The sequence below is a fragment of the Onychostoma macrolepis genome, chromosome 09, assembly GCF_012432095.1.
Source record: "Onychostoma macrolepis isolate SWU-2019 chromosome 09, ASM1243209v1, whole genome shotgun sequence".
NCBI classification, from domain to species: Eukaryota; Metazoa; Chordata; class Actinopteri; order Cypriniformes; family Cyprinidae; genus Onychostoma; species Onychostoma macrolepis.
In genome coordinates, this window is record NC_081163.1 from 22906501 (window position 1) to 23158794 (window position 252294).

General features: G+C 38.6%; 3 protein-coding genes and 1 long non-coding RNA gene across 12 annotated transcripts in view; 2 read left to right on the forward strand and 2 right to left on the reverse strand.

Moving 5' to 3' along the window:
• The window catches only part of crfb4 (cytokine receptor family member b4), a 30650-nt gene extending 27686 nt beyond the window's left edge, over positions 1 to 2964 (forward strand). Inside the window, exons 5-7 of the mRNA XM_058787166.1 lie at positions 1187 to 1328; positions 1505 to 1659; positions 1737 to 2964. Of these exons, the coding sequence (XP_058643149.1) occupies positions 1187 to 1328; positions 1505 to 1659; positions 1737 to 2000 (561 nt within the window). The 3' untranslated portion in view covers positions 2001 to 2964. The remainder of the gene's footprint in view (positions 1 to 1186; positions 1329 to 1504; positions 1660 to 1736) is intronic.
• Positions 2965 to 47171: 44207 nt separating this feature from the next.
• crfb2 (cytokine receptor family member b2) lies at positions 47172 to 87407 on the reverse strand. The gene is made up of 7 exons (XM_058786556.1): positions 86740 to 87407; positions 84968 to 85100; positions 81807 to 81979; positions 60328 to 60476; positions 51709 to 51859; positions 50939 to 51048; positions 47172 to 49366 (listed from the first exon to the last, which is right to left on the reverse strand). Exons 1-7 carry the CDS (start codon positions 86786 to 86788, stop codon positions 48710 to 48712), a joined length of 1422 nt encoding a protein of 473 aa, XP_058642539.1. The 5' UTR covers positions 86789 to 87407; the 3' UTR covers positions 47172 to 48709.
• Positions 87408 to 93367: 5960 nt separating this feature from the next.
• LOC131546719 (uncharacterized) lies at positions 93368 to 105904 on the reverse strand. The gene is made up of 6 exons (XR_009272769.1): positions 103984 to 105904; positions 103030 to 103096; positions 102814 to 102921; positions 102585 to 102727; positions 94708 to 94922; positions 93368 to 94199 (listed from the first exon to the last, which is right to left on the reverse strand). It is a non-coding gene; the product is annotated as an uncharacterized LOC131546719 (long non-coding RNA).
• crfb1 (cytokine receptor family member b1) lies at positions 99676 to 220260 on the forward strand. 9 transcript variants are annotated; one of them, XM_058786551.1, is made up of 12 exons: positions 99676 to 99970; positions 100146 to 100311; positions 107218 to 107392; positions 107518 to 108010; positions 141814 to 141907; positions 142224 to 142344; positions 171942 to 172111; positions 172295 to 172452; positions 191506 to 191665; positions 206286 to 206410; positions 208872 to 209060; positions 219469 to 220260. In XM_058786551.1, exons 5-12 carry the CDS (start codon positions 141856 to 141858, stop codon positions 220183 to 220185), a joined length of 1692 nt encoding a protein of 563 aa, XP_058642534.1. In that variant the 5' UTR covers positions 99676 to 99970; positions 100146 to 100311; positions 107218 to 107392; positions 107518 to 108010; positions 141814 to 141855; the 3' UTR covers positions 220186 to 220260. The 9 variants fall into 9 exon arrangements, with proteins under 9 accessions (XP_058642534.1, XP_058642533.1, XP_058642531.1 ...); XM_058786550.1 differs by having other exon boundaries at positions 99676 to 100311; XM_058786548.1 differs by lacking the exons at positions 99676 to 99970; positions 100146 to 100311 and having other exon boundaries at positions 107518 to 107668; positions 107910 to 108010.
• Positions 220261 to 252294: the final 32034 nt, after the last annotated feature.

The window sequence follows — 252294 nt, forward strand, 5'->3', positions numbered from 1 at the left end:
CCATGCCACAGTAGTGCCACTCAAATAGTTTTTCTATTAAATCACATGGTAAAACTTTAGAAAAGGGAACACTTATTAACTATGACTTTTCCCTCAATAAACAACTAATTTGCTGCTTATTAATAGTTAGTAAGGTAGTTCTTAAGTTTAGGTATTGGGTAGGATTAGGGATGTAGAATAAGGCTTAATTACTACTAATAAATGGCCCTAAAATAAAGATAATATGCATGCTAATTAGCATCTAGTTAAGAGACCCTAAAATAAAGTGTTACCAATCACATTATATTTGTCCCAAATCTTTGTTAACGTACACAATGACTTTGCCCTAGACTGGAAGGTTATTATTGGGAGTTTATTGGAACATCTGACTATTACACCAACAGGGAATTTAATGACATTGTATTTTAAATACCTTTAACATGGAGATGGTCCCCACTTTGCAGCTATAGCAGCTTCCACTATTCTGGGAAGGCGTTCCATTAGATTTTGTAGTTTTTCTGTGGGAATTTTTGCCTGTTTATCCAGTAGAGCATTTGTGAGGTCAAGCAGTTGGACAAGAAAGCCTGGCCAATAATCTCTGTTCCAGTTTATACCAAAAATGTTTGATGGGGTTGTGTGGACCTGTGAAGTTCTTCAGCCCCAAACTCATCCAACCATGTCTTTATGGACCTTGCTTTGTGCACTGGAATAGGAAAGGGCCTTCCTCAAATTGTTCCCACAAATGTTGAAGCACAGCATTGTCCAAAATGTCTTGGTATGCTGAAGCATTAAGATTTCCCTTCACTGGAAGTAAGGGGCTGAGCCCAACCCCTGAAAAACTTCCCCATAATATTATCCCTCCCTGACCAAACTACAGTTGACTCAATGCATTCGGGCAGGTAAGGTTCTTCTGGCATCTTCCAAACCCAGAATTGCCCATCAGATTACCAATCATGATTTATCCTTCTAGAGTCCAATATCAGTTTGCTTAACACTACTCCAGCTGACGCTTGACTTGTTCTTGGTGATGTGAGGCTTGCTTGCAACTGCTCGGCCATGGAAACCCATTCTGTGAAGCTCCTGCTGCAGTTTCCAATCTGAACACACATCTCCCTTCAAAAGCAAACAAAACATTTATTTTGGTTATGTCCGTCACAGCATCAAGACATTTCCTGCTTAATGTGTCTTTGTTTTTTATTCTCAACAGGAAGAACTAATAAGACAGCAGAACAGAGTTATGTTACCAGGACTGGAGCCTCTTGTAAACTACTGCGTTGAAGTAGAGATTTTGTATTTGAACAATACAAGCCAGACCAGCAACATCACCTGTTTAACCAACACCCCCAGCAGTAAGCAAACCAGTTTGTATTTGTACATTTGTACTGTAGACGCTGCATGTTTATATATTTACGGTTGTGGTGTCGTACACATTTACTGAATGTTTTATTGTGATTATGTAACCTTTAATCTCAACATCCTGTATTTAACCTTTAATCTCAACATTCCGTTTTATCTGTCTGCTCAGATGAAGTAGAGCCCTGGCTTATAGCAGTTGTGCTCCTGGTCAGTTTTTTGGTGGTGTTAGTCACTGTTGTCCTGATCTTTCTGGCTGTGTGGTTTGGCTACAGAGGATGCAGTATTATTTTCCCTGATGCTGACCTGCCAGAGGACCTAAAAAAGGTAATGAAGGAATAAGAGAGGCAAAGAATAATGAACTGTTTCTGTTACTGACTTTCTCTCTGGCTGTTCTCTTAAAGTTTTTGTCACAACGCTCCCAGTCTTCAATACTTTCGGCCATGCAGGAGAGCACGCCGGTGAAGGAGCACTTTTGTGAACTGAGGATATTGCACAAGGAGCCAAACAGTTCTGTGGACAGTCAGCAGATAGAAGGACCAATCAGGATTCAGACACATAAGAACAAGTGTTGTATAGGAGCCGATGTAAAAGAGAGCAGTGAGGAGAAATCTGAAATGATATTCACAACAGAACAGAAGCCCTTGCTTGCTGAAATGAGACTGTAGTAATACTGTATCATAATCAGTGATTCTTGATCATTTATTTTGCCAACTGAAAACAGCAAAAAAAAAAAGGACAAGTTATAAAAGTTAAACATGTCAGCTAGGGCTGACAATGTTTTTGTTTGTTTTTATTCAATCTTCATTTTAATAAACCAATATTGATTCTTAAATCCCAAGAATCTATTTCTTAATATATGCTGTTTTTCAGTTGAAGTATGAACAAAACGATACACTAAACATTAGCTTTGTTACAAAGTCCCAGCTTTCGAATTCTGTCAATTGTATAACAAAATTAAAACAATTAATAGCGTATTGGCACTGCTTAATTTGGCACAATAGACTGATGTAGCCGCCTCAGTTGAGATGGTCCTCACTGCAGAACACAAGATCCAGGGGGTGTGGTTGGATCTAGATCCAACTCCTCCCACCTTATATTTACCTAAACCTACCTGTCTCCACCCCCTGATCTCTAAACCTACCCATCTCCACTCCTAAACCTACCAATCTCCACCCCCTGGATGTGGATCCAACCCCGCCCCCTGAATCTTTGTTCTGCAGTGAGGGGCTACTGCCTCAGTTCGGCAGCATGGAGCACATGTGAACTGATAATTTCTTTCTTGCAAAAAAATAAATGTTCTGTAACAGGCAGATATTTTATGCTGTTTATAACAACCAAAGTTTCCCTTCACAAAAATTCAAAACAAAAAAAAGTAACAAACATGTCCATAGCCAGACAAAGGGGGAGGGTTTTATCCATCTCTACTTTTCTACCATGTTGTTTCTAGACTAAATTGGGGAGCAACAATATTGGACAGAAATGTGCACTGACTAAACACTATTTTTTCCTCTTTTTTTTTTACCGATGAACGTGTAATGTTAAGAAATGAGCTTGCCCTGTCCTCTGTTGTTTTACTTTGTTCAAATGATTTTTAAAAAGTTTTAAATAAAACAAGAATTATCATGCTTAGTTCAGATGTTGTTTGCTGTATCTTTGTAATTATTTGTAAAATTTACTAGCAATTTCCAAGTGAAAAAGTACAACCTGAATTCCGTAAATGTTGGGACATTTTTTTAAATTTGAATAAAATGAAAACTAAAATAGTTTCAAATCACATGAGCCAATATTTTATTCACAGTAGAACATAGATAACATAACAAATGTTTAAACAGAAATTTTTTAATTTTATGCACAAAATGAGCTCATTTCAAATTTGATGCCTGCTACAGGTCTCAAAATAGTTGGGTACCGGGGCATGCTTACCATGGTGTACCATCTCCTCTTCTTTTCAAAACAGTTTGAAGATGTCTGGGCATGAAGGTTATGAGTTTCTGGAGTTTTGGTGTTGGAATTTGGTCACATTCTTGCCTGATATAGGTTTCCAGCTGCTGAAGAGTTCATGGTCATCTTTGATGTATTTTTTGTTTAATGATGCGCCAAATGTTCTCTATAGGTGAAAGATCTGGACTGCAGGCAGGCCAATTCAGCACCCGGACTCTTCTACTACAAAGTCATGCTGTTGTAATAGCTGCAGTATGTGGTTTTGCATTGTCCTGTAGAAATACACAAGGCCTTCCCTGAAATAGACGTTGTCTGGAGGGGAGCATATGTTGCTCTGAAACCTTTATATACATTTCAGCATTCATAGTGCCTTCCAAAACATGCAACCTGACCATACTGTATGCACCCCCATACCATCAGAGATGCTAGCTTTTGAACTGAACGCTGATAACATGGTGGAAGGTCTCCCTCCTCTTTAGCCCGGAGGACACGGTGTCCGTGATTTCCAACAAGAATGTCAAATTTGGACTCGTCTGACCACAGAACACTTTTCCACTTTGAAACAGTCAATTTTAAATGATCCTTGGCCCACAGGACACGACGGCGCTTCTGGACCATGTTCACATATGGCTTCCTTTTTGCATGAGCTTTAGTTGGCATCTGCAGATGGCACGGCAGATTGTGTTTACCGACAGTGGTTTCTGGAAGTATTTCTGGGCCCATTTAGTAATGTCAATGACAGAATCGTGCCGATGAGTGATGCAGTGTCTTCCGAGGGCCCAAAGACCACAGGCATCCAACAAAATTCTTCGGCCTTGTCCCTTACGCATAGAGATTTCTCCAGATTCAGAGAAACTTTTGATGATGTTATGCACTGTAGATGATGAGATTTGCAAAGCCTTTGCAATATGACGTTGTTTTTAAAGTATTCCACAATCTTTTCGCACTCTTTCATAGATTGGAGAGCCATTGCCCATCTTTTACTTCTGAGAGACTCTGCCTCTCCAAGACATCCCTTTTGTAGCTAATCATGTTACAAGTGGAAAAGTTCATTTATTTCAGTAATTCAACTCAAATTGTGAAACTCGTGTATTAAATAAATTCAGTGCACACAGACTGAAGTAGTTTGTCTTTGGTTCTTTTAATTGTGATGATTTTGGCTGACATTTAACAAAAATCCACCAATTCACTATCTCAACAAATTAGAATACTTCACAAGACCAATTAAAAAAAAAAACATTTTTAGTGAATTGTTCATACTTCTGGAAAGTATATTCATTTACTGTATATGTACTCAATACTCGGTAGGGGCTCCTTTTGCTTTAATTACTGCCTCAATTCGGCGTGGCATGGAGTTGATCAGTTTGTGGCACTGCTGAGGTGGTATGGAAGCCCAGGTTTCTTTGACAGTGGCCTTCAGTTCATCTGCATTTTTTGGTCTGTTTCTCATTTTCCTCTTGACAATACCCTATAGGTTCAGGTCTGGTGAGTTTGCTGGCCAGTCAAGTACACCAACACCATGGTCATTTAACCAACTTTTGGTGCTTTTGGCAGTGTGGGCAGGTGCCAAATCCTGCTGGAAAATGAAATCAGCATCTTTAAAAAGCTGGTCAGCAGAAGGAAGCATGAAGTGCTCCAAAATTTCTTGGTAAACGGGTGCACTGACTTTGGTTTTCAAAAAACAATGGACCAACACCAGCAGATGACATTGCACCCCAAATCATCACAGACTGTGGAAACTTAACACTTGGCAACTTGGGCTATGAGCTTCTCCACCCTTCCTCCAGACTCTAGGACCTTGGTTTCCAAATGAAATACAAAACTTGCTCTCATCTCAAAAGAGGACTTTGGACCACTGGGCAACAGTCCAGTTCTTCTTCTTCTTAGCCCAGGTAAGGACGTGACGGCCCTCTGACGTTGTCTGTGGTTCAAGAGTGGCTTAACTAGAGGAATACGACAACTGTAGCCAAATTCCTTGACACGTCTGTGTGTGGTGGCTCTTGCTGCCTTGACCTCAGCCTCAGTCCATTCCTTGTGAAGTTCACCCAAATTCTTGAATCGATTTTGCTTGACAATCCTCACAAGGCTGCGGTTTTCTCGGTTGGTTGTGCATCTTTTTCTTCCACACTTTTTCCTTCCAATCAACTTTCTGTTAACATGCTTGGATACAGCCAGCTTCTTTGGCAATGAATGTTTGCGGCTTACCCTCCTTGTGAAAGGGTGTCAATGATTGTCTTCTGGACAACTGTCAGATCAGCAGTCTTCCCCATGATTGTGTAGCCTAGTGAACCAAACTGAGAGACCATTTTGAAGGCTCAGGAAACCTTTGCAGGTGTTTTGAGTTGATTAGCTGATTGGCATGTCACCATATTCTAATTTGTTGAGGGTTTTTGTTAAATGTGAGCCAAAATCATCACAATTAAAAGAACCAAAGACTTAAACTACTTCCGTCTGTGTGCATTGAATTTATTTAATACAGGAGTTTCACAATTTGAGTTAAATAAATGAACTTTTCCACGACATTCTAATTTATTGAGATGCACCTGTATAAGGAGAGATGGAACAACCCAGATAGCAACATATTGTCGGCCCACATCTGGCACATGTGGAATGATGATCTGGCCCACATGTAGCGTGGAATGATGGCACTTGGGCGGACCGCTCCTTTTTGCCAGATCTGGGCCAAAAGGAAGCCATAGCAATGCCACATGTCAACCAAGTTCAAAGAAATAAACCACACTGGACCTTTTCTGAGCCACAAAATCTTCATATATTATTTATAGACCTTTCAGGTTGTAAACAAGCAAAATCACTGAAGGAAAGAAGAGAACAGAAAAAGAGACAAACAGACACTCAAGAACTACAACTGACTTAAGCTACAGCCTTAGATGAATTCAGCTGAAGACATTAAATCTCTGACGATCTCAATCCATGACATTATGGGCCATTTTTACAGTACGAAATACAATTTCTATATTGCCTAAAATATCCAGGTTTTGGCTGTTTGCACTGTGCAGGTAGATCATTGTGTGACATTCATATTTGCATCGCTTTGATCGTTCTCTGTAGATCTCACCTTCTCACGCACAGTGCCACGATTGGTCGATTATGTACAATATCTGCATGTTATTGGTCAAACCACTTTGGATGATTTAGGCAATATTAAAATCCTGGCCAGGACATGTCCCGTATGAACGGCGCATATGGCCACCCTAATTTATAAGCACCTTTAAAAAGACTAATTGGTTGCCAGTTATCAATAATAAACAAACCTTTTTAGGCTTAGGAATCAAGTTAATTACCCTTTGAGTGATAGATGATGGGAAGCTGGAATTAGATTTAAAAAAAAAAAAAAAAAAGAAGAAAAGGCGTTAGCTACTTTGCAAATTATTTATAAATGTCACCACAAAACCAGTCATAGGGGTCCATTTTTGGAAATAATAAATAAGCTTTCCATTGATGTATGGTTTGTTAGGATAGGACAATATTTGGCAGAGATAAAACTATTTGAAAATCTGGAATCTGAGGGTGCAAAAAAATCGAAATATTGAGAAAATCGCCTTTAAACTTGTCCAAATGAAGTTCTTAGCAATGCATATTACTAATCAAAAATTAAGTTTTGATATATTTATGGTAGGAAATTTACAATATACCTTCATGAAACATGATCTTTACTTAAGATCCTAATGATTTTTGGCATATAAGAAAAGTTGATCATTTGGACTCATACAATGTATTGTTGGCTATTTCTACAAATATACCTGTGCTACTTATGACTGGTTTTGTGCGCCAGTGTCACAAATTTGTTAAAACTGTCAGTTTCAGTGATTAAAAAAAAAATCAATAAAAGACTTTGTATCCAATTGTGATGGTTTGTATAACCTGTTGTAAATAGTGGAGCAATAATCAGATATGTCTTTAGGGTAATTTGTGATTTTATCATTAAGTTTTACTTGATGAATAGTCTATTTAACGTTGTCACAGTTGATAGAATCACTAGGTGCGTTTACATGGAGCATTGTAATCGGTTTAAAAGTCCAATCCGAATGAAAATGCTCCATATAAACACCTCAATCGGAATAAAAATGCCCAAACCGAATGAAATTGTAATCGGTTTGAGAGAGGTGGGATAAACCTTTCTATAAACCGAACAAAATTAAAATCCTGCCATGTAAACACTTTAAACCGATTACTTTGCGTCTACGTCATCACGTCCAGAGGTCGGGTCGTCAGAACGTGAACGTGATGATGTCGGCAACGGTACATTCTGTGATTTGGGGACACCGACACTGCAGTAGAGACTGGGTAATAGTGGAGGTATAAAGTTAAAATTTTCATTATACAGTTAAAAACACATTAGAAAGGAGAACGCTTGCTGTGTAAAAGACTATCTGCTCTCATGTCCGGAGTGAAAAACAGATCTGAAATGAAGCGCAATTTTCTGCAGCTTAGAAACAACACAGTGATGATAGTGAAAGTAGCTCAATGAAAATAAACAACTTGACCAAAAGTTGCCTTTGTCATTTGTATTTGTATAAGATGACAGAATCATAATTTCCGATCTGCTTGAATTTATACGTGCTCACGCCATGAATGTTGTACGAAACACGATTGTGATAAAGCAATGCTCCTTTGATTCATTGTTCAGCAACTCTTGGTAAGAAATCGTGTATTTGTTCCATTTAAGTACAGTACAACTTTGTAGTATCAGAGTACAATTAATCTCAGAGCTGCATTACAGAGGGACATATGATTTCTATGATCGCGTTCTGGCCATATGACTGAGCGCTCGAATGAGCAGGGATTCAAATATTAACCGTTTATTCTAAGCAAGTGCAAACAGATATTAAAAATATTAACGTAAATATGGGCGTTTTTTCCTCTGGTGACTTGTTTTTGTTGTCACTGTAGGCTATTAGCATATCCTAAAATCCGAAAGCACAGGCACATGTAAACACCATATCGGATTAGATAACGTCTCATGTAAACAGTTCATCGAATCTTTCAATCGGAATGATTTTAATCGGAATGACAAAAAAAGTGTACATGTAAACGCACCTACTGTCTCATCCTTGCTTATCTGTTGTGGTGTGCTGTGAGTGGGTGTGTCCGAGCTCGTGATTACGGGCTGATCAGTCCCAGCTGTGGCTCATTACTGGGGCTATTTAAGATCAGCTAACGCTCCTCTCTTTGTCAGATCCTCACAGTAGGTGCGTTTACATGTACACTTTTTTTTGTCATTCCGATTAAAATCATTCCGATTGAAAGATTCGATGAACTGTTTACATGAGACGTTATCTAATCCGATATGGTGTTTACATGTGCCTGTGCTTTCGATTTTAGGATATGCTAATAGCCTACAGTGACAACAAAACAAGTCACCAGAGGAAAAAACGCCCATATTTACGTTAATATTTTTAATATCTGTTTGCACTTGCTTAGAATAAACGGTTAATATTTGAATCCCTTGGTTCATTCGAGCGCTCAGTCATATGACCAGAACGCGATCATAGAAATCATATGCCCCTCTGTAATGCAGCTCTGAGATTAATTGTACTCTGATACTACAAAGTTGTCCTGTACTTAAATGGAACAAATACACGATTTCTTACCAAGAGTTGCTGAACAATGAATCAAAGGAGCATTGCTTTATCACAATCGTGTTTCGTACAACATTCATGGCGTGAGCACGTATAAATTCAAGCAGATCGGAAATTATGAATCTGTCATCTATACAAAGACAAAGGCAAATTTTGGTCAAGTTGTTTATTTTCATTGAGCTACTTTCACTATCATCACTGTGTTGTTTCTAAGCTGAAAAGCAGAAAATTGCGCTTCATTTCAGATCTGTTTTTCACTCCGGACATGAGAGCAGATAGTCTGTCACACAGCAAGCGTTCTCCTTTCTAATGTGTTTTTAACTGTATAATTGAAATTTTAACTTTATACCTCCACTATTACCCAGTCTCTACTGCAGTGTCGGTGTCCCCAAATCACAGAATGTACCATTGCCGACATCATCACGTTCACGTTCTGACGACCCGACCTCTGGACGTGATGATGTAGACGCAAAGTAATCGGTTTAAAGTGTTTACATGGCAGGATTTTAATTTTGTTCGGTTTATAGAAAGGTTTATCCCACCCCTCTCAAACCGATTACAATTTCATTCGGTTTGGGCATTTTTATTCCGATTGAGGTGTTTATATGGAGCATTTTCATTCGGATTGGACTTTTAAACCGATTACAATGCTCCATGTAAACGCACCTAGTTTCTCAGCGTTCCAGTCCCGCACGTTCTGTCTTCTGGTGTGTTCCTGTCTCTGCCCTGGCATCGGAGGATTCCACAGCTGGACTTGGCTGCCCATTGCGTCCCTGCGCCTGTCTTCCATCCACGCTGTGCACGAGCTCTGTTCTGACTAAGTGACTTCTCAATAAACTGTTGTATATCTGCAATTGAATCCTTTCTCTCGATTTCATAACAGCAGGATCTAACCATCAATGGATTCAGCGGAAGTTCTAGCCATTCAAGGATGCCTTGAAAACAACAATGCACGATTGGATCGTCAGGATGAGCAAATGCTCGTGACTGGACGGGCCGTGCAAGCGTTAGTGGCGCAGGTGTCCGAGCTCACCACTCAACTTCAACAACTGAGGATGCCCGCTGTGCCACCCCCACCGCCTGTTCCCCTGATTCCTCTTAACAGCGCGACTCAACGTGAGCCGCGGCTGCCGGCACCGGAGGCATACCACGGTGAGCCCAACCTGTGTTGAGCTTTTCTTGTAAAATGCTCAATGTTTTTCTCCCTGCAACCACAGACTTTCGCCGCAGAGGAATCCAAGGTGGCGTTAGTTCTCACCCTGCTGTCTGGGAAGGTGGCTTTATGGGGAACGGCGGTGTGGGAGAATCCTTATTCCTGCTGTTCCTCATTCCACGCACTTTCTGAGATGAAGAGAGTCTTCGATCGTGCGGTGGTTGGGCGCGAAGTGGCGCGTAGGCTGGCCGATCTCCATCAGGGTGAAAGATCTGTCTCGGACTTTTCCATCGAGTTTCGAACCCTGGCAGCCGCATGCAAGTGGAACGAGGAGGCACAGTGGGACATGTTCCTGCATGGGTTGGCTGACCAGATCCAAAGGGAGATATTCACTTTGGAGTTGCCCACCAGCTTGGATGGACTGATTGATTTAGCCCTCCGTGTTGATTTACGGTTACAGCAACATGGCCTGCGAGTTCGTCATCAGCTGTTGCCAGTAGTTCCTGATTATTCCCCGGTCGAGTCTGGACGCACGGTCAGCCACTTGTCTGAGAGCGAACCCATGCAGGTTGGTAGAGCTCGGCTTTCTCGGGAGGAGAGAGAGCGTTGACGAGCTAGAGGATTGTGTTTGTACTGTGGTGCATCGGGGCACTTCCTGGCAGAATGCCCAGTAAAAGCGCAAGCCCGGCAGTAGATTTGAGGTTACTGTCGGGTGGAGTATCGTTTAACCAACCCTCAACCACCACGCTCCTCCCGGTAAGACTGCAATGGGCGGCTGGAAGACATGACAGTTTGGCTCTGCTGGATTCGGGGGCAGAAGGTAATCTCATGGACTGAACTCTGGCTCACCAGCTCCACATTCCCACAGTCTCGCTCCGCCACAAGGTCTCTGTCAGTGCACTTAACGGACAATCCCTTCCCGACATCACTCACTCCACTATACCTGTTACACTCGTCACGTCAGGAAACCATACAGAGAAAATAGAGTTTTTATTGACGGATTCACCCATGGCCCCGGTTGTGCTGGGCCATCCCTGGCTCATCTGACACAACCCTAGAATGGATTGGGGCCAGAGTTCCGTCTCTGCGTGGAGCGAGAACTGTTATGCTTCTTGTCTTGTGTCTGCTTGTTCCCCTGTGTCTTGTGTTTCGTTGCAGGACGAGGCGGTGAATCTGTCAAACGTGCCCGAGGAGTATCTCGGCCTGAAGGAAGTGTTCAGTAAGTCCAGGGCTGCTTCTCTCCCTCCACATTGTCCCTATGACTGTGCCATTAATCTATTTCCAGGTACGTCTCCGCCTAAGGGCAGGTTATACTCTCTTTCGGTTCCTGAAAGGGAGGCCATGGAGAAATATATTTCTGATTCTCTAGCAGCCGGGATCATTCGCCCGTCTTCTCCAGCGGGGGCAGGTTTTTTCTTTGTTGCGAAGAAGGATGGCTCTCTGCCTTGTATTGATTACCAGGGCTTGAACAACGTCTTCAGCGTTCGAGAGGTTGCAGGGAGCATCCATCTTCACCAAATTAGATTTACGTAACGCCTATCATTTGGTTCGGATAACGGAGGGGGATGAGTGGAAAACTGCCTTTAATACCCCCAGGGGGCACTTTGAGTATCTGGTCATGCCGTTTGGGTTGTCCAACTGTCCCGCAGTTTTCCAAGCACTTGTTAATGACGTGCTGAGAGACATGGTAGATCAGTTCATATATGTTTACCTGGATGACGTATAGATTTTTTTCTTCGTCTCTCCAGGAACATGTGCAGCACGTCAGGCGAGTGCTCCAGAGGCTGCTTGAGAATGGGCTTTTTGTCAAGGCGGAGAAGTGTGCGTTCCATGCACAGTCAGTTCCCTTTTTAGGGTACATTATCTCGGTCGAGGGAATTCGCATGGAGCCCGATAAGGTTAAGGCTGTGGTGGATTGGCCAACCCCTGAATCCCGTAAGGCCCTGCAGAGGTTTCTGGGGTTCGCCAATTTCTACTGACGTTTCATTCGTAATTTCAGCCAACTAGCTGCTCCTCTGACGGCCTTGACCTCCCCCATGACGGCATTCAGGTGGTCCAGTGCAGCTGAGGCTGCATTTGCCAAATTGAAACGCCGCTTCGTTTCGGCGCCCATTCTGATCGCCCCTGATCCTACACGTCAGTTTGTGGTGGAGGTCAACGCATCAGAGTTGGGGGTAGGCGCGGTGCTGTCCCAGCGGGCTTCCTAGGACGATAAAATGCATCCCTGCGCTTTTTTCTCCCATTGATTGTCCTCTGCCGAACGTAACTAAGACATTGGTAACAGAGAGTTGTTGGCGGTTAACTTAGCATTGGAGGAATGTCGTCACTGGTTAGAAGGGTCGGGGGTACCTTTTGTCGTCTGGACCGATCATAAGAACTTAGAATACATCAGATCTGCTAAACGCCTCAACTCCAGGCAGGCTCGGTGGGCACTTTTTTTCGGTCGTTTTGATTTTTCACTGTCGTACCGCCCGGGCTCCAAGAACATCAAACCTGATGCGCTGTCTCGTATTTTTGATCTTTCCGAACGCCCGTCGTCTCCCGAGTGCATACTACCTGAGAGACTCATTGTCTCTACGCTCACTTGTGAGATCGAATTGAAGGTTCGCACAAGCCTTAGAAGGGGTAATGCCTCCGCCTGGATGTCCACCGAACCGATTATTTGTGCCGGAGAGGTTACGGTCCGACGTTATTGGGTGGGGTCATGGTTCCAATGTGGCTTGTCATCCAGGAATTGGACGCACTAGGTTTCTAATTAAACAACGATTCTGGTGGCCCGCCATAGCTCGTGACATTTGGGGTTTTGTTTTGGCCTGCTCAGTCTGTGCTTGTGGTAAGACTTCCAATCGACCCCCAGAGGGGTTACTTCAACCGCTGTCGGTCCCTTCGAGACCCTGGTCCCACATTGCGTTAGATTTCGTTACAGCCCTCCCGCCCTCCCTGGGCAATACGGCGTTTTGACTGAAGTGGACCGGTTCTCGAAGGCGGCTCATTTCATCCCCTTATTAACCCCAAATTACCGTCTGCTAAGGAGACAGCAGTTACTGTCGTTGATCACGTCTTTTGCATTCATGGCCTCCTGATGAACGTGGTTTCCGACAGGGGACCCCAGTTCGTAATCAAATTTTGGAGAGTTTTGTTGTTTGCTGGGGGCGAGTGTTAGTCTGTCCTCTGGTTTTCACCCTCAGAGCAACGGCCAAATGGAGCGGGCTAACCAGGATCTGGAGAGAGTGTTGCGATGTTTGGTGGCGCAGAATCCCAGTTCCTGGTGTTAACCACTCTCGTGGGTTGAGTACGCACATAACTCGTTACCAGTGTCGTCCACGGGCCTCTCGCCATTTGAGTGTAGTCTAGGGTACCAGCCACCTATCTTTCCTAGTCTGGAATCCGAAGTCGCGGTTCCCGCCAGAGGTGCCGTCGCACCTGGAAAAGAGCCCGAGAGACTCTTCTCCGGGTGGGGGCGCGCACTAAGGCTCATGCCGATCGCCACCGGTCGAAGCCTCCCGTATACGTCGTTGGTCAAAAGGTGTGGCTTTCTTCTAAGAACATTCCGCTCCGCTCCGTCTGTAATAAACTTGCTCCCAAATTCATTGGCCCGTTTCCTGTCACCAAAATCCTTAGTCCGGTGGCAGTCCGCCTCAAACTTCCTCCAGCGTACAGAAGAGTTCATCCCGTGTTTCATTCACCCCTTAACCCTCTGGGGTCGACAAACGCATATGCGTTTTGAGGCAGATTTTCCTGATAAGGCCGAAATGAGCTTGAATTACTCTGCCATTTTCGATCGTACAGATAAGAGCAATACACCATTCGAATCTGTAAGGGGTCTACTTTTATTTGTATACACTCATAATAACAACTAAACTTTGTGTTTTTGAAGAATAAAGAAAACAAACAGGGTGTGCTCTCTGTCTTCTCCGTCTCCGCGAACTGCTTTTTGAAACACGTCACTAAAATGAACTGTAACTCAGCAAATACTTCACACAGAGACATGAGAAATATATCTATAGAAAGCTTGACATGTCTACTTTCAAATTAAGTAAGTCTTGCTGAAAACAAATATTCTGTGATAAAGTAATCCATATGAAACCAAGGACATGTCCAAGGACAGGTCTCATTATCTCTAATTAGGTCACGCCCACGCGCGCTATTGTTATTACAAACCTCCAAGCGAGCCACGTGGCATGTAAACGCCCACACCACCGTAAACAAAGCAGCAACGCGTTCATCTCGGATACTTTTCAGTTTTGGAAGAACAAGCTGTGAGGAATAAGCCTTGTATTTACCTCAGAAACGCACTGAGAGGAAAAAGCTTTGTTTACCTCACAAACAGAACGTGAGCGCAGCTGGAGCCGGAGGAGGAGATTTTATACCGAGTAAGTAAAGCTTCTTATTAGCATTCGATAATGTGTTGAACGCAATTAATAGTTGAACTTTTCCCAAACAATAACTATAAAATGTGTAAAATCGAGTGCAACATTTGAAATATGATAGGCAACCTTTCATTGCATTTAAATGTTGCACGACGTGAGGATAGTTATATGTTCTATGCTTTATTTATTTTGAATAGTAAAAATATGTAGGCCTATATATTATAATAAATATAATGTACTGTTTTTGCTGTACTTTGGATCAAATGAATGCAGGCTTGGTGAGCTGAAGACACTTCTTTAAAAAAACAAACAAAAATAAAACATTACAAATCTTACTGTTTAAATAATTTGACTGGTAGTGTACGTATTGTCACCATGTTTGCTTTGTCTTTGTCCGTTCATTGTGTTGCTCACGTCTGTTTTGTGTTTTCTCATGCAGTTTCTGCTGTCTCCTGTTTTCCTGGGTTCCAGTTTCCTGCCACTGTTTTGGATATTTCACCCATGATGTCTTGACTCTTCTGTTGTTTATTTGTTTGTTTGTTCCTAATAAACTGTTTAACTGCACTCGCAAGTGAATCTCAAGTTATTTTATGTGATAGTTATATGTATACACATTTCTATTTTCCTCACATTCTTTCTTGTAACTCTTCTCTCTCAGTCACACACCTGACTGAATGGCTCATTATGGAGCTTATTATGCGGGCCTTTGTCTTCTCAGGTGTGAGTCACGCCCTCTCGCATAGAGCCTTTCCACTCAAAAAGTGACTTAGAAAATTTAAATCAATATATTGTTTTCTCTGAATGAGTGAGTTTGATTATTTTCAGATCATTTTGAAGCAAATATCGCTACAAGATCCAGTTCTCAAAAGTCTTGTGAACAAATGTTCTGTATGTGTTTTATGGCCTTATTTCAGTTACTTTAAAATTTTTGTTTTTTTCTAACCACGCATAAACGTAGTTTTCTCAAAAACACAATCACGTACGTACATGCTGCTCACATATTATTGTAGCCCAGTTTGTGCTGAATACAGTGTTTTTAGACTTTAGCCATTAAAATGTTTATAAGCAACTGAAAAAAGCACAAATGTCAGGGCATGTTAAAATTTCTCCGGGGCCCCAAAACACCCTCAGACCCCAGAGGGTTAATCTGCCTGTCCCGGTTCCTCCACCGCCGCATCTCGTAGATGGGGAGCCAACGTATTCGGTCAATCGTATTGTAGACTCAAGGCGGAGGGGACGCGGATTCCAGTATTTGGTGGACTGGGAGGGTTACGGTCCGGAGGAGAGAAGTTGGATTCCGACCAGGAACATCCTGGATCACTCCCTTATTGATGATTACATCCTTGCTTGTCTGTTGTGGTGTGCTGTGAGTGGGTGTGTCCGAGCTCGTGATTACGAGCTGATCAGTCCCAACTGTGGCTCATTACTGGGGCTATTTAAGATCAGCTAACACTCCTCTCTTTGTCAGATCCTCACAGTTTCTCAGCGTTCCAGTCCCGCACGTTCTGTCTTCTGGTGTGTTCCTGTCTCTGCCCTGGCTTCGGAGGATTCCACAGCTGGACTTGGCTGCCCATTGCGTCCCTGTGCCTGTCTTCCATCCACGCTGTGCACAAGCTCTGTTCTGACTAAGTGACTTCTCAATAAACTGTTGTATATCTGCAATTGAATCCTTTCTCTTGATTTCACAACAAACGTAGCCTGCATGATTTTTATCTAAAAATGTAGGAGGTATTCTCCATCTGTTCTTTGACCTTACAAAGGCTCATTCAGCTTTTCACCTATAGATATGAACTAGCTTTGTTTGTAAATCTGCCATACTCAGTTTGTCCATATCTGAAAAACTGCATAACTTCAATTTTTTTTTTTGGATTGTCTCCAAATGTCTGTCAACTTGTGTAAGTATACAAGGTTACACTTTATTTCGATAGTCCACTTTAGACATTCAACTAACTATAAGTAACTTTGTAACTACATGTCAACTAATTCTCATTAATTTGTAACTACATGTCTACTAACTCTCTTTAGGGTAGGTTTAGGGTTAGTAGAATAAATTAAATGCTAATTAAAAAATTGAATCGCGTTAATGTCAGTCATGGACTCTGATTAATCATGATTAATCGCAAATTTAAAATACTAGGATTTACCTGTAAATGTGTTGAAAAAGAAATGCATGACAAACTATTTATGGAAACAGAACCTCTGCCAGGTATGAGACATAATCCTTATTATTCTTTTATCATTATTCTTTTGTTTTTATTCAGCCATTATCAGTTTTTATACTGGAAATAAAACGCTTCAATCCCAGTATACATTTACCCAACTATTATCAAAAGTATTTCTAAATAAATACAACAAAACATTTCTTGTGACCTTACATGAAGTATTATGACAAAATGCATTATAAAGAAAAATTGGACCTGTTCTGCAGGTGCATTAGAGCTAACATTAGCATCATGCTACATAAGACAATTTATGAGATTAATAGTGCACTTTTACTCAGAACTCACTTCAAACCACCATCGACTGTTTGTAATAACTTCCTTTTGTGGAATGTGGTCATTTACTGTTGTTAAAATATGCCATTTATAGCCTTTTATATCGTTGCACAAATTAGCATTTTAGATGTACACATTCACTTCAAGAAAATCGCATACAGATCATATCTATCGTAACCGGGTTTATTATCTAATATAATCTATTGTGGCTGTTGTCATGTTTATTTCTGCTGCTCCGGCTGAAACTCACGTTGTTTGTGATGTTACAACCGCCTCTCTGTTCTTAAGTTGCCAGGTATACATTCCAAGTATAATAGACATTAGTAAAAAGATCTATTTTAATTTTTATTTGTCAATATACACTTTGGGCGGCCGCGGTATATTATAAAAGTAGCCCCAAAAAATGCAACCCACGGGTCTGTAAATTTTTCCCACGACTGTATTTTCAAAATAGCCCAATTGTGCCGCTACCCTGGCAACACTGGTTCGCTGTACCCTTATCACACAATGATAGATATAACCTTCCGCGCTGTGATGAGGGGAAGAAGTTGGGGTCAAACCTTATCAAATGATTAATTTGCGTTAAAAAAATATTAACGCGTTACAATTTTTTGATTAATCGCATGCATTTCAAGTCACAAGCAAGTCTAAAGTCAAATCCCAAGTACTCAAAGAGTTAAAGTTAATGAGATAATTAAGTGACTAATTAAATGATGTTTGTGCATTAGGGATGAACACCTGTTGTTAACAAGCAGCATCATTGAAACACAAAGAGAAACACAAGAACTACAACCAGCTAACTGACTGAAAAAAAAAAAAAAAACACGTTGCCACCATAACTGTGGTCAGTGTTTGCTTTAGTTGGGCTCTCGAGCCTTTTAGTAACTCAAAGTAATTTGTTTCTAAGTAAGTGCAATATTGTTTAATAGCAAACAGTTGTGCATTGCTGAATGAAACCTTAAAACAGCAAATGAGTTTACACCTTTCTGCTTATAACTCATGTAAGGTCCACACGATTGGTCCAAGGAAGGTGTCTAATGGTGGCTGAAGGTTTTCTGCATGTTTGGTCTTTTCAACGCGCAAAGTTCTTTTAATTTAAGTTAAATTCTAATCTGATTCCATTTTATTACAATCTCAAATCTAAGGCTGAAATACCAATCGGTTCTTTGTTCATTTCTTATCATTCTTATTCAGATTATTCTTTAATCGCATTGCATCTCATTAATTTTATTCCTATTACACTTTGAGTCTCGTATCGGCCGGTGTACAGATCTCATATTGACAAACTTGTCAGTTTTGGTCATTAGACAGAGGTGATTGAGTAATATTCTGGATGGCTTGTGCAATACTTAGGTCATTCTAGAATACTTTTATTAGTCCCCATAGATATGTAAACACTTAATTAAGGTAAGGACCTCTAACCAGAGGTCATGACCATTAAGTCAAGTCAAGTCACCTTTATTTATATAGCGCTTTTAACAATACAGATTGTGTCAAAGCACTTAACAGTATCAAATTGGAGGATAGAGTGTCAGTAATGTAGAAGATTAAACACTCAATTTTCAGTTAAAGGCATTTCATTGTTGAATTCAGAGATGTCATTTTCTAGCTCAGTTTAGTTTAAATAGTATATGTGCAATCAAATCGACGATAATCGCTAGAAATTAAGTGTGAGCAAGACAGAGCAAAGGAACCAAAACTCCCTCTCAGTCGAGGGGCCAGTTTTCCTCTGGCCAGACGAAACCCGCAGTTCAATTCCAACCGCTGCCATGTCAGATTGTGTAAAGGGCTTATCTGATTCCCGTGGCCTTGTCCCGATGGAGCATTTTAATTTATAATTTAATGTATTTGTTATATTTGTGTTTTATTCATTATTTGAAGTTTTTCCATTTATATGATTTATTCATTTGCTATAATTGTAATGTATAGTTTAATGCATTTATTGTTTCTCAGTCTATTTTTATAATATATATTTGTTTATTATAATTAAAATTTATAGTTTAATTTGTTTAATATATTTCTGTTGTGTATATATACAGTGTATATATATATATATATATATATATATTATTTTAGAATGTATTTATTCATTCTTTTCATATCTGTATATTATTACGTTTTAATTAAAATTTTAAATGTATAAATGTATTATATTTCTATCTTTATATTGTTGCAATTTCTAACAATAATAGTATTATGTAGTTAGGTATTTTATTATATTTTTTGTTATTTTGTTATATTTTTAGTTTTATTGTATTTTAGTCAAGGTCTTAACTGGGGATATGTCTCTGGGGCTCATCTAGGTGTCCTGGTCTCCGCTGACGATCAGGGTAGACATCATCTCTTGGTGCTGATCCACCATCTGAACAGTATACGGACTGAGAAACAGAATAAGAAAGAAACAGACTGTCACGGTGAATGAAACAAAAGGATTCAAGTGCGGTTAATCACAGTTTTATTGACTGAAGTCAAGACGAGCAAATATAGTTCTCGAGGTTCGCTGGCCGGGTAGCGCAGGGATCCAATGGGCAGCCTCAAATGGACGAAGATCATCAGCCAGAGAAACGGAAGGTGAACTGGTCGGACAGAGACAGGAGTCAGGAGAACATGCCAGCCGAACCCAGGGACAACAAGCCGCACCTGACTCCAATCAGCTCGCATCTCAGACACACCCACTACTTAAACACACACACACCACAAGCATGAATGAGGTAATGAATCCATGAAACGTGACACAGTCAAATATTAGCGTAGATGCCATTCTTCTTACGATGTAACGAGTACATTGTGTGTTATGGGGAGTGTTCCCGGTTCCGGTTGATCTAATTAATGCAGCCTAACAATCCTTTAACGGATTTGAATAATATAAGCGTATTAGTGTGTTATGTGTAAGCCAGGTTAAAGAGATGTGTCTTTAATCTAGATTTAAACTGACAGAGTGTGTCTGCCTCCCAAACAGTGTTAGGTAGATTGTTCCAGAGTTTGGGTGCTAAATAGGAAAAGGATCTGCCGCCCGCAGTCGATTTTGATATTCTAGGTATTATCAAATGGCCAGAGTTTTGAGAACGCAGCGGACGTGGATGACTATAAATGTGATAAGAGCTCGCTCAAGTACTGAGGAGCTAAGCCATTCAGGGCTTTATAAGTAATTAACAAGATTTTAAAATCTATCCGATGTTTGACAGGGAGCCAGTGCAGTGTTGACAGAACCGGGCCAATATGGTCATATTTCCTGGTTCTAGTAAGGACTCCAGCTGCTGCATTTTGGACCAACTGTAGTTTGTTGATCAAGCGTGCAGCACCCAATAAAGCATTACAGTAGTCTAACCTTGAGGTCATAAACGCATGAATTAGCATTTCTGCATTTGACATTGAAAGCATAGGTCGCAATTTAGATATGTTTTTACATATTACTATAGAACCAAGTTGACCAACTTAACTTCTTCTAAGTAACTTTATATAATCATTCCGTGATTTCTCACATACACTTAGTTAGAATAATTTTACAATAATCAGAGGTTTGTCAACAACACACTGTTGTTCTAAACGGAAGAACCCAATATCCTCTACAGTCTAAGTATGCATAACTAATGCCAATGTGTTAGCCGGAGCTCTAAAACATTTTAGTCCGTTAATGACCTGAGCGCAGATTTGAAGTGTTATAGACTTAGCACAATTAATTAGAGTCAATGATCTCAGAGTAAGTCAGAATAAATTCAAATGTAACAATTTATTATCAGTTAGGTAAATATGTATTATGCCAATTACATAGCCAATTCAAAGATATCAAATCAATTCAAAAGATAAAAAACTCAAAGATGAATCTAAGAGTAAGATGCATACCTGACTTTAGAAAAATACATAGTATGAAGTGTGTGAACACACTTCCTACCACAGGCTCATTCTGGCTATAGAAGGCGCCCTGATCTTCTTGCAAGATTTCCTTAAGTACTCTGACCAAGATAAACATCCCTCGAAATGGAGACAGCTTGGAATTTGGAATTTGCATTCAAGTCACCTTTTGAGACAGAAGGTAATTAGCATCAAAGACAATGGGAGTAGTCTGTTTTCAGTATTTTCTAATCTTGATGGCTGTCTGTCCTATTGTTTAAGAGATTACCAGACACACAGTCCTTTTACCAGACACACAGAGACCTTTCAAATGACATCAAAACATGAACAGTTGCATTGTTATAAACTCTGATTAAGAATAGTGGTTTTGGTGATCTCTGTAGTGTAACGCCGGTTTCACACCGCAAGCGTGAGCTTCGCGGCAGCATCACGTCAGCGTAACTACAGCGTCACTGCAGCTGCAGACTCACCAAAGTATTCACACTGGAAGCGTTTGTTCAGCGTCACAGCAGCGGCTCCAAAGCGACATATTTCTTTACAAAGACAACTATAAATTTGTTTTTAGAAGTTGGTCAGTTATAAACTTTTTTGTTTATGAAAGATTTGAAGTCTTGGGGATTCGCTTGTAAATGGTAAACAACAAAAACAGCTCCTGTCATGATGTTTCAGTCATACTCAAATATAGAAAGTGCTGTTTATACTGTTTTTTTATTTTTATTAATTTTTTTAATATATACTTTTACCCATAATCTCCATTTCTTATAGAAGCTGTGAATGAATAATGAATTTCTTATGTAGGCCTACTGTATATACTCCATTGTAACATAAGATCTTGAGCAAGATGAATTGTTCGTTGTGAGTTTGATAATGCTTTAAGTTATAATTTGCTTATGGCAATTAAAAATGAAAAACAAGTTAAAATGGGTAAATATTCTATACATATTTTTAATTGTTCATTTTCTTTCCTGACATACTCCAATTCGTCTTAAAACACACTAGACATGCTTATTCTATGCATTTTTAGCACGTTTTATGTGAAATATTTATTTTGTCCATCAAAAGTGTGCAAAAGTTGAGCGTGAGCGGCGCAGCAAAAATAGACTCGGCGCCGAAACCATCGCTAGCAGCGCCGCTCACGCGCCGCTCCTGCTTGACGCTCACGCGACGCTCCTGCTCCCGGTGTGAATACACTCATTTGTTAACATGGGCGCCGAAAAAAATATGCGCTGCTCACGCGCAGCTCACGCGCAGCTCACGCTTGCGGTGTGAAACGGGCATAATCATTCATAAGGTGTGAAACTTTTGTCTCTCAGTTGGGTGTGCTGTCTTGAATGAGTATGTGAGGCTTGTTAGACAGTGTTCAGACGTTGATTCTCGCAAGAGTTCTTTGTCTTTTCAGACTGTGACCCTCATCTGGTCCAGATAAATGGCATCAGCTTTACAGTTTATCAAAGTGTCTGAGTATCTCAGATGATCAACGTGTCTGAGGTGTTTGATCAAAATGTCTGAGATTCTGTAAATTTTACAGTTTCCTCCATTTGACGCTGTGGGTCAAATCCAGATGATTCCCAAAGGGGTCACCTGTCAGACACTTGTTGTGGTCCTTGTGATGTAGTATTTGCAGTTGTAGAGGCCTTTAGAAAAGCCTTTTGTACACTAGTCTCAACAGGTTCTTGTAGCTTGAATTTGGTAGGTGGAGGAATGTCTCCAGGTTTTTTACCTGTGGTTGAACTCAGCATGTAAGCACAGTTCAGTGAGTCAATCTGGGCCTTTATGACTTGTTCAGTTTACATGTCATTCCTATATGGAGAAACCGCTGCTCCTTGTGGCACCTTCCCTAGGACGATAGTCTGACCCATCTTCATGAATCCTCTCACCTCCAGCGGTGCGCTTATCTGGGCAGACTTTAATAAGTGAAGGGGTTCTCCTTACTCACACACTGCATCTTACCCAGCTAACAGAATTTTGTTATAAGAACGTTCTCCAAATATTCAGTGTTGGTTCTGGGAACATAAAAAAATTCCAGTTTTCTTGACGTTAGAGGAACGTTTTTAAAATGTTCCTCAAACGTTCTTTCAACTTAATTTTGATTTAAAATTCAACATTCTAGGAACATTGATTTGTAACATTCCAAAAACATAAAAAATATCCAGTTTCCTTAATGTTAGTAGAATGTTATTTATAGGTTAGTGTGATGTTCCTGAAACATTCTTTCGATCATTGAAACACCTGATGTGAGCAAGCACTGAAAGAAAGAGAAATAAGAACACAAACTACAACTTTCTTCAGCCACAGCCTTAGATGAACTGAAGATAAAAGACATTAAATCTCTCAAGATCTGATTAAACAACTCCACAAACAGCATTACCAGCTTCAATTATTACTAACCAGATTGACTTTATTTCTGTCACACGTCTACAGAAGTTCTTATTGAGAATTAACAGAGGTTTAGATTAGGGCTGCACGATATATTGCATGCGATAGTCATGCGCATCTAGTCAGTAAAGCCGGTTCCGTGATTAGCGGTAAATCTCCATCACCTGTTTTCAAATGGAGCGGCATTTAATACACAGAGCCGTAGTTCACTGACAAGCTACGCAATATCACGTTCAATATCGCAGGCGATTCATCTGCGATTCTGAGCGCGAATTGCGTAGTTTGTCAGTGAACTACGGCTCTGTGTATTAAATACCGCTCCATTTGAAAACAGGTGATGGAGATTTACCGCTAATCACGGAACCGGCTTTACTGACTAGATGCGCATGACTATTGCATGCAAAATATTGTGCAGCCCTAGTTTAGATGTTGATGTCTTGTTGAAAATGTTTTGTTTGAGGTCACCATCATGGAGATCAGCGTTTGCTTTAGTTGGGCTCTTGACCCTTGACTTTTTGTTGAGTTGCTTGTTTTGCAGTAATTACAGGTGTTTTCAGAAAACAGTTCTGCGTTGATAAAACAGCTCAACATGTCTGTTTTAATAACAGACAAATGACTGCATTAGTTTAAATAACTATAACATACAGTGGTTTAAATAACCAATGTGAAAAATAATAATTTGAAACACTGTTGTTGCACTTCAAATGCTGACTGTTGATGTCTGTGAGTGTATAAATACTGTCATAATTAACTTTTTGTTTAAAACATCTTATGTGTCATTAATACACTCACAAAAAGTTGTTTGCACCGCGCTCTTGTGAGTGTGGATTATGGTTTTGTATAATAATTAATACACTCACAGACATCAACATTCGGCAAATGAAACACAGCAATGGTGACATGCTTCATGCCAGCATACAAAACACATTCATGGCTCCCAGCATGCATTGCTGCATTTAAAAAAAAAATTGTCAACATTGTTGGGGTTTTTATGATGAGTGCTGATGTCTAAGTGTGATGAATTAAACTTTTAAATAGTTTTGGACAACCTTACATAAATCACTGAAATGTTACAAATTATATATTTTTTTCACATTTGAGTTTATGACTTCCTTTATAGGCCCAACTAAAGAAAACACTGATCTCCATGATGGTGACCTCAAATGAAACATTTTCAATGAGACATCAACATATAAATCTCTGTTAATTCTCAATAAGAACTTCTATAGATGTGTGACAGAAATAAAGTCAATCTGGGGTGCGTTTCTCGAACAACGACGTAACTCGCTGATTAACCACCATAGTACAATGCATTGTTTTGGGGGGTGGGGGGGGTGAGATGGGGGGGTTGTTTGTTTCCCCCACAGATCACATTTTGATAGAATCCCCCTTGGTAGAAATCGCGGTCGCATTCCCGGGAGAGCCCTGCACGGGCCTCAAATTTTGGCCCTAGCCGACACGCTCAGGCCCGCATAATGAGCTCCATAATGAGCCATTGAGTCAGGTGTCTGACTGAGAGGGAAGAGTTACAAGAAAGAATGTGAGGAAAAAAGAAATGTGTATAAATATAACACATCACATAAAATAACTTGAGATTCACTTGCGAGTGCAGTTAAACAGTTTATTAGGAACAAACAAACAAATAAACAACAGAAGAGTCAAGACATCGTGGGTGCAATATAAAAAATATCCAAAACAGTGGCAGGAAACTGGAACCCAGGAAAACGGAAGACAGCAGAAACTGCATGAGAAAACACAAAACAGACGTGAGCAACACAATGAACGGACAAAGACAAAGCAAACATGGTGACAATACATACACTACCAGTCAAATTATTTAAACAGTAAGATTTGTAATGTTTTTTTTTTTTTTTTTATGAGAAGTGTCTTCAGCTCACCAAGCCTGCATTTATTTGATCCAAAGTACAGCAAAAACAGTACATTATATTTATTATAATATATAGGCCTACATATTGTTACTATTCAAAATAAATAAAGCACCCCCCACACACACACACACACACTAAAATTAATAAATTAGTGAGCATGTTGATAGGCTTATCAGGAGCAACTATATTATTACATTAGCAATCACCAATATTGCCCACGTAATTTTATAACATAGATGCACACTTGCTTTGCATGTATTATCATACAATACAAAAACAACATTTTATAACTGAGAAACTAAATTATTATTGTTAAGCTTATTATAAATATGTTTGAGCAGGTATTTGCAAACAGAGTAGGCTACTTCACAGTAAAGATTGGTCTAAACTTTCTTAGACATTACTTTTATATCATTGTTTATAGAACATATAACTATCCTCACGTCGTGCAACATTTAAATGCAATGAAAGGTTGCCTTTCATATTTCAAAATGTTGCACTCGATTTCACACATTTTATTCTGGAGTTATAGTTTGGGAAAAGTTCACCAGTAAATGCGTTCAACTTTGTCACAACAACACGTTATCGAATAACAATAAGAAACATTACTTACTCGGTATAAAATATCTCCTCCTCTGCCGGCTCCAGCTGCGCCTAATTAGAGATAATGAGACCAGACGGAAAAACTGGACATGTCCTTGGTTTCATACGGATTACTTTATCACAGAATATTTGTTTTCGGTAAGACTTACTTCATTTAAGAGTAGACATGTCGAGCTTTCTATAGATATATTTCTCATGTCTCTGTGTGAAGTATTTGCTGAGTTACAGTTCATTTTAGTGACGTGTTTCAAAAAGCAGTTTGCGGAGACGGAGAAGACAGAGCGCACCCTGTTTGTTTTCTTTATTCTTCAAAAGTACAAAGTTTAGTTGTTACTATGAGTGTATACAAATAAAAGTAGACCCTTTACAGATTCGAATGGTGTATTGCTCTTATCTGTACGATCAAAAATGGCAGAGAAATTCAAGCTCATTTCGGCCTTATCAGGAAAATCTGCCTCAAACCGTGTATACGCGTTTATCGACCCCAGAGGATTAAAATAACCAAGCGGCCAGCAGCAGACCGGCAGGCTGATCATAGCCTATGTTTGATCAATTTGGCCTTCTCAAATCATCACGACTTGCCTAAAATAAAATCTATATATACTAAAACAGTTCAAGCATTTAACACTGTTTAAGCGTTAAACCTAGATAAATGTGCACTGCATCCAATAGTTTGTGCGGAGAGTGGAAGCTAAAGCGCATGACATGGAGGCACCAGCGCAATTAATTGCACTTTTTTCAATGGAAACAACTTAAAATACGCCGTAATTGTTGCTCATAAAGGTAAGAGTAATACATCATTCGGAACTGTAAAGGGCCTACTTTTATTTCTCACAATATCAACAAAACATTGTGCTTTTAAGAAAAAAATTATGCGTTTTCTGCCATCTCGTCTTGAACAGGAGCGCTTCACAAAAATGAACCGAAAGTCAAGTCAAGTCAAGTCACCTTTATTTATATAGCGCTTTTAACAATACAGATTGTGTCAAAGCACTTAACAGTATCAAATTGGAGGATAGAGTGTCAGTAATGTATAATGATAAGATTAAACACTCAATTTTCAGTTAAAGGCATTTCATTATTGAATTCAGAGATGTCATTGTCTAGCTCAGTTTAGTTTAAATAGTATCTGTGCAATCAAATCGGCGATAATCGCTAGAAATGAAGTGTCCCCAACTGAGCAAGCCAGAGGCGACAGCGGCAGGGAACCAAAACTCCCTCTGTGACAGAATGGAGAAAAAAAAAACCTTGGGAGAAACCAGACTCAGTCGTGGGGCCAGTTCTCCTCTGACCATTTTTATTTTAATTTTGTTGCAAGTTCTAACAATAGTAGTATTATGTAGTTAGGTATTTTATTATATTTTTAGTTATTTTGTTATATTTTTTAGTTTTATTGTATTTTAATCTAGGTTTTCGCTGGGGATATGTCTCTGGGGGTCATCTGGGTGTCCTGGTCTCCGCTGACGATCAGGGCTGTAGACATCATCTCTTGGTGCTGATCCACCATCTGATCGGATACGGACTGAGAAACAGAATAGGAAGAAACAGACAAATATTAGCGTAGATGCCATTCTTCTTACGATGTAACAAGTACATTGTGTGTTATGGGGAGTGTTCCCGGTTCGGTTGATCTAATTAATGCAGCCTAACAACCCTTTAACGGATTTGAATTATAGAAGTGTATTAGTGTGTTATGTGTACGCCAGGATAAAGAGATGGGTCTTTAATCTAGATTTGAACTGACAGAGTGTGTCTGCCTCCCGAACAGTGATAGGTAGATTGTTCCAGAGTTTGGGTGCTAAATAGGAAAAGGATCTGCCGCCCGCAGTCGATTTTGATATTCTAGGTATTATCAAACGGCCAGAGTTTTGAGAACGCAGCGGACGTGGAGGACTATAATGCGATAAGAGCTCGCTCAAGTACTGAGGAGCTAAACCATTCAGGGCTTTATAAGTAATTAACAAGATTTTAAAATCTATCCGATGTTTGATAGGGAGCCAATGCAGTGTTGACAGATATGGTCATATGGTCATATTTCCTGGTTCTAGTAAGGACTCTAGCTGCTGCATTTTGGACTAACTGTAGTTTGTTGATCAAGCGTGCAGAACAACCACCCAATAAAGCATTACAATAGTCTAACCTTGAGGTCATAAGCATGAACTAACATTTCTGCATTTGACGTTGAGAGCATAGGTCTAATTTAGATATGTTTTTGAGATGAAAAACGCAGTTTTACAGATGCTAGAAACATGGCTTTCAAATGAAAGATTGCTATCGAACAGCACACCTAGGTTCCTGACTGATGAAGAAGAATTGACAGAGCAGCCATCAAGTGTTAGATAATGTTCTAGGTTATTACATGTGGGGTTTTAGGTCCGATAATTAACACCTCTGTTTTTCAGAATTTAGCAGTAAAAATTACTCGTCATCCAGTTTTTATATCGACTATGCATTCCGTTAGTTTCTCAATTTGGTGTGTTTCACCGGCCGCGAAGAAATATAGAGCTGAGTATCATCAGCATAACAGTGAAAGCTAACACCATGTCTCCTGATAATATCTCCCAAGGGTAACATGTAAGCGTGAAAAGTAACGGCCCTAGTACTGAGCCTTGAGGTACTCCATACTGCACTTGTGATCGATATGATACCTCTTCATTCACTGCTACGAACTGATGGCGGTCAGATAAGTACGATTTGAACCATGCTAAGGCGCTTCCACTAATGGCAACAAAGTTTTGTAGTCTATTCAAAAGAATGTTGTGGTCGATAGTGTCGAACGCAGCGCTAAGATCCAGTAGAACTAATAAAGAGATACAACCACGATCAGATGATAGAAGCAGGTCATTTGTAACTCTAATGAGAGCAGTCTCAGTGCTATGATACGATCTAAATCCTGACTGGAATTCCTCACAGATATCATTTTTCTCTAAGAAGGAATATAATTGTGAGGATATTACCTTTTCTAGTATCTTTGACAGAAAAGGGAGATTTGAGATTGGTCTGTAATTAACTAGGTCTTTGGGGTCAAGTTGCGGTTTTTTTATGAGAGGCTTAATAACAGCCAATTTGGACATATCCTAATGACAATGATGAATTAATAATAGCCAAAAGAGGATATATGACTTCTGGAAGCAGCTCTTTTAGTAGTTTAGATGGAATCGGGTCTAACATACATGTTGTTGGTTTAGATGATTTAACAAGTTTATACAATTCTTCCTCTCCTACAGCAGAGAATGAATGGAATTGCTCCTCAGGGGATCTATAGTGCGTTATCTGATGCGATACTGTAGCTGATGGCTGCAAGGATACAATTTTATCTCTGATAGTATCGATCTTGGAAGTGAAGTAGTTCATAAAGTCATTACTGCTATGCTCTTGGGAAATGCCAACACCTGTTGATGCTTTATTTTTCGTTAATTTAGTCACTGTATTGAATAAATACCGAGGGTTATGTTTGTTTTCTTCTAGAAGAGACGAAAAGTAATCAGATCTAGCAGTTTTTAATGCTTTTCTGTAGGATAGGGTACTTTCCCGCCAAGCTAAACGAAATAACTCTAATTTAGTTTTCCTCCAGCTGCGCTCCATTTTCCAGGCTGCTCTCTGTAGGGTGCGAGTGTGCTCATTATACCACGGTGTTGGACTCTTATCCTTAATCTTCCTTAAGCGTAAAGGAGCAACCGCATCTAAAGTGCTAGAAAAGAGAGAGTCCATAGTTCCTATTACATCATCGAGTTGTTCTGAGCTATTGGATATGCTGAGGAACTGAGATAAGTCAGGAAGATTATTTATAAAGCAGTCTTTTGTGGTAGAGGTAATGGTTCTACCATATTTGTAACAAGAAGTTGGCTTTACAGCTTTAGCTATATGGAATATACAGGAGACTAGATAATGATCTGAGATATCATCGCTCTGCTGCAAAATTTCAACGCCACTGACATCAATTCCATGTGACAGTATTAAATCTAGAGTATGATTTCGACAATGAGTAGGTCCTGACACGTGTTGTTTAACACCAATAGAGTTTAGAATGTCTATAAATTCTGATCCCAACAAATCTTTTTCATTATCATCATGGATATTAAAATCACCAACGATTAGGACTTTATCTGCAGTCAGCACTAACTCCGATAGAAGATCAGAAAATTCTTTAATAAAGTCTATATGGTGCCCTGGTGGCCTGTATACAGTAGCCAGTACAAACATCACAGGGGGTTTATCATTAATACTTGTTTCTTTGGATAACGTTATATGAACCATTACTTCGAACGAATTATACTTGAAACCCGACCTCTGAGAGATACTGAAAATATTGCTATAAATTGTAGCAACACCTCCCCCTTTACCTTTTGGACGCGGTTCATTTTTGTAACAGTAATCTTGTGGTGTAGACTCATTTAAAGCAATGTAATCATCTTGTTTTATCCAGGTTTCTGTCAGACAAAGCACATCTAGTTTATGGTCAGTGAACATATCATTTACAAAAAGTGCTTTTGAAGAAAGGGATCTAATATTCAATAAGCCAAGCTTTATCATGTCTTTATCTGTATTATATCGGTTTCTTATTTGTTGAACATCAATTAAATTGTTACTATTACTTTGGTTTGGATGTTTTCTGTATTTTCTAGTTCGGGGAACAGACACAGTCTCTACAGAGTGATATCTAGGTGAAAAAGTTTCTATGTGCTGAGAGTTAACTGACTTTGGTGACGTGAGGCGGCTAGCAGACGGTCGGGTTAGGCAGTCTGCCTGCTTCCTGACCTGGGCCCCAGTTAGTCAAGTACGAACTCTAAGACTATGTGCCATATTTCTAGAGAGAAGAGCGACACCACCCCAGGAGGGATGAACACCATCTCTTTTCAACAGGTCAGGTCTGCCCCAAAAATTCTTCCAATTGTCTATGAAGCCTATGTTATTTTGCGGGCACCACTTAGACATCCAGCTATTAAGTGACGACAGTCTGCTATGAATCTCATCACCCCGGTAAGCAGGGAGCGGATCAGAGCATATTACAGTGTCTGACATCGTACTTGCAAGTTCACACACCTCTTTAACATTATTTTTGGTGATCTCCGACTGGCGAAGTCGAACATCATTAGCGCCAACGTGGATAACAATCTTACTGAATTTACGTTTAGCATTAGCCAGCACTTTCAAATTTGCCAAGATGTCAGGCGCTCTGGCTCCTGGTAAACAATGGACTATGGTGGCTGGTGTCTCTATTTTCACGTTCCGTACAATAGAATCGCCAATAACTAGAGCACTTTTGCTCTAGTTATTGGAAAAATTGAGTGTTTAATCTTATCATTATACATTACTGACACTCTATCCTCCAATTTGATACTGTTAAGTGCTTTGACACAATCTGTATTGTAAAAGCGCTATATAAATAAAGGTGACTTGACTTGACTTGACTTTCATCAGGTTTCTCAGTGGGTGCTTCACTGAGTGGGGAGAACCTGTTTGATGTTTTAATTGGAACGGAAGAGCGGTGTTTTGACCCGCGACTTTGCCGCCTCACTGTCACCCAGCTGCCCTGCTGCACGGGGTCAACCGGAACCGAACAATGTACAGGACTCCCTGAACTAGTCGCATCCAAAGCAGTATCTACAGCCCTCACATTCTTACTATCCTCAACTAAAGTTTGGATGCGTGTCTCTAGTTCTAAAACCTTCTCTGTCAGCCTAACTATTTCCCTGCATTCATCACATGTGAATCCCTCGCTGCTGACAGAGACAGATAAACTATACATGTGGCAAACAGTGCAAACAACAATAGCAGGAGAAGAAGCAATTACTCACCGTGATTGATGAATGATACCAACTTAACTTACCACTTACCACTGTTGTTTGATGAGCTTGTGAAAAACGGAGCGAGAAAAAATAATATATATAAATAATAGGCGCGAATAGAAATGCATATGGAACCGCGAGTGACAAGCTAACAGGCTAACAAGCTGCACTCGCGGTTTTAAAGCTGACGATCAAATTAGTTAGATTAGTTTGAAGGATAGCACCAGAAATATGGTGGGAATTAAGTTATATATTATCACTTTAGACAAAAAGGGAGTGAAAGTAAGGTAGAGATTCAATAAAAAGCAAAGGTACACGGAGCTACAATCACAAACCTCTCAGCAGCGCAACAGACTGAAGCAATCGATCAGCGAAGTCAGCGAATATATTTATATAATAATTATAATCCATGAAGATGCACTTCTCTCTAAAGGCGCGTCTAATGAGGTCAGGATCATCATCTTCATCTTTGTGACACTGACACAGAAAACACTAGTTTATTAGTAAATAATTCAAATATCTCCTTACTATTTCCCCCGGACACATTCATGGTAATTACTTTTGCTGGGGCTTTGCGGCAAGCTTCAGCCTTGCGTGTATTTGAACACAGAACTCTTCAGCTGCGCTGACAGCGAGTTTTCTGCTGCGGGACTCTAAACACTGCAAAAAAAAAATCAAAATACTGAGAAAATTGCCTTTAAAGCTGTTCAAATTAAGTTCTTAGCAATGCATATCACTAATCAAAAATTAAGTTTTAATATATTTACGGTAGGAAATTTACTAAATATCTTCATAGAACATGATCTTTACTTAATATCCTAATGATTTTTGGCATAAAAGAAATATCGATAATTCTGACCCGTACAATGTATTTTTGGCTATTTCTACAAATATACCCCAGCGACTTAAGACTGGTTTTGTGGGCCAGGGTCACATTAAGGAAACTGGATATTTTTATGTTCTTGGAATGTTACAAATCAACCTTCCTAGAATGTTGAATTTGAAATGAAAATTAAGTTGTAAGAACATTTGAGGAACATCATACCTTTTAAAAACGTTCCTCTAACGTCAAGACATTTTTTATGTTCCCAGAACCAACACTGAATATTTGGAGAACGTTCTTGTAACAAAATTCTGTTAGCTGGGTAGTGGCCATTCAATGATTGAATTCTGATCAACTTAACGTCATCACCCATGTAGTAAGATAGAAAAGTTGTAGGTTAACATAAGAACAATGAAACAAAACAGAAACCTAATGAATTCATGTCAGCAAGTGCGAGTGGTACATCTGGTGTTAAATGTCTTTCAAGGTCACGTATGATAGAGTGGTCATATGTAAGCATAAATTTAGGTATTCTTGGTCTGGATGACTCAAAGGAAATGCAGCAAGAGGTCAGTATAACTTGAACATTAATGTAGAGGTATGCAATTCCTGTAATTCAATCAAAAAAGGAAAATGATGAAAGGATCTCCTCCAATTCGATAGCAGTTGAATCAGTTCAAGTTGACACACGTTGAGTGCCCTTACAGGATTCAGAATGGAGCCTGTCGCCTTAATGGTTGATTTTGAATCCATGTTCTATCAGGTAAAGGTTCCTGCAGAAGATTCAGACCTTTTAAGGTTTCTGTGGTGGTCAAAAGGTGACTTAAGTAAAGATTAGGAGGAATTCAGAATGGTTGTACATCTGTTCGGAGCTTCTTCATCCCCAAGTTGTTCTAATTATGCACTCAGGAGATGTGCAGAGGACCATGGAGATGTGTTTAATTGCAGGACAGCAGAGGTCATCCAAAATCACTTCTACGTGGACGATTGTCTTACTTCAGTTCCCACAGAATCTGATACAATCCAACTACAGTGGGTACGGAAAGTATTCAGACCCCTTTAAATTTTTCACTCTTTGTTATATTGCAGCCATTTGCTAAAATCATTTGTTAATTTTTGTCCTTATTAATGTACACACAGCACCCCATATTGACAGAAAAACACAGAATTGTTGACATTTTTGCAGATTTATTAAAAAAGAAAAACTGAAATATCACATGGTCCTAAGTATTCAGACCCTTTGCTCAGTATTTAGTAGAAGCACCCTTTTGATCTAATACAGCCATGAGTCTTTTTTTTTGGGAAAGATGCAACACATTTTTCACACCTGGATTTGGGGATCCTCTGCCATTCCTCCTTGCAGATCCTCTCCAGTTCTGTCAGGTTGGATGGTAAACGTTGGTAGACAGCCATTTTTAGGTCTCTCCAGAGATGCTCAATTGGGTTTAAGTCAGGCTGGGCCATTCAAGAACAGTCACGGAGTTGTTGTGAAGCCACTCCTTCGTTATTTTAGCTGTGCTTAGGGTCATTGTCTTGTTGGAAGGTAAACCTTCGGCCCAGTCTGAGGTCCTGAGCACTCTGGAGAAGGTTTTCGTCCAGGATATCCCTGTACTTGGCCGCATTCATCTTTCCCACTCGATTGCAACCAGTCGTCCTGTCCCTGCAGCTGAAAAACACCCCCACAGCATGATGCTGCCACCACCATGCTTCACTGTTGGGACTGTATTGGACAGGTGATGAGCAGTGCCTGGTTTTCTCCACACATACCGCTTAGAATTAAGGCCAAAAAGTTCTATCTTGGTCTCATCAGACCAGAGAATCTTATTTCTCACCATCTTGGAGTCCTTCAGGTGTTTTTTTAGCAAACTCCATGCGGGCTTTCATGTGTCTTGCACTGAGGAGAGGCTTCCGTTGGGCCACTCTGCCATAAAGCCCCGACTGGTGGAGGGCTGCAGTGATGGTTGACTTTCTACAACTTTCTCCCATCTCCCGACTGCATCTCTGGAGCTCAGCCACAGTGATCTTTTGTCAGGATAAAGAGTCCAGGATCCAAGTGCGAGTGCAAAGATATGTTTATTAACAGCCAGAACAGACAAGAATCTCCAGCAGAGAGAAGAGTATCCAACCCCGTGCCGAATAATCCAAGGAGAGAGCTGATAATCCAGTGACGGCAGGAACACGGAGAACTGGCAAAAACAAGACAACGTTAACGAACCGACAAACCACACTGAAAAGCGCTGGCTTGATATAGGCAGCGCAACAAGCTACAGCTGGTGCGTACTGATAAGGCACCAGCTGCGGTAATTAGACGACGACACACACACACACCAGACACGCAAGATGACACACACAGACCCATGAACCGTGACAGTACCCCTTCCCCTAGGAGCGCCTCCTGGCGCTCCCAGAAGAACCTACCTGGCGATTGAAATCATCGATGAGAGAGTGATCCAGTATGTCTCTAGCAGGCACCCAACTTCTCTCCTCAGGACCGTAACCTTCCCAGTCCACCAAGTACTGAAATCCTCGTCCCCTCCGCCTCGAGTCCAGAATACGTTTTACCGAATAAGCTGGTTCCCCATCTACGAGACGCGGCGGTGGGGGAACCGGGACAGGCGGATTTATGGTAGAATGAAAAACGGGCTTTAATTTGGATACATGAAAGACCGGATGAATTCTCCTGTACGCTGGAGGAAGTTTGAGGCGGACTGCCACCGGACTAATAATCTTGATGACAGTAAATGGGCCAATAAATTTGGGAGCGAGCTTATTACTGACGGATCGGAGGGGAATATTCTTAGATGAAAGCCACACTTTTGACCCACGACGAGACGGGAGGTCTTGACCGGTGGCGATCGGCCTGGACCTTAGTGCGCATCCCCACCCGGAGGAGGGTCTGTCTGGCCCTGCTCCAGGTGCGGCGGCATCTCTGGACAAAGGCGTGGGCAGAGGGAACCGCGACTTCGGACTCCACACTCGGAAAAAGTGGTGGCTGGTACCCTAAACTACACTCAAACGGAGATAGGCCCGTAGCTGAGACTGGTAACGAGTTATGTGCGTACTCAACCCATGAGAGTTGCTGGTTCCAAGAGGAAGGGTTCTGAGAAGCCAAACACCGCAACATTCGTTCTAAATCTTGGTTGGCCCGCTCCGTCTGACCGTTACTCTGGGGTGGAACCCAGAAGAAAGACTAACAGTCGCCCCCAATAATTTACAAAACTCTCTCCAAAATTTGGAAACAAACTGAGGACCCCTGTCAGAGACCACATCCATCGGGAGGCCATGTATGCGAAAGACGTGGTCAATGACAGCAACCGCCGTTTCTCTGGCAGACGGTAATTTAGGCAGAGAGATGAAATGAGTTGCCTTCGAGAACCGGTCCACCACGGTCAAAACCACCGTGTTTCCCTGTGAGGGTGGGAGACCCGAAACAAAATCTAGCGAGATGTGGGACCAGGGTCTCGAAGGAACTAACAACGGCTGCAGAAGTCCAGCAGGGGGTCGATTGGAAGACTTAGAAACAGCACAGACCGAGCAAGCCAAAACAAAAAGGCGAACGTCGCGAGCCATACCTGGCCACCAGAACCGTTGTTTAACAAGAAACATGGTACGATTAATCCCAGGATGACAGGCTACCCTGGAACAATGACCCCATCGGATAACTTCGGACCTTAAACACTCTGGCACAAACAACCGACTCGGTGGGCATCCGGGCGGGGGCGTTACCCCTTGAGAAGCCATGCGGACCTTCGACTCGATCTCCCATGTGACTGCAGAAATAAAAATTTTCTGCGGCACAATGGGTTCGGAAAAAAACGGGCGCTCCGAATGGTCAAAAATACGGGATAACGCGTCCGGTTTGATGTTCTTAGACCCAGGACGGTAAGAAATAGAAAAATCAAAACGACCGAAAAAAAGAGCCCACCGAGCCTGCCTAGAATTTAACCTTTTGGCGGACTTGATGTATTCAAGATTCTTGTGGTCAGTCCAAACGACAAAGGGAACCCCCGAACCCTCCAACCAATGACGCCACTCTTCCAAGGCAAGCTTGACTGCCAGCAACTCTCTGTTACCAATGTCATAATTACACTCGGGCGGGGGACAAACAGTGAGAAAAATATGCGCAGGGATGCACCTTGCCGTCCGTGAGGGAACGCTGGGATAGGACCGCACCAACCCCCACCTCCGACGCGTCAACCTCCACCACAAACTGCCGGGACGGGTCAGGGGCAACTAGGATGGGAGCTGAAACGAAGCAGCTTCTGAGTTTGGAGAACGCAGCTTCAGCTGCACAGGACCACCTGAAGGCAGTCTTGGTGGAAGTTAAGGCAGTCAAAGGGGCGGCTAGCTGGCTGAAGTTGCGAATAAAACGCCGGTAAAAATTGGCAAAGCCCAAAAACCTCTGCAGGGCCTTGCGGGAATCTGGGGTTGGCCAATTCACCACAGCTTGAACCTTATCGGAATCCATGCGCACCCCCTCGGCCGAGACGATGTAACCCAAAAAAGGAACAGACTGTGCATGAAAAACGCATTTCTCCGCCTTAACAAAAAGCCCATTCTCTAACAGCCTCTGAAGGACTCGCCTGACGTGCTGAACATGTTCCTGGAGAGAACGGGAAAATATCAGTATGTCATCCAGGTAGACATAAATGAACTGATCTACCATATCTCTCAGCACATCGTTGACGAGCGCCTGAAAAACCGCGGGGGCGTTAGAAAGACCGAAGGGAAGAACACGATATTCAAAGTGCCCCCTGGGGGTATTAAAGGCAGTTTTCCATTCATCCCCCTCTCTTATGCGAACCAAATGATAAGCGTTGCGGAGATCCAATTTCGTGAAAAATGACGCCCCCTGCAAACGCTCGAAAGCTGATGACATCAACGGTAAAGGATAAGTGTTCTTCACCGTGATGTCATTCAACCCCCGATAGTCAATACAGGGACGGAGAGAGCCGTCCTTCTTTTTCACGAAAAAAAATCCCGCACCAGCTGGAGAAGAAGAGGGGCGGATGATCTTGGCTGCTAGAGAATCAGAAATATATTTCTCCATAGCCTCCCTCTCCGGAGTGGAAAGCGAATATAACTTGCCCTTAGGCGGAGACGTACCTGGTAATAAATCTATAGCACAGTCATAGGGACGATGCGGAGGTAGAGAAGCAGCCCGAGACTTACTGAACACTCCCTTCAGGTCAAGGTACTCACATGGCACGTTAGACAGGTCAGCGTGATCATCCTGAAACACAGAACAAGACACAGGAGAACATGCAGACAACAAACAGGAAGCATGACAATATTCACTCCAAGCCAAAACAGCATTCTTGCCCCAATTTATCTGGGGGTTATGGAGTACGAGCCAGGGATGTCCCAGCACTACAGGTGCAGCGGGAGTATCGGTCAAAAGAAAATCAATCTTCTCTGAGTGTTGTCCAGAGGTGATAAGTCTTAAAGAGGCAGTGGAGTGTGTGGCGGGTAACGACTGACCATTGAGCGCAACCACAGAGATGGGCTGAGAAAGCTCCACCACTGGTATCTTGAGGCTGTGAGCGAGACTAATGTCTAAAAATTACCCTCCGCTCCCGAGTCCACTAAAGCCTCACAGTCATAAGTAAGTGACTGCATCCTCAACTTTACCGGAAGATGAGTGGCTGCAAGAGAGGATTTATTAAGTGTAATCCCACCCGTCAGTAACCTCTTACCTACTGGCGGGCACTGGCTTTTACTGGACAGTGCAGAGCAATGTGACCGGCAGTTCCACAGTACAAACAGAGTCCTCTCTCCCTGCGTCTCTGCTTCTCCAACTGTGAAAGCCGAGACCTGCCCATCTGCATGGGCTCTGGATCTGGAGGAGAAAACACAGATTCGTCAGGAACTGGGGAAAAGTGACCCTGTGGAAAGACCGGCAGCCCCGGAATGTCTGCAGGCCCGTCGCCGTAACCTAGTATCCACGCCGAATGGCCAGGTCAATGAGCCCATCTACGCCGGGGTAAATCCAACGAATAGACTTCATCCTTAATGGCATCAGATAAGCCATATAAGAACATGTCCCATTGTGCTTCTGAATTCCAACCGCACTCCGCAGCCAACGTGCGAAATTCAATAGAGTACTCGGTAACGGAGCGTTCTCCTTGACGCAGTTCAGCGAGAAGCCGTGCCGCTTCTCTGCCCGAAGCAGCGCGATCAAACACCTTCTTAAGTTCCTCGGAAAACGATTGAAACGAACGGCAGCAAGGAAGTCTCTGCTCCCACACGGTGGTTCCCCAACTAGCCGCCTGTCCCGAGAGCAAAGTGATGATGAAAGCCACCTTAGACTCCTCGGTGGGAAACGATGAAGGTTGGAGGGAAATGTAGAGGGAGCATTTGGCCAAAAAAGAGCGACATAATTGGGGTTCCCCCGAGTAAAAGGCTGGAGGCGGTAGACGAGGTTCAGTGGAACGAACGGAGTGATCCACGGCAACAGGTGGGTTGGGTGGGGGTGGTTGCTGAGCTGAAGCAGTCTCTACCTTAAACCGCTGAAACTGAGTGGTTAACTCAGACACCTGAGTAACCAGAGCCTGGACCGCACGCCCCGTAGCCATCAGCTGTTCCTCCTGGCGCTCTATGCGGGTGTTGCTGCTAGTAAAATCTCCTCCATTCCTCTGAACTCGCTGGATCCATAATGGTCGGTTCGTTCTGTCAGGATAAAGAGTCCAGGATCCAAGTGCGAGTGCAAAGATACGTTTATTAACAGCCAGAACAGACAAGAATCTCCAGCAGAGAGAAGAGTATCCAACCCCGTGCCGAATAATCCAAGGAGAGAGCTGATAATCCAGTGACGGCAGGAACACGGAGAACTGGCAAAAACAAGACAACGTTAACGAACCGACAAACCACACTGAAAAGCGCTGGCTTGATATAGGCAGCGCAACAAGCTACAGCTGGTGCGTACTGATAAGGCACCAGCTGCGGTAATTAGACGACGACACACACACACACCAGACACGCAAGATGACACACACAGACCCATGAACCGTGACATCTTTGGGTTCTTCTTTACCTCTCACCAAGGCTCTTCTCCCCCGATAGCTCAGTTTGGCCGGACGGCCAGCTCTAGGAAGGGTTCTGGTCGTCCCAAACGTCTTCCATTTAAGGATTATGGAGGCCACTGTGCTCTTAGGAACCTTAAGTGCAGCAGAAATGTTTTTGTAACCTTGGCCAGATCTGTGCCTTGCCACAATTCTGTCTCTGAGCTCTTCAGGCAGTTCCTTTGACCTCATGATTCTCATTTGCTCTGACATGCACTGTGAGCTGTAAGGTCTTATATAGACAGGCTTTCCAAATCAAGTCCAATCAGTATAATCAAACACAGCTGGACTCAAATGAAGGTGTAGAACCATCTCAAGGATGATCAGAAGAAATGGACAGCACCTGAGTTAAATATATGAGTGTCACAGTAAAGGGTCTGAATACTTAGGACAATGTGATATTTCAGTTTTTCTTTTTTAATAAATCTGCAAAAATGTCAACAATTCTGTGTTTTTCTGTCAATATGGGGTGCTGTGTGTACATTGAGGGAAAAAAATGAACTTAAATGATTTTAGCAAATGGCTGCAATATAACAAAGAGTGAAAAATTTAAGGGGGTCTGAATACTTTCCATACCCACTGTATATAAGGAACTCCATGCAATGTGTGCTAAAGGTGGATTTCATCTGACCAAATGGATGAGCAATAGTCGTTGAGTGTTGAATGCCATACCAGAAGACTGGGTGAAAGAAGTAAAGGACCTTGACTTGAACCATGATGTGCTTCCGATGGAAAGAGTACTAGGTGTACAGTGTGTGCTGAATCTGACACCTTCAAATTTAAGGTGGTATTCAAGGACAGACCTTTTACTAGAAGAGGGATACTTTCTGTGATTAGCGCCATACATGATTCTCTCGGATTTTTGTCTCCAGTAGTTCTTTCCACAAAAAAGATTCTTCAAGATCTTTGCAAGGAAAGGATTGGATGGGATAGTGTTATACCCATCAAATATGTACAGAGATGGAGAAACTGGCTTGAAGATCTTCATGGCTTGGAGAGATTTGAGACAAAAAGATGTTTGAAACCTGTAGAGTTCGGAGAAGTCACGTCGGCTCAGTTACATCATTTCTCTGATGCTAGTGAAGAAGGCTATGGTGTTGTGTCCTATCTGCTTCTATGTAATAGTCAGGGCATTTTACATCATGCTTTCTTGATGGGTAAGGCTCGAGTAGCACCAGTGAAATCTACCATCATTCCCCAACTTACAGCTGCCACTCTTGCCAGTCGAATGAACAGGCTATGGAAAAGGGATCTAAGGATGAAGCTACAAGACTCTGTGTTTTGGTCCAATAGCACTGCTGTGTTAAAATATATTCAAAATGAATCCTCCAGATTTAAGTGTTTTGTTGCCAACAGAGTGTCTGAGATCTTGAGCGCATCCAGCACAGCTCAGTGGAGATATATAGATTCTGCCAACAATCCTGCTGATTTTACCTCTAGGGCTAAAGGTGGATCTTTTACTTAAGGAGCAGATGTGGAAGTTCGGCCCTCCCTTCCTTATTAGATCACATGAAGAGTGGCCCAATAACCCAATTGATTTGGAAAAGAGTTTGGTACAAGACCCAGAAATCAAGAAAGAAGTTGTGGTTAATACACTATTGGTTCAAACTGAGGACAGAGATGATGCTGTAGCACGGCTTATCAATCACTATTCATCGTGGACATGTCTGAGGAAGGCTGTGGCCTGGATCCTTAGGTTGAAGAGAATTCTTCTAGATCTAAGTAAAAGGAGAAAACAATTGAAGAAAACTCTCGATTTTACTGAATCTAATCAACCACCAAAGGATATCATTGATGAAAACATGCGTAAACTACGATCCAGTATGGGTGAAAGCTATCTTTAAGTGGATGAGCTGGACGGAAATGAAATGGCGATTGTGTGCTTTTCCCAAAGGATGAGGTTCCCAGAGGAATTGATATCTTTACGGAGAGGTGAAGAAGTCAAGCGGAGCAGTCCTCTGTATTGTCTCAATCAAAACTTGAGGCAGGCGTAATAAGAATGTATGGGCGTCTGGATAATGCAGTCATGCCTGAAAAATCAAAGCATCCAATAATACTGTCAAAGGATTTGCATATTTCTGAGCTACTTTTAAGGCATATTCATGATGAGGTCGGGCATAGTGGATGAAATTACATGTTGGCTAGGCTACGTCAACGATATTGGATACCAGGAGCAAGTTCAGCCATACGTAGAGTTCTGTCCAGATGTGTAATCTGCAAACGATTTCAAGGAACAATAGGATGCCAGCAGATGACAAATTTACCTTCAAGTAGAGTCTCACCAGATGAACCACCATTTACTCGAGTTGGAGTTGATTGTTTTGGTCCATTTGAGATCAAACGAGGATGAAGCACTGTGAAGCGATATGGAGTCATTTTTACCCGTTTGTCAATAAGAGCCATACATATCGAAGTGGTTGCATCATTAGATGCAGATTATTTTATTCATGCTTTACGACGGTTCATGGCACGACGTGGTTAAGTATTAGAGTTACGTTCAGATAATGGAACCAATTTTGTTGGAGCCGAACGAGAATTGAGAGAAGCCATAAAAAACTGGAACCGTGATCAGATCAGTGATGTTCTAAACCAGAAGAGTATCAAATGGATATTTAATCCTCATACAACATCTCATGGAGGTGTTTGGGAGAGGATGATTCGATCAGTGAGGAAGATTATGAATTCAATCTTGAGAGGGCAGAGTATAGATGAAGAGGGTCTTCATACGCTTTTGTGCGAAGTGGAGTCAATTATCAATTGCCGTCCTATAACTAGATCAACCACGGATCCCAATGATCTAGAGGCACTAACACCCAACCATCTGTTACTATTGAAAACCCAACCATCTTTACCCCCCGGTTTTTTTCAGAAGGAGGACATATATGTGCGTCGTAGATGGCAACAAGTACAGTACATGGCCGACCTGTTTTGGAGGAGATACTTACCTCAGCTACAGGAATGGCAGAAATGGTTCGTAAAGAGAAGAAATTTTCAAGTGGGAGATGTCGTACTTATTGTCAATGATGCTGCCCCTCGAAACTCATGGATTATGAGTAAAATCATTCATACTGTACCAGATAAATGGGGATTGATTCGCCAAGTAAGGATTAAAACAAGGTTAAAAACAACTGCTTAGACAGACCGTTCACCAAGATTTGTCTACTTCTTGAAGCTGAAAAAGGCTGTAATTGATTTTTTGTTGTTGAGCGCTCAATTACGTACGGATAACTGACTTACACAGACAGACTTTTTTTTTTTGACTGACATGACTTAAGATTTGGACTAGAAGATATACAGACATTTATTTTTTACATGGACAAATGCACACACACACACACATACACATATATAGATATATTTGTATATTCGTAAATTATTTTGTATATTGTACAATTAATGTATGTATTTATTGTTGTTGTCGTTAATTGATGATGATTATCATCTTTTTTTTGTGATAATCATGGGGCCGGAATGTAAGAGCATTAACTCTTTATTTATTATTGGTTATTCACTGTCACGTGGGTACAGGTGATCACTTCCATTTTTTCTTTATTGTTTCCTCTGCTGCATTGTTTGTCAGGTTGGAAGGGGTGAGGAATGGGAGCCAACTTTCTGTTGACCATATTGTATTGGTCTAATTATGTTTCATATGCTTTAATAAAATTCAAAAGCAAGTTAATCGCCAGTCTTCCTTTGATGAGACAATGACTGAGTGCGAACGAGTCACGAGCCCACTACCTAGCCTCTATGTGGCCATTGGATGCTGCTAACAGTTGCTGTCAGGAAATATTTTTTAGCGGAAGGACAGCATTTAACGAACTTGCTTCAAAAAAGTAACATTTCAATATATACAATTTGGGTTTTAATATTTTTTATTGTGACGGTAACCGTTTTGAAAAAAAGTTGAAATTTAGATTTTCGCGCGAAGCAGTACATCAATTAGCGTCTATGCTAACGTTAGCCAAATGTTATTTGAAGCATAACTCTGGAACGGAATGAGATATCTTCACCAAACTCGGTACAAATGTGTATGAGCTCAATCTTTGGTCACATAATAAAAATTGCGCAGCTCTGCCACTTGGGGGTGCTATAAGACTGGAAAAATATAAAAACAGTGATAACTAAGTTTATTAGGTCTGATTGACTTGAAAATTGGTATGCAGCGTCTTGGTCCAAAGGGGCACGAGTTGGTCATTTGCGAGTTGGGCAGATACGGTCATTTGCGTATCTCAAAAACATGGCCGCCATCGGCCAATGAAATTTAAACACCTATTAAACAAGGTTAACAGAGGTCGATCGGAATGAAACTCGGTGGGCATGTTCAACTCATGGCCCTAAAGGTCTGTAAGAATTTTGAAAGAAATCGGCCACTAGTTGGTGCTAACGAGATTTCTTGGCTCTGTAATCATGTGGCGTTTCACAAATCCACACAATATGTATATCATTTGATAGATCTCCTCATAATGAACAAATTTGCCTCAAGAACCATTGCTGTCAATCAAGTCGCTCAATCTCGATCAAACCACTGCAGTAATAATCTCTGGACTCCCTAGATCAATAATAATCGAAAAAATGTTGAATTTTGTAGAAAATGACCTCAAATTGTAGACTATGTTAATATATTCACACAAACACTAGATCTTCATATCATATGATAAATCTCCTTATTCTGAACAACTTTGTCTGTAGGATCACTGCTGTCAATCAAATTGTTCTTTAAATATTTGAGATTATTTTTTTTTAAAAAACTACTTTTGTGAACTGCTGCTCGGTTTTTAACTTAAAATCAATAAAATCAGTGCAGTACTATTCTCTAGACTCTCTAGATCAATAATTATCAAAAAATGTTGTACATTTGCCTTTGGACAGCTGTAAATGCAAATTAATAAAATGTCCTTGATATAGAGTACCCAAAGGCCTATAAATCCTAAAAGAAAGCCCTCAACTTCTCTTAAAACTGTGTAAAATGATGCATAATTTCATTCTAAACAAGCGTGCAAAATTTAAGAGAGATTGGGCAAAAAGTAACACTATAATACTTATAAAATTTAAAAACACAGTGTTGTATGAGAAATTGAAATTTATAACCACTAGATGGCAGCAGAAGACCACTAATGGGCTTATTAAACTCTCAAACAGAACTGTTCATAGCTTTTCTCATGGAGATATTATAAAATCACTGTTATAACATTTAAAGTCACATTTAATTCAAGTTTACCATTTTGTTATGTCAGTTTTTACAATTTTGCCATATTATGATCACAGAGAAACCTGAAAATGACTATATAAACTCTTAAAAAGAGAAGACTTACAAAAAATATTGTCACCTGTCGTTTATTTCAAATATCTATATCAGCAACAAAATATGTGTGCATGTATGTCCGTGTATGAGTGTGTCTGTGTGTGTGTGTAAGCAAGCTTAATGATTATTAATATGATAGTTTAACCATTTCATTTCTATTTGTGTGTGTCTGTGTGTAAGCATGCTTATTGAATATTAATATAACAGTTTAACATTTTCATGTTTGTGAGGATGTGTTATTTGGCAAAAATACCACTATAATAGTTATAAAGATAAAAACACAGTGTTGTATGAGAAATTGAAATTTATAACCACTAGATGGCAGCAGAAGACCACTAATGGGCTTATTAAACTCTCAAACAGAACTGTTCATAGCTTTTCTCATGGAGATATTATAAAATCACTGTTATAACATTTAAAATAACATTTAATTCAAGTTTACCATTTTGTTATGTCAGTTTTACAATTTTGCCATATTATGATCATAGAGAAACCTGAAAATGACTATATAAACTCTTAAAAGAGAAGACTTACAAAAATATTGTCACCTGTCGTTTATTTCAAATATCTATATCAGCAACAAAATATGTGTGCATGTATGTCCGTGTATGAGTGTGTCTGTGTGTGTGTGTAAGCAAGCTTAATGATTATTAATATGATAGTTTAACCATTTCATTTCTATTTGTGTGTGTCTGTGTGTAAGCATGCTTATTGAATATTAATATAACAGTTTAACATTTTCATGTTTGTGAGGATGTGTTATTTGGCAAAAAATACCACTATAATAGTTATAAAGATAAAAAACACAGTGTTGTATGAGAAATTGCTATGTATAACCACTAGATGGCAGCGGAAGACCACTAATGGGCTTATTAAACTCTCAAACAGAACTGTTCATAGTTTTTCTCATGGAGATATTATAAAATCAATGTTATAACATTTAAAATAACATTTAATTCAAGTTTACCATTTTGTTATGTCAGTTTTTACAATTTTGCCATATTATGATCATAGAAATATAAACTCTTAAAAAGAGAAGACTTGCAAAAACTATTGTCACCTATCATTTATTTCAAATATCTATATCTGCAACAAAATGTGTGTGCATGCATGTCCGTATGTATGAGTGTGTCTCTGTGTGTAAGCAGGCTTAATGATTATTAATATGATAGTTTAACCATTTCATTTCTATTTGTGTGTGTGTGTGTGTGTGTAAATATGCTTATAGAGTATTAATAAACTAGTTTAATCATTTAATTTCAGTGTGTGTGTATGTATGTTGTGTGTCTGTGAGCCTATTCTCCATTTTTGATGTGTTTAAAATCATCATATTTCTTTGGGAAATTACCTGCATTTGCCCAAAATGCTATTTTTAATAATTGATTTAGGTGGTTACAGGCATGTAAACACAAAATCTTTTTTCTTATGTGCTTAAATGTTTGAACCCCGGTAATTGCTGCTTGCAGCTTGTTTATATTGTTTCTTTGATGTCATGTTTATTTGTTTATACTGCTTTGTGGCCTCATCAGTCATCAAGAGCTGAAATATAATTTTGGCCTCAATGAAGCTTTCTTTGAAGCTTTTTTATCTGTGTTGTGATTACATCACTCTGTTTTGCCCAACTTGCCTTTCATATATAAATGTATCAACTTAAATTGTCTTCCTTTTATCCAATCACAAGTTTTCCAATCTTAATCTGGCGGGGCTCAGAATTCAGCACAACACCGGCTCATTCTATATATGTGTCTGTATGGGATGCGTCTGTCTTTCCCTCAATATTGATCAAACCTCTTGTTCAGTACAAATCCATATTCCGCTGAAAGACGTCACTCGCCTGCTTGGGAGATCATGGAGGACAGTCAGCGCGCAAAGTTATTAAATTTAGGTTAAATTAAAATCTGACTACATTTTATTATCTAATCTGACTCCATATTATAATGACCTCACATTTGGATTAGAATGCCAGTTGTTATCATTCTTAAGATAATTTATCTAGACATCTGATTATTCTATTTATTTAATATTATTGTACTCCTACATTCGGGTGCTCATGTCACTCAGAGATATCGCTTCTGTGTATCTTACGATCGCATTCTTGTCAGTCTTGGTTATTAGAAAGAGGTAACTGGCTAATACTTTAGACGGCCACTCCTATGCTTGCTCATTCTAAAAGTACTTTTATTTAGCCCCCATAGATTTGAACACACTTGAATAAAGCAACATTATTTCTAGTCAGAGGTCACAACCACTACTACAGATACTACTACACTACAACAGACCAACATGGTTTCCCCATGTACACTTACCTAGAATAATATTACAATAAACAGAGGTTAGGCTCACCCTATTTAGGTTGGTCGGACAACATTCAGTTGACCTAAACAGAAATTCACTATAAGCCCTTGCAATCTAAGTACACTTGAACTAATGCGAAGTGTTAGCCGGATCTCTAAAGATGCATTTGGTGTGCCCTATGCTCCATCTCAACTGAATTTGAATCCGTTACTAACCTGGCGCAGGAAATGCGGTAACAAGGATACATCGTAATCTACTAGAGTCAATAATTACACAGTAAAACAGAATAAATTCAAATGTAACAATTTATTATCAGTCAGATAAATATGTAATGCAAAATTACATAGCCAATTCAAAGATATCAAATCAATACAAGACATCAAAATCTTAAAGATGAATCTAAGAGTAAGATGCATATCTGACTTTAGAAAAATACATAGTATGTAGTGTGTGAACACACTTCCTACCACGGGCTCATTTCGGCTACAGAAGGCACCCTGATCTTCTTGCAAGATTTCCTTAAGTACCGCTGTCTACAAGAAATGGTCTTAACACACTGGTATGTTTTGGGAGGAGCAGTAATGTCTTGGAAAAAAGCGGTTGCTAACAAGTGGCTAAATGAGACTACAGAGGTCATTGGGGCCATTAAACACAGGACAGGAAATCTCATCTACTCAGTAGTGCACTTTTACAGCCTCACTGGATTTATAATCACACTCTTGGAAACTATTCAAAGCCACTAGAAGGCAAGTCTGCAACCTTTAGCCAAAAAAGCAAAACAGGAAAGGCTAACACTGCAGTTTTGGCGGTATGCAGGGAAAGAGAAAAGAGCGAGAGTCTACAATGAAAAAAAAAGCCATTTTATAAGAAGGTCACAAGAGTTTTTGCGGCAAGTGGGATTCAATTCACAGCACTCCTAATTTATTCCTATTGTTACGAATGGATTCGCGTGTTTCTAGAGAAATGGTATATCATTTGCTTATGTGTGTGCGTGCGTAGGTCTTTTCCTGTGTTTCTCTGTCTCTCCCTCTTTCGCTCTAATTGTTTACAGGTGAAGCTGATTAGGAGGACTGAGCTGGTTGGTGACAGGAAGGATTGCCGCAGTATTCAAGTCATCTGGTGGAAGGAATTGTTGGCTCCCCGCTCTCCTGGTGGCTTTGTTGTTTCCACTGTTCAACGTGTGTATGTGAAAGCATCGCTAACTGAGACATTTGTTGTCAACCATTGATTAAAGTAATGGTTTAGTTGTAATTGTACTTTTGGTTGCTTACGTCCTGGACCTTGTTTCAGTGGAAAAATGTATTTTCTCTTTGAGTAGGGGTTTAATTTGTAATTCGTAACACTATGATATCCTTAAACAGTCAATGAATGAATGATATTTTTTCCATTCGTTTTAAAATCCCATTGGGATTTTTTTAAAAGCCTTTGTTGAAGCTCTACAAGTCATGAACCAAGCCAACCGGCTATGAGGTGAAACACAACAGTACAAAGTTTTTAAAAATCAGACAAAAATGACAAAGGTACAAGACTGTTTACTTAATGCTTTAATGAGGGAAAGAACTACAATCCCAATGCTAATGGGTATTCCAGACAAATAAGAGTAATACATGTTGGTATGCCATGATTTCCATCAGACTGAAATGCATATTGAAAGATAATAATAATAATAAAAACACTTAAAATGCAAAAAATCAATCAAGAAATAAAAATAGAGTATACATCTCTATATATTATCAGAATTTCAGAATGCTTGCATGTGCTTTTAGATTCCCAGATCTACTCTCAGTCTCAATTGATGTAAAAGGATGTTCGTTTTCTCAGGAATCTAATTTCGACTTAAGTACCCTGAATCATCATCATCATATTCCTCTAAAATGTTCATCTGAATGGACTTTTGAGAGTTTTGGGACTGTGAATCAGAAATCCAGGTAGATGTAGCACAAGTCTGTAACAGGTGCTGAGGACAGGATTGTTGCACATCTTCAGTAATGCAGGTTTTATCAGGTTCAGCTTTATCAGAAACTCCTCCTAACATGACAGAAAACAGGTTTACATCTGTACTGCTCTCTCCGTCTTCATTCTCCACGTGTGTGGGAAAAACAGAACTTAAACTCTGAAGTGCACTTGTTGCTTTAAGGAGCCTAGGAGAGGCTGTTGGTTCAGTATGGATATGGCTGCCTTCAAACACAATCAGACTACCACTGTGAGCATCTGTGGAAGACGCAAGGCTTGTATCTGGAATTTGATTCATAAGCAAACCAGAGCTAGATGACACTGGAAAAACAGAGAGCGGGGAACCTCGAGTGTTCAGATAGTATGCCTCTAGTCTCTCATATTTCAAAACCTCTTCTGCCTCTTCTTCCATGTCATTTTCCTCTCTGTTTGTCTTCAACTTTTCGATGGAGTTTCTCTCCTCACAGAGCTTGTTAATGGATTCACCAGCAGTGACAAGAAGAACTTTATCCCTACTCTCAAATGAACTCTGGAAAACAACATGCATTAGTAATTATTAGTGATTATGTCAAAAAATACAGAAATTGAGGTGATAGGACAAAATAGAGCAGTAATGTTTTGTACACTGTAATATATATATATTATTCTTAAAAGGATTTGGATGTATGCTGTATGCAATGCCATGCAATAAAGGACTTTGACTTACAACTGGTTCATCCAGCAAGTTTTCTCAATTATTTAAAAGAAATTACAATGCACAGTATTCAATTAATTAAATGAAGAGTTCACCCAAAAATTTAAAACTTTACTCACCCTAAGGCTACCCAAGATGAGTTTGTTTCTTCATCCGAACAGATCTGAGAAATTTGGCATTCCATCACTTGCTCACCAATGGATCGTCTGCAGTGAATGGGTGCCCTCAGAATGAGAGTCCAAACAGCTGATAAAAACATCACAATAATCCACAGCACTCCAGTCCATCAATTGACAATTAAGTGAAAAGCTGCGTGTTTGTAAAAAACAAATCCATCATTACGACGTTTTTTTAACTCAAACCGATGCTTCCAGCTGAAATTCTTCGGTAGTCTCATCTGAACTAGTAGAGAAATATGCACAGAGTAAGAAATAGCTCAAAACAATGTAGGATATCAGAGAGCGAATCAGAAAAATTAAGATTCGATCAGATTGGTGTTGAACAACCCAAACAGCCAAATTCCACAGAGGCAACAAGACAAGAGATAACAAGACAACGCCATAAATCTGTCCATGGTACCCTCGAGCATGTGACCGCCTCAAAACTTCTACCAGCCACAACTCTGCATCTTCAGCCAACGCCCAACCATTGGCTTCCCAAGACATCACTTCAACTACTGAACTTCCAACCAATCAGCAACTTTGGGAAACCCCCTTTCGATGTGATAGGACAAAATCACAGGAAAGGACGCCTTATATAAAAGAATACCACTGGAGTTATGATGGATTATGGAAGTTAAAATGGAATTGTTTCTTACAAACAGCTTTTCACTTCACAAGATGTTAATTAATGGGCTGGAGTCATGTTAAATAACTGTGATTATTGTGATGCACTTATAAGCTGTTTGAACTCTCATTCTGATGGCACCCATTCACTGCAGAGCAGGGGTGTCCAATCCTGTTTCTGGAGAGCCAACATCCTGTTGCTCCAACCAGCTCCACCACAGTCGCCTGGAAGTTCTAGTGAGTCTAAGGACCTTGATTAGCTGATTCAGGTGACACTTCTGGACAGTGGCCCTCCAGGAACAGGTTTGGTCACCCCTGGTGGAGAGTATCCACTAGTGAGCAAGTGGTGGAAATTTCTCCAAATATGTTCCGATAAAGAAGCAAATTCCTGTAATATTTTGAATGGCCTGAGGGTGAGTACATTTTCAGAACTTTTAGGTGATCTATTCCTTCAAAACTTTTCTGAAAACAGTAATTAATATGGTTGCATTTTTGTGAAGCTAAAGCTTATTTTACTATACCTCTGTTTAGGTACTTTAGTCACAAACTGAATTTCTTGCATCACTTCTTGAAATGAAAAATGTCTGCCATGACCTTCTGAGTTACAAAAGACCAGACTTACCAGAACTGGAGGAAGATCTCTTTTTAGACAGAAACAGCGAGAGACAAATCTTGGTGTGCACATCAGTAACAGCAGCATCAGCAGACACAGAATAACAGAGATAATGGCATCTATAACAAATATACAACACTGGATTTTAGCATACTTTGGGGCAAATTCACAAAACGTTTACATGTTCGGTATTTCAGCTATGTCTAGTTTAACCAATTTTCTAGCTAAGGGTGCTTTCACACTTGGATGCCATTGCTTGGTCCAAACCAGAGTTCAGTTCCCCATTTCCTCTGTTTTCGTTTTACATTCTATTTTTGGTTCTGGACCACAGTATGGTTGCAGCAATGCTTGTATTAGCAGAAGCTGAACTAACTACATAACGACTTGCCTTTTTAGAGCTGCTTTACAGCAGAACTGAATTTTGTTTGCATCGAAACATTATTTTGCTGTACAGCTTTTATTTAACGCTGTAAAGCTGTTTTACACAATCTCTATTGCATAAAGCGCTATATAAATAAAGGTGACTTGACTTGATGATTTGCGATATGATACTATATAAATTAAAGTGCTTTCACATTAGCACTTTTGGTGCATACCTCGATCTGGTTATCAGTCTATTGCAATACGTCAAATACAAGAACATTCAGAGCAACTGAAATTGAAACTGTTGTCAAGGACATGATTAACTGATGCATTATCTTTAGCCATTAAAATTTTTTTTAATCTATAGTATCAATGTAATACTGTTGGAGTCTATTACATTTTACAAAATACAGTACCTGAAACATTTGCTCTTTCGGGAATGGAAGCACATACTGCTGGTCTACTGGGAGGGCTGAGATTAATGATACTGACATTCACACAGTACCTTCGGCCAGGGGGCAGGTCCTTTAGGGTCACATTCTTTAACCCTTCAGTATCCACATGAATCTATAAGTGAACACAAAGAGCAGCAAATACAACATTTGCAATTGCTGAAAAGTTTACTTTCATTACACTACTGTAAAGAGATCTTGCAGTAGATGAGTGAGAGAACAAATAAAGCTCAGTCTTATTCTGAGTATAGTAGCCTTATGTAGCCCTGCCCCTTTTAACGCTGCACTTGTTGTCTTCTGCCTCCCGCATTATATTTCCACAGCGTGAAGATAAGATCTTACGGATTAATAAATGAACCACCTCTTTTTAAATCTTCCCGGTCCTCTGACATTAAGTATGTTGTCTGCTTCAAACATTAAGATGTTCCTAATAACTTCTGTTAACTCAACAAGTTAATCCACTTCACCAGCTAATTATTCTAAGAGATGCTATAGAGCTACGGAAGTTCAAAGAAAAAATGACTAAAGATGGCTACATGCTTGTTTCTCTAGTGCATTAGGTCTATAACTGTGGCGGGTTGAGGAAGACAGCGGAGACTAAAGTGTTCAAATGAGCAACCGTGTCCAAAATAAACAGGGGATCTGCTGTCCTTGCTGTGCCCAGGAGTAGTGAAGGCAGAGAGTGTCAAGTGTGTTTGGCCCAGGTAACAGGCCTAAAAGAGGGGTGTGCTTTGCTCTTAACAGTGGCATCATTCACTTCAATTGATTCTCATCACATGCCACTAGTTCTGTTGACAACCACACCCATTCCAGTGGGAATTCTGGTGAAGGGCAGCGATTAACCGATTTTTAAGCCACAGCCGCAATAATCACTTGTAAAATTGTGTTTTCAAATGAACTGGCATCATGATTGTTTTCTGAAGTATGTCTTCTTTAAGACCATACGTGACCCTGAAAACCACAAAAACAGTCATAAGGGTCAATTTTTGGAAATTATCAATATCATCTGAAAGCTGAATAAATAAGGTGTATTGTAAGGATAGGAAAATATCTGGCCGAGATAAAACTATTTGAAAATCTGGAATCTAAGGGTGCAAAAAAACAAAATATTGAGAAAATCGCCTTTAAATTTGTCTAAATAAAGTTGTTAGCAACGCATATTATTGATCAAAAATTCGATTTTGATATATTTATGGTAGGAAATGTACAAAATATCTTCACTTAATATCCTAATGATTTTTGGCATAAAAGAAAAATCGATAATTTTGACCCATACAATGTATTTTTGGCTTTTGCTACAAATATATCCGTGCTACTTGTGACTGGTTTTGTGCTCCAGGGTCACATATTTCATAGTGAAAAACAAATGATTAAGGTTGTGATGATTAAAGGTTAAATTTACAATACTGAATTCACAATACTGTACTTGTTGTCACAGTACCACAATGGTAACACTTTATAATAACGTTCAGCTGTGAGTCATTTATAAGTGATTAGTAAATGATGAACTAATCATTTACAAAACATAACTGTGTTTATAAATGATTAATAAGTTATGTTAATATTTTATCTATGTTTTATAGATTAAGTTATAAATCATTTACAAGTGATTAGATAATGATGAACTAATCATTTACAAAACATGACTTTATGTTCACAAATGATTATTTTTTTTATTTACTTATTTAACCAGGAAGGTTCCATTGAGATACAATATCTCTTCTACCAGGGAGTCCTGGTCAAGATAGGCAGCAAAGGACAAATTTACAAAGAAATACACATCACCACACAATGAACAAACATAAAACACAATTTTCTAAAAACAATACAAATCCTAGTCAGTCCATATTCCATATGTAATGTACCTTGAAGCTCATTCCATAAATACGGAGCATAATTAGAAAAAGCAGAACGTCCTATCTCTGTATGAAACAAATGATGTGTAACACATTTACAAGTGATGAATTGTTTACACTTTAGATTAGGGCAGTGTTTCCCAATCACTGTGCCGCGGCACACTAGTGTGCCATGACGGGTTGTCGGGTGTGCCGTGGAAAATTATCTAAAACTTCCATATCTCTATTATATTTTGTTATTAGGGCCCGAGCACCGAGGTGCGAGGACCCTCTTGGAATTGCTCCGTTTATTATTATTAGGGCCCGAGCACCGAGGTGCGAGGACCCTCTTGAATTGCTGCTTATTATTAGGGCCCGAGCACCGAGGTGCGAGGACCCTCTTGAATTGCTCCGCTTATTATTATTAGGGCCCGAGCACCGAGGTGCGAGGACCCTCTGAAATTGCTTCGCTTATTATTAGGGCCCGAGCACCGAGGTGCGAGGACCCTCTTGGAATTGCTCCGTTTATTATTATTAGGGCCCGAGCACCGAGGTGCGAGGACCCTCTTGGAATTGCTCCGTTTATTATTAGGGCCCGAGCACCGAGGTGCGAGGACCCTCTTGAAATTGCTTCGTTTATTATTCTTCTTCTTCTCCAAAGTGAATCGCATTTTGGAGGGCCTAAACATGCTCCAAAACTCATGAAACTTTGCACACGGGTCAGAACTGGTGAAAATTTACATCTGATATGGGTTTCAGAAGTGGGTGTGGCAAAATGGCTCGATAGCGCCACCTATAATATTTCAAAAGAGTGCGCCTCGAGCTCGTTTTATGTACATGCATCAAAATCGGTACACACGTGTACCACACCATTACCTACAAAAAAGCCTCTTGGTACAAAATCCAAAACCCAACAGGAAGTACGTTATTTTGAATTTCCTGTTCGATTTTTGTGCAGTTTTTGCAATTTCCAGGCTTCGTACTTTGACGAACTCCTCCTACAGTTTTAATCGGATCGTCTTCAAATTTGCTGAGTGTAATCATAAGGCCTTTGCGATGTTAAATTGCGAAGATCTAGAGTTTTTGCCAAGGGGCATGTCCCTGGCGGCCTGACAAAGTTTGATGTTTCGCCATGAAACAGGAAGTTGCTGTAACTCAGGCAAGCAATGTCCGATCTGCCCCAAACTTCACACGTTTCATAGGAGTTCAGTCCTGAACACATGCTGGCAACAGGAAGTGACATGTTTAACACTGTAATGGACTCCTAGGTGCATATTAAAAAGTGTCAACAAGTGATAAATAGGCTGGCAGCATGCTACAAGCATATTAAAACATGCTAGCAACACTTAGCTAAGTGCTAAAGCATGTTAGTAATGCGGTGAAACAGGAAGTTGCTGTAACTCAGGTATGCAGTGTCCAATCTGCTCCAAATTTTACAAGTTTGATAAGAGGCCTGTCCTGAACACATTTACATTCCCGTATTTGGTTATAGTCATAGCGCCACCTGCTGGCAACAGGAAGAGACATGTTTTAGACTGTAATGGACTCCTAGGTGCATATTAAAAAGTGTCAGCGAGTGATAAATAGGCTGGCAGCATGCTACAAGCATACTAAAACATGCTAGCAACACTTAGCTAAGTGCTAAAGCATGCTAGTAATGCAGTGAAATGGGAAGTTGCTGTAACTAAGGTATGCAGTGTTGAATCTGCCCCAAATTTAACATGTTTGATAAGAGGCCTGTCCTGAACACATCTCCATTCCCGTATTTGGGTATAGTCATAGCGCCACCTGCTGGCAACAGGAAGTGACATGTTTTAGACTGTGATGCACTATTAGCAACACATTAAAATATGCCATTGTGTGCTAAACATGTTAGCAACATGCTCAAACATGTTAGCAACACTTAGCTAAGTGCTAAAGTATGCTACTAACTCCATCAAACAGGAAGTTGTTGTAACTCAGGCATACAATGTCCAATCTGCCTCCAACTTTACATGTTTGATTACAGTCGTGGCCTGAAGACATCTAAATGCTCACATTCGGTTATAGTGATAGCGCCACCTACTGACAACAGGAAGTGACATGTTTTACACAGTGATGCACTTTTAGCAACACTGTAAATTATGGCATTGTGTGCTAAACATGCTAGAATAATGGTCAAACATGCTAGCAACACTTACTAAGTACTAAAGCATGTTATTAATACCATGACACAGGAAGTTGTTGTAACTCATGCATACAATGTCTGATCTGCCCCAAACTTGACATATTTGATAAGAGTCCTGGCCTTAACACATCTGAAGGCCAATATTCAGTTATAATCATACTGCCACCTTCTGGCAACAGTAAATTACTTGTTTTACACTAACTTAAACATGCAATGTCCGGTCTGCCCCAAACTTCACATGTTTGGTAAGAGTCCTGGCCTGAACACATCTTAAGGCCAATATTCATTTATATTGATAGTGCCACCTGTTGGCAACAGGAAATTACTTGTTTTACACTAACTTAAACATGCAATGTTCAATCTGCACCAAACTTTATATGTTTGATAAATGTGCTGGCCTGAAGACATCTACATGCCAATTTCCAGTTACATACATAGCGCCACCAGCTGGCAGCATGAAATTACTTGTTTCACACTAACTTAAACATGCAATGTCCAATCTGCACCAAACTTCATATGTTTGATAAATGTGCTGGCCTGAAGACATCTACATGCCAATTTCCAGTTACATACATAGCGCCACCAGCTGGCAGCATGAAATTACTTGTTTCACACTAACTTAAACATGCAATGTCTGATCTGTCCCAAACTTCACACGTTTTATAAGAGTCATGGTCTTAACACATCTTAAGGCCAATATTCAGTTATAAACATACCGCCACCTGCTGGCAATAGGAAATGACTTGTTTTACACTAACTTAAACATGCAATGTCCAATCTGCACAAAACTTCATATGTTTGGTAAGAGTCCTGGTCTGAAGACATCAAAAGGCCAATATTCAGTTATAATTATAGTGCCACCTGTTGGCAACAGGATACGTCATGCTTTGCACTAACTCAAACATACCATGTTCAATCTGCACCAAACTTCATATGTTTGATAAAAGGACTGGTCTGAAGACATCTACAGGCCAATGTTAAGTTATAGACATAGCACCACCAGCTGGCAGCAGGTTTGGCACATATAAATGACTTTAACGTTTTCCTCTATATTTGGCTTTTTAAATGCATATTGCTCACCGTTCCCTGTCTCCCTGAAGCCACCGTTGGCGGTGAGCCCGGGTGCGAGGGCCTGATCATCGCTGCTTGCAGCTTTAATTAGGGCCCGAGCACCGAGGTGCGAGGACCCTCTTGGAATTGCTCCGTTTATTATTCTTCTTCTTCTTCTCCAAAGTGAATCGCATTTTTGAGGGCCTAAACATGCTACAAAACTTATGAAACTTTGCACACGGGTCAGAACTGGCGAAAATTTACATCTGATATGGGTTTCAGAAGTGGGTGTGGCAAAATGGCTCGATAGCGCCACCTATAATATTTCAAAAGAGTGCGCCTCGAGCTACGTTTTATGTACATGCACGAAAATCGGTACACACGTGTACCACACCATTACCTACAAAAAAGCCTCTTGGTACAAAATCCAAAACCCAACAGGAAGTACGTTATTTTGAATTTCCTGTTCGATTTTTGTGCAGTTTTTGCAATTTCCAGGCTTCGTACTTTGACGAACTCCTCCTACAGTTTTAATCGGATCGTCTTCAAATTTGCTGAGTGTAATCATAAGGCCTTTGCGATGTTAAATTGCGAAGATCTAGAGTTTTTGCCAAGGGGCATGTCCCTGGCGGCCTGACAAAGTTTGATGTTTCGCCATGAAACAGGAAGTTGCTGTAACTCAGGCAAGCAATGTCCGATCTGCCCCAAACTTCACACGTTTCATAGGAGTTCAGTCCTGAACACATCTGCATGCTCATATTCGGGTACAGTCATAGCGCCACCTGCTGGCAACAGGAAGAGACATGTTTAACACTGCAATGGACTCCTAGGTGCATATTAAAAAGTGTCAACAAGTGATAAATAGGCTGGCAGCATGCTACAAGCATACTAAAACATGCTAGCAACACTTGCTAGCTAAGTGCTAAAGCATGCTAGTATTGCAGTGAAACGGGAAGTTGCTGTAACTCAGGCATACAGTGTCCAATCTGCCCCAAATTTTACAAGTTTGATAAGAGGCCTGTCCTGAACATACATACATTCCCGTATTTGGTTATAGTCATAGCACCACCTGCTGGCAACAGGAAGTGACATGTTTTAGACTGTGATGCACTATTAGCAACACAGTAAAATATGCCATTGTGTGCTAAACATGTTATCAACATGCTCAAACATGTTAGCAACACTTAGCTAAGTGCTAAAGTATGCTACTAACTCCATCAAACAGGAAGTTGTTGTAACTCAGGCATACAATGTCCAATCTGCCTTCAACTTCACATGTTTGATTACAGTCCTGCCCTGAAAACATCTACATGCTCACATTCGGTTATAGTGATAGCGCCACCTACTGACAACAGGAAATGACATGTTTTAGACTGTGATGCACTATTAGCAACACAGTAAAATATGCCATTGTGTGCTAAACATGTTATCAACATGCTCAAACATGTTAGCAACACTTAGCTAAGTGCTAAAGTATGCTACAGTTATAATTATAGTGCCACCTGTTGGCAACAGGATACGTCATGCTTTGCACTAACTCAAACATACCATGTTCAATCTGCACCAAACGTCATATGTTTGATAAAAGTACTGGTCTGAAGACATCTACAGGCCAATGTTAAGTTATAGACATAGCGCCACCAGCTGGCAGCAGGTTTGGCACATATAAATGACTTTAACATTTTCCTCTATATTTGACTTTTTAAATGCATATTGCTCACCGTTCCCTGTCTTTCTGAAGCCACCGTTGGCGGTGAGCCCGGGTGCGAGGGCCCGATCATCGCTGCTTGCAGCTTAAATTATAATTGCAATGCTTAGTGGTGTGCCGTGGGATTTTTTACATATCAAAACTGCTGCGGCAGAAACAAGTTTGGGAAACACTGGATTAGGGGATGCAGAAAGCTTTGTAAATGATTTATTCATGCGTTTACATGACAGGTTTTAAATATTATTATTGAGTAATATGTGTCTAAAGTGTTAAACTACTCATCAGTTGTAAATGTTTTACTCATCATTCGTAGATCTTTCACCCCAGTGTATACGCACACAACCTGTAAAACATTTACAACTAATGAGTATTTTATACTTTAGATTAGGGGATGCAGAAAGAGTTGTAAATGGCTTGTATACACCTACAGATCATTTGTAACAGGTAAGAAAGATCTACAAATGATGTGTAACACATTTACAAGTTATGAATTGTTTACACTCTAGATTTAGGGGGATGCATAAAGCTTTGTAAATGATTTATTAATGCGTTTACACAACAGGTTTTGAATGCTTTGTAGTGTGTACTGCAATGTAAGGGCTGACTAGTGAGGGTATAGACAGATGTCTTCTCTGACACACGTGGAGTATTTTAAAGCTGTGGACATGAGTGGAGGGTAAAACCGGTTCAACATTATCACTAGATCCCACACACTACACACAGAACACAAGTCTGTGCTGATGAGAGAAAGGGTTTAACACAACCCACTGAAATCCCCTGACTGTAAGCCATTTACACATGTTTATTCACTTGACAGCAAATAATTTATTATTCTTCAAAAAAAAAAAAAAAAAAAAAGCATAATTGCATTTTTGGGCTTTTTAACAGACCAGCTTACAACTTTAACGGACAATACATAAATTATATACTGATCATTTACTAATGGTTTAATCATCATTTGTTCATGATTAACAAATGTTTATTGAGATATTACAATGTTGACATTTCAATGATTTATAAGTGATTAATAATATATTAACTAGTAACTTAACTAGTAACTGTTAAACATTTACTAAGGATCTGTTTGATTATTTCATGATGCTATTTTTTAAGATAACTTAAGACAGATTTGTAAATCGTTAGCATATTACTTAATCATTTGTGAACGTAGTCATGTTTTGTAAATGATTAGTTCATCATCATCTAATCACTTGTAAATTATTTATAACTTAAGCTACAAAACATAGATTAAAAATATTAACATATCACTTATTAATAATTTATGAATGCATAGTCATGTTTTGTAAATGATTAGTTCATCATTAACTAATCACTTATAAATGACTTACAACTGAACGTTATTATAAAGTGTTACCGTTTAAATACAGTATGAGATACAGCAACCGTGTAATGAGGGAAGATCGGATATTTCTGTTTTTTTTGCTCAAATACTGTAGCACAATTAGCCAGCTGCAGAAAGAAACTAGTAGCCAGACAACAAATAAGTGATCAAGAGGCGGCTTTACTACATTCTAGCAGCACGGTTTCAACACAGTTAGCCATGGCCTAGAACAGTTTGTAATCATTCTGTGCTGAAACAAGCTCAAGTATAACTGGAACTGTTCATTACCATTCTTAAAACTGTTTGGCCCGATAGTGGAAAAGCGGCTTTAGATAGCCTGAGGGTGAGTAAAATTTCAGCAAATTTTAATTTTTTTTTGATCTCTTCCTTTAAAGTATGCAGTACACCTCTGGTGTTTAAAATCGACCGTATTATCTGTTCAGTTTACCCAAATTAAACCATGACAAGTTTGTTCTCTCACCTCTGCTCTATCTTCACTGCTGACCATCAACCTATAGTAGAAATTGAATGAATTGTAGATGCTGTAGAGTTTCTCAGCAGGTGCTCTGAGACTTATACAGAGCGACTGATTACATGCAGTTACTGTCAGCAGCGGAGGCTCAAAGGTGGCTGTAAGAGAAAAAAAGAAAAAGACATAAGATAAAAGACATAAAAGAAGAAAAAAACATGCTGAAAGAGACATTCTACATTCTAGTACCACATGTGATTACATACATATACATACATATTAGTGCTGTCAAACGATTAATAGTGATTAATCGCATCCAAAATAAAAGTTTTTGTTCTGTTTTGTGTGTACTGTGTATATTTGTTATGTATATATAAAGACACACACATACAGCATATTTTAAAAATATTTACATGTATATATTTATATTAATATAAATTCTATCATATATAAACATAACATATTTTTCTTAAATATATACATGCACGTGTGTGTATTTATATATAAATAATAAATATACACAGTACACACACATATATTATGTAAACAAAAACTTTTATTTTGAATGCGATTAATCGTTTGACAGCACTAATACATACAGTGGGTACGGAAAGTATTCAGACCCCCTTAAATTTTTCACTCTTTATATTGCAGCCATTTGCTAAAATCATTTAAGCATCATTAACACAGAATTGTTGACATTTTTGCAGATTTATTAAACAAGAAAAACTGAAATATCACATGGTCCTAAGTATTCAGACCCTTTGCTCAGTATTTAGTAGAAGCACCCTTTTGATCTAATACAGCCATGAGTCTTTTTGGGAAAAGTTTTTCACACCTGGATTTGGGGATCCTCTGCCATTCCTCCATGCAGATCCTCTCCAGTTCTGTCAGGTTGGATGGTAAACGTTGGTGGACAGCCATTTTTAGGTCTCTCCAGAGATGCTCAATTGGTTTTAAGTCAGGGCTCTGGCTGGGCCATTCAAGAACAGTCACGGAGTTGTTGTGAAGCCACTCCTTCGTTATTTTAGCTGTGTGCTTAGGGTCATTGTCTTGTTGGAAGGTAAACCTTCGGCCCAGTCTGAGGTCCTGAGCACTCTGGAGAAGGTTTTCGTCCAGGATATCCCTGTACTTGGCCGCATTCATCTTTCCCTCGATTGCAACCAGTCGTCCTGTCCCTGCAGCTGAAAAACACCCCCACAGCATGATGCTGCCACCATGCTTCACTGTTGGGACTGTATTGGACAGGTGATGAGCAGTGCCTGGTTTTCTCCACACATACCGCTTAGAATTAAGGCCAAAAAGTTCTATCTTGGTCTCATCAGACCAGAGAATCTTATTCAGGTGTTTTTTTAGCAAACTCCATGCGGGCTTTCATGTGTCTTGCACTGAGGAGAGGCTTCTGTCGGGCCACTCTGCCATAAAGCCCCGACTGGTGGAGGGCTGCAGTGATGGTTGACTTTCTACAACTTTCTCCCATCTCCCAACTGCATCTCTGAAGCTCAGCCACAGTGATCTTTGGGTTCTTCTTTACCTCTCTCACCAAGGCTCTTCTCCCCCGATAGCTCAGTTTGGCCGGACGGCCAGCTCTAGGAAGGGTTCTGGTCGTCCCAAATGTCTTCCATTTAAGGATTATTGAGGCCACTGTGCTCTTAGGAACCTTAAGTGCAGCAGAAATTTTTTTGTAACCTTGGCCAGATCTGTGCCTTGCCACAATTCTGTCTCTGAGCTCTTCAGGCAGTTCCTTTGACCTCATGATTCTCATTTGCTCTGACATGCACTGTGAGCTGTAAGGTCTTATATAGACAGGTATGTGGCTTTCCTAATCAAGTCCAATCAGTATAATCAAACACAGCTGGACTCAAATGAAGGTGTAGAACCATCTCAAGGATGATCAGAAGAAATGGACAGCACCTGAGTTAAATATATGAGTGTCACAGCAAAGGGTCTGAATACTTAGGACCATGTGATATTTCAGTTTTTCTTTTTTAATAAATCTGCAAAAATGTAAACAATTCTGTGTTTTTCTGTCAATATGGGGTGCTGTGTGTACATTAAGGGGAAAAAAAATTAACTTAAATGATTTTAGCAAATGGCTGCAATATAACAAAGAGTGAAAAATTTAAGGGGGTGTGAATACTTTCCGTACCCACTGTACATAATGTGATATTGTCTGTCAAATTACTTTGACATCGCTAGCTTTATAATCTAAACCACTAGAGCAGCGCATTAGCATTTTAGCTAGCCTGTTAAATTGTCATTTGGGCTTTACCATCTCTTTTATCTCTCTCTCGCTCCAACTTTCACGAGTTGGCATCAATCACAGTAAGTCACAGTCGAGTCAAGTCACCTTTCTTTATATAGCGCTTTTAACAATACAGATTGTGTCAAAGCAGCTTTACAGTATTAAATAGGAAAGTAGTGTGTCAATAATGCAAAAGGACAACAGTAAACACTCAATTTTCAGTTAAAGGCAGTTCATCATTGAATTCAATGATGTCATCATCCAGCTCAGTCCAGTTCAAATAGTATCTGTGCAATCAAGTCGACGATATCACTGGAAATTAAGTGTGCCCAAATCAGCAAGCCAGAGGTTTATAGCTGCTGCTTTTTTTGTCACTTGCACTGCTTGCCACATGTTTAGTGTAGCCTTCTCTGTCAGCGGCGAGGGATTGACATGTGATAAATGCAGGGGGACAGTCAGGCTAACAGAGAAGATTTCAGAACTAGAGACATGCATCTAAACTTTGTAAGTCTTAGCAAGTCCCGCACAACTGAACAGTTCCAGCTGAAACTAAGGTCTGTCTCCAGAATCACACCAAGATTCTTGACTTGATTTTAAGTTGTTTGACCCCTAGAGTCAAGGTATGCATTCACCTTGAGAACTTCATCTTTGTTTCCAAATGCAATGACTTCAGTTTTCTCCTTGTTTAACTGAAGAAAGTTATGGCACATCCAACTGTTAATTTCATCAATGCATTGGCAGAGGGATTCAATGGGGCTGTAGTCATTTGGAGATAAGGCTAGGTAAATCTGGGTATCATCAGCATAGCTGTGATAGGCAATTTGGTTCTTTCTCATTATTTGATTTAGTGGGAGCATATACAGGCTTAACAGGAGCGGTGCAAGAATTGAGCCTTGTGGGACTCCGCAGGTCATAGACGTCCACTTAGAAGGGAGACGTTATTATGTGAGTATAGGAGAGCATAAATCTAAGTATGAACTGAACCATTTGAGTACCATCCCAGAAAGCCCGACCCAGTTTTCTAGTCTCTCTAGAAGTATGTTATGATCTACAGTGTCAAACACAGCACTTAGATCTAGTAGTACCAACACTGATATTTTGCCAGAATCAGAATTAAAGTGAATATCATTTATATCTTAATGAGTGCTGTCTCTGTGTTGTGATGCGGTCGGAAACCACATTGAAAATTGTCCAGGTATCCATTTGAGTTTAAGTAGTTGTTCAGCTGATTAAAAACTACCTTTTCAGTAATACTGCCTATAAAAGAAAGATTTCATATTGGTCTATAGTTGCTCAATATGGTGCTATCAAGATTGCTCTTTTTCAGAAGGAGCTTAACAACCACAGTTTTCAGGGATTTTGGAAACGTCCCAGAAAGAAGTGAGGTGTTCACCACTTCTAAGAGATCTGCTTCTAAACAGTTAAACACACTTTTGAAAAAAGATGTGGGAAGTGTGTCAAGACAGCAGGTGCTGTACTATTTCTTCCAAAACTTTTATCAATTGCTTCAAAAACAGACATGATAACTTCTTTTTGAAATTGCGGTCGAATCTGTCTGACCTCTGCATAACTTGAGGATGTGCTAATCACCTTTCTGATATTATTGATCTTCTCAGAAAAGAAGGAAGCAAACTTATTGCATTTGCTGTTGGAGAGCATTTAACTGGGACTCTGATTTGGGGGTTTGTCAGTCTCTCAACAGTAGCAAAAAGAGTGCAAGTGTTGTTTAAGTTACTGTTTATAAGTTTTGAGAAGCAGGTCTGTCTAGCTGTGGCTAGTTCCACATTGAAAGCATTAAGGCTTTCTTTATAGATGCTATAGTGAATTTCAAGTTTCGTCTTCCACCACATCCGCTCAGTTTTGCTGCATTGTCTTTTCATACTCTGAACTGCTGTTGATTTTCTCCAGGGTGATTTTTGTCTGCCAGTCTTCTTACTGACTTTTACAGGAGCAATATCATCAATAACATTCTTAAATTTTGAGTTAAAGGAATTAAGGAGAAGATCAACAGAGTCTGCAGAAATGCTTGGTGTTAAAGACATAGCCTCCATATATAGCACACTAGTGTTTTTGTTAATGCATCTCTTTCTGACAGAGACAGATCTAGATTCAGTGGTAACAGAGATCAGTATATCAAAGAAAATACAGAAGTGATCAGATAGTGCTACATCCTTAATAACAATGGATGAAATGTTTAGACCTCTACTGATGAGTAAATCTAGAATGTGTCCACGACTGTGTGTGGGTCCATGCACATGCTGAATCAGGTCAAAAGTGTTTAAAACAGTTATAATTTATTTTATAGTTTTGATTTCTGCTTTATCCATGTGAATATTAAAATCCCCTGCAACAGCAAAACAGTCAAACTTTGAGAAATCATTGATAACAGTTCTGTGAACTATTCAACAAAGGCTGGAGAGTATTTTGGAGGCCTGTAAATAATGATAAACAGAATGTGTGGAGCACCTTTCAGCACAATACCTAGATATTCAAAAGACAAGTACTGACCAAATGACATTTGCTTGCATTGATAGACATCTTTAAATAAGAGCAGCTACACCTCCACCTCTCCTAACAGTCCTGCAGACACTTATAAAATTAAAGTTAGGAGGGGCTGTTTCATCGAGGACTGTTGCTGCCATCATAGCGGGGACCCGACACATATCACTGAGAGCTGTTATCAGTTGTGTTTGGTTCACCTACAGCAGATGGAGGGTTTGTTTTGGCTGCGTGGCGTTATCAGTGTCCTTGTGGGATGTGTCAACCACATAATGACTCGGAAGCTGATATAAAGTCCTGTGGTGACTCATATTCTGTCCAGGTGTGTGTGTGCCATTCAGGTTGAGTGGATTGGCACACACTACTGAAGGATGACGGAGGGAGAAATAGATATTGTCCTTTAGCACTCTTGCACCAAGTTTGTTTGGGTGGAGGCCATCCAGTTTAAACAGTTGTCTATGGCCCCAGAAAAGACTGAAGTTGTCGATGAAGTTGACCCCTTTTATACTGCAGGTTCTTTGTAGCCATGTATTCAGCCCAAGCAACCGTGAAAACATGTTAGTTCCCCTTGCTGGGAGTGGTCCACTGATGAACAACTGAACTTTAAGTCTTTGAAGTGTTTCAGAGAGTTCACTGAAATGCTTCTTAAGGAGTTCTGACTGCTCTTTCCGAATATCATTCTTCACCACATGGATGATGATTCGATTTGCAGTCTTGTGCTTCATTAGAATGTTCCAAAGTTCCCTGTTCATATCAGAGACGGTTGCTTGAGGAAAGCAGCTTGTAGTTGTAGCTGTAAGCCTGTTTTTGACCTGCATCATTAGGATGGCTTTGACGTGGGTTTTGTGGCTATGAATGAGGCTTTCAACTGTTGTGGATCCTTGAAACAGGTTATGCCACAAAAGTGACTTTAAAGACTTTCTCGTGGCTTGGATTGATGTCTACATTAAGGATTACTTGTTGCACTTCGGACATGTTAGGATGGTAATTTTGGACATTGGCTTTCATGGACATTGACTTCTACACCTGTGGGGAATGAACATTCAACATCAGTATCATTGTCATCATCATCTGTATCTCATAAAAACAGATAAGATTTTGACTTCTATGTTGTTCTGAGTTATTGTTGGCGAAATAGGTATGTTTTTTTATTGTGTATTAAGGTGTTTGAAAGACAAAATCTAGTTAGTGGTTCCCTCCCTATAAATCAGACTTATAACCAACACTTTTGTGAGAACAAGGTAACGGTTATATAAATGGCGCCCGAACAGGGACCCTGACTAGTTGTTTGAAAACAGTTGATACATGATGGCAAGTCAAGCAGCTCTGGATAAGGAAGAGTGTGCCAGAGGTAGATTTTGCATCTGGTTCATTCACCATACCCAGAGAACCCCTCAAAGATTTAATAACTACCTTTAGCGGTCTATACATAGATTCTGAAGAGGAAAGTGAAGATAGCATAGTTGATGTAATTGATGGCTCTGAGTTTGTTTTTCCACCACCCCCGCCACCTGCTTTGGAGAGAGAGACATTTTCTGATTCGGTTACCAACTTCATTGAACAGCTTACTAATAGATTCAATGCGTTGGAAGGACTAGCTGATGAATGTGTTAAGAAGATGAGTGGCTGGGTATCACAAGTGGAATTCCAGAACAAATGTAAAAGGATAGAAGATCGTTTGGTGTATCGGATGGAACGTGAATGTGAGAGAGTCAAGAACGTTGTGGAAATGTCTGTACAGGACCTCGGTCGATCGATGGTTGACTGTCTGAAAAGAAGGGATGGGCAACTTGAAGCCAAATTCAAATCAATTACTTCAATAACCACGCCTGTGACCACTAAAATTGGTTATGGTGCTCATGATGCTGAGCAAAGTCAAAATCATACCTATGAAGTTCAGCAAAGCTCTTTATCCAGTCAAGAGAAAACGTTAATGTCCTATAATCCACCGGTCAAATTAGACTTTCCTTGTTTCAGTAATAAGCAAGAGGAGGATCCTATTCTGTTTATTGAACGCTGTGAGGAATATTTTGCGGTTAGGCCATTGAGTGATCAGGAGATCTTGGCATCTCTTAACACAGTGTTAAAGGAAACTGCCAAAGACTGGTGGTAAGCCGAGAGAAGGAAAGTACATAGTTGGGGGCAATTTAAAGATATCTTCCTGCGATCTTTTCTTAGCGAAGACTATGAAGATGTGGCGTCACGAAGGCTGGTGGAGAGAAAGCAAGTTGCCAAGGAGAGCATAAAAGACTTTGCATTTCACTATCGTGCTCTTTGTTTAAGATGGAGAAAGAACATGTCAGAGAAAGACATTGTACTGGCCATATTACGTAATTGTAATCCTCGCCTGGCTAGTTTGTTAAGAGGTACCGTAACCAATGTTGGCGAGCTTGTAAGAATTGGGACACAAATTGAACGTGATTTTGATGAAGCCAAAAAATATTGGAATCCGGTAAATTCTGAAGAGCAAAAGAAAAAACATATACCCGCAAGCACTAGGGTGGTGCAGTCCATCAAAATGCAGCATCAAACTGTAAATAAATGGTCAAAATACCTATAGTCTTACGTGATAGTTTTTTTTGGCCATGCTGGATACAGGTAGTTCATTGTCTTTAATTCAAGAATCTGTCTGGAATCAACTGAGCAAGGGTGAACCAAGTCAGCCAAGCAAGGGCCAGACATTTATGTTAGCCAATGGGCAAAAGCAAGCAGCTACCACGGACGACACAGTGCTTGAATCCATACAAAGACTAACCCTTGAAGCAGAGACTACACCATCATTCAAGGAAAAATTGGAACGACTGTTGCTGGACTGGCCTACTGTATGCTCAAGAGAGATTGGACATTCTAGTATAGTCAAACATCGAATTATAACCACTGATGAAACTGCCAGTCAGAAAAAGGGCGTACAGACTTTCCATCGACAAACAGAAATTTGTTGATGATGAAATTCAGGAACTGTTGAACAAAAAGTTTTTTCATACAACCATCTGTCTCACCATTGGCATCGCCTGTGGTTGTTGTACCCAAAAAGGTTGGATTGGGTTTCTGCAGGATTTTTAAGCTCAAATTTAAGACTTTTTAAGACCTTTTTAAGACCTGCACAAATAAAATTAATACCATATGAGCAGGGTAGGGCAATGTCTATGGTAAACTATTAAACTGTAAAATGACTGTAAAAAGCATGATTTACAGTTCAGATATAAGTGTTCAGGAAAACAAAACGTTTTATAAAATGATACACTTCACATTTCAGCCTTTAAACCATTTTTTAAGAAAATGGATGAGTCAAAAATATTAATTACATAAATTTAAACAAGTATTAGCAATAAATTATTATATGAATTAAATAACATACAAACACATTTTACTGTTTAGATTTTTATAATGAATTATCTTCTTATTGACCCACCAGTTCACATTTACAGCTCTGCGTGTTTGCAAGGTAAAAACATGGGTCGATTTTCACATTGGTCTGAACAAAAACCTAATGTTCCTGCAATACGGAGGCTGCAGTTCTAGGACCCTATTTTTGGGACAGCTATCTACTCCAACAGAGGAGACCTGATTCAAACATTAAACAAACAAACAGATGCAAAGACTAGATCCATGGAAACTATTCATTTTTTATCTTTCCATCTTATTTTTAATGTAAGAGCTAGCTCCCCCATTTGAGGGGGAGTCAGCAATCTCCATTTAGCCTTTTTAGCTGTGCAAAACAGTTCATTGTGATGCTGGTTGTAGTAAATTAGTATTTGTATTCAAATTATTTTACATTTATTGAAGTACTAATAATCACACCAATTTGTACCGCAAGTGTTTTACCATTTACTGCACTTTAAGTTTGTCATACATCAGACATGAAGCGCTGCGGCTAATGAACTGAAGTCTCTTACAGACACAAGTCTTTCTTTCCAAGAAAACTGAATTTAAAACCAGAATATATAGAATATATTGAAATAAATTAGGTTAAATATTTCAAGAGGGTTACCAACGGGTATGTTTAGGGTTAGGAGTTGGTTAGGACAATAATTAAGTGTATACAATTAAACAACTACGTAATTCCTTAAAAAATAATAATATACAGAATTGAATAGCAAGTGCTATAAAATAGTATGAGCCACTAATATTTGGTCATTTAGCAGATGCTTTTATCCAAAGCGACTTATAAATGAGGACAATGGAAGCAATCAAAATCAACAAAAGAGCAATGGTATGCAAGTGCTATAACAAGTCTCAGTTAGCTTAATGCAGTACACATAGCAAGGTTTTTTTGTTTTTTTAAAGAATAGAATTAGAATAGAGAGTGCTGGAGTTAGAGGGTCAAATAAAGATGGAAGAGATGTGTTTTTAGCCGATTCTTGAAGATGGCTAAGTACTCAGCTGCTGGGATTGAGTTGGGCAGGTCATTCCACCAGGAAGGAACAGTTAATGTAAAAGTCTGTGAAAGTGATTTTGTGCCTCTTTGGGATGGTACAATAAAGCGGCGTTCACTTGCAGAACGTAAGCTTCTAGAGGCACATAAGTCTGAAGTAATTAATTTAGGTAAAGGGGTGCAGAGCCAGTGGTCGTAGCTATTGGTAGCCAGTGCAAATTGATAAACAGAGGTGTGATGTTCTTCATTCTTTCTTACATTATTTTTGGCTCATTAAAAATTAATCTTGCTGCATGTTCTGGATTAATTGTAAAGGTTTGATAGAACTGGCTGGAAGACCTGACATAATACATACATACAAAAAATAAATAAATAAAATAATTAAAAATATATATATATATAGGGTCCTAGAAATCCGGTTCTGAAACTATAGCCTCTGGTATTGCATGAATACACTACTCACAACAACAGCCTTATTGAACATGCGCATTCATTCTCTGCCAGCAGGAGGCGCTTTCGAATGGTTTCCGCGGTAACAGCAGAACACAAAGCAGCGCCGGACTTTGAAACTGCTGCGCTCATATTTATTTATAGCTTTTTGAAGGTTAATTGTCACATTAAGCTGCATCGTGATTCTGGTCTGTACCCAAATTTAAGACCTCTTGAAATCATAATTAAGACTTTCTTGTACAATTTAAGACTTTTTATGACCTTAAATTTGATAAAGTAAATTTAAGACATTTTAAGACTTTTTAAGGACCCGCGGAAACCCTGGATGGAAGTTTCAGGTTGTTCATTGACTATAGAGGCTTAAATGCCAAAACACATCTTGATGCCTACCCCATGCCACAAATCCAGGAAATATTGGAATCTTTCCATGGCGCTACAGTCTTCAGTACACTGGATCTCAAAAGCGGCTATTGGCAACTTGAGATGGAAGAGGATAGTATACAGAAAACAGCATTTGTGACCTCTTCAGGCTTATTTGAATTCTTGCGGTTAACCTTTGGCCTCAAGAACTCAGCGGCCTCATTTCAGAGACTTATGGAGACTGTCTTAAGAGACCTTAAAGGCAAGTGTTGTCTGGTGTATATTGATGATGTAGTTGTGTACTCCAAAAATGAAGAGGAGCACATTTATGATCTCTCAGGTGTTCCAGTGTTTACATACTGCTGGACTTACACTTAACCTCGGAAAATGTAATTTCATGCAACGCAACATCACTTACCTAGGTCACATAATCTCAGCAGAGGGAGTTAAGACGGATCCCAACAAAGTCTCAGCCATCAACAATTTTCCCACTCCACAGTCTCTCAAAGATGTGCAGTGATGTTTGGGATTAGCTGGATGGTACCACCGTTTCATTCCACATTTCTCAACGAATGCAGCACCTTTACATGCCGTCAAGCAAAAAAAGTCCACCTGGATTTGGGAAGAGGAATGTCAACAAGCTTTCAACATCATAAAACGGGACTTGACTCAAGTGCCAGTTCTCTTACCGCCAGACTTCAATAGACCATTTCGGGTGCAAACGGACGCAAGTGAGATAGGGCTGGGTGCAATACTTACTCAAGAAAGGGAGGATGGAGAAAGAGTCATTTCATATGCATCCAGACTACTCAGAGGAGCAGAGAAGTCCTATTCAGTATCTGAAAAGGAGTGTTTAGCAGTAATTTGGGCAGTTGAAAAATGGAGACCATATCTAGAAGGGAGGACATTTGAGGTCATTACTGATCACAATGCATTAACTTGGGTATTTCAACATCCTAAGCCTTCATCGCGACTTACCCGCTGGACCATACGGCTACAAGGTTATGACTTTACCGTCAAATATCGTAAAGGCTATTGCAATGTAGTGCCTGATGTGTTATCCACGTCACCAGAACAACTAGTCTCAGACATCATTGCAGTAGTAGGAGCTACCAAGTCCAGCAACCTACCAACCAACCAACCAAGTCAAGTCAAGTTGAGCTTTATTGTCATTCCGCTACATGCGGGGCATACAGTGGAACGAAATGCCGTGCCTCACAGGACCACGGTGCTACATAAATACAGGCATACAGCAATGAAGTAAAAACAGTATAAACCTATACACAACTATCCTACTGATAGATTTGACTATAAATATGCTATATATATATAAAATAATTTTTTACCTATACATAAACTAAAAAATACAAACTATACAAACTATACGAGTGCTTCAGATAAATACTGTACATGTGCGAAGAGAACATTGTGAGTCAGCAGCTGGCTGGGGAACAGTGCAGGATGATTTGTAGTGCATGAGCATGTAAACATATGTATATTGCTGAGTATTTTTGTGGGATTTGTGTACCCACAGCAGTGTGTGTGAAAAGTGACTAGTGCACATAGAGGAGGAGAGTGAGGAGAGTGTGCTACTACAGGTGGTTTGTACAGGCCCACTCACCTGCGTGTAGCACACTTCGATTGCACAAAAAAGTTCCATAAGTTTCAGATGGGCCATGTTTCAGGAGGTAGGGGGTTTGTATGGGGGTTCAGAGAGGGGCGGGGTGATTTGAGTTCAGGGCTCTCACAGCCTGGGGGAAAAAGCTGTTGAGCAGTCTGGCAGAGCGGGCTCTGATGCTGCGGTACCGTCTTCCTGATGGTAGGAGCTGGAAGAGACTGTGGGAGGGGTGTGAGGAGTCCTTCACGATACTGTTGGCTTTGCTGGAGCATCGTGTAAGGAAAATGTCCAGGATGGAGGGGAGAGGGGCACCGATGATCCTTGCAGCTGTGTTCACTGTCATATTGTCATATGTCCACTGTCAACCAGTGGACATATTTAGTATATCTGCCGCACAGCAAAAGGACCCAGAGATCCAGGAGCTTATCTTAAAGGTAAAATCACAGATGTCCCAAGACATTTCTTGTGTACATTACATGATTGATAATGGTATTTTGTTCCAGAGCATACCAGACAGACAAACAGGTCAGAAACTGCAACTTATCATTCCCTCAGATCTACGCAAAGAATTTTTGCATTATGCCCATGACGATCCTATGAGTGGACATTTGGGCAGAATCAAAACACTACTCAGACTACTGGACACGGTGTACTGGCCAAGTGTAAGATCTGATGTGTGGAAGCATTGCAAAGAATGTATCACTTGCCAACAATACAAACCATCCGTGAGCTATTATTGTGAGTTATTCGGTCACCTTCAATCCACACCCATTGTTGAACCAGGTCATACAGGTGCTGGTCATATAATTAGAATATCATCAAAAAGTTGATTTATTTCACTAATTCCATTCAAAAAGTGAAACTTGTATATTATATTCATTCATTACACACAGACTGATATATTTCAAATGTTTATTTATTTTAATTTTGATGATTAGAGCTTACAGCTCATGAAAGTCAAAAATCAGTATCTCAAAATATTAGAATATTTACATTTGAGTTTGAATAAATGACCATCCCTACAGTATAAATTCTGGGTATCTCTTGTTCTTTGAAACCACAATAATGGGGAAGACTGCTGACTTGGCAATGATCCAGAAGATGAACACTGACACCCTCCACAAAGAGGGTAAGTCACAGAAGGTCATTACTGAAAGGTGTGGCTGTTTACAGAGTGCTGTATCAAAGCATATTAAATGCAAAGTTGACTGGAAGGAAGAATCTGGGTAGGAAAAGATGCACAAGCAACAGGGATGACCGCAAGCTTGAGAATACAGTCAAGCAAAGCCGATTCAAACACTTGGGAGAGCTTTACAAGGAGAGAACTGAAGCTGGAGTCAGTGCATCAAGAGTCACCACGCTCAGACGTCTTCAGGAAAAGGGCTACCAAGCCACTTCTGAACCAGAGATAACGTCAGAAGCATCTTAACTGGGCTGTGGAGAAAAAGAACTGGACTGTTGTTCAGTGGTCCAAAGTCCTCTTTCCAGATGAAAGTAAATTTTACATTTCATTTGGAAATCAAGGTCCCAGAGTCTGAAGGAAGAGTGGAGAGGCACAGAATCCATGTTGCTTGAAGTCCTTGATGATTTGGGCTGCCATGTCATCTGCTGGTGTTGGTCCACTGTGTTTTCTGATGTCCACAGTCAACGCAACCATCTACCAGGAAATTTTAGAGCACTTCATGCTTCCTTCTGTTGACAAGCTTTATGGAGATGCTGATTTCATTTTCCAGCAGGACTTGGCACCTGCCCACACTGCCAAAGATACCAAAAGCTGGTTCAATGACCATAGTGTTACTGTGCTTGATTGGCCAGCAAACTCGCCTGACCTGAACCCCATAGAGAATCTATGGGGTATTGTCAAGAGGAAGATGAGAGACACCAGACCCAACAATGCAGATGTGCTGAAGGTCACTATCAGAGCAACCTGGGCTCTCATAACACCTGAGCAGTGCCACAGACTGATCGACTCCATGCCACACCGCATTGCTGCAGTAATTCAGGCAAAAGGAGCCCCAACTAAGTATTGAGTGCTGTACATGCTCATACTTTTCATTTTCATACTTTTCAGTTGGCCAAGATTTTTACAAATCCTTTTTTTGTATTGGTCTTAAGTAATATTCTAATATTTTGAGATACTGATTTTTGACTTTCATGAGCTGTAAGCTCTAATCATCAAAATTAAAAGAAATAAACATTTGAAATATATCAGTCTGTGTGTAATGAATGAATATAATATACAAGTTTCACTTTTTGAATGGATTAGTGAAATAAATCAACTTTTTGATGATATTCTAATTATATGACCAGCACCTGTATGATTGGAGTAGACCTCATGGGGCCATTTCCAAAGAGCGTTAGACAGAATGAACACCTCTTAGTCGTGGTTGACTACTGCTCTAAATGGGTGGAGTTGTTCCCATTGAGGAAGGCTAAGGCACCACGAATTGCCCAGATCCTGATCGAGGAGATTTTTATAAGATGGGGCACTCCTGCCTACCTTGTTTCTGACAGAGAGGCTCAGTTGACTTCCAGTTTGCTTAGCCAAGTATGCAAGCAATGGGGAGTTGTACAAAAGCTCACAACAGCCTATCATCCACAAACTAACCTCACCGAATGCATCAACCAGACTTGACAACCGGACATGGTAATAGTTGCTCAGTGTGTTAATAAATGCTTTATTAACACATTCCTGCTGTAATTCATGATTGAGTCAGGTAGTTATAAAACATTTAGTAGTTGCCAGTCATCTATTTTTGTGAGCTCATCTAAAGTGAGGACTATTTATACCTTGCATTTACAAAGGAGATTTAAAGGCTCATTTATCTTCCAAACAGAAAAGTTTGATGTCATATGATGTTGCTAAAAAGAACATTATTTGGTGTAATGCAATATGTTTATGTGGTTTAAGGTTCAAAAAACACATTTTCCACATACTGTAAATTATTGTTGCTCCTCTAAGTCCCACCTTTCTGAAACGCGCTGATTTTTACAAAGCTCATCGTTCTGAGAAGCAAGGCATGCTGATTGACCAGCTATCCAGTGCATTGTGATTGGCTGAATACCTCAAGCGTGAGACGGAAATGTTACGCCCCTTACTGTATTGTGATGCGCGACAACACAAAATCAATAAAACCCATTAAAAACCAGGCATTTGTTGCATCCAGTGAGGACATACAGTAATTACTGATTATAATGACTTATAGTGTCTTTTTATGCGTTGCATCGTGCCGCGTAAACATTACCATGTCTGCATTTGTGATCGGAGAAACGACAAACAAGCACTAACGTTACTCTACACAGCTCAAAACTCGCGTTTGAATAGTCAATGGCAAATAATATGAAAACGTACGGTAACACTTTATTTTAGGGTCTCTTAACTAGTTGCTTATTAGCATGCATATTACTAGAATATTAGCCATTTATTAGTAGTAATTAAGCACTTATTAATAATGAATAAAACACAAATATAACAAATACATTAAATTATAAATTAAAATGTCCCATCGGGACAAGACCATGGGAATCAGATAAGCCCTTTACACAATCTGACATGGCTGCGGTTGGAACTGAACTGCAGGTTTCGTCTGGCTAGAGGAGAACTGGCCCCCCAACTGAGCCTGGTTTCTCCCAAGGTTTTTTTTCTTCATTCTGTCACAAAGGGAGTTTTGGTTCCTTGCCGCTGTCGCCTCTGGCTTGCTCAGTTGGGCATTGATGGTAGCCTTTGTTACTTTGGTCCCAGCTCCCTGCAGGTCATTCACTAGGTCCCCCCGTGTGGTCCTGGGATTTTTGCTCACAGTTCTTGTGATCATTTTGACCCCACGGGGTGAGATCTTGCATGGAGCCCCAGATCGAGGGAGATTATCAGTGGTCTTGTATGTCTTCCATTTTCTAATAATTGCTCCCACAGTTGATTTCTTCACACCAAGCTGCTTACCTATTGCAGATTCAGTCTTCCCAGCCTGGTGCAGGTCTACAATTTTGTTTCTGGTGTCCTTTGACAGCTCTTTGGTCTTGGCCATGGTGGAGTTTGGAGTTGGACTGTTTGAGGTTGTGGACAGGTGTCTTTTATACTGATAACGAGTTCAAACAGATGCCATTAATACAGGTAACGAGTGGAGGACAGAGGAGCCTCTTAAAGAAGTTACAGGTCTGTGAGAGCCAGAAATCTTGCTTGTTTGTAGGTGACCAAATACTTATTTTACCGAGGAATTTACCAATTAATTCTTTAAAAATCCTACAATGTGATTTTCTGGATTTTTTTTCTCATTTTGTCTCTCATAGTTGAGGTATACCTATGATGAAAATTACAGGCCTCTCTCATCTTTTTAAGTGGGAGAACTTGCACAATTGGTGGCTGACTAAATACTTTTTTGCCCCACTGTACCTGTCTATATAAGACCTTACAGCTCACAGTGCATGTCAGAGCAAATGAGAATCATGAGGTCAAAGGAACTGCCTGAAGAGCTCAGAGACAGAATTGTGGCAAGGCACAGATCTGGCCAAGGTTACAAAAAAATTTCTGCTGCACTTAAGGTTCCTAAGAGCACAGTGGCCTCCATAATCCTTAAATGGAAGACGTTTGGGACGACCAGAACCCTTCCTAGAGCTGGCTGTCCGGCCAAACTGAGCTATCGGGGGAGAAGAGCCTTGGTGAGAGAGGTAAAGAAGAACCCAAAGATCACTGTGGCTGAGCTTCAGAGATGCAGTTGGGAGATGGGAGAAAGTTGTAGAAAGTCAACCATCACTGCAGCCCTCCACCAGTCGGGGCTTTATGGCAGAGTGGCCCGACGGAAGCCTCTCCTCAGTGCAAGACACATGAAAGCCCGCGTGGAGTTTGCTAAGAAACACCTGAATAAGATTCTCTGGTCTGATGAGACCAAGATAGAACTTTTTGGCCTTAATTCTAAGCGGTATGTGTGGAGAAAACCAGGCACTGCTCATCACCTGTCCAATACAGTCCCAACAGTGAAGCATGGTGGTGGTGGCATCATGCTGTGGGGTGTTTTTCAGCTGCAAGGACAGGACGACTGGTTGCAATCGAGGGAAAGATGAATGCGGCCAAGTACAGGGATATCCTGGACGAAAACCTTCTCCAGAGTGCTCAGGACCTCAGACTGGGCCGAAGGTTTACCTTCCAACAAGACAATAACCCTAAGCACACAGCTAAAATAACGAAGGAGTGGCTTCACAACAACTCCGTGACTGTTCTTGAATGGCCCAGCCAGAGCCCTGACTTAAACCCAATTGAGCATCTCTGGAGAGACCTAAAAATGGCTGTCCACCAACGTTTACCATCCAACCTGACAGAACTGGAGAGGATCTGCAAGGAGGAATGGCTTTCCCAAAACGACTCATGGCTGTATTAGATCAAAAGGGTGCTTCTACTAAATACTGAGCAAAGGGTCTGAATACTTACGACCATGTGATATTTCAGTTTTTCTTGTTTAATAAATCTGCAAAAATGTCAACAATTCTGTGTTTTTCTGTCAATATGTGTGTACATTAATGAGGAAAAAAAATTAACAAATGATTTTAGCAAATGGCTGCAATATAAAAAAGAGTGAAAAATTTAAGGGGGTCTGAATACTTTCCGTACCCACTGTAGATCCTTGATATAAATTATTATTTTTTTCATTATTAAATATCACCGGCTAAAAAGTAACTAGTAACTAGTACTCTGAGTAGTTTTTGAGAGGAGTTCTTTGTACTTTTACTTAATTACAAGTAAAAGTACTGGTGCCAAAAGAGTACTTGAGTATTATTTCAGCAATGTAACAGTGCTTGTACCCGAGTACAAATTTTCAGTACTCTTTCCACCACTGGCAATTTAACGGATCTTATCTATGCACAAACAGCTTGTAACACTCCAAAGAGAAAGGAAAACTTGAAATTGCATCATGTGACCCCTTTAAACAAACACAACACAGATGGATACAGAACACAGAAATATTTTTTTTCAAGATGCAAAAAATGAAACTGTACAACTGTACACTGGATAAAAAAAATGAAAAAATCATCTGCAATTTCATAGAAAAAAATAAAATAAAAATTCAAGTGTACAGTTGTACAGTTTCATTTTTTCGAATCTTGAAAAAAATATTTCTGAGTTCTGTATCCCTCTGTGTTGTTTTTGTTTATTTTTTCTGTTAGGAAGATAACTGAGCCTTTAAATCTCCTTTGTAATAGGTATGCTTATAAATAAAGAACGAGGCATTTATAGCTGTATTTATAAACTGCTTACTAATGACTATTAATGTTGGGACAATGCTTTATAAAGGATGAACTGACTATTTACTAATGCTTACCTAATGATTCATAGCGTGCAGTTATTATAAAGTGTTACCGACAAAGAACGTCTTCTCACAAACCCGGTTAATTTGGAGATGGGGCAAGAAGAACCCCTTAAGAACGATGATAATTTACTTTTAATTTGTAACATATTTAGAAATAAGTTCAGCATGTGCAGGATGATGATGCATCAACTAGTGTGTTGTTATAGAAAATAAATAGAAACATTTGCTAATTTAGTTATAGTACAAAATATAAAATATTGAAAGAATGACTAATATTTTTATTATAATAATAATAATAATAATAATATTTTCTTGCTGGATCTGTCTGCTGCTTTTGATATGGTTAACCACCAGATCCTCCTGTCAACCCTATTGAGAAAGGGCATCTCAGGAACCGCACTCCAGTGGTTTGAGTCTTACCTCTCAGATATGTCCTTCAAGGTATCTTGGAGAGGTGAGGTATCCAAGTCGCAACATCTAGCTACTGGGGTGCCTCAGGGCTCAGTTCTTGGACCACTTCTCTTTTCTGTCTACATGGCATCACTAGGTTCTGTCATTCAGAAACATGGCTTTTCATATCACTGCTATGCTGATGACACTCAACTCTACCTCTCATTCCATCCTGATGATCCGACGATAGCTGCTCGCATCTCAGCATGTCTACCAGACATTTCTTGCTGGATGAAGGACCATCATCTTCAACTCAAACTAGCTAAGACAGAACTGCTTGTAGTTTCAGCAAACCCATCACTTCATCACAATTTCACCTTCCAGTTAGGCTCATCAACCATAACTCCTTCAAAAACAGCCAGAAACCTTTGAGTTGTGATTGATGATAAGCTGACTTTCTCAGACCACATTGCTAAAACTGCCTGGTCCTGCAGATTTGCATTATACAATACTAAGAAGATCAGGCCCGTTCTCTCAGAACATTCGGAACACAACTCCTTGTTCAGGCTCTTGTTCTGTCCAGACTTGACTATTGCAATGCTCTCTTGGCAGGTCTTCAAATAATCCAAAATGCCGCTGCAAGATTAATCTTTAATGAGCCAAAAAGAACGCACGTCACGCCTCTGTTCATCAATTTGCACTGGCTACCAATAGCTGCTCGCATTAAATTCAAGGCATTAATGTATGCCTACAGAACCACCACTGGCTCTGCACCCCTTTACCTAAATTCATTACTTCAGTTTTATGTGCCCTCTAGAAGCTTGCGTTCTGCAAGTGAACGACACATTATTGTGCCATCCCAAAGAGACACAAAATCACTTTCACTGACTTTTTCATTAACTGTTACCATCTGGTGGAATGACCTGCCCAACTCAATCAGAGCAGCTGAATCCTTACCTATCTTCAAGAAACGGCTAAAAACTCATCTCTTCCATCTTTATTTGACCCTCTAACTCTAGCACTCTCTATTCTAATTTTATTTTATCTATCTGTCTTCTTTTTATTTAAAAAAACAAACAAAGAAAAACACACATTTGACCCTCCATCAATTGCATATTTATTCTCTAACTGCTAGCTTTTCTTGTAAAACCAACACTAGCTTTCTTTTTTCTATTCTACTTGTTTCTTCTAAAAAATTAAATAAATTAATTAAAAAAACACTAGGTTTCTTTTTTCTATATTCTATCTACTCATTTTCTTTAAAAAAAAAAAAAAAAAACTTTTTATGTGTACTGCGTTAGGCTAACCAAGGCTTGTAATAGCACTTCCATGTTGTTGGTCTTTTGTTGGTTTTGATTGCTTCTAATGTCCTCATTTGTAAGTTGCTTTGGATAAAAGCGTCTGCTAAATGACTAAATGTAAATGTAATATTTATATATTTTTAAAGTCTCATTGATTTAAAATACTAAACTATTCTATTTAAAATGTTATATTGACATTTTCATTGAATAATTGAGTAACTGATGACAGATAACACAGAATCCCAGTAAAAGAGACTCATCTGAAAGGTAAAATTATTCTAAGACTTACATACAGGCATATGAATATGATAGACTATTCATATGAATATCGAAGACGATAATTATTATTATTATTATTATTATTATTATTATCAAGCTAGTAATACTATTTAATTAATATTAGGGCTTATTTGTTGCATTATATTTCTTTTTCCGCGTTTTTAGTGTTGCACATTATTATAACCAATCACACGATTATGCTGAGTTTATGAATGCAATGGCCAATCAGAGGCGTTCAGATGTGCCATCGCTGGAACAGCGGAGTTCCGTTGTTCAGCGCGCGCTGACTGAATTCTGACTCGCGAGTTCTCTCATCATAAACAACAAAGTGAAGATGAATGTGCAATGTAAGTATAAGAGATTGATTCATCATGCAGTGTAGATTCACTGATTATAATGGGAGTGTTTTTAAAGTGCATAAACTCACGCTAGGCCGAGCTTGTGATGATGTTCTTTGGTAATGTAATGTTCTTTGCTTGTTTTCTGTAGCTGCTTTTTGAATAACTGAGGAAATTTAAGCATTATAATTAGTAACTTAGGATGTTTCTCTTAATTTGTTATCATGTTAAATACAAATTCAGTCATATTAAAAACATTAGGCTGCTTTTAGCCTTACGCTGGAGTTGGTTCACATTCCGGCAATGAAACTAAGTAAATAAATAATTAAATAAATTAGCACAATAATATAGTGTATCGGCGATCTCACAGGCTGATGACAGGACGATATGAAAATTGAGCATATCGCCCAACACTAGTCAGGTCTCCAGATCAGCACTACAGACAAATACACAAGCTACAGAGACAGATCCTCTGCGAAGACCTTGTCGACTAGAAAGCCATCGGCACAGATCTTCAGCGAAAACCACGAGAACCAGACAAGTCCTCTGCACAGACCCAAGGCCAGCTTTGATTCCCCCACCAAACGCTGGCATAATTCATCCTGATTTTCAAAGAAGAAACTGGATGAACTGTTCTGAAAGATATCAGTCCATCATCTTGTGTTACAGCCTGGATTTAAACCACATCACGTTGGTTTGTCTAGCCAAAGGAGAACCAGCCCCAAACTGAGCCTGGTTTCTCCCAAGGTTTTTTACTCCTCCCATTTCTTTCACTAGTGGAACTTGGGTTTCTTGCCACTGTCGCCGGCTTGCTTAGTTGGGGACACCTGATGTTTGGTAATATTATTGACTTGACTACACAGACACTATTGGATGAGAACTGAACTAAGCTGAGCAGGGGTACGTTTCTCAAAAGCAACTATAGTCGCAAGTTCCATAATTACCAATAGAGTTCAAAGGAGCTTGCGACAATAGTAAGCTAACGATGCTTTTGGAAAACGCACCCCAGTTATTGAGTCAAACTGAATCAACAATGAACTGATTTCAACTGAATAATGACTATTGTTTACCATTGTCTATCAAAGCTATTGGCTTTGAAACAAACTGTATTATATAAAGAGCTACATAAATAAAGATGCCTTGACTAGACTTGATGTATAAGAGCTGTATAATTTACTCCCCAACAAGTATTACAGAAGCTTTGCATTAATCCAAGATAGGATTGTCGACACAAAAGCTGCAACGCGCCGTAACCATGGGGCATGTTTTGTGGTTCATGTAGGCTTATAAATAAAAATAATCCAAATAAAAAAAATCACATGAAACTGTCTCTCTCTTACTGTTATAAATGGGTTTGAATGGGTCGCAGAAGGAAGATGGTGAGGTGCGGTTGCCCAGAGCAGCAGACACACTGACGTAATAGGTGTCCTCCACATCAGAAAAGGCTTCTGTGAGATTGCATTGCAGAGGGAATGCCACCTTATCACACTCCTTCACCACCACCTCCCCACCACTGTCAACACAAAAAAGAATCAGAATTAGAATAAGCATCCATCTGAGCTTGACAGAGGGCAAATCATCTAAACTGAGCCAAATCCTTACATTAACGTTTTACCAGTTTACACGAATTTAAAATTGAACTGAACTTGTATTTCCAACGTGCTCTGATGGGTTTTCATATGTATTTTTATGTAAAGTGTGGAACTACTAAACATTTAGGCCCTACTTATGTCTGCATAGACACTGAAATGTACAATAGTGACATCTAAACATAATATTGATGTATTGACAGCATCTAAAATGTAAATGAATTTCGTATGAGCAACTTTACAGAATAGGCTACATGAATACTGAAATTGTTTCATTATTTTGATTATACTGTATTCAGTTGTCATATAAATGGCATTGTTTTCTATTGCATTTATTAAACGTAGTTCACTCCTTTACTTAATATGAAATTATAACATTTCGTTCTATTCTGTGTGACTTCTGTGTGCTGCCAACTCCTTTCGAAGGATTAAGCTACTACTCTTTAAAACCTTAAAATGAATAATATTTCTGTAACCGTTTAACCATTACTTATAATGTAGTTTTCATTTTGTTTGCTGTGGGACACAAAAGGCATGCTGTGACTGACAATAGAACCATAAAGTACACAACATAAAAATCACAAAAGTAATCAGTTTTGTTCACTATAATCCAAATATTTAGAATCCAAAAGATTGCAGAGGATGAGACCCAAAATCCGTGCTCGTTACAAATTCAATAACTGCCAAATCAAGAAGCTTTATGAAAGGTTTTACAGCATTAATATCAAAACGCTCACTGGCTCTCGCCTGCTTCGTCACACACTGTGATGTGCGTTTAAATAAAGTGTGCCTCACACATCCTGAAAAGTGAAGCCAAAACATTTTTGCTGCAGTACAGGTCATAAACTCCGCCCTCTCTATGCAGGCCTAAGTGATGGACCTGTGCTAAAGTAAACAATCAAATTACACTTCAGTTTCAGTCACTTTAGGTCATTCACACTGATGTATGTTCAATGTATGCTCAAGTATATTTCAAACGATTAAGAACTTAAATTTTGCTCTGTTACTCACACAAAACTAATGTATCCTATCAGAAAGTACTGCGACCACAACACATCGTCGTTTGGACTGCTTTTGGTGTAGCTCTTCTGGCATTGTAGCAATACATAAATTATTGTAATTTAATATGTCTGTCATGTTTAACTTTATGTTGTACATATTTCTTTTTTTTTTTTTTAAACAGTTTTGGTTAGGTTTAAAGGTAGAAGTAGGAATAGCCTCTCAACGTATCTTTATAATGCTGTATCGTTTCTAAAATCCTGTATATTTCTATCTATTCCATTATAATGGTCATATAATTAGAATATCATCAAAAAGTTGATTTATTTCACTAATTCCATTCAAAAAGTGAAACTTGTATATTATATTCATTCATTACACACAGACTGATATATTTCAAATGTTTATTTATTTTAATTTTGATGATTAGAGCTTACAGCTCATGAAAGTCAAAAATCAGTATCTCAAAATATTAGAATATTACTTAAGACCAATACAAAGAAAGGATTTTTAGAAATCTTGGCTAACTGAAAAGTATGAAAATGAAAAGTATGAGCATGTACAGCACTCAATACTTAGTTGGGGCTCCTTTTGCCTGAATTACTGCAGGCATTGCGGCGTGGCATGGAGTCGATCAGTCTGTGGCACTGCTCAGGTGTTATGAGAGCCCAGGTTGCTCTGATAGTGGCCTTCAGCTCATCTGCATTGTTGGGTCTGGTGTCTCTCATCTTCCTCTTGACAATACCCCACAGATTCTCTATGGGGTTCAGGTCAGGCGAGTTTGCTGGCCAATCAAGCACAGTAACACTATGGTCATTGAACCAGCTTTTGGTACCTTTGGCAGTGTGGGCAGGTGCCAAGTCCTGCTGGAAAATGAAATCAGCATCTCCATAAAGCTTGTCAACAGAAGGAAGCATGAAGTGCTCTAAAATTTCCTGGTAGATGGCTGCGTTGACTGTGGACTTCAGAAAACACAGTGGACCAACACCAGCAGATGACATGGCAGCCCAAATCATCACTGACTGTGGAAACTTCACACTGGACTTCAAGCAACATGGATTCTGTGCCTCTCCACTCTTCCTTCAGACTCTGGGACCTTGATTTCCAAATGAAATGTAAAATTTACTTTCATCTGAAAAGAGGACTTTGGACCACTGAGCAACAGTCCAGTTCTTTTTCTCCACAGCCCAGTTAAGATGCTTCTGACGTTGTCTCTGGTTCAGAAGTGGTTTGGTAGCCCTTTTCCTGAAGATGTCTGAGCGTGGTGACTCTTGATGCACTGACTCCAGCTTCAGTTCTCTCCTTGTGAAGCTCTCCCAAGTGTTTGAATCGGCTTTGCTTGACTGTATTCTCAAGCTTGCGGTCATCCCTGTTGCTTGTGCATCTTTTCCTACCCAGATTCTTCCTTCCAGTCAACTTTGCATTTAATATGCTTTGATACAGCACTCTGTAAACAGCCACACCTTTCAGTAATGACCTTCTGTGACTTACCCTCTTTGTGGAGGGTGTCAATGTTTGTCTTCTGGATCATTGCCAAGTCAGCAGTCTTCCCCATTATTGTGGTTTCAAAGAACAAGAGATACCTAGAATTTATACTGTAGGGATGGTCATTTATTCAAACTCAAATGTAAATATTCTAATATTTTGAGATACTGATTTTTGACTTTCATGAGCTGTAAGCTCTAATCATCAAAATTAAAATAAATAAACATTTGAAATATATCAGTCTGTGTGTAATGAATGAATATAATATACAAGTTTCACTTTTTGAATGGAATTAGTGAAATAAATCAACTTTTTGATGATATTCTAATTATATGACCAGCACCTGTATATTACATATTCCAATTAGTAAACAAATTACTTATTTCTGTGCTCTATTTTGCCATGTGTGAAAACAGTACATCACATACTTGAGTGCATGCACGCTGACTGTATAGTGGACACCATCAGGAGAGCCTGGCCCCATTTTCCAGGACAACAAGTGGACAAAGTATTGTGAAGACAGGACCAGATGTACAGGGGCAGGTAAGTCCATGCACAATCCTTAAGAGGTGAAAATGAAAACATTTAGATACACTTAAGAAATACAGTAAAAAATTTTATTCATTTTTTAGAGCAGCCTAATACCATCCAAATGTTTTTCACCTTTATTGCAACACAGAGCTCTATAAACCAATGTATGTCAAAGGCCATTGTAATGGGCGTAATGCCTTTAAGAGGATGTGATTACATTGTGATTAGGGAGGTAGTTCATCACACTTGATGGTTTTTGTGAGTTCACATTTCCCAGTGATAATAAAGTGTTACAAAATTGGTTAAAAAGATGGTTGGGTCCAGGTCAGTTCATTAATCTATGCCTACGGAAATGAAGCTTGAACACATATTTACATAATGAGGAGAGTGACAAGAAGAGATTTGATATTGTGTAAAATACAAGGAGTATTTCTTGTGATTCACGAGTGAGCCTGTTTCTATCAAAGAGTACAACGTCCTGGTGAAAAGGAGAAGACTGGAACCCCGTGACTTCGGTAACAGAGATGAACACATACAGGATCGAATAGTCATGGGTACACTTGATTAAGATCTGTCACGCAGACTGCAATTAATGTCTGATCTTATGTTGATCTTATGATATCAAACTCTTCATAGAGTCTGCAAGTCTGAGGAGGCAGCTCTTCAAGTTCACCAGCAGGGGAGACGTGTGCTTCAGAACAGGACATTTTCAATTTATGATGAACATAAAGCCTGTCTTCAACATAACTTGACGATACGTTTTGTTCTACAACATAAACTGCACACCCCAAACTGTCTTATCTAGTTACTTATTGGGAACGTACGTTTTCAAAAATAAACATAACCGCTTTAAAATTTCAGTAAGGGTGCGTGCAGTTTATGTTGTTAATGAAACAATCAATTTCATCTTGATTGTTTCATTTTAATTCTGTTCTGGTGGCATACTGAGCCGAAATTATGAAAATTGTGTCAGTGTCCAAATATATATGGACCTAACTGTATATATTTGGACACTGACACAAATGTAATAATTCCGGCTCTGTATCCCACCAGAACAGAATTAAAAATAAAACAATCAAGATTAAATTGAAGTGCAGACTTCAAGCTTTAATTCAAGGGGTTAAACAAAAATATAACATAAAATGCTTTTATACACAACCATTTTATACACAGTACCCCCATTTTCAGGGGCTCAAATGTAATTGGACAAATAAATATAATTATAAATAATTTTTAATATTTTGTTGAAAACAATTACACATGATATATTTGCATTGAATCAAAATAAAGAAGAATAGCTTATTTCACCACTTAGCATTACCAAAACTTTGGAACATTTCAACATTTCTTATACTTTAAGATGTCAACCCAAATAATGTTGGTTGTATTAAATAAATGGTTTATTTGTGGTAAAAAAATATAAAATAATAATAAAAAAAATAGACAATTTTCAAACAAAAATAGCACACACATTCACAGAATAATAAAAATTCAGCTAGGAAAGTTTTGTTTTGCGAGTTTGTTGATTTGCCATGGAAAACCCCTTTTACATTTTACATTGTGTGCCTCATGTCACAATAAACTATAGCCCAAATTACACTTATCTACACAAACACTTATCAACAAGTTTTAAACAGAAGAGCAAATATAAATGTAATTGCATACTTACCTAGGTGAAACAAAGCAATGGTTGTTAGTATCCTTGCTATTACATACATTTTGCAATGCTTGCGTGATATTGATCAATCAGTTGTTTCTCATCTGTTCTCCCAGAGATATCCGTGATTTATTTTTTACAAGTTCTATTCCCCTTTCTCACATGATACTTTATTAAATACTGCCACATTATATACTTTCTTTTGAAATTGCAAAAATCATTTATAGTGGATACAGACACTTTCATTTTCTTTGTTCTTCTACTATTTCCGGTTCTGTCTTCCTGTTGTTTCGAGTCTGAGCAGAGATGGTCTAAATTTCGGGAGATATTAACCTCCGCGGCTCTACCATTGGCGAAAGCGTAACGGTCAACTTGGATGTGTGCCTTACCTATCATACTAATTACAGCCTTAACGTCATTGAAGCAAAAGTCAATTACTTTTTGCGCATACCATAGAAATAAATTAACAGTGCCGTAACTTCTGATATAAAATAGCATATAGATCAATCCAACACAAATGTTAATGGCAAATAACGATGATTTGCATTAGTCTGTTGATTCATTAAATTAAATAATACGATGTTTCTTTTCCCACGAAAGCAGTTTATTTTGCCTATTCAGCGTGGTGAAGCCTCTCCTCCACTGACATCCTTTTAAAAAAAGAAACACCTCGTCTCCTCCGCGGCGCGCTCCATAGCCTTGCTTTAAAACAGTTTTGTCTGACGACATCATTAAGGGCGTGGTTTGTTCTCAAGATCAGGGAGCATGCGCGGTTTACATGCGCCCTGTCAGCCATAAAATAATATAATAAAATAAAACAACAAAAAATAAAAGTGAAAAATAATAAGTAAAATATTAAACATATTATAATTACGACGACCACCAAATTGTCACTATTAAATGAGCACAAATAATGCTTTCTATTTTTTATTTTTTTGTAATTTAAGAAGGGAAAACTCTTTGGCCGTTTCTCAAACTGAAGGTTGCATCCTCCGGACGTCACATTTGTAGGCTGCATACGACATCAAGCCTGGTTTATTTTCTCTTAAGCATATTACAACAATTTACACTTAACTAAGAATAATGGTCAAATTTATAACTGTTAATATTCTAAAATAAGATCTTCTTTATGACGTAGGCAGCCAACAAATGCGACCTCTGGAGGATGCAGCTTTCCGATTGACAAACGGCCTTTGTCTCAGAAAATGGAAAAAGTAAGCTTAAAAGCTGTTACTCTTGATATTTGGATATGACATTTGTCTAACAGAACAGAATCATTATTACATAATAAAACAACATACTTTCTTAGTTTATAGCAATTTAATTATTAAAAGGGGTAAAAAAATAAGTTATGAAATCTCATTTAAAAATGTGTTTCAATACCCATATGACAAACTGACCCCACACTGGATTCACCCCAGAGGTATCACAGGCTCCAGATCTGAGCCACAAAACGGTGCGACGGAAATGTATAATAAAACTATATGTTACATATAAACATATATTATTGTATTAAGTATCATAGAATATATAATGATTCGGTTTATATCACCTTCATAAATTGAATAAAAACAGAAATGAGCAAAAACACAATGATGCACATTCTTTATTCATCATTTTGTTGATGCAGAGTTAAACATTTTTTAGAATTTTTTGTAGAAAAGTTAAATCGCCATAATGTTCCAACCAAAGTAATTTGAACGCACCTGACGTCGTAATTACTCAACTCGTAAGAACATCCCAGGAGGACTTGAACGTATCAAGTGACCAGAGTATTAATCACATGTACCTGCAACTCATCAGCTCTCGTCATGAGCATAATAACGTGCACACACACACACCTTAAGTAGTTGTCTGGAATGTCAAGAGAACATACACTTACCTACAGTACCTAGAGACTTACCTGGAAGTAACCTAACCTACTTCAGTGATCCTCAGCAATGATATCTCTTTGTCTTCTAGTAATCCAAGTCTTCTTCAACAACACATTTTCTTGTAATAACGATATGCTTCTGTTGTAATAACGAGATAATGTGTCCTTAAATTGGTATATTTTCTCATAATGACATATTGTGTCATAAAAACAATGTTTTTCCTGTGATAACGAGATATTACACTGTTTCGCTGTCGGGCGGAAACCTATGTCCACATTTTGTCAATTTCATATTTTTTCACAAATCGATGCTATTGGTCAGTCCCCACGTGGGTCTGTTATTTTTACAAATTATTAACCAATCTAAAGTATTGAAAATAGCTTGAAAGCAAATCTCTTAACTCCATTGGACACTTCAGCTGTCTGAGAAGTCTCGTAACTCCACCTCTTCTTCACTCCGCGGTTTTTATTTATGGGAGAAAAAAGGGCTGTCTACTGGCGCCAAGTAATGCTGCCTTCACGTGCTATCGGAAATATGAGTTTCCTAATCGGAAATTGAACGTGAACGGCCTCTCAAGTCGTATTTACTACTGGGAAATTCGGAAATAATTTTGATACCCAAGTTTAATTCCGAGTTGGCAGGTCATAAACTTTAAACATGGTGGAGGGAACAACCATTGCTGCTGTCAACGCTGTTCTCACACCAACTACATCCCTTTGTCTTGTCGCTAAAGTTGTGTATTTATAGGCTAGATATGAACGATCATGCGAAGCATATTGTATGTTTTATAAGCAGTGAAATAAGCATGTATTTGACCGAAATTCCAGAATTGTCAGCGAACTGCATGTATAGTGCGGTGAATGTTTATGATTGTCAACCAGTGGGATGCTACATTTTATTCTTTCCGACATTAAAGATTAGGATTAGGCTAATTTCCGCCTATTAGTGTAGCAGGTGTTGATTATAATTTGTGTTTTTGTTGTAATTCACTCAAAATCCTTATGTTTTTCTTTGGGTAATTAATGTGTGTATATATATATATATATATATATATATGTGTGTGTGAGAAAAGGAAAAAAAGTATTTTATTTCTTTATGAGTTGCGCGCTCTTGCTTCAGTCCGCGGGAGGTCTGAGCAGAGCGAGGTAAGCATTTTGTTCAATCTTGATCAAAAACGTGTTAAAAGGGAAACAATCTCTAATTAATTGATCTGTGTTTTGTTAAAATGTGAAAATGAGTTACCTGAATGCGTTGCCTTTTCTTAGGACCGAGTTTAAAGTCGTTTTACCTGCAAAAGTGTAGTTTTAATCGAGGGAATGTAGTGTGACGTCGTTAGCGTGAAAGTTAGCCTGTGAAGGGTGACTGCTGATTTCTCTTCTTTGTGTGAATGTTTAGCAGGAGCAGGCAAGATTGTACAACGAATAATTAACTGCATGTTCTCTACTTATGCAGGTACAGTTTTTATGTGTTTTCATGATTTCTCTCTGTGTTCAAACTTGAATTGGTTTCATGTGTATACAAAATGCTGGAATGTTGAATACATTAAGTGAAGTCTTTAATATAAGACATCTTTTGCATATGTAGTTATGTTGTATTTGAAGTGATCATTAGTTACTGCTATTTTCTTTATATTACTTCTTTATCTTGTGAAATATGAAATTCTCTGTATTGTGAACTCTTGCTTCAGTCCGCGGGAGGTCTGAGCAGAGCGAGCAGGCAAGATTGTACAACGAATAATTAACTGCATGTTCTCTTCTTATGCAGATAAAAGAAAGTCTATCGAACCAGCAGACTGACTCCAGTGTTTATTTCACACTACACAACACAACGCAGAGGGGTAGCCAGGCCGTGAGAGTCGAGCCGGCTACATTAGCAGCCTGCTCATAGTTTTTTGTATTGCATCACTTATAGCTCTTTACCCTTTAAAATAGAGTTTAGGAAGATGTATGTAATCACAGTCGTTAGCTTTGGTTAACTATTGAAGCCTTTTATCTTTTCAAAAGGCTCAACGCGACCGCCGATTTTGTTGCGCGTGCAGATTAATTTCCGCCTATTACTGCCTCAATTTATCGTTTTATTTTGGTATTGCATCACTCATAGCTCTAACGTTTAAAATTGAGTTTAGGAAGATGTGTGTAACCACAATCATTAGTTTGATTAGCTCTTAAAGCCTTGTCTCTTGTCAAAAGGCTCAACGCGACCGCAGACTTTGATGAACACTGCTGGCAGCAGCGACGTCTGTGTCCGTACCATTCTTATCAATGACAGCATAATCTCGTATCTCCCTGCTCCCAAATCATAAATCTTGTATCTCCGATTAAACATGATTTTGGGGAAATGTTGTGTTAATGTTGGTACACAACAGTATATGTGACCCTGGACCACAAAACCAGTCTTAAGTGTCAATTTTTCGAAATTGAGATTTATACATCACATGAAAGCTGAATAAATAAGCTTTCCATTGATGCATGGTTTGTTAGGTTCGGACAATATTTGGCTGAGATACAACTATTTGAACATCTGGAATCTGAGGGTGCAAAAAAATCTAAATATTGAGAAAATCGCCTTTAAAAGTATCCAAATGAAGTTATTAGCAATGCATATTACTAATCAAAAATGAAGTTTTTATACATTTACGGTAAGAAATGTACAAAATATCTTCATGGAACATGATATTTACTTAATATCCTAATGATTTTTGGCATAAAAGAAAAATTTAGAATTTTGACCCATACAATGTATATTTGGCTATTGCTACAAATATACCCCAGCGACTTAAGACTGGTTTTGTGGTCCAGGGTCACATATGATAGCAATATAAGGTATAATACCAACTTTAACGATACAATGTTTAATAACTCAAAAAATATGCCGTTTTTTTAATTTCCTGAAAAATAATGATTTTGGAGATAACAAACTTGGTCGACCTTGAGGAGGCTGGTGATGTCCTCCTCAGCGTAGCAGAAGTCTGATCCACAGCTTATATTAAAGATGAACGAGAAATAGTGTTCTTTGCCATCATGGTCATTTATTTGCAGTAAAAGAGCAAGCGCTGGCCAGTGTCACTGGTAGGTTGATTGCAGCCGATTGGTCGGTCACTCTGTCAATTGGACGCTTAGCCAGATAGCAAGAGAGTTTGGCCTGAGTCTGGCTTACATTCGGCACTTCTGGCTTAATTCTGGTGCAGTTTTTTTTTTTTTTTTTTTTTTCACAGCCTAGTACAGTATCAAACATTTGGCTTAACTCTGGCTGGAAACTGGCCAACCAAAAGAAACAAAAAGCAAATTATATCGATTTGGCTGAGCTCTAGCTGGAGTTTGGTCCACCAGAAAAAAAGAACGTAATCAGCTGAGCTGGGTGAGTTTTGGTTAGCTGAATAGTAAATGAAAGATCTCTGGCATGAATGTGCTTTACAGTAAAACAGCCTTGTGTAAGATGCATCTGGTGTTACTATAGTTTTGGCATTTATACCCGCCATATTCGATATATGCATTTTCGTGTCTATCTTTTACGTGAAAACAACGCATAATAAATATGTATTCGACGCATTGTGTACGTGTTAAAAGTCACATATATGTAACGGGGCGTGTTTCAGGAACTACATATCCCATCAGCTTCAGTTCTATAAAAGGAAGTAATGAGATTTGTTCTTCGATTTCCGCCCTTTGGTTTCCGCTGACGATTTATGAATGGAAGTCACGCCAGATCCAAGCTGGTTTACGTGTTGCATGTTGGCAATAGACCAAATGTAAGGATCGTTTGTGCAGTTACATGTCCAAGAGTGGAACATTGTTGAGTGTTGAACACGGTGCATCGTTAGGAGTATTGTGGCTGGATGGTTACCCGAGTGTCATAACCCAAAATAACGGATGGTAGAGGGATGGACGATTACCGTTTATTTTCGGCTGAATTATTGTTGAGATTGTGTTTTTTTCCTTTTTGGTTGGATGTTGGACCAGAGTTGGTTGAGGGAGAACTGAGGTCACACCAAAGACAAAAAAAGGGACTAAATAATTCATAGTCATCTTATAGGGTTGACTTACTTGTTCTATTTGCATTACCCACTGTTAATATTATTGTATGTTTTGTTTTTTTGTTGTAGATTTCTTTTTGACCTGACGGTGGCTGCGGGGTTGCCTTCACTGGTGGATTGCAGTGGTGTGGTGGTTTGGTCACCTTATTTCCCTTTCCTTTTAGGTCTGCAGTGTGATTTGCCGTGAGCTTGGTTGCAGTGGGAGCACATTTGTTTGTATGCCCTTCTTGTCTTCACAACCTAGGTAACCTGTGGCCATCTGCGGGTTTTGTTTGTTTTTTTCTATTTTGTTTTCTTTTCATTTACTTTTCTGTGTGGGTAATTGTATTAATGGTCTGCAGCATCCTTTTAACATGTTAATGTTTATATTATTTTCTTTTGAATAAATGTTTGTTTAAGGCTTCACTACCGCCTTCTGCCTGATTATTTCCCTCTTTGGGGTCATGTTACATATATTTTGAACTGTCTGACATTCGCTAATTATATTAGGCTTGTTTGAGATGAGCAAAATCTGTGCTGAACCGATCACCGGTGATCACCGATTCGTTCAAAACACTGAATCATTCAAAACACGATCGAGTGTTGCTGTGAGATGCGCTATGCTGTGATCTTTGTTTGGATTCACCGGATCTATTTTCGCTGCTAAAATAGACCAAAACAGTCTAAAATGTAAGTGACTTAATATTATTAACTTGTTTGTTGAACTGTCATATGAAATCAGTGTCACATTTTCAATCGTGAGGTGATGGTAAATTAAGTGATGGTCAGTTGTCAGCTCTCTTGGTCGTCAGGTCGTGTGATGTATGTTGCTGAACTGTATTCAAATGTTATAAATATAAAACACAACATTTTGTAATTTAACTGCAGTATGTCAATTTAGTTTATTTGTGTGTGCTGCGCTCATAGACTTTAGAAAACGGCTCTCATTTGTTTGATTTCTCAAAATGGTTTGGCTTGGGACCGATGCGTTGGCCTATGCACGGATGGTGCAGGTTCGGATTGAGGATCAAAGGCTTCGAGGGAGAATCGGCGAGGTATCGTAGAGAGTCCAGAGCTGTCCATATAGTGAACGGTAGACCGGACAATGTGGGGAATGGCAGTGTGAGTGTATATAGTGGTGTTGATTGGTGACAGCAGGTGCGTGCAATTAGAAGTCAGGTGACTGTGATCGGGTGATTGTGCTGGGTGGTGACTGTTGTGATGGTGACTGATTCCTGACACCTTGTGACTACAAACCAAATTTCCCCATAAGGAAAAAAAAACAATCATCTATCGATCTATTCATCCATCTATCAATTGATCCATTTATCTATCTACTCATCTCAACATCTGATCATGTTTGATAGCTTTCTGTATCTTAAAATGTAATGACTGAGAAACTTACATAATTACATACATAGGCTCCAAAACCTGAAAAAGTCCAAAAAGCAATTCTCAGAAAAACTCTCTATTGCTTGCAGAAAAACTGTGCATGTACATAATGGATTGCATTCAGTTTCTTAAAACAGTTGAGAAATTTACATTGTCATCTTGCAGTTCAGTTTCATCCCAGCTGGCTCCAAAACCTGAAAAAGTCCAAAAAGCCTTAAACACAGTATTGCTTGTTGAATAAGTGTCACAATTGAAATCATATGTAAATGACCAATGACAATTTTTCTATATTGTTTTGGAGCACTTCTCAGATAAATTTTCACACTGCGTTGTTACTTGCGCACACCATAAAGGCAATTTCTCATTTTCATACAATCCGAACTGCCTGTCATGTCCTTAAAAATGCCTTATATGGTGCTGTATTGAATAGTTAAATAGAAAGGTAATTGTACCACAGCAGAAAACTGCTGACGTAGTTTGTCAATGTGAATTCTCCAGCATGCAGTAACGTGTAGCATTAGTTCAGAGGAATGCACTTATTGTTTTGCAAATGTAAAGGATTATTCAAAAAATGCTCCAATGTGACTAAGACAATTTGTAATATCCTACAGACACTTTTGGTTCACTGCTTGTAGAAACAAGTGTTAAATCTGAAAAAATGTATACAGTGTGTAAAGTGTATAAATGTATAAAGAATCATACCCTTGGTCTTATATGTATACAGCAGACCGTGAGTTTCTGAGTTCTTGGCAGGACTTTATGGAAGCAGGGCAAACTGTGGGGAGGTTTAAAGGGATTTAATCGGCAGAGTGTAAATTGATGCTGCTGCAATTCTGGGAATTCCTCCCTTATCTTTTCTACAAATTCCCTCTCAGACATGGAATGTGGGACAATCAGTAGTTTTTGTGTTGTTCCAGCTGTAAAAGAGGGAAAGAGACATGAGAAAATGAGAAAGAACAGTTTGCTTAAAAGCACTGGAGCTTCCTAACTGAACCTGGTCTAATTAAAATGACTTGAATCAAGTCTCTTTGTTGTTAAAAGGGCTGTGTGCTCTTCTCAGACTCCTGGTCATGTAAACTGAATCACATGACATAATATGTTAAGTAATTACGGGTAGATGTAAAATGTATGAAAATATGCATGTAATTAGGTCATTATAGTGGAAGAACTATCCAAGGGCAATGTTTATCCAGAGGTTAGCAGTTGAAATCCCAGCAACACCACAACCATATTCTAAGAAGAATACTCCGCAGTGCCCATTATGACAAATGCATTATACAGTCTCAGAATCAGTAAAACTAGGGGTGTCAGCGTTAACGCATGCGATTAATCAAAAAATTTTAACGCGTTAATATATTTTTTAACGCAGATTAATCGTTTGATAAGGTTTGACCCCAACTTCTTCCCGTCATCGCAGTGCAGAAGGTTATCTATCATTGTGTGATGAAAATTACAGAGCCGTGGCGAGTTGCGGTTTTTTGGGCTACTTTTATAATGTACCGCGGCCGCCCAAAGTGTATATAGACAAATAAAAATTAAAATAGATCCTTTTACTAATGTGTATTATACTTGGAATGTATCCCTGGCAACTTAAGAACAGAGAGGTGGTTGTAACATCAAACAACGTGAGTTTCAGCAGAGCACATGTTAAGGCTTTTACACAGCAGAAATAAACATGACAACAGCCACTATAGATTATATAAGATAATAAACACACGATTACGATAGATATGGTCTGTATGTGATTTTCTTGAGAATGTGTACGTCTGAAATGCTAATTTGTGCAGCGATATAAAAGGCTATAAATAGCATAACAGTAAACGACCAAATTCCACATGTGATCGCAAAAGGAAGTTATTACAAACACTCAATGGTGGTTTGAAGTGAGTTCTGAGTAAAAGTGTACTATTAATCTTATAAGTTGTCTTATGAAGCATGATGCTAATATTAGCTCTAATGCAGCTGCAGAACAGGTCCAATTCTTCTTCATAATGCATTTTATCATAATACTTCACATAAGGTCGCAAGAAATGTTTTGTTGTATTTATTTAGAAATACTTTTGATAATAGTTGGGTAAATGTATACTGGGATTGAAGCGATGTGGCTTGGTAAACGTTTTATCGCCAGTTTAAAGGTTGATAATGGCTGAATAAAAACAAAAGAATAATGATAAAAGAATAATAAGGATTATGTCTCATACCTGGCAGAAGTGTGAAAGGTTCTGTTTCCTTAAACTAGTTTGTCATGCTTTTTTTTTTCCAACACATTTACAGATAAATCCTAGTATTTTAAATTTGCGATTAATCATGATTAATCACAGTCCATGACTGTGATTAACGCGATTACATTTTTTAATCGATTGACAGCACTAGTAAAAACCTACATACATATATCTTGTCAAGTTCAAATTATGTGACAATTTCATTTGAAATATGCACTTACGCCTTGGCATATATATTGTGTCATTCCCATGAGGAATCAGACCAATTCTAATCCTTGCCATGCGGACTCTTGGTGGTCGTGTTCTGAGCATATCCTGCCCCCTTTGGAACATCCTCAGTTTTACTCAACACAAAATACAGAACACAATTAATAAATGTCACATCATTGCCAACATATAGACTAGGTTTACACTCCAGGCTAAAGTGGTCCAAATCCGACTTTTTGCCCAAATGTGACCCATATCTGATTTTCTTATGACAGTCTGAACAGCACAAATCCGATTTTTTTCAAATTAGGCCCAGGCCACTTTTATATGTGGTCCTAAATCGGATACCGATATTCCCACAGATCCTGAACCCATTCTCCCTCCAGCCATGGTTGTAAGCCCCATTCAGTGGAACATAGACAAGGAAATCAGAGCCGCCACTCTCACCGAACCTGCTCCGCTGGGAGGCCCAGAAGGGAAGACTCACGTACCGACCACCCAACGACACTCCTTTCTGGGCTCAGTTCACAATGTACCGGGCTCTGGACATCCAGGCAGCCACAGGACCTTCTCGCTCCTCCAAGCTCGGTACTGGTGGCCTAGTATGACCCGGGATGTCATCAGGTACGTCCGCAATTGCTCAGTCTGCGCCATGTCCAGGACCCCCCGGCATCTTAAAGTAGGCAAGCTAAAGCCGTTACCAATCCCTCATCGACCCTGGTCACATTTGGGAATAGACTTTGTGATGGACCTACCTAATTCCGAAGGTAACACTTGTGTGCTGGTGGCAGTCGATCGATTTTCCAAATGTAACCCGTTACACACGATACAAAAATTTAGGTCAACTCTGCCAATGGACCAGTGAGCTCAAAAGATTCGGTTCGTCCGAGGAGAGAGAGGATGCAGCAGCAGTGAACAGACTCAGACAAGGTTGAGGCAAAAACAAGATTTGATTTGTATTATGACAGTAAATATAAGAAATGAATTTACATTCACAAATATAATTCAAATACTCAGAACCAAAGTACTAAATCAACTGACAATAAATAATTCTGAAGAATCAAAGATCAGTTTATAAATTTAGTCCCCAAAGGTCAATTAATTGATGATAATCACAGTCTTTCGGTTCCACTCCTACCAGTTAAAAGGGAGCAAGTTCAGTTTGTCTGTCCACCCAGGAAGGATTCACGCAAGAGTTTCAAAGAATTCGTTAACAGTGGCTCGCCAGTCCAACTCCACCAGCGCAGGCAAAGGAAGAGTTGAGACGGTTCAGGAATAATTCACACATCAGTTGATTCATCCGGGCAAATCCAGCAAGGGAACTTCACATGGAACAAGATCAGAAACAAAACAAACAAACAAAAAAACCTGGCCTTGTGGACACAAGGCCACCAAAACAACAACAATTAGTATTTGATCAATAAGTGTAACTCCAACTGAAACACATCGATTAACATTAATTTACTCTGTGTGATAAACTGTCTATGTATTATTTCTCTTTAACAATAAAGAAATTCTTCCTAAATGTCGTGTACTCTCTTGTATATCTTTTTGCTTGCCATACAATTGCACATATTCTATAGTTCTTTCTCATAAACAACAGAATTTTTGTTCACATTGCACACATTAAGGCATATCTGTCATTAATATTGCACCATTTTGATAAAACACAATTAATTTGAATGATACAGAAATGACAATCAGTAAAGGAAAAAACACATTAACTCACCAAGGAACTCGTATACACATGTACATCAAATTAAACAGGATATTTTCAGATGAAATCCACTTCAGATGTCACTCTCAATTGCATTCAGCTTCTCTGACCTTTATCTCTCTCTTATTTTAGTGCGTTGAAACTCCCGAAGCAGTATCTAGTGTCCGCTCGCATCAGAAGCTCACGAGGAAAAGAAAGATCTCGAACTCTGCTCTCTAAAAGTGCCGCGATGGCGGACGTCAAGTGACGTCATTCAACCGCGATATCATTGGCGGATTTGCTAAGTGAAAGATTACACTATTGGTCACATTTATAAACTTTGATATTTTATATTTTTACATATTTCCACAATTAATTCATTTATGCAGAGTCAAACTTTACGATTTCAGTGTTGTTAATACATATAATCTGTTACTTAATTTGATGTTATCTCCATGTCTGCTTTTATTCACTAGTAACCTGGGTTACACAAAGCTTGCAAATTCATTCTCCTCAAAGGACTCCCTACTGCCATGGAAACAGCAGAACACTTATTCCAGCACGTGTTCCGAAACTTCGGAATACCTGAGGATATAGTCTCGGACAGAAGTCCTCAGTTTATTTCCCACGTATGGAAAGCCTTCTTCAGGTTGCTAGGGTCACGGTCAGCTTGTCCTCAGGATACCATCCCCAGACTAATGGCCAGACTGAGCGCAAGATCCAGGAACTTGGACGTTACCTCCGGGCATACTGCCATGACGATCAGCACAGCTCGAGCCGCTTCCTCCCATGGGCCGAGTATGCACAGAACTCCCTGCAACAAAACACCACAGGTGTATGCACACCATTTCAGTGCATACTTGGGTACCAACCACCACTCTTCCCATGGACAGGAGAGCCGTCGGAGGTTCCAGCTGTAGACCACTGGTTCCGAGCGAGCGAGAGAGTGTGGGACTCAGCTCACGTCCACCTCCAACATGCAGTGCGGAGGCATAAAATCTTCGCAGATGCCCGGCGAACCACTACTCCCCACCTACCATCCCGGAGACAGGGTTTGGCTGTCCACCCGGGATCTGCGCCTCCGCCTGCCATGCAAGAAGCTGAGTCCCCGCTACATTGGTCCCTTCCCGATACAGAGGCAGATCAACGAGGTCACCTATGAACTCCAGCTCCCACCCAGGTACAGAATACATCCTTCATTCCACGCGTCACTCCTTAAACCCTGTTCTCCCTCTGCACCAGGACCCACAGAAGTGGACGAACCTCCTCCCCCAGAAATCCTCGAACAACCCTCTTTCTATCTGGTCAAGGAAATCCTGGACTCACGGCAACGGGGCGGAAGACTGGAATATCTGGTCGACTAGGAAGGATACGGACCGGAGGAACGCTCCTGGGTGGCCAGGGACGACATCCTAGACCCCTTAATGCTTGAAGAATTCCATCGCACGCACCCCGAGCGTCCCGTGCCCAGAGGCCGTGGCCGCCCCCGTCGCCGTTCGAGGGCATCAGGAGCCGCCCCTGGGGGAGGGGGTAATGTCAGGAATCAGTCACCATCACAACAGTCACCACCCAGCACAATCACCCGATCACAGTCACCTGACTTCTAATTGCACGCACCTGCTGTCACCAATCAACACCACTATATACACTCACACTGCCATTCCCCACATTGTCCGGTCTACCGTTCACTATATGGACAGCTCTGGACTCTCTACGATCACGACTTACCTCTATGCTTACCAGTTGGATCCCTCGCCGATTCTCCCTCGAAGCCTTTGATCCTCGATCCGAACTTTTTGAAAAGGCAATAGATGATCGCCAGAGGAACATATCAGCTGTTGTATGTATCAGGCTGATGGAATACTGATACAATTCAAATACCCAGATGGGAGACTTCTGAAGAGGAGATTCAATGTCTCAGCCATTTCAGATTAATTTCACTTATCTACCCATTTATTGAAGAAAGATTATCACTTTTTTTCAATTACAGACAATGTATTTTGCTTCTGACACAGGACCTAGTTGCATTTGCTGGTGTTGATGACAAGTGAGGTTTTCGCAGTTCAGTTGCCACTCTCACCAACTCCGATATATAGCAATCTAACAGGCACCTTAGAAGATCATGGCATAGCTGGACCTTCCACTCTTTATGTGTTGTGGTTGTCTGTGGATGAGGTACAGGTAAGAAAATGTTTTATGTTTACAGTATTAAAACATTATACAGTGGGGCAAAAAAGTATTTAGTCCGCCACCAATTGTGCAAGTTCTCCCACTTAAAAAGATGAGAGAGGCCTGTAATTTTCATCATAGGTATACCTCAACTATGAGGGACAAAATGAGAAAAAAAAATCCAGAAAATCACATTGTAGGATTTTTAAAGAATTAATTGGTAAATTCCTCGGTAAAATAAGTATTTGGTCACCTACAAACAAGCAAGATTTCTGGCTCTCACAGACCTGTAACTTCTTTAAGAGGCTCCTCTGTCCTCCACTCGTTACCTGTATGAATGGCATCTGTTTGAACTCGTTATCAGTATAAAAGACACCTGTCCACAACCTCAAACAGTCCAACTCCAAACGCCACCATGGCCAAGACCAAAGAGCTGTCAAAGGACACCAGAAACAAAATTGTAGACCTGCACCAGGCTGGGAAGACTGAATCTGCAATAGGTAAGCAGCTTGGTGTGAAGAAATCAACTGTGGGAGCAATTATTAGAAAATGGAAGACATACAAGACCACTGATAATCTCCCTCGATCTGGGGCTCCACGCAAGATCTCACCCAGTGGGGTCAAAATGATCACAAGAACTGTGAGCAAAAATCCCAGAACCACACGGGGGGACCTAGTGAATGACCTGCAGAGAGCTGGGACCAAAGTAACAAAGGTCTCAAATCCTGCAGTGCCAGACGTGTCCCCCTGCTTAAGCCAGTACATGTCCGGGCCCGTCTGAAGTTTGCTAGAGAGCATTTGGATGATCCATAAGAGGATTGGGAGAATGTCATATGGTCAGATGAAACCAAAATATAACTTTTTGGTAAAAACTCAACTTGTCGTGTTTGGAGGAGAAAGAATGCTGAGTTGGATTCAAAGAACACCATACCTACTGTGAAGCATGGGGGTGGAAACATCATGCTTTGGGGCTGTTTTTCTGCAAAGGGACCAGGACGACTGTTCCGTGTAAACGAAAGAATGAATGGGGCCATGTATCGTGAGATTTTGAGAGAAAACCTCCTTCCATCAGCAAGGGCATTGAAGATGAAACGTGGCTGGGTCTTTCAGCATGACAATGATCCCAAACACACCGCCCGGGCTACGAAGGAGTGGCTTCGTAAGAAGCATTTCAAGGTCCTGGAGTGGCCTAGCCAGTCTCCAGATCTCAACCCCATCGAAAATCTTTGGAGGGAGTTGAAAGTCCGTGTTGCCCAGTGACAGCCCCAAAACATTACTGCTCTAGAGGAGATCTGCATGGAGGAATGGGCCAAAATACCAGCAACAGTGTGTGAAGACTTACAGAAAACATTTGACCTCTGTCATTGCCAACAAAGGGTATATAACAAAGTATTGAGATGAATTTTTTTGTTTTTGACCAAATAATTATTTTCCACCATAATTTGCAAATAAATTCTTTAAAAATCCTACAATGTGATTTTCAGGATTTTTTTTCTTCTCATTTTGTCTCTCATAGTTGGGGTATACCTATGATGAAAATTACAGGCCTCTCTCATCTTTTTAAGTGGGAGAACTTGCACAATTGGTGGCTGACTAAATACTTTTTTGCCCCACTGTATATGCATGTGTAACTGCAGGTTAAATGCATTCATGTCCTGCATTAACCAGGGTGTAAGTGCATCTAAATGCCACTTCAGAAATTCAAAATTCAAAGTTGAATTTTGTTGATACTGATTTCATTTGCTTGATAACAGCCCAAATGTCTTATTATTCTAATTGACTGATTAAATGTAAGAATTTGACTCAAATGATGCGGCACACTTTTAGAAAAAATGGCTTAATTGTGAAAATGACCATAAAAGGTAAAAATCAATTTAAACTTATTGGAAAAGATTAATTTCTATCACTGCTGTGAACTGACCACCACACAGAATATGAAGAATATCAAAATCATCTAGACTACCAGCACAATAACACAAAATAAGCACAATAACACAAGCAAAATATCGTCAGATATCAGATTAATTTAGGTGGTTTACAAAAGAAATCTGTCAGTGTTTCTTTTCATTTTCTCTCTTCTTCAGCCCTTTGCATTTCTCGCGGTAGTTATAGCTCCCTGTCACCTGACAGCGGAAAGCAGTGACTGGGTGACTGACAGCTTAATATTAGTAAAAAAGTTCATTTTGAGCCCTGATCGGTATCAGCAGATACTCAGAATTTTCCGTATCGGATCGGTTCTGAAAAATTGGTTTCGTTGAATCCATAAATCCAACCCTGTGGATTACCTGTCTCTCCTCCAGAGCCTTTGGTCGTGTGGGTCCAGGAAGGCTGCTTATATGTCTGGATACCGCTGCACAAATCTTTCAACCATGAGAAATACAGTTCCAGCATGTCTTCAAATCCAGGACAACAGAATGGTCAGGATGATCTGAAACATATAACCAACTGAAATCAATTTAAATGTATTTTGTCTTGCCTGAGTGATGCTGAAACAACCAGGTTTAGTTTTTTCACCCAGGATTCGCTGCTTCCTATGGAACGGTCTTCATAATGAATGATCTCTTGATCCTGAATCCTTGCTGCCATCCACTTGGAGATGGTTTGGATGATAAGTGGTTGTGTCTAAAGGGGTAATGAATCAACGTTACTAAAATACTGATAGCAGCACTATTGATCCTGTAGCTTATATCCATTTTTCAGTACTGAACAAGTCAGGAACCAAAGTAGTACCAGTTCTTGAAACTCATCTCTGCTTGTAATAGTTGTCTTGTTGCTGCTGCCCAGACTGTCTCTCCACCTGATGATAAAACCCCCCCAAAAAACAACAACTTAGTTTTACAGCGATGAATAAAACATTTATAATTAGGGCTGCAACAACGAATCGATTAAATCGATAAAAATCGATTACTAAAAGCGTTGGCAACGAATTTCATAATCGATTCGTTGTGTTGCGCGACGCGAGACGCTTGATTATTAAAAAATAAAAATAAAAAAAACTTTAGTTGAGCTGAGCGGAGTGAACACACTCGGTCTCTCTCGTGCACGGATGCTAGCAGAGTTTGGCGCCTCATAAATAAAAACAAAAGTAAAAAAACGAGCGGAGGTAGAGGAAAGATACATGGCGGAGGCAGAGAAATCCGTGCGACCCAAGTCATCCAAGGTGTGGGAGCAGGGGCGGCGTTTGCGTATGGCAGAGTATGGCAGTTGCCATACTCTAGCCCAGTCAGGTGCTGTGAAAAATTATCCAAACTTGAGTCGCTTATAATTCGTTTTTATTATTTTAAATCAGAGAGTTTTAAAAATAGTAAACCAATGATAAGCATTAAAATAACTTGTCAGTAAAACTTCGTAACGCCATTGGATCATCGAGCTCTCAGCGAGACCTCGTAACTTCACCCCGCCTCCGTTCAGATTGACTGAATCTTTTTTATTTTATTTTATTATTATTATAACAGCTCAGGGATGTTCAAGGAGCAACATGTTTGTGCACTTTCTAAAGATTTTAGTTCTGTTTTTGAATAAAGGGTTGGAAATGAATGCTTTTTTTTTTTTTTTTTAAATCCGATTGATCGAAAAAATAATCGACAGATTAATCGATTATTAAAATAATCGTTAGTTGCAGCCCTATTTATAATACTACGTTAGGTTGTAACAAATGAGCATCTTTTCTTATAAGCAACTCACTGAATCATTGACTCAACTGGTGGCAGTCAGGACCTAAAATAAAAAGTGAACCATTTGTTTATTAAAGATTTGTTGAAACTAAAGTATCAGATCTATTTGAGAATTAAACTAGCATAAAAAGCATGCATGTAAAAAACACCATTAACGAGCAGATGACACAATTTACAGGCCTGTCACTTGAGGGGGAAAGGCGGAAATTATTAATCCCACAGACACTGAACAGGATTTCGGCAGCCTCGGTCTAATTAAACTTTATACAGTGGTTTATATTCAAGTTTGCAGTATGGCTAGCATGAGCATCTTCGACTAGCGCGAACAGCAGGCAGGCAGTCAAACAAACTAATTAACTTTACTACGGTTAAAGTTTAAAGAATTTGAAAGTGACTAATGTATAGTTTATCGTGTTACATTTCAAATAACTAAAAGAAAGGTATAAAATTTTACCTCAATGTTTTAATGGTTAACGTTAACCGTTACCTCAGACCGCCTCATGAGACTGCTTGTGAGCTAATTAACCGAACAGGGCATTTATTTATTAAATTAAATTGGAAAACCTACAAAAAAATGCAAAACACTACTCACTACTCATTTGGTGACATCTAACGTTATATATATATCCGTAAAAACGACAAATACACTAGATTTGTAGCACTTCTTTTCCTCCGTGTCCGTCAGCTGGAAGTTGACCGTTAATGACGGGCACGCGCACTCTCTCGCAGTACTCAGACAGTGACGCGCGCTGCTGGTTTAAATGTTAATTTGTCCCGTGCCCTCTTTCAATAAATCTCATTCTCAGTCATTCACAAACATGTCATTAACAATGATCACCATTTGCGGAGCAAACTATTTGGTTTTTGTTTTGTCCTTAATTTGATGACACATATATAATAATTCATTACATTACATCTACAGCTAGGCCACGCCAGAACCTTGATATGCTTCTTACAGAGCCACTCCTTGGTTATCCTGGCTGTGTGCTTCGGGTCATTGTCATGTTGGGTCGAGGCTGGGTCTTCCATCTTCAATGCTCTAACTGAGGGAAGGAGGTTGTTCCCCAAAATCTCGCAATACATGGCCCCGGTCATCCTCTCCTTAATACAGTGCAGTCGCCCTGTCCCATGTGCAGAAAAACACCCCCAAAGCATGATGCTACCACCCCCATGCTTCACAGTAGGGATGGTGTTCTTGGGATGGTACTCATCTTTCTTCTTCCTCCAAACACGTTTAGTGGAATTATGACCAAAAAGTTCTATTTTGGTCTCATCTGACCACATGACTTTCTCCCATGACTCCTCTGGATCATCCAAATGGTCATTGGCAAACTTAAGTCGGGCCTGGACATGTGCTGGTTTAAGCAGGGGAACCTTCCGTGCCATGCATGATTTCAAACCATGACGTCTTAGTGTATTACCAACAGTAACCTTGGAAACGGTGGTCCCAGCTCTTTTCAGGTCATTGACCAGCTCCTCCCGTGTAGTTCTGGGCTGATTTCTCACCTTTCTTAGGATCATTGAGACCCCATGAGGTGAGATCTTGCATGGAGCCCCAGTCCGAGGTAGATTGACAGTCATGTTTAGCTTCTTCCATTTTCTAATGATTGCTCCAACAGTGGACCTTTTTACACCAAGCTGCTTGGCAATTTCCCCGTAGCCCTTTCCAGCCTTGTGGAGGTGTACAATTTTGTCTCTAGTGTCTTTGGACAGCTCTTTGGTCTTAGCCATGTTAGTAGTTGGATTCTTACTGATTGTATGGGGTGGACAGGTGTCTTTATGCAGCTAACGACCTCAAACAGGTGCATCTAATTTAGGATAATAAATGGAGTGGAGGTGGACATTTTAAAGGCAGACTAACAGGTCTTTGAGGGTCAGAATTCTAGCTGATAGACAGGTGTTCAAATACTTATTTGCAGCTGTATCATACAAATAAATAGTTAAAAAATCATACATTGTGATTTCTGGATTTTTTTTAGATTATGTCTCTCACCGTGGACATGCACCTACGATGACAATTTCAGACCCCTCCATGATTTCTAAGTGGGAGAACTTGCAAAATAGCAGGGTGTTCAAATACTTATTTTCCTCACTGTATATATATATATATATTACATTTATGTTTTACATTACATTTTTACAGTTAAAAGGAATCTGAAGCACTGAATAAAAATAGTGAGAGTTTTAATTATTAACAAAAGTTTAGTATAAAAACTGCAAGCAAGTAAAAACAACACTGCAAGATCGAGCAGTCTTTGCAATGTGGTATTTGAAGGTCAGTTGGTCATCAAAGATTACACCAAGATTTCTGACCGAAGTTGATGGGGTAATTGTTGATGAACCTAACTGGATCGTGATGTCATGCTGTAGAGTCGGAGCGGTGGGAAAGACAAGAAGCTCAGTCTTTGCCAGGTTGAGCTGAAGGTGATGTTCTTTCATCCATGCCGAGATGTCCGCCAGGCAACCTGAGATCCTTGCAGCTACCATTGGATCATCTGGTTGAAAGGAGAGATAGAGCTGTGTGTCATCAGCATAGCAGTGGTAGGAGAATCCATGTGCCTGTATGATGGGACCCAGTGATGTAGTGTATGTGGAGAAGAGGAGGGGTCCAAGAACCGATCCCTGAGGAACCCCAGTGACCAGTGTATGTGCTTTGGATACCTCCCCTCCCCAGGCCACCCTGAAAGACCTACCAGTGAGATAGGATTCAAACCAGCGAAGTGGAATTCCAGCGATGCCCAGTGATGAGAGAGTGGAGAGGAGTATCTGATGATTGACAGTGTCAAACGCAGCAGATAGGTCTAGCAGAATGAGGACTGATGATTTGGAATGGGCTTTTACAATTCGCAGGGCTTCAGTGACCGAGAGAAGCGCAGTCTCAGTTGAATGGCCACTCCTGACACCTGACTGTTTAGCGTCCAGTTTGTTGTTCTGTGAAAGAAACAGTGAGACCTGGTTGAAGACAACACGTTCAAGTGTTTTCGCTATGAATGAAAGGAGAGAGACAGGTCTATAGTTTTCTATAAGAGAAGTGTTTAATGTAGGTTTTTTGAGCAGTGGGGTTACCCGAGCCTGCTTGAACGCAGTGGGGAAGATGCCGGTGAGGAGGGATGTGTTGATGATGTGTGTGAGTGCCGGTAAGAGCGTGGGAGAGATTGCTTGCAGAAGGTGTGAGGGGATTGGGTCAAGAGGACATGTTGTAGGAACATACTAGAACAATGTAACACTTTTTTGCTTAACACAGGGCAAAGACTTACTCGCACTACAAGAAATGGACAACGGTGAAGTACTTCATTGCCTGCAGCCCAGCTGGAAGTATCACATTCCTATCAAAGGGTTGGGGTGGCAGAGCATCTGATGTAAAGATTGTCAGAGAATCAGGATTTATATCCCCACTGTACCACCAACCTGGAGATCAGGTAATGTAGACTATTTGATTTAAACCTTTCATAAATGTGGGGAAATGAGGTAGTGGTGCTCTGGATATCCTTTATACTGTACATGTATAACAAATAGTTTGGATTATTCTATACATGTGTTACAGATCTTGGCTGATCGGGGATTTACCCTTCAAGAGGACTTTGCACTGTTAGGTGCCAGCCTAATTACACCAGCGTTCACAAAAGGGAAGAAACAACTGTCAGGGAGAGAAGTTGAGGAATCCAGAGTGAAATCCAACGTTCGAATACATATTGGTAAGTTTACCAGAAGAAGACATCATGTATGATTCAGTTAAATGGTTATTAATTATACTGTATATAAGGAACAACATTTCAGTAAACGGTGCAATATTATATGGCAACCAAAACAAAGTAAAACAAAGTATATATTTTGATGTTACATAAATTCATTTCTCTAAGAGATTTTCTTCCTAGCCCCGGTCGTGTTAATTTCACAAACAAGCAGATGGTGTTATCTTGGTGCTTTTGCTTGTAGAGCGTGTGATCGGCGTCTTGAAGAACAGGTATCACATCCTCGATGGCCCACTTCCTGTGCAGTTCGTCAAGTCCCTGAAGGATGAAATTGAAGACAAAGAGGTAGCAACAATAGACAAAATTGTGCATATCTGTGCTGCTTTACTTAATATGGCATCAAGTGTTGTATTTAACCATGACAGAGTGGGGGATGAGAAATAATCAATATAAAAGCAATATCATCTTAACGATGTAGTTTCTTGGTTTATACACTGTATCCCTCATCTACCTGCATCCACCTCAACATAAAGCTGTCCCTGTACTGTCTGTAGCTTCTGCCTCCATCATCTGAAAACATGCATTCAGCATTTGAACACTTAAAATACATTATTGTTCTTTGGTAACATTATTATAATGTATTAATTGCAATGTATTATATTAAATATATATGCACAATACCCACTGTCTCTCTGATTAGTGTTTAATAGTGATTTAAATCAGTTTGTTTACCTCCTGGTCCATCATGGTGAATGAGGCTCCTGTCAGACGCGGGTATATCTGCCTTGCCCAGAACCTGCTAATTGTATCTAGACTTTTAAAAATAAAATCCTCATATCTTGCAACACGGAAGATGGTGCTATGTTGTGGGGTCCAAGTTATGAAGTCAGCATAGCTTGCATGACAGGTAAACATCTGCATCTGCACCTGTAAAACATATGTTTATTTTAGTTATAGTGTGTTCTCAGATTGACATCTATACCAAGGTTTTTTTCTTTTTTTAATAGATTGTAATCATAATGTACCTGTGTGTAGTATGAGTGGTTCTTCTTCAAGTCAAGTCAAGTCACCTTTATTTATATAGCACTTTTACAATACAGATTGTGTCAAAGCACTTAACAGTATCAAATTGGAGGATAGAGTGTCAGTAATGTATAATGATAAGATTAAACACTCAATTTTCAGTTAAAGGCATTTCATTATTGAATTCAGAGATGTCATTGTCTAGCTCAGTTTAGTTTAAATAGTATCTGTGCAATCAAATTGGCGATAATCGCTAGAAATTAAGTGTCCCCAACTGAGCAAGCCAGAGGTGACAGCGGCAAGGAACCAAAACTCCCTCTGTGACAGAATGGAGAAAAAAAAAACCTTGGGAGAAACCAGGCTCAGTCGGGGGGCCAGTTCTCCTCTGACCAGACGAAACCCGCAGTTCAAAAGTTTATATTTCTATTTTAATTTTGTTGCAATTTCTAACAATAGTAGTATTATGTAGTTAGGTATTTTATTATATTTTAGTTATTTTGTTATTGTGTTTATTCAAGGAGAATAAAGTGTCCAGATGTCCTTTACCATCTTCTGTCCAGTTGATGGTGGGATCGTTTGCCCATCTAAAGGGACACTTGGCTTCAAGTACTCCTTTGCCACAGCATGTGCATGAAACATACCCATCACAAGACACCCCAATGTATGGCCTCTCTTTAGAAATTCTAAAGCCAGCTATAGCCACTTTTAGGTTGATGTGGGTCTTGAAAATGTCCTCGGTCACCATTACGCAAGGTGAAATGTGGCACTGCACATACAGAGAGCATATTTATAGGTGTCTATGGCATCCATCTTTGCCATAATGTCGCGCTGACCAAAGGACGACGAACTGGCGACGTCATCACAACGTTCTGTGTTTGCTGGGATGCTATTATGTATTTAAATTGTACACGAATATTCCCAAACACTATGACAGTGCGATCTCTGTGTGAGATATGTGATTGTTGTCATATTTTCCATAAAAATCTAAAATACATGTTTGAATTAAAATAAAAATGGATGATAAATACGCCTTTCGTATGGATTTAAATAGCAACTTTGAGTGTCTTGTTCATCATATTTATATTCGTATAAAAGCAACAGAACTGAAATTATATCATGTTTATCAGCAGCACAGCATATGAGTGAGAATAATTAACGCGATATCTCCCAGACAGCAAGCAGTGTCGGCCCACATGGATTTCACACGGGCCAGATGTGGGCTGGATCTGGGCCAAAATTATGTTGCTGTCTGGGCTGCCTTGATCTCGTAGGTATCTGTTCCACTTCGAGAGGTCAGAACTGTCCGTCTTGACTGCGCTTATTTCACTCCTCCCCTCACTGCAGCCGCCTACTCTCGCCTACATTTCAGGCGAGGCGAGTCGCGTCTCATCTCAAACAAGCCTTTTATAACACCGGGCATCGTTTGTGCTGATGTGATCTTAGGCTGTTATTAAACAAAGGGAAACAAAACAAAAGCCCCAAAACATACAGAGTCTGCTTCTACTATAGGCAATTACTATAATTTAGTTCGCTTACACACAAGTAACCTATTTGTTTTTCTTTTTGTTGTCAATGAACATCACGTGATCCGTTCCTGCCTGTCACGCAGTGTTGCCAAGTTTACGGTTTCCCGCAGAGTTGGGCTATTTTAACACAGTTTCCGCGGGATGTTTTTCATGTTGAAGCGTTCCCAATAACGTGATATTTAGCCCCTGGAATGCGACTTTCTCCCTCTGAAAAGAAATTCGGTAGTTTCGAGTAGCAATTGGGCGGGTTTTGCTGTGAAAACCTGGCAACCCTGCTGTCAAGTGAACTTGAAGCACGTGCTTTCCAGTAATGACGTTGGGAAAGCAGATTTGAGAACTTCCTTAAACGTTTGTTCAAGTACAAATGTATTTCACTTATTTTATTTTTTTACGCTGCATTGACAAAAGGATAGGATATAAAATCACGGATTTACAGGTAATGTGAAGAGCTTTTTTAAATGTGTTTAAGTGAGTGTTCAGAAACACTTGGAACTTGATTTATTTTACTTGCTATGTTTCAATCGTCGCACAAAGTAATTCGTTGTTTAATAAAAATTCATTGATTTGCAAAGGCAACGTATTCGCGGACATACAGGTCGCTTCAATACTACGTGATTAACACTTTATATTTAAGTTAGTTAGCCTTTTTTTTAAGCAATTTGGCGTTACTGTGGTACAGTGATAGTATTAGTCTTGTATGGTTGTTTGATATAGCGTACTGTACGATATAGATACAATTATCATCATTTTACATGATACACCAATATACTTAAAGGAATACTATGGAGCTACATGGTAGATTTAAAAAAAATCCATGTTAAGACATTCATTTTTAAAGTAGCGTTAAACTGTTTTTCATCTTCCTTGCACAGATCTTGTCAGTCACCATGGTGTAGGGGTGACTTAAGAATCAGGTAAATTTATCAAGACTCCATCCACTAAAGGGATTATATTAAACCTCTTTGAATGTAATGTGTACAAGAAATGACTTTACTTTTCTTCTAACGGGACACTTGGTGATGTGAGCTAGTTGATAGGAAGACTGTATCTGTACAGTATTTCTGTTGTATATTAGGCCTATTCTTTGGTTGTTAAACACAGTTGTGATCCTGAAGTTCATAGACGGCTAACTTAAAGGGATAGTTCACCCAAAAATGAAAATGTATCTGCTTACCCCAAGGGCATCCAAGATGTAGGTGACTTTGTTTCTACAGTAGAACACAAACAAAGATTTTTAATTCAAACCGTTGCAGTCTGTCAGTCATATAATGTCAGTCAATGGGACTCACGGCCAAATGACCAAAAAACCTAATTAAACCCTGCAGCTCGTGACGATACATTGAGGTCTAAAGACACGAAATGATTGGTCTGTGCAAGAAACTGAACCGTATTTATATAGTCTTTTACCTCTGATCTGCCGCACTGTCCAACTGTCCTGAGCGCGTTCACAACACCCGGCTCGTGACGTGTCTTCTTCTTCTTCTTGCTTTACGGCGGATCACAGACTTAGGCCCCAATCACACCAAATGTGTTTTTTAGTTCTGTAAATGCAAGGCACTGCCTTTTTTGGTGACTTAAAAAAAAAAAAAAAAAAAGAGCAGTGCCCTGCGGTTTTTTTATGTTGCTAGACAACCACCGAATCAGCTGTCCTGTCAGGCTAAACAAAGGATTATAGCCTGAGCGCTCTAAAATCTTTGTTTTTTTGCTGTTAATAAACTGTCATATTAACAAAAACCTTAAAAGATACAGCTCAGGGTAAAACCCGCGACAGACACCACAAGTTTCTCATCCATTATTGCAGTCTCCGGACTTTCTAAGCAACACTAAACTTTCATCACCACAACGGAAGGCCCACTTCTCCTTTCATTCGATTGGACAATGGAAAAAAACGCAATGACATGGGGGCGCTTTTCCGCTCAGAGTTGCTTTTTGTTGAACTTCAGGCGCGCAGAGCGTTCCTCCACAAACGCAAGGCGCCCGGGGCGCATAAACAGCGCGCAGAACGCTCACTGCCAACAGAAAACAATTCAAAAAAGGCGCCTCTCACTGCAAAAAATGCTTTCGATATGATCGGGGCCTTATAAGTGCATTACCGCCACCTATCTTTCAAATGGACCATTGACACTCCTAATTGAGATTGTAGATAGAGTGTCAATGGTCCATTTGATAGGTGGCGGTAATGCACTTATACAGGTGCATCTCAATAAATTAGAATGTCGTGGAAAAGTTAATTTATTTCAGTAATTCAACTCAAATTGTGAAACTCGTGTATTAAATAAATTCAATGCACACAGACTAAAGTAGTTCAAGTCTTTGGTTCTTTTAATTGTGATGATTTTGGCTCACATTTAACAAAAACCCACCAATTCACTATCTGAACAAATTAGAATACTTCATAAGACCAACAAAAACAACATTTTTAATGAATTGTTGGCCTTCTGGAAAGTATATTCATTTACTGTATATGTACTCAATACTTGGTAGGGGCTCCTTTTGCTTAATTACTGCCTCAATTCGGCATGGCATTGGGTTGGTCAGTTTGTGGCACTGCTGAGGTGGTATGGAAGCCCAGGTTGCTTTGATAGCAGCCTTCAGGTCATCTGTATTGTTGGGTCTGGTGTCTCTCATCTTCCTCTTGACAATAGATTCTCTATGGGGTTCAGGTCAGGCGAGTTTGCTGGCCAATCAAGCACAGCACCACCATGGTCACTGAACCAGCTTTTGGTACCTTTGGCAGTGTGGGCAGGTGCCAAGTCCTGCTGGAAAATGAAATCAGCATCTCCATAAAGCTTGTCAGCAGAAGGAAGCATGAAGTGCTCTAAAAGTTCCTGGTAGATGGCTGCGTTGACTGTGGACTTCAGAAAACACAGTGGACCAACACCAGCAGATGACATGGCAGCCAAAATCATCACAGACTGTGGAAAATTCACACTGCACTTCAAGCAACATGGATTCTGTGCCTCTCCACTCTTCCTCCAGACTCTGGGACCTTGATTTCCAAATGAAATGCAAAATTTACTTTCATCTGAAAAGAGGACTTTGGACCACTGAGCAACAGTCCAGTTCTTTTTCTCCACAGCCCAGGTAAGATGCTTCTGACATTGTCTCTGGTTCAGAAGTGGCTTGGTAGCCCTTTTCCTGAAGACGTCTGAGCTCGGTGACTCTTGATGCACTGACTCCAGCTTCAGTCCACTCCTTGTGAAGCTTTCACAAGTGTTTGAATCAGCTTTGCTTGACAGTATTCTCAAGCTTGCAGTCATCTCTGTTGCTTGTGCACCTTTTCCTACCCAAATTCTTCCTTCCAGTCAACTTTGCATTTAATATGTTTTTGATACAGCACTCTGTAAACAGCCACACCTTTCAGTAATGACCCTCTGTGACTTACCCTCTTTGTGGAGGGCGTCAATGATCGTCTTCTGGATCATTGCCAAGTCAGCAGTCTTCTCCATTATTGTGGTTTCAAAGAACAAGAGATACCCGGAATTTATACTGTTAATTGAAACTCAAATGTAAATATTCTAATATTTTGAGATACTGATTTTTGACTTTCATGAGCTGTAAGCTCTAATCATCAAAATTAAAACAAAAAAACTTTTGAAATGTTTTACTTTACATGCAATGAATCTAAAATATATGAAAGTTTCACTTTTTGAAATAACTTACAAGAAAAAATGAACTTTTTCACGACATTCTAATTTGAGATGCACCTGTAAGTCTGCGATCCGCCGTAAAGCAAGTGTGCGATCCGTCTGTTCGGAAACCGAGGCTCTCGAGCCATGTATGGTGAGTGCCTATGGGTCGACGGAAGGAAAAAATAAGCCAAACAATATTTTAAACATTTTTCATCAATAATCAAAGCTAGTGTGTTGATTTAATAAAAAATCCATATATTATATATTTTAGAATATTACATAATTCATCTATGCCTGTTTGGCATGTATAATACACCAACCAATCATGATCTGGCATAAAGAAGTACAAATTTCTTTGGACGTGAAGTGGAGCGGTCATTTCCTGTTCTTATTCATAAATCAGTTGAAAATTACATGGACAGACGAGCTTACATTAGTGGAGCGTTCTGGATCTGCGGTTTGTCTCATTTTATAAATCAAATTGCTTCACTGAGAAAATAGATGCTAAATGACTTCAAAGCACTGCACAAAATTGTGCAGCGCCAGAAGTCACAATAATTTTAAGCAGTATTCTATTCACTTGTATTTATGTACGTTATATTGATACACCATTTACTATTTCATGAAACTATAGTTAATGAAGCCAAAGTGCCACCTACAGGCCTATTATGTGAAGTTTAGGCTGGCGAAATGGTGACCTTAAAGGACTTTATTATAGGCTATTACCATATTTAATAATTATGCAGCATTATGAAAGTGTCTTATGCTCATCAAACCTGCAAATTTGATCAAAAATAAAGAAAAAAATTTGGTAACACTTTATTTTGATGGTCCCTTTTGAACGTTCTGTTGACACTAAGTAATGTTGCAACTACATTTCAACAAACTCTCATAAGAGTATTTGTAGACTGTCTGCTTAATATCTACTAACTCCTTGTTGTGTTGGTCTCCCAACAGATATTCTACTGACTATAAGTAACTTTGCAAGAACGTGTCAACTTAATCTAACCCTAACCCTACCAGTCAACTAATACACTACTAACAATCTAATGAGAGTTAGTAGAAATGTAGGTGCAACATTACTTATAGTCAATATAATGTGTTAAAGGGGCCATCAAAATAAAGTGAAACCAAAAATTTTAATATTGTGAAATATTATTACAATTAAAAAGAATGTTTTTATATTTTAAAATATAATTTATTTCTGTGATGTAAAGCTACATTTTCAGCATCATTACTCAACTCTTCAGTGTCATATGATCCTTTAGATATCATTCTAATATGTGAACCTGTGATACTTTTTTGGGGTTCATTGATAAACAAAAAGTTAAAAAAGAACAGCACTTATTCAAAATAGAGATGTTTCTAAAATATATAAATCTTTACTATCACTTTTTTAAATCAATTTAACAAATCCTTGCCGAATAAAAACTAATTTCTTAAAAAAAAAAAAAAAAAAAATACTGACCTCAAGCTTTTGAACGGTAGTGTATTTTGTTACAACAGTTATATTTTAAATATATGCTGTTCATTTTTTAACTTTTTATTCATCAAAGAATCCTGGAAAAAAAAAAAGTATCACAGGTTATAAAAAATATTAAGCAGCAGAACTGTTTCCAACATTAATAATAAATCAGTATTGCATAAAATATATTTTAAAGTAGGCCTATATTATAATTTTGATCAAATAAATGCAGGCTTGATGACCAAAAGTGACTTCTTGCAAAAATATATAATATAGTAATGTATCCAAACTTTTGACCAATAATTTTTTTTCTTTAATCTTACATTGCCCCTATTTTACATTTGAGCCCCTGCCCCTGAGGAACTCTCTGCATGTCCCTGCGCAGCAGCAGCAGCATGCGTGCCGTCAGCGCAGCTGAAGAGTTCTGCATTCAAATGCACGCAATAGGCTAAAGCTTGCCGCAAAGCAAGCAACATGAATGTGTCCGGGGGAAATAGTAAGGAGATATTTGAATAATTTACTAATAAACTAGTGTTTTCTGAGTCCGTTTCGCAAGGATGAAGTTGCTGATCCTGATGTGCCTTTAGAGAGAAATGCATCTTTATGGATTGTGATTATAATGTCTCCATGTCCTGCAAAGCGCGCTTTAGCTTCCACTCTCTGCACAAACTATTGGATACAGCGCACATTTATCTAGGTTTAACGTTTAAACATTGTTATATGCTTGAACTGTTTTATATCTACAGATTTTTATTTTAGGTAAGTCATGATGATTTGAGAAGGCTAAATTGATCAAACATAGACTATGATCATTTTACTGTATGCCGCTGGCCGCTTGGTCGTTACTTTAAAAAACAAAAACTTATAACGAACAAAAAATGCTCCAAACGTTTTTGTAAATTAACTTAATAAAAAAAAAACAACGAAATATAGGCTAATCACTTTGCCATTACATACAAAACTGAATTATTTTAATAGCTGAAACAGTAGTATAAGCTGTTTTGGAGAAGGGGGAATAAAGACGGGCTCGAGTCGGACTCGGGCCGGTAATTCTGATGAGCTGTCTGACACGGGCCGGGCTAGGGCCTAAATTTGAGGCCCGTGCAGGGCTCTAATGTAGTCGCTCATTTACAAGACTTCAGATTCATTAACGTTTAGAACAAGGTTAGAAACATTCAATTTTCTTTTAATCTGTTAATCTGCATTTACATTGCATAATGCACATATATTTTCACAAATTATATTTTTGTCTCGTCTAGGGGTGACCCCGAATAGTCGACGATTCAATGCTTCGATAGGAGGAGCCCGATGCTACTACTAGTCTCACAGTCGAATATACGTGGGGTGTTATGATCATGCCATTTTGGCTATATGGGTGTGCTCAATGTCTGATTTCACATAGAACTACCGGTTTTGTCCCAATAAGTTAATATACAGCCTATTAAGATAATGTTGTAAATAAGAATCTGAAAAGAAAGAAGCTTTTAATAAATATTTTGGTTTCACTTTATTTTGATGGTCCCTTTAACACATTCTGTTGACTATAAGTAACATTGCACCTACATTTCTACTAACTCTCATTAGATTGTTAGTAGTGTATTAGTTGACTGGTAGGGTTAGGGTTGGAATAAGTTGACATGTAGTTGCAAAGTTACTTGCAGTCAGTAGAGTGTCTGTTGAGAGACCATCACAATAAATAGTTAGCAAATATGAAGCAGACAGTAACTACTAATAATCTAATGAGAGTTTGTTGACATGTAGTTGCAACATTACTTAGTGCCAACAGAATGTTCAAAAGTGACCATCAAAATAAAGTGTTACCAATATTTTTAACGTGCGTGAATAAATCCAACCACCCCTATAGATTTAAGTTTCGCTTAATCCAACATTTTGGCGGCAATGATTTAAATCTTTACCAAGACAAGACTGGATTTTTTTTCAATCAGGTATAGGGGATAAGTGATTTCAAAATATTTCAGCCAGTTTATATATATTGTGTATATATTATTTATCTCGTATAAGATACATTTGGTTGAATTACGCTGCAGTAAAGCACTTCTTTGTTTTACTATCGTGATTGTCAAGTCAAGTCACCTTTATTTATATAGCACTTTTAACAATACAGATTGTGTCAAAGCAACTTCACAATATCATAATAGGGGGGCACTTCTCCTCTGGACAGATGAAACCAGCAGTTCAATTCCAACTGCAGCAAAGTCAGATTGTGTAAAGGACTCATCTGGTTTCCGTGGTCTTGTCCCGATGGCTGTCTTGGTGACGAGGTCTTTACTGGGGATCTGTCTCTGGGGCTCATCTAGGTATCTAGGTGTCCTGGTCTCCGCTGACTTTCAGGGCTGTAGAGGTCATCTCTAGGTGCTGATTCACCATCTGATCTGGATACGGACTGGTTCGGGTGGCTACGGTGACCTCGGAATAAGATAGAAACAGACTAATATTAGCGTAGATGCCATTCTTCTTTCGAAGTAACAAGTACATCGGGTGTTATGGGAAGTGTTCCCGGTTCCGGTTGACCTAATTAATGCAGCCTAACAATCCTTTAATTCATTTGAATATTAGAAGCATATTAGTGTGTTATGTGTAAGCCAGGTTAAAGAGATGGGCCTTTAATATAGATTTAAACTGACAGAGTGTGTCTGCCTCCTGAACAGTGTTAGATAGATTGTTCCAGAGTTTGGGCGCTAAATAGGAAAAGGATCTGCCGCCCGCAGTTGATTTTGATATTCTAGGTATTATCAAATGGCCAGAGTTTTGAGAACGCAGCAGACGTGGAGGACTATAATGCGATAAGAGCTCGCTCAAGTACTGAGGAGCTAAACCATTCAGGGCTTTATTAACAAGATTTTAAAATCTATACAATGTTTAATAGGGAGCCAGTGCAGTGTTGACAGAACCGGGCTAATTTGGTCATACTTCCTGGTTCTAATAAGAACTCTAGCTGCTGCATTTTCAACCAGCTGGAGTTTGTTTTATTAAGCGTGCAGAACAACCACCCAATAAAGCATTACAATAATCTAACCTTGAGGTCATAAACGCATGAATCAACATTTCTGCATTTGACATTGAGAGCATAGGTCTTAATTTAGATATATTTTTAAGATGAAAAAACTTGGCTGTCAAAGGAAAGATTGCTATCAAATAGCACACCTAGGTTCCTGACTGATGACGAAGAATTGACAGGGCAGCCATCAAGTGTTAGACAGTGTTCTAGGTTATTATATGTGGGGGTTTTAGGTCCGATAATTAACATCTCTGTTTTTTCAGAATTTAGCAGTAAGAAATTACTTGTCATCCAGTTTTTTATATCGACTGTGCATTCCATTAGTTTCTCAATTTGGTGTGTGTCACCGGGGCGTGAAGAAATATAGAGCTGAGTATCATCAGCATAACAGTGAAAGCTAACACCGTGTTTCCTGATGATATTTCCTAAAGGTAGCATGTAAAGCGTGAAAAGTAACGCCTTGAGGTACTCCATACAGCACTTGTGATTGATATAATACTTTTTCATGCACTGCTATCGAATTGATAGCGGTCAGATAGGTACGATTTGAACCATGCTAATGCACTTCCACTAATGCCAAGGAAGTTTTGTAGTCTATTCAAAAGAATGTTGTGGTTGATTGTGTCGAACGCAGCACTAAGATCCAGTAGCACTAATACAGAGATACAACCACGATCAGATGATAAGAGCAGGTCATTTGTAACTCTAATGAGAGCAGTCTCATTCAGTGCTATGAAACGGTCTAAATCCTGACTGGAAATCCTCACAGATATCATTTTTCTCTAAGAAGGAATGTAATTGTGAGGATACTACCTTTTCTAGTATCTTTGACAGAAAAGGGAGATTCGAGATCAGTCTGTAATTAACTAGATCTTTGGGGTCAAGTTGTGGTTTTTTTAATGAGAGGGTTAATAACAGCCAATTTGCTGCTGGAAGAGGTGCTAGTGAGACCAGCAGGGGGTGCTCACTCTGTGGTCTATGTGGGTCCTAATGCCCCAGTATAGTGATGGGGACACTATACTGTAAAAAGCACCGTCCTTCGGATGAGACGTTAAACCGAGGTCCTGACTCGCTGTGGTCATTAAAAAAATCACAGGATGTCTTTTGAAAAGAGTAGAGGTGTGACCTCGGCATCCTGGCCAAATTCGCCCATTGGCCTCTGACCATCATGGCCTCCTAACAATCCCCATATCTGCTGATTGGCTTCATCACTCTGTCTCCTCTCCACCAGTAAGCTTGTGTGTGGTGGGCGTTCTGGCACACTATGGCTGCCATCGCATCATCCAGGTGGATGCTACACACTGGCGGTGGATGAGGAGACCCCCCCCCCCACAATGTAAAGCGCTTTGAGTGCCTACAAAAGCGCTATATAAATGTAAGGAATTATTATTATTATTATTATTATTATTATTATTATATCCTAATGACAATGATGACTTAATAATAGCCAAAAGAGGGTCTCTGACTTCTGGAAGCAGCTCTTTTAGTTTTGATGGAATAGGGTCTAACATACATGTTGTTGGTTTAGATGATCTAACAAGTTTATACAATTCTTCCTCTCCTATACTAGAGAAAGAGAGGAATTGTTCCTCAGAGGATCTATAGTGCACTATTTGATGCGATACTGTAGCTGACGGCTGCATGGTTAAAATTTTATCTCTAGTATCGATCTTGGAAGTAAAGTAGTTCATAAAGTCAATACTGCTGTGCTCTTGGGAAATGCCAACACCTGTTGATGCTTTATTTTTTGTTAAAGTTTTTTGTTTATAAGATGAGATAAAACAAATTTACTCTCAAAGCGTAGGATACAGCGTCTTCTCGACATGATGTTAACCACACGGAAATTTTACTGTGTTTGTGGACGGGCAAGTTGTTCGCAAGAACGTGGGCGGACATTATGCAAATGTGTTACTTCGCATAATGTATACCTCTAGTTTGGTTTTCCTCCAGCTGCGCTCCATTTTCCGGGCTGCTCTCTTTAGGGCACAAGTGTGCTCATTATACCACGGTGTTGGACACTCTTCCTTAATCTTCCTTAAACGTAAAGGAGCAACCGTATCTAAAGTGCTAGAAAAGAGAGAGTCCATAGTTTTTGGTACATCAAGTTTTTCTGCACTGTTGGATATGCTGAGGAATTTAGATAAATCAGGAAGATTATTTACAAAGCAGTCTTTTGTGGTAGAAGTGATGGTTCTACCATACTTGTAACAAGGAGTAGAATTTACAGTTTTAGCTATATGGAGTTTACACAAGACTAGATAATGATCTGAGATATCATCGCTTTGCTGCAGAATTTCAACACCATTAACATCAATTCCATGTGACAGTATTAAATCTAGAGTATGGTTTCGACAATGAGTAGGTCCTGACGTGTGTTGTCTAACCCCGACAGAGTTCAGAATGTCTATGAATGCTGATCCTAATGAATCTTTTTCATTATCAACGTGGATATTAAAATCACCAACAATTAAGACTTTATCTGCAGCCAGCACTAACTCTGATAGAAAATCAGCAAATTCTTTAATAAAATCTGTATGGTGCCCTGGTGGCCTGTATACAGTAGCCAGTACAAACATCACAGGGGATTTATCATTAACACTTGTTTCTCTAGATAATATTATATGAAGAACCATTACTTCAAAGGAGTTATACTTAAAGCCTGTCTTCTGAGAAATACTGAGAATATTGCTATAAATTGTAGCAACATCTCCCCCTTTGCCTTTTGGACGCGGCTCATTTTTATAACAGTAATCTTGGGGGTAGACTCATTTAAAATAATGTATTCATCTGGTTTTAGCCAGGTTTCTGTCAAACAGAGCACATCTAGGTAGATTATCTCTTCAGCACGTAGCGCGATCAGGACAAACAACAATGCAGAATATTAATAAATATGACTGGTACTGTCATACACATAATATTAAAAATTCACAGCGCTTTATTATAATAGTGTTCTCATTATAGAGTTTAGTTGCCATGTTTCTGCACGTTGTTGCGTGAAGAAAGTGTCCACAAAAGGAGTTCATTCAGAGCCACGCAGACACGTTCATGACGTGCAATCGGGACATTTTGCACAGATAGCCTATTAGTTGTAATATTGACGTTATGTTGTATAAATAATGAACTGTGTTCTATATGAGATAAATGATTAGTTAAATCCCATTGATTAAAAACCTGCTATCAAATGCTTCACTCTACTGGTCATCTTTAGTGCGCAGCTCAAATGCAGAACATTAATAACTACTGTCATATACATAACCTTATAATGAGAGCACTGTTGTGAATTTTGTGAATTCTTAGGGTTTCTCTGACGTTTAATGTTAACTATCTTTTAATCAAAACATGAAATATTATTTTTGTATCTGCGAGGCGTCTGTTACACATTCCTATGTGTTAACGTCAGTAATTATGACTGTCCAATGTCTGACTTGACTCTTGGTAATGTATTTGGCCCCCGCCCCCAAACATATGATTCGACTATCAGTCAACTATCGGCAAGATTCGAAAATTACGATTCGACTATGAAAATCCTTAGTTGGAGAGACACCCCTAGTCTAATCCATTGCTATGGTTATCACTATGGCAGTCATTGCCATTCAAGAGTGAATCCCATATTTTTCCCAAAAATTTGTATGAGGCTGTTGGTCCTCTTATTAGCATAAAAATTCAAATTAGGAATGGATTATATATCTATATATTTTATCTATTATAAGTCTAGAAAGTGTGCAAATAGAGCTTATAATCATTAAAAAGGAAAGGAAAGGAAAGGACGTGTGATATGAGTATGAGTGGTGTCCCATACTCAGAATTTGTGCTCTGCGTTTCACCTTACGTTGACACACTTTAACCCATTTTAAAAAGTAATTGAAATTTTTTTGAAGAGACCAAATCATACAGAGACGACCTGCCAAATAAGGGATTATGTAACAGCTTTAAAGTTGCACACACACACACTTACACACATAGACTGTGCATAAATGTACGTGTGTATGTGTGTTACAGCATGTCTGTATGAAGTGTTCTCTCAACATTCGGCTGTACCTTTCTCTGGCCTTGGCCATAAAGTCATGACTGAGAAATGTGAAATAAGAAACATGCCTACATCCTTCATGTATCCTTCCACCATGCATCCTTAGATCTCTTCTTCTTTCCGGCCACTGACCCTGTTTTTTGACAATTCAATAGGGAACCTGTAAAAAAAAAAAAAAAACTGTAAACAAAGACAGTAAACTAATGAAGATAGAGAACAGGAGCTTCTCAGTAGAGGTTTTCACGGGTCCACTTGGATCCGAAAACCCAAGGTCCGACCCAATACCCGAGCAGGTTCAGGTCCGAAACTTAGACAAGTGCCTCGGACACGGCTTGGGTTCAGTATAAGTGGCCTCGGGGGTAATTTAAAATTAATGTTTTTTTTTTCAAAGGGACCTGATAAAACCTGAATTCTTTTAAAGTATCCCAGATGCATACACACATTTGTGTCAAGTTCATTTTTGAGAAATGCACGTAGAAAAGGATAAATTTGTAACTTTGCACACAGAAATCCATCATATATATGAGATACATCAGTTGACAGCATGGGTCATTTCAACGCTATCTCACGTTGGCGGCTGCTGGTCTTTCAAAGAGGGGAAGCTCATTTTCGGCCTACATCATAAAAATTGTCAGTTTATTTATACATAAATTCTGCTCTACGTTCCTTTTCAATAAAATGCTCTGTGACCCTGTCGTACCAACTAGGCGTCTTTTCCAGTGACGCTAGCCTAGCCTACTGTATGAATGAATGAATGAACAAACAATCTAAAAAAAAAAGATATTAAACTCGACGGAGGAAATGTGGGAATTAGGTTAAACTGAAACAAGGGATGTGGTGTATAATAGGGTTGTCACCAGGGGCGTAAATTTCATCTGACAGTAGGGGGGGACAATAAACGTAAAATTTCTCAAGAGCAATTTTTGAAGGGGACACAAATAATACAGCCAAAATTGTACTTGCAAGGATAGATATGTGTACACAGCATGTGTACATAGCATGGAGACCGTGTTTAAATGAGTTTATGGTTCCCCACGCGGTCATATTATAATTATTATTTTGCGTCATCCATAGTATTTTAGGTTTCGTCTCTTTCGCATTAATTCAACCGCATTAAACCCACTGATCTGCCACTTAACATCATAGTGAACCAAACCCAACACAAAGGTCTACAATATTAGCCTAATATCAGTTCACACACAGGCTTATCGCCATGTTAGTTGTAGTGGGTGACAAGCTACGGTATTAAGCTTGTCAAACTTATAATCGCTCATAGAAAATACATCGGATGTCATAATTTTTTTGTCATGACTAATTTATTAATGATCCAGCATCATCTGTATTAAAGATAAATAATCATTTCACTCGATGTTTAAAGAGAATAAAATAGCCTTGACAGCCTACTTACACATAACTAACTTGCTCTCTCAGACTCTCACCGGACTCGTGTGTGTGTATCGGTAAAGAAGGAAAGCAGGCAGTGGACCAAACCACTGTTTGGAAAGGGAGGGGGGAATCAAAACACTTCTGAATTTAAAACGTTTTTTTGCGTTTATTTTGTTTTACTAATCACACAATTATTTTAAGTATATGTCCATTATATTATTTTCAATACACCGAGTCACTTGTAATGATATTTTTAGGGGGGACAAGCCTCAGAAAGGGGGGGTCCTGTCCCCCCGTTCCCCCCGGGATTTACGCCTATGGTTGTCACGATACCATAAAAATGTCTTGCGATACTATACCAGCTGTAGTATCATGATACCATGCAGTATTGTGTTAATTTATAATTCAATTCTACAAAATGAATCAAAATTTAATAAATAAATAGATGTAAGTGAAAACAGACAATATTATTCTCTGAATACTTAATTAATGTGAATGAATGACTGGCTATTGTTATCCATGAAATGATCTAAACAAAACTCATCTTAGCACTGCACAGAAGCTACATGCATTGACATTTAGATGTGGCATTTATACATTTAGACTGTATTTATAATTGCATAAATAATGTTATGAGATTAATGTCTTAAATACTAAATTCTGAATATAGAAATATGTTGGAAAATAATGTAATATGCCTACTTTTAGATGGGAAACTTAAAACGGCCAGCAGGTGGCAGAAGTTTGTGATCGAATCACTGAGTCATTCAAACAATTCTTTCAAAACGGCTGAATCCTTCAGGAGTGAATCAAATGACTGTTTTTATGAATGGCTTAGTGAATCAGTGATTCGCCAAAGCCAACGTGGATTTGGATCGAACACAGAAACAAAACAAAAACAGCACTCTTGACTCTTGCTCGTGTCATATTGCCTAAGTGTCAGGAGCATTTTTTGCTCGCATATCTTGAAATTTCCGAGTTAGCAGCATGTATATTAAAACTATATATATTTATATAAATATAAAAATATGTATAATGATTGATAAGAACCAAGTGCAAAGCCGCTATGCTGATGAATGGATTTGCATTCGTGATCGCAAAGACGCTTCCAGAAACGAACTACACCTGTTCTAGAAGTGGTCAAATGAATAAAACTGCGAGAATACTTTCTTGTAAAATATTATGATGTTGAATAAGTGATGCTTGACCTGATGTTTTTAAAAATGACATCAGATGGTCTGAATCAAACCCTTTCTTCTGATAAACTGCAGCATGAACAACGACGTGCAAGTGCAACTTCTCATTGCAAACAGAACTGAAGCATCGGGAAACACTCAGCACCATATACTATAAAGCCTATAAATAACATAGGCTTTATAGACAATTGGAAGAATTTTTGGGGCAGACCTGACCTGTTGAAAAGAGATGGTGTTCATCCCTCCTGGGGTGGTGCCGCTCTTCTCTCTAGAAATATGGCACATAGTCTTAGAGTTCGTACTTGACTAACTGGAGCCCAGGTCAGGAAGCAGACAGACTGGCTAAACCGACTGTCTGCTAGCCGCCTCATGTCACAGAAGTCAGTTAACTCACAGCACATAGAAACTTTTTCACCTAGATATCACACTATAGAGACTGTGTCTGTTCCCCGAACTAGAAAATACAGAAAACATCCAAACCAAAGTAATAGTAACAATTTAATTGATGTTCAACAAATAAAAAAACGATATAATACAGATAAACACATGATAAAGCTTGGCTTATTGAATACAGGTGCTGGTCATATAATTAGAATATCATCAAAAAGTTGATTTATTTCACTAATTCCATTCAAAAAGTGAAACTTGTATATTATATTCATCCATTACACACAGACTGATATATTTCAAATGTTTATTTCTTTTAATTTTGATGATTAGAGCTTACAGCTCATGAAAGTCAAAAATCAGTATCTCAAAATATTAGAATATTACTTAAGACCAATACAAAGAAAGGATTTTTAGAAATCTTGGCCAACTGAAAAGTATGAAAATGAAAAGTATGAGCATGTACAGCACTCAATGCTTAGTTGGGGCTCCTTTTGCCTGAATTACTGCAGCAATGCGGCGTGGCATGGAGTCGATCAGTCTGTGGCACTGCTCAGGTGTTATGAGAGCCCAGGTTGCTCTGATAGTGGCCTTCAGCTCATCTGCATTGTTGGGTCTGGTGTCTCTCATCTTCCTCTTGACAATACCCCATAGATTCTCTATGGGGTTCAGGTCAGCGAGTTTGCTGGCCAATCAAGCACAGTAACACTATGGTCATTGAACCAGCTTTTGGTACCTTTGTCAGTGTGGGCAGGTGCCAAGTCCTGCTGGAAAATGAAATCAGCATCTCCAACAGAAGGAAGCATGAAGTGCTCTAAAATTTCCTGGTAGATGGCTGCGTTGACTGTGGACATCAGAAAACACAGTGGACCAACACCAGCAGATGACATGGCAGCCCAAATCATCACAGACTGTGGAAACTTCACACTGGACTTCAAGCAACATGGATTCTGTGCCTCTCCACTCTTCCTCCAGACTCTGGGACCTTGATTTCCAAATGAAATGTAAAATTTACTTTCATCTGAAAAGAGGACTTTGGACCACTGAGCAACAGTCCAGTTCTTTTTCTCCACAGCCCAGGTGAGATGCTTCCGACGTTGTCTCTGGTTCAGAAGTGGCTTGGTAGCCCTTTTCCTGAAGACGTCTGAGCGTGGTGACTCTTGATGCACTGACTCCAGCTTCAGTTCTCTCCTTGTGAAGCTCTCACAAGTGTTTGAATCAGCTTTGCTTGACAGTATTCTCAAGCTTACGGCCATCCCTGTTGCTTGTGCACCTTTTCCTACCCAAATTCTTCCTTCCAGTCAACTTTGCATTTAATATGCTTTGATAAAGCACTCTGTAAACAGCCACACCTTTCAGTAATGACCTTCTGTGACTTGCCCTCTTTGTGGAGGGTGTTAATGTTCGTCTTCTGGATCATTGCCAAGTCAGCAGTCTTCTCCATTATTGTGGTTTCGAAGAACAAGAGATACCTAGAATTTATACTGTAGGGATGGTCATTTATTCAAACTCAAATGTAAATATTCTAATATTTTGAGATACTGATTTTTGACTTTCATGAGCTGTAAGCTCTAATCATCAAAATTAAAAGAAATAAACATTTGAAATATATCAGTCTGTGTGTAATGAATGAATATAATATACAAGTTTCACTTTTTGAATGGAATTAGTGAAATAAATCAACTTTTTGATGATATTCTAATTATATGACCAGCACCTGTATTAGATCCCTTTCTTCAAAAGCACTTTTTGTAAATTATATGTTCACTGACCATAAACTAGATGTGCTTTCTCATAAACCTGGCTAAAACAAGATGATTACATTACTTTAAACGAGTCTACACCACAAGATTACTGTTACAAACATGAACCACGTCCAAAAGGTAAAGAATAAAGTTTATGCATATTTGGCGTGCTGTCCGAGGGGAGGGTTCCGAGCTCGGAACTTTGGCCCGAACCCTGAGTACCCCCCTACAGGTTAGGACAGGAATAGATGTAAGTGTGGAGAAGGGGTAGTGGAGAGATTCTGGAAAACTGTCAAGGAACAGAGGTGAGTCAGCTGTGTATATATACACACCTTTTATCTTGTTAACTGGGTTGATTACTGATTGTGCTTCTCTCATGTTAATTAGGTTAATTATCTGAACGTGCTCCTCCCAAACTTTGTTAATAAAACATAATTTCACAAGTTCACACTTACATATAATAAATAGAATAAAGTTAATGCGTATTTGGCATGCTGTCCGAGGGGAGGGCTCCGAGCTCGGAACTTTGGCCCGAACCCTGAGTACCCCCCAAAAAGCAACATAGCAAAAAGGACAGCCGCCCGATGAAATAATCCCCCAAAATGAGCACCGAAAATTTGGCGGGCTGGCGTTTCAGGAAGAAACTTAGTCTTTTGACCAGGAGGGCCTACACAATCTCCGACGGCAGCAGCTCACGGCGCCGGGTGAAAGGACCCTACTGGCCGATGGACGAGGAACAGCGTGATTTGGGGTGCTTGATCGGGAGGACTCATACCGTTTCTTGACAGGAGCAGCTTGCGGCGTCAGATCGATGAGCCCTACCGACCGATAAAAGGAGGAGCAGCATGTTTGGGCTGTCAGACCAGGGGCCGTACTGCCTCCAACGGGAGCAGCTCACAACGCTGGGAAGATGGGAAGATGCAGCACTTGCAGCATCTGAAGGGAATTCAATGCTCACTGTGTCAGACGGGTAAGCCTCGTTGGTAGACGGACGGAAAAGCCAGTGTTTTACTGACCGAGAGGCAGTTGTAGCATCTGACGGGAGTTCAATACTAACTGTGTCAGACGGGTAAGCCTCGTTGGTAGACGGACCGAAAAGCCAATGTTTTCCTGACCGGGAGGCACTTGCAGCATCTGACGGGAGTTCAATACTCACTGTGTCAGACGGGTAAGCCTCGTTGGTAGACGGACGGAAAAGCCAATGTTTTCCTGACCGGGAGGCACTTGCAGCATCTGACGGGAGTTCAATACTCACTGTGTCAGATGGGTAAGCCTCGTTGGTAGACAGACGGAAAAACCAATGTTTTCCTGACCGGGAGGCAGTTGCAGCATCTGACGGGAGTTCAATACTCATTGTGTCAGATGGGTAAGCCTCATTGGTAGATTGACGGAAAAGGCAAGGTTTGCTTGACCGGGAGGCTTTCGCAGCATCCGACGGGAGTTCAATACTCACAGCATCGGATGGGTGAGCCTCACCGGTAGACAAAAGAGAAACATATTTGCTCCACCGGGAGCGCTCTTACAGCATCTGACAGGGAGTTCAATACTCAGAACAGTCTAAAAGGGTAGATGCTATAAAGATTACTTTGCATAATTGTTTGACAAATCCAATAAGCTGCTTCTGATGACGCGTCAAAAAATCTTGGTGCTGCTTTGCATCCGAAAGTTAAGTGCACGAAAAAATTGAATTTCCTGTGCCAGCATACCCCAAATAAGTGCCATGAATCTGGATGGATAGGTATAGCTTTGAAAGCTGAGGTGATATTGACTTTTGCCAGCCAAGTGCATGATTTCATCATATCGATTGCATGATCAATGTCCTACTATTTAGAGAGAGTACGTCAAGAGGAATCGAGGTGCTTTATGCACGTTTAGGGGTGGGGTTAGGTGTAGGTCACTCAAGTCAAGTCAAGTCACCTTTATTTATATAGCGCTTTTAACAATACAGATTGTGTCAAAGCACTTAACAGTATCAAATTGGAGGATAGAGTATCAGTAATGTATAATGATAAGATTAAACACTAAATTTTCAGTTAAAGGCATTTCATTATTGAATTCAGAGGTGTCATTGTCTAGCTCAGTTTAGTTTAAATAGTATCTGTGCAATCAAATCGGCGATAATCGCTAGAAATTAAGTGTCCCCAACTGAGGAAGCCAGAGGCGACAGCGGCAAGGAACCAAAACTCCCTCTGTGACAGAATGGAGAAAAAAACCTTGGGAGAAACCAGGCTTAGTCGGGGGGCCAGTTCTCCTCTGGCCAGACGAAACCCGCAGTTCAAAAGTTTCTATTTCTATTTTAATATTGTTGCAATTTCTAACAATAATAGTATTATGTAGTTAGGTATTTTATTATATTGTTTAGTTATTTTGTTATATTTTTAGTTTTATTGTATTTTATTTTAATCAAGGTCTTCACTGGGGATATGTCTCTGGGGCTCATCTAGGTGTCCTGGTCTCCGCTGACGATCAGGGCTGTAGACATCATCTCTTGGTGCTGATCCACCATCTGATCGGATACGGACTGAGAAACAGAATAGGAAAGACGAGTACATCGTGTGTTATGGGGAGTGTTCCTGGTTCCGGTTGATCTAATTAATGCAGCCTAACAATCCTTTAACGGATTTGAATAATAGAAGAGTATTGGTGTGTTATGTGTAAGCCAGGCTAAAGAGATGGGTCTTTAATCTAGATTTAAACTGACAGAGTGTGTCTGCCTCCCGAACAGTGTTAGGTAGATTGTTCCAGAGTTTGGGTGCTAAATAGGAAAAGGATCTGCCGCCCACAGTCGATTTTGATATTCTAGGTATTATCAAACGGCCAAAGTTTTAGAACGCAGTGGACGTGGAGGACTATAAAACAAATTCAAACAAATTCATATGAATTGTGCAACTCGTAAAACGCGTATGACTTGGCAAAAATTGTATGAATTTGTACAAATGAGGTCGTACGAATTTGTATGAATTAGCCACCTCATAAAATATGTATGAATTGCTGTGAGATCGGGCTGGTCATTTGGGTTAAAAACATATAAATACACAGTATATATGAAACGGTCTGGAACAGACAATGCAATAGTGGTAAAACACGGTTTACTCACACTTATGTGTGCGACATTATTATTGGATCCACTCTAGTCAGACTCGGCACTGCATCAGTCTCCCTGAAAAGCCTGCATCATGCTGTCTTGTTTAAAAATGAATCAGTAGTAAATAAAGCAAACAAACAAACAATGTTTCACTGATGCGATCTGGAGCGCTTTCCTAATTTTCCCCCATGGTTACACTGGACGCAAGGCACAATGCGACTATAGACAACAGTAATTATAATTATAATTATAACAGTTATAATCAGCAATTAAATAATAATTCATGCAAAAGACACGATGCACACATGCGTAAGCAAATTCGTATGTATCCAAATCCATATCGTTATGTTGATGGCATATTCTTTAGTATATACTCTCATCTTACTACAAGCCTGAATCGGTGGGCGGGGCCAAACAGCAGTGATGTAGAAGTTGGCATTGATCTTCTCCTGTGGAGGCAGTGTTTAGCCACACTATTACGTCATAAAGTGGAAGTCAAGTCAAGTCACCTTTATTTATATAGCGCTTTTACAATACAGATTGTGTCAAAGCACTTAACAGTATCAAATTGGAGGATAGAGTGTCAGTAATGTATAATGATAAGATTAAACACTCAATTTTCAATTTTCAGTTAAAAGGCATTTCATTATTGAATTCAGAGATGTCATTGTCTAGCTCAGTTTAGTTTAAATAGTATCTGTGCAATCAAATCGGCGATAATCGCTAGACATTAAGTGTCCCCAACTGAGCAAGCCAGAGGCGACAGCGCAAGGAACCAAAACTCCTCTGTGACAGAATGGAGAAAAAAACCTTGGGAGAAACCAGGCTCAGTCGGGGGCCAGTTCTCCTCTGACCAGACGAAACCCGCAGTTCAAAAGTTTATATTTCTATTTTAATTTGTTGCAATTTCTAACAATAGTAGTATTATGTAGTTAGGTATTTTATTATATTTTAGTTATTTTGTTATTTTTGGTTGATATATCTGGGGATATATCTCTGGGGGTCATCTGGGTGTCCTGGTCTCCGCTGACGATCAGGGCTGTAGACATCATCTCTTGGTGCTGATCCACCATCTGATCGGATACGGACTGAGAAACAGACTAGGAAAGAAACAGACAAATATTAGCGTAGATGCCATTCAACTTACGATGTAACGAGTACATCGTGTGTTATGGGGAGTGTTCCCGGTTTCGGTTGATCTAATTAATGCAGCCTAACAATCCTTTAACGGATTTGAATAATAGAAGCGTATTAATGTGTTATGTGTAAGCCAGGCTAAAGAGATGGGTCTTTAATCTAGATTTAAACTGACAGAGTGTGTCTGCCTCCCGAACAGTGTTAGGTAGACTGTTCCAGAGTTTGGGTGCTAAATAGAATAGGATCTGCCGCCCGCAGTCGATTTTGATATTCTAGGTATTATCAAACGGCCAGAGTTTTGAGAACGCAGCGGACGTGGAGGACTATAATGCAATAAGAGCTCGCTCAAGTACTGAGGAGCTAAACCATTCAGGGCTTTATAAGTAATTAACAAGATTTTAAAATCTATCCGATGCTTGATAGGGAGCCAGTGCAGTGTTGACAGAACCGGGCTAATATGATCATATTTCCTGGTTCTAGTAAGGACTCTAGCTGCTGCATTTTGGACTAACTGTAGTTTGTTGATCAAGCGTGCAAAACAACCACCCAATAAAGCATTACAATAGTCTAACCTTGAGGTCATAAACGCATGAATTAACATTTCTGCATTTGACTTTGAGAGCATTGGTCGCAATTTAGATATGCTTTTGAGATGAAAAAATGCAGTTTTACAGATGCTAGAAACATGGCTTTCAAATGACAGATTGCTATCGAACAGCACACCTAGGTTCCTGACTGATGAAGAAGAATTGACAGAGCAGCCGTCAAGTGTTAGATAATGTTCTAGGTTATTACATGTGGGGTTTTAGGTCCGATAATTAACACCTCTGTTTTTCAGAATTTAGCAGTAAAAATTACTCGTCATCCAGTTTTTATATCGACTATGCATTCCGTTAGTTTCTCAATTTGGTGTGTTTCACCGGGCGCGAAGAAATATAGAGCTGAGTATCATCAGCATAACAGTGAAAGCTAACACCATGTCTCCTTATAATATCTCCCAAGGGTAACATATAGAGCGTGAAAAGTAACGGCCCTAGTACTGAGCCTTGAGGTACTCCATACTGCACTTGTGATTGATATGATACCTCTTCATTCACTGCTACGAACTGATGGCGGTCAGATAAGTACGATTTGAACCATGCTAAGGCACTTCCACTAATGCCAACAAAGTTTTGTAGTCTATTCAAAAGAATGTTGTGGTCGATAGTGTCGAACGCAGCGCTAAGATCCAGTAGAACTAATAAAGAGATACAACCACGATCAGATGATAGAAGCAGGTCATTTGTAACTGTAATGAGAGCAGTCTCAGTACTATGATACGATCTAAATCCTGACTGGAATTCCTCACAGATATCATTTTTCTCTAGGAAGGAATATAATTGTGAGGATACTACCTTTTCTAGTATCTTTGACAGAAAAGGGAGATTTGAGATCGGTCTGTAATTAACTAGATCTTTGGGGTCAAGTTGTGGTTTTTTAATGAGAGGCTTAATAACAGCCAATTTGAAGGTTTTGGGGACATATCCTAATGACAATGATGAATTAATAATAGCCAAAAGAGGATCTATGACTTCTGGAAGCAGCTCTTTTAGTAGTTTAGATGGAATCGGGTCTAACATACATGTTGTTGGTTTAGATGATTTAACAAGTTTATATAATTCTTCCTCTCCCACAGTAGAGAATGAGTGAAATTGTTCCTCAGGGGGTCTATAGTGCGCTATCTGATGCGATACTGTAGCTGACGGCTGCAGGGATACAATTTTATCTCTGATAGTATCGATCTTGGAAGTGAAGTAGTTCATAAAGTCATTACTGCTATGCTCTTGGGAAATGCCAACACCTGTTGATGCTTGATTTTTCGTTAATTTAGTTACTGTATTGAATAAATACCGGGGGTTATGATTGTTTTCTTCTAGAAGAGACGAAAAGTAATCAGATCTAGCAGTTTTTAATGCTTTTCTGTAGGATAGGGTACTTTCCAGCCAAGCTAAACGAAATACCTCTAATTTAGTTTTCCTCCAGCTGCGCTCCATTTTCCGGGCTGCTCTCTTTAGGGCGAGTGTGCTCATTATACCACGGTGTTGGACTCTTATCCTTAATCTTCCTTAAGCGTAAAGGAGCAACCGCATCTAAAGTGCTAGAAAAGAGAGAGTCTATAGTTCCTGTTACATCATCAAGTTGTTCTGAGCTATTGGATATGCTGAGGAACTGAGATAAGTCAGGAAGATTATTTATAAAGCAGTCTTTTGTGGTAGAGGTAATGGTTCTACCATATTTGTAACAAGAAGTTGGCTTTACAGCTTTAGCTATATGGAATATACAGGAGACTAGATAATGATCCGAGATATCATCGCTCTGCTGCAAAATTTCAACACCACTGACATCAATTCCATGTGACAGTATTAAATCTAGAGTATGATTTCGACAATGAGTAGGTCCTGACACGTGTTGTTTAACACCAATTGAGTTTAGAATGTCTATAAATGCTGATCCCAACGAATCTCTTTCATTATCAACATGGATATTAAAATCACCAACGATTAGGACTTTATCTACAGTCAGCACTAACTCCGATAGAAGATCAGAAAATTCTTTAATAAAGTCTGTATGGTGCCCTGGTGGCCTGTATACAGTAGCCAGTACAAACATCACAGGATTTATCATTAACTCTTGTTTCTTTGGATAACGTTATATGAAGCACCATTACTTGAACGAATTATACTTGAAACCCGACCTCTGAGAGATACTGAAAATATTTCTATAAATTGTAGCAACACCTCCCCTTTACCTTTTGGACGGCTCATGTTTGTAACAGTAATCTTGGGGTGTAGACTCGTTTAAAGTAATGTAATCATCTTGTTTTAGCCAGGTTTCTGTCAGACAAAGCACATCTAGTTTATGGTCAGTGAACATATCATTTACAAAAAGTGCTTTTGAAGAAAGGGATCTAATATTCAATAAGCCAAGCTTTATCATGTGTTTATCTGTATTATATCGTTTTTTTATTTGTTGAACATCAATTAAATTGTTACTATTACTTTGGTTTGGATGTTTTCTGTATTTTCTAGTTCGGGGAACAGACACAGTCTCTATAGAGTGATATCTAGGTGAAAAAGTTTCTATGTGCTGAGAGTTAACTGACTTTGGTGACGTGAGGCGGCTAGCAGACGGTCGGTTTAGCCAGTCTGTCTGCTTCCTGACCTGGGCTCCAGTTAGTCAAGTACAAACTCTAAGACTATGTGCCATATTTCTAGAGAGAAGAGCGGCACCACCCCAGGAGGGATGAACACCATCTCTTTTCAACAGGTCAGGTCTGCCCCAAAAATTCTTCCAATTGTCTATAAAGCCTATGTTATTTTGCGGGCACCACTTAGACATCCAGCCATTAAGTGACGACAGTCTGCTATGAATCTCATCACCCCGGTAAGCAGGGAAGTCACGTCACTATTATTTGTATAGCACTTTTAACAATGCAAATTGTGGGTGGCTTTATATCAGCTTTACAGTATTTAGACAGGGAAATAGTTTGTCGAAATAGTGTCATTCTCCTGTGGCCAGACAAAATCAGAAGTTTAAATCTAGGCTAAAGCAGAGTCAGATTGTGCAAAGGACTCATCTAGTTCCTGTGGTCTTGTCTCGATGGCCGTCTAGGAGACAGGGTCTTCACTGGGGATCAGTCTCTGGGACTCATCTAGTTGTCCTCGTCTCCGCTGACGTTCAGGGCTGTAGAGGTCATCTATAGGGGCTGATTCACCATCTGATCTGGATACGGACTGTATTCGGGTGGCTGCAGTGACCATCTGATCTGGATACAGTCTGGATCTGGGTGGCTACAGTGACTTCGGAATAAGAAAGAAACAGACTAATATTAGCGTAGATGCCATTCTTCTAACGATGTAACAAGTACATCGGGTGTTTTGGGAAGTGTTCCCGGTTCCAGTTGACCTAATTAATGCAGCCTAACAATACTTTAACGGATTTGAATTATAGAAATGCGTTAGTGTATTATGTGTAAGCCAGGTTAAAGACATGGGTCTTTAATCTAGATTTGAACTGACAGAGTGTTTCTGCTTCCCAAACAGTGTTAGGTAGATTGTTCCAGAGTTTGGGCGCTAAATAGGAAAACGATCTCCCGCCCGTAGTTGATTTTTGTTATTCTAGGTATTATCAAATGGCCAGAGTTTTGAGATCGCAGCGGACGTGAAGGACTATAATGCGATAAGAGCTCAGTCAAATACTGAGGTGCCAAACCATTCAGGGCCTTATAGGTAATTAGCAAGATCTTAAAATGTATACGATGTTTAATAGGGAGACAGTGCAGTGTTGACAGAACCGGGCTAATGTGGTCATACTTCCTGGTTCTAGGAAGAACTCTAGCTGCTGCATTTTGAACCAGCTGGAGTTTGTTTATTAACCCTCTGGGGTCTGAGGTCATTTTGGGGCCCTTGAGATGTTTTGACATGCCCTGATATTTGTGCTTATTTCAGCTACTTAAAACATACAACATGTAATTTTTTTTGTATTCAGCACAAACTGTGCTACAATAATATGTGACCAAGATGGATGTACATGTTTGCATTTTTTAGAAAAAAAATATTATGGGTGGTTAGTAAGTTTTGGGGAAAAAAATGTAGCTGAAATAAGGCTATAAAACCCACACTAAATAGTCCTTAAGACTTTTGAGTAATCAGTCTTGTAGGCTAGAATATTTACTTCAAAATTATGTGAAAATCATTCTGCTTACTCATTCACAGAAAACAATATATTGATTTAAAATTTTCAAGACATGTTTTGTGGTCGAGGGTCTATATGCGAGGGCGTGGCAATGGCCATGAATATTAAGTGAGTCTCACCTGAGAGACAAAGGGCCCTCCCCTAATGGCCCCTAATGGCTCATCAGTGTGACTGTGACTTTGAGGCAGGTAAGAGAGAATGTGAGGAGATTGAAAAAAATGTTTTTTTAAATTATTTGTATTTTATTTACAACACAGTATAATCAAAACATACATAATGAAGGTCAAAGACACATTATTGTGCACACTGATCTAACCATAGAGATGTGAACAGACTTTGAGTCATTCCTGGAACAGATTCTGTTCAGCAAGTGAAACAAGTAAATCATACCTGATATTTACGTGTGTTATTTAAGTGTTTCTACTTCTTTCCATGGATTCAAGAAGAAAAAAAAACATAATCAGTAGAAAAGGAGCTTGTTTTAACATAGAATATAAGTGTAGTTGAACATCTGATGTTGGTACAGCGGAAAACAGTTTGAAGAGACATCAGGGTACATCTTGTGCTGGTATCTGATTCAATAAAATACAAACAAAAAACATTTGTGAGCATGTTAATATCAGGAACATCTGTATGTGTGTGTATATATATATATATATATATATATATATATATATATATATATATATATATATATATATATATATATATATATATATATATATATACACATAGGTTTTGTAGCCATAGACTCACACATGCTTTGTACTATCATAAAAAGAGAGAAATCTTATATCTGAGAAACTAATTATTGTTTAGCACGTTATTAAAATCTATTTCTGAACAGAGTAGGCTATTAATAATAAACATGTACTAAACATACTTAGACTCGTAGCATTCATCATGTTACAGTGTACACTTATATTACTTTTATTGTTTTAAATAGAGCATGAAAACATCATCGCGCCGTAAGAAATTTAAATACAGTGAATAGCCCCTAATATTAAAAATGTTTTACACTATTTCAAACATTGTAGTCAGGAATTATAGTTTGGAAAAACCCAACTATGATTTTGTAGTCATATAGTCTAGTATGTATGATTTTATAGTAGCCTATGATATGATTCTGTAGCCACAGACTCAAGCATGCTTTGTACAATAAAAGGATGTACTTTGTACTATAAAAAATGATATTTTATATCTGAGAAACTAATTATTATTGTTTAGCACGCTATTAAAATCTATTTGTGAACAGAGTATTAATAACAAACATGGTCTAAACATTCTTAGACGCGTTTGGGAAAACCCCAACTAACTGTTAGTAAATCTGTTCAAGTTTGTCACAATAAAACGTTAACTAATGCAAAAAAGAAACATTACTTACTCATCAGATTGATCTCCTCTGCTAGATGAAATCGTGTTCTTCTTTCAAGGGAAATCCTTCCTTTACTCAGCGCGAACAGTAACAGTAGCCACGATGAGGATCTCTTCTTTGTTTGTGTTGGGCGTTTGCACGTGCGCACGTCCCACTATTTATATATGAACAGCGCGAGCTGTGCAGAGCAACCACCCATTAAAGCATTACAATAATCTAGCCTCGAGGTCATGAACGCATGAATTAATGTTGCTGCATTTGACATTGAGAGCATAGGTTGTAATTTAGATATATTTTTGAGATGGAAAACGTACTCGGTTACTATCGTAACCTCGGTTCCCTGAGATATGGGAACGAGTACTGCGTCGCAAGACGCTGTATGGGAAAAACTCCTTTTTTCCTCTTAAACTGAAGCCTTTTTAATCACGCAGTGAAACTGCACGTTCATTGGTTCGTGCAGTACTATAAAATCGAACCAATGGCTCTGCGGCGGTGCTGAGCGAGCCTATGGCTATGCAGCCCACCATAGCCCGCCAAAATGGGTGGGGCCTCTGGCTATATAAGCGGCCGCTTCAGATTTCTCAGATTTCTTCGAATGAAGCGACTGAGGCGTGCAGCTCATGCTATGATGGGGAATGACTCAAAACCAAGACTCACGTGGGAGTAAGACCCAGGGGAGTGCATAGAATACACCAAGCACAGGCTGATCCATCAGGGTCATCCGTGGCCTGGGTGTCGTCCTCTATAGTTTATACCTGGTATCCATATAATATGGACCGTCCAAGGGACTTGAACGATGTTGGTCAAGCGAACCCATAAGACTGCTAAACTAGCCGGAGGTGGCGAACTAAGCAGAAAGGACTCTGGCCTGTAAGGCAGGAACGTCCCGGTTGTAAAACCTTACAAATGCGGACGGCGAGGACCAGCCGGTCGCCTCAAAAATTTCCAAAATTAACACCCCACTGGACCATGCCCAGGAAGAGGCGATGCCTCTGGTGGAATGGGCTCTGACTCCAATGGGGCACTGCAAGCCCAAGGAGGAGTATGCTAGGGTAATAGCATCCACTAAACACCTGGAAATTCTTTGCTTCGTAACAGGGCGACCTTTAGCGCGGATACCGATGTTGACAAAAACCTGTTCTGATCTCCTGTATGAGGTAGAACGCTCAATGTATATCCTCAGGGCCCTGATGGGGCAGAGCAGGGATAATTCCTGGTCATCCGTCGAAGGGGAAAGCGCGGAAAGCGCTACGACCTGGGCTCTGAACGGAGTGGAGAGCACCATAGGTACATAACCCAGCCTTGGTTTCAGGACAACCTTGGAGTCGTTAGGCCCGAATTCCTGGCAAGCAGGGTTGATGGAAAGGGCCTGTAGGTCTCCTACTCGCTTAACCGACGTCAGCACTAACAATGTATTCACAATTTTCTAAATCAATGTTCTAAAACAGCGGTTCTTAATACTGTTCCTCACGTCGTCCTGCTCTGCATCTCTCTCTCTCTCTCTCTCTCTCTCTCTCTCATTCAGATCGTCAGATCAGCTCCAACAAACTGTTCCAATTATTCACTTATTTTCACACAGTAATGAGAAGTGTTATACATGGATGCGCGTGTGGTTGCTGTGCTGTATTAAAGTTTTAATCAGAATAAAACCGTATGTTAAAAGCTAACAGATGCAGTAGCGTTTACAAACAACAGTATGAGACAACAACAAACAAACATATTATTAAGAGCCGTGCTTGCACAGGTTCTGCACGATCCTCTTCACTGATATTCTCTGTCTCTCAATCGGGCTCAAATAAGCAATATAGACAACGCCATTGTTTACAATACAACCGGAGCACATGCCGCTGAGCTGAGGGGCGGGATGTTCAGACGCGCACTAGAAGCGGTTTAGCGAATCATAACACACTGAGCCAGCTAACCAATCTCAGCCCATCGCGTATTTCTGAGGGAGGGGCTTCATAAAAACAGGAAATAATCAAGGCGTTTGTCAGAGAAGGGACAGAGCGGTGTGGAATAAAGGTAAATTATGTGGAAAATAATGCGTTTTTAAAAAAACGAAGCATGAACACATGTTAGACTGCACCCCATAAACACAATCAAGCCTAGAAAAAACCACCCCTTTAAACGAATTTAGTTTTTTTACAAGAGGAATAAAATAGCTAATAGGCTATTTTTGTGCAACTTACTTTTTTTTTTTCTTTTTTTCTCTGTGACGCTTTTTCCTATTGTGTTGTAAATGTTAAACGAATTGTATCCTGACAAGACGAAATAAAAATAAGAAATACAATTTTTGTACAACATTTTTATTTTTCCTACTGTGTTGGCAGCAAAAGACACAAAATTCATTTTTGCTGTCAATAAATTCAACTCTTGACAAGACGAATAAAATAACAAATACACTTTTGTGCAGACTACACTTTTATTTGTCTATCTCTCTTTCTTTTAGTAACGGAAATCTAAATGTGAGATTCTGGAAAAGAGATCTAAATTTAGCGGGTCGGGTCGGGAAGAAAATTATTCTAAGCGGACGGCGGGTGAACAAAGAGTGAATATATAGCGGGATCGGGCTGGTGCGGAATATAACCTCGTGGGAGCAGGATTAAAAAAACAGTCCCGCGCAGACCTCTATCCCAAGGTGGAACTGTACGAGGACGCGGTGGGTTAATTCTCCTGGCGCCTCGTATAAACTGGACCACCGCAATATTCTTGCCCACCGATCGGCCAGCAATAGGGGCATGGAAACCTCTGTTGGAACATTCTAAAACGAGTCATTTTTCTGAGCTTGGTTTCAATAAAAGTTGTTTATAAACTAACAACAGAGGTTTTAATTTTGAAACTTACAGGATGTTTTATAGTACATTGACTAGGGATGCATCGATCCGATACTTAGCATTCTGTGCCGGATTGGGTATCGGTCAGACGAGACAGATCCAAATCCGATCCTGTGCGTATACTATTCTGTTATTGTTAAGCCCCACAAAAGGCACAAAAACATTATAAAGCACCATAAAGTTTTCGTGCACTATATTTCAAGTGTTCTGAAGCTGTTCCATAGTTTAATGTGAGGTACAGATTAATATTTAAGTCGTTAAATTCAAGTTGACGGGATCGGCAAAGGACCTTCAAGACGAGAATTGAACTCGGGTCGCCGTGAGCACAGTTGTGCTATATGTCGGCGCACTATGTATTTTACAACAATACTCAATACAATGAGAGATACTCAGAATTTTCTGTATCGGGTCGGTTCTGAAAAAATGGTATTGATGCATCCCTAACATTGACCTGTTGTCAAAAGTTGTCGAAATTTAATTTCTCAGTTCATGACCCCCTTTAAAGAGTTTTGTGGAATGTGGAAAAAAAAAAAAGAAAAGTGTATAAATTTTAGTTTTTTTAATGCATTTAAGGTAAAATATGTGTGATGTTAAAAAGCTTTGTGTATTTTGTTTTTTAAAGGGGTCATCGGATGAATGCAAAATTCACTTTTACATGTTGTTTGAACTGAAATGTGTGTTGGCAGTGTGTACACAACCACCCTATAATGATAAAAATCCACCAAGTGTTTTTTTCTTTTTTTTTTTTAAATCCGTAAAAATCATAACCCCTTTCTCAGATCAAGCCATTCTCAGATTCTTGGCTGTGTGATGTCACACAGACCCAGGCCGCTCCCACGATTGTTGATTGATCCTGGTGTCTTACCTTGAACCCGCCCTGAGTGAGCTGTCATCAGTCCATTGTTTCAATGCCGGAGCAGGAGTAGAATGTCTCCTAAGCAATTTAGGTGTTTTGTTGTTGGATGTAATAATAAACATAGCAGTTGTCAATTACTCCCAACATCTGAGCCACTGAAGACGCAATGGATTACAATTGTTTTTAAAGGGAATGTGCCCTCCGATCTACCTAAATGCGTCTATGTTTGCGCAAATCATTTGTGATCCAGCTTCACCTACAGAAGAAATAAGTATAAGGTTTTTTTTTATGAATCTTCGCAAATGGCCTTTCCTAATAATGAGCTAGTTAGCAAGTTCCGTGGCTAAATGCAGTTAAAAGTGGCTAAAGCTTACAGTCTCATGAGAATGGCTCGTCACCCCGCGGAAGAGAGGGGCGGAGTCAGCAGAACTCATTAGCATTTAAAGGAACATGCACCGAAATGGGTCACAGTGAACAGAGCTGTTTTTGACAATGTAAAAAGGGTGTTGTTTTACACTACCATTAAGACATTTTAACCAAAGTATGTAATAGTCTTTTCATTAAGACCCTAAAAAATAATATCAGCTTGTGGAAAATAGGCATCCGATGACCCCTTTAATGTTAGAATAAAGGTCTGGTAAATAAAGGTCTCTTTTTTTTCCTTGTTCCTCTTTTCTTGGTGGTCCATCTGAATCATTTCTGTTTTGTACTTTTATTTCAGTGTGAGGTTGCTGCTATTTGTGATTTATGATCAACAGTCAAAATGAGGACCACTTACACGGGGCAGCTTTTCCTCATGTCTCTCTACTTTACAGGTATGATGTAAAGTGTGTGCACATTGTGTGTGAAATCTAGCAGCCAATGTCTTTTGTCTCAAAGTCGTTTGTATGATATTTAATCATGAACTAGATACTGTTTTAGTCCATGAATAAAGATTGAATAAATGCTCACAAATAAACCACAAAAGCTTCTATTCTCTTTTAAAAATGTATTTCTGTTTTATATTTCCAACAATTTTAGGTGTTGTGGGTATTTTTTGATAAACTACTGCCAAGACAAGACAAAAAGTAAAAGATAAACATTGATTGTTTGTGGTATGTGTCATATTTCTTTATGGTTTTCTTCTTCTAGTGCTTCACACACTCCCTGCTCCTGTCAACTTTACAATATTGTCTCACAACTTCAAGCACATTTTACAGTGGAGCCCTGGAATAAATTCTTCTCCACAGACCGTTTTCAATGTAAATCGAAGGTGAGTGTTCTCAAAGAGCAAATAAGTCAGGAACCAATTCTGCAACAAGTAGATAAAACCTTTCTGCTCACCTCATTGTGAAGGACAGAACAAGAAGTTACTTTATTTTGCACACTGAAATTAAGTGCAAAACAGTTGGAAAAGGTTATGTTGTCAAAGTTTTGAATCGTTCTAGAAGCATTGTAAAAAGTTAGCCAAACATAGCATAATCAGTTCTAACACTAGGGAAGGAATTTGTCATTGTGCCATTATGTTTGATACAAACAAATATATCTCAGCTCCCAGTTAACACCCTTTCCAGCCTTTCCTTTCAAGCATTGAACTGTGTCAGTTTGCACACATGCAGCTCATGATACAGTGTTTGTGCATCTGAGTAAGTGATGGGTGATTTAAAATGGTTCTTTCAAATGGTTTGTTGCAGTTGACCATAATCTCGACATTTTGTACACTCAAACTCATGTCTGAAATGTATGGTTTTTAGATCAGTGAGTGATGTACCACTAACTTGCGAGCTGGTTGTTTATTCAACAAAGTGTTGCAAAAGCATCTAATTTTGTAATTTTTATTTTGTTTGTTTGTTTTAGAATCAGAATCAGAATTTGCTTTAATCTGCAAGCGTGCGCAGACACACAAGAAATTTGTTGTGGTTTTTAAGGTGCTCTTGGTACATACATACATACATATCTGGCATGTGTACAGAAAACATTTAAATAGTAAAGGTCATTGCACACTGAGTCCGAAATTTTCGCATGAGTTTTTCAATTTTTTTCCGCATTCCTCATCCTTTTCTATCAGAATGCATAACGGATGCGAAAACACAGAAAATCAAAGCTGTTCCGAATTTTTTTCATGATGGACGAACGTAAATGTGATTCGTGAGGTCGTATTTATTTTTTAACTTGCAAAAATTTCGGATGAAAAATCTGGACTGAACAATAAATAATAATAATGTATATGAACAGAAGATTTATGTACAGATTTGTGCCTAGTTTTCTCTATATACAGCTGTATAAATAGTGAGATATGCATATGTATTTACTAGGGGTGGAACGGTTCTCGGTAAAAAATTTAACTGTACTGTTCCCCACATGGTTCGGCATGCACTAGCACCGTGGTTCAACTTAAATCTGACAACGCATCTGTAATATGGTTTGTTATAAATAACAACACGTAAAACAAACAGGGTTCGGCTAATGTATGTTTCTGTTGATGGATGCGCATTCTGGCTTCCCAGTATAACACTGTTAAAAATCGCAGTAAAATAAAAAACAGGCAAATTTTGACAGTAACATGCCGTTTTCCATTAAAACATTCTGGGTAAATTTCAGCATTTTCGAGAAAGTAGCCTGCTGCTGTATATCGTGAATTAACAGCGTTCAACGTCAACACTCAGATTTGTGTTTCAAATCACACCCTACACCCTCATTCACTATTCCCTACATGAGTTTACTAATATAGTCCACCTGACAGAGAGAATGAAAACTGATGAGTGACTTCAGACACTGATGAACACCTGCTTTTAACAAGCAGAATCACTGATAGAAAGAGAAACAAGACAAACACAAGAACTACAACTGACTTCAGCCACAGCCTTAGATTAAATCAACTAAAGATTTAAACAAATCAACAAACAGCTTTACCAGCTTCACACATTACTAACCAGACTGACTTTATTTCTGTCAGACATCAACAGATCTTATTGAGAATGAACAGAGGTTTAGATGATGAAGTTTGTTTCGTTTGATGTTACCATTGTGGAGATCAGCGTTTGCTTTAGTTGGGCTCCTGACCCTTGACTTTTGAACATCAGTTTTTGTTTGAGTGCTATGACTGTATCTTTAAGATGCATTTGTTACAGCAAAATGATTATGGTTGGTCAGGTGATGTTGGCTGTTTCTTCTAATCATAATCATAATCTGCTAGACTGACTTGGAGTCTTGCTGGACTCATTCAGATATATGAGTATTACATGTAGGGCTAAGATGGTGGCAGATTTTTACCTCCGCGGTGGTAATGGACCAACGGTGGCGGTGATGCGGTGTTTATATATATTTATGCCATGGTCTGTCTGAATACTCGATTCTGATTGGCTGGCAGGTGTTGATTAAATTCGTTGAACTGCACAGGTAGTTCCAGGTCAGTTTAATCACGTTCCGTGACACGCGCTTCCTATAAACATTGGTAACCATAGTAACATACAGTTACAGTTGAATAGTAATACAGACGAAATTAACCGTCATTTTTATCGTTCTGGTCAAATATTGCAGCACAAATATTATTAACATCTTTAATATGTGAATGCTGGCAAATGACCATGGCATAAACGGGATAATCAACGGCTAGCTGTGCATTAAACCATATGAATGCACTTCGCGGAGGCAACCACCCTCCGCTGCGCGTCGGGCGGTTCTTCGCCTCCACGTCGTGCATTCAAATCGTTTAATGCACAGCTAGTCGCTGATTATCCCTTACATATACATTGCCCTCCATTCGATCAAAAATGAAGAAAATTTACTGAAGACAGTTTGCAGTTTCATCAGCAGAAGTCAGCTTCAAGACTCACAATCGAGTTCGTAGGCCGCTCTGCGTACATGTCAAAAACACCAGTAATTATACCCTAACAGAGGTTGCTAATTGCGTCAATGCATAAGTCATCCAAATTCTGATAGGTTCTAAAACCTAGATAAACTTAGACAATCTCCACATATGGACGTAAACGCTTCAAACATATCTCCATCAGATCGGGCAGACGTCAGCGATCAGGGATCATACAAGATAGGTGTCTTCCGGACACCTATTTTTGGTCAGGATGGCGGTAGCTGACAGAGACAGTTTTCTAACACACAGAGAGAGAGCTACCAGCACACACACACACACATACATACAGAAGAGAGATCCCAGGGCATGTAATGTCAAAAAATTTGATTTATTGCCCTCATAAAGATAAGACCACCCCCCCCCACCCCTCCCACCCACCCACCCAAACTGGACACCTGTTTTGTCCACCCCCACCCATCTAAATGAGCATCTGTTTTTACTGTCCAGTGATCCTAAGGTATTTATGAATGTTTTGGGAACCGTGTTTTTGTGTGGGCCATTGAAGACATAATAATGTGTTTAAACTTTAAATTGTGAAACTGTGTTAAACGGGACAAAGGGAAGTTTTTATTAGAGTTTTTCACGCACACATATCAACAAAAAACATACGTAAAATGAGCAACGACTTGCTAGTGTTGTTGTAACGAACTCTAACTAGTTTAAAAACGTTTTAAGTTAAATAAAAAGAAGTAGAAGTGAGCGTGTTTGTTTATTTAAAACAAACAAAGCATCTGACACCTTAGTTAAAACAATAGCATAACATTACAAAGTTAAATAATATAGAGTTGACTCAGCTTACCAGTCTTCTAAAACAAAAAAAGCATCAGAAGCGACGTTTACAACGTTCTATCATTACAGATTAAAAGGTAGCTTTTCTCACAAGTTACAGCAAATAGATCTGACTTATCTTACCCGTATTCTAAAACAAACAAAAAAAAAGTATCTGAAGCGAACGTTAAGTAAAAAGTCAAAATCTTGTCACAAAAATTAAACAAAAGAAAAAGAGCAGCCCATCCGTCAGATAACCGCACACTAGCGCGTCAAATTCAGAATGCGTTTACGCCGGTGAATCCAGACCACGCCTTCCGCCACCCCCCTAACAGCGTAAGGAGAGACCGATGCAAAGATTTAAAAGAATTAAAGTAATGTTTTAACATTAGAACGAACGTTATTTTAATAAATCTTTAACATTTCTTAATTAATGAAACAATTCGGCACTCATCCTAAAGCTTTTCACTTTAAAATTAGGTGTTTTTCCTTTTAAACAAACAGTAGGCCTACCTAAGCCGCAGGGTATTTTATTTTATTTACTTTAGTTTAGTTATTCGCACTTAATTTAGTAATTCCTTTATTTACTCTTCTATTTTTGTCAAGTTTAAGACTTCTGACGTGTTATATAACCCAGACTTTTTTCATTTTTAAAAATTAGGTTTTTTTTCTTATAAAAAACCTCTAAGCCACAGGAAAAGGTTGTTTGTCTTGTTTTATTTTATTTTAGTAGTATAATACCTTTATTTACTCTTTGATTTTTGTCAATCTTTAAACTTTCTAGCCTGCTATAACGGTTAAAAGCATACGCGTATGTGAGCGGAAACCGAATGAAAGCAAATGTTTCGGACGTCTTTGGATTTTCAGCCGTGACGCCTAAACTTTTACATTATAGCACGAAATGTAAATACTTCGTCTCATGCAGGGGACAACGAAATGAGTACGACACAGTGTGTCTGGACGTATGATTAACGACGCGTCCATATCAGATCGAGAGTTGCTGTAAAACATCTAAAGGTGTTTCTGGAGACGCAACTCATTTGCAATCTAAGAGTTTTGAGGGGTGTGACATCGTAAACTTTGGTGTAGCTGTTCATTTATCAAAGGATGCGTCCCTTTTGAAGTTTTTATATGACACATAGCTGGTTAAGTTAAAAGTTAGGTATAGTTTAGGAAGAAAATACTCAAACATAAATACAAACATACACAAACAATCCCCTACATTTAAACATTTAAACTTTTATGATGTCTCATACAAACCTTTTACAAACTTGTGAACTTTTAGAATCACACTGGGTATCTCTACAAGATGATGAAAAGCAGCATGATTAAACAACAATATAACTATTGTTTTAACAAATAAGTTAAGATTTGTAGTTTTATATCTCTCAAACCTAAAACATGAACCTCTAAAGCAAGGATTAGAAGCAGTCAAACGATCCTGTGATGAATACAGAGAATTTCTTCATGAATTAGACTGAAAATGAATTGTCATAGGTTGTTCGCAACAAAAGTAATTCCTAAACAAGGTACTACAAATGCCTCACAGAATCTTTACAACAGATTAGACTTTCTTTCTCACTTTAAAACGGTATTATTAACCATGCTGTTTAAATGCAACATTTATTTTTCACACTATAATGTTTTATTTTATTAAAATAAAAACAATTGACTCTTTATAGTTTTATTTCACTAAGATTTGATCAAATAATTGACAGAGGAAATAATGCAAATATTCAATAAGTCCAACTTATCAACCCCGCCTGATGTGTCTGACGGTTTGTGACAAATATCTTACTGATACAATTGTGTTAAGATGTTAAGTATGTGTAAAACATGTGCAAAGTTCAATATTACTGTTAAAAATAGTTTAATAAACCACAAACACTCACATGAAAAACAAACACACACACACACACACACACACACACACACACACACACACACACACACACTAAAACAACCCCTGCAGTTAAACATTTCAACTTTTACGATGTCGTATAAATACACTTTTACAAATAAAAACTTTTAGCATCACACAGGGTATCTCTACAAGATGATGGAAAACAGTATGATTAAACAATGATGTAACTTTTGTTTTAACAAATAATTTAAGGTTTTGTAGATTTTAGATCTTTCACACCTAAAACCGTGATGAGGATCAGAAGTTGTCAAATGATCCTCTGATGAATGCAATGCGCTTACAGAGGTTTTCTTTATGAATTAGATCTAAAATAGACTAAAATTAGCTGTTGTAAGGTTGTTTACAACAAAATAGTGTCTTAAACAAGGTGCAACAAATGTCTCATCTTTACAACAGATTAGACTTTCTTTCTCACTTTAAAACGGTATTATTAACCATGCTGTTTAAATGCAACATTTATTTTTCACACTATAATGTTTTATTTTATTAAAATAAAAACAATTGACTCTTTATAGTTTTATTTCACTAAGATTTGATCAAATAATAGATATAAGCAACAATCAAATATTTGATAACTCCATCTTATCACCCAAACTGATGTGTCTTACGGTTTGTGATGACATCAGAATCAGAATAAGAATGAGCTTTATTGTCAGGTATGTTTGCACATACAAGGAATTGTTATAGTGACAGAAGCTCCACAGTGCAACAGAAAGACAGCAACAGGACAGGACACAGATAATAAAAGAATAATATACAAATAGACAATGTACAAAATAGCAAAACGCAATATATAATATAGACAAATATGTATGTACAGTTATGATATGTGCAAAATTGAAATGAAACAATAAGCATGTGTTAAGATGCACGTTACGTATGTGTAAAATGTGTAAAGTTCAATATTACTGTTAAAAATAGTTTAAAAGGTCATTTTAGCTTTCATATAGGATTCACAACCACACTCAGTTGCTTTTTGTGTAACAGAGACCCGGGGCAGATGAAAATAGAATGTATGAAAGACTTTTCTTATTATAATAAGATATTATAATGACAGACTAAAAACTTTAGATTGATTAAAACAACTGAGGTTATGCATCTCTCTTGAATATGTATACAGTAACCAGTGAGTACATGAAACATTATTGTATAAATACACATCCTTGTAAATTCAGCATGATTCTATCATATTAATCAATAAAAAATAACAACTGGTTTGTTGGAAATAAAAAATTAAAATAGTGTTGTGTTTCTAAGTTAGAATGTTTATAGTGTGTAGTAAAATCTTAACTTTAACCTAAAGCATTTTTCTTTCAAACTCTCTCACGCACCCACACGGCTTTCCCACAAACTCCCAACAACATACTTAAGTTTTGTTTTATCATCTAGAAACCCTATAATGGAGTTATGTTTTGCATTATTACAACTATAGATGCCGAAAGAGGTCATTAACCTGTTTAAAATGTGAACAATATCACTTAAGACTAGTTTGACAAACAACGGTACGATCATAAAACAAGCCTGGATCCAATTTGAAACATTCTAACAACAAGTACAACCATTGCAGCAAATGTATTCAATCAATCAATCAAACTTTATTACAGACTCAAGGTCCAGATTTAAAAAGACAGTAGACAACATATACAACCCATAGCATCTATCACAGACATAAAGAGTTACAAAATACAGCAATACCGGTGTCTCCACAACTTTGACTGATACCGTGTAGTACTAACCCCTATATCTGATAAACCCACAATAATCTCATTTTAGAAGCATTAAACCGACAGATAAAACTATACATAAGATTTTGTAACAGTGTTTTAAAAGTGATTACTCTCGCACTCACAAACATTTCACTTGCACTATGACATCTAGGCCTCGTAGTAAGATTCTCATTGCATCATTATAAGCTGCTTGCGGCTTCTGTAAACTAGATTCTCTGTAGTTACACAAATGAGTATAAAGTGTTGTACAGTATGCTTTGAAAAGTGACACCTTTACTTCATCTGAACAGAAACTAAAGTTACGTAAAGTATATTCGCCTGCATATACATCATATGGCGTAGCCTGTCAATATCCTCATCATCTGTCACGCGTTCAGTGATAAAATGCCCAAGGTATTTTACTTTCGCACACACAGTGAGACTCTTGTTAGACAACTTAAAAACTGGAAAATTTATATTATAGCACCGCAGTAAGATAAAACTCTGGATGTGTGATTGACCAACTTATCAGATGTTCGACGTATTATTACAAGTCCTGCTTACCTAGTTTATGATGAAACTAGAAAATATAGGCGTGAGCTAACAGGTGTTAAAAATACCGGTCACGTTCAATTAGATGAAGACATGCAGAGGTGGCGAACACAATGAACTTGGGGAGGGTCGTGAAGCAAACAGTCTAACACAACACCGTTCTCCAGAATGGTGTTGACGATGGGTTCATAATTTCACGATGAAGACCGACTGGGTATTCAGACACCTGCAGCAGGACTGACTGACTTTTCTTAAGATTTGATTTCAAGAACACACAACCGAATCCTAAAGCTATTTCACGAAATAACACAACAACGGGTGCTCCATTACAACATATACACGTCAAGTCTGTTTTACCATAAGTATATCGTATTCTTTTATATACATATATTTGTTTAGGCTAAATACGTTTTAACAATTCTTTTGTTTTACAAAGATGTTAAATTGAACACGTGTAAATAATATCTCATTCAAGCGCTGTAGACTTTCAGGTCAGGGAACTACAACACCCAGCATACACCTCAGACTACAAACATGGCCGTCGGGGATGCATATACCAAAATGGTCATCTGCGACAGATCTCTAAATCGTCGGACTACTGATTATCATAGCGCTCAGATAACCTATATAAAAGACACGCATGTCCACACTTTTTGTGAAGAATATTAAGTTCTGTGTTGTGATGTTACAAACCCCTTTTGTGAGCTCTGTTAGTGTAGCAAAGCCGATTCATTTCATGAATCGATTCTTTCCACAGTTCGGTTCAACGAACCGATTCATCGGATCCTTCGTCATCTCGCAGTTATGTCAGTATACACTTCTTTTCTAACAACTCAGGGTCGTTTTATATCAGTGAAACATTCAAATAAAGTTAACTGCGTGAACTCGTATTAGTGATTATTGTCTTTTGTTCATTTAACCTGTTTGTGGTCATGATTTCATTCACCGATCCTTCATGTCGGATACGAGTCAGACCGACCAATATTGAGTAGCCTACACGTAAACGCTGATATGTTCTACATGTCTGAAGTATAAGTGTGTAGAAAGAATAAACCGGTCTTATAAACTCATCGATTTGGCTTAACAACTTTAAAAATAATCTGCATGAACGATAAACCATACACTCTTAAAATCGATAGTACACAAAATATGTGTAAAGGGCCGATAACATAATAACGTAATGTTTTGGTTCGTGTCTTACACAACTGACTTAACGGGTTTATTAAGCTTTAATATAAAAGATAATAGTCTGTTAACAATTTAGATGCTTTTATTATGAAATCGCACAAAGAACCGCTGAAATGCGTACTGTTATGAAATTAAATGAAACAATACTACGTGCTCATTTAACCGCTTTATTTACGGTATGCTGAATATAAAACTCTTAAACAGGAACATTAAAACATTTCAAACTTGTTAAACAGCCGCTTCAATACATTCAATACATAAAACATTTATCAAATACTATAAAACAATAGTTAGGTAAACGACTTACAGTTGATAAGTCATTTTAAGCGAAAAGGCGGAATGATTCATGTCTTTTTATTCTGTCCACACCAATGCTTTGACACGGCGTTTTAGGCGTCTGTCTTTTAGGTCTGACCCAGAAAAGCGGATGTCTTAATATTTTGTTCTTCTTTTATGAAAACATGCGGCAAGCAGTTTTGACCTCATCTGCATTATACCGACACGTTTTAACGTGTCGTAAATTCCAATAGTTAGCAAATGCAACTGTTTATTACTGAGATAAGACACATCAGAGCTGCGTTCTATTTAACATTTTCATCTACCTACATGTTTATCGGCGCTACTGTTCTAGGCCTCCTCACACCTTTGTGAGATATAAACATAAAGTTTTTTCACAGCGTTTTAATGTATTGAACCGTTCAAGAAGTTTGATGATTTTGTTCGCTCTTTCTGTTTGAATTTGTGTACCACGGTTTCACCATCCTTATCTTATTTTCCCAACCTAATTGTAATTGTTAGGCCTTACGCTTTGTCTCGTTAGCTCCTCTTTGTTCGCATAAGTCAATATTTCTTGAATTTGGTTGATTTAATAAAATATTGCATCTTCATTCGAGACATTTACGTTATATTATTATTATATCATCCTAGTTTATATCAATTTAATAATATTTAATAAGAAACGATCTTGTATATCTGATATAAACTAGGATGATATGATAATATAACGCAAATGTCTCGAATGAAGACGCAATATTTTATATAATCAACCAAATTCAAGAAATATTGACTTATGCGAACAAAGAGGAGCTAACGAGACAAAGCGTAAGGCCTAACAATTACAATTAGGTTGGGAAAATAAGATAAGGATGGTGAAACCGCTGTACACAAATTCAAACAGAAAGAGCGAACAAATCATGGAAACTTTGAAACGGTTCTGGTTTCAATACATTCAATACATAAAACATTTATCAAATACTATAAAACAATAGTTAGGTAAACGACTTACAGTTGATAAACATAGGTAGATGAAAATGTTAAATAGAACGCAGCTCTGATGTGTCTTATCTCAGTAATAAACAGTTGTATTTGCTAACTAACTATTGAATTTACGACACGTTAAAACGTGTCGGTATAATGCAGACGAGGTCAAAACTGCTTGCCGCATGTTTTCATAAAAAGAAGAACAAAATATTAAGACATCCGCTTTTCTGGTCAGACCTAAAAGACAGACGCCTAAAACGCCGTGTCAAAGCATTGGTGTGGACAGAATAAAAAGACATGAATCATACCGCCTTTCGCTTAAAAGACTTACCAACTATAAGTCGCTTACCTAACTATTGTTTTATAGTATTTGATAAATGTTTTATGTATTGAAGCGGTGTTTAACAAGTTTGAAATGTTTTAATGTTCCTGTTTAAGAGTTTTATATTCAGCATACCGTAAATAAAGCGGTTAAATGAGCACGTAGTATTGTTTCAATTAATTCCATAACAGTACGCATTTCAGCGGTTCTTTGTGCGATTTCATAATAAAAGCATCTAAATTGTTAACAGACTATTATCTTTTATATTAAAGCTTAATAAAACCGTTATAACGCCAGTTGTGTAAGACACGAACCAAAACATTACGTTATTATGTTATCGGTCCTTTTACACATATTTTGTGTACTATCGATTTTAAGAGTGTATGGTTTATCGTTCATGCAGATTATGTTTTAAAGTTGTTAAGCCAAATCGATGAGTTTATAAGACCGGTTTATTCTTTCTACACACTTATACTTCAGACATGTAGAACATATCAGCGCCACGTGTAGGCTACTCAATATTGGTCGGTCTGACTCAGATCCGACATGAAGGATCGGTGAATGAAATCATGACCACAAACAGGTTAAATGAACAAAAGACAATAATCACTAATACGAGTTCACGCAGTTAACTTTATTTGAATGTTTCACTGATATAAAACGACCCTGAGTTGTTAGAAAAGAAGTGTATACTGACATAACTGCGAGATGACGAAGGATCCGATGAATCGTTCGTTGAACCGAACTGTGGAAAGAATCGATTCACGAAATGAATCGGCTTTGCTACACTAACAGAGCTCACAAAAGGGGTTTGTAACATCACAACACAGAACTTAATATTCTTCACAAAAGTGTGGACATGCGTGTCTTTTATATAGGTTATCTGAGCGCGATAATCAGTAGTCCGACGATTTAGAGATCTGTCGCAGATGACCATTTTGGTATATGCATCCCCGACGCCATGTTTGTAGTCTGAGGTGTATGCTGGGTGTTGTAGTTCCCTGACCTGAAAGTCTACAGCGCTTGAATGAGATATTATTTACACGTGTTCAATTTAACATCTTTGTAAAACAAAAGAATTGTTAAAACGTATTTAGCCTAAACAAATATATGTATATAAAAAGAATACGATATACTTATGGTAAAACAGACTTGTGTATATGTTGAAATGGTGCACCCGTTGTTGTGTTATTTCGTGAAATAGCTTTAGGATTCGGTTGTGTGTTCTTGAAATCAAATCTTAAGAAAAAGTCAGTCAGTCCTGCTGCAGGTGTCTGAATACCCAGTCGGTCTTCATCGTGAAATTATGAACCCATCATGAGCACCATTCTGGAGAACGTGTGTTGTGTTAGACTGTTTGCTTCACGACCCTCCCCAAGTTCGTTGTGTTCGCTACCTCTGCATGTCTTCATCTAATTGAACGTGACCGGTATTTTTAACACCTGTTAGCTCACGCCTATATTTTCTAGTTTCATCATAAACTAGGTAAGCAGGGACTTGTAATAATACGTCGAACATCTGATAAGTTGGTCAATCACACATCCAGAGTTTTATCTTACTGCGGTGCTATAATATAAATTTTCCAGTTTTTAAGTTGTCTAACAAGAGTCTCACTGTGTGCGAAAGTAAAATACCTTGGGCATTTTATCACTGAACGCGTGACAGATGATGAGGATATTGACAGGCTACGCCATATGATGTATATGCAGGCGAATATACTTTACGTAACTTTAGTTTCTGTTCAGATGAAGTAAAGGTGTCACTTTTCAAAGCATACTGTACAACACTTTACACTCATTTGCGGTGTAACTACAGAGCATCTAGTTTACAGAAGCCGCAAGCAGCTTATAATGATGCAATGAGAATCTTACTACGGAGGCCTAGATGTCATAGTGCAAGTGAAATGTTTGTGAGTGCGAGAGTAATCACTTTTAAAACACTGTTACAAAATCTTATGTATAGTTTTATCTGTCGGTTTAATGCTTCTAAAAATGAGATTATTGTGGGTTTATCAAATATAGGGGTTAGTACTACACGGTATCAGTCAAAGTTGTGGAGACACCGGTATTGCTGTATTTTGTAACTCTTTATGTCTGTGATAGATGCTATGGGTTGTATATGTTGTCTACTGTCTTTTTAAATCTGGACCTTGAGTCTGTAATAAAGTTTGATTGATTGATTGAATACATTTGCTGCAATGGTTGTACTTGTTGTTAGAATGTTTCAAATTGGATCCAGGCTTGTTTTATGATCGTACCGTTGTTTGTCAAACTAGTCTTAAATGATATTGTTCACATTTTAAACAGGTTAATGACCTCTTTCAGCATCTATAGTTGTAATAATGAAAAACATAACTCCGTTATAGGGTTTCTAGATGATAAAACAAAACTTAAGTATGTTGTTGGGAGTTTGTGGGAAATCCGTGTGGGTGCGTGAGAGAGTTTGAAAGAAAAATGCTTTAGGTTAAAGTTAAGATTTTACTACAAACTATAAACATTCTAACTTAGAAACACAACACTATTTTTATTTCCAACAAACCAGTTGTTATTTTTTATTGATTAATATGATAGAATCATGCTGAATTTACAAGGATGTGTATTTATACAATAATGTTTCATGTACTCACTGGTTACTGTATACATATTCAAGAGAGATGCATAACCTCAGTTGTTTTAATCAATCTAAAGTTTTTAGTCTGTCATTATAATATCTTAAATGAAAAGTCTTTCATACATTCTATTTTCATCTGCCCCGGGACTCTGTTACACAAAAAGCAACTGAGTGTGGTTGTGAATCCTATATGAAAGCTAAAAATGACCTTTTAAACTTTTTTTAATAGTAATATTGAACTTTACACATATTTTACACACGCGTAACATGCATCTTAACACATGCTTATTTTTTCATTAGAATTTTGCACATATCATAACTGTATATACATAATTGTCTATATTATATATTGCTTTTGCTATTTTGTACATTGTCTATTTGTATATTATTCTTTTATTATCTGTGTCCTGTCCTGTTGCTGTCTTTCTGTTGCACTGTGGAGCTTCTGTCGCTATAACAAATTCCTCGTATGTGCAAACATACCTGACAATAAAGCTCATTCTTATTCTGATTCTGATTCTGATGTCATCACAAACCGTAAGACACATCAGTTTGGGTGATAAGATGGAGTTATCAAATATTTTATTGTTGATCTATTATTTGATCAAATCTTAGTGAAATAAAACTATAAAGAGTCAATTGTTTTTATTTTAATAAAATAAAACATTATAGTGTGAAAAAATAAATGTTGCATTTAAACAGCATGGTTAATAATACCGTTTTTAAAGTGAGAAAGAAAGTCTAATCTGTTGTAAAGATGAGGCATTTGTTCCACCTTGTTTAAGACACTATTTTGTTGTAAACAACCTTACAACAGCTAATTTTAGTCTATTTTAGATCTAATTCATGAAGAAAAAACCCATGTAAGCGTATTGCATTCATCAGAGGATCATTTGACAACTTCGGATCCTCATCACGGTTTTAGGTGTGAAAGATCTAAAATCTACAAAACCTTAAATTATTTGTTAAAACAAAAGTTACATCATTGTTTAATCATACTGTTTTCCATCATCTTGTAGAGGTACCCTGTGTGATGCTAAAAGTTTTTATTTGTAAAAGTGTATTTATACGACATCGTAAAAGTTGAAATGTTTAACTGCAGGGGTTGTTTTAGTGTGTGTGTGTGTGTGTGTGTGTGTGTGCGTGTGTGTGTGTGTGTGTGTTTGTTTTTCATGCGAGTGTTTGTGTTTTATTATACTATTTTTAACAGTAATATTGAACTTTGCACATGTTTTACACATACTTAACATCTTAACACAATTGTATCAGTAAGATATTTGTCACAAACCGTCAGACACATCAGGCGGGGGTTGATAAGTTGGAAAATCTAAATTTTCATAAAGAAAATCTCTGTAACTGCCTTGCATTCATCAGAGGTTCATTTGACTGCTTCAAATCCTTGCTTTAGAGCATCATGATTTAGGTTTGAAAGATCTAAAACTTATTTGTTAAAACAAAAGATATATAATTGTTTAATCATACTGCTTTTCATCATCTTGTAGAGATACCCAGTGTGAAGTTTTTTATTTGTAAAAGTTTCCTATGAAACATCATACAAGTCTAAATGTTTAACTGTATAGGATTGTTTTAGTATGCGTGTTTGTTTTTTATGCGAGTGTTTGTGTTTTATTATACTATTTTTAACAGTAATATTGAACTTTACACATGTTTTACACATATTTAATATCTTAACACAACTGTATCAGTAAGATATTTGTCACAAACCGTCAGACACATCAGGCGGGGGTTGATAAGTTGGACTTATTGAATATTTGCATTATTTCCTCTGTCAATTATTTGATCAATTCTTAGTAAAATAAACCTATATAGACCAGTCGTTTTTATTTGACTGCTTCTAATCCTTGCTTTAGATGTTCATGTTTTAGGTTTGAGAGATATAAAAACTACAAATCTTAACTTATTTGTTAAAACAATAGTTATATTGTTGTTTAATCATGCTGCTTTTCATCATCTTGTAGAGATACCCAGTGTGATTCTAAAAGTTCACAAGTTTGTAAAAGGTTTGTATGAGACATCATAAAAGTTTAAATGTTTAAATGTAGGGATTGTTTGTGTATGTTTGTATTTATGTTTGAGTATTTTCTTCCTAAACTATACCTAACTTTTAACTTAACCAGCTATGTGTCATATAAAAACTTCAAAAGGGACGCATCCTTTGATAAATGAACAGCTACACCAAAGTTTACGATGTCACACCCCTCAAAAACTCTTAGATTGCAAATGAGTTGCGTCTCCAGAAACACCTTTAGATGTTTTACAGCAACTCTCGATCTGATACGGACGCTGCCGTTAATCATACGTCCAGACACACTGTGTCGTACTCATTTCGTTGTCCCCTGCATGAGACGAAGTATTTACATGTCGTGTTATAATGTAAAATGTTTAGGCGTCACGGCTGAAAAATCCAAAGACGTCCGAAACATTTGCTTTCATTCCGGTTTCCGCTCACATACGCACATGCGTTTTAACCGTTATAGCAGGCTAGAAAGTTTAAAGATTGACAAAAATCAAAGAGTAAATAAAGGTATTATACTACTAAAATAAAATAAAACAAGACAAACAACCTTTTCCTGTGGCTTAGAGGCGATTTTTATAAGAAAAAAAACCTAATTTTTAAAAATGAAAAAAGTCTGGGTTATATAACACGTCAGAAGTCTTAAACTTGACAAAAATAGAAGAGTAAATAAAGGAATTACTAAATTAAGTGCGAATAACTAAACTAAAGTAAATAAAATAAAATACCCTGCGGCTTAGGTAGGCCTACTGTTTGTTTAAAAGGAAAAACACCTAATTTTAAAGTGAAAAGCTTTAGGATGAGTGCCGAATTGTTTCATTAATTAAGAAATGTTAAAGATTTATTAAAATAACGTTCGTTCTAATGTTAAAACATTACTTTAATTCTTTTAAATCTTTGCATCGGTCTCTCCTTACGCTGTTAGGGGGGTGGCGGAAGGCGTGGTCTGGATTCACCGGCGTAAACGCATTCTGAATTTGACGCGCTAGTGTGCGGTTATCTGACGGATGGGCTGCTCTTTTTCTTTTGTTTAATTTTTGTGACAAGATTTTGACTTTTTACTTAACGTTCGCTTCAGATACTTTTTTTTTGTTTGTTTTAGAATACGGGTAAGATAAGTCAGATCTATTTGCTGTAACTTGTGAGAAAAGCTACCTTTTAATCTGTAATGATAGAACGTTGTAAACGTTCGCTTCTGATGCTTTTTTTTTGTTTTAGAAGACTGGTAAGCTGAGTCAACTCTATATTATTTAACTTTGTAATGTTATGCTATTGTTTTAACTAAGGTCTTATCTTTATGAGGGCAATAAATCAAATATTTTGACATTACGTGCCCTGGGATCTCTCTTACAGAGCACTTATCAGAACTTCAAGGCCACCTTGCCTTCGTTACACACACACTATGAAGTCATCATCTTAGAGAGTAGAAGTACAGCATAAAGCAGGATTCTTTAATATCTCATAAGCGCACATAAGGCTACACATTTCACTCTTACCATAACTTGATTAATAGTCAAACAAGAAATAATGTAATAATATAATTATTTTCAATATGAAGGATATGGCAGCTCGGCATTCACTGTTATACCGCGGTTTGGAAAATTTGCGGTTTCAAAACCACTAAAATTTTCCGTTATACCGTTCCTGCGGTGTACACAGTTTTTTACGTGTCGTCAAAGACTGAAAGTGCAGTACTCAGTTGTGAGCAGTGAAGAGCGTAATGAGTCACACGACCCCTCCTCCTCCGGTTGGTGCGAGCGGTCAGTGAGAGTCACCTGTGTGTAGGATGATGGCCGAAGGAGGTGAATCCCTGGAACTTTTTCCCCCGTCCAAAAAGACGAAGTCTGCCATATGGGAATTTTTCGGGTAATGTAGACTAACCATGTTCCGTACACAACGATGTTCTGTACAGATGACGTTTTGGCGCCGATCGCTAAATAAATACTTCACGATATGTGTCGTCTTCATTCCTCCCTCTTTCACCCTCGATCAAGACAGAGACCCATTCGCCGGTTGTTTCAGTGTTGAAATAAATACTATTTGGCTCGCTACCGAGGCAGATAACATGGCTAATTAACTAGCTAACCGTGATATTTTTATCTAAGGTTATCATACCGTCAGAATCTCATACTGGCCCATGCCTAGAGCAAAAGTATCGGAACAGATTGACTTAAACTAGATTAAAGTGAATAAGACTTAATATTTAGTTGGAAATCCTTTGCTTTCAATAACTGCATCAAGTCTCTGACCCATTGACATCACCAAACTTTTGCATTCTTCTTTTGTGATGCTTTTCCAGGCTTTCACCGCAGCTTCTTTCAGTTTTGGGGGGTTACTCCCTTCAGTCTCTTCTTTAGCAGGTAAAATGCATACTCTACAGGGTTTAAGTGTGGAGATTGACTTGGCCAGTCTAAAACCTTCCACTTCTTGCCCTGATGGATTTTTTTGTTTTGGCACTATGTTTTGGGTCATTATCTTGCTGCATGATGAAGGATTTCCCAATCAGTTTGGTTGCATCTTTACATTTACATTTTACATTTAATCATTTAGCAGATGCTTTCATCCAAAGCGACGTACAAATGAGAACAATAGAAGCAATCAGACCATCGAGAGTGCAGCAGTATACAAGTGCCACGACAAGTCTCAGTTAGTCCAGCACAGTAGACGTAGCTAGTTTTTATTTTTTTTTATTTTTTTTTTTAAGACAGACAGACATAATAGGTACGTGTTAGTATTAGTTGGTCAGGTGCTGGCAAAAAAGATGTGTCTTTTAGATGATTTTTGAAAATGGCTAAAGACTCAGCTTTACGAATTGAGATCGGGAGGTCATTCCACCAGATGGGCACAGTCCAGGAAAAGGTCCGTGAGAGAGATTTGGTACCTCTTTGTGATGGCACCACAAGGCATCGTTCACTTGCAGAACGCAAGCTTCTGGAGGGTGCATAAGTTTGAACTAGTGAGTTTAGATATATTGGTGCAGTGCTAGTTGTCGTCTTGTAGGCAAACATCAGTACCTTGAATTTGATGCGAGCGGCTATTGGTAACCAGTGCAACCTGATGAAGAGAGGGGTAACGTGAGCCTTCCTCGGTTCATTAAAGACCACTCTGGCTGCTGCATTCTGGATCAGTTGTAGAGGCTTGATAATATTTGCGGGAAGGCCTGCCAAGAGCGCGTTACAATAGTCCAGTCTGGACAGAACAAGAGCTTGGACAAGGAGTTGTGCAGCTTGCTCAGACAGGAAGGGTCTAATCTTCCTAATGTTGTATAAGGTAAATCTGCAGGACCGGGCCTTTGTAGCAATATGGTCTGTGAAGCTTAACTGATCATCTATCACAACTCCAAGGTTCCTGGCTGTCCTGGAAGGAGTTATGGTTGACGAACCCAGCTGTATAGAGAAGTTGTGGTGGAGTGATGGGTTGGCTGAAACCACGAGCAGTTCTGTCTTGGCAAGGTTGAGCTGAAGGTGATGGTCTTTCATCCAGCTAGAGATGTCACTCAGACAAGCTGCAATGCGAGCAGCTACCGTCTGATCATCTGGTAGGAATGAGAGGTAGAGTTGAGTGTCATCAGCATAGCAGTGATAAGAAAAGCCATGTTTCTGAATGACCGATCCTAATGACGACATGTAGATGGAGAAAAGAAGTGGTCCAAGCACTGAGCCTTGAGGAACCCCAGTAGCCAGAAGTTGTGACTTTGAAACCTCACCCCTCCAAGACACCCTGAAGGACCTATCTGAGAGGTAAGACTCGAACCACAGGAGCACGGTTCCTGAGATGCCCATCTTTCTGAGAGTGGACAGGAGGATCTGATGGTTAACTGTGTCAAAAGCAGCAGACAGGTCCAGTAAGATGAGTACAGAAGATTTGGAAGCCGCTCTTGCCAGTCTCAGGGCTTCTGTAACCGAGAGTAGGGCAGTCTCAGTAGAGTGGCCGCTTCTGAAGCCAGATTGGTTGTCGTCCAGAAGATTGTTCTGTGCAAGAAACAAAGAGAGTTGGTTGAACACAACTCGCTCAAGTGTCTTTGCAATGAATGGAAGAAGGGATACCGGTCTGTAGTGTTCTAAAAGTGCTGGATTTAGAGAGGGTTTTTTAAGCAGTGGGGTTACCCGAGCCTGCTTAAATGCTGTGGGAAATGTACCAGAGCGAAGAGAGGTGTTGATAATGTGAGTAAGCGCAGGTATGACTGAAGGAGAAATGACCTGAAGGAGGTGAGTGGGGTCTCAATGATCCTAAGAAAGGTGAGAAATCAGCCCAGAACTACACGGGAAGAGCTGGTCAATGACCTGAAAAGAGCTGGGACCACCGTTTCCAAGGTTACTGTTGGTAATACACTAAGACGTCATGGTTTGAAATCATGCATGGCACGGAAGGTTCCCCTGCTTAAACCAGCACATGTCCAGGCCCGACTTAAGTTTGCCAATGACCATTTGGATGATCCAGAGGAGTCATGGGAGAAAGTCATGTGGTCAGATGAGACCAAAATAGAACTTTTTGGTCATAATTCCACTAAACGTGTTTGGAGGAAGAAGAATGATGAGTACCATCCCAAGAACACCATCCCTACTGTGAAGCATGGGGTGGTAGCATCATGCTTTGGGGTGTTTTTCTGCACATGGGACAGGGCGACTGCACTGTATTAAGGAGAGGATGACCGGGGCCATGTATTGCGAGATTTTGGGGAACAACCTCCTTCCCTCAGTTAGAGCATTGAAGATGGAAGACCCAGCCTTGACCCAACATGACAATGACCCGAAGCACACAGCCAGGATAACCAAGGAGTGGCTCTGTAAGAAGCATATCAAGGTTCTGGCGTGGCCTAGCCAGTCTCAGACCTAAACCCAATAGAGAATCTTTGGAGGAGCTCAAACTCTGTGTTTCTCAGCGACAGGCCAGAAACCTGACTGATCTAGAGAAGATCTGTGTGGAGGAGTGGGCCAAAATCCCTCCTGCAGTGTGTGCAAACCTGGTGAAAAACTACAGGAAACGTTTGACCTCTGTAATTGCAAACAAAGGCTACTGTACCAAATATTAACATTGATTTTCTCAGGTGTTCAAATACTTATTTGCAGCTGTATCATACAAATAAATAGTTAAAAATCATACATTGTGATTTCTGGATTTTTTTTAGATTATGTCTCTCACAGTGGACATGCACCTACGATGACAATTTCAGACCCTCCATGATTTCTAAGTGGGAGAACTTGCAAAATAGCAGGGTGTTCAAATACTTATTTTCCTCACTGTATATATATATATATATATATATATATATATATATATATATATATATATATATATATATATATATATTTTGAAACAAAAAATTAATAAATGCGGCATGGCTCAAACTATTAACAAATGTACGTGTTTATTTTAGCACTTCCATCAGTGAACACGGCAACACGCAGCCTGCAAAACACTAGGCTATCAAAAAAATAATACAGTTAAATAAGAAAGTAGCCTAAATAATTCGTAACAACTTCAATCACATGCTGGAAAATCTGCGTTGGCCAATTAGTACGTAAACACTAATGCTTAAGCCTACCTTGGCTTTTATATAATGTTAGATTTAAAATTCTTTGACAGAAAAACAAACATGTTGATATTGTCCGGTTTAAGGGAGTGTTACGATGTTTCCTGCCTGACTGAACATGCGTTGAGATGGTGTGCTTGTTGTTGCAACTGTGGCCACTGGCCAGGTATCTTGCCTCATTATTCCACCACCAAGCAAGAGGCACTTCGCTGGCCTCCTCTCGCAAATAGCAACTGGAAACGGTTCTTGAGATATGAAGTGCTCGCCCATTTAACGCTTAACGCGCAGCACCGTGGACACGACAAAGTGACCGTTAAAATCATTTGAACTTTGTGTCAGCATGTCATAAATAAAACGAGGCATCAGTTTACTGTTGGGGATTTGTCGTGCCACCTCGCATCCAGTGTAGACAGCATCACTGATTATAATGTATTGTATTTTGTTGTGTCGCACAACGCCTCTCGCATCTGGTGTAGACACGGTGTAAAGGAAATTCCATGGCGTTTGAGGTAATTTGTGAATTTTTTTAATTACCAGTCTAAATAAAACAATTTACAGCTAAATGGTATATGCTATAAATACCGAACCCTATTGCAACTGTTACTATTATTATTTGCATAAAATTTTTGTATTTTATGCTTGTTATAGAGTGTATGACGTCACATGCATTCAACCACCGCGGTGGCAGTGGACCGCAGGTTATCATGGCAACCGTCACAGCCCTAATTATATGAGTGTTTTATATTTTTTTTTATTTTTCCAGTGATTTACAGCATAAGATTGATCAGTGTTGTGACAACCAGAAAATAAGGATTTAAAAACAGTTTGGGTTTAAAATTTTTTTAACTACTGTTATTTACACTCAAAGAGAGACATCAAGAATCAGCATATGAATCTCAGCAATGGTGACAATCAAAAGCTTCATGCTGCAATGCATGCTGGGTATCAGCACAGGACAAAACTCACCCTTTACTCCCAGCATGCATTGCGGCATGAATAAATTATGCGGCTGAATTGTCCACTTATTTTCTTGAATTCTTACTACGTGCTTTTATTTTTAGGGGCTCAAGCATGTAGTGCATTGAAACCCTATTGTAATTGTAAGGATTTACAGCACAAAAAATGAAAATTGTACACATTTTTGGTCATAGCTCGTACACCGTTTGTCATAGACTCAAAATTGTAACATTGTTGCGATCCTTGGGTCAGCATGAACAGTGCACTGAGCCAGACGTATTTTTCGCAAAATTTAGTTATATCTGAGACCTACTTTTGCGAACTAGTCCTAGGATTTTCACCTGATCGGAACCAAACCACTGCAGAAATATTCTCCGGACACTGAATATCAATAATTATAAAAAATAAAAATAAAAAGTTGAAATTTTAATTTTCGCGCGAAACAGTATGTCAATTAGCATCTATGCTAACGTTAGCTAAATATTATTTGAAGCAACTTTGCCTGAAGAACCATTGCTGTCAATCAAATCGTTCATTAGTAAAGGGGTGAACTATCCCTTTAATTATTCACAAATATGTTAAAAACCTACTTTTGCGAACTAGTCTCTGGTTTTTCGCTTAATCTCGATCAAACCACTGCATCGCAATTCTCTGGACTCTCTAGATCAATAATTATCAAAAAAATGTTGAATTATGTCCTTTGGTTACTTATAACAAGGTCATTTAGAAAAGGGGCATAGCCAAATATACCCAAAGCCTATAAAACCTAAACAAAATCTCGAAACTTTACGAAACTTGTTGAAAACATGTGTCATATGACTCTTAACAAGTATGCAAAGTTTCATGGACATCGGATCATAGGTGGCGCTATAACAGTCAAAAAGGCCTTAAAAACACCAAATTTCTATAGAAAATGACCTCAAATTGTAGAACATATTTCATATTTTCACACAAACACTAGATATTCATATAATATGATAGATCTCCTCATTCTGAACAGCTTTGCCTCTTGGACTAATGCTGTAAATCAAATCGTTCATTAATTATTCATAATTATGTTAAAAACCTACTTTTGTGAACTAGTCCCTGGTTTCTTGCCCGATCTCGATCAAACCACTATAGTAATGTTCTCTGGACTCTCTAGATCAATAATTATCGAAAAAATGTTGAATTTTGTCACTTGGTTAGCTGTAACGGGGTTATTAATAAAAGGGTGTAGCCAAATATACCCAGAAAACACAGTGTTGTATGAGAAATTGCTATTTATAACCACCAGATGGCAGCGGAAGACCACTAATGGGCTTATTAAGCTCTCAAACAGAACTGTTTATAGCTTTTCTCATGGAGATATTATAAAATCACTGTTATAACATTTAAAATCACATTGAGTCAAAGTTTACCATTTTGTTCATACAGACATATCAGTTTTTACAATTATGACAGATTATGATTACAATGAAACCTGAAAATGACAAACTCTTAAAAAGAGAAGACTTGCAATGAGTTTTGTCAGCTATCATTTATTGCAAATATCTATGTCTGCAACAAAATGTGTGTGCATGTATGTCTGTGCATGTATGTCTTTGTATGTGTTTTCTGATTCTGTAAGCATGCTTATTGAGGATTAATATAACAGTTTAACCTTGTCATGTCTGTGAGTATGTGTTATTTGGCAAAAAATACCACTATATTAGTGATAAAGGTTCAAAACACAGTGTTGTATTAGAAATGGCTATTTATAACCACTAGATGGCAGCGGAAGACCACTAATGGTCTCAAACAGAACTGTTCATAGCTTTACTCATGGAGATATTGTAATTTTAAATGTTATTACAGTAATTTTATATTTAATTCAAGTTTACCATTTTGTCATGCCAGGTTTTACAATTTTGCCATATTATGATCACACAGAAATATAGACTCTTAAAAAAAGAAGACTTGCAAAATCTATTGTCACCTATCATTTATTTCAAATATCTATATCTGCAACAAAATGTGTGTGCATGTATGTCTTTGTATGTGTGTGTCTGTTTCTGTAAGCATGCTTATTGAGGATTAATATAACAGTTTAACCTTGTCATGTTTGTGAGTATGTGTTATTTGGCAAAAAATACCACTATAATAGTTATAAAGGTTCAAAACACAGTGTTGTATGAGAAATGGTTATTTATAACCACTAGATGGCAGCGGAAGACTACTAATAGTCTCAAACAGAACTGTTAATAGCTTTTCTCATGGAGATATTATAAAATCACTGTTATAACATTTAAAATCACATTAAGTCAAAGTTTACCATTTTGTTCATACAGACATATCAGTTTTTACAATTATGACAGATTATACTTACAATGAAACCTGAAAATGACATGAACTCTTAAAAAGAGAAGACTTGCAATGAGTTTTGTCAGCTATCATTTATTGCAAATATCTATATCTGCAGCAAAATGTGTGTGCATGTATGTCCTTGTGTGTGTGAGTGTGTGTAAGAATGCTTATTGATTATTCATATGATAGTTTAACCGTTTCATTTCTATGTGTTTGTGTGTGTGTGTGTGTGTGTGTGTGTCTGTCTGTGAGCCTATTGTCTATTTTCAATGTGTTTAACTGTCAGCTATACATCCAGGTTGACCTAGACCCCACAATTATACCACCTTAAGGCTCGAACCCCGGTAATTGCTGCTCGCAGCTATATTTATTATTATTATTCCGCCGTAAAACGAATTGTGCAGCCCAAACCGTAAGGTCTAGAGACTTGAAACTTGGCCAGACCGTAGAGCTCAATTTGGGGAGAACCTATCAAAGTCTCAGCCCATTCGGCCAAACGGGGGCGCTACAGCGCAAAAAAATAAAACTTTGGACATTTTTGGCCATAGCTCGTACACCGTTTGTCGTAAACTCAAAATTTTAACTTCGTTGCAATCCTTGGGTTTGCCTGAAAGAAACTGGATTAGTGCGGATTTCCTCTACGACGCACCGTTTTTCCGCAAAATTGAGTGACATCCGAAACCTACTTTTGCGAACTAGTCCTAGGTTTTTCAAAAGTAGAAATTTCGATTAATAATATAAATACATCTAAAAAAAATTAGACCACTTAACTTAGTGACTGCTATCGGGATGTGAAGAGACTTTCAACCAGCATAACAAAAAAATGTTTTTGAACCAAATCACCTACCCTGCCTTTAAGTGCAACTGTATATTTCAATGCTTAGTGGTGTGCTGTGGGATATTTTACCTATCAAAACTGTGCCGTGCACTGCTGCACATAATACATTAATCTTTTAACTTCAATGAAGCAACTCTAAAGTGACATTTTTGAATTGGTAATGGAGGCTTGAACTCAGCTGTGAAATCTCAAACTGTCAATTTGAGATTTCAGACGTTTTTTAAGACTCTTCATGTTTGTTTCTTGTTTATTTACATACTTGTGCCATTGTTACAAAAATGTTTTACCTCCCTTTGAAATCAAGAGAAAAATGTGTTTTTAGGTCACTTTTGGCATCTCTGAAAGAAGTTAAGAGTCGGTTGGCTCACAATTTGGTTTTAATTAGACCAGGGAAAGACAGAGATTATGATTTTTGGGCCAAAAAGGATGTGTAGATATTACTCATTTCGATCCATGGTCAGCCTAACTTCACAACCAAATAAGTAATCTTGGAGTTGTGTTTAACCCGGAACTGAGATTCGACAAGCAGATCAGTGCTGTGGTTAAGAGCAGTTTTTTTTTGTTTAGTTTTTTCCCCCGGATCAGGCATCTTGCTCGATTAAAATCAATTCTTTCTACTGAAGATCTAGAGAAGGTTATATATGGCTTTATTTTGTCTCTTTAGATTATTGTAATGTTCTTTGTGTGGGGTCCAGGCATTTTTGTCTTTAAGATCAACTAATAAGCTCCTAAGTTATAAAGGGCTCAAGCCTTTGCTGTTGGAATAGCCGAGGCTCTGGAATAGCCTGCCATGTGAAATTACAACTGTTACAACTGTAAACACTTTGAATGTTTGTGTTGAACAAAATCTGTTTTCATTAGTTGAAATGCAAGATAACCCAACTTGTGTATCATTTGGCTACACTATTTGATACACTAGTTTAGTTCTTGTTTGTTTTATTGTATTTTATGTATTTGTATGTTGGTCTGCGTGTGCAATGAAATGAAATGCGTCTCTAAGAACATCAGGTGTCAGGTGTCTCTTGGGTCTGTGGTCTGAAGAGCTGGTAACCGCTTCCTGTTGCTTTTTGAGTTACATTCAGTATAATTTCACATCAACTCTAAGAAATGATATTTTCGTGGCCATAGATCTTGCATGTAGCAAGATCAGGAATTGTTAAGGGGACATTATCCACAAGCAGTGACAGATCCGGTACTCATGTAATTTGTGCACCAACTAATCCATTAACTAAACACTAACACAAACTAATCTACATACATACACACTTACGCATACATACACAGGGGAGTTAAAGTGGATGAGTGAAACAATTAGAGGAACCAGAGAATGCAGCTCTGGAAAATGAGTCCGTTAACCACGTGAGTGAAACATCAGGAACACTGGGTTATAATAAGGAACAAGCTTATAACATGAAGAAGAACGCATACAGTAACCCGAATGGGGACCAGCGCCCGTATTTATCAAGCTTCTCAAAGTGCCATTTTAGTCTTAAGTGCTGAGAATCTATGAAATTTACTCCTACTTTCAAACTTTCAGACGTGCGTGAATCTTTCAGGAGAGGAAGAATGCTCTTGAAATGTTTGACGACGAGCAGTTAATCAAACGGTTACATTTCCTCAGTTATTCAAAATGAGTAAAGAACATTTACCAAAGAACATCATAACTGACTTCAATCTAGCGTGAGTATTATATGCTCTTTAAAAACACTCCTGTTATAATCAGTGAAGCGATCTACACTGTAGGATGAATACATTTCTTTCCCCTTATTTACACTGCACACGTCAGCAGCGTGTTACCACTCTGACACGGCTGATCGCGGCCACTAGTTTCTGAAGCGACTCCGTGCTGGAAAAGTTAGGCGCCTATATTTTTGACGGATGATAATAATAATAATAATAATAATCGTCTTGCTGTCGTCAAAGGCATCAGCAACAGGTGATATCTCTGACTATCGTCGATACACGATACTATCTCTATCGGCACAACCCTAAATTGAAGGTTGTGATGACCCTTCGTTTCCTTGCCTTAATGTGTTCTCTTGATAATTCTTTATTGTCAAATGTGTGTTGAATGTAAACTCCTATTAGGAATTTAACCATTCAATGTCAATTTATCTGAGAATATTCTTAATTAAGGAAATCTATTCAGTAATTGGTCCATGCGTATGTCGTCATCCAAAATCCCGTTTGTGGCACAGCAAAGTGTTGTGAATCATCTCTAAGGCTGGCACTTAAGATTTAGTCCTACACTTCGCTTAAATTATGACTGAGATGCTTGATAACTAACTTTTAAGCGCAGCTTTGAGCCAATAATTTTTTTACACAAGTCAATTCTTAGAGGTGTTCTTGAGAGTAATTCTTAGAGCAGTGGTCTCAAACTCAATTCCTGGAGGGCCACAGCTCTGCACAGTTTTGATCCAACCGGCTCCAAATCACTCCTGCTTGCAAGTTTCTAGTAATCCTGAAGACCTTGATTAGCTGGATCAGGTGCGTTTGATTAGGGTTTGAGCTAAACTGTGCAGAGCTGTGGCCCTCTAGGAATTGAGTTTGAGACCAATGTCTTAGAGGCTTGATAAATACGGGCCCTGAAAGGTAAACTCACCTGCCAATTTTAGCTACTCTTTTCATTACATACTAATTTAAGAGTTATATTAAACATGAATTACCTTTGCAAAACACCCGGGAACATTAGAAACACTGGGTTATTAAAGTAACAAGCTTGTAATTGAAATATTAGCAAAATATTAGGGGACCTCTGGTTGAGTTGACATGGAATGACCCAATATACTCATGCTCTTGGTATTAGCTCAATCATTGGTTCTGAGCATTATGAACCTGTCTGAAGGAGACAGGTTCTATTGAGTGTACTGTTGACTTGAGAAATGCTTACTTGAGATGACAGTAAATGAACTGAGCTGCTCTGAGATGCTCAACGTTGTATCATGAGTCGCACATCTATAAATGAACACAGTGTGGCACACACAGTTCACTATGAAACACAGTGCTTTTATTTTTTTAAATTCCAGCCTTTGTGATTTGATCATTGCAACAATGGATATTGCAATATTGATTTTATTTAATTATATCGTGCATCCCTAGGGGGTGTTCAGGGTTTATGCTCAGGGTTTGCAACTTGGATAGAGCCAAAATATAGGAGTGTCCTTGAAGAGTCATTGTTTCTGACTGCCAGAGATCTTGGATTTAGTGTCATGATTAATTTTCCAGCAGGACCTAAGAGAAAGTTCAGTATTTTAGATTGGAGTCCAGGGCCCGTATGTATAAAACTTCTCAGATATGATCTTAAGTATAGTTTTAAGCTTAAACTTAAGTGTCAAAAAATTCTTAGTAAAAAGTAGGATGTTTCTAAGAGTAGGAGACTTTTATAAAGAAGCTAAAAGCAACTTTCAGTAAAGTCTAAGACTGATTCTTAAGTGTTGACTGAGGTGACAGTTAAGTGTTGTGAACTAAGGATTACAATGATGTCAACACAAAATGGCTGACCTCGACCTCTGAATCAGCCAATAGTGAGCCTGCTCACGTAAAGCCACAGCAGCACAACACTAATCATTTAATAAAACTACAACAAAATAATTTGATTAAGACACAGAAATATTTTAATATTTAAATTTATTTTTTTTAAATGCTTTGCATGGTGCAAAATTATCACAAATTATTACTGATGCTTCATTTTTCTATTGGCATGTCTCCTCGTTTACAGTTGGAGCAATGATGTGAACATGAGTTCGATCAATGGCTCCAACAACTCCAGGAAAGCCCACAATCCTCATAAAAGTGGCTTGTTGTTGGAAAGGCAATAAAATGCCATATAGTAGTGGCCAAAAGTGATGTCCGGCCTAGGTAACTGGACATCTTCACCCTTAATTAAAAAAAAAAAAAAAAAAAGTACTAGATTTTGTAAGCATATTGCATAGTTGCTCAGAGTCAGTTGTTTTATTTGTGATAAAAATGCAATGAAACATGCCATAATTTTTGGCCAAGCTGTCATGCAAAGAAATTATGAACACATGCAAAAACAAGAGGACCAATGAAATGTTAATAACTTATGCTGTAGTCAATGTGCCAATGTTGCCAATTTAGTGATTTTGTCACTAGATTTAGTGACTTCCTCACCCATTTAGAGACACCATTTAGTGTTTTTTTTTCTTTGTATTTTGATGGTTTAAGTGAAATGTGGGGTCATAGAAGAAAAAAATAAAAATAAATCCATACATTTTGGCCACTGTTGTGCATGGTGGCGTTAGTGCTGCATTTTTCCAAATTTACAGCCAAAAAAAAAAAAAGTAATTACTTTCATTCATTTCTGCAATTAGAGCATTGACCTGGAAGAGGTTATTAAATTTCTTTGTCAGTTACAAAAAGAAAAAAAAAACCTTTTTGATCTTGAAGTTTGTATTGTTTTATCAACTCCATATCATCATATAACTTCAATATGTCATATCTTCACTGGAAAGTGTTTGTCTCCTCCTCTTTGCTGCCATCTTGTTACTCCTAACTCCTAACTAGGTACTAGACCTCTTCAGCTCTCTTAAATAATTTAGGAGCTGAGACCTAACACTTAGAAAACTTTATTAATCACTCTTATTCTTAAGTCTAGGAATAAGAGTAAAATTAATTAAGTAATTCTTAGAATTTTGACACACTTAGGACTAAAATTTTACTCTGAGAGGCTTTATACATATGGCCCCTGATGTGGCTTTCCACCAGTGCTCTCCATTCAGTTTGGAAGGATGAAGCTAAAATCCCACAGTCCACAAATGTGCAAAGCTCACACAGACATTTTCAAAGGTGTGAATGCTTCCTGAACCCACTGTAACTCTAAAAGACAACTCTCCTGTAGTCAGTATCACACAAATTTGGTAGAAGTTTCTCCTAGTACAAAATATCAAACACATTGTTTTTTTTCAAAAAAAATTCCTGTTATGCCCATCTTACTAAAGAGACTGATTTACTATTTTTATAGCTGTTCTTACAGAAAACCTCAACGTCTGCGACTGAACATTAGAAATACGACAGTAGATGTCTCTGAAACATTTAAAGACATCTATGCATTCTGCACATTCTTTCTTTGGGCATCGATTGACAACATGACATCTTCGATAGTTAATAAAAGCATTACACCATATGAAGACAGTAAGTACTTGAATATCTATGTGCTGTTTGTGACATGAAGATAGTTTTACAGTCAATACAGTTACTGAGTCATATTTTCTTTGTCAGTTTGCATGTGCAGGTCTGTCAAGATCTACTGTAGTTTTTTGTCTGTAAAATGGATTTCATTGTATGTGTTTTATGTATGTATTTAATTTTTTTTAGCAATTATAGGTCCACCCATTATATTTCTGTCTGGCTGTGGACACTGTCTGAATATCAGCATCTCTCTACCCAGTGAATCAAGGAAAGTAGATCAACTGCATCCGTTTTATAATTCTGTGTCCTTCAATATAAGTTGGAAGAAAGCTGGACAGAATGAGGTAAGTATCCCTGTGAAAGGAATCTTTTCTATCTGCTCAAACAGAATAAGATAAGTTTTATCACAGACTTTTTCACTGAAACTCATCATGAAAACTCTCCTCTTGTTTAATGCTGTGAGGTGTAGTGAATGGGCGAATCTCATGAAAACATGTCCAAGTCAAGTTTCTCCACAAAATCTGATTATTAGGTTGGCTTGAGATAGCCAACCTACTGATCTGCTACTTAAGCATATTAGTGGTGCTTGCCAAAGGCAAGGCATCACTATTGTTATCTTACATATTATTAAGTTGGCTTGAGAAAGTTCAAACTTAAATTCAAACTTAAACTCCCAGAATCCTTTGAGACTCAATCAAGCTTCTATGTACTATTTATAATCCATTCAAACTCATCTATCTAATATTTCTAATCTATCTATCCTAGCGACATGCTAATCATGTTAGAAACATGCTAGTAACTTGCTAATCATACTATCGACATGCTAGTCACTTGTTAATCATGCTAGCAACATGCTAGTGGAATGCTAATCATGCTAGAAACATGCTAGTAACTTGCAAATCATGCTAGCAACATGCTAATCATGCTAGAAACATGCTAGTGACATGCTTGTAACTTGTTAATAATGCTAGCAACATGCTAGCCACTTGCTAATCATGCTATCGACATGTTTGTAACTTGCTAATAATGCTAGTGACATGCTAGTCACTTCCTAAACATGCTAGTCACTTGCTAATCATGCTAGCAACATGCTAGTAACTTGATAATCATGCTGGAAACATGCTAGTAACTAGCTAATAATGCTAACAACATGCTAGTAACACCCTGGGTACCACAGCTATCGCATAGCAGCCACCACAGGTACCCTAGCAACCACATAGCAACACCTTAGCAACCACCCTGGATGGCTTAGCAACCGCATAGCAACACCCTAGCAACCACCCTGGGTACCCTAGCAACAACCTAGCAACCACCCCGAGTACCTTAGAAACCGCATAGCAACACCCTAGCAACCACCCCGGGTACCCTAGCAACCATGTAGCAACACCCTAGCAACCACTCTGGGTACCTTAGCAACCGCATAGCAACACCCTAGCAACCACCCTTGGTACCTTAAAAACCGCATAGCAACACCCTAGCAACCACCCCTGGTACCCTAGCAACCGCATAGCAACACCTTAGCAACCACACTCGGTACCTTAGCAACCATCATAGCAACCACTCTAAGTACCCTAGCAACCACTCTGAGGTCCTTAGAATCTATCTATCTATCTATCTATCTATCTATCTATATATCTTTCATCTATCTATCTATCTATCTATAATCTGACTCTATCTATCTATCTATCTATCTATCATCTATCTATCTATCTATGTATCAAACTTTAAGCTTTTAAAACTACTTTAAACTTCAAACTATTTCAGACTGAAATCCATCAAACTTAAAATGTTTAACTTAAACTTTTTAAACTTCTTAAACTTTTTTAAAACTTTTAAAACTTTTTAAACTTTTCTTACTTTCTGGTCCGGCTTTCTCAAGCCAACTTAAAGTTTGTCTCGACAAACTTTTTTATCTAGTTATTCTTCTGCTTCTTCTTCTTCTTCTTCTTCTGGACAAAACTTTGGTTCGCTACTTCTCCTGCACCGTTTGTCACAGACCCATGAAAGAGGTGTCAAATGGCTCATTGAGGAGAGGTGTGCTCAGTACCATCACTCCCTATAAGCAGAGTATGCAGTTTGCGTAGGGCACCATCTCCCAGGGGGGCACCATCCCAGTTGCTCAAAAAAAAAAAAAACTTTCGTTCTATATTAATATTAAAATGAACATATACATAAATAAAAATATAAATATAAATATAAATATAAATATAAACATAAACATAAACATATATATATATATATATATATATATATATATATATATACTGCATATCTCATTATAAAAAAATGCATTTTACGGTGAACACAGTAGGCAGCAGGCTAAGCACACGTGACGCGTCATTCCCGCATCAGCTCACACCTCATGTTTGCGGCGGAATGCAAATGATCATAATTTATGGACAACTATTCCTGTGAAAAGACATCAGCAATCTGGCGCCGGGAAAATAAAAAGAAAAAAGATGAAGCCCGTGCATCTCTTTCAGGTAGGCTACATTCATAATCCTGTGAAACTTTTTTGGCTGATGTTAATAACGCGTTTTAATGTCGGTAATAATTTAACCACCAACAACGCATCTAGTATTCTCTCTGAGTTTCCCCACGAATAAAACCAAAAATCATGGTTCTTGTAACCATGGTAACCACAAATTAACCATGGTTTTGTTACTTCAAATAATAGTTTACAAAGAAGTACTAGAATAATATATATATTTTTTGTGGTTATAAAAACAGACAACATCAGCCTTTAAAATTACTTCAAATGCATTATATAAAAACAATATATAATAATGAGGCAATAATGATTGGTTAATTAATAATTATATGGTTTCATTGAATAACACTGTTAAAATACATAATGTAATACAAAATAAACAATTTATGTACATTACATGTTCTTACAAATGCCTGTAAAGGGCGCTAAAGGCCTGGTAATTGCTGCTGTTACACTTACAGGACGATCAAGTCCTTGTTTAATATTGACATAGGCTAATTCAAATATCCACTTAATATTTAATTTTTGGCCACCTTTTTTTTTCTTCAACAAAAACATGTGGACATCACAACCCTTAAAAACATTTACAATGGTTTTATCGTAGTAAAACTGCTTAATTTTCTTTTGGGTTATTTTTGAATGCTTGAGACTATAAACTCCATCAGACTGCTGTAAATCGTAGCTGTAGGAAACTGTCTAGAGCTACAACTGTAATTTGTAAATAATGTAATTTAGTTACAATTTATTTATTTACTTTTATATTTTATTAAAGTTCTATTTTGATCCCTATATGCTTTTTTTTTTTACTTCCATAATATTTGACAGAGGGGGCACAACAATACAATTCTGCTTAGGGCACCCATTTGGCCAGCAGCGGCCCTGGGTGTGCTACTAAGCGATCGGACCTACGATGTTCGCACAGCAGACGAAAAAGCGGGCAAAAAAGTCCCATTGACTTACAATGGCGGAATGTTTGTGAATTTGAATCTCAACTGTCACTTTCTCACACACACGCAGTATGGAGCGAATTTTGTGCCAATATTCATCAAACAAATCCAGCGTTTTGCAAATAAACACAATCTGCTTTGCAAAGAAAGCTCATCTTTCAAACAAACGCAAACCGATTTGCAAATAAAAAACTATTTGAGAGAAAATGCAGAGGCATGGACAAATATGTATTGTGTGTTATAACTGTGAGACTCGTTTGCTATTTTATGAGGAAATGTGACTTGATTTTCTCACAAATGCGTGCAGGCGGATATTCTCACATGTGTCCAGACAGATTTTCTCACGTGTGCAAACAGATTTTCTCACAAATGCAATCCAAAAACAGCAGATGGCGCTGTTGGTCAATTTACGCTAGTCTCTCGAGACCCGAAACACCTTTTCAGGGAATACAGCAGACCAACATGAGTGGGAAACAGGTGATTTTCTGTCTTACTATATCTATAATTAACCATTTAGCCTAGGTGTTTTCACAAATTGTCCCCACTACAAAGTTAGTGAAATTCACAATAAGTGCTGTAAAGTTGTTAACATGATTGTTTAGTTCAAAAATCAGTAGTGACATGGTTACACATTTAAGTAGGTAGTCTTTCCTTATAAAAAACTGATTTATTCTCTTTACCTCTTATCCTCTGTTGGATTGCGGGATATAGAATATATAGGCTACATATGTTGATACAATTGTTTAACATTCAAAACAATGCAGGGGTATAACAATAAATTGTGTCACAATATATAGTAATTTTAAATGCAAATGTATTATGGATAGCGGCAATATTGTGTACCAAAAATGAAAGCTTAGACAATTTAATTTAGTATCAGATATAGTAATATCACCCAAGAGGTCATTAATTATTAACAAAAAAAAAAAAAAAAAAAAATTGAAAACAAATCATTATTTAGTGCAATATCTAAAACTTTTTAAATATTATAACACTGTGCAATTATTTGTCAAAAATAATTATGTAATTTTGTAGCTAAGCAAAATGATGAATATTTCTCTTCTGGTGTCACTCTTGTCATGTGAATTGGGGAGAAGTTCACGCTGATATAATACTAAATTCAGCGTTTTAATAAACAGTGGTTTACCAGTATTTCAGAATGATTTTAACAATGGAATGATTAGAAAATAATCTTTGGGGTCGAAGGCCGTGGGTTTTGTCAGGTTTTCAGGTTGACCACGAAAATAACTAAAAATATAGATATGAGTATTGCATAGTTTTAAACTGCAAAGGTTCTACTTTTATTTGTGTATAGTCTTAATAACAACAGAACAATGTGCTTTTGTAAAATAAAGAAAACAAACAAACAGGATGTGTTCTCTGCCGTCTTCTGGGAATTTTCTTCACTCGCACATTAATAAAACAACCTGAATCTCAGTGAAAATATGCCTCACATACATGATACATATATGTATAGAAAGCTTGACATCTCTACTTTTAAATAAACCAATTCAAATTGAAAACAAATATTCTCTGATTAGGCCTATATAATCTGTATGAAAGTAAGGAGAGGGACAGTTTCTCCTGTAATGTGATCCCGCCTCACACTGAGCGCTCTGATCGCATGTTAATGATCTGAGATCAACCAGATAAACATGTAGATGCCCCTGAAAAATGGCATCAAAATGTCAAGCTTCATCATAGAATTTAGCCTACTTTCTTTTTCTGTGCGTTGGATGATGGCACGCTACACGGGTGAAGACACACTCTGGACAGCGAGGACTTTTCTCGGAGTGACTCAGATGACGAACGTTTGCATTTTGAAGAGCCACTAATATAATTCCTGACAGTAGCCTTTTATTCTTAACTTCATGAGTTAAAATGTTGCTCGGCCATATATAAAAAGCTACATATTTTGAGTTGGGCTTTTCCAAACAGGCTATCGTCAGACTAAAATCTTCCAGTATTCAGAGTAAAATATTGGTTGAAATATGAAATATCTCCTTACAGGCCACTTTTAGTTTTATATGTTGTACAAGGCATGTATATAAACTACTGTATGCTATACTGTACATAAACATAAATATGATAATAAACTATGATATCCCTTACGAAAATTAAAGTTGGTTTTACTATAGTAAAAGTGTGGTAACCATCTTTTTTTTTTTTTTGCAGGTTACCATTTCTGTAATGGCAGCTTTTCTGCAAATACCATGGTATTTATTTAGTAAAACCATGGTTAATTTTCTAAAGAGATATCGATGTTTAGATAATATTTCGTATAGTTGAATCACAATAATGCTCATCTGAACTTAAAATAGTTTGATTATAGTAGCCTATTTGTAATTAGTTTAGCCTATTCCTTTCAGTAGGTTGTCTGTGTAGTTTTATACTTGTTTAAACTTTTACTGCAGAGGTAGCCTACAACATTTCTCTCCACTGCAGGCTATGTCACATCATATATAGCAGAATGACAATAAATCTTACTTGACCTAATGTAAAAATAAAATTCATTTTTCGCTATCCAAAATACATCTGCATTTTAGTATTACAATATATTGTGACAATTTATTGTTATACCTCTGCATTTTTTTGAATGTTGAACAATTGTATCAACATATGTAGCCTATATATTCTATATTCTGCGATTCAACAGAGGATAAGAGGTACAGAGAATGGATCAGTTTTTATAGAGAAAGACTACCTACTTAAATGTTTAGCCATGTCACTACTGATTTTTGAACTAATCAATCATGTTAACAACTTTACAGCACTTTGTACTGGGGACGCTTTGTGAAAACACCTAGGCTAAATGGTTAATTATAGATATAGTAAGACAGAAACTCACCTTTTTCCCACTCATGTTGGTCTGCTGTATTCCCTGAAAAGGTGTTTCGGGTCTCGAGAGACTAGCGTAAATTGACCAACAGCACCATCTGCTGTTTTTGGATTGCATTTGTGAGAAAATCTGCCTGCACGCATTTGTGAGAAAATCAAGTCACATTTCGTCATAAAAAGGCAAATAAGTCTCACAGTTGTAACACACAATACATATTTGTCCATACCTCTGCATTTTCTCTCAAATAGAGTTTTGTATTTGCAAATCAGTTTGCATTTGTTTGAAAGTCGAGTTTTTCTTTGCAAAGCAGATTGTGTTTATTTGCAAAACGCTGGATTTGTTTGATGAATATTGGCACAAAATTTGCTCCATAACGCGGGCCCTTAGGAACCCTTTCTCTCTCTCTCTCTCTCTCTCTCTCTCTCTCTGTAACTCACACACACTCATTTGACTCAACTTTTAAGTAACCAATAAGTAATGACCTATGATCTTCATAGCCACACCCTAGCAACCACTTACAGCACCCTAGCAACCACCCCATAGACCTCCATTGAAAACAGATCAAAAGGGATATCTTTGGATAGAAGTGTCATAGAAACATGCAGGTTTTGCTCTTTTGACTCGTGATCGCAAACAGGACTTTACTTATGAATGCTACACATGCTAGCAGTGAATAGGTACATGCTAATAGCTAAGTGTTAAATTAGGCTAAGAACATACTAAGACAAAACTTCGGCGCAGTACTCCTCCTGCATCTTTTGTTGTAGACCCATGAATGAGATGTCAAATCATGCGGCATATTGAGGAGAGGTGTACTATATCTTTTATAAGTAATTGAGTGTACGATGTTCGTCTGATGGACGAAAAAATTTGGGCGAAAAAGTCCCATAGACAACATTGGCACAAAATTAGTGAGATTATATCTTTGGATCAGGAGGTCACAGAGACTTGGGGGAGGGCTCATTTGACTCGGCCTATTAAGCAGCCAATAAGTACTGACATGACAACTTCATAGCTATGCCCTAGCAACCACTTACAGCACCCTAGCAACCGTAAAAGGACATTAACAAAACATTGTAGAAACATGGCTTTGGGCTCTGTTGATTCAGAATAGCCTTTAAATACCATCCCATAAACTGTATAGCCACACCATAGCAACCATTTAGAGTACCTTAGCAACTGAACAAACACATGAATAAGCAATTTCTCAGCACCAGAAAGTGGTATAGATATGGGGGTGACCTCTCTTGTTTGGGCTGAAAAACCAGTCTGTAAGTATCACCATGGCGACTGTGCAGCTACACCCTAGCAACCATATAGAGAACCCTAGAAACCGTATAGCAACATGAAGAAGCCATATCTCAGCTCCACAACATCATACAGACATGGGAGTTGGCTCTCTACAATCGTGCAGAACACTGTAGTACCTGCCCAGCGCCGAGTTTTGCCACTGCAAGCACCACTCACATTTTCTTCAGGAAATGTACATTCTAGTTTGTGGTGCTTGCTAAAGGCAAGGCATCACTATTGTTATCTTGCATGCTTATTAGTGGTGCTTGCCAAAGGCAAGGCATCACTATTGTTATCTTGCATACTTATTATTCTTCTTCTGGACAAAACTTTGGTTCGCTACTCCTCCTGCACCGTTCGTCACAGACTCATGAAAGAGGCGTCAAATCGTGCGGCTTATTGAGGAGAGGTGTGCTATATCTTTTATAAGCGATCGGGTGTACGATAATCGTACAGTGGGCGAAAAATCGGCCAAAAAATCCCATAGACTTAACATTGCGGCCAACTTTGACGAGTCGTAGCTCAGAGCGAGAATTTCGTAGAAACACATGAATCACCACATTTAGAGAGACTATCAAGCTGTGCGAGAACGTACCCCGCAATGGGGTATAATTTGTACCCCTGGGGCACAAGAGCGCCCCAAAATTGCCCCATTGATATACTATGGTGAGGGATGGCCCATGAAACAGCACACGTTTTTCCTACTATGGTAATTTACATAGGAATTCTGCATTAAGCATAACTCTGCATCACAATATCATAGAGACGTGGGGGAGGGCTCATTTTACTCAGCCAACCAATCAGACTCTCAGGATCATTATGAAGCTATCAAGCCACACCCTAGCAACCATTTATAGCACCCTAGCAACTGATCCCCTAGACTGCCATGTTAAAAGCCCAGATAGATATCTTTGGATCACAGTGTCATAGAGACATGGGGGTGGGCTCATTTGACTCGGGGCAGCAAACAGCCAATCATGAATCACCATAGACACTTCCTAGCTACTCCCTAGCAACCAATGTCGAGTACCCTAGCAACCCAAAAGCAAACAGGCATATCTTCAAATCTGAATGTCATAGAGACATGGGGGTGGGCTCGTTTGACTTGGGGCAGCAAACAGCCAATCATGAATCACCATAGACACGTCCTAGCCACTCCCTAGCAACCAATGTCGAGCACCCTAGCAACCCAAACCCAAACAGGCATATCTTCAAATCTGAATGTCATAGAGACATGGGGGTTGGTTTATATTATTCATACTGGCAAACAGCCTTTGGAGTATTATCATTGGCAGCTGCCAAGCCACTTCCTAACAACCAAACAGAGTACCCTAAAGCCAACTTACTGAAATCCTATTTAAACTTATTATTAAGTTGGCTTGAGAAAGCCAACTTACTGAAATGCTATTTAAACTTCTTATTAGTGGTGCTTGCCAAAGGCAAGGCATCACTATTGTTATCTTGCATACTTATTAGTGGTGCTTGCCAAAGGCAAGGCATCACTATTGTTATCTTGCATACTTAAGTTGGCTTGAGAAAGCCAACTTACTGAAATCCTATTTAAACTTCTTCTTATTAAGTTGGCTTGAGAAAGCCAACTTACTGAAATGCTATTTAAACTTCTTCTTATTATTAAGTTGGCTTGAGAAAGCCAACTTACTGAAATCCGTCTTAAACTTATTATTATTATTCTTCTTTTTCTGAGACTAAAATTTCTGACTGCTACTCCTTCTAGAGCTTTAACTCTACAAACTTCAAACTCAGCCCAGATCTTCAGACTGGTCTGACTCGAGTTGCTATATCTTTTCTAACTGATCCGACTTACGGTTTTCATAAAAATGAAGATTAAAAATCATAAAAAATCCCATAGACTTACATTGAATAGTCTTGGCTCATCTGAACATTCCGTCAAACTCCAACTGTCAAAATTTAAATCTAAACACACTGAAGCCCATTAGACTCAATTAGACTTCCCTTCTATGTACTATTTCTAACCCATTTAAACTCATTCAAATCTATCTATCTATCTATCTATCTATCTATCTATCATCTATCCTTTTATCTATCTATCTATCTATCTATCTATCTATCTATCTATCAGACTTCCCTTCTATGTACTATTTCTAACCCAATCAAACTCATCTATCTATCTATCTATCTATCTATCTATCTATCTAAAGGACATTCACTCTCCATTCATTCTTTATCTAACACACACACACACACACACACGCACGCACGCAAACACACACACACACACACACACACACAAACAAACAAACAAACATACTTTCCCTATTTAACACACACACAAACACACGCACACAAGAAATAGACAGAAAATGTGAAGCTTTAATATATACACTGCATTTATTTGCATTTGCATTAGCATTATTTCTTAACCCTCATAAGACCTGTTTTTCCTGTTTACACCTGTGTCCTTTGGGGTCAATATTGAGCTATCACTTGAATTTTTTCCTGATAATGAAATAACTGATAATTGGGGTGCCTCACATACATGAGAAATATATCTACAGAAAGCTTGAAATGTCTACGAACCAATTCAAAACGAAAGCAAATACTCCCTGATTATGTAATCTGTGAAGGTTGCATTTATCTCTACAGGCGCATCCAATCTACTGTGGAGATGAGAGCCAGCACCGTGAATTTAATTTTGCAGCCGACAAGAAAACAGTTTATTAATAAATATTTAAAATGTCTCCTTTTTTCATAATTATTAGGCTATACTTCTACCTGTGCTTTGTGGCAAACTTAATGCGTGTGCTTGAGCGAGGAATATGTTAAGGCTCATTATGGATTAGACTTAATTTAATATAAACGTGCGATTAGTTGAATAATGACATAGTCGGTCATTTATGGCTGCATCCGAATACAGAATACTAGAAATACTAGAAAAATATAAAAAAACGAATACTAGAAAAATCTTACGCGGGGGGCAGCCCTAAATACCCTCTAGACATCTCTGTTAATGTTTTTAAAACATTTTGTATGTTTGCATATAGGCTAATCTGACAAATTCTGCTTTCAGAACGGTCACGTCTGTAACAGAGAAATGTTACATCCATAATGCTTTTGCTCTGAAACACAAAAACTAAAAATTTTCAACCCTTCTCCATTCTGCAGATATTGGTGTTTGTTTGTGCATTGTAAATCACAGAAAGTCTACAAAATCCTCCCAAAAAATGTCTCCCAAAACCTCTGTCTTTTTTTGGCATGTCAGTAACCCATAGATTTCCCAAATCTAAAATATAAAACACGTTCATAGACGGTTACTTTTCTGATGTCTGGACTCTATTTTCAGGGGTTTAGAAAAATATAAATAGAGAATTCGGTAACACTTTACACCGTGTCCTAACTACACGCGACGCGACGCCGCGACACGCGATAAAAGGTATCTTTAGAATAGGGAACACTTATTAAATATTAACTACGACTTTTCCCTCAATAAACTCCTAATTTGCTGCTTATTAATATTTAGTAAGGTAGTTGTTAAATTCAGGTATTGGGTAGGATTACGGATGTAGAATAAGGTCATGTAGAATAAGGCATTAATATGTGCTTAATTACTACTAATAAATTGCCAATATTCTATTAATATGCATGCTAATTAGCAGCTAGTTAAGAGACCCTAAAATAAAGTGTTACTGAGAATTCTATATATGGTAATGAATACCTTCTGTGAGAATTTATATTTCAGGTTTTGACTGCGAATATCATTCCATAATGCTGGAATTGCCTTGTAATGAAACTAAAAATGATTAGGCCTACATGAAGTCTCAGGACAGTTTCTTGTTACTGCAATATTTTTACATTTGTATTGCCAAAACGACTGCATTGCTTTTTACAATTAAAACAGTACAAAACTGAAAATAATACAATGCAGCATATAAATTAAGAACAAAAGTTTTTGTTTCTCTGGAGACGCGCGTCTCTTTCGGCAAGTTTCTTTGTCTATCTAGCAGAGGTGCCACGTCTCCCGAGCAAGCGATTCACACCTTTATGTCAACCCCCCACGACGAAGCAAACTACCCCCAAACCCCAACCTCCTCCGGCTGGACTGAATTCAGTCATGTTCTAGGCTATCTGAAAGGAAAAAAATGGTAACATAAACCAGCGAACTGCAGAATGCACACATCTGCATTAATCATTTTATATATTATTTTTATTTATTAAAAAAAAAAAAAAAAAAAAAAAACAATCCCGGATTTGAACTTGTGTTGCTGAAATCATGGCTACCACTCGACTATGGATGGATTAACTTGATAAACCAACTTCCCTTTACCATTGCGTGTTTTCGCACGCAAGACAGACGCGCTCTTCATTCATCTCACTTCGCAATAATAAAAATAACAGTGGCATCATGCAGATAATTATTGTGTCTATTAAAGTGCAAAGAAGAATGTTCAAATGCTGTTTGGTTCCAAAACGTGATAAATGACTCTTTTTTTTTTTTTTTTTCCGCCAAAATCAGTATTGTATCTGGTTGGTATTGAAAAGTCCATTTTTAATTTCACACAAAATGAGCATCCGCTGAGCCAATCACAGCGCACCATTCCACGCACTGTAAACAGTAATGGCGGCACTTGAATACACCCGGCATCCTAGTTTTCCTCATCTAGGCTACTTTGTACTTTGTGATCAACAAACACAAAAAAGGGCTGCAAGATAAATCGCATGTGATTTGTTGTGCGTAACGTGTAGGTTCTGTAATCAGCAGTAAATCTCCTTCACTTGCTTTCAGATGGAGCAGCATTTTAATACACAGAGCCATAGATCACTGAGAAGCTACGCAATATCGCGTTCATAATCACAAGATGACTCGTTGAATTAATTTTGGGAGCGATGACTGAATGTAGCCTACCTATTTTTAGTCCAGTGCCGGTATATTGACCAAGTTCAGAGGCTGTCATATGTGGACCAAATTTGTTGTGTATTTTCAACAGTTTCCATATGAAAAATAACTTTTATATTGATTCAATGGATTTATTGCATTTTGAAAAAAAAAAAAAAAAAACCTCATGGATTTATTGCATTTTGGGGAAAAAAATAATCAGTTTTTATAATAAATCTTTGAAAATCAAAATCTGTTTTTGAATTTTTTATGATATTATAACCTAAAGATGCTATGTGAAAGTTTGAAACAGAAAATAGTGCTCTTGTCTTGCCACTTTCTTGGTAAAGAAAACACCATGTGGACCAAATTTGTTGTGTATTTTCAACAGTTTCAATATGAAAAATAACTTTTATATTGATTCAATGGATTTATTGCATTTTGAAAAAAGAAAAAAAAAACTTCATGGATTTATTGCATTTTGGGGAAAAAATAATCAGTTTTTATAATAAATCTTTGAAAATCAAAATCTGTTTTTGAATTTTTAATGATATTATAACCTAAAGATGCTATGTGAAAGCTTGAAACAGAAAATAGTGCTCTCGTCTTGCCACTTTCTTGGTAAAGAAAACACATTTTTACTCAACTTAAACAAAACGGATAGTGTTTTGGAACCAAACTCTTTATATATACAGTGTGTGCAGAATTATTAGGCAAGTTGATATTCTGGTCATATTTTTTTTCCAAGAACATTTTACCAATTCCAAACCACATCAATCTTAATAACTACTATTGATTTTGTATTTAATAATTTATAAGTGATATATAATTGTCCATGAAGGCTGATAGTCAGAAACATCTTATTTCAGGTGTGCAGAATTATTAGGCAGGTTTTCTTTTACAAGTCAAGTCAAGTCACCTTTATTTATATAGCGCTTTTACAATACAGATTGTGTCAAAGCACTTAACAGTATCAAATTGGAGGATAGAGTGTCAGTAATGTATAATGATAAGATTAAACACTCAATTTTCAGTTAAAGGCATTTCATTATTGAATTCAGAGATGTCATTGTCTAGCTCAGTTTAGTTTAAATAGTATCTGTGCAATCAAATCGGCGATAATCGCTAGAAATTAAGTGTCCCCAACTGAGCAAGCCAGAGGCGACAGCGGCAAGGAACCAAAACTCCCTCTGTGACAGAATGGAGAAAAAAAAAACCTTGGGAGAAACCAGGCTCAGTCGGGGGGGGCCAGTTCTCCTCTGGCCAGACGAAACCCGCAGTTCAAAAGTTTATATTTCTATTGTAATTTGTTGCAATTTCTAACAATAGTAGTATTATGTAGTTAGGTATTTTATTATATTTTAGTTATTTTGTTATTTTTGGTTGATATATCTGGGGATATATCTCTGGGGGTCATCTGGGTGTCCTGGTCTCCGCTGACGATCAGGGCTGTAGACATCATCTCTTGGTGTTGATCCACCATCTGATCAGATACGGACTGAGAAACACACTAGGAAAGAAACAGACAAATATTAGCATAGATGCCATTCAACTTACGATGTAACGAGTACATTGTGTGTTATGGGGAGTGTTCCCGGTTTCGGTTGATCTAATTAATGCAGCCTAACAATCCTTTAACGGATTTGAATAATAGAAGCGTATTAATGTGGTATGTGTAAGCCAGGCTAAAGAGATGGGTCTTTAATCTAGATTTAAACTGACAGAGTGTGTCTGCCTCCCGAACAGTGTTAGGTAGACTGTTCCAGAGTTTGGGTGCTAAATAGGAATAGGATCTGCCGCCCGCAGTCGATTTTGATATTCTAGGTATTATCAAACGGCCGGAGTTTTGAGAACGCAGTGGACGTGGAGGACTATAATGCGATAAGAGCTCGCTCAAGTACTGAGGAGCTAAACCATTCAGGGCTTTATAAGTAATTAACAAGATTTTAAAATCTATCCGATGCTTGATAGGGAGCCAGTGCAGTGTTGACAGAACCGGGCTAATATGATCATATTTCCTGGTTCTAGTAAGGACTCTAGCTGCTGCATTTTGGACTAACTGTAGTTAGAACAACCACCCAATAAAGCATTACAATAGTCTAACCTTGAGGTCATAAACGCATGAATTAACATTTCTGCATTTGACGTTGAGAGCATTGGTCACAATTTAGATATGCTTTTGAGATGAAAAAAATGCAGTTTTACAGATGCTAGAAACATGGCTTTCAAATGACAGATTGCTATCGAACAGCACACCTAGGTTCCTGACTGATGAAGAAGAATTGACAGAGCAGCCGTCAAGTGTTAGATAATGTTCTAGGTTATTACATGTGGGGTTTTTAGGTCCGATAATTAACACCTCTGTTTTTTCAGAATTTAGCAGTAAAAAATAAAAAAATTACTCGTCATCCAGTTTTTTATATCGACTATGCATTCCGTTAGTTTCTCAATTTGATGTGTTTCACCGGGCCGCGAAGAAATATAGAGCCGAGTATCATCAGCATAACAGTGAAAGCTAACACCATGTCTCCTGATAATATCTCCCAAGGGTAACATATAGAGCGTGAAAAGTAACGGCCCTAGTACTGAGCCTTGAGGTACTCCATACTGCACTTGTGATCAATATGATACCTCTTCATTCACTGCTACGAACTGATGGCGGTCAGATAAGTACGATTTGAACCATGCTAAGGCACTTCCACTAATGCCAACAAAGTTTTGTAGTCTGTTCAAAAGAATGTTGTGGTCGATAGTGTCGAACACAGCGCTAAGATCCAGTAGAACTAATAAAGAGATACAACCACGATCAGATGATAGAAGCAGGTCATTTGTAACTCTAATGAGAGCAGTCTCAGTACTATGATACGATCTAAATCCTGACTGGAATTCCTCACAGATATAATTTTTCTCTAGGAAGGAATATAATTGTGAGGATACTACCTTTTCTAGTATCTTTGACAGAAAAGGGAGATTTGAGATCGGTCTGTAATTAACTAGATCTTTGGGGTCAAGTTGTGGTTTTTTAATGAGAGGCTTAATAACAGCCAATTTGAAGGTATTGGGGACATATCCTAATGACAATGATGAATTATTAATAGCCAAAAGAGGATCTATGACTTCTGGAAGCAGCTCTTTTAGTAGTTTAGATGGAATCGGGTCTAACATACATGTTGTTGGTTTAGATGATTTAACAAGTTTATACAATTCTTCCTCTCCCACAGTAGAGAATGAGTGGAATTGTTACAGATAAAATGAGCCAAAAAAGACATTGAACTCAAGAATAAAAGTTAAAAAAATTATTAAATGCCCATGAGAAGGATGCAATACTAATGCAATAATAGAATTAGCAAAGTTAAGGCATGACCATTGGGCAGTGAAATGCTCATTGTCAGCAGGTCAGAAAAACAGGTGGAGAGGAAAAGACACATGTTAACTGCAAAAGAATTAAGAATTAAGGTGAAGAATTAGGTGAGAAACCATCAGGAACCATTTAGTCTCCAGCATCATCATTTTCCAGAACTGCAACCTTCCTGGAGTCTCCAGAATTACAAGGTGTCAGGTTCTCAGAGACTTTGCTTGGGTAAAATTCTTTAAAATGGCCCTCACTTAATAAGAATAACATGCTGAAGTGTTGTGAAATACATGAAGATTGATTTTGTATAGGATTTATGGACAGATAAGTTGTGAGTGACTCTTGAAGGACCAGCATCACATCCTCTTGTGCCACAGTTTGAAAAATGTATCTTCCAGAATCTGGCAGTAAGTTTTAGGAGCTCATTTTTAATCAATCCTGCAAAGACAGACTTTTCAGGATAGGAGATGAACTAAAATGAGCTCCCAAAACTTACTGCCAGATTCTGGAAGATAAATTCTTCAAACAGTGGTACAAGAGGATGTGATGCTGGTCCTTCAAGAGTCACTCACAACTTATCTGTCCATAAATCCTATACAAAATCAGTCTTCATGTATCTCACAACACTTCAGCATGTTATTCTTATTAAGTGAGGGCCATTTTAAAGATTTTTTTACCCAAGCAAAGTCTCTGAGAACCTGACACCTTGTAATTCTGGAGACTCCAGGAAGGTTGCAGTTCTGGAAAATGATGGTGCTGGAGACTAAATGGTTCCTGATGGTTTCTCACCTAATTCTTCACCTTAATTCTTTTGTAGTTAACATGTGTCTTTTCCTCTCCACCTGTTTTTTCTGACCGTGCTGACCCAATGAGCATTTCGCTGCCCAGTGGTCATGCCTTAACTTTGCTAATTCTATTATTGCATTAGTATTGCATCCTTCTCATGGGCATTTAATAATTGTTTTACTTTTATTCTTGAGTTCAATCTAATTTTTGGCTCATTTTATCTGTAAAAGAAAACCTGCCTAATAATTCTGCACACCTGAAATAAGGAGTTTTTAACTTTCAGCCTTCATGGACATTTATATATCACTTATAAATGATTAAATACAAAATTGATAGTAGTTACTAAGATTGATGTGGTTTGGAATTGGTAAAATGTTCTTGGAAAAAAAATATGACCAGAATATCAACTTGCCTAATAATTCTGCACACACTATATATATTTTTATTTCATAATGAACTGGACTGCCAGTGAGCACGCTGCTTTTTGATGCTGCTTTGATAGCCTACAGCAAAACAATAGCACCGATGATAAGCACCATTTATTTTTCAGCCTCACATAAAATTATTAATAGAACAAAATTCTTAAGTTGTACTGTGTTGTCTAATTCATCTTGTTTTATATATTTTTTTGTATATATACATTTTATGGATTCCCCCAATCTCACGCATGCCGAAATGCGAAACCGTATTATTATTATTATTATTATTATTATTTAAATATGGTTTAATTATTATTTAAACATGTTTTAAATACAAAAGGAATGAATCATAGAAAGTGATACATTTCTTAAATCATGTCCATAATTTTCGGCATGTCATGAGCGTATACTGGAATAAATGTGTTTAAAAAAAGGCCAGATAACGAATAAGTATGTGTCACCTCCTGAAATACATCAGATAATTATTAAATGTAAGTTTCAAGCCTTTCATTGTGACATTAGTGTGAGTGTCAAAATATGTGTTGGCCTAGCTAGCCTATAACACTCAACAATAAGCCACCTTCTCAATCGTTTTATTTTTTATGCCATAGGCTAATGCACACCTCCTTAAACGTAATCTAAACATTCTGAGTTAATATCCTACTTTTTGTAGTATTTCTAGGCGTTTTCATGTCGCAGTTTTAGCCCATTAAAATAATTGTTTTAGTTTTCGTATTTCGTAATTAGTCAGTTTGCAATCTGTCCCTTTGCATCACCTGGCGGTAGTTTCGTGAATGACTTTAACATGCGACTGACGTCGGCGGTACACGCGGTGGTAATAGGCATTTTGGTTGTCCACCTACTGAATATCTTCGAACTTGCGACATTACCAGGTGCTTTTCATGGCATTGATATGGCTGGTAGAGCCCTGCGTGGGACCGTTTTCTCCCGCGATTTTTCTGTCCACTCCCGCCAGCATCCACAAATATTTTAATATTATATCATTTTTGTGCTTCGGGGAGCCACTATAAATATACATAACTAAGCAAGCCAGGAGGTGAAAGTGGCAAGGAACACATCAAGTTACAGAAATGGAAAAAAAAAAACCTTTGGAGAAACCAGGCTCAGTCAGGACACTAGGGCTGAGTATCGATTCAGATGTCCTGATTCGATTCAATTCTGATTTGCAAGCTCTCGATTCAATTTGATTCGATTCTCCATTTCTTTTAATAAGATATACCACCTTTTCAGCAAAGGAATTTCACCTCAACACCTACTTTCTTCATAAGTACTTACTTAATTTCTTCATAATTTCACCTACTTCATCCTAAACTTAAAAAACCCCCCCAAAAAAACATTATCTTTCTCTCTATTTATTCCTTCCCTTCCTAGCTTGTACTTATTTGAACAATGCCTGAGACTTGGTGTTGCGAGCACTTCCTCTGTCTGATTGCCTCTTCAAGATGAATCGCTTTATGTATTCCCCAATTGTAAGTCGCTTTGGATAAAATCGTCTGCAAAATGACTAAATGTAAATTTAAATGTTAACAGTAAAGTATAATACAGGAGGATTATTGAATGAATGAAAATTATGTGAATTGGAGAGAGTTTGTCAGCAGAACAATCTGAAGGATTTGTGAGATATCGGAAAACGTCTTACTGTATTATCAACACAAGGAAGACAAGTGTAAGAATTATTGAAATATTGTAATATTAGCTGAAAATCTCAGGGGTCCTTCAAGGGGATCAGCTGACAACAAAAACATTTTCCATTTTGTGCAATTTCTCTCATTAGTAGATTAAAATTAGTGAATAAAAATATTTTATTTGTGTTATCCTTGTGTTGATACATTAAGTATATCCACTTTATTTTTCCCGTAAAAATTGGCATGGCCATTTTTGGCCATTATGGGTCTTGCTTCTGGTCTCATTCGCTTCCAGCTATTTTAGCTGAACAAAATAGCTTGTTTTGCTGCTTGATATTGCAAATTGGTGTGTGAAAGTTAAAGGGTTATGAAACCCCAGAATACATTTTTTGAGATGTGGACAGATATGTACAAACTGCATAAGTTGTATGGTCAGCATTGGTCACCACGCCTCTTAATAACTGTGTTATTCCAGCATTTATTTATGTACAAATTAATTTAGTGTTTTACAGTTTTCATGAGATTTAACCATCTATTATTTGCTTTAGGCTGGTTGAGATCACATTGTGAAGAACAAATATTAATCTGCATTTAAAATATATTTAAAAATAATTAAACAATTAAATAATTTAATGTTATTTAATACTCTATTTAATTTAATTACTGTTGATTACTGAATGCTTACACATTCCTTGATTATGTTAAAATCTATATTTGTAACATCACATCAACTGAATTTCTAAAGTCTTTTACTGTTGTCTTGTTAATCATATAGGCCAACCAGATCTCTACATCAAGTAAACAGTATGTCCTGCAGAATCTTCAGCCTGGTAATCAGTACTGTGTTAAAGTACTTCCGCAAATCAATTCCAACCACAACACTCAACCATCTGCTTGGCAGTGTGAATACACTAGTAAAGAGGAGCCAAGAGGAAGTAAGAAAAATACCTTTAACAATAGCTATATTCTATATAGCTATATTATATATAACTATATTCTCCATAGTTTTTTAATTGCCTCTGGAATTTAATTCAGTAAAACTATTTAACATACATACAGTCATTTAAACATTTTCCATGTATATAATGCCAGCCCTTTGTGTGTGTGTCGGGGTTTTTTATTTATTTATTTAATTTTTTTCAGACTTTAAAATTTTTTTCATACAAAATCAACCCCTCAACCATCATAAAAGTCAAAAATATCATATCCAAATTTAAATGGCTGTAGCTCCTAAAACCTCTGGTCTACAGGTATAATTCTGGTTCCTTTGAAAGCGAACACTTGAACTTTGCTTGTCAAAGAGTTAGGATTACTCGTAGTGGAGGAAGAGTTAGCTCAAATAGACTGAAAATTTAAATTCTTATATGAAATTCTGTCAATAAAACCAAGTCAACAAGCAACCAAGTCTAAATCAAAACATAACTCTATAGTAAGTACGTATTGTTAATATGTTGGGAGTGTTAATAAGTAGGGAGTGACAAATTTTTATTGTTTTCACTGTGATATAGAAAGGAAAGTAGTGGGGCTGACTCTCAAATTAGACTTTTACTGGTTAGAACTTTAAAAAAAAATGGAATCTGCACAAAAGTGAACCGAAACAGCGTACAGGGTGCTTGCCTCACTAATGTGAAAAATATATCTATAAAAATATTGAAAGGGTCTCACCTCAGTCATGGTATTGAAGGTGGAAGAGAGCGCTGGTTACTCCCCCCACCTGCAATTCCCACTGGACCTGAGACTCGAACCCACAAACTTCGGGTTACAAGTCAAGTCAAGTTACCATTATTTATATAACACTTTTAACAATACAGATTGTGTCAAAGCAACTTTACAATATCAAAATAGGAAAATAGTGTGTCAATAATGTAAAATGACAAGATTAAACACTCAATTTTCAGTTAAAGGCATTTCATTACTGAATTCTGTGATGTCATTGTACAGCTCAGTTCAGTTTAAATAGTATCTGTGCAATCAAGTCGACGATATCGCTGGAAATTAAGTGTCCCCAACTAAGCAAGCCAGAGGAATCAGCGGCAAGGAACCAAAACTCCATCGGTGACAGAATGGAGAAAAAAACCTTAGGAGAAACCAGGCTCAGTCGGGGGCCAGTTTAATTTTCCTCGATAAAACAAGTTCGATAAACATTCAATGTAATGTTTATGCAGGAAAAGCAGAACAAAACAGCGCTACTCATTTGAACCGCGCCACACGGACCATAACAGTTCAAACTCAGTTCAAACAGTGGCGCAGCGCAGAGCAAGCTGACTAGAGCAGATGTGTTTACTCGCCAATCACGCAACCACTAAACAGCGCTGTGAGATCCAGTGAGAAGCGCTTGAATTCAGCGAAGAACACAAATGACTGGTATAAACTAGTATCAGTCGATATCAGTCAACTGATATAAACTATAGTCTAAATCCAGATAAAACAGCAGAAAAACACTGTGTGCAACGATACATTCAGAAGGCTTTTCAATCTACATCGTTTACCAGGGATTTACTGTAGAGAGGCGTGCGGATCCATTTGCAAGCTTTTATTTCTCAACAGAGACATGGTCATAACAGGCAGGGTCAAACAACGGCAAACAGGTATGGCAGAGACAAGACAAAGAGTACTCCTAGGGCAAGCGTGGGTCTTCGATCGGCAAACAATATCCAATGGGGCAAGGCAGAGAGATAATCCAGGTACACAAGCTATAATCCAAGAGAGGTGCAAACAGAGTCTGAACGGCAAGGCAAGGGTTAATCCAGGAAACACGGGCTAGAATCAAAACACGGGAAAAACAAGCAAGGCAAGACTATGGCAACTAAGTGGGCTCCGTAGAGTAACTATCGCTAAGAGAGAGATAAGTGCATACAATACTCGGCAATGACAGAGAGGAAGTCCATGGCTTAAGTAAACTGGGTGATCAGTGCAATCAGCTGTGTGTGTCATCAGTGGTAATGGATGATGGGAATTGTAGTCCTGATAGATGTGCAACAGTTAGTGTGGTGCAAGATTCAATGTGGCGAACAAGTGACCTCTGGTGATGAGTAAATGGAAGTGCATGGACATGATTCGTGACATAGCATGGTGGGAATGGGATTGGCAGATCATTCAGTGTTTGAAGCTGGATAGACAGACGGTTTATAATGAAATGCATTGGCTGGAAGGGGACAGACAGACTGTTCAATAATGGACTGTTTAGCAATGACAGGGTTAACAGAGCATACAGAATATTCATTTAAGGCTTCTAAGGCAGTGATAGGGTTAATAGGACAGATATGGGGTGCATTTATAGTTTCTGGCCTCAAGACAGACAGTTCAGGGTTAGATTCCTTGACAGAGACCGGCAAAACAGACAGTTCACAATCAGCCACCATGGCTGGTTCAGAACGGGGTGAGAGTTCAGAGATGGCCTCCTCGGCCGGTTCAGAGCGGGACAAAAGTTCAAGAGCAGCCTCTGTGGCCGTGACAGGGCAGGATGAGAGTTCACAGACTCAACAGGACAGGCAAAGAGTTTGTGAGTGGATACCACTGACACCTCCGAAGGTTCTGCAGCAGTTGCTGCCACCTCTGGAGGTTCTACAGTGTACCAGTCTCCTTGACCGTGACACGACAGACTGAGAGTACATTGCTGGGCGCTACCACCATACAAGGGGCTACCACCCGCCGCTTCTGAAGATTCTGCAGCATGTGCCGCCACCTCTGGAGGTTCTGCAGCATGTGCCACCACCTCTGGAGAAGCTGCAGCGGGTGCCGTCACCTCGGGCAGTTCTGCGGTGGTGTACGCAGCCCAAACGCAACACAAAGCGATTCCCATCCTGGGAAGCACTTCGGACAGGGGAATTAGTTCATGGACAGAAGGGTTGGAGTGGAGTGAGTGGGTTTGGGGATGCCAGCTGCGCGTGCAGACACCAGCGGTACATCCCTCACACTGGATAACAGACTGGGAAATCGCAGCACTGACCTTGGATATCTGGGTGTGATGGACGGGACGTCACAAGACTCTGGATGATCAGATGTGACCTGGTGTGACTCTTGATGACCAGCTGTGACGTGAAGTGACTCTGGAAGATCAGCGGAGACGTGCTGTGACTCTGGAAGATCAGCGGAAACGTGCTGTGGCTCTGGAAGATCAAGGGTGACTTGACTTAGCACATAACAATCGACTGTGACTTGGCTTGACTCACGACGATCAACTGTGGCATGGCTTGACTCATGACAATCAGCTGCGACTTGACTTGGTTCATTAACAGTGACTGTGACTTTACTTAGCTCTTTAACCCTCTGGGGTTGACAAACGCGGATACGCGTTTTGAGGCAGATTTTCCTGATAAGGCCGTAATGAGCTTGAATTACATTTTTGATCGTACCGATAAGAGCAATACACCATTAGAATCTGTAAGGGGTCTAGTTTTATTTGTATACACTCATAATAACAACTAAACTTTGTGCTTTTGAAGAATAAAGAAAACAAACAGGGTGCGTTCTCAGTCTTCACTCTCTCCGCGAACTGCTTTTTGAAACATCACTAAAATGAACTGTAACTCAGCAAATACTTCACACAGAGACATGGGAAATATATCTATAGAAAGCTTGACATATCTACTCTTAAATGAAGTAAGTCTTACAGAAAACAAATATTCTGTGATAAAGTAATCCGTATGAAACCAAGGACATGTCCAGTTTTTCCGTCTGGTCTCATTATCTCTAATTAGGTCACGCCCACGTGCTGCTCACGCTATTGATATTACAAATCTCCATGTGAGACACGCGGCATGCAAGCGCCCACACCACCGTAAACAAAAGCAGCAACACGTTCATCTCGGATACTTTTCAGTTTTGGAAGAACACTCTGTGAGGAATAAGCCTTGCATTTACCTCAGAAATGCGCTGAGAGGAAAAAGCCTTGTATTTACCCCCAGAAGACACTCTGAGAGGAAAAAGCTTTGTTTACCTCACAAACAGATCGTGAGCGCAGCTGGAACCGGCAGAGAAGGAGATATTTTATACCGAGTAAGTAATGTTTCTTATTGGCATTCGATAATGTGTTGTTGTGACAAAGTTGAACACATTTACTAGTTGAACTTTTCACAAACTATAACTCCAGAATAAAATGTGTGAAATCGAGTGCAACATTTTGAAATATGACAGGCAACCTTTCATTGCATTTAAATGTTGCACGACATGAGGATAGTTATATGTTCTATAAACAATGATATAAAAGTAATGTCTAAGAAAGTTTAGACCAATCTTTACTGTGAAGTAGCCTACTCTGTTTACAAATACCTGCTCAAACATGTTTATAATGAGCTTAACAATAATAATTTCGTTTCTCAGTTATAAAATGTTGTTTTTGTATTGCATGATAATACATGCAAAGCATGTGTGCATCTATGTTATAAAATCCAGTGGGCAATGTTGGTGATTGCTAATGTAATAATATAGTTGCTCCTGATAAGCCTATCAACATGCTCACTAATTTATTTATTAATTTTAGTGTGTGTGTGTGTGGGTGGGTGCTTTATTTATTTATTTTGAATAGTAAAAATATGTTGGCCTATATATTATAATACATATAATGTACTGTTTTCGCTGTACTTTGGATCAAATAAATGCAGGCTTGGTGAGCTGAAGACACTTGTCACCATGTTTGCTTTGTCTTTGTGCATTCATTGTGTTGCTCACGTCTGTTTTGTGTTTTTTCATGCAGTTTCTGCTGTCTCCCGTTTTCCTGGGTTCCAGTTTCCTGCCACTGTTTTGGATATTGCACCCACGATGTCTTGACTCTTCTGTTGTTAATTTGTTTGTTTGTTCCTAATAAACTGTTTAACTGCACTCGCAAGTGAATCTCAAGTTATTTTATCTGATAGTTATATGTATACACATTTCTTTTTTCCTCACATTCTTTCTTGTAGCAATTCCCTCTCAGTCACACCTGGCTCAATGGCTCATTATGGAGCTCATTATGCGAGCCATTGTCTTCTCAGGTGTGAGTCACAGCATTATCCAGCATAGTTCACGCTCTCTCGCATAGACCCTTTCTACTCAAAAAGTGATTTAGAAAATTTAAATCAAAATATTGTTTTCTCATTAATGAGTGAGTTAGATTATTTTCAGATCATTTTGAAGCTAAAATTCTAGGCTACAAGATCCAGTTCTCAAAAGTCTTGTGAACAAATGTTCTGAATGTGTTTTATTGCCTTATTTCAGTTACTTAAAAAAAATTTTTTTTCTAACCACGCATAAACGTTGTTTTCTCAAAAACACAATCACATACGTACAAGCTGTTCACATATTATTGTAGCCCAGTTTGTGCTGAATACAGTGTTTTTAGACTTTAGCCATTAAAATGTTTATAAGCAACTGAATAAAGCACAAATGTCTGGGCATGTCAAAACTTCTCCGGGGCCCCAAAACACCCTCAGACCCCAGCGGGTTAATTTAATTATCATTTTCCTGTAGATATACTGCTCCCATCCATTGCGCCCACAAGGTACTTCTCGACCACGTGTTGCGTGAACGAACTCATTAGTTCTTGATACAGAAAGACCTTTTCTATTCTCATGATTAGATTCGTTTTTATTACTCTTCTGAGTGGATAAAGACAAGGCGTAGACAGGAAATCGACCCAGAACGTTGACATCATGTGATAGTGTGATTTAGTTTAGGCTGCAGATGAATTGGGGGTGGAAGATTTCAGATTCTCCAGGAATACTTTCAATATCTCACTTGGTGGCCTGCTCGAACAGAGATCCTACACATCCCCCTTTTGCTCGGTGAGGTTCCCGGTGGAACATGGAACAAGAGGCAGAGAGAACAGGCACACACAGGACACAAACAACATCTCCATCACTGACTGAATCCTGGTGCAGGACTTGGGTAATTTGGGAATGGTCAGGTTAGAAACTTGAGACGACGTAGGGGTGCATTATTTAGGATTATTTGCAATTGGGTTATTTTGATTGGTTTAATTGTCAGGGGTTCGATGAGGCGTGAACCCCTGACATAGGCGTAATAGTCGATAGTAGACCGCCATTTATCATTGGGTTTTAGGACTGGCCATACTGTTTTGTATGACGCTATTGGAATCTAATCTTGTACTGCCGCACAAATGTGGGTGGTGCATTTGGGTGTTCCCGGGATGCGCACCGTGTGGATGTTGGTCAGGCCAAAATCCAGGGCATCCTTTGCAAAGGAGTCCTTGTACTTGCACAGAACCTCTTTGAGTCCTTGGTGATCCATTTCATTGTGGAGGACATCCACCTCACTCAGGATCTGTTGAATTTGTGCATTGAACCCTGTTGTTGAATTTGTGCATTGAACCCTGTCTGTTGTTCCATCGTATGTCCACAGCGCAGATGATCTTGGAGGTAGCCATGGTTGTCGACCAGGGACTGAGAGGGAAGCGGCTGTGTTTAGCGACATGCAGTAGACTCTGGTGTCTTTGCTTCAATGTTCTGAATAGCTTCAGGCTGATGGCTGAGTTCTCTGCCCACAGGGCTAGTGCCACGTCGGGCACTGATGTGCCTTGGACACCTATTGCAGTCATGATTCGAAGGGGGCTTGAGTTTGATTCAGGCTTCTGCAGTGAGCAGAGGAGAGGGTCCTGGTCCTTGCTGCTTTGACTTGAGCTTGGTCCGGGCCCTGGCTTTGACATTGCATCACCAGTCAGCGAATTGGGGCGGTGTCTGTGGCTTGACACTGCGACTCGTTGGAGTCTACTGACTGGCAGGGCAGAGGTTTGGGGACTTGTTCACATCTTTAGGTGCTTGAAGTCTATTAAAGGTTCCAAGCGATTAAGCAGATCTTTCCCAATGAGGAGTGGATATGTGTTAAGTGGTGAGACGTAGACTGGGTGAACTAGGTCCATCGGTTCCACAGTTAGGTGAATTGGGGCCACATGTTTTAATTCTAGGCCCTTGTGGGAATATGCTTGGAGGTTCAGCTCGCACCTTTGGAGTTTGAGGGTTCTGTTAATCCTCTTCGCACTTTCTTGGACTTCCTCAAGGAGTTCAGTCGACATTAGAGTAATATCGGCTCCCGTATCGAGCAGGGCCTCGACTCTGTTGTAATATTATTGTAAGGTTTTATCCTTTATTTATCAATTTTAGCTTCAGAGAACCAAATCGTAGAAATTCGGTTTTGATCTGATTAATTGATATTAATCAATATTGTATAATTTATACCCTATTAACAACTCGTCCCGCGAGTATTAATATAGTATAAATCAGCAATGCTTCTTATTGTTGATAAGAATACAGAATTGATTGGGAAATTTGCCTGAGCAACAGGTAACACGATCTATGGCAAATAATTTAACGATTTGAAAATCAAGGCACCAGACTATTCATTAAAATGAATCGAGCGTTTATTTACTATTCTAAGGCACAATACAAATAACCAAAACACATACACACACACATACACATATTATGGCAAGATCAAAGCAGTTTGAAGGAAGGTAACTATTCTCTTTTCTTGAGAATTAAGGACGACCTTATGGAGACGTCACAAACGGAAGACTCAGTTATTGTTATCTTTTAACGATTCATTCAATTCAACCAGCTTCAGTGAATAAGAGATTTGTTTGTTTACTTATCGTGCGTGGGAGTTGAAGGCTGTACTTAGGGGTTGATGAAGGGAAACCCAGGACTTTTCCTGCTGACGTGTTGTCGCGTGACGTCACTCGGGATTCCTCCTTTGGATTGGATGACTCTCTGGCAGCGCGCGAATAGCGAGTTTTGAAGTTCTTACGCAGCAGCTTTGCAAATTTTTCTTTGGTCAGACGTGGCCAGGGTGTCGAAGTCTTTTGATGATCAGTCAGATGTTTCACAGCACGATCGAGGGGCAACGCCCAGACTTTCAGCCACGTTTCTTGCAGTTGCACCAGTTGTTTCACCCCGTTCTTTGTTCTGAGCTTTGTTCAAAGTTGGGGTGTCTGTTTTATCGGACAGAATTAAGTCCATCCTAGTCACTGTCTGACCCAATCACATTGTCTCTGTAGGGCGGAGCCCCGCCCAACATGACTAATATTTCGTGCATACATTATCTGCTCATAAATATGTCACCTGAGCCACAATATCCTAGCAGATTTCTACAAAGTGTTATAATCATACCTTGTGATGCTAAAAGTCAACATTCATCTATTTCAATGTACTGGAATCAGCATAACGTGTAATTTAATATCAAACATGAGATACTTATATTGAATACCTATAATTTTATCTACTAAACGAGTTAAGTCATAGATTAAAAATATCCTAAATTCTGATAACTACAGTCAGATATATGAAACATAAAATACCACATTCGTATCTGTATTGTCTCTTAGATATATTGCTTTTAATAGCAGCAGTCTTTTCCAAATTGTGCTTTTGAAAGAAACTCTGTGTGACTAGAGTTTCTTTGTTGTCCGAGCACAAGAGGCGGCATCGTCTTGGAATGCAACTGGGAAAAGGGGGTTTGCTCTGGGGTCACCAGGATGTCTGTGCTGTAGGTTTGTTCAAGTCTGGTTAACATATATCTGTCTTTCCTTGTTGATACCATCATTGAATTATGGTCAAAAGCAGTCAGGGGATTTAGGGAGGGCCTGAGCTGGAACAAGTCCAGATCCCACGTGCTTTGTACTGTCTGTTTATTTGACTTTATTTATGGTAAACTGGTCAAGACCAACATTGAAAATCCTGTGCTTCAAAGAATGGCCAGATGTTCTCCTCCCAGCTTCATGAGATGATAAGGAGAACAGACAGGAAGCTTAGTCAGATACTGTGAGCGTTGGGTTGGTCATTTGTCACTTTTACGAGCTGATGGAGGAAGGACTCAGGAATGTTCTTGAGTTAAGATTATGCGTGTGCGTTCTTTTCGACCAGGTTCTACACTGTTGTGTCATTCGATGATGATTGGTTTCTTGGTAAAACTTTCTTGCTATACCTTTCTCAATGAGATTGCCTAGGAGTTTGAGGCACTGCAGTTTGGGATGAGACAGGTAGGATATCAGGACTGATCTGGTGTTCTTTGGAGGAGTGGCAGACGAACAAGGCAGCTCTTTCAGGAACTTGAGTGGTTTAGTCAGCAGGTGTTTGTTGGACGCTGCTGTGATCTGGAGCATCAGGTGTTGAGTTAGTGTCTAACTCTGTTGCTGGGTTTTCAGGCAGGATTTCTTGTCCATCTGAAGTTAGGGTGGTTCTGGTTTTCTGAGAGTGAGGTGAAGGAATGCTGTTCTCTGTGGCTTGTTGGGTCAAGTGGTCGCTGCCTCCTCGTCAGACTGCTAGTCAGGCTGAATCTGGTTTCTCTTTCTTTTCTCACTTCCGATCCTCCTCCTTTCGTTGGAAGAATTCTTTCATCATCATGTGCATCAGCTCTTGTGAGTTGAAACACGGTGATGTCTCTCGTTCTTGTGTGGATTCAATTTGAGTTCGATCAGCTTGGAATCTTTGTGAATTATTTCATCGATTCCTTGGGCTGGTTGCTCCAGGGTGTATTTGTCATTTTCCCTTGGAGTTTCCGTTGGATTTCCACGAGCTTTTCCCTCTTGAGTTTCCAAATGAGCTTGGCTGGTTCCACGATCTCTCCCATTGATTCTCATGAGGCCTTGATTAGTCCCATGACTTCTCCCAGTGACGTCCAGTTGAGCGTTGTCGTCCACGCCACAGCCTGTTTAGACAGACAAAAACACATATGGATTTTCATCACACAATTTCACTTGATCAATATTAACAATTCTCCCACAAAATGCATTTGGCCACTCTTTCTGAGCACCGCGTCTGACGTTCACTAGTTTGTAGTGAATTAAATGTCGAAGAACATTAATTAGCTAAGTTAATGTCTCAAAGCAGGGAGATATATAGCATAGTTATTTCAACATTGGAACACACAATGTGAGTTAATCTAGGCCTAAAAAGAGACAGAAATGAGGAATTCACTCACTTCTCTCTACACAGTTTTTTCTCAGCAGATAATTGTTAATTATTTACTGCAGTTCACTTTCCAGACAACTAGAGTTGCACTTCGTTCATTCAAAAGCACTGTCATGCCATACAAGTATACATTAACACAAAAACTTTCTCTGTCTCTAATCCAGTGATTCTCAACCTTTTTTTCCACCGGGCCACACTATGGTCCAAGTGCAAGTCTCAAGGGCCGCACGCATATAAACCAACCAAGCAGATTTATAATATTATTTATAGCCTAAATATTATGATGTCTAAACAATTACATTTATTGAAATAAATAAATAATTTTACCATTAATAAAACACCTGATGCTGTCGGGAGCTGACCAATTTTGTGAAATTTTGCTCGAAAGGAGTAACAGCACAATGAAGTTGCGATTGTAAGTTGCAGTCTGTAAGACTTCAAGCACCTAAAGATGTGGACAAGTCCCCGAACCTCTGCCCTGCCAGTCAGTAGACTCGAACGAGTCGCAGTGCGACATTGCAGAAAGTGTGCGTTCACAAATATAGCCTATGTTGATCCTGATGTTGATGGAAAGCATTTTCGAATTTAATAATCTGAGGTTCTCTCCAGAGATTTTTTGCCATGTTTCTGTAAATAAAGATGAACATCTTCAAGTGAGTGGCGGGGCAAACCCGAAAGTCAATGCCGAAAGTCCAGCACTCTCTTTGCTGTTGATGCTGCGACTATTCTTGTTTGAATTCGTTCCTTCCCTGGCATTTTCCACATTTTGTTTTCTCCCTTAACAAATTTGTCCATTCTGATGCTCAATTTTACAGAACTAATGGCTGCTGATGACTATTTGAATTGAATTCTTCCAAAGTGCGCGCTTGTAAGTGTTCGTTAAATGCGTAACATTAATTACGTGAGTACATAGGTCTGCTCATGTTTGAAAATAATATATGAAAAACTAAATTATTTTACATAAAAACATAGCTTATATTTGTTTAGTACATTTTTAAATTAATGTAAAACCTAAAAAAATTTAATTAAAATAAATAAATTTTTAATTGTATTCAGCACATAGACTGTAACATTCAGCATGGTGGGCCGCATTTGGATTTGTGACGGGCCGCAGGTTGAGAACCACTGCTCTAATCTATCTCCGGATAAAATAGAAAAGTTACACAAAATGTGTCGGTTTATTATGCTTGAAAAGTTAGGTTTTGCTGCCCAAAAATTCTCCAGCATAAATGTAAGAAATTAACTCAAATTTTCAGCTTCTTAGGGAACTGGATCTGAAAGATCCGGTTCGATTAAGATTTGATTTAACTGATTCAAAATTTATAGCTTACACTTCATCAACTATTCGTCCAGTGTCTTATTCGAATTTAGTGTATCTTATCAATTTTTATATTTATATTATGACCTGGCCAACGGTCATAATAACTATTAATGATAATTTTATTCTTTCTAGCAGATTAAATAGTGATTAAATAGTGAAAATTTTGTACATTTTACAGTTAAATTACTCTGTCTAATGGACTTGGAGAGTTCAAAATTAAGAGCTCCAACCCTTGATCTTAACTAAGAAAACTTAAGTCAGAAAAAAGTCAGTAAATTGACTTGTACCTGAACTTTAAAGGGATCCCAACCTTTATTTGTGATATACTGTCTCATTCTAAATTACATTCACACTGGTGTTTTAGGAAGCCAAACTAATTAGAATATAATAACAACAACAATGACAGTAATAGTCATATAGTGTAAAACAACTGCACTGTAAAATAAATGAATATTTCATAGGTATATTTTTTTGCTTTACACTACAGTAGGGAAATTACAATACTTCTTTCCTCATTTCTACACTTGAAAGAGATATTTAAAATTTAGACTGCATTTAAACCGCTTGCTGTCAGCAAGGCCAAAGAGCGAGCGAGCAAGAAAGGCTTTTGTGTCACCAGTTTTAAGCAGGCTGATTTGGTCCATCCCTCGATTACATAAAACATATCAATCATGTAAAATACCTTACACACATTCTTTGTCATTATATTGCTCGAATAGCCATGATAATAACTGATTGTCCTTTTAGAAAGAAAATCATCATGCAAGTTTGTGTTTCTTTGTCTGTAAAAGAGAAGAATTGAAGGTGCAGAAGAGCAGGAAGCAGATGGCCAACAGCGCGGGTCATGGGATGGCATGCTGTATAGATCCTGTGTGTTATTTGCAGGCCTGAGGGCATCATTAATTTAATTATCCTTTTCCTGTAGATATACTGGTCCCATACATTGCGCCCATGAGGTACTTCTTGACCACGTGTTGCGTGAGCGAACTCGTTAGTTCTTGATACAAAAAGACCTTTGTTATTCTCATGATTAGATTAATTTTTATCACTCTTCTGAGTAGATAAAGAAAAGGCGCAGACAGGAAATCGACCCAGAACATTGACATCATGTGATAGTGTGATTAGTTTAGGCTGCAGATGAATTGGGGGTGGAAGATTTTAGATTCTCCAGGAATACGTTCAAGATCTCACATGGTGGCCTGCTCGAACAGAGATCCTACATTTACGTAACCTGAGACATTCCCTTCCGAGGGGTATTCGGGTCAGGCTACAGAAGCGAGGTGCGTGATTCCCTCTCCTCTTGATAACGCTGTCAAACAAGTGGTCCCTTAATAATAAAATGGAAGAATTGATGGCCAGGGTAAAAGTGGAGAATGATTTTAGAATGAGTAACTTGATTTATCTGACGGAAACATAGTTTAAAGACGAGACTGAAGTTTTGCTTCCTGGGTACATCACAATAAGAGCTGACCGGGACAAACATAAATCAAACAAATCGATAGGGGGAGGTATGTGAATCTTTATGGACAGTAAATGGGCAAAACAACTGCGCATTCATGAGAAAGTGTGCACCCCCAACTATGAACTGCTCTCTGTATCATTTAGACCGTTCTATCTTCCAAGGGAATTCGGACAGCTTACCATCATTCTGGTTTATATACCGGGACCCAAATACGAGGAAGCTGCTGAACGGATAAGTGAGAGTTTTAACAATGCACTCACGCATTCTGTGGACCAGCCTGTTTTCATACTTTGGGGTTTTAATAACTGCGATCTTTCCGGTCGTCTTCCAACTTTACAACAGTACATAGACTGTCCCACACGGCTTTCACGGACTCTGGATCCGTGTTATGGTAATATACTGAATACTTATAAGGCCGTGCCTCGTCCACTATTGGGTAAGTCAGACCATAACGTTATTCATCTGCTGCCCATGTATAAAGCTAAACTCAAACAAGAGAAGCCTACTGTAAGAGAAGTGGCGCTGTGGTCTGAGGTCTGTAAAGAGAGACTGAGGGACTGTTATGATGATACGAACTGGGACAACCGCATTTTCCATATTTCATTTCTGGGTTAAAAAAACTAAAGATGAATGGACGCAAAAGTACACGGACCAGGGATCCCGGGCATTTTTCTTTTGGTGTTTTGGTGTAAGCAACAACAGATAGTTTACCTCAGATCTTGAAAATAAATTAAAGCAAAGATGACCGTTAAAACTGTGAACTCACTGCGAACCAACAAGTGTATTCCAAAGGACAAAGATGGTTTCAGACACTCAGTATGCACATTTAATGATGTTAAAAAGGTTTAATATTTATGAATTAGATTATAAACGTATCCATTTTGTTGTGAGTGCAATGCGCTTCCAGAGAGAGCCCACCCAAGCATGCTTCTGATTGGCTGTGATATTTGATTGATTCTGTCGTGTCGCGTCTGGTGTGGACACCCAAATTGCTTGTCGCTGGAATCTTGTCGCGTTGTGTGTAGTTAGGACACGGTGTAAGTGTCTTAAAGACTGTTCCACAGGTGTATGTGCAAGACTTATGATTTTTTTTTTTTAAACATTGTTTAAACCCTTTCCAAAATCTTATTTGGATTTTACAAAATTATTTTTAAATTACTACATCCTGAAAAAGGAACATTTCTTCTTTTTTCCTGAGTTTAGTAATATATAATCAATTCTCTGCAAGTGAAATTGAGTAGTCTTGATAAAATAACAGTTATCATCAAATTCATTATTACTTGTAAAAGTAATTAAAAGATTAATAATCCACTATTGTAATTCCACAACTTTCCAAAAGAGATATGGCACTATGATACTATGTACGGCAGAAGAGAAAATGATGTCAAAGTGAAAAACAGTACCTCAGCAGCAGTATTAGGAAAAACCATGTGGATTTGAAAATAGAAAGGATGTATTATCAGAGTCGTTAATATTAAAAATGCAAGTTGCAAAGCTCTCACTGAGACACAAAGTCATACTGCCTTTATTGTGATCAAAAACATATGTTGATAACTTCAATGCAGTTAAAGTGTTCTACATATGGATATTCTGAGTAAAAATACTCTTGTCAAGCTCATGAATTGGATTCATAACACTATTAAGCATTCATGAGGCAAAACATCAGACAGGAAAAAATTATCGATAGTGTAATTTAGAGCTGTATGTGGTGCTGTATGGTTTTAGTGAGGAACTACTGAGGTCTAAATGACAACTATTTACCATATGTTTCTGTGGCCTGCCATGGACTCTTATCCAGGAAAAAAAAAAAACGTAGAGCTACTGCATGGATGTAATGTTTTTGATTGTTTTGTACATTTCTCTTTCTGCAGTGCTCTATTTAATGAGTTGGTCACTGGGAGCAACAATGTCAGGTTTAGGTGTGCTGGTGCTTGCTTTGAGTCTGGTTTACACTGGATCTATATGTAAACCCAAGACCCCTCTTCCTAAATCACTGGTAAGCCTTTTCTACATTCATATACAGCATTTGCTGTATTCTGCATTTGCTATCATCAGTAATTTGTCATTCATTTTTTATTTACATCATTAGTTTTTCTTACCTTATCTTTTCTAACCTAGAACATTTAAGACATTTTTACTGAGCATAGTAAGGTTGCCTGGCTAATAAATGTCAGTAAATTATAGTAACAGTAACATTGCACCAAAATGTGTATGTAAAGCTGCAGCATAGCTGAAACATCAGGCTTGTATTGTTGATTCTCAATTGGAAGTGTTTCTTCTACAGCGATAGTTTACCCAAAAATTTTAATTCTGTCATTGTTTACTAACCCTTACCTTATGTTGTTTGAATCATTCACTTAAACAAAACACCACTGTGTGTTAATCAGAGACTTTTTTGGTTTTGTTCAAAACTATCATTAGCAAAAACAGATATTGACAATATTGTGTCTAAAATGCAAGTTGAATGAACTGTTGTATAAACTCAAAATCACATTTACAATTATGCTGATAGTCTGGCAAAATTTAACTATTGTATGTGTGATATTTCATAACTAGCCTACATGTGACCACAATACCAGTCTTAAGTAGCACAGGTATATTTGTAGCAATAATACATTGTATGGGTCAAAATTATATTTTTTTCTTTTATGCCAAAAATCATTAGGATATTAAGTAAAGGTCATGTTCCATGAAGATAGTTTGTAAATTTCCTGACGTAAATTCATCAAAACAAAATTTTTGCATATTGCATTACTAATAACTTCATTTAGACAGCTTTAAAGTCTGGATTTTCTCAGTATTTTGATTTTTTTGCACCCTCAGATTTCAGATATTCAAATAGTTGTATCTCGGTCAGATATTGTCCTACTGTAACGAAGCCAATGAGACGAGAGGCGAGCGGATCCATATTCAAGCTTTTATTGATAAGAGACGTGGTCTTAACAGGCAGGGTCGAACAATGGCAGACAGGTATATCATAGGCAATGCAAAGAGTCATCTAAAACGGGCGTGGGTCAGACGACAGCGAACAGTATCCAAAGGGGCTTGACAAGAGAGGTAATCCAAAACGTAAGCAATAGTCCAGGCAGGGGCAAACACAATCCGAAACAGGCAAGGCAAGGCAAGGCAGGACTAGGAAAACTAACAGGGCTCTGTAGAGTAGCTAAAACTAGAACAGTGATAAATGCATACAATACTCGGCAGAGAGGGAAAGAAAGTCCAGGGTTTAAATAAGACGTAATCAGTGTGTGCGTAGGATCAGGTGTGTGTGTGATTAGTGCAATCAGCCGGGTGTGCAATCAGTGCAGTGAATGATGGGAAATGGAGTCCAGAGGTGATGTGCAACAGTTAGTGTAGTGGAAGAGTAACTGTGGTGGGTGAGTGACCTCTGGTGGTGAGTGAATGGAAGTTCACAGACCGGATTCGTGACACCTATTCTAACAAGCCATACATCAACGAAAAGCTTATTTACTCAGCTTCCAGGTGGTGTATAAATCTAAATTTTAAAAAATTTACACTTATGACTGGTTTTGTGGTCCAGGGTCACATATTATAGTACAAGAATATGTTATAAAAAAAAAAAAAAACATTAATTTTAATTAATAAAATTAATATGTAATATCTTAATAATATTTATAAATTTTGGTGGCTTTTTACGAAGTACCTATTCATGTTCCACCTTCACAATTCAGCCAAATGTTTATGGTGGCAAATGGAATTTATTATAAATAATAAAATGAACCTTCTAAGGCCGAGAGCTATATTGTACTTCTAACCACACAACTTTGCACCACTGTTTTTTGTTTGTTTGTTTGTTTGTTGGAACTATGGTTTAGAGAAACACTGAATTGTTGAACTGCGTTGGTAATGATTGTGAGCATTGTGATTGCAGAATGATTGTAAAATTGTGAGCATTTGTTTGCTAATAATTATTTCGGGGAATACACCCCAAACTAGTATAAGGCCCATCAACTCTTCCTTGTCCTTGAAAATTGATCCAAAGTGGCACGGCAAGTCTTAATGACCTTAACACGTCATTGTCTCTCTGTTGTGAAACAAACATGACATGGATGTAAGATGACCAGTAGATTAGCAAGATAATAATATTACCCTTTCACTTTCACATATATCCATGACGTCATCACAGTTGTCAAGTTAGTCATACGTATGATAGTAGCGGGGACAAGTCCACTTTAAAGTCTCCTCTGGAGTCTGAAATATTTTATTATTATTTTTGACACTGGAGATGTTTTGATATCCCCCAACATTTGTGCACAATTTCAGAACATATTAGTGGCTAAAATCTGATTACACTTTTTCTAACACAAACTGTTACAATATTATGTAAGCAAATGCAGTTTACAAAATCATATATCCAAGTGCATCCAAACCTTTTATTAGTAGAGTTGGTACAAGAGTCATCATTCTTACTAAGTCTCATGTATCTCTCTGTATAGTCTTTTTTCCTCATTCAGGGTAACATCACTGAAGTGTACTATCTGAATCCTGAACAGACATTACCTGAGAGTGTATCACAGTTAATCAGTGCATCTAAAAATCATCCCACCGAAAACAACAACCCACTGAATGCAGAGGAAGATCCAGAAAGCAAGCAAAATGAAGACGAGGAAAACTATGTCAACAAGGTCTGTCTGATACCCATTTCAAAACATATATATGGGTCATTCCACAAAATCTGTGCCTTTTCCTCTTGGAAAAAAAAAAAAAAAATGAAATGTTTAATCAGCATTTTTTAAATATCCATGAAATGAAGACACCTTAAAATGACAAGAAACTGTATTGTGCCATCTCAGGCTATGTAATTTATTATTTTATGGCTATTTTTCTACCTCATGTTTTGGTATTTTTGTCAACTCTGTTACAGACACAAGCGTTACTAGATACTATAGTTTAATTAGAACTGTGTGATAGTTTTCACATATATGAGCAGCATTTTAGTCCCTCTTTTCACTGGGATTTTCAAATTTTGTATTTTTTAAAAATATTTTTATATTTGTCATTCAGATGATTAAAAACATCCTAATTTTAAGAATGACCACGTCAATTAAGAACAATTTACATTTTTACAAGAGAGATATTAAAAATATGGCTTTGTCCAAAATAAAATAGTTAAAGTTACAATGGAAAAACCTGGAAGGCCGTATCAAATATATATATATATATATATATTTTTTTTTTTTACAATTTTTATTAAATTAATGACAGAAACAGGATTGACGTCATAGTCACAGGACTGACCAGAGTAACAGGGATGACAGGAGACATTCTTCAGCACACTGCACATATTTGTTTACATAATACTGTACAGTTTTACAATTTTTTTTAATCGCAATATATTGTTTAGCACTTACTATACTGTACTTGGCATAGTTGTATGACAATAGTAAACAGTAAATTTTTCAGTTAAAGTCAGTTCATTGTTGATTTAGCACAGCATTTCCCAATCCCAGTCCTCGTGCCCCCATCACTCTGCATATTTCGTATGTATCTCTTATCACGTATGACGTTTGTTCTGTTCAACCATAAGTGCCCTGCGAAGTGGACATCACCGGATATTCCGCCATGATTCCAATTCGAAACGAGTGTATATGTTACATTCAAAGAACATTCAAGTTTGTGAGACATGAATTTAAATAGGATTTATTTACAGAGGTATATTTTGTTAAACTTCACACTTCTCTAGTAAGTTTCATCTATGTGAAGACACTGCAGGCAGTGCCGCAGTGCAAATCCATGAATGAATGTTCCAAAGTGAAGTAAACTTCAACAGATTTCCCCTGCTCAGGGAGTAGGAAGCAATGAACACTGTGTAGGGATCATATCAATTGAAACACAGTTCATGCACGTAGCTCTCTTCTAACAAGCTGGTTATCTGAATCAGGTGTCTTAACTAAGAGAGACATGCAAAATATCCTGAGCGGGGGATATTGTGGAAGATTAACAGAGTGAACTAAGCTTAAAACATGGTGGCAGCGGTAAATTAATGAAAGAAAAGTGAAAGACTGAGTTAAGTTGCTACAGAGAAAGCAATTAAGAGAGACGAGTGCAGATCATGGAGGGTGCATTCGGATTGAAGCCTCCAGCGAATTTTGACTGGAATGCAACGTGCATACCCAAAGCTTGGAAAGCATGGGAAGAGGAGTTTTCCATTTGTACATGGATTTATCGCTTACAGATGCGGATGACAAGACAAAGGTTAAAGTTTTCCAATATCTAATCGGAGAGAAAGGGAGAGAACTGAGCAAGACGCTATGCGCTGCACTGCCAGCTGGTAGTGAACTGACGTTGGAATGGCTGTTAACTGCGTTCAGAAACCACTGCAATCCGGCACCGAACAAAACAGTAGAAAGGTACAAATTTTTTTCCAGAAATCAGAACTGATTGACAAATACATTACTGATTTGAAAGTGCTGGCAGACACGTGCAATTTTGGATCAGCTAGAGACTCTCTGATTAGAGACCGAATTGTATGCGGCATACTGAACTCACAAGTGAGAGAACGTCTATTCAGAGAGTCAGACCTTACACTTGAGAAATGCGATATGTAGAGCATCAGAACTGTCAAAAGATAATGTGATGACCATCGAGGGACAGAAATCTGAAGAAGTGCACGCTGTACAGAGTTAAACAAGCTCAGGGTGCCAAACAAACTCCTGCATCTAAGTGTAAATTCTGTGGAAAACAGCATGAGTGGAAAAAACAGAGTTGCCCAGCTTATGGAAAGCAGTGCAGAAAATGTGGTAAGCTGAACCATTTTTCGACCACATGCAAAACAAAAGACACTAATAGAAGAGGAATACACAGTGTAGCAGAAATGGAAGAGGAACCGTTTCAGGAAATCCTAAGCCTTGGTTCATAACAGAAGGACGACACACAGGAAAAACAGCTGTTTGCAACCATGCTGATAGGAGAAAGACCAGTAAAATTTCAACTAGACTGTGGAGCCAGTTGTAACGTAATCCCCATTCAGCAGTTAAACCCTGACACAGTGATGGAAAAGACTGAACAGATCTTGGTCATGTATAATAAGAGCACCCTGAAACCTGTAGGAAAATGCAGAATAAAAATAAGAAACCCCCGAAACCGAAAACTGTACCGGCTGGAATTTATAGTTGTGGAGGAAAGCTCGTCAGTGCCCCTGCTAGGAAACAAGGCTGTGCAAGCAATGGATCTGGTAAGAATACAGCATGAAAATATAATGGCGATTGATGATATTGTTACCACAGAGAGACGCATAGAAAAGGAACCATGGGAAAGGAGTGACATGCATAGGGAATATGCTGATGTATTTGAAGGAGATGGATGCCTGGAAGGTGAATATAACCTAGAGGTGGATCCTGCAGTTAAACCGGTGAGGCTTCCAAAGTGAAGAGTTGAAGTGAAGAAACCATCTGGAAAACTAAGAATTTGTATTGACCCAAGGCCACTAAACAAAGCACTGAGGCGTCAACACTTTCCTTTGCCCACCATAGATGATGTTCTCCCTGACCTGACCAAATCGAGAGTCTTCACAGTGTGTGATGTGAAGGACGGGTTCTGGCACATAAGGCTTTCAGAAGAGTCAAGCTTCCTCACTACTTTCGCAACGCCATGTGGCAGGTATAGATGGATTAGAATGCCCATGGGGATCAGCCCGGCTCCAGAAGTGTTCCAGCACAGGCTGACTCAGGCATTGGAGGGGCTCCCAGGAATTCGGATTATAGCAGATGACATCCTTGTCTATGGAAAAGGCGACAATGATGAGGCAGCTGAGAAAGATCATGACACAAAACTAAGACAACTGCTGGACCGTTGTAGAAACCGAAACATCAAACTAAACTTCAACAAACTCAAGTTAAGACAGAAAGAGGTGCCATACATCGGACACAGACTGACTTCCGAAGGACTAAAGATTGACCCAGAGAAGGTGAGAGCCATAATGGAGATGCCCAGACCATCAGATGTGAAGGGACTCCAGAGATTATTAGGTATGGTGAACTATTTGTCCAAATTTTGCGCACACTTATCAGACAGCTGTGACACATTGAGACAACTGACACACAAAGACGTGATTTGGGAGTGGACTGAGGTACAGGAAGAAACATTCAACAAATTGAAATAAATGATTGCCTCAGCACCTGTTTTGAAGTACTACAATCCAGAAGACGACCTGGTTCTTCAGTGTGACTCCTCTGAGACAGGACTGGGTGCAGCAATTTTGCAGGCAGGACAACCAGTCGCTTATAGCAGCAGAGCTCTTACATCCACAGAAAAAGGATATGCTCAAATAGAAAAAGAATGCCTGGCAATCCTTTTTGAAATGGAGAAATTCCACCAGTACACCTATGGCAGGAAAGTAGAAGTACATTCAGACCACAAACCCCTAGAAACAATCGTAAGAAAGCCACTGCTTAATGCACCCACGAGATTGCAGAGAATGCTTTTGAGACAACAACGATATGACATTAATGTTGTCTATGTGCCAGGTCAATTGATGCACCTAGCAGATACTGTCAGCTAGGGATGGGCGATATCTTATCGTTTGCGATATACCATTAAAAATTCTCCCCATGATACAAATTTGTCTTCCCGCGATAATAACGATAAAGTCTAGTTGCTGACATATAGTTGTTGAAGGTGGACTTGAAATTGAGGAGTTTATCACTAAATGAGGAGCAAGGTTATTTTCGTAAACGAAAAATAAAACTAAGACAAAAACGATTGATGAAAAAACTATTTCATAAACTGAAATAAAATAAAAATGTCAAAATATTTGATAAACGAAACAAAACTAACAACAGTTATTGATTAACTAACTGAAATAAAATAATAATTAACAAAAATAAATGATCGTTTTCGTAATCATTACGTTCTCACCCCTTGGCTGAAAAATATATGAGCTGTGTGGCGGTATAGGGAAATACATGTAAATGGCGCATCTCTGACGGAGAGACGCAAAGCGGTTTAAAACAGAGTCCTGCACGGGTCCTGTTTGGTAAACGTGTACCAGCAGTACTTAACAGAACACCCGACCCGTTATCCGACAGCAGCTCTAATTTATTTCTGTACCAGACCAGAACCGTTTGACATAAAGACCGCGAGTCCCGAGCCGAACCGCACCCGCATTGATCTACAACGTCAGGTAGGCAAACTTATTAATTTTCTCATATAACACAAGCAATCAAACCATCATTAGGCAAGTTGGTGTTTTGAAGTAATGCAGATATGCAACATGATAATTAACAGAAGAAGAAAAAATTAGAACGCACCTTTCTGTAAACAATACAAAACGTGCCATAGCATCTTGTGATCACTGCCAAACTTTTGAACAAATAAATATGCAAAGGCTAAATCACATCATACACACGCTTATAATTCTTCATAAATAAAGAAAATAACATATTCAAATGTAAGCCTTTAAATAGGCCTACGATTGCCGTTATTATTGAATTTCATTAGTCCCAGTTATGATTTATGCGCGGATTTTCACGGAAAAGTGCGCAAGGCACGACAGTTACAATGTCACGATTATGGTTAAATAAGAAAAAATACATATAACCAAATTAGGCTACGTTTATTTTCATATTAAATATCTCAACACACCATTAGATATGACATTAAGTGCAACTTGTGTAGATTCATTTAGTAAAAAGGCTTGCATCCTTTGGTGTATATTTGTATAGGCTACTTTTACCATCTATCAATCTCAGCATGGGATAATTTTGTCGCTATAAACGTTTGCCTCACTAAGGTTAAATTAGTGTCTTTCTTTGGCCTTCACTCTGGAAGTTATCTGTTGATTCTGCTATACTTTAATTAAAACTGAAACTAACTATATAAAACTAAATAAAAATGTGCGCACAAAAAAAAAAACTAACAAAAATATTAATGAAACAAATAAAAACTAAACTAAATTTCATAGCAAATTTGAAAACGATATTAAAATAAAACGAATAAAAAATATATAAAAACTATAATAACCTTGATGAGGAGCTCCTTCTACAGTCTGGAACTGGTTTGGTTAGGGCTGTACTGTGCACACACACAAAAAAATTGTTCTGAATAAATGTACTACAGTAGCATGTGTGTGATACAGTTTTGCATGTGTATGAGCCTGTTTACAAACCTGTTGTCCAAAGATATCATTTATTGACATGCTTTTTGTCCAAATTAACTTAATAACATAGTTGAGTGTTTGAATTAACTTCTTTTTGTGACCAGACATGGTTTCATATTACAGAATGATAGTATTATATACAGTGATAAAGGCTATGTCGATTAGCATTGCATTATACATATAATTTCCTTATAAAAAAAATACCCAAGATTGAAGAACACAGATAAACATATGTGTAGTTTCTGCGCAAGGGCGCCCTCTGGCTTCCAGTATGAATTAAACAGTCAGAACATGTAACTGTAATGCTCATAACACCCTATTTTGAGTAAAAATAGGAAACATAATACTTTTCTCTAAAGAAACAGGATTCCCTGAATTATCGTCATTGATGTCGTTATCGCAATAAAATACCAGAAATATCGTGATATACTTTTAAGCCCATATCGCCCATCCCTACTCTCAGCAGAACGTACTTACCAGAGTGTGCTGAAGAAGGATCAGTAGAGAAAGAATTTGAGACAATTAACATGTTGCAGTACCTGCCCATATCAGAAGGGATTCTGCAAAAGATACAGAGAGAAACGGCCAAGGATGAGACATTTCAGATGTTGCAGAAAGTGATAGTCCAGGGATGGCCAGAGGAGAAAACTCAGCTGAAAGAAGAGATGAGACAATTGAGTGCCTGGAATGAGTGCTGCTGTTAGAGAATACATTGGGAAATGTGCTGTTTGCAGAACTGTAGATGTACAACAGCAGAAAGAGACAATGTGCGCACATGACATTCCTATGAGGCCTTGGGCAAAAGTGGGGACAGATTTATTCACATTTAACAACAGAGCATATCTCATCACAGTTGACTATTTCTCCAACTTCTGGGAAATTGATCATCTCCCTGATACCATTTTGCGTGACACGGGATCCCAGACACAGTAATCTCCGATAACGGGCCACAGTACAGCTCTCAGGAATTCAAACAGTTCAGCATAGCTTGGGAATTCAGGCATGTGACGTCATCTCCAGCATATCCGCAAAGCAACGGCAAAGCCGAGTCTGCAGTTATGACGGCCAAACAGCTCATGGGAAAAGCAAAGAGGGCAAAGGCTGATCCATACCTGGCTATTCTAGAACATAGGAACACTCCATCCCAGGGATTCAATGCCAGTCCTGCCCAAAGACTCATGAGCAGAAGAACAAAAACATTACTGCCGACACATGACAGCCTCCTGCAGCCAGATGTTGTCAACACAGAGCATGCTGTAAAAGACAACCAACGCAAACAGGCCTACTATTACAACAGAGGAGCGAAAGATCTTAAGACCGTTGCAGGAGGCAGAACAAGTAAGAGTTCAGCTGGACACGAAACATAGAGCACACTGGACGCCGGCAAAGGTGGAAAGAATGACCAATAACAGATCATACACTGTTAGGCTGGAAAATAGAACTGTTGTACGGAGAAATCTGAAACATCTCAGGACAGTGCCTTGAGGACCACAGAGATCAGACACACAAAACGCAACTGTCAAGTTTGATCAGACTAATCAGAAGATTCATCAAGAAGAGGGACATTCCAAGACTGTACCAGAGTCACGCACAACACACACACACCATTCAGACACCAGCAACAGTGTTGTGACAACTAGAAGTGGCAGAATAGTCAAGAGACCAACACACTTGAGAGATTTTGTTTAAATATGTTCAATTGTTCTTAAGAAACGGAAGAGCAACTTTGAGTATACTGTGTTATGCGCAAGTTATGTTTTTTTTTTTTTTTTGCATACAGTGAACATAATGCAGTGTTTAAATTGTTAAAATTGTTTAAAAAAAAAAAAGCAAAAGATGTTACAATATGTTATACTGTATATGGCCAGCAGGAGGTGACAGACCTTGTAAGGTTAAATTGTAAGTTGCATGTGACGTCATTGAGATGCGCTGGCACATGAAGAAAAGAAAGTAAAGGAAAGCACGGAAAGATCTGTGTTTCTGAGATTTCTTATTTAAGAGTGGTAGTTGATTAACAGAGTGAACTAAGCTTAAAACATTGACTTTCTTGAACATTGCAAGCCTGGGGTGAAGGTCTGCATAAATATTATGAATTTAAATGCATTTACAATGAAAAAAGTACTTGTTCATGAAAGAGGACAAATAAAATAAATTATCTTGCTTTATCAGTGCAGTCACAAGTGAAACTTAAGTTAATTTATATAGCTGGAAATATACAGCGATAAAGACTCGAACATGTAAGGTCACAGTCATTTTTAAAGCGTTATCTATTGATTCTACAGCTTATTTATATTATATACGATCTGTATATATTAACATTCATTTAAAATAAATGATTTATAATAACTTTTAAACTAAAATTGCTTGTGTGTTAATGGATTAATAATAATATAAATCATATAACTATATAAATCATATAAAATAACTAAATTTTTGGTTTTGGCCAGACAATTTTTTTTTTTACTTTTAGTGACCTTTAATTTGGAGCAAGAGAAACTGGGGAAGTGACTTTTTTTGTGTCAGACATGTGTCACATTGCTCACATCTGATTGGTCCAATTTCAGTTTGAGATCTCTAACATAGCATAACCTGCCCCAGAGCAGGTTAGCTGTGGAGTGTAAATTACTATGGCAATGAACACAGCTAAAAGCCAAGCCACTTTCATGGTACCTAAAATCCAGGATTGGTGCAAACTAAACTGAAACTTACCTGGCTAGCCAGTTAACCTGAAAAGTAACAGGCCAGACAGTAACAGGTTTAATGACAAAAACACGTACACTTTGAAATTATCTTACTTGTAGATATTAATTATATTAAATGTAATAAATAATAGTTTCAAAAACAGAGCATTATAGAAGTGAGAGAGAAACATGCTGGTGTTTTAAGTGTAGGAATCCTGGTTGAGAGATGATGTAACCTCCTAGAAGTGATGTCACTTGAATGTACATTTTACAAGGGTTTTCTGATGAGGTTAACAGGGCTGACGTGAAATCAGGGGACACCAATAAAATTAATTATATTTTATAGAATAAAATGCATACTTATGCAAAAACATTGCTTAACAATGAGACTATATTTCAAACCATATGCAAATGTGATTTTTATATCATTTTGCCTTCATTTTGCAAATTAAAAGTCCTGCTGAAAAATAAAAAATCATAGTGAGGGACAGGCCAAAAACCTTACCCTTATCAGCATAAATGCTATTTAAATTATTTAAAGTAATATTTAATCGGCTTTTTATGTAATATTGGTGAAAGAATGCATAGTATGTTTTTAAATTGCAAATTTATTTGTTGTTATATTAAATCTATGTTTGATTATTTCTAAGGTGCCAATTTTGTGGAATGACCCATGTGTTTGTGTGTGTGTGTGTGTGTGTGTGTATATATATATATATATATATTAGTGGTGGGCCGTTATCGGCGTTAACGTGCTGCGTTAACGTGAGACTCTTATCGGGCGATAAAAAAAATATCGCCGTTAATCTATTCTCAAAGTTGGGCTGGGAGCTGGGTCTATACTACGCAAGCTATGATGACTTTCACCTTGATATTTTAGCGCGGATGTATACCTAGCCGAATTGCACTGTAGGGGGCGAGAACGAGTCTTCGAACCTGTGTGTATGCCTACTGTGAAATTACCACATCAAACGTGACGTGCCAACATGGATGCAGCTATGAAGCCGCCGGGTTTCCTTCAGGGAAAGTTTATTTTCAAGAAGCTTCCCAATGGAAATCGGCAAGTCATTTCTGTCTCTACGTTACATGGTCGCTATCTCTGTATCGCGCGCAAAGCGGAGTTCCGCCCCGGTTCGCACACACACACGTAAGCGCACACACAAGTGAGCACACTACCACTCCTATTTGTAAATATTAAGCCGCAAAACATCTATTTAAATATGACTTCTGTGTGTCTCTGTGTTAATGTATGGCGCAGACGCACGGGTTTGTTCACTACTCATACAGAAGCGCGCCTGACGCTTGCGGCGATATTAACGTCTGTCGTCTCACTAAATGAGGACATAAATACATGAACAACATCTCCAGAACTGCTCTGAGAGTCACTTCATGAGCATTTGACCGTTTCATTTGAGAAAAACTATCCTCATATCACATAAACAGAAATGTAAAGGTATTCACGGCAACCAGTCAAAATAAAAGTTCGGTTTCCCTTGAAGACATTGGGCAGAACGTAATAGGCTAAGGCTACTACTACTAAAACTATTAAAACCTTATCTTTAAGGAATAATCATACAATGTCTTCAATGTTATTATCAATATTAAATTCTTGATGACTGCTAGTTGTTTACTACTAGTAGTGAACAAATTATGATCTACTTGGCAGAATTCAAATGAGCCATTTTAATCTAGATTAATTCCAAGATTACAGTGAGATTAATCTAGATTAAAAAAATTAATCTATGCCCACCACTAATATATATATATATAGAGAGAGAGAGAGAGAGAGAGAGAGAGAGAGAGAGAGAAAGAATGATAGTAAGGCTTAAAATATTATAGTACTTGGTGCATTGAAGAGTGAGACATCTAAAATGTTCTGAGAGGTTGGTTTTTAAGATTTAAGGTTTTTTTTGTGTGTGTGTTTTTTAAAGGAAAAACATCTGCTGGGTTGTATAGAAGAGCTGATTTTCCAGGTCTTATAGGAGAAAATGAATGCACATACATATTGCTTGATTAATTGATATAATACATTTCAAGTGTTGTGAAATTTGAGTTTCTAATGTTCTGTGAATTATTTTTTGGCCTGAATCTGATATGCAAATGATCTGACAGCAGTTACTAATGACAGTTATTAAAATTCTGGTTGCTTTACTTGCACCATCCATGACACAGACTATTCACTCAATCACTTGTTATAAAAATGTACACTGCACCTTGAAACATTTATTGCAAATTCACCTGCTGTCGTTCTCACAGGCAGATACAGAGGATGAGGAAGAAGATGAAGACAACTGCAACTACATGGATTGTGTAACTGACAGCAGTGGTTGGGAAACTAATAATAGTGAAGAGAAGGCTATAGTTTCAATTTTGAATCTCCATACCAGTTCAGTCATCTACCATACAAAAGAAGTAGCCATGGAACAAATCCATCACGATGAATTTGATTGTAAAAAGCAATTTGTATTAGACATGTCTGAAGATAGAAGCAGCCATCTTGAAGTCAAAATTGCTGAGTTAGAATCAAAGGGGAATCAAGATGGTATAGTGGATGTCTCGGGGAACATCAACTTGTTTTCAGTCACTTTGAGGGCTCTGAGACCAGAGAATGATTTGGATGAGGAGGAGGTCTGTAAACCTTTGCTACCCAAATTAGTGGAAAGTGGAGTTCAAGAATTATCGACATCTCACATCAGTCTACTGGAGAGACAGAACAGAAACCAACAGCTTTGTGCGCCCACACAGAAAGAAATGAAAACAGATGATCCACTGCAAGTGGAAAGCCAAGATCTCCTTTTTCTATGTTCTTCTGATTTGGACATGAGGACTGAGCATGACACAATGTCAGGATATGTGGTGACCCATACAGGAAAAATGCATGAACAAAACAGGTCCTTGTCAGAGGGGACAGACTGTGATACAGACTATATATATCACGGTAAAGACAACAATATTTATTTAAAGACATGTTGAACATGTTCACAATAAAAATGTTTATAAAATGTTCATAATAAAAATGATAAAGTGTAAAATAAAATGTGAAAAGTTTGGGAACATTACAATTTTAAATGTTTTTAATTAAGTCTCTTCTGCTCACCAAGGCTGCATTTATGTGCTCAAGAATACAGTAAAACACTAATATTGTGAAATGTTATGCTTTTATTCAGCAAATATGCATAGAATTGATCAAACGTGACAGTAAAAGCAGTTACAAATGATTCTATTTCAAATAAATGCTGTTCTTTTTAACTTTCTATTCATCAAATAATCCTGAAAAAAGTTTCCAAAAAATATTAAGCAGCAAAAACGGCTATTAACATTGATGATAATAAGAATCATTATTAATAACTGAGAAACAATAATAACTGAGCAGCAAATCAGCATGATTTCTGAAAGGATCGTGTGACAATTGAAGTCCGGAGTATGCTGAAAATTCAGCTTTGCATCACTGGAATAAATTTATCAATAAATAAATCAATGCAAGTGGCAATGAGTGTATGGAAAATGAAATTGCACAAATTTTAATCTGTCTCTTGCAAAGATGACCTTTAAAAAAAAAAGAAGAATGTTTTGAAATAATAATGAGCTTTTTTCCCGTTTTGTCTTGTCTTTTTGTATCATGTCTGAAAATTTTATTAGCTAGAATCTGACAACACAGTTTTTTCTGAATTGATAATTCTGCGTATTCAATGCTTAATTCAGTAAAAGTATTTGACTCCTGTATATTTATGATGGTATTTGAGTGTAAGAAACTTTAATTGTGATAACACTTACTGAGAAAAGGAACGAAAGAAACAGAAACCTTGACTAACGTTTTCAAATGTAGCCAACTACGTCACCTAAGGACTTCCACCCCAGGATGTAAAGGAACACACAGTTGTACAGGTTCGGTCCACCCAGAGAGGATTGAGACAGTTCTGCAAGTTAAAACCAATGTTTATTACATTAAAAAAAAATGTCTCACAAAAATAATAACATTCACTGAAGCTTTTAAATTCAACATTCAATACATTTACCTTTTAAGGTGGGTGTACAGCAGTGACAGACGGGCACATATAACGGTGTCCATGTCAGGAAAGATGTTACCCCAGCTGACAGTTATCCATTTTCACCTGTACAAGTGAACAGAACAGCATCGGCAGCTAATGAGGTGCATTAGACTTTAGCAAATTAGCTCAAAAGGGAAATGTATATAAATAATTACAATTAATTATAATTAATTACAATTATTTATATTAGCTGCCAGTAGTAACTGTAGCAGAATTAATATTGTCATCAACCAATCGTCCAGCGAACATTTTGTGTAATTTCACATCAACTCTAAGCAATGATATTTTCGTGGCCACAGAAAATAACATTCTTACAGCATTAATGCATGTGTTATAGGGCTGACGAGACGTGAGACGTGCGGATCCATATGCAAGCTTTTATTGACAAGAAACATAGTAATAACAGGCAGGGTCGATCAATGGCAGACAAGTATATAATAGGCAATGCACAGAGTTATCAAAAACGGGCGTGGGTCATACGACAGTGAACAGTATCAAAAGGGGCTAGACAAGAGAGGTAATCCAAAACTTTTTTCCCTAAAGCAAGAGTCCAGGCAGGGGAAAACCCAATCTGAAACGGGCAAGACTAGGGAAACTAACAGGGCTCTGTAGGGCAGCGATAATGCATACAATACTCAGCAGTGAGGCAGGGAAAGTCCAAGACTTATAAAGAGTGTCTAATGGGTTTCAACTGTGTAATCAGTGCAATGTGTAATCTGTAACAGCTGTGTAATCTGTGCGATGGATGATGGGAAATGTAGTAGATGGTGAAGTGCAACAGTAATGTGATCAGTGCAATGAATACTGTGGTGAGTGAGTGACCTCTGGTGGTGAGTGAATGGAAGTTACAGACCAGATTCGTGAAAGCATGCAGCTTGATCGGAATTGTAAAGGGACATTAATTTACAAGGCAGAATCAGAAAGTCATGTAATTTGTGCACAAGAGTTTTATTAACTAAACACCAACACATAACTAGTCTAAACAAACAAACTAATAAACACACTCACGCTTACATACAAAAGGAGAGCAAAGGGGTTGAAAGAAATCATTAGAAGAACAGGGAATGAAGCTATGGAAAAGGAGCCATTTAACCTTTGAGTGAAACCGCCATTTTTCAGTGGGTCTACAGCTTATACTAAACCTCTGTTTGTTTAGATAAATGTACAATACTTGCATTGCCTTGGTCGTTAACGAGTGTTCGGATGCAGTCTCGGATGAAAGTCTTGATGGTTTCAAGGTTTGGACTTATGATCACGTTCTTCCGGGTTTGAAGAGTGATGAACTCCAAAGATGTCCTGACTCAAATGATTGCGAGTTTCTTCCCAGGTAGAAAGTGAAGAAGAGCTAAAAGAGACATCAGCTGAGATCCTAGGATCTTTGGTGAATGAAAAGTCAAGGCCGAGGCCTGGCACAAACTTAGGTTGTTCTTATAGGACTTCTAGCTCAACATCCCCATCTTCTCAGAATCTAAAAGAAGCTAGACTGGGGCTGGGCAGTGATGTGATTGCCTTTATCTTCTATCAAGGTCACACCTCTCGGGGGTCTAAGAGCAAATGGTGACTTGCACTTTTGGAGGGAAAGTTTATGCCTCTGTCTCCGAACATGGTAATTTGCATATGTAACTGAATTGGATGTTGATGCAAAGACTACTAAACATTCTTAGAGCACTAATATGTTGCATAGGTATAAACATATAATATACATTCTCAATTATATCATCCGAAGACAAATTCATAGAGACCAAACACGGTACAGGTAAGGTTACGTGAACGAGTGATTCTATCATAAGCATGCATAAAACAGTATACAATACAAAAGACAATATACAAGAACAGTAATAATATACACAATGACCTGAGGATATGTGATAGGAAGGTCAAAGAAAGGTTTGTCTGCGAATGAGAGTCCATTTATATGGCATTGTTTGTCTTTCCTATGGGTAAATTAATTTAAAGTTGCTCTAACCGCATTCCTTTGGGCAATAAAACCAGTGTTATCAGCATTGGTTGCCATGGAACCAGAGGCCTTTTCTGCCTTTTTGAGGCAATAGCCACATTTTGAGGAAAGGGTCCATAGACCCTCATAGTTGGCTTGTTGATTGAGGGGTGTTATGGAGTATTTGTTAAATATAACAAACAAAATTGTGTTTCTGATTGATCCAGATGCTACAAGAGTGACGTCAACACCACTCTTCAACTGACTGGCTAGAGGAGGAGCTGTCAATCTAGAGCCGTTGTGTCAATCTAGAACTAGTGAACCAATGGTGATGCTTAAACCCGCCCTGATTTACATGAAACTCTAACCGAGACACTCCATATGTGGTGCTTTATTGGAAGAATTTGGTCGATCATATTGATTGGAAAAAAGTACGGACTCTGCCTTTGAAATACATAACTAACAAATTGTTACACAATCCAGTTTATCCAGCTAAAGTGTTTTTGAAAAGGTTTAAATCAGACATAGATACAAGCTGCTCTTTTTGTGGTGCCCCTAATGAAACTGAAATGTATCTTCTGCAATTGTCCTCACACGCAGCTATTTTGGATTTTCCAATGTTATTACAGTTTTCTCTATTGCTAACACACTATAACTGATTCATTTGGCTCAATTTTCCAAACCATTCCTACAGTTCTCGAAACAAAGACACGTTTCTCAAAACTTTTAACATGTTTCACCTGTTTGCACACACGTTCCAATTTACTCAGTGTTTTCTACAAAATTCTACACAAAAACGCCATCATTTTGCACAGGTTTAACCATGTTCTCATTCAGAAAACACAAACACACAATATAATTAACTCAAGCATCAAAAAATGAACTCAAACAACGCACATTTATCCATGTGGGAACATTAAGTAGCAAAACTGATGACACACCAGTCAGGATCTTAGGATGATATGAACAAGAGCACAAGTGATTATGTGTTTTGGAAAATGAATCCTGGTAGTGGGAGACAAAGAGGAATTGGAGGGGAAAATAAAAATGAAGGGGATGAGGTCAAAGGTCATTTGTTTCTGATGAAATACAAAGCACTATAGTTGACTATGTTCTTCTGCATGGATGGGCATGAGGGAAGTTGGCCTACAGGCTCATCTACAGGGTTTCAATACTAATTACACATGCAATATAATTACAGTACATAGCAGCAGTACTTCAGATGAGTGAACTTTCATTATTCTATGTACAGTAAATACTGTAGCACACGTTGTACACCCTCAAACTCATTATTGTTGAATTGATTTGTAGCCAAGTAGTCCTTACATGTACTCTATTTTTTTGCAGAACTGAGAAATGACTGTTTAGGGGAGGCAAAGAAATCTTTTGTCACTGAAGAAACTGCTATAACAAATAAGGGTAACACTTTATTTTGATGGTCCCTTTTGAACATTCTGTTGACACTACGTAATATTGCAACTACTTGTCAACAAACTCTCATAAGAGTATTAGTAGACTGTCTGCTTCATATCTACTAACTCCTTATTGTGTTGGTCTCCCAACAGATATTCTACTGACTATAAGTGCAAGAACGTGTCAACTTAATCTAACCCTAACCCTACCAGTCAACTAATACACTACTAACACTCTAATGAGAGTTAGTAGAAATGTAGGTGCAACATTACTTATAGTCAATAGAATGTGTTAAAGGGACCATCAAAATAAAGTGAAACCCAAATAAGGATACTACCAATACTGTAATGCAATTTGGCAGAGGATGATGAATGAATGAATGTATTTATTTATTTATTTACAGTAACTGACAGTACATTCCAATGTGTGTTTACTGTATATTCAGTTGTTTGGTCTTTGAACTTTTCTCTTCTAGTGATTTTCATCTACTGTAGGATCACTTTACAGTAGTGTAATGAAAGTAAACTTTTCTTACAGTTTATTGCTGAATTTCACTGTATCTGCACCGCTCTATTTATGCTGCATACTGTAACAGTCGTTGCAGGACTCCTGTTTCCCAAAAGGAGGTTTTTGTAACAGTGTTTGGAATTTATCTCACTAGTGTTCTCTAGTCAGGAAAATAGTCTGTGTATTTGACAGCTTTGTGTGTCATCTGAGGCCAAACATTAGGGGCCTCATTTATAAAGTGTGCATACGCTCAGATTTGATCTTAGAGTGTGCGCACGCTTAAATCCACGCCAACGCTATCACTAGAAAATACAGAAAACATCCAAACCAAAGTAATAGTAACAATTTACAGTTTTTCTCGATTGCTAACACACTATAACTGATTCATTTGGCCCATTTTTCCAAACCATACATACAGTTCTCAAAACAAAGACATGTTTCTCAAAACTTTTAACACATTTCACCTGTTTGCACACACGTTCCAATTTGCTCAGTGTTTTCTGCAAAACTCTACACAAAAACGCCATCATTTTGCACAGGTTTAACCATGTTCTCATTTAGAAAACACAAACACACAATATAAATAACTCAAGCATCAAAAAATGAACACAAACAGCACATATTTATCCATGTGTGAACATTCAGTAGCAAAACTGATGACACACAGGTCAGAATCTCAGAATGATATGAACAAGAGCACAAGTGATTATGTGTTTTGGAAAATGAATCCTGGTGGTGGGAGACAAAGAGAAATAGGAGGAGAAAATAAAAAATTAAGGGGATGAGGTCAAAGGTCGTTTGTTCCTAATGAAATTCAAAGCACTATAGTTGACCACGTTCTTCTGCATGGACTGACCGTGAGGGAAGATGGCCTACAGGCTCATCTACAAGGTTTCAATACTACTGACACATACAATATAATTACAGTACATAGCAGCAGTACTTCAGATGAGAGAACTTTCATTATTCTATGTACAGTAAATAATGTAGCACATGTTGTACACCCTCAAACTCATTACTGTTGAAATTTTTTGTAGCCAAGTAGTCCTTACATCTACTCTATTTTTGCAAAAACTGAGACGACTGTCCAGGGTAGGCAGAGAAGTCTTTTTTCAGAAGACTAAGAAACCGCTATAACAAATAAGGATACTACCAATACTGTAATGCAATTTGGCTGAGATTTTTTTTTTTATATTTATTTATTCATTTACAGTAACTGACAATATAGTCCAGTGTATGTTTACTGTATATTCAGTTGTTTGGTCTTTGAACTTTTCTCTTCTAGTGCTTTTCATCTACTGTAAGATATCTTTACAGTCGTGTAATGAAAGTAAACTTTTCTTAAAGTTTATCGCTGAATTTTACTGTATCTGCACCCCTTTATTTATGCTGTATACTGTAACAGACATTGAATGAATGAATGAATGAAGCATTTATATAGCGCTTTTATTGTGTATTGCTATACACCCAAAGCTTTACAATCATGTGGGGAGTCTCTCCTCAACCACCACCAGTGTGCAGCATCCACTTGGATGATGCGACGGCAGCCACAGGACAACGGCGCCAGTGCGCTCACCACACACCAGCTACAGGTGGAGAGGAGAGAGAGTCATAGAGCCAATCAAGTGGATGGGGATTATTAGGAGGCCATGATTGATAAGGGCCAGTGGCGGGACTTTGGCCAGGACATCGGGGTTACACCCCTACTCTTTACGATGAGTATCATGGGATTTTTTTAATGACCACAGAGAGTCAGGACCTCGGTTTAACGTCTCATCCGAAAGACGGTGCTCATTTGTCAGTATAGTGTCCCCGTCACTATACTGGGGCGTTAAAACCCACACAGACCACAGGGCGAGCACCCCCTGCTGGTCTCACTAACACCTCTACCAACAGCTACCTAGTTTTCCCAGGAGGTCTCCCATCCAGGTACTGACCAGGCTCAGCCCTGCTTAGCTTCCATGGGCAACCGGTCTTGGGCTGCAGGGTGATATGGCTGTAACTGGCAACTGTAACTTGACTAGCAAAAGGATTCCTATTTCCCAAAAGGAGGTTTTTGCAACAGTGTTTTGAATTGATCTCACTAGTGTTCTCTAGACAGGAACGTAGTCTGAGTATTTGACAGGTTTGTGTATCATCTGAAGCCAAAGTTTGAGTCTGACAAAAGAGAATATGTTTTTGACTAAACTATTTGATTTTGACCTGGAAGTTTGAAGTTTGTACACGTTGGTGTGTAATTTTGAGATTGTGTTTATAGTTGTGAGAAAATGGTGAATTGTTTCATGAATTGTGTGTTAGCAATCGATAAAAACTGTAATTGATGTTCAACAAATACAAAACAGATATAATACAGATGAACACATGATAACGCTTGGCTTATTGAATATTAAGATCCCTTTCTACAAAAGCACTTTTTGTAAATGATATGATCACTGACCATAAACTAGATATAATCATCTGGTTTTAGCCAGGTTTCTGTCAGACAAACACATTACTTTAAACGAGTCTACATCCCAAGATTACTGTTACAAACATGAACCGCATCCAAAAGGTAAAGGGGGAGGTGTTGCTACAATTTAGAACAATATTTTCAGTATTTCTCAGAGGTCGGGTTTCAAGTATAATTCGTTCGAAGTAATGGTGCTTCATATAACGTTATCCAACGAAACAAGTGTTAATTATGAATCCCCTGTGATGTTTGTGCTGGCTACTGTATACAGTCCACCAGGGCACCATACAGACTTTATTAAAGAATTTGCTGATTTTCTATCAGAGTTAGTGCTGGCTGCAGATAAAGTCCTAATTGTTGGTGATTTTAATATCCATGTTGATAATGAAAAAGATTTGTTGGGATCAGCATTTATAGACATTCTAAACTCTATTGGTGTTAAACAACACGTGTCAGGACCTACTCATTGTCGAAATCATACTCTAGATTTAATACTGTCAGATGGAATTGATGTCAGTGGCGTTGAAATTTTTCAGCAGAGCGATGATATCTCAGATCATTATCTAGTCTCCTGTATATTCCATATAGATAAAGCTGTAAAGCCAACTCCTTGTTACAAATAAGGTAGAACCATCACTTCTACCACAAAAGACTACTTTATAAATAATCTTCCTGACTTATCTCAGTTCCTCAGCATATCCAATAGCTCAGAACCACTTGATGATGTAACTGAAACTGTGGACTCTCTCTTCTCTAGCACTTTAGATACGGTTGCTCCTTTATGCTTAAGGAAGATTAAGGATAAGAGTCCAACACCGTGGTATAATGAGCACACTCGCGCCCTAAAGAGAGCAGCCCGGAAAATGGAGCGCAGCTGGAGGAAAACAAAACTAGAGGTATTTCGTATAGCTTGGCGGGAAAGTACCCTATCCTACAGAAAAACATTAAAAACGGCTAGATCTGAATACTTTTCGTCTCTTCTAGAAGAAAACAAACATAACCCCCAGTATTTATTCAATACAGTGACTAAATTAACGAAAAATAAAGCATCAACAGGTGTTGGCATTTCCCAACAGCACAGCAGTAATGACTTTATGTATTACTTTACCCCTCAAGATCGATACTATCAGAGATAAAATTGTAACCATGCAGCCGTCAGCTACAGTATCGCATCAGATAGTGCACTATAGATCCCCTGAGGAACAATTCCACTCATTCTCTACTGTAGGAGAGGAAGAATTGTATACATTTCTTAAATCGTCTAAACCAACAACATGTATGTTAGACCCTATTCCATCTAAACTACTAAAAGAGCTGCTTCCAGAAGTCATAGATCCTCTTTTGGCTATTATTAATTCATCATTGTCATTAGGATATGTCCCCAAAACCTTCAACTTGGCTGTTATTAAGCCTCTCATTAAAAAAACACAACTTGACCCCAAAGATCTAGTTAATTACAGACCGATCTCAAATCTCCCTTTTCTGTCAAAGATACTAGAAAAGGTACTATCCTCAATTATATTCCTTCTTAGAGAAAAATGGTATCTGTGAGGAATTCCAGTTAAGATTTAGACCATATCATAGTACTGAGACTGCTCTCATTAGAGTTACAAATGACCTGCTTCTGTCATCTGATCGTGGTTGTATCTATTTATTAGTTCTACTGGATCTTAGCGCTGCGTTCGACACAATCGACCACAACATTCTTGTGTCTTGTTGGCATTAGTGGAAGTGCCTTAGCATGGTTCAAATCATACTTATCTGACCACCATCAGTTCGTAGCAGTGAATGAAGAGGTATCATATCAATCACAAGTGCAGTATGGAGTACCTCAAGGCTCAGTACTAGGGCCGATACTTTTCACGCTTTACATGTTACCCTTGGGAGATATTATCAGGAGATATGGTGTTAGCTTTCACTGTTATGCTGATGATACTCAGCTCTATATTTCTTCGCGGCCCGATGAAACACACCAAATTGAGAAACTAACGGAATGCATAGTCGATATAAAAAACTGCATGACGAGTCATTTCTTACTGCTAAATTCTGAAAAAAAAACAAACAGAGGTGTTAATTATCGGACCTAAAAACCCCACATGTAATAACCTAGAACAATAACACTTGACGGCTGCTCTGTCAATTCTTTTTCATCAGTTAGGAACCTAGGTGATAACAATCTTTAATTTGAAAGCCATGTTCCTAGCATCTGTAAAACTGCGTTTTTCCATCTCAAAAACATATCTAAATTGCAACCTATGCTCTCAACGTCAAATGCAGAAATACTAATTCATGCGTTTATGACCTCAAGGTTAGACTATTGTAATGCTTTATTGGGTGGTTGTTCTGCACGCTTGGTCAACAAACTACAGTTGGTCCAAAATGCAGCTGCTAGAGTCCTTACTAGAACCAGGAAGTATGACCATGTTAGCCCGGTTCTGTCAACACTGCACTTTCTTATTCTTTCTTATTCTGTTTCTCAGTCCGTATCCGATCAGATGGTGGATCAGCACCAAGAGATGATGTCTGCAGCCCTGATCGTCAGCGGAGAGCCCCTGAGAAATAAATTTTAATTATAATAAACAAACAAATATATATTATAAAAATACACCAAGAAACAATAAATGCATTAAACTATACATTACAATTATAGCAAATGAATAAATCATATAAATGAAAAACTTCAAATATTGAATAAAACACAAATATAACAAATACATTAAATTATCATTTAAAATGCTCCATCGGGACAAGACCATGGGAATCAGATAAGCCCTTTACACAATCTGACATGGCTGCGGTTGGAATTGAACTGCAGGTTTCGTCTGGTCAGAGGAGAACTGGCCCCCCGACTGAGCCTGGTTTTTCCCAAGGCGTTTTTCTCCATTCTGTCACAGAGGGAGTGTTGGTTCCTTGCCGCTGTTGCCTCTGGCTTACTCAGTTGGGGACACTTAATTTCTAGCGATTATCGTCGATTTGGTTGCACAGATACTATTTAAACTAAACTGAGCTAGACAATGACATCTCTGAATTCAATAATGAATTGCCTTTAACTGAAAATTGAGAAAATTGAGTGTTTAATCTTATCATTATACATTACTGACACTCTATTCTCCAATTTGATACTGTTAAGTGCTTTGACACAATCTGTATTGTTAAAAGCGCTATATAAATAAAGATGACTTGACTTGACTGGCTCATATTTATAAAGATGGTCTTTGAAGTGGAAAAGTGCTTACCGCCACGTCAAGGTCTGAGCAGGCGTACGCACTTTTCCTTGTGGCAAAGTCAGAGTACTGCAGCTATTTGAACATCTAATAAAAGCAGTGTACGTGCAAGCACCGAATTCATCATAAACAACAAAGATGCAGTGTGAGAGATTAATTGTGCAGTGTAGTCAGATTTTTTATTAACGGGAGTTTTTGCGAGATTAAACTGACCTTTTTAGTAGCCTAATGTTGAGAGTTCTTTACTCGCATTCTAGGCTACAGTTTATTCCATGTTGTTGTTTTTTATTATTTTATTTTACAAGAGAACTTGCGACATCTTGTTTTACTACTATTGCGTAAAATAAAATTAAATAAATAAAATAAAATGCATAAACACATCTTCGACTGTTTTGTCTGTGTAGCCTATAAGAATCTGTCGTACAATAACGGTTTTAATATATTCTATTCAATAACATTGTTAACTGTTTTTATTTCAACCTGATCTCACAGAATTCCGTGTAATGTTCACGGACTTAATTAACCCCGAATCTGTGGTGGCATCACGGAATAGCCGAAAATTCTGTGATGGGCTCACAGAAGGCATCAGCCGTTGTCCATGCACAGATTCACTGGTTCAACACCAGCGCTGCATTGGACCACGTAAAAAGAGTGACTCCGATTCAGTTATACTTTCACTGGAGCACCTGACCCCAGCCCTACCCTAAACCTACCCAGTTCTGAACAATAATGATGACGATACATTTCCCAGTATCGCGTCGGCATATTGATGCTAAGGGTTTCCGTGCGTGGAGCACGGCTGATGCCTGTCACTGACTTACATTGGTATCACTTCTGTGAGCCCATCACAGAATTTTTTCTGTGAGCCCATCACGGAATTTTCGGTGATTCTGTGATGCCACCACAGATTCGGAGGTTAATTAAGTCCGTGAACATTACACGGAATTCTGTGAGATCATGTTGTTTTATTTATAACATCTGCTGCTTTGCTTGTGTGAAAATGAATAGAGACATCAGCCTTAAACTTTGTTTTTGTTATTTACATCAGTTATATTTGTATAAAATACACTAGATATTTTTGTGTCAGTACATTAATGGCACATGTTAGCAGCATTAGTAAACTGTAAATATAAAGAAATTCCAAATCACATGCATTTTCAGACCGGAGACCATAATCGTGTAATAATTTATTTTATTATGATATGAAACGTCCAATTTTTATTTCTATAATGTTTTTTTGTTTTTTTTTAAGTTTTGCAAGACTTTTGTGATACTACACTTTTTATAGTTGTCATAGCAAGTGATTTTAAAAGTAGGATGGCTCACTTTTTATAAGATGACTGAAAATTTGACTTGAATTCGTAGTTTATTCTTACTTTTGGAAACCTTATTGTTTAATAATTACTACTACTACCACTACTACTATTATTATTATTTCTGTTGTTTCTAGAAGTAGTAATTTTGATAATAGTCAATAGAAAAAATATAACCACACACACATTGTTTGTCCAAAGAATAATTATACATTATGAAATAATTTGGATCCATGCATGTTAATAATTCCTATGCATCTATGGCCTATAAAATGGCCTAGGATGAAATAGTTTGCAAGAAGCAGAATGGCAGCATTAGTGCTTCTTGAAGATATTGCAAACCGTGCAATGAGGAGACAACGCGTTTTTAGAGATCGGGCAGATTTATTTGCGTATGGCGACAAATGGTTGATAAGCAGGTACCTTTTGCCAAGAGCTGCACTGTTACATCTTTGTGCCCAGATAGGCGCTAATATACAGAGACGCACAAACTGCAACCAGGCCATACCTGTGGAGGTACAGGTGCTCTCCATGCTTGGGTTCCTGGCCATGGGAACATTTCAAAGAGAGATTGGTGACCGATCAGGGATATCCCAGCCATCTGTGAGTAGACTTATGCCAGCTGTGCTTCAAGGGATCATCCGATTGTCCGCTCGGTACATAAAGTTCCCATACACTGCCGAGGAGCAGCATATTATGGATGATTTTGTGTGCCAAACAGGATTCCCCAATGTCCTAGGTGCAGTAGATTGCACTCACATTCCCATATCATAGCACCTCATGCAAATGAATATGTGTATGTAAATAGGAAAAATTTCCATTCAATTAACGTACAGCTCATTTGCAATGGTCGTATGGCAATTCTTAATGCAGTTGCAAGATGGCCAGGGTCGACGCACGACTCCATTGTGCGCAACTGCAGCGTGGGCAATCGTCTAGAGGCAGGAGCAGGTAGAGATGGATGGCTTCTAGGTAAACAACTGTTTGTGTTTAGTTGTTATTCCATTTTCGTGTTCAAAAATAATTCTCTATACAATTATAGGTGACAGAGGTTATCCTCTGAAGCCATGGCTTCTCACCCCCATAGTGCACCCACAGACAGCCGAAGAAGCCCGCTATAACATGTCCCATGCCTGCGCCTGGTCAGTTGTGGAGCACACAATTGGGCTACTGAAGGGAAGGTGGCGATGTCTGGATACATCGGGGGGAGACTATATGATCCAGGCAAAGTGTGCCAAATTATTTTGGCTTGTTGTGTTCTGCACAATATTTGCTTGAGTTATGGGGTTGGGCTGCCAGAAGAGGAAATGCACATGGATGTACCAGAGGATCCCCCTCCACTACCCGCTGACTGGAACGCACATGCTGTTGCGATCATGAGAAGACGGCAGTTAATCCACAGGTTATTTCAACAGGTAAAACCACCTGTTTTATGGAAAAATATTTTAGTTTTTTTTAGAATACCAGACCATGCAAGTAATACATAAACTAATAGGCTACATTTCATTATTTGCGTTTTATATTTTTACACAAGTTTGTCTAGTTCTATACAGCTGCTTTGCAACAACGTAAAATTATGAGAAGCAAAGGAGAAACAAACTTTAAAGTATTTCAAACTCGAAACTTTTATTTACACACACCGTTTTTTCAAACAATCAACAAGAGCGCACAGTCTGGTTCATCTGAAACAGAGACTGTCACACCTGGCTCAGTTCAGTCACAACATCACAAACTGACTGATTCAGCTCTTTCTGTGACTGCAGGATGTCCGCAGATAGCACTCTCCCCTGGCTAGGACAGCTCGAGATGGATGTTGATGGCCTGGGAGATTCCTTCTGAACGGGAATGTTGCTTGATGCTGTCGCAATTTGGGAGACAGATCTACTAGGGGCTGTTTTCCTTTGTAAATGTTCATCATCTACAGTAAAAAATAAAATTGCACAATCAAAACAACACTCGGTTTTGATAATCTATGATTTATCACATGCCAGCATACCTTCTGAAGCTGGTTTATACAATGTTAAGCGTAAAGCTTGCCCATATGAAAGATGTTTCTTTCTTATGAAATTAAATGTTATTTGCAATACAGAAGACAGATTTTTTTTTTTTTGTTATCAACATTTTTTATTTTTCATACATAACATCCAAAAAAACAAAAAAAAAACAAATAAAAAAACAAAAAAAAAAACAAGATAATAATAAAAAACAACAACAACAACAGACACATACTCAATATCTCAAAGTCCAGTCAAAGGGAGGGAGAGAGGGAAGGACAAGAAAAACACAAAAGTCACTCCTTTATACAGTCACGTATATCAAAGAGAAAGCACTGCCAAGCATCAATGGTAGAAGGCTTGGCCCCATTGATTCGTGCTGTTGTACATTCACAAGTCACTATTTGCAGGAGGCTACGGATCCAATATGTTTTTCCACACATGTGCGGTGTTAACCAGTTTTGTATTATTGTCTTCTTCGCAGCTGTAAAACCAGCAAACAACATTCTCTTTTGCATTGAAGTTATACAGAGACCAGAATCATCATTAAGAAGACACAAACTTGGATTAACAGACTAATCCATTTGCAGTAAGGATGATAGAACCAGGTTTACATGTGTCCATAGACTGATGACGACAGGACATTCCCAAAACATATGCAGAAAAGTACCTGACGATGTAGTATTACATATATGGCAGTTGAGATTCGGTTGTAGTTTCATTTTAAATCTTTTGTAAAGAGTTATGTATGCTCTATGAATGACTTTGAAGTGAATAAGACGATGAGCCAGATTTTTAGATGTTAAACTGAGATTAGACCACACTCTCTCCCAGTCGACATACAAATTAAGGTCAGATAATTCCCTATTCCAAATAGTTTTAATAGAAAGAGGTTTTGTAATGCAATCAATAATCTTATTATATATTAAAGAAACAGACGGCCGACCAACAGATGGTGCAATCCAATCTTGCATAGGATGAGAGGAGATGGGGCATGCACAAGGATCTCCATACGCTTTGAGAGCAGAACAAAATTGAAGAAAGACAAAATGTGCGGATGCTGGTAGACAAAATTTGGTTCTTAATGTCTGAAATGAACATAGGCCCTGGTTATCATATATATCACCGCATGTGTTTACACCCAAAGAGGACCAAGAGGGTTGGACAAATGGACGATTTCCGCATACAAAATTAAAATTGTGCCATAAAGGTGTACTGTTACAAAATTTGAAGGTTCCTCCTATCCGACGTTCCACCGTTTTCCAGATTTTAATAGAGTTGGCCACAACCGGACCAAATTTATAATTATCCCCTTTTTTTCCTGTGCCAGTAAATAACATATCTTGAAGTCTATTTGGTTTAACCTTGTCAGCTTCAATCACTCTCCAAGAAACTGTAGATTGAGGATCAACCCAATTATGAAGAGCCTTAAGCTGGAACGACCAATAATACAGTTCAAAATTTGGTACAGCCAGTCCTCCTGCACTATTAGGATGTTGTAATGTGGCAAGCTTAATTCTGGGGCATTTATCATTCCAGATAAATTTAGAAATTATGGAGTTGATCTCCTTAAAGTAACCTGGAGGGGGAGAAAGTGGTAGCATAGAGAAAAAAAAAATTAAATCGAGGTAACAAATTCATCTTAACAGTGGAGATTCTTCCTTGAAGAGATACTTTAAGATTCTTCCATCTTTGAATGTCATTTTTGACCTCAACTAAAATATTATTAAAATTGTCTCTGGCAATCTTATGAATGTTTTTATATATGGTAATGCCCAAATAGATGAAAGATTCCTTAATAGGGATAAATGAGGGAATAGAAGAATTAACTTTAACATTGTTAATTGGCATTAAAGCAGATTTGCTCCAATTTATTTTATATCCTGATAAGCTACTAAAATTATCAAATTGCTTAATTATACTAGAGACTGAAACATCAAAGTGGTCTAAATATAGAATAATATCATCAGCGTATAATGAAATACTATGATTATGATCATGAATCTTAATCGATACTTCAGATTTCCTGATGGCTTGTGCTAAGGGTTCAAGAGATAGACAAAACAATAAGGGGGAAAGCGGACATCCCTGCCTTGTTCCCCGCTGCAAAGGAACGGGGAAATAATATTACCAGTTATGACTGATGCTGCAGGTGAGTGGTATAATGTCTTAATCATAGAAATGAAGTGTTTACCGAAGCCGAAACATTGCAGAACTGCCCACATATAATTCCACTCTAGCCTGTCAAAGGCTTTTTCTGCATCAAGTGAAAAGACCGCACAAGGGGTCGGGTGGGAGTCTGCAAAGTCAAGAATATGAAGGAGTCGATGCATATTGTCAGATGCATTGCGCCCCTTGATGAAACCAGTTTGGTCCTCCTTGATCAAACTATGAATTACCTTCTCCATACGAAAAGCAAAAACTTTAGCATAGATTTTAAGATCACATGGGATAAGCGAAATCGGTCTGTAGCTGGAACAATCTAATGGGTCTTTCCCTTTTTTAAGAAGTAATGAAATCAGTGATGTTTTTTGATCTCTATGAAATACCCCATGTTCAATTGGAAAATTAAATGAATTAAGCATAAGTGTCCCTACCAAATCCCAAATTTCTAAATATAATTCAGGGGGGAGACCTTCTAGACCCGGCGATTTGCCCTTTTGAAGGCTTTTTAGAGAGACGTGTAGCTCCTCCAAACTTAATGGGGCCTCCAAAGATTCTTTATCCACCTGTGAGATCCGAGGAAGTTCCAATTTATCTAAATACTGCTTACAAATTGGTTCATCAAAATCTCTTTCGGCTTTATACAGATTAATGTAAAAACCTTTAAATATGTCATTAATTGCCGCAGGGTTCGTGGTGACCTGATCATCCGATGATTTTATTGCGCTAATATATGCCTTAGACTCGCATTCTTTCAACCTAAGGGCCAATAAATGACTAGGTCTCTCTGATTCAAAATAATATTTTTGCCTAGTCCTATGTAAAATAAATTCCGCCTTTGAGTGTGAAAGTAAATCATATTCTTCTTTTAAAGAGGACAACTGTGTAGCCTGTTGATCAGTAAAATGTTGTTTTTGTAGGTTTTGCAATGATTGGATTTTATTTTCTAATTGTGTAAACTGGTGAGTTTTCGCTTTGGCAAGAGTAGAAGAGAAAGATATACAGAATCCTCGTATGGCACACTTAGTCGATTCCCACATTATTTGAGGATCCACATCAGAGGGCATATTGATTTCAAGAAATTCCTTAATATATTCTTTTAGTGACGTAATGAAAGTCTGATTACTTAATAATGATATGTTAAAGCGCCATCTAGGGGACTTGGCTTTAACATCGGAAAGAGGAACACTGCACAACACAGCAGAATGATCAGATAATAAAATTGGTAATATAGAAATGGAGGAATTCAACGAAATTAAAGATGGGCTGAGAAATATGTAGTCTATCCTAGAGAAAGTCTTACTATCCTATTAGAAAAAAAAGTGAAGTCCTTAGCTTTAGTATTCTGAATTCTCCAAAGATCGATTAAGTTGAGCTCTGTGATAAATTTATTCAGTAATTTAGAGGATGGATTGGCTGTTGTATCAGATTAAGATTTATCTAAAGCAGGATTTATGACAGCATTAAAATCACCACCCACCACTAATGGGCAGTCAGTCTGCTCAAGTAATGTTTTGGAAATCTGTGTAAGGAACGCACTGTCTGTCTCATTCGGACCATAAATAGAGACCAATGTTAGCCTATTATTATATATTTTGCATCGGATAAAAACAAATCTACCCTTCTCATCACTACCAAGGTGTTCAATTGTTAGATTTAACTTTCGATTAACAAGGATAAGCACCCCCTTAGTTTTATTTTGAGCGCAGGAAAAAGCCGCTAATTTATAATATTTATTCTGAAAACGTGCCACGTCAGTTTGTTTTAAATGTGTCTCTTGAATTAGGGCACAGGAAATAGACTTACGGTGTAAATATTCTAACACACGGGTTTGTTTAACAGCAGAATTTAAACCATTCACATTCAGTGATAAAATATTTAGAGTATGCATTGAATATTCATAATCCCAAAACTGTATTCAATAAATGAAAAAAGACAGAAGCACTTCCATTCTGTAAATAGCATGTTAACACTGATGTGCATTTTAGATACCAAACCTCCTAGATGAAAAATCCCTTTAGAAATAAGGTAAAATAAATAACAGTATAAATGTCTGTTGTAAAAAGTAAAAACAACATAAAAACCTGAACAACCAACAACCATAAACAAGGAACAACTCAGACCGCACATTACCGAGAACATAGGTCTGACTGAGCAACAAAAATAGTGATGGTTCGTGACCGATCCACTCCAACGCAAGACATGTCTCCCGAAAGGCCCACACAGCCAAAAAATATTTTTAATTAAACCTACTCTCAATTAGTCCCCTCCAAAAAAGAGAGAGAAAAAAAAAGGAGTGTCAGTCTTACCAGCAACGAGATCGTTGTACCGGATATAGAGGGACAATATCTAGTAGAGAGAAGAAAAGAAAAAGCAAAAAATAGAGTTAGCAAGCGTCCATGTCCATCCTACCATCATCCCCTACTGGGCAGTTAGAACCATGTCCATCCCGGCCATCAAGTTCCTTCCTTTGGACCGGAGAGACAGCGGCCGCTGTTCCCCCGTCGCCGCCCCGCACAGCCGCGGCATATGTCTTCTGCTGAGACAGGGAGCTGATAAAATCCTCCGCTTTCTGAGGGGAATCGAAGCTTTTCTGTTCCCCTTTGTGCCGTAGTTTGAGTACCGCCGGATAGATGAGGAAGGGCTGGAGGCCAAGCGCTGTCATCTTCTTCAAAACCGGACCAAATGCCTTTCTTCTGATCGCTGTAGCTGGACTAAAGTCGGGAAAAAATAGTAGTGTGACATTGTTCTGTGCACATTTCACCGGATAGGCCTGCCGAGCACCCTTCAGGATATCTGATCTGTCATGCCATCTCAGTACACGAAAAATAAGAGTGCGCGGCCGATCGGAGCCTCTCCCTCCGTCATACATGCGGTGCGCCCGGTCAATCTCAATGTCACGGCCCCTCAAGGAAGGAATCCACTTGGGAAGATCCCTCAGCCCCCTCTGGCAGCCCCACCAGTCGTACGTTGTTCCTCCTGCACCTGTCCTCCATATCTGTCATCTTCTCGGTGAGTCGCTCCAGCTGATTTCTTACGTCCGTGACTGCCCTCCTATCCTCACGTGCATCTGCTTGCACAGAATTAACGCGGTCACGTGTCTGCTTCGCCGCGGTAGCTATGGCCTCAAACTCCTCTCTTAGCTCTTTAACAGACTTGTTGGTCGCTTGTATGTCCTCACGCAGTTCGCGCAATGCTGGAATCAGTACAGAGTCCATCGCATCTCTTACTGCCGAATTCACAACCGAATTCAAAATGCTTTGCTGCTCTTTAAATGCTAGTTCAATACGGCTAGCAATAGCATCGTCAAGGTCTTCTCTGGAGATGGCGGAATCTCAGAATTTTTTCTTCATTGGCGATTGCTCAATCTCTCTTTTCCGATCCCCTTTGTCTGCCTTAGCACTCATGCTGGGTCCAATGCAGATTGGTTCAAATTTTACTGACAGGATCATATAATATGTGGCAAAGTGAGCAGAGCGAAAGACTAAGCTTGCATCGCCGTCGAAGGGTCATGTGATCCCCCAGAAGACAGATTTTAATGTGTTAGAGCTTTTGTGCACTGCAAGTTATGTTAGGGCTTCAATGCACAGAATCACTAGTTTAGAGCTTCTAGGAACTCTAATGCTGTGTTAGTGCAAATAAGCAAATGAATAGAAGCGTCCATGTCTGTGTGTTGAGTATTTGCTGAGTTACAGTTCATTTTAGTGACTCGTTTCTAAAAGCAGTTTGCGGAGACGGAGAAGACAGAGAGCTGTTTGTTTTCTTTATTTTCCAAAACCACAACATTTTGTTTTTATTGTGAGTGCACCCCCCAAAAAAAAGAAAACATTGACACTTCAAAGTTTTCATTGATGTATAACACTTATCTGTATGACCAAAATCGAGTATTTTTAGTGTCTTTTGTACTAAGAAAAAAAATGAGCTCGTCTCACCAGTGAGACTGTCAACCCCAGAGAGTTAAATATCCTCGGTGAGTGACGTAATTGATTACGTGCACCTGCAGGTTATAAATAGACGTAAACTGAACATACCTTCAGGTTACGCTTTGTCTGAAGAGATGCCCAGGCATGTCTACAGTGCGGCATTGAGGCACAGCATCTCGTTGCCGCTTTTTCAGGGAACACGGTTACAGTTAAGTAACCCGAGACGTTTCCTATCAAAAGCTACTCTCGATGCTGTGTATCAAACACTAATGGGAACGAGAATACAAACACCGCCGCACTTGAGGTGTCTGGACCCCCCAAGGTTGTGTAGTTTGTGCACAAACATTGAAAAAGGTCTCAGACATGCCTATGGGATGTCGACTCAAGGACATGTGAGCCCAGAGTAGCATGGACATCCAAACTATGGAATCTGACAAATGTGTGCGAAGAGGATCAACCTGCTGCATCACACACTTTCTGCAAGGGGACACCTCTTGCCAAAGCTGTAGAAGATGCAACCCCCTGGTTGAATGGGCCCTAACTCCTAGAGGTGAAGCTTGGCTACGCACCTAGGGCAAGGGCAATAGCATCCCTCACCCAATATGATACAGTATGCTTCGTTGCAGCCGCCCCCTGGTTGTGGCCCTCATAGCATATGAAAAGCTGCTCCGACTTACACAACTGGCTAGTGCGGTGGACGTAGATCTGAAGAGCACATACTGGACACAGTAAGTGAAGTCTTTCCTGCTCCGGTGTCCTGAACGGTGGAGGCTTCAAGAACGACTGGATTCATGGTCGAGAATGGAACTTTCGTTAAGATAATTCGGGTGAGGATGCAAAATTACTTTGACCAGCCCAGGGGCAAAGTCTAGGCAGGATGGCGAGACTGACAGAGCCTGCAAATCCCCAATTCTCTTAAGAGAAGTAATGGCCATTAACAAAACCATCTTTAGAGTCAGAAACCTGACAGGCGCTGACTCCATTGGTTCGAAAGGGGTTGTGACCAGACCCTCGAGCACAATAGATAAGTCCCACGAAGGGACTGTCGCTCTAGTGGGCAGCCCTGTAAATTGCCCTGAGGGACAGGAACTTGTCCTGTGCCCAAAGCAGAACCTGCTGCGCTAGCCTGTTCAGGCCCAACCCATGAGGGATGCGTCTGTCGTTAGCATCTTGCGATGACAACACGGACCTAGAGTGGGACCCAAAGTCAGAAACCGGGGTCTGAACCACACAGATAGGGTACGAAGCCCACGGCGCATAACCCTTATTTGCCCTTGGATGAAATCCCCTGGCTCTGAGCCACAACTGAAACGATCTCATGTGCAGGAGTCCCAAAGGTATCACCGTGGTATGTTTAGAATGGATTCGACGCGTGCAGGAGACAGCTGTGCCCGCATTGCGATCGAATCCCATACGACCCCCAAATATGTTTTCCTCTGAGCAGGAGAGAGAACACTTTTCTTGGCGTAGAGTCTCAACCCCAGAGATTCGAGATGAGCTAGGACGACATCCCGATGTTGAAGCACTAGCTCCTGAGACTGAGCGAGAATCGGCCAGTCGTCAATATAGTTTAAAATGCAGTTGACCTGGAGTCGTAGAGGAGCCAGAGCTGCATCCATGCATTTGGTGTATGTGCGGGGCGACAAGGCTAGGCTGAACGGAAGAACCCGATACTGGTAAGCTTTGCCCCCGAAAGCGAACCTCAGGAACTTCCTGTGTTGTGGCAATATTTCTATATGAAAATAAGTGGATGTGAGAAACAATCATCTTGATTGTCAGCATTTAAAATCTAGGCTAAAATCGGACGCAACCCCCCATCATTCTTGGGAACGAGAAAATACCGGCTGTAATAGCCTGACTGTCTGTCTGGCAGGGGAACACATTCTATGGCCCCTTTGTCCAGCAGAGTTTGCAATTCCTGTGTCAACAAATGTGCTCGTTCCGGTTTCACGGAAGTGGAGACCACGCCGTTGAAACGTGGAGGACGATACGCAAACTGAATCCTGTAGCCTCCCTCTACGGTCGTTTGAACCCGGGGGGATATATTTGGCAGTAGCTTCCACACTGCCAGCTTCTCCGAAAGGGGCACTAATTTTGAAACTTAGTCTTGTTGGGGGGATGTTAGATGTTCGGCATCCTGAAACATGGCAGGAGGCGACCGAACACTTAACATTACACTGGAAATCGCTGCTCCCCGAAACACCAGTGGAGATTGAACATCGGCCAAAAAGACCTGAGGGTGCCAGGAAGGAGTCTTTATTCTCTGTTGGAACTGATGCTCCTCAGGTCCAGTCTCTTTGAGGTGGTCTGTGAAGCGTGGCTCGCCACACACCCCAGTCTCTTCGAGGGGGTGCTCGGCTCGCCACGCTCTCTGTTTGTGCTTCACGCCTCAAAGGAACCAGACCTGGTCGGGACCGGGTTTGCCGACGGTCCCGACTCTTGAGCACGGCGGGGAAGAAACCTTACAAACGCCAAGGGCTTCATGATCTGGCGAGAGCGCGAGAGAAAGGGGCAGGTCCATCTCACGCGCCTCGGCCAGATCGACACGCGATCCCCACTAGCTTCTAAAGAAGGCGAGCCGCGTGCGAAGCACTTTGATGGAGCGGACATCGCAGTGCTTGCACTCGCCCTCGAGCCTGAGGATCGCGTGCTCTTCCCCCAAACACTCAAAGCAGAAAGCATGGAGATCTTCGTCAGAGAGCTGCCTCTGACAAGGAGGTAAACATCTCCTCTCCTGATCTGCCATAGTGAGTAGTTTTTTTTAATTTATTTATTCTGTATATATATATATATATATATATATATATATATATATATATATATATATCTACTCGCTTCCTGCTTTGCCTTTTTTTTTTAAAATTTTTTATTAGTTTCACTTTTAAGCGTGCTTTATATCACACACACACACACAACAATACGGTCCTTGAAGACAAAAAGACCTGAGGATGTTTTCATGTCACATCTATTTATAACCTTCAGGTGTTCGTAATCGAATCGCGTCACCTAACCGAGGTTATTTAAGCCAAGTTTGGCATGTTTGACACACGTGCTTCAACAACCGGTCGAACAAAAAATGTTCTCATTAGCGTTATTGAAACGCAGCATCGAGAGTAGCTTTTGATAGGGAACACTAATGCTGTCTTAGTGCAACTAAGCAAATGAAGAGAATGCAAGGCCACAGATGCTGAAAAGCTTCTTTCTCAGTGAGAGAAAGTTACGTAATGCAATTTTAATAGTAAAGCTCAAGTACATGAAAGATGTTTTTCTCATGAAATGACATGTAATTTGCAATGCAGAGACAGATTTTCATGTTTTTGAGCTTTTGCAGATCAAGTTATAGAGCTTGAATGCTCAGAATCACTTGTTTAGAGCTTCTAAGAACACTAATGCTGTGTTTATGCAACTACAAATGAAGAGAATCTAAGGCCACAGATGCTGAAAAGCTTCTTTCTCAGTGAGAGAAAGTTGCTTAATGCAAGTGTAAACAAACCTCAAGTACATGAAAGATGTTTCTCATGAAATGACATGTAATTTGCAATGCAGAGACAGATTTTCATGTTTTTGAGCTTTTGCAGATCAAGTTATAGAGCTTGAATGCTCAGAATCACTAGTTTAGAGCTTCTAAGAACACTAATGCTGTGTTTAATGCAACTAAGCAAATGAAGAGAATCTAAGGCCACAGATGCTGAAAAGCTTCTTTCTCAGTGAGAGAAAGTTGCTTAATGCAAGTGTAAGAGCAAACCTCAAGTACATGAAAGATGTTTCTATAACATGAAATGACATGTAATTTGCAATGCAGCAGACAGATTTTCATGTTTTTGAGCTTTTTGCAGATCAAGTTATGTGTTAGAGCTTGAATGCTCAGAATCACTTGTTTAGAGCTTCTAAGAACACTAATGCTGTGTTTATGCAACTACAAATGAAGAGAATCTAAGGCCACAGATGCTTGAAAAGCTTCTTTCAGTGAGAGAAAGTTTAATGCAAGTGTAAACAAACCTCAAGTACATGAAAGATGTTTCTTCTCATGAAATGACATGTAATTTGCAATGCAGAGACAGATTTTCATGTTTTTGAGCTTTTGCAGATCAAGTTATGTGTTAGAGCTTGAATGCTCAGAATCACTAGTTTAGAGCTTCTGAGAACACTAATGCTGTGTTTATGCAACTAAGCAAATGAAGAGAATCTAAGGCCACAGATGCTGAAAAGCTTCTTTCTCAGTGAGAGAAAGTTGCTTAATGCAATTTTAAGAGCTAAGCTCAAGTACATGAAAGATGTTTCTTTCTCATGAAATGACATGTAATTTGCAATGCAGACAGATTTTCATGTTTTGAGCTTTTGCAGATCAAGTTATGTTAGAGCTTGAATGCTCAGAATCACTTGTTTAGAGCTTCTGAAGAACACTAATGCTGTGTTAGTGCAACTAAGCAAATGAAGAGAATCTAAGGCCACAGATGTTGAAAAGCTTCTTTCAGTGAGAGAAAGTTGCTTAATGCAATTTTAAGAGCTAAGCTCAAGTACATGAAAGATGTTTCTTTCTCATGAAATGACATGTAATTTGCAATGCAGAAGACAGATTTTCATGTTTTTGAGCTTTTTTGCAGATCAAGTTATGGTAGAGCTTGAATGCTCAAAATCACTAGTTTAGAGCTTCTGAGAACACTAATGCTGTGTTTAGTGCAACTAAGCAAATGAAGAGAATCTAAGGCCACAGATGCTGAAAAGCTTCTTTCTCAGTGAGAGAAAGTTGCTTAATGCAATTTTAAGAGCTAAGCTCAAGTACATGAAAGATGTTTCTTTCTCATGAAATGACATGTAATTTGCAATGCAGCAGACAGATTTTCATGTTTTTGAGCTTTTTTGCAGATCAAGTTATGTTAGAGGTTGAATGCTCAGAATCACTTGTTTGGAGCTTCTGAGAACACTAATGCTGTGTTTAGTGCAACTAAGCAAATGAAGAGAATCTAAGGCCACAGATGCTGAAAAGCTTCTTTCTCAGTGAGAGAAAGTTGCTTAATGCAATTTTAAGAGCTAAGCTCAAGTACATGAAAGATGTGTCTTTCTCATGAAATGACATGTAATTTGCAATGCAGAAGACAGATTTTCATGTTTTTGAGCTTTTTTGCAGATCAAGTTATGTTAGAGCTTGAATGCTCAGAATCACTAGTTTAGAGCTTCTAAGAACACTAATGCTGTGTTTATGCAACTACAAATGAAGAGAATCTAAGGCCACAGATGCTTGAAAAGCTTCTTCTCAGTGAGAGAAAGTTTAATGCAAGTGTAAACAAACCTCAAGTACATGAAAGATGTTTTCTCATGAAATGACATGTAATTTGCAATGCAAGACAGATTTTCATGTTTTGAGCTTTTTGCAGATCAAGTTATAGAGCTTGAATGCTCAGAATCACTTGTTTAGAGCTTCTGAAGAACACTAATGCTGTGTTAAGTGCAACTAAGCAAATGAAGAGAATCTAAGGCCACAGATGCTTGAAAAGCTTCTTTCTCAGTGAGAGAAAGTTTAATGCAAGTGTAAGAACAAACCTCAAGTACATGAAAGATGTTTTCTCATGAAATGACATGTAATTTGCAATGCAAGACAGATTTTCATGTTTTGAGCTTTTGCAGATCAAGTTATGGTTAGAGCTTGAATGCTCAGAATCACTAGTTTAGAGCTTCTGAAGAACACTAATGCTGTGTTTATGCAACTAAGCAAATGAAGAGAATCTAAGGCCACAGATGCTGAAAAGCTTCTTTCTCAGTGAGAGAAAGTTGTTTAATGCAAGTGTGAGCAAACCTCAAGTACATGAAAGATGTTTCTCATGAAATGACATGTAATTTGCAATGCAGACAGATTTTCATGTTTTGAGCTTTTTGCAGATCAAGTTGTGTTAGAGCTTGAATGCTCAGAATCACTTGTTTGGAGCTTCTGAGAACACTAATGCTGTGTTTAATGCAACTAAGCAAATGAAGAGAATCTAAGGCACAGATGCTGAAAAGCTTCTTTCAGTGAGAGAAAGTTGTTAATGCAAGTGTAAGAACAAACCTCAAGTACATGAAAGATGTTTCTCATGAAATGACATGTAATTTGCAATGCAGAAGACAGATTTTCATGTTTTGAGCTTTTTGCAGATCAAGTTATGTGTTAGAGCTTGAATGCTCAGAATCACTTGTTTAGAGCTTCTGAGAACACTAATGCTGTGTTTATGCAACTACAAATGAAGAGAATCTAAGGCCACAGATGCTTGAAAAGCTTCTTTCTCAGTGAGAGAAAGTTGTTAATGCAAGTGTAAACAAACCTCAAGTACATGAAAGATGTTTCTTTTTCATGAAATGACTTGTAATTTGCAATGCAGCAGACAGATTTTCATGTTTTTGAGCTTTTTTGCAGATCAAGTTGTGTTAGAGCTTGAATGATCAGAATCACTAGTTTAGAGCTTCTAAGAACACTAATGCTGTGTTTAGTGCAACTAAGCAAATGAAGAGAATCTAAGGCCACAGATGCTGAAAAGCTTCTTTCTCAGTGAGAGAAAGTTGCTTAATGCAATTTTAAGAGCTAAGCTCAAGTACATGAAAGATGTGTCTTTCTCATGAAATGACATGTAATTTGCAATGCAGAAGACAGATTTTCATGTTTTTGAGCTTTTTTGCAGATCAAGTTATGTTAGAGCTTGAATGCTCAGAATCACTAGTTTAGAGCTTCTAAGAACACTAATGCTGTGTTTAATGCAACTAAGCAAATGAAGAGAATCTAAGGCCACAGATGCTGAAAAGCTTCTTTCTCAGTGAGAGAAAGTTGCTTAATGCAAGTGTAAGAGCAAACCTCAAGTACATGAAAGATGTTTCTTTCTCATGAAATGACATGTAATTTGCAATGCAGAAGACAGATTTTCATGTTTTTGAGCTTTTTTGCAGATCAAGTTATGTTAGAGGTTGAATGCTCAGAATCACTTGTTTGGAGCTTCTGAGAACACTAATGCTGTGTTAAGTGCAACTAAGCAAATGAAGAGAATCTAAGGCCACAGATGCTGAAAAGCTTCTTTCTCAGTGAGAGAAAGTTGCTTAATGCAAGTGTAAGAGCAAACCTCAAGTACATGAAAGATGTGTCTTTCTCATGAAATGACATGTAATTTGCAATGCAGCAGACAGATTTTCATGTTTTTGAGCTTTTTTGCAGATCAAGTTATGTTAGACCTTGAATGCTCAGAATCACTTGTTTGGAGCTTCTGAGAACACTAAGTGCTGTGTTAAGTGCAACTAAGCAAATGAAGAGAATCTAAGGCCACAGATGCTGAAAAGCTTCTTTCTCAGTGAGAGAAAGTTGCTTAATGCAAGTGTAAGAGCAAACCTCAAGTACATGAAAGATGTTTCTTTCTCATGAAATGACATGTAATTTGCAATGCAGAAGACAGATTTTCATGTTTTTGAGCTTTTTTGCAGATCAAGTTATGGTAGAGCTTGAATGCTCAAAATCACTAGTTTAGAGCTTCTGAGAACACTAATGCTGTGTTTAGTGCAACTAAGCAAATGAAGAGAATCTAAGGCCACAGATGCTGAAAAGCTTCTTTCTCAGTGAGAGAAAGTTGCTTAATGCAATTTTAAGAGCTAAGCTCAAGTACATGAAAGATGTGTCTTTCTCATGAAATGACATGTAATTTGCAATGCAGAAGACAGATTTTCATGTTTTTGAGCTTTTTTGCAGATCAAGTTATGTTAGAGCTTGAATGCTCAGAATCACTAGTTTGGAGCTTCTAAGAACACTAATACTGTGTTTAGTGCAAATAAGCAAATGAAGAGAAAGCAAGGCCACAGGTGTTGAAAATCTTCTTTCTCAGTGAGAGAAAATTGGTTTAGGCAATTTTAAAAACAAAGCTCAAGTACATGAAAGATGTGTTTTTCTCATGAAATGACATGTAATTTGCAATGCAGCAGACAGATTTTCATGTTTTTGAGCTTTTTTGCAGATCAAGTTATGTTAGAGGTTGAATGCTCAGAATCACTTGTTTGGAGCTTCTGAGAACACTAATGCTGTGTTAAGTGCAACTAAGCAAATGAAGAGAATCTAAGGCCACAGATGCTGAAAAAAATTTTCTCAGTGAGAGAAAGTTGCTTAATGCAATTTTAAGAGCTAAGCTCAAGTACATGAAAGATGTGTCTTTCTCATGAAATGACATGTAATTTGCAATGCAGCAGACAGATTTTCATGTTTTTGAGCTTTTTTGCAGATCAAGTTGTGTTAGAGCTTGAATGCTCAGAATCACTAGTTTAGAGCTTCTAAGAACACTAATGCTGTGTTTAGTGCAACTAAGCAAATGAAGAGAATCTAAGGCCACAGATGCTGAAAAGCTTCTTTCTCAGTGAGAGAAAGTTGCTTAATGCAATTTTAAGAGCTAAGCTCAAGTACATGAAAGATGTGTCTTTCTCATGAAATGACATGTAATTTGCAATGCAGAAGACAGATTTTCATGTTTTTGAGCTTTTTTGCAGATCAAGTTATGGTAGAGCTTGAATGCTCAGAATCACTTGTTTGGAGCTTCTGAGAACACTAATGCTGTGTTTAGTGCAACTAAGCAAATGAAGAGAATCTAAGGCCACAGATGCTGAAAAGCTTCTTTCTCAGTGAGAGAAAGTTGCTTAATGCAAGTGTAAGAGCAAACCTCAAGTACATGAAAGATGTTTCTTTCTCATGAAATGACATGTAATTTGCAATGCAGAAGACAGATTTTCATGTTTTTGAGCTTTTTTGCAGATCAAGTTATGGTAGAGCTTGAATGCTCAAAATCACTAGTTTAGAGCTTCTAAGAACACTAATGCTGTGTTTAGTGCAACTAAGCAAATGAAGAGAATCTAAGGCCACAGATGCTGAAAAGCTTCTTTCTCAGTGAGAGAAAGTTGCTTAATGCAATTTTAAGAGCTAAGCTCAAGTACATGAAAGATGTTTCTTTCTCATGAAATGACATGTAATTTGCAATGCAGAAGACAGATTTTCATGTTTTTGAGCTTTTTTGCAGATCAAGTTGTGTTAGAGCTTGAATGCTCAGAATCACTAGTTTAGAGCTTCTAAGAACACTAATGCTGTGTTTAGTGCAACTAAGCAAATGAAGAGAATCTAAGGCCACAGATGCTGAAAAGCTTCTTTCTCAGTGAGAGAAAGTTGCTTAATGCAATTTTAAGAGCTAAGCTCAAGTACATGAAAGATGTTTCTTTCTCATGAAATGACATGTAATTTGCAATGCAGCAGACAGATTTTCATGTTTTTGAGCTTTTTTGCAGATCAAGTTATGTTAGAGGTTGAATGCTCAGAATCACTTGTTTGGAGCTTCTGAGAACACTAATGCTGTGTTAAGTGCAACTAAGCAAATGAAGAGAATCTAAGGCCACAGATGCTGAAAAGCTTCTTTCTCAGTGAGAGAAAGTTGCTTAATGCAAGTGTAAGAGCAAACCTCAAGTACATGAAAGATGTTTCTTTCTCATGAAATGACATGTAATTTGCAATGCAGAAGACAGATTTTCATGTTTTTGAGCTTTTTTGCAGATCAAGTTGTGTTAGAGCTTGAATGCTCAGAATCACTAGTTTAGAGCTTCTAAGAACACTAATGCTGTGTTTAATGCAACTAAGCAAATGAAGAGAATCTAAGGCCACAGATGCTGAAAAGCTTCTTTCTCAGTGAGAGAAAGTTGCTTAATGCAAGTGTAAGAGCAAACCTCAAGTACATGAAAGATGTGTTTTTCTCATGAAATGACATGTAATTCGCAATGCAGGAGACAGATTTTCATGTTTTTGAGCTTTTTTGCAGATCAAGTTATGGTAGAGCTTGAATGCTCAAAATCACTAGTTTAGAGCTTCTAAGAACACTAATGCTGTGTTTAGTGCAACTAAGCAAATGAAGAGAATCTAAGGCCACAGATGCTGAAAAGCTTCTTTCTCAGTGAGAGAAAGTTGCTTAATGCAATTTTAAGAGCTAAGCTCAAGTACATGAAAGATGTTTCTTTCTCATGAAATGACATGTAATTTGCAATGCAGAAGACAGATTTTCATGTTTTTGAGCTTTTTTGCAGATCAAGTTATGTTAGAGGTTGAATGCTCAGAATCACTTGTTTGGAGCTTCTGAGAACACTAATGCTGTGTTAAGTGCAACTAAGCAAATGAAGAGAATCTAAGGCCACAGATGCTGAAAAGCTTCTTTCTCAGTGAGAGAAAGTTGCTTAATGCAAGTGTAAGAGCAAACCTCAAGTACATGAAAGATGTTTCTTTCTCATGAAATGACATGTAATTTGCAATGCAGCAGACAGATTTTCATGTTTTTGAGCTTTTTTGCAGATCAAGTTATGTTAGAGCTTGAATGCTCAGAATCACTAGTTTAGAGCTTCTAAGAACACTAATGCTGTGTTTAATGCAACTAAGCAAATGAAGAGAATCTAAGGCCACAGATGCTGAAAAGCTTCTTTCTCAGTGAGAGAAAGTTGCTTAATGCAATTTTAAGAGCTAAGCTCAAGTACATGAAAGATGTGTCTTTCTCATGAAATGACATGTAATTTGCAATGCAGAAGACAGATTTTCATGTTTTTGAGCTTTTTTGCAGATCAAGTTATGTTAGAGCTTGAATGCTCAGAATCACTAGTTTAGAGCTTCTAAGAACACTAATGCTGTGTTTAGTGCAACTAAGCAAATGAAGAGAATCTAAGGCCACAGATGCTGAAAAGCTTCTTTCTCAGTGAGAGAAAGTTGCTTAATGCAATTTTAAGAGCTAAGCTCAAGTATATGAAAAATGTGTTTTTCTCATTAAATGACATGTAATTTGCAATGCAGAAGACAGATTTTCATGTTTTTGAGCTTTTGCAGATCAAGTTATGTTAGACGTTGAATGCTCAGAATCACTAGTTTAGAGCTTCTAAGAACACTAATGCTGTGTTTAGTGCAACTACAAATGAAGAGAATCTAAGGCCACAGATGCTGAAAAGCTTCTTTCTCAGTGAGAGAAAGTTGCTTAATGCAATTTTAAGAGCTAAGCTCAAGTACATGAAAGATGTGTCTTTCTCATGAAATGACATGTAATTTGCAATGCAGAAGACAGATTTTCATGTTTTTGAGCTTTTTTGCAGATCAAGTTATGTTAGAGGTTGAATGCTCAGAATCACTTGTTTGGAGCTTCTGAGAACACTAATGCTGTGTTAAGTGCAACTAAGCAAATGAAGAGAATCTAAGGCCACAGATGCTGAAAAGCTTCTTTCTCAGTGAGAGAAAGTTGCTTAATGCAATTTTAAGAGCTAAGCTCAAGTACATGAAAGATGTTTCTTTCTCATGAAATGACATGTAATTTGCAATGCAGTAGACAGATTTTCATGTTTTTGAGCTTTTTTGCAGATCAAGTTATGTTAGAGCTTGAATGCTCAGAATCACTAGTTTAGAGCTTCTAAGAACACTAATGCTGTGTTTAGTGCAACTAAGCAAATGAAGAGAATCTAAGGCCACAGATGCTGAAAAGCTTCTTTCTCAGTGAGAGAAAGTTGCTTAATGCAAGTGTAAGAGCAAACCTCAAGTACATGAAAGATGTTTCTTTTTCATGAAATGACATGTAATTTGCAATGCAGAAGACAGATTTTCATGTTTTTGAGCTTTTTTGCAGATCAAGTTATGTTAGAGCTTGAATGCTCAGAATCACTAGTTTAGAGCTTCTAAGAACACTAATGCTGTGTTTAGTGCAACTAAGCAAATGAAGAGAATCTAAGGCCACAGATGCTGAAAAGCTTCTTTCTCAGTGAGAGAAAGTTGCTTAATGCAAGTGTAAGAGCAAACCTCAAGTACATGAAAGATGTTTCTTTCTCATGAAATGACATGTAATTTGCAATGCAGAAGACAGATTTTCATGTTTTTGAGCTTTTTTGCAGATCAAGTTATGTTAGAGGTTGAATGCTCAGAATCACTTGTTTGGAGCTTCTGAGAACACTAAATGCTGTGTTTAGTGCAACTAAGCAAATGAAGAGAATCTAAGGCCACAGATGCTGAAAAGCTTCTTTCTCAGTGAGAGAAAGTTGCTTAATGCAAGTGTAAGAGCAAACCTCAAGTACATGAAAGATGTTTCTTTTTCATGAAATGACTTGTAATTTGCAATG

What these genes read in the sequence shown, in the direction of transcription:
- crfb2 (XM_058786556.1), bottom strand. Translation starts at nt 86,788, where the DNA reads ATGTATGTAATAGCAAGGATACTAACAACCATTGCTTTGTTTCACCTA. An exon ending in GTCAGCGTGCATGCACTCAA is followed by an intron (nt 81,980 to 84,967) that starts GTATGTGATGTA and finishes TTGTGTTGACAG; the next exon opens with TGGTGGGGAGGTGGTGGTGA. An exon ending in GAGATCTTCCTCCAGTTCTG is followed by an intron (nt 49,367 to 50,938) that starts GTAAGTCTGGTC and finishes GTTGTTTTCCAG; the next exon opens with AGTTCATTTGAGAGTAGGGA.
- crfb1 (XM_058786550.1), top strand. Translation starts at nt 141,856, where the DNA reads ATGAGGACCACTTACACGGGGCAGCTTTTCCTCATGTCTCTCTACTTT. An exon ending in CATGTCTCTCTACTTTACAG is followed by an intron (nt 141,908 to 142,223) that starts GTATGATGTAAA and finishes TTCTTCTTCTAG; the next exon opens with TGCTTCACACACTCCCTGCT. An exon ending in TAAAGAGGAGCCAAGAGGAA is followed by an intron (nt 191,666 to 206,285) that starts GTAAGAAAAATA and finishes CTCTTTCTGCAG; the next exon opens with TGCTCTATTTAATGAGTTGG.